This window comes from Schistocerca serialis, chromosome 12 (assembly GCF_023864345.2).
Source record: "Schistocerca serialis cubense isolate TAMUIC-IGC-003099 chromosome 12, iqSchSeri2.2, whole genome shotgun sequence".
Classification (NCBI taxonomy): domain Eukaryota; kingdom Metazoa; phylum Arthropoda; class Insecta; order Orthoptera; family Acrididae; genus Schistocerca; species Schistocerca serialis.
Window position 1 is genome coordinate 35,385,092 of NC_064649.1, and position 288,358 is coordinate 35,673,449.

Sequence of the window (288,358 nt, forward strand, 5' to 3'; positions counted from 1 at the left end):
ACTAGCTGTTTTAAGAATTGTTTTTACAGCAACTCGTGTGCTATTTCTTCACATCGGAAATCTTGTTATTCCATTCCCTGGTGCAATCGAACTTCTTCCCTGTGCCACCTATGCCTGTTTGGTTCAAATGGCTCTGAGCACTATGGGACTTAATATCTGAGGTCACAAGCGGTTCCGGACTGAAGCGCCTAGAACCGCTCGGCAACAGCGGCCGGCTAATGTTGTGAATTTCTGTCGATACCAGCAATCATAAATCTACTAAATTACTTCCTCTCATTGTCAGATATTTTCAACTTAAAAGTGGGGCACATGTAATGTTAGATTTCTATTGTGTCGAAAATGATACATCAGCTGTCTTATCATAGCGTGCACAGCATGTTCTGCAGGACCACAATTTGGAGTCAGTTTGTGTGTCTCTCAGCTGACAATACGAATAGAAACCGTTTCCAGCAAATTAGAAGTAAGTCTCAAAAATCTCTCGTAGGGATTAGTTGCATGGCACATATAATTCACAAAAGCGTAGAAAAAGCAGTAGGCAAGTTACCAATCGATGTAGAAAACACTGTGTGTAAAATTTGTAAGCATTTCTACGTATACAGTGTTATGGTGGAACGACTAAACGATGTCTGAGAATTTGTGTATATTGAATATCAGCAAGAATTGGGTTGATGACGATGTCCCACACTCCCAGGAGCGTAGGGGGACGATGCGGGAGTCCCGCATCGCCGACTAGGCCAAGTCCTTCCTCCGACCGTAATGGGGATGATGATGATGATGATGATGATGATGATGAAGACGACACTACAACACCCAGTCATCTCGAGGCAGATCCCTGACCCCGCCTGGAATCGAACCCGGGACCCCGTGAGCGAGAAGCGAGAACCGCTACCGCAAGACCACGAGCTGCGGACATGAATTGGGTTACAGCTGCACAATGTGGTTAGCATTATTGCCTGCACTTGAAAGGACAGTAAAATTGTATCCTGCTTTAAAGTCATTTTTCCTTTCACAATCAGGGTGCCCTGCTGCTTTGCATTCATCTTTTCAATACATCTACACCTACATTTATACTCCGCAAGCCCCCCCCCCCCCCCCCCCCACGGTGTGTGGGGGAATAACGAGGAATCAGAATAATGGGAATGGATTGTGCACAGTCAGCTAAATATCTCTCAAACAAGCATTCTAGAAACTAAAATGCAGAATATTTGTGTTGCAAAAGCAACACGTTGCAGTTGGCCTTAGTCTCTGATGTGAGATGCAAGTAAGTTATGCAAATATTAATCTTGTTACGCCTGTCGCATTTTCACAAATATCGAAAACATGGTCGAGGGATAATAAACCACGGTTTGCAATTGGTCAGCTGATTTTTCAATCTACTTTGTTATAGAAGCATTAGGCTCTCATGAGCTACTAAACGTAAATGTAAAAAAATCATAATTTCTTTTTAGTCTCCAAGGTAAATCGATCTTACTGAAATTGTATGTGTGTAACCGACCAGGTCAAGATAGATTTTATTTATTTCTAAATGTGTTCTACTGTGCAGCATATGACCATCTAGTTTCATGGAATCAGAAATTTCCACATGACACCGACTGCCGCTGGTCTACTTTGAAGGCCGGCCGCGGTGGTCTCGCGGTTCTAGGCGCCCAGTCCGGAACCGCGCGACTGCTACGGTCGCAGGTTCGAATCCTGCCTCGGGCATGGATGTGTGTGTGATGTCCTTAGGTTAGTTAGGTTTAAGTAGTTCTAAGTTCTAGGGGACTGATGACCACCGATGTTAAGTCCCATAGTGCTCCGAGCCATTTGAACCATTTTCTACTTTGAAATCAAAACCAAAATGGCCAGTTGTGCTGGCCAGTATTTCAACTATACAAGGCATAGGTAACGTAATCCTTGACTTTTCTCTCTTGTTTGATTGATCTTGTATGGCTAAAACATTTATAGTGGAATGGAATGCTAACAGTGTAGCAGTACAGGTTAGGTGGATGGAAATTTTTATAGTATTCAAGGGGAAAAACAATGCAGCAAGTTCCTAAGGCTATACAGTTTATTCTTTGCCTGCCAGGTCCAAATGCACACGTAGAACGTATTGTTTCAAAAATGAATAAGTGCTGGTCATGTGAAAAGACCACTCTTTACGTATCTCTGTATTTGAATAGGCATGCCTATACCAGTTTCTTTGCCGCTTCAGTATAACTACAAACAGGAGTGATGAACATTCTTAGCTTAAAAACAGCGTAATTTTTCTGAGCGAGCTATGTGTGATGCAAAAGCACACTGCATGGATTTCGCCGTACTGGTGAATACTGAAGCCATTCATGATATTAATTACAGCCAGTCGTTTGGTAATCTCTTAGTTCCTTCCTTATCCGAATCCTAGAAATACGTTTCAGTTCTAGCACTGTCATCTGTTCTAGTACGTCTGCAGCTTAATAGTGTTGTTATTTCTCGCGACGAATCCTTGGCTCCAGATCAGTTCTTCTGGGTTCTTATTGTAATGGCACATTGACAAATGTAAAAATGCAGCATTTGCATCTTTCTACGACAGCTATCACGCTGGTTCGTGTGAGGTATAAAACGATAGACATAGTCCAAATGAAGAGTATTTGTTTTTCCATTTCTGTGCTAAAAATTAAAAATATGTAATTAGAAACAAGAAGACATGCATTATTAATAAAAAATTGTTGGTAATTTTTACATGTTAACAGAATCTTCCGTCGGTTCATGGTAGAACAACATTATAATAAATGAAAAGCACTAGTATGCTTTTGTTCTACAATATTACATTTATTGTGTTGGCCGGTTTTCGGCTTAGAAGGTCATCTTCAGGCATTAGTAAGTGACCTTGTAAGCCGAAAACCGGTTAACACAATAAAAGCAATATTGTAGAACAAGAGCAAACTGGTGCCTTTCATTTATTATAATTTTTACCATTATGAGATGTAGGTATTTCAAATCCGACGAAAAAAAATGTGATAAAGATGAGACTTGAACCAGGAATTCATCATCTGCAACGCTACCGATTCCGCTGGACATCCAGTGCGTTTTCATGTATGAACTGTATCAAATACAGTCCCAAGAAGAACTTCAAAGCCGACTTTTTCTGTAAATTTATCAAAAACGTTAAGAACAACATATTCGTCGGCACTATTAAACTGTGTTCCACACACGTGTTTCACTACGGAGCAGGAAGCATCCTCGACCATATTAACACTGCGTTGTTTTCTTTCTTTCTTTCTTTCTTTTTAACAGTGCGACAATCAGAGCACAGCAGTACAGATACTGTGATTATAAACGATTTTTGAAATTAAATCTACATAGCTACATCGTGAATATGAAAAACTTTGATTCAGTAGAATATCTTTCATTTAACGTAAGTAAGCGATGAGACGTCTAATACATAAGCAGGACGTACATCCAAGAGCGTAATACTAGTGTACGTGTGCTACGTCTTCTAGCCAATCATCGCGTTTGTGTTTTTTGACGTCAGGTTTATTCTTACGATGAACAGAGTATAGGAACATAAATCTCAAAGAACCTTTAACTTTTTCATGAGCCTGCGTCCTCGCCACGACATACCACCACAAACCAACCTTACAGAGTAATGGCTCTTAAGGCTGGCCCACCACAGTAGGTATAGCTGCGTTGCTTATTCCAGATGGTGCAGTAGCTTATCTCATACAGTCTTTCGGGCAAAAGTTTGAGCGGAGTGAAATAAGACTGTACAGAAATTACACAATGGTTCTTCTCTAAATTTCCACACTCAAGCGAAGACTGGAAAATTAACAAATATCATATCAAACTGACAAACGTAGGGTCTCTTTCAGCAAAACCATACATAATTGCTTGAAAGCAATCAAGGCAATTAAGAAAAAATAATTACAGATTTGACGGAAAATTTTTATCCGAATTTTCGTAGCCAAACGAAGAGTGGGAATAGGACAAATTAGATATCAAATTAATTAGCGTAAGGTCTACTTTGTACAGAAACCATATAAGGAAAACTGGTATATCTAAACATATTAAAATACAGAGAGATGTAAACAGGCAGAATATGGCGGTGCGGTCGGCAACGCCTATATAAGACAGCTAGGGTCTGGCACAGTTGTTAGATCTGTTACTGCTTCTATAATGGTATGTTATTTCGCGAGTATACTGTGAATATCAGCAATCGGTAAACATCAAATCTCCGACATCGCTGCGGCCGGAAAAAGATCCTACAAGAACGGGAGCAACGACGACTGAAGAGAATCATTCAACGTGACAGAAGTGCAACCGTTCACCAAACAACTGCAGATTTCAGTGCTGGGCCATCAACAAGTGTCAGCGTGCGAACCATTCAACGAAACATCTTCGATATTGGCTTTTGGAGCCGAAGGCCCTCTCGTGTACACTTGATGCCTGCACGACGCAAAGCTTTATGTCTCTCCTGGACCCGCCAACACCGACATTGGAAATTTGTTGACTGGAAGCATGTTGCGTGGTCGGAAGAGTCTCGTTTGAAATCGTATCGAGCGAATGGACGTGTACGGGTATGGAGACAACCTCACGAATCATGGACCTTTCATGTCAGCAGGAGACTGTTCAAGCTGTTGGAGGCTCTGCAATGGTGCGGGACGTGTGCGGTTGGAGTGATATGGGACCGTTGATATGTCTGAAATGTCTAGGTATGACTGACAGGTGACAGGTACGTAAGCATCCTGTCTGATTACCTGCATCTATTCGTGTCCATTGTGCATTCCGAAGGACTTGAGCAATTCCAGCAGGACAATGCGACACCCCAAACGTCCAGAATTGCTACAGAGTGATTCCAGGAACACTCTTCTCAGTTTAAACACTTCCTCTGGCCACCAAACTCCCCAGACATGAACATTATTGAGCATATCTGGGATGCCTTTCAACGTGCTGTTCAAAAGAGATCTCCACCCCGTCGTAATCTTAGGGATTTATGGACAGGCCTGCAGGATTCGTGGTGTCAGTTCCCTCGAGCATTGCTTTAGACATAAGTCGAGTCCATGCCACGTTGTGTTGAGGCATCTCTGACTGCTTACGGGGCCCCTTAACGATATTAGGCAGGTGTACCAGGTTCTTTGGCTCTTCAATGTATATAGTTCATCCATCCAAGGAATTAAGAATCTCGATCATTTTTGCCTGTTACCGATAGTTATACAGGCAGGATATACAGGGTTATTACAAATGATTGAAGCGATTTCACAGCTCTACAATAACTTTATTATTTGAGATATTTTCACAATGCTTTGCACACACATACAAAAACTCAAAGTTTTTTTAGGCATTCACAAATGTTCGATATGTGCCCCTTTAGTGATACGGCAGACATCAAGCCAATAGTCAAATTCCTCCCACACTCGGCGCAGCATGTCCCCATCAATGAGTTCGAAAGCATCGTTGATGCGACCTCGCAGTTCTGGCACGTTTCTTGGTAGAGGAGGTTTAAACACTGAATCTTTCACATAACCCCACAGAAAGAAATCGCATGGGGTTAAGTCGGGAGACCGTGGAGGCCATGACATGAATTGCTGATCATGATCTCCACCACGACCGATCCATCGGTTTTCCAATCTCCTGTTTAAGAAATGCCGAACATCATGATGGAAGTGCGGTGGAGCACCATCCTGTTGAAAGATGAAGTCGGCGCTGTCGGTCTCCAGTTGTGGCATGAGCCAATTTTCCAGCATGTCCATATACACGTGTCCTGTAACGTTTTTTTCGCAGAAGAAAAAGGGGCCGTAAACTTTAAACCGTTAGATTGCACAAAACACGTTAACTTTTGGTGAATTGCGAATTTACTGCACGAATGCGTGAGGATTCTCTACCGCCCAGATTCGCACATTGTCTGTTCACTTCACCATTAAGAAAAAATGTTGCTTCATCACTGAAAACAAGTTTCGCACACAACGCACCCTCTTACATGAGCTGTTGCAACCGCGCCGAAAATTCAAAGCGTTTGACTTTGTCATCGGGTGTCTGAGCTTGTAGCAATTGTAAACGGTAAGGCTTCTGCTTTAGCCTTTTCCGTAAGATTTTCCAAACCGTCGGCTGTGGTACGTTTAGCTCCCTGCTTGCTTCATTCGTCGACTTCCGCGGGCTACGCGTGAAACTTGCCCGCACGTGTTCAACCGTTTCTTCGCTCACTGCAGGCCGACCCGTTGATTTCCCCTTACAGAGGCATCCAGAAGCTTTAAACTGCGCATACCATCGCCGAATGGAGTTAGCAGTCGGTGGATCTTTGTTGAACTTCGTCCTGAAGTGTCGTTGCACTGTTATGACTGACTGATGTGAGTGCATTTCAAGCACGACATACGCTTTCTCGGGTCCTGTCGCCATTTTGCCTCACTGCGCTCTCGAGCGCTCTGGCGGCAGAAACCTGAAGTGCGGCTTCAGACGAACAAAACCTAATGAGTTTTTCTACGTATCTGTAGTGTGTCGTGACCATGTGTCAATGAATGGAGCTACAGTGAATTTATGAAATCGCTTCAATCATTTGTAATAGCCCTGTATGTTTAGCCGTTGCTAAGAGAGACGCGTCTTAAGAGAAGGACAGACAGTCAGACAACAAATGACAAATATATATATATTTCGTGTGATATAGTTACATATTAACAATTTTCGGATTTTTCCCTATGGTTGAACGGTGAAACCTTGCTTCTTGTCAAATTTCATGATTTTACGTCAATGGGAGGTACTCGATAGATTTTGATGAGTGAGTTTGCGAGTGTCAAAATATGTAACATAAATGACGTTATCTTTCAGTTGTATTGGCTTTCAAGCTTAAGTTTTTGATACCGCCAAGGGACCGTAGTCGTTAATACGTGACATAAACTTCAACTTGATACGTCTATCCGTTCCTGAGAGAAAGGGTTTTCAACAGATGGACAGCAAAGTGATCTTGTAAGGGATCCGTTTTTATCGACTGAGGTGCGGAATCCTCAAAACGATGCATGGAGGCCAGCCGCGACTTAGTGGAAATGCAAAGCATGGACAGTTTCTATTCTCGAAGAAAATTGTCAAGAGTGATGAGAATCGGTAGCACGAACATATCATAAAACGACATATTCTAGAGACGCATATGAAGGGTCGACATAACTGAATGTGACCCACCAGTTGCACAACATCCCAAGGAATGAGTTTTCTGACGGCTTCTAATGATTGTATGAACGGTCTGTGCAGTCCATTTAAGTGGGGACGGGGAGAGATTATGTAGAAAGCCACAAGCATTAAAACCAGCATCTTAACTTTCCTCTATTTTTTATTAAAGCAGTCTCGAAGCTTTGTGGAGTGAGGGGGTACTGTGCTTTCTCTTGCATAGACGCCATTGTGATAGCAGTATTCATAAATTACGCTACATGTACAATACGATACTGCAGTGACCATGTTGTTCAGAAATGCGATGCATGCAGGCATTATAAAATGACTTTTCTCTTAATAATATGAATATTTATATATGTGTTTGGACAGAGAGAGAGACTGATTTCTGATTGAGATTTTTTCTTTAAGTCGTAACTGGTACCTGCATTTTGGTTGCTGCACCAGTTGTTGACGTATTGGAATTTGGAGGAAGTTATTGTTCTTTAAGGTTTAAAATACGACTCTCTTAGTTACTTGGCCATATTGCGGATAGCTTTGAGCCCAAGTTTTCGTAGCTTTTCATACCTAAGCGACCACTGTTGTAAGTAAACAAGATCAAACAGCAATCTTCCTTCAAACTACACGTCCTGCTACATCAAAATTGGTCAGTGGAGTTCAGCACCATACTGTCGTACAAGAACATAATCCAATTACTGTAATTAAGAAATTATGAGAGGTTGTTACTTACTGAATGAAAACTATAGAGAATGCATTTCTTTTCCTGTATTTTAGTGAACTTTGTACACTTACAATTCTGTCGATTGATAGACGGCGACGACAATGAAGTTCACCTCCTTTTCCAAAAATAAGATATTTCTATTCTTTACTTCCAGAAAATTTGTATACATAAATGTTTGGCAATTCTTACGCATACTTTACTCGGTTTTATCACTAAAATATCAATTTTCATGAGATGTAACATTACTTTCTGAACGGCGGCCTAGCAACACGTCCTCTTTCCACAAGGTACAGATTAACAGTCCTCCTTTTTCTTTTAATAAATCAATTTTTTTTTTTTTAGACTCGGTACTCAAAGATTCACAACTACTATCGTTGCGGGGATTGCATGCTAAAGAGTTTGTTGCTGTCCAGCTGCGCTTTACTTCACTTCAAGTATTTTTTGAATCAAATTTCCATTTACGGTCTTTACATACATTACTGAGCTTCTCAGAATAAAATCAGACACAAATTAGTTAAAAAAAAAAGGGGCAGTGAGGCTCACATAACATTACAGCATGCATGCATGTCCAAAGGAACAGGCACTGCAGCGACTAAAGTCGTCATGAAATATATGAACTGTATTCGAGTTGCAAATACTGACAACCACGAGCTGTATAATAGAATGACGACAGTGGCAATCTATGCCGGACCATAACTCAAACCCGGATTTTATCGCGAGAGGCCGCCTACCCGGACACGGCCAGACCCAGACTTTCACATGTCGTCAACCCCGTGTCCACAACCTGCACTCATACACCCATTACGTATGCGTTGATGGCATACGGAAGTTTTATTCTGCCAGTGAAGCATGCTCAGATAGCCTAACTGTAAGGCGACCGCTCGTGATAAGCAGAAAATCTGGGTTCTAGTCCTGGTCTGGCCCAAAGTTTTGTTGCCGTCATTCCATTCTATAGTCGACAGTCGTCCATATTCGCAACTGCGAATACATTTCACATACTACGGGTATCGCGATAGAGGCAGAGGGAGAGAAAACAAATCAGATACTATCAGAGCATATGTAAAAGTGAGCACGCTGCACGAGTTTAACTACCATTTTCAAACAATAAAACTGCATAGATGTAGGCAAGTCTAACCACAAAGCTTAAGATTTAAGGAACTACACTACTGGCCATTAAAATTGCTACACCACGCAGATGACGTGCTAAAGACACGAAATTTAACCGTCAGGAAGAAGATGCTGTGATATGCAAATGATTAGCTTTTCAGAGCATTCACACAAGGTTGGCGCCGGTGCCGACACCTACAACGTCCTGACATGAGGAACGTTTCCAATCGATTTCTCATACACAAACAACAGTTGTCCGGCGTTTCCTGGCGAAATGTTGTGATGCCTCGAGTAGGGCGGAGAAATGCGTGCCATCACGTTTCCGACTTTGATAAACGTCGGATTGTAGCCTATCGCGATTGCGGTTTATCGTATCGCGACATTGCTGCTCGCGTTGGTCGAGATTCCATATTCAGCAGAATATGGAATCGGTGGGTTCAGGAGGGTAATACGGAACGACGTGCTGGATCCCAACGGCCTCGTATCCCTAGCAGTAGAGATGACAGGCACTTGCCCGCATGGCTGTAACGCATCGTGCAGCCACGTCTCGATCCCTGAGTCAACAGATGGGGACGTTTGCAAGACAACAACCATCTGCACGAACAGTTCGACGACGTTTGCGGCAGCATGGACTGTCAGCTCGGGGACCGTGGCTGCGGTTAACCCTTGACGCTGCATCACAGACAGGAGCGCCTCCGATGGTGTATTCGACGACGAACTTGGGTGCACGAATGGCAAAACGTCATTTTTTCGGATGAATCCAGGTTCTGTTTACAGCATCATGATGGTCGCATCCGTGTTTGGCGACATCGCGGTGAACGCACATTGGAAGCGTGTATTCGTCTATGCCATACTGGCGTATCACCCGGCGTGATGGTATGGGGTGCCATTGGTTACACGTCTCGGTCACCTCTTGTTCGCATTGACGACCCTTTGAACAGTGGACGTTACATTTCAGAAGTGTTACAACTCGTGGCTCTACCCCATCATTCGATCCCAGCGAAACCATACATTTCAGCAGGATAATGCACGACCGCATGTTGCAGCTCCTGTACGGGCCATTCTGGATACAGAAAATGTTCGACTGCTGCCCCGGCCAGCACATTCTCCAGATCTCTCACAAACTGAAAACGTCTGGTCAATGGTGGCCGAGCAACTGGCTCGTCACAATACGCCAGTCACTACTCTTGATGAACTGTGGTACCTGTACACCCCATCCGAGCTCTGTTTGACTCAATGCCCAGGCGTATCATGGCCGTTATTACGGCCAGAGGTGGTTGTTCTGGGTACTGATTTCTCAGGATCTAAGCACCCAAATTGCGTGAAAATGTAATCACGTGTCAGTTATAGTATAATATATTTGTCCAATGAATACCCATTTAACATCTGCTTTTCTTCTTGGTGTGGCAATTTTAATGGCCAGTAGGGTATTTGCAAGAAACCGCAGAGCTCTATCTACGATAGTTCCTTAGAAATAAATTTTCGAAACTAGGGTAAGAGTTTTTGCTTACCCTGTATCTCTTCTGACACCGTCACGCGGGACAGCGCTTGCTGCTGAGCCCGGATGACATCGTAGAAACAATAGCTCTGGCCTTGCACCGCAAACGGTGGGACGGATTTGCAGTACGACGGTTCTTATCAGGGACCGTCGCTGGCAGATAACTGCGCGTAGACACAGCTCGCAGGACTAATTACCACTCAGTACTCAGCCGTCTATCTGAGGACCCGTCAGCGAGCATGGACGCGGGTAAGTACGAAGCAGCGCTCTTACGCGACTGCAAGAAAGCCCAGGTGACTCCCCAAGAAGGATAAAAGGACACCCGCAAAATTACAGACCAGTATCCTTAACGTCGGTTTGCAGCACAATTCTTGAGTATATTCTAAACAGAATCCATCGAGGCAGAAAGGCTTCTGTTCGCAAATCAGCACAGAATTGGCAAGCTTGTCCTTTTCTCACACTGAACCTAGTGAACCATCGATGAAGGGCAACAGGCAGATTCCGTATTCCTGGATTTCCGCAAAAAGGCTCAACACAGTGCCCCTCTGCGAACTGTTAACGAAAGCCCGAGCATATGGAATAGGCTAGAGGGCTTCTTAAGTGATAGGACCCAGCACGTTGTCCTCAACGGCATGTGTCCATCAGATACAGGGGTAAAGTCAGGAGTGCCCAAGTACGTGTGATGGAACCACTCTTTCTCTCTATGTATTGCACCAACAAACTCTGCGATGCTTCGCAATTCTATATGTCGTAATCTCCTTCTCCACCCTCTCTCTGTCCACCTCCTCTCTCTGTTCATCTCCTCCTTCTCCTGCTCCTCCTTTCTCCATGTCCTCCTCATCCTCACGCTATCTCTCTCCACCTCCCGCTCCTCCCTCTCTCTCTTCATCTTCTCCTTCCTCCTCTCTAAGTCCATTCCCTCTCCCATCTCTCTCCCCTTCCCCTTTCTCGCTGACTGAGCGTTCTTTATTGTTACTGCCAACAAAACCTTGATAAGGAATTGAAGCCACTTAAGTAGGCAAATCCATTGCAATCATTGGTATTCGCGGTAATGGGGACCTCTGTAGCTGCTGGATCTGTCAAGATAGTAGCTTCAATGTCAGTATTTCGAAGAGTTTTGATCTGCGATTGGGTTGAATTGCTATGCTTCAGACGATTTAGGTTCTGTGGTAGTATTCTAATCATAAGCCGATAAGCCATGAATATAACTAACCTATTTTCAGTTAAAACCGACTGCGAGGAAGAAAACAAAACAGTACATTTTTGTGTGTACAATTTTTGTTCTAAAATTACATACGCGAAGAAAGAGTTATATCGGAGAACAAGTCATCTAATGGTTTCAGTATCCCGCTATCGTAGTTAAAACCGAATGCGAGAAAGAAAACGAAACTACACATATATACAGAATTTTCTTTCTTACGATCAGTTTCAACAGAAAACCTGTACATTGTTGTTTAAAACAATATGTAGCCTATTCTCGACTGAAAGTTATAGGAGTATTGTGTAAAAATTTGAACTAAGTTGGTCAAGAACTTTTTGAAATTTCTTGTCGTAATGTGTCTTCTCTCTCTCTCTCAACTTTAATAGTGACATCTACTTATTCACAACTCGTACAAATTAGATACATGTTTCAAAGTTTTACTGACCTTCAAAGTAGTAACCAGCATTGTGTATAACCCGTTGCCAGCGATGTGGAAGTCGTAGGATACTCTTAGCAGTGCCAGTTGTGTTGACAGTTCGAGCGGCGCGATCTATTGCCCGGCGAATTTGTAGCAGTTCTGAAGCAAATGCCCTATATAGGGGCCGCCGCTTGCGCTGAGAAGTCAGTTCCGGCGAGATCGTATACCAGCACTCTCACCTGAAGATGGCGGCCATTTGGGCCGCGGAAATATGACGTTATGATCCGGACGCACACTCGAGTAGAATGTTTGTTATCAATTATTACGCCGGGAAAGCCTTCGTAATCACGTAAGGCCTCTTACTTCATTCAAAAACTCACACATTAAAACTATAGGGTACTACTCGTTTACCTAGAATCATGAAATTTGGCAAGAAGCTATATTTCACAGTAAAAGTAAAGGCAAAAACCATATTATTGTTAATATGGATTTATATCAAACGAAAAAATATTTCTTTTTTAATTTATTATCCGACTTCAAAATTACAACATTCTCAAAAGTTTTGCAATCCCTGGAACCGATATCCTGCAGTATCAATGTCGATAACAGGCAAAAATCGTTCGATATCCTCGATCCCCGGGGTGGATGAACTTTTTATACGGACGATTAATTTCCTACGGAAACCTCACAGCGTGGATCCTTCCGCACCTGGCCACATATTTTTAATAGCTCGAATCCTTCACAAAATTTATCTAGTGAACTGATGCTGGATGCTACCACATTAGCCGGCCTTTGTGGCCGAGCGGTTCTGGCGCTTCAGTCTGGAACCGCACGACCGCCAAGGTCGCAGGTTCGAATCCCGCCTCGGGCAGGGATTTGTGTGTTATGTCCGTAGGTTAGTTAGGTTTAAGTAGTTCTAAGTTCTAGGGGACTGATGACCTCAGATGTTAAGTCCCATAGTGCTCAGAGCCATTTGAACCATTTTTGAACCACATTGACGACCACCCTTCTGTTTTTTAGCTACTAGTGACTTGAACAGAAGTTTAATGCACATTTTTAAATTTCAGTATTTATCAATAGGCATCATGACATCAGAAGTATGCATTTCTGTGGTAGAACTGAAAGAAAATTTCGAATAAAAATGCAATTGAATCAATGATTTGGAAAAGGGGTCATGTCCACTTCCTTTTTCAAATTACATTTACCAGAGATACTGATATTTGTATCTGTATGAATCGTTTGGTATAACATGGGTCACGTCCCATCCATCAACAAAAGTGCTTGTCAGAAGGGTATTGAGATACGGAAGAGCCATGTTCATATAAACAAGCATATAGTGGATCTGTTCCAATAAGAAAGAAGAAACTAGACGATGTAAAGAAAATTCTGCAATACATACCTGACGAGCAGAAACCATTTTAAAGCATGGTTTGTATAATACAGCCAACTGGTTGCAACAAGATTTTACTTTAACCTGCTTTCGGCACCTGCTATGAGTGGATGCATTAGACAGTCCAAACAGTTACTTGTAGTAACAGGTGAACAAATTTACGAGTAAAACGCTCTCGCTATATAAAATATTTCATCAGAAGATAATATTTAAACCACATAAAAATTACAGAGACTGTAACCGACGAAAAATTGATAATTGTCAGCATATTCCCCAGTGATGATCGGCAGAGAAAAGGGACTAGTAATGAGAATAAACGATAATAATGCTTGGCTACTATCTTGTCAATCCATAATTCGCCAGGCAGCCCTTCGTGTAAAAGTTAGTGTCACTCTGAAAGATATGATGGACATGTGATCTAGTTGATTAATTTTATAAGGTCTAGTTCTGTCCTCCAGCACAAACGGGTCAAAGAGTTTATATCTGAGTGTGATTTGGCGCAATTTGCCTTCTGCAGCACAGCTGAGTAAACGTCAAATTTTTGGCAAATGAAAGCAGTAGTAACCTCCTTCTTTGACAACATGGGTACACAAGAAGCAACCAAGCATTTGGAATTCCTAGCAAACGAGCGCAATATGGTAGCTGCGACAGCCTTGGAAAACATTCCGAAGTATTTAAACGCGCTCAGTACTAAGCGACAAGGAAATAGGAAATTAATATGTGATTTGATTAAGTGTGTCTTCTTTCCGTCGAAAGCTGGGTAACTTTGAAAAGACATTGCAAGTCGAGAATTTATCCACTAGCCAACAATTCTTGAACATAAAAATAATCCTGAAATAGACATTGCAGTATTTTCAAACTTTATATCCGATCTTAGGAACGAATTTGCAGCAAGATAGAAAGTGATAGAGAAGTTGTCGCGATTCTTAACATCGCCTTTTGAAGTTTTTCCGGCGGTAGAATGGACTGATGAGGTTGCGAAGTTGTTCTGGCTTTCAAAGCCTTTACTCCAAATGGACTTGCAGGAAGACATTTCCTTGAAAACGTATGAAACTGCATTTGCCGAGGAATTTTGAAGTTAACATGTCCCAGAGAACTATGGAAACTGAAAAAATGTAGCCATTTACCTGGCTTCAATCTTTGGCTCCACATATGTTTATGAAACATGAGTTTCAAAAACGAATTTTTTGAAGAACCGGTATCGCTCAAGATTTGCAGCCACCCACCTTGAAGACACACTATGCATAAGCTTCTCGCTGTGCGAACCTAACTTTAAGAAAATGGTTGAAGATTGTAAATGTAGTTTCTACCATTCAATTTTATACCATTTTGTCTATCTGTTGTATTTTACATTATTTTTGAACTACAATTAAAATAAAAATTAGTAAGGAATATGAGTTTGTTTTTTGGATCTCGATAAAAATTTCCGTACGTATCCGGACCCCACCTAAAATTACTTGCCGACCCTTGGACTCTATACGGTAGTTTCTCGTTGTCGTCGCCGGGCATGCGTTGTAATGCAGAATGACACCATACTTAGTTTGGAAATATTTTTACAAATGACGTAGCAATGAAATATAATGGTTCATTGGCTAATGATTGTGGATATATCTGAGAGTTTTATGAAAAAGTAAAGGAGGAAGGAAATTATAGTAACAATAATAAATTAATAACTTAACAACAATTCATTCATGGGATACAATAAAAACTCCTGTAGACCTGGGTAACAGACAAATTAACAAGTTCTTCAAGGTCAGTTTCCACTGTCTAGCACTGATTATTAGTAATGCCTAAACGGCGGTATGATTCCCGATTGCAAGATGACTACTGAGTAGAGTTTAAAAAGATTAGAATCGGTAAGAGAGTGCTGGTGATTTTTTTTTTGTAGTATTCAACCACTTTTCACTTTTCGAGAACAGCAGCAAACGCTGTATGAACTAAGTTTTGTTTTATTAGCCTGTTTAATATTTTTTCTATGTATCTTGGAAATGAGAGAGTCGAAATTTTTCGATCTTTGTTCTATTTCTACGTTTATTACAGGAAATAATAGGAATAAAAAACCGAAAGTGCTATTTCAGAAACCGATTAAGCGGTTTTAACAGTCAGGTTAAACTGGCGGGAAAAACCCGGTATAACCTAAATCTGGTTGTCTCTGCTATAACCACTATCCCTTGGTCATCGCGAGATAGCCAACCGCCTAGGACGCAGACACAGAGGGCGCAAAAATTTGTCAAAGTTGATGTGTCAAATATTTACGTCAAAGAAATTTGATGGTGTGATAGGGAACTTTGCCAAATCTCGCCTACCGTGCGAGATGGCTCAATGGCTAGCACACTAGACTCGCATGCGGGAGGACGACGGTTCAATCCAGCGTCCGGCCATCCTGATCTAAGTTTTCCGTGATTTCCCTAAATCGCTCGAGGGAAATTCCGGGATGGTTCCCTTGTAAGGGCACGGCCGACTTCCTTCCCCGTCCTTCCCTAATCCGATGACCTCGCTGTCTGGTCTCCCCCCCCCCCCCCCCCCCCCCGTAGATTTGATCATAAAAGTCGTTCGTCTTCTGTTCACTGCAATGCGAAATGTAACCGCTTTGAGCGCTGGCGTCGCTACAGCTACGTGGCGTCTCTGTAGTGTGTTTATAAAAATGGCTTCAAAGTTGATTTATTCCTTCGAATCTTTTTTTTTTTAATAAACTTGCTTCAACTACGGTGGTGATGGTGGGAGAGGGGAGGGGGTGAGCAAGGGGCAAGGTGCATGCTGTTAATTGTGTGTTAATGGGCAGGTGAAATATGTGCATGCATGCAGCTTCATGTCCACAATCACAGCTACAGCCATTCGCCTCTACATCTGGAAACAAAATGGTTCAAATGGCTCTGAGCACTATGGGACTTAACTACTGTGGTCATCAGTCCCCTAGAACTTAGAACTACTTAAACCTAACTAACCTAAGGACATCACACACATCCATGCCCGAGGCAGGATTCGAACCTGCGACCGTAGCAGTTGCGCGGTTCCGGACTGCGCGCCTAGAACCGCTAGACCACCGCGGCCGGCATCTGGAAACATCCAGGCAGTTTTTCAGCAAGCCGGAATGGAGGATGTGGTCACACTCTAAAATAAAATAAATTCTTTATCAAATTTCCATCCTACTATGCCTATTTTTGAACTCTGGACGCCAAAAGTTAAAAGTAGCTTCATCTTTTTCGGAAATTTTATTAATTTTGTAGTTGTTAGGACGCAAATTCAAGTAAATTATTCAGAATTAAAAATAGTTCTTATTACCCATATAGTGTACTAAGCATTTATTTTCCTTCACATATTCCCCCTTAGTGCTTTATAAATTTCTGAAATTATTTTGGTTAATGTGCTATGTGATATTCCAGTGCTGTGTTGTAAACTAGACTAGCTCTCTCATATATCAAGAAATCACGGTGTCACGGTTTGGTTGTCTTCTGCACATACAGCTTTTCTCGTAAGTAATTTATATATTAGGACTTGACGTCCTCCACTTGAAGCTCTCGTGACAAATCTCGCTGAATGCTTTTATTATCTCGACGTAATCCCTAGGGCTTCATCCAAGTACGTTTCCTTTTTTCCGCTGCTTTTCTTCCAAATATACAGTGCAAATGTAATACTAGCGCATAATAACAAGTTGTCCGCTATCTTGAAATTTGACGAAAAATATGACGACAGTGTAATACCCACGTCAAAGAACTTTGTCAAAGACATTGACGAATATTTGATCATATTTCTTTGTCAAAGAAATATGAGAATGTAATTCCGGCCCAAGAATTAACTGAGCGAGGTATGTTAAGTTCTTCTACCACTCGTGTTCCTATTCTCTGCCTGCGAGAAGAAACCTTCCCCTCGGCCCGAGACCGTAAACGTCCGCTGTTGTCACTGTGTCATTTCTTACAAGTAGATTCGTAAATAAATGACCACTACCGAACACGGGCATTCGTCACATGGGATATATCTCAGCAGTGTAATCTTGCGCATAATAGTTCATGAATGGGAAAGCTCAGTAAAGTTCGTAGATCCGTCGCGAACTAGGTCGCTCTTTCAAGTTTACCTCCGTCACGAAACCCAGAAAGACAGATCGCTAGCTCACTTTGCTACAGTTATTGCACGCGCTGTTTTGTTTGTTTTGGTAGTTTGTTTATATTGATTACTTTTGGCGATGCCTGTTTTGTTACTCATATTTTGGGTAATTAGACATCAAATGGGAAAGTAAGCCAGTTATTTATACAAATGCGTATAATTGGATATTCAGCTACTTTACACACAGTGGACTCATAGTATTTTAATTTTTAAGTTGATTTTTTATTCATTCACTCATTCATTTATTTATTAGTCCATTGAAGAAATATTACTTACAAAATATGCTAAATGCTGTTATTTTGGCGAATAAATATATCCTTTTATAAATAACCAACTTTTTAAATTTTATAAAGCTTTGGAAATAATCAACAAAAATTGCTTCTACGTTAAGGTACAGGTTAAGTACTATGTGTCACAAACAATAATACTTACATTACTAACAAAAGAAGCACTGACACTTGTAATTTGTTACTTAACAAATAAACATAGAAATAAAATAACCATGAGCACTGAGTGAGATCGTATTCTAAAGCATATTTTTAGTGCTTTGCATTATTACTCTTTAAATATTGATCAGTCTTCTAACTATCAAATTAAGTATCATAGTCATTAACATATTGTTATGTTAAGATATTAATTTGGGAACTTTATTCGCTGATAACAATGTTCTACGTTCATTAAGGATTCTTCCCGTCGCTAAAAGAAAAATGCGTTCAGAGGAGACTAATGTAGCTAGTAGCTCGAGCCAACATACAAGTGGATCTTTTCTTCGACCTAAATACTCTTCGTTAAGCTATTTATCGAGTTCGCGAATACCAGCAGCAAGTAGGTTATCTAATATGTTTTCTAGTTTCTTGGTCATACTCGTCTCGTATAGAATCCTTTGTATTTTCGTTACTGTTGCTACTGGAACTAGTCGCGGATGAGCGCTAAGAATAGGATCAGTCATTGAAATTTCTCGACTCTCCCTCTGAAGTAATTGCACCCTACAAATTTTATTTCTGAGGCGTTTTGTTGCAACTCCAGAAAGTCTTTGGTTTCTGAATCCTGTCTATGTAAATCGGCGGTCTACATATAGAGTATATCATTCTCTATATCTTTCTTCAGTATTGACTGCACACACACTATTTTTTTTTTATTGTTAGAAGTATTTTTTTGAAGAAAACTGCTAATCAAGCTACAAAACAAAATAAATTTTGCAAAGTCACATTTCTACTGTAATTTTGTAGACTAGACTTAAGAAGGGCAAAACTCCTTCAGTTATCTCTCAGTCGCTTTCTTTTATCGTTAGGTCAGAGCGTAGAAGCGCATCCCTTGCCTGAACTGTTCGCTGGAATATTTCAAAAGTAGAATTCCAGCGGGTCTGGACTTCCTGTTTGGGTTTGAGGACAGGCAAACTCATTTGCTGTATTTCTTTCCTAGCTTCTTGTACAGTTAGAGCTGTGGTTCCCAACCTGATTGCTATTAGACCTTAGCTAGTACCCCCCCCCCCCCACCCCCAACCCCCCACACCCCCGCCGTGAGTTGCTCTCGACACCCTCTCCCATATTAAACACACTATCACCAACTTTAGCACATAGCTAAACTATAGAATGAAATACTTTTCTCGGAAAAATTTCATTTTTAAAATGGTGAAAGATGGATGGTATTTAGTGTGTGTGTGTGTGTGTGTGTGTGTGTGTGTGTGTGTGTGGTTGGGTGGGTGGTTGGGGGGGGGGGGGGTTAGAATGAATGAGGAAGGAATACGAGGCACATTGCAAGTGCTACCACTCATCGCTTATTAAAGTGCCTAATGGGGTGCAGCGGTCTAGGAATGCTATACAACAAATCAAGCAAATAACATTAGGGACCAGACTGCTACGGTCATCGGTCAATAACATTAGTAGTTTTATTTCTATAAAGCAGCTGGGCAGTACTTACCTTTGGGGTTACATCGGTGTCGAAAGTGACAAGCAAACAGTAATAATCGTGACATCTTGGGTTGTCGGGTGTTCTGCCGGATATCAGCGTCGTATCCGGCAGAACACCCGACAACCCAAGATGTCATTAGATCGCCGGGAAAGCCTGAAGAGTTACAGTAATAATCGTAATAATCTTCGCTATAGTCTAAGGAAAGTATTTGTATGGAGTGTAGCCATGTATGGAAGTGAAACATGGACGATAAATAGTTTGGACAAGAAGAGAATAGAAGCTTTAAAAATGTGGTGCTACAGAAGAATGCTGAAGATTAGATGGGTAGATCACATAACTAATGAGGAGGTATTGAATAGAATTGGGGAGAAGAGGAGTTTGTGGCACAACTTGACTAGAAGAAGGGATCGGTTGGTAGGACATGTTCTGAGGCATCAAGGGATCACCAATTTAGTATTGGAGGGCAGCGTGGAGGGTACAAATCATAGGGGGAGACCAAGAGATGAATACACTAAGCAGATTCAGAAGGATGTAGGTTGCAGTAGGTACTGGGAGGTGAATAAGCTTGCACAACAACAACAACAACATAGTCTAAGGCCGCCAACGGCCTTACCGCAGTGGTAACACGAGTTTCCGTCAGATCACCGAAGTTAAGAGCTGTTGGTCTGGGCTAGCGCTTGGATGGGTGACCATCCAGTCTGCCGAGCACTGTTGGCAAGTGGGCTGCACTCAGCCCTTGTGAGGCAAACTGAGAAGCTGCTTGATTGAGAAGTAGTCGCTCCAAAAATGGTCCTAAGCACTATGGGACTTAACATCTGAGGTCATCAGCCACCTAGACCTAGAACTACTTAAACCTATCTAAGAAGATGACACACATCCATGCCCGAGGCAGGTTCGAACCTGTGACCATAGCAGCAGCGCGGTTCAGGACTGAAGCGCCTAGAACCGCTCGGCCACAGCGGCCGGCAGTAGTGCCTCCGGTCTCGGAAATTGACATACGGCCGGGAGAGCGGTGTGCTGACCACATGCCCCTCCACATCCGCATCCAGTGACGCCTATGGGTTGAGGATGACACGGCGGCCGGTCGTTAGCGTTGGGCCTTCATGGCCTCTTTCGGGAGGGGTTTAGTTTTATAGTCAAAGACCAGACAAGTAACTGATAAGGATCACATCTAGTTGTTCTTGTAGCACGCTCCGCAAATACTTTCTTCTAATGTCGGTACACTGGGCCGATCTGAGCAGCCGAGGCTGTCAGTAGCGGCGCTTATATTCACTTCATGCAGGGGGCGCTCCTGGTGCAGCTCGGTCCTTGTCAGCGAGCTATTGGTGTAACGTCCCCTTAGAAAAATTAATGAATTACTGTGCTGATAAACCTCGTACGTTATTTGATTTTCAAACAGCTGAGCATAACTGAACGTACTCAGGCATTTCGCTCTTTAATTATTCTGATCAACACTAAACTGACACACAATATTTTTAGCGCAACGCAATCTGACTTTCAATAATCCCTACAAAAGAATGGCCCTGACTAACAATAACCTATACCTTTCATGAATCACTTACCTCACAAAAATCTTCGTTACTCGAACTATTGCAATACAGCGAGCGCCACTACTGCCAGCTAAAAAAGGATTCTAACTACTGAAGGCACTAACTACTGATAGGCATAGTTAGCAAATGAAAGATTTTGATAGAGAACAAACAATGCATTTACCTTAATAGTGCTCAAAAGTCATGATATCGAATATTACAAATTTACTCTTTCTGATGGACACACGTCCAGATCGTCCGCTCTCAAAATTCTGCCATCTCTCTCCCCACATCCACCACTGCTGGCGGCTCACCTCCAACCAGTGTTGCTAACTCTAAAAAACCCGAGTCGCTAGATTCAATATCAAAAGTCTCTAGAAAGTCGCTAAAACTGATTTTACTAGGGATGTACTGAAAATTTCGTGCTGTGAATGGTGCAATAAGCCAGTGGGGGGGGGGGGGGGGGGGGGGGAGGGGAGGGCTAATAAAATATTAATAAAAACTCTCATACGTAATTGCTATATTGTCTTAATTAAATGACACATCGCTTGCAACAACATGCATATAAAATACGCTAACGTTTAATTAAACATGTTATCATAATTGACGCAACACAGAAATTGTTGTTTCAATCACAGTAGTCAAATATACTAGAAATATACAACTATATTTGTAACAAAAGAAAGCAAGAACTCAAATTAGGTTACAAAATATATACATACCGGTATGTGAGCTATTCATCGTCGTCACTCAGAAGATCGAATAACTCTTCTGTTTCATGCTCTGACAGAACTGTAGTTGATGTAGAGGGTTGAACGTCGCTCAAAAGATGATGTTGCATCTCGACTGGTTTTGTCGCAAAAGAGTAACTTTTGTTCGTTCCAATAAGCTCCAATACGTCTGACGGTATGTCGAAAGATGCACAACCTTTATTTTGTTTCTTCAGCGGGTCTCTCAATATAATCAAAGCATTAATTGCCTTTAACTATAATCTGTTACGTTGTTTAGTTTTTATAATGTTCATAGAACTGAATATTCTTTCCACTTCTGCATTTGAATGCGGTAGGCATAGAACAGTCATTGCTAGCTGTGAAATCAAAGAAAAAGGATTCTCCCCTGCGGCATTTTTATACTGCTAAACCTCACTGCAAAATCGAACAGTGTTAGTAGTGTTATTCCACCTAATGAAGTTGACATTATGCCCTTCTTGCAGCATACCGTCTATGAAATTGCCACTAAAACCCAATTCTTTTGACTACATCAGCTACAGCATTATTTTTATTCACTTTTAGTGTTTCTTCAACATTCAGCATTGACACTTTTTACGGGATCGTAACGTTACTTGGCAGTCTTTGTTGAATTTCCTTTATGAGTTTCAGACTAAACTGAATGCATCTCTTCTTCAAATAAACATTATCTTCTTCAGACAAACTTGACTCAGACAATTTCTGTTTAAACATAAAGCCAAGGTTCGGATTTGCGTACATACATTCGCTTGGAACTGGTGTTGTCAACAAATCAACAGTTGGAAAAACTATGTTTTGTCCGAGTGACTGCATGAGAAATACAAGTGTATCTGGTAATTTAGTGGGGTCATTGTCTTCTTCTTCAAAAGCTTTTATTGCTATGTGTACGTCTTTTAAAGCATGTTTAAGGTAAAACACATAAAGATGATTTGGGTCGTCACAATACATTTTGTACAAAAGATCGGCAGTGTAACAATTGTCTGGAACCATGGCAAGTGAAAAATGTAGCTTTAGGTGTTCCCACTGCTCCAGAATTCTTAGTGTTGCACAGACCTTCAAAATTTTTAGTGGCTGTTTTCCACAATTTATTGTCTCATAAACCTTTTTATATTCCTCGTGTCTTTTGGGTGAAATGGAGAACCAATTGTAGGTTTCCCGTACAAGAAACTCTATGTTTCTAGGTATGGTATTCACTGAGGCGTCCGAAACTGCAAGCTGAAGAGAGTGACAAATGCAACGGATCAATACCAAATGCTTCAAACCATATTCTCTCTTGAGTTGTTCGAAAAGCCCATTGCTTATTCCAACCATTGCAGAAGCATTATCTATGCCAATTCCTACCATATTAGCGGTTGGAAGTTTGAGATCTTTCAAAGGATTCACAAGAACAGCAGCCAAATTTCTTGCATCTGCAGTTTCTACTACAGCGAGTTTGAGAAATGCTGATCTAATGGTTTGGTTGTTTGCACTGTAGTACCGTATAACGATAGGTAGCATTTTAGATAATGATACATCTGTGGATTCATCTATTAGTACACTATATTTTTGGTTACCCATATCTTCAACCAATGACTGTGTAAAAATATGGAGCCAAAACTTCAGTTATAATGTTAGTGCACTTTGTACGATGTAACAGCATGTTTTTAGCGCCCTCAGCACCGGAAAACACCTTCTTGCACAGCATTCCTAAATGATATACAGCTAAAATAGAACAATGTACAGCAATAAATAAAGAAAGGGCGCCTTCCGCTCTGCTTGCTATTCTGACTGTAGTTTTCGGAACAATTTTCACAAGTAACGTGGTTTGTGTTTCTTTTAATTAATTTTTTGTTTATGCTTAATAGTTTTCGAATGCTTTCTAATATCACACAATTTAGCATAAAACTCTGTTGGACATACTTGACACCTTGCCTTGGATAAGGCACCCATTGAATTCAGGTTCTGCTTCCCACGCATCCCGATATATTTGAGCGTACTACTTCTTCTTCTGCGGTAAATCCATTATGTGTGCCAACACAACATAAGTTTCACCAATTTATAATCACTGAAAATACATTAAAACTCAGGCGAACTAGAGGTCATGAAACAATTTACTCACTCGGTGACTCAATATCAGTCATATTGTTCATTGTTTGAAACGTAATAATGTCTGAGATACCCCCACCGAATTGTTCTTGCGTTAGCACTGTGCATGTGGTAATAATTTGACTGCGAGTTAACATTTCGAAAAATTAGAGGTTGCTGGACAGAAATGTACTTTATTATACTTAATATTACGTATGTTTTTTGTCAATTCGAAAAATAAAGGGAGTTCAAAAGTTGAAGAATTATAGATCGGTATGCCATCGACGATAACAGGCTAGTGGGTAATGAATAATGAATTGTTCTATAGTCAAGGTTCTCTTACTCTGTAGCAGTTCCCATATTCAGATTTACTAAATGCTGAACAATGCTACATGATCTGCTAAGAACTTAATTTAACTTAGTAAATCTAGAACAAAGTCAGTGTAGTACCCATTCCATAGTTAAAATCTTAGTTTTGTTAATGAAAATACTGGCCCAAAATAGTTTTGATTTGTACTTCAAAAGTCGTCAGTACTCCAAAAGTCGCCAGATAAGTCGCTAAATAATTGTTGTCGCTAAAAAGCTTTTTTTGTCGCTAAGACGAAGCCAAAAGTCGCCATTTCTAGCGACAAAGTCGCTAAATTGGCAACAATGCCTCCAACTGCGCAACGCTACGCGCTGTTAACAGCCAACTGCCCAACACTACAACAGCGAGTATTTCAACAATGCCAACCAGCCACAGACTGCACAGAGCACAGTCAGTGATTTTAATACAGAGCGCTACGTGGCGTTACCAACATAAAAAACTAAACAGCCTACTTACATTGGCTCACATTTCCTCACCGGCTTCTCTTCTTTTCTGTTCTTCGTCTTCGTTCGGCGTTTGTGGTTACGCCAGAATATCCCCCCCCCCCTCCCCCCAGCCCCTAGAGTGACGGACCGTAGTCGTGTATGTACGACCACGGCGGGGGATGCTGGAGTGTGAGCGCCTCGACAGGCGGGAACCTGTCTGTGGCTGCAGGGGACATAAAGCTTCCGGTCGTAACCCCCCCCCCCCCCCCCCAATTCGGCCAGTGGCCTGGCGGAAACGTCCTCCGGAAAATGTCCAGAAGGGTACGCGTCCACCTTCTGCTGCCATGAACCAGATGAAGAAGGTGATGAAAGCTGCAGTGTGGGCGGGTCCAGCTCCAGGAGATGGAGGAGGCCAAGGCTTCGTCTCCACCGGGTCATCCCACGGTGTCTACATTTACATCTACATCTATTCTCCGCAAGCACCGAACGGTGCGTGGCGGAGGGCACTTTACGTGCCACTGTCATGCCCTCCCTTTTCTGTTCCAGTCGCGTGTGGTTCGCGGGAAGAACGACTGCCGGAAAGCCTCCGTGCGCACTCGAATCTCTCTAATTTTGCATTCGTGATCTCCTCGGAAGGTGTAAGTAGGGGGAAGCAATGTATTAGATACCTCATCCAGAAACGCACACTCTCGAAACCTGGACAGCAAGCTACACCGCGATGCAGAGCGCCTCTCTTGCAGAGTCTGCCACTTGAGTTCGCGAAACATCTCCGTAACGCTATCACGCTTACCAAATAACCCTGTGACGAAACGCACCGCTCTTCTTTGGATCTTCTCTATCTCCTCCGTCAACCCGACCTGGTACGGATCCCACACTGATGAGCAATACTCAAGTATAGGTCGAACGAGTGTTTTGTAGGCCACCTCCTTTGTTGATTGACTACATTTTCTAAGGCCTCTCCCAATGGATCTCAACCTGGCACCCGCCTTACCAACAGTTAATTTTATATGATCATTCCACTTCGAATCGTTCCGTACGCATACTCGCAGATATTTTACAGAAGTAACTGCTACCAGTGTTTGTTCCGCTATCATATAATCATACAATAAAGGATCCTTCTTTCTATGTACTCGCAATACATTACATTTGTCTATGTTAAGGGTCAGTTGCCACTCCCTGCACCAAGTGCCTATCCGCTGCAGATCTTCCTGCAGTTCGCTGCAATTTTCTAATGATGCAGCTTCTCTGTATATTACAGCATCATCCGCGAAAAGCCGCATGGAACTTCCGACACTATCTACTAGGTCATTTATGTATATTGTGAAAAGCAATGGTCCCATAACACTCCCATGTGGCAAGCCAGAGGTTACTTTAACGTCTGTAGACGTCTCTCCATTGAGGACAACATGCTGTGTTCTGTTTGCTAAAAACTCTTCAATCCAGCCACACAGCTGGTCTGATATTCCGTAGGCTCTTACTTTGTTAATCAGGCGACAGTGCGGAACTGTATCGAACGCCTTCCAGAAGTCAAGGAAAATGGCATCTACCTGGTTGAGCCCTCTGGCAGCTGCTGTGGCTGCGCTTTCCTCTGGACCCGTGAATCTGGGGAAAGAGAGACTGAAAGATTGTCGTGTACATGACAGAGTCGAAGTTGATTTTGATGGCGGCGCCGCAAACCATCTGGACCAGAAAGAAGATACGTGCAAGCGCCAGATCGACGGACGATCTCGCCTCGCGCCCACAGTCTGCTGCCGCTAAAAACCCTGTAAAAGAGAATGTCATGCGGCGCTAAGCGATACTTGCGGCCTTCCTTCGGCGCCGGATGCTGAAGAGGATGGAGCAGTGTGCGATGGCGGCGGCCGTGAAGCAATTCCGCCGGCGGTGGACCATCTCGTGGGTGCGAACGACGTGAGGCGAGAAACAGTTGCAATTCTTGATCCCTGGTGTGTGCGGAGCGAAGTTTGGCTATCTGCTGTTTGAATGTTCTGACAAAACGTTCCGCTTCGCTATTTGACTGTGGATGGAATGGTGCACTAGTTAGATGCTGTATGCCATTACGCTCACAGAATGTTTCAAAGTCATTTGACGTGAACCGAGAGCCATTGTCTGACACTATTACTTCAGGTAAACCTTCTAGGCAAAAAAATCGCCGGCCGAGCTGGCCGGAGGTTCTAGGCGCTACAGTCCCGAACCGCACTGCTGCTACGGTCGCAGGTTCGAATCCTGCCTCGAGCATGGATGAGTGTGATGTCCGTAGGTTAGGTTTAAGTTGTTCTAAGTTCTAGGGGAGTGATGACCTCAGCAGTTAAGTCCCATAGTGCTCAGAGCCATTTGAACCATTTGAGCAAAAAATCGATGACAATACCTCAATTGTGCTACGTGACGTCGTCGAATTCATTGGCACAGCAAAAGGAAACTTGCTATACTAGTCTACCACAACAACCAATGGGTATTCCAAACAGGTCCCGCAAAGTCTGTGTGCACACGTTGCCATGGCGATTGCGACTTAGACCTAGTAGGGAATTTTTGTGGCGGAGCGGACTGATATTCCGCACATGCGTGACACTGTGACGTCATCTGTTCTATTTGGGTGTCCATACACTGCCAAGTACAGTGTCGACGCGCTGTTTCGTACGAAAAATCCCTCGGTGTCCTTGATGATGTAACTGCAACACTTCTTTTTGCAAAGCTTTATGGATCAACACACACGACTGTACAGTGTTATTTTGAACAAGAATCACACCTTTCTGTACAGCGGGGCTATGCCGACGTGGAAAATATCGGCGAACCACAGAGTTCTTCATGCTATTCAAGGAACGAGGCCAAGATGTGTGAATGTATATGAGCAAAAGGTGCAAATCTGTATCAGCTTCCGTGGCCTGTGCAATTTTCTTATATTTCACCGGAAAATATTGAAGCAATTCGGAATCCTGAGCATCGAAGTGACAACAAGACGCAACAGAAGCGCCGAAGTCTGTATCAGGGCCAATCTGAGGCCGTGAAAGTGCGTCCGCATTACCATGCTTAGCTCTCGGACAATACACATTCTCGTACTGGAATTGAGACAACAACAAAGCCCATCTTCTCAATTTTTGGGCAGTTCGCACAGGAACCGGTTTCGTCGGATGAAACAAGGGCTGGAAAGGCTTGTGATCCGTTACTAAGCAGAAGTTTTTGCCATACAAACAATGGTGGAATTTGGTGACACCACACACAATAGCCAAAGCCTCTTTTTCCATTTGTGAAAAGTTACACTGGGCTTTGGACAACACTTTTGATGTGAAAGCAATAGGCCGGTCTTCATCGCGAATTCTGTGCGAAAGCACTGCGTCGATTCCATAAGAGGAAGCGACAACTTGCAATACAACTGGTTTGTCCGGATCAAAGTGAACTAAGCATCGATCACTGAGCAACGCGTCTTAAAGTTTTTGAAAAGCTACGTGGCAGTCATCTGTCCAAACAAAGGGGACACACTTGCGACGCAAGCGATGCAATGCAGCTGCAGTTTGTGCAGCATTCGGTATGAACCGAATATAGTAGTTCATTTTCCCGAAAACTGACTGCAATTCTGTGACATTGCGAGGAAGTGGCAAATCTCGTATGACATGACGTTCGCTAAGCAAAAAGACGGCAACAAAAAAAAAAGAGCAGAGAAAATATGTCACAAACAGCGCCAATAATTGTTTAAAACATGCTGTAACATACAATAAATAAGGTAGTATGAAAGTATCAATATAAAACTATATTTCAAAAGACGACTTCTAAAAATGTAATAATGTTTTACTGTGTTTGTACAACCATACCACTTTCTGCATGTTTTAGATTAAAAAACCCCACTGATGATGGTGATATTAGTCGCCGAAACTAGTTTGGGATAATAAAGAAATAAACGAACAACAAGGTGTTTTGCATCAAGGCGGACTCAATTTCTGATATTACTGTTTTTCTATACAAAACACTGATCAAATGGAAGAGTTCCCAGATAATATTAAGATCTCGTATGGCTAACAACGGCGACTGAAGACGATGTTCCCCTTCACTGTTTGTGACATGACCAAGCTACTCCTGTCATTACTTCAGTCCTGCATAAGATAACACACGAAACAAAGCACGTAAATTTTAAATGTGATCTTGAGGTGTACGATCTGCTACTACAATATCGTCCAAATAGTTTGAACAGTTTGGCACTTGTGCAGTCAGCTGTTCCAAATACCGTTGGAAAATGGCGGGTGCGGAAGCACTGCCAAAAGGCAAACGCAAATATTTAAACAAGTCCAAATGAATATTTACTACACACACTTTTTGAGATTCTTCATCGAGCGGTATTTGAAGATATGCGCCGGACAAATCAATTTTTTAAAAATAGCGTCCAGCGCCTAATTTGTCCATGAGATCCTCTGGGCGTGGCAATAGATAAGTATCAATGACAGTTTGTGGGTTGACTGTAGACTTAAAATCAGCACAAAGATGAATGCGACCTGAAGGTTTGGGAGCAAAGTCAGTGGCCTTGCCCACTGACTAGCTGATACGCGCGCATTAGCTCAGTTATCTTGCAATTCCGTAAGTTCAGCAGCGACTTTGTCCCGTAATTCAATAGGAACAGTTCTGGCACAGCACAATTTGGCAGAACATTGTCTTTCAGAGTAATATGCGCCACCAAATTTTTAGCTTTGTCTAAACCTTCAGAAAAGAGTTCCGGGAATTCTTTTAGAAAGCTACTAACTACACTGTCTTTTTGCATTGAAAGAGGACACTGACAACACATTGTCCTGACTGTTAAAGCCAAACAAATCAAAACAATCAAGATCAAATATGTTCTGACAGTCGCGTGATTGTAGCACTGTAAAAGTCACTGTTCGCGTGTGTGAGCGATACAAGGCAGGCAAAGTACATGTTCTGAGAACGGGAATGTCTTGTCCATTATAAGCCGTTCAAAAAATGGTTCAAATGGCTCTGAGCACTATGGGACTTAACTTCTGAGGTGATAAGTCCCCTAGAACTTAGAACTACTTAAACCTAACTAATCTAAGGACGTCACACACATCCATGCCCGAGGCAGGATTCGAACCTGCGATCGTAGCGGTCGCGCTGCTCCAGACTATAGGGCCTAGAACCGCTCGGCCACTCCGGCCGGCTTATAAGCCGTCATTTGCGTGCTAGGCGTGGGGAGTCTAACAGTTCATATGTGCGACGATTTAGCAATGTGACAGAGACACTCGTGTCCAACTGAAATTTCGCACGTTTCCCACAAATAAATAAATGAAAAAAAAGTTTGTTGACTGACGTATCACTGACGAAACTGCACGCTTGCTAGTTGCAGACTTGGAATATACTGCATTAATGACATGGATACTATAACGAGATTTCTGTGAGTGCGCCGAATTCTTACATTTGTTCCGCGGCAAACATACGGATTGCACATTTCCTTTCCTACCACAATCGCAATACTAAGCTTGCCGGGAGGGGCAGTCTTGGCGTTTGAGCCGGAAATAACAGCGTGGGCAAGACTTATACTGTTCGCCTGTGTAGCGAACTGCGTTTGCAGCCAACAGCGTCGTTTACTCGGCTTGCTTAGCGCAAGACGACGGTGCGGAATGGGGCGATCGCAGCTAAGGGACTCAACCCGGCAAATAGCTGGCTTTTCAAAAGTATGAGCCGACAAGGCACCGGAATCGTATTGATCTAGAATTTGCACTACCTGCTGAAATGATAGATCGAATTGCTTCAGAATTTGTTCTCTGAGTTTGACATCACCCACATTGCATACGATCGCATCACGCAACATATTATCTGAATATAAAGCATCGCAAGCACATTTGAATTTACATTTCCTTGCCATACCTTGCAAATCTGTTACCCACTCGCGATAAGTTTTTTTTTCCAATGTAGGAATGGATACCTATCTGCCACCACATTCACTTGTTGGTCATAGCCGGCGGCCGAGCGGTTCTAGGCGCTTGGCGCTTCAGTCTGGAACCGCGCGACCGCCACGGTCGCAGGTTCGAATCCTGCCTCGGGCATGGATATGTGTGAAGTTGAAACGTCCCCTTTGAACAATTACACATGACTGTGCTTATACTGACACACATTATTTTTAGCGCAACGCAATCTGACTTTCAATAATCCCTACAAAAGAAGGGCCCTGACTAACATTAAACTATACCTTTCACAAATCACTTACCTCACAAAAATCTTCGTTACTCTAGCTACAGCAATACAGCGAGCGCCACTACTGTCAGCTAAATAAAAGATTTAAACTACTGAAGGCACTAACTACTGATAGGCATAGTTAGCAAATGAAAGATTTTGATAGAGAAAAAACAATGTATTTACCTTAATATTGTTCAAAAGTCATAATATATATAGCAGTTCATGACATCCAGCCTTACAAATTTCAAAACTCCGCCATTTCTCTCCCCACATCCACCACTGCTGGCGGCTCACCTCCAACTGCGCAACGCTACGGGCTGTTAACAGCCGACAGCCCAACACTACAATAGCGAATATAACCACAATGCCACCCAGCCACAGACTGCTCACAACACAGCCAGTGATTTTCATACAGAGCGCTACGTGGCGTTACCAATATAAAAACCTAAACATTGTACTTACAAAGTCCTTAGGTTAGTAAGGTTTAAGTAGTTCTAAGGTCCAGGGGACTGATGACCTCAGATGTTAAGTCCCATAGTGCTCAGAGCCATTTGAACCATTTTTTGTTGGTAATAATAGTTTGTTAGTGAGGCGACAAAACTGTCATACTCGAGTGCAGTCGGAGTGGCGTTAGGAAAGAGTTTCTGAATTAATCTGAACACTGCACTTCCTGCCGTGGATAACAGATGAAGAAGTTTCAGAGTACCTGGGACGTTGTGGGCGATGAGATGCGATTCGAACTGGGCTAACCACTTGAGCCATTCCTCTTCTTGTAGAGTAGATTGTCGAGAAGGTGGTATAGCAGCTGTCGTAGGCGTTGTGTGGTCTGTCTGGCGTGCAGTGTTGGCAAGTAGCTGCTTCACCGCGTTGAGTAACGTGGAGATTTGTTGAGTCTGGTACTGAAACATCTGCATTAGGTGTGTTGCGTCTAACGCTTGCGACTGTGGCGCCGGAGCAAGGGATAGGACAGGATTGATTGGCATGTTGGAAGACACAAGTGCAAAAAATAGACAGAGCAAAAAAAGACAGCAAAGAAAGTTTCTGCAACGCCCACCTGAAAACACTGATTAGCAAAAATGACAAGAATCTGTTAAAGCAATATGCGCTCCTGCAAAAGGAAAGACAAGAGAAAATTAAGGCGCCAGAAAAGAAGAAGAAGAAGAAGAAGAAGAAGAAAAGAAGAATAAGAAGAGAGAGAGAGAGAGAGTTCATGGCCGTCAGGCACAGTGATTGTAACACCTCGTCGCCAGTTGTTGATTCTTGCCCACTCGTCGCTTATTAGGGTGTCTCAGAGATGCAGCGCTTTCGGAATGCTATACAACAATTGAAGCAAATATCTTTAGTAGTTTTATTTCTATAGAACAGCTTGACAATAAATAACTTTGAATTTACATCGAAAGTGATATGCAAACAGTTATAGACTCGTTTTTTGCTTTTGTTGATGTTCATCTTCTGTCCTCCTTATAAGACACTGTCCATTCCGTTCAACTGCTCTTCCAGGACCTTTGATTGAAAGAATTACAATGTCGTTGGCAACCCTCAAAGTTTTGATTTCTTTCCCATGGATTTTAATTCCCACTCCAAATTTTGTTTTTGTTTCCTTTACTGCTTGTGCAATATGTTGTTGTTGTTGTTGTTGTCGTTGTCTTCAGTCCTGAGACTGGTTTGATGCAGCTCTCCACGCTACTCTATCCTGTGCAAGCTTCATCATCTCACAGTACCTACTCCAACCTACATCCTTCTGAATCTGCTTAGTGTATTCATCTCTTGGTCTCCCTCTACGATTTGTACCCTCCACGCTGCTCTCCAGTACTGAATTGGTGATCCCTCGATGTCTCAGAACATGTCCTACCAACCGATCCCTTCTTCTAGTCAAGTTGTGCCAAAAGTCTTCTTCTCCCCAATTCTATTCAATACTTCCTCATTAGTTATGTGATCTACCCATATAATCTTCAGCATTCTTCTGTAGCACCACATTTCGAAAGCTTCTATTCTCTTCTTGTCCAAACTAGTTATCGTCCATGTTTCACTTCCATACATGGTTACACTCCAAATAAATAATTTCAGAAACGACTTCCTGACACTTAAATCAATACTCGATGTTAACAAATTTCTCTTCTTCAGAAACGCTTTCCTTGCCATTGCCAGTCTACATTTTATATCCTCTCTACTTCGACCATCATCAGTTATTTTGCTCCCCAAGTAGCAAAACTCCTTTACTGCTTTAAGTGTCTCATTTCCTAATCTAATTCCCTCAGCATCACCCGACTTAATTAGACTACATTCCACTATCCTCGTTTTGCTTGTGTTGATGTTCATATTATATCCTCCTTTTAAGACACTGTCCATTCCGTTCAACTGCTCTTCCAAGTCCTTTGCTGTCTCTGACAGAATTACAATGTCATCGGCGAACCTTAAAGATTTTATTTCTTCTCCATGGATTTTAATACCTACTCCGAATTTTTCTTTTGTTTCCTTTGCTGCTTGCTCAATATACAGATTGAATAACATCGGGGAGAGGCTACAACCCTGTCTCACTCCCTTCCCAACCACTGATTCCCTTTCATGTCCCTCGACTCTTATAACTGCCATCTGGTTTCTGTACAAATTGTGATAGCCTTTCGCTCCCTGTATTTTACTCCTGCCACCTTCAGAATTTGAAAGAGAGTAATCCAGTCAACATTGTCAAAAGCTTTCTCTAAGTCTACAAATGCTAAAAACGTAGGTTTGTCTTTTCTTAATCTAGCTTCTAAAATAAGTCGTAGGGTCAGTATTGCCTCACGTGTACCCATATTTCTACGGAATCCAAACTGATCTTCCCCAAGGTCGGCTTCTACCAGTTTTTCCATTCGTCTGTAAAGAATTCGTGTTAGTATTTTGCAGCCATGACTTATTAAACGTATAGTTCGGTAATTTTCACATCTGTCAACGCCAGCTTTCCTTGGGATTGGAATTATTATATTCTTCTTGAAGTCTGAGGGTATTTCACCTGTCTCATACATCTTACTCACCAGATGGTAGAGTTTTGTCAGGACTGGTTCTCCCAAGGCTGTCAGTAGTTCTAATGGAATGTTGTCTACTCCCAGGGCCTTGTTTTGACACAGGTCTTTCAGTGCTCTGTCAAACTCTTCACGCAGTATCATATCTCCCATTTCATCTTCATCTACATCCTCTTCCATTTCCATAATATTGTCCTCAAGTACATCGCCCTTGTATAGACCCTCTACATACTCTTTCCACCTTTCTGCTTTCCCTTCTTTGCTTAGAACTGGTTTTCCATCTGAGCTCTTGATGTTCATAAAGTGGTTCTCTTTTCTCCAAAGGTCTCTTTAATTTTCCTGTATGCAGTATCTATCTTACCTCTAGTGAGATAAGCCTCTACATCCTTACATTTGTCCTCTAGCCATGCCTGCTTAGCCATTTTGCACTTCCTGTCGATCTTATTTTTGAGACGTTTGTATTCCTTTTTGCCTGCTTCATTTACTGCATTTCTATATTTTCTCCTTTCGTCAATTAAATTCAATATTTCTTCTGTCACCCAAGGATTTCTATTAGCCCTTGTCTTTTTACCTTCTTGATCCTCTGCTGCCTTCACTACTTCATCCCTCAAAGCTACCCATTCTTCTTCAACTGTATTTCTTTCCCCCGTTCTTGTCAATTGTTCCCTTATGCTCTCCCTGAAACTCTGTGCAACCTCTGGTTTAGTCAGTTTATCCAGGTCCCATCTCCTTAAATTCCCACCTTTTTGCAGTTTTTCAGTTTTAATCTACAGTTCATAACCAATTGATTGTGGTCAGAGTCCACATCTGTCCCTGCAAATGTCTTACAATTTAAAACCTGGTTCCTAAATCTCTCTCTTACCATCATATAATCTATCTGAAACCTTTTAGTATCTCCAGGGTTCTTCCATGTATACAACTTTCTTTGATGATTCTTGAACCAAGTGTTAACTATGATTAAGTTATGCTCTGTGCAAAATTCTACCAGGTGGCTTCCTCTTTCGTTTCTTACCCCCAATCCATATTCACCTACTACGTTTCCTTCTCTCCCTTTTCCTACTGCCTAATTCCAGTCACCCATGACTATTAAATTTTCGTCTCCCTTCACTATCTGAATAACTTCTTTTATTTCATCATACATTTCTTCAATCTCTTCATCTGCAGAGCTAGTTGACATATAGACTTGTACTACTGTCGTAGGCGTGGGCTTCGTGTCTATCTTGGCCACAACAATGCGTTCGCTGTGCTGTTTGTAGTAGCTTACCCGCATTCCTATAGTTTTATTCATTATTAAACCTACTCCTGCATGACCCCTATTTGATTTTGTATTTTTACCCTGTATTCACCTGACCAAAAGTCTTGTTCCTCCTGCCACCGAACTTCACTAATTCCCACTGTATCCAACTTTAACCTATCCATTTCCCTTATTAAATTTTCTAACCTACCTGCCCGATTAAGTGATCTGACATTCCACGCTTCGCTCCGTAGAACGCCAGTTTTCTTTCTCCTGATTACGACGTAAGATAATAGTACGATGTTTTAAAAATCGGATGATTCTTTCAGATGCACCCTGTATTATGTTCATTTTGTGTAGCTTCTATTAAATGCATTTTTTCATAAAAATAAACTTAAAAATTTATTTGGATATAGTTTCTTATGTCGTATAATGTAACGTTTCGCACTAAAAGCTGAACTGTTTCACTAAACTTGCTGAATGCAATTTTTATGGCTATTTAAATACAGGGTGTACTTAAAGTCCTGGAACACTTTCAATTATTTACTGCACAAGAACCAAATGTTGTACAGATATCATACATATGTCATTTTGAAGAGAAACCCTGAAAGTTTTTTTATATATACCGCCACATCGTAGTTTGGTAATTTTTCCGATAGTAAGCGCTAGTTGTAAACATGGCGAGTTCAGGTACGGAGCGAGCGTTCTGTGTGTTGGAGTTCGACAAACATGAGTGCTACAGCAGTTCAACGGATGTGTAGAACAAAGTACGATAAGAAGCCACTAACAAGAAAGGCCATTTACCACTGGCACAACAAATTCGTTACGACGCGTTGCTTGTGACCGGCAAAGAGAAGCGGACATCCCAAGTGTGAGTGAAGCGAATGTGGAGCGCGTACGAGAGCCATTGATAAGGAATCCAAAGAAATCGGTGCGCCGTGCATCCTCTGAACTCGAAATGGCTCGAATGACAAGTGTGGAAAGTCCTGCGACAGAAGCTCTCTATGAAACCATTCAAGTTGGAGCTAGAGCAAAAACTCATTGACGCCGACAAAGACAAGCGTTTTGAGTTTTGTTCGCAGTTGCATCAATTGAATGAAGATGGGGATGCCATTGCTGATCGCTTAATTTTTAGGGACGAAGCCACTTTTCACACTAATGTGAAAGTGAACAGGCATAATCGTCGAATCTGGGGTACAAAGCATCCACACGAATGCACCGAATTTGAGTGTGATTCCCCAAAGGTAAATGTTTTTTGTCTCTTGTCACGTCGAAAACTGTACGGGCCATTGTTCTTCGCCGAGAGCACTGTCACTGGATATTGCTACTTAGACATGTTGCAGCAATGGCTGATGTCTCAAATGCAACTGGACTCTCCGTTCATCTTTCAGCAGGATGGAGCTCCACCCCATTTTCATTGTGAAGTTCGTGGGTACCTGAACACGGAGCTGCCTCATCGATGGACGGGTCGTGCTACAGAAGGGGACAGCTGTTTCATGAGATGGCCTCCCCGATCACCAGATCTCACTCCGTGTGACTTTTTTTTGTGGGGACACATTAAAGATCTGGTATGTGTACGGCCTCTACCGCGTGATGTAACAGAGCTCTGGGAGAGAATGCGGGAAGCGACTGCCACAGTCGACGATGCCATGCTGCGACAGGTGTGGCAAGAATACGGTTACAATATTGACGTCTGCGAAAGGCTACTTACAATTTGTACAGGAACCAGATGGCAGTTATAAGAGTCGAGGGACATGAAAGGGAAGCAGTGGTTGGGAAGGGAGTGAGACAGGGTTGTAGCCTCTCCCCGATGTTATTCAATCTGTATATTGAGCAAGCAATAAAGGAAACAAAAGAAAAATTCGGAGTAGGTATTAAAATCTATGGAGAGGAAATAAAAACTTTGAGGTTCGCCGATGAATTTGTAATTCTGTCAGAGACAGCAAAGGACCTGGAAGAGCAGTCGAACGGAATGGACAGTGTCTTGAAAGGAGGGTATAAGATGAACATCAACAAAAGCAAAACGAGGATAATGGAATGAAGTCGAATTAAGTCGGGTGATGCTGAGGGAATTAGATTAGGAAATGAGACACTTAAAGTAGTAAAGGAGTTTTGCTATTTAGGGAGCAAAATAACTGATGATGGTCGAAGTAGAGAGGATATAAAATGTAGACTGGCAATGGCAAGGAAAGCGTTTCTGAAGAAGAGAAATTTAACATCGAGTAGTGATTTAAGTGTCAGGAAGTCGTTTCTGAAATTATTTATTTGGAGTGTAGCCATGTATGGAAATGAAACATGAACGATAAATAGTTTGGAAAAGAAGAGAATAGAAGCTTTCGAAATGTGGTGCTACAGAAGAATGCTGAAGATTAGATGGGTAGATCACATAACTAATGAGGAGGTATTGAATAGAATTGGGGAGAAGAGGAGTTAGTGGCACAACTTGACTAGAAGAAGGGATCGGTTGGTAGGACATGTTCTGAGGCATCAAGGGATCACAAATTTAGCATTGGAGGGTAGGGTGGAGGGTAAAAATCGTAGAGGGAGACCAAGCAGATTCAGAAGGATGTATGTTTCAGTAGGTACTGGGAGATGAAGAAGCTTGCACAAGATAGGGTAGCATAGAGAGCTGCATCAAACCAGTCTCAGGACTGAAGGCCATAACAATAACAACGTTTCACAGTAAAATAACGGATATAATTTTAGAAAAATGTTAATCTACTTTTATATAACGTGAAAGAAACATTGCTTTTATAATTTATTATCCAATTCAAGATAGAAATTAAACCATTCTCGAAAGTCTTGGACTTCCCTGGTCTGATATCTTGCCAGGATAAATTTGATAACAGACAAAATCGTCGAAATTTTCCATTGCCGGGGTGGATGAACTGCCTGTATGTACGAACTATCAATGTGCGAGGCCTACTTGCACCTAGCCAAATTTTTTTCTTTCTTCTTTTTGTTATATCATCATCGTTATTCTTCGGCAGCTCTATGCGGATGTCGCTTAACGTGTGGCAAGTTCCATCGATGAAAACGTTATTCAGTTCTTTTGTTGTTTTGCTTTATTGTTATTTCAGTTTCACACAACGGGGGCGGGCTGGCAACAGACAAAAACCGCTCTTCAGTCAAAGGTTACAAAAACTGTATTCAAAATGATTAAAACATGTAAAAGGTGACAATATATAGGTGAACGATACTGACGATGTTTACATAAAAAACGGGCGACAATAAATGAGGATTTGTAAAATACACATAGATGAAAATATTGATGGCTTTTGAAACTCGTTTGACGATCTTATACTACACTTAAGAAACATAATGATGCTGGTACGCCATCCGTGAGTGAGTTGCCAATTATCGACCCTTCGAGTCCCAGTAGGTTCTGTCTGAACCACCGATTTACTAATTTAAGTACCAGTGCCTTCCGCTTGTAACCGCCAATGCTATTGCCAGACAGAGACATCTAGCGGTATACTGAGCACCTGAGGTATTTGCAGGAGTTTCTTGTAGTGTTAACACCGACGGTTGTTACAGAGACTGACCTACGTGACTGTAGGAGGTTATGGCAAGTGTATTATTTATAGTGATGATACTGAGGAGATTATTGACAGCGAAGGTAAATATTCGTATTGTAACGTAAATGTTTGTACTACTTCTGTTATGAATGTCTTCAAAATGAAACCACTGGTGCAGTACGTACTTTTGATATAAATTTGTTAAATTTTAGCCCCCATTTCTGCTTGTTATTTAGGGCTATAATTTATTTTGGTCATTATGAGTCGTGGGAGTATAAAGGTGTGGAATTGTGTCTAGGAAAAATGCGAATTTGTTTTCAAATATATCATGAAATGGTGGGTAGTTAAAAATAGTATGTGCCAGTGGTTCAAAAGTGACCACCACAGCTATACAGAAGTTGATTGTTTTCTTTCTGCCAGTTTCTTCTGGTATTCGTTGTTTACTATGATAATAAAACTTAATTTTGTGAAAAATTTTAAAATTATATTCCAAAGTGAAACCACTTCTTTAAATTTGTTTTCATTGCTTACTATTATGATAAAGTCCAATTTTGTGAAAATTTTTAAAATTAATTTTGTTGATGTTAAGCTAGCACTAAAACAAAGGCCCAATTGGGATTACGGAAGTGTCTGGTTCCACCCATCTGCTTTGACCCAAGACTTCATCAGTATGGCGGAAATGGCTATTCTAAGAGTCTGCAATATGGCGCCAATGATGTCACTACATACACACGAAAATACGTATAAATAAGGCAATAACATCTCCCTCCTAAAATACAAACTAATGGGACAACTGCGGGAAACTGGGAGTTTTAGGGAGGGGACAAGCTAAATATAACAGTAAAAAAAAAAAACACACACACACACGACGATCCCAAAACACACAAAATGATGAAAAAAAATTACAAAATCGACAGGAATCTGACACCTCCCTTGACCCATATAGGTCAACTGCAGCTGACGATACCAAAACCTCAATACCTACACATAAAACTACGAAAATTTGAATCGGTCATTTCCCTTGACCTATATAGGTCAACCATAGCTATTGATACGATAAAACCAACACTTACCACTACGAAAAACAACACACTCACACACACACACACACACACACACACACGCGCGCACACACACACACACACACACACACACACACACACACACACACACACACACACACACACCAACACAGCGAGAGAGAGAGAGCCATCAATCACAGCAAGATGACACCTACAAACACACCCGACTCATAAAATCCGCGCCTTAATGACGTCGCACACCATAACACCCTTACGCCATGGGTCAAAGCAGCAGGGTGGAATCGAACGCTTCCGTTGACGCCATTTTCAACATGGCCGGACGTGAATTCGTTTATTTTGCATGCACTGGATTGGACGATTTGTGTGTACGCGATCGATCTGTGATGTTCGTGTTGATGATAATATGCCGCTACGTTGTATGCGAGTTTCTAGAAGAAATTACTGTATTTAAATTTCCGGTAGATGAAACAATGAGGAAGAAATGGCTTTCAAGGTTTCACAAGAATACCTATACTCCTGCAAGTTCAATAGTGAATTTTTGCTTTAAGATCTGGAGAGCGTTTAACTTTAATGACGAAGAGTACATACAGTGATTATGCCCGCCTCCCTCCGCTTCATTAGCATCTTCACAGTATGTAAATTTTATTCCGCAGGCGCAAGAAGCAGAGATTTGCATAAATCTTATATCTGCGTATTCTGCAGCTGCTTCTTCAAGACCATAGCGTCTTTACGTCCATATAATACTAATTTTCTCTTTAGTATTTGTTGCTTATAATGCAGTTCGGTTTTTGATAGTGTGACATACAAAGAATGTAAATCACTCCATATGGACTGGCTGCAATACTTATTTTTCTGCTGCAGATCCTTTTAGTAAGCTGGCTGTTGAAGAGTGACAGTAAATTTCGTATAGGTATACCGCGTAAATGAAAACGGAAGAGTAGCTGTCCCATTAGCATATTTGAAATTAGGCCGCCGGCCGGAGTGGCTGAGCGGTTCTAGGCGCTGCAGTCTGGAACCGCGCGACCACTACGGTCACAGGCTCGAATCCTGCCTCGGGCATGGATGTGTGTGATGTCCTTAGGTTAGTTAGGTTTAAGAAGTTCTAGGGGACTGATGACCTCAGCAGTTAAGTCCCATAGTGCTCAGAGCCATTTGAAATTAGGCCATTTGTAGAAACTTGATCTTCAAAATCTGTGTTAGTAATTCAAGGCATAACACTGAGTTAAAAAAACTATACATTACAACCAAAACTGGGACAATATAAGTCTCTGACTGTTTCTCTTACGTTTTACAATGTGAGCGTTAAGAAAAAGCAAACGTTTTCTCTCCGTGCTATACGGGTTAGAGCAGTGAAATTCTTATTTATAACTCGTTATATTTTGTAGATATTGACTGAAATACTGTTAACCTGCAGACAAAAGTGAATCCACGAAATTCATAACAGGCTTGCCATAACTTTCATGCAATTTCGAACATTGCAATTCCATGGAAACGTCTTGATCGCCAAGAACTTTATTTATGACGCGTTGCGAGTCGTCGTGAGATAAAATATGCTTAGGAAAGCTCTTACAAGTGCGCAATACGAGAAAAAGGTACGATCTTCGTGTGCAATTCCTGTTAGGGGTATCTGCAAAAAAATGTTATTTTGAGACTTCGTTTGTCAGATGCATGATTTTTTTTATATATACTCCTGACGGAAGTTGAGCATGAGATTGTACGTTTTTCTTGTATTCCTCTCTTGCATGAGCTTTCCTAAGCATATTTTATCTGATATCTCGAAACGCGTCATAAAGTTTTTCGCGATCATTACGTTTCTATGTAATTACTACCTGCCAAGCCTGGATGTCGCATACCTTACAAATGGAAGACTTCATGAATCACGTGGAAGAAATTTTGAACATCTGGGACAATTTGAACTGATGTGAGAGACTACACGAGCCGTGAGGAACAATCACTTCATTATTTGCAATTATTGTGTTTTCCCGTCTTACGATTACTACAATTTAAAAGAAGTATTTCCTCCAGATGCATTTCACTTTCATTACAATGCATCTTGTGTTCACTGGTGTTTCTTCACTTCGTTTACATGTCTGAAAAGACATTTCAGCGGGCAGCCGTCGAAAAAAACATGGTAGCACATTTGCCTTCCTCTATTTGTCGGCTTTACAAAATCGCATTTTTGGAGCAATTTGCTATTTTTTGCATTTTACTTTCGTAAACTTCATCGAAGTTGTCGAAATAGCAATGTAGTCTCTCCTGTTCTATATTCAGTACTTAGGCAACTTTTTTTATGGCTTCAGCTTCAGTTAACGACAAAGGAACTTAAAAAAACCTGTAAACGAGGAAGAGACCAATGACTACTGAGCGCATTTCATAGATTCCGCAGCCACAGCATCTTTCTGAACATCACTTATTATCGCTAGCGGCTGCCACTTCGTATATGAACGCCATTTCACCGAGCACTAGCAGCCGTTACAACGGAGCACCGCATGCGGTCGTATTGCGCTCTAGCGGGAACTGGCCTTTACTACTCCTGCGCTGACGGCCAAGTAATTCACTGTATGACCGCTTCGCGGCGCCACACATACATCCGAGCATGCACGAGACCGAAAATACAATCTGTGAACTTAAACAATGTAACTGCAGCTATTCCGTCATAGGAAAGCACTTAAGGGTTTTAGTGGATAAGCGTATCAGTTTTCTTAGAAGCGTGTGCAGTTTCACAGATTGCAAAATAAATCTGTACCCATTCACTTAGCGTAATTTATCTTTTATATGAGGTAATCTTACAGCATTTTGCAGCTACACTTAGCACTGAAAGTTAATAGGGTTTGACAATGAAGCCAATTTTTGGAAGGCAGTAAATGCCTCAAATAATGAATGAAATCATAGTACTCACCCATAAACGTAATAGAATGTTTATTGAGATTCGGAATTTGTATATGCTGACAAATATCACGACCGTATTTAATATTTATAAGCGCATTAATTAACAAAAGTGTTAATACATGGATACTTTATCACTATAGAATTGTTGAGATATGGTTTCTGGCTCATACTCCCGACTTTCTGAAGAGACGTTTTCTATATTGTGGCAAGATATACACTTTTTCAAATACATTTGATGAATTATGTAATATACCTGTTCATTGTTTCTGCTCCTCGTAACGAAAGTGCAACTCGATTATACTGGTATTTACTACAAAACATAAATTTACATATGCTACAAAATGAGGGAGACAGTTCTTCTGCTCTGACGACAAATTCTGTTGAAAACGGTTAATCTGCCTGCACACTCACACAATTTAATGAGAAATTATCAATTTCGGCAGCATTCTGAAGTGAAGCTACCCAGATTATGTCAAAAAACAAAACAAAAAAATAGGTAAACGTTTAAGCATGTAAGATACAATGCTTCATTGATTGGTACCTTAATCGCTTGCATGTTAAGTACGAACTAACAGGATTCGTCAGTGAAGTAAATTTTTGTAAAGAAGATAAGGCCTCATATGACTAATAAAACATAGTACTTCGATGTTACGATGATATAATTTGTTTCAGCAATTGTGATTCAGAATTTGCGAGATTTTTGTGGATATGTTTCGCACGCATCTTCCTTCAATGTACTATTTATTAAAGCATTATTTTTTTTTTAATTGTTAAAATGCTCTACTATGTCTTACATCATACAGTATTGTTTAGATATAGTTTGTGGCTCATTTTCAAGACTTCCTAAAAAGATGTCCAATACTGTAGCAAGATTATACACACTTTAAAATACAACTGATGAATCGTATAACATACATGTTTATCGTGTTTCCACTCCACGTAAAGTCAATGCAGCTCGGTTAAATTGGTACGTCCTATAAAACATAGTTTTGTATGTCCTATAGAACGAAGGACGCAATTTTCCGTCTGCTTTGACGATAAAATCTTTGGAAAGTTTATTTTCCGGCACAATCTCACACAGTTTAATGAGAAATTGCCGATTTCGGCCGTCTTCAGGTATAAAAGACAATACAAATTAAAAGTGAAGCTATGCATATTATGAGACTTGGGAACGTCATGTACATGAAGGGTATGGGCCATTAACTACTCATCATGTTAGAACAACGAGAGAGAGCAGAGATCATAATTTAAAAAAGCATAAAAGACAAAAATCAGTCGCACACTCTTAGGTTAAGGACCGTTGGTACGTTATCGACTTTGCTCAACTTTATCGGTTATGAGTACGTCGACCACAATTTATATTCTTCGATAAAACAACGGGAGAAATAAGTCTGTTGTGCGACGAAAGAAGGAAATAGAACGATATTCAAGAAAAGAAAGGAATACGGCTACAGAGCATAAACAATTATTGGCAAATATCACTGCCATGAATCTGTTATAGGATTATGAAACATGCTTTGTCATGCGTTACGACTTATGGAGAACGAAAATCCCTACAAAAATTACTAGGGTTTCCACAGAGGTGTCGCGAAACCCAGCTCGCTCCGTACGTCCATGAGCGTAAAGCGTTCGATGCAGTTCTGCAATGACATTCAGAAAAAAAATCCGAACACTTCCGCGACTGGATCCAGGTCTCCGTTGCGCAAAAACTCTACACCTAGCCTTTAACGGAACAAAATCGACAGATATAAACGCAGTATATATACAGGGTGTATACACAGACAAGGGAAAAAATCGAATTTTTCCGGTTAAAAAATACTTCTTTGGGTGGAAATAAACTTTTTCCGTGTTAAGTGACAGTATACATTCCCTCAGAACTTTAAAACTTATCAGTCCTTTGAATGGTTAAGGTTTTATTCATTGACGCAGTACTTCCCGGCACTTTAGAAAACTGAACCCCGCAAGGAAAAAAGAAGAAAAAAAAATAAATGGTCATTCGTGTTGGAAAGACCTTTGATGTGGGGCAAGATGTATGATGCATATTCTCATATTACGAAAGTATAAATTCAAATTCAATCAAACGCAGCACGTTAGTTTCCGTAGCATTGGCGATGCGCCTTTGTAAGCCAATCATAGCTCACGTCAGTCGATGACAGCAGACATGCAGAGCACAGGACACGTGATGTAGTCCGCCAATAGCAACATTGTTTTTAAGTAGCGCGAACACACAGATAAGAAAAGTTAGTCATTTAAATTAACGGACATAGTGTAGCTACAACAAAGTCTAAGCTTTCACATGTAATATTGGTCTATTTTTGCGTGTGTTACACTTCAAGATACATTACACAAATGTGCCAATAAAATTTTAAATAATGACGTAAATTTCTGGTTTTCTGGGTTCGAAATTCTTCTAAGTGGCTGATCCTCGAGGTGTTGTTTTAAATAAGTCAATCGCTCTTAGATATAAGAATTTCATCGCACCTTCTCACACGTAAATAATTCATCTTGAATAAAGGGAAATTTTACTTTGAAAGTAACGCTTTTCGAACGACCATCCGCAATATTTTCCCCCCATGTGTTAGGAATAGGTTAGTTTCAGCAGTTGACAGACCGCTAGAAAACGGCGCTACTGCGCGTGCGCAGCTACGATGACGTAGGAGGCCTGTATGTCCGTACTTATCGTATGCAGCATTAAGAAACCTTACATTACGTCATAAAAGAAGTAGGATATCAGAGGATATTCAAAGAGCATCGGAATTTCGTAATCCACACTAAAACGCGTAATTCGGCTTACAGGGTACATTTTAATGGCCAGATTCACAATGAAGTAGGCCCCAACTTGATGCCGGCCGGAGTGGCCGAGCGGTTCTAGGCGCTTCAGTCAGGAACCGCGCGACTGCTACAGTCGCAGGTTCGAATCCTGCCTCGGGCATGGATGTGTGTGATGTCCTTAGGTTAGTTAGGTTTAAGTAGTTCTAAGTCTAGGGGACTGATGACCTCAGATGTTAAGTCCCATAGTGCTCAGAGCCATTTGAACCCAACTTGATATCAAGCTTTCGAGTCTGGTTTTCGGGATGCAAATTTTCTTGGAGTACCGCTACTATATTATCTCATGTTCGGTTCTTTGCAGCATACCGCCGTACGTGCCAAAGATGAAAACGTGCACTTGAAATTCAGTGAGCAGCTGAAACTAGCCAGTGGTGTGGAATGAAACACTTCATTTCAAATAAATAGAATGCCTCTGTGAAAAAGATTAGTAAAAGCTAAATTTCTGTAGCAAACCGACAAAAATAACTTTATTGTCCTGCAAGGCGATTAATGCTTGACTGTCAAAAACGTGGAAATAAAATAACGTTAGAAAACTAATAACTGTTTTAGCGTTCCACAATTACGGTAGGCCTATGTATTTTAATTCACTTGATAGCTCCTGGCCACAGAAATAGGTTTTATCATCATTTGACGTGAGCGTTGTAAACGAAGAGGAACCAGCGACGTAACATAAACACGGTTCTCGTGGACACTACCCCCATCCCCACTGCTCGCATCTCGTGGTCGTGCGGTAGCGTTCTCGCTTCCCACGCCCGGGTTCCCGGGTTCGATTCCCGGCGGGTCAGGGGTTTTCTCTGCCTCGTGATGGCTGGGTGTTGTGTGATGTCCTTAGGTTAGTTAGGTTTAAGTAGTTCTAAGTTCTAGGGGACTGATGACCATAGATGTTAAATCCCATAGTGCTCAGAGCCATTTGAACCCACCCCAATACAACTCAGACTGCTCTTCGCATGCGCGAATCTGGCAGCTTACGGCACGCCAGAAAATTTTTTCCGCGTAGCATCTGTTTATTGCTACTGCTGATACAGCTAACAGCCACACTTGAAGTAGCCAGAAGCGGAAGAAGGTACCGCTCATTTGCGACTGCATTGCGCACGAGCCCGCTGGTAACTGCTCAACGAACCTAATGTACACAGTTTTTACGTGTTGCTCATCGGAAGCAGTTTGTTGTGAAATATTGAATAGTCTTAGTTCAAATGGTTCAAATGGCTCTGAGCACTATGGGACTTAACATCTATGGTCATCAGTCCCCTAGAACTTAGAACTACTTAAACCTAACTAACCTAAGGACAGCACACAACACCCAGCCATCACGAGGCAGAGAAAATCCCTGACCCCGCCGGGAATCGAACCCGGGAACCCGGGCGTGGGAAGCGAGAACGCTACCGCACGACCACGAGATGCGGGCGATAGTCTTAGTCTTAAGGCCTTTGACAGAGTTTGCTGTTGGCAGACGCTTGTGTGCGCACTGTGTTGTAGCTGTATATGGCGCATTTTCTTTGCAACTAAAGTTTTATTTTGGTGTTATCCTCTCGTTGCTGCGCTATTATTCTGCAGTAGCGGGATGGAATAATATTCTTTGTTAGAGTATCAGTTCTTCTAAGTTAAAATTACAAAAAAATTAAGTGAAATCTAAAACAATGAAAAATTTCCGGAATTCGAAAACATTTCCTAGTTTTTCTCGGTTTTCTCACGGCTGAAAAAATTCCCGGATTTCGTGGTTGTCCCGGGGCGAATACACCATGGATGTGTGATAAGACCATTACTGTTTATAGTGTATGTAAATGATCTACTAGAAAGCGTCGGAAGCTCTTTAAGAATATTCGCAGCTGATGCTGTTGTCTATAAGAAAGCAGGAACGCCAGAAGAAAGTATCGATTTGCAGAACTACCTACAGATGATTGATGACTGGTGCAACCTATGGCAGTTCACCATGAACGTAAAAGAAAAGTAACATATTGTGCAAACAAGGGCAAAGAAATCCACTTACGTATCTTTACATACTATCGGTGACAAATAGCAGCTAAATCCCCATAGAATACCTTGGAGCAGTCATCCGGAGCGATGAACAACCACATAAAACAAATAGTAGAAAAAGCAGATACTAGACTGAGAATCATTACGCGAACCTTAAATAAATGTAGTTCACAGAGGAAAGAAGTGCCTTACAAGGTGCTTGTTCTACCGATTCTTGAGTATTGTTCATCAATCGACAACCCTTACCGTGTAGGATTAATAGAAGAGGTTTTTTTTTCAGTTCAATTTATTGCTACGAAGTTTAGAACTGTTGTCTCTAAACGCTGAACAATTTGTACGTATTCGTTAATCATAGTGACATACAATATTTTATTTTATGTATGTTGTGGTTAATCATGTTAACAGCAATCATTAATAATACAGGGTGGCTCACGAAATGTTACCATTTTGTTTTTGAATATAAACTTTATTGTCAATACACTCTGAAAGGAACATATACTACAATTAAGGGCCGTCCATGGAGATTTGTTCTAACTCAGCACATGCTCAATATGTTCACCATTTCAAGTGAACACTGAAGTTAGTGATTACCCTACGGCACATGTCTTCCGTAATTTCACTGCAAGCTTGAAGAATAAGTCTTCTGAGCTCCATTAAATCACGTGGACGTTTCGGTAAAATTTTTTCTTTTAGCTACCCTCAAAGAAAAAGTCACATGGCTTGAGGTCTGGATTGTTGGGGGGCCAATTTTGTCCGTCATTGAAGCGACCTGGAAACCTGAGTTAAGTGATCCTCATGTCGAAATGCTCGTGTAAAAACTCCAACACAGTGTTTGCAGTATGTGGACTTGCTCCATCTTGCATGAACCACTGCGTGTTGAAGGGCAAGGCAGTAGCAAGAAGCTGTGGAATGAAGCTATTGCGAAGCATGCTCAAATAACGCTCGCTGTTCACAGTTTCTTCAAAGAAAAATGGTCCAATAAGTCCGTAACTGGAAATTGCTGCCCACGCTGTAATCCTCGAGGCATAATGTTGTCGTTCATGAAGCACTTGTGGGTTTTCAATGGCCCAAAAGCGTACATTTTCTTTGTTAACCTCACGGTATAAATGAAAAGGCGCCTCGTCTGAAAATCAGACGTTGTTGAGAGTTTCTTCCCTATCCTCCGCCCAGTGAGCAAACAGTAGTCTCTGCTGCTTGTGTGCTTCAGTGAGCTTCTGTGCACAGGTCACCTTGTATGCGTTGAACGGAGCGTCTGGATATTCCCAGTTGCACTGCTGCCTTTCTACACGATTTCCTGGGACCTCTCTGTACGGCAACTCGTACCGCTTCAATATTCTCCTGCGAACAAACAGGCTTAGGCAGAGGTCGCTTCGCTTCCAGTGCTGTTCCTTCCTGTACAAATTTATTGTACAACCTGTGGGATGGTCTTCTTGCAAGGGACCAATCGTGTGTTAAACTGTTGTCGAAAACGCCTTTGAGTCAAATGGCTTTTCGTTTCATGAAAAAGTAACACAATTGCCGATCGTTGCTGTGTCGTCAGTCTTCCATTGTCAGCCATTGCTGCCTACTAGTCTCCTAGCGACAGTATCGTGAGTTACACGTCATTTCGTAACTCATTTGTTTTTCCAAGCTCTGCTGCTACTGCTACAGAGATCCCATTGGGATATCTAATGCGCGTCGTAAATTGTGAAAGAAACAATTGGTAACACATTTCGTGCGCCACCCTGTATTAATGTAGAGTAAAGGGCATCTGAAACTACATGATGAGCGGAACCTTCCTCTCCACATTCACAGACTGGTGTGTTACTAAATCCCACTAGATGCAAATGTTTGGGATATGGACCACGACCCGTTAATAGATGCACCATACCTCGAGTACGGGCAACATCGCGCAGTTTGAGCCTGTTCCTGATGCTTGGAATATGCCATAAGTACGCCTTTTGCAGTGTTCCTGGTGACCCAGTCGGACCGCTATTCGTCTTTCATGCTCGTAACTGTCTTTTATCCCTAATGTGTATTCCTGTGATCCCGTACATGCACAATGAAAACTGTATTTTTACAAAAATAGTGTGCATTTGTTTTGGAGTGACCCTCGCATATGAAACACATGTCCGACGAAATGTAACATATGTTACTTGATCTTAAGTGTGACAGAGTGCTGTGCCACGCCTCTTCACACAGCATTCTTCCATCGCCTGTCACTGTATTTCGCTCTATAGCATTCAGACGTGTATGTTTTCTAATGGAAGTCATCAAGCCTATATTCGGGACAGTGAAAATTAAAATGTCCTGTGGTGCCTCTCCTGCTCCCAGTGGACCTGTTTCACATCCTACCCTCTTAATTGTGAGTTTTTTTAAATACTGGATGAGATTATTTGTAACTGGGAGTATTAGAACTCTTCAGAAATTTGCACAGTTTTTGCTTATTAACTAATAACTTTTGTGTGACAAACAATTAAATACAGGAAATATAAAACCAGTAAAGAAAAAAGACTAGCAAGACAGTAATTATTTCTTCAGTTCTTACGTTCCACTATTTTCCTGTCTTTAATCTTGCTACAGCTTCTTTCTGCGAAAGAATCTATTACCTCATCATAGTTCGTCAAACGTTTTGCTACATGAAAAATCAAAATGTCGTTGTCTGATACTGAAAAAGCTGCTAATAACGAATAGTACTCAAGATATAAAACGGAATAGTCCTTTCTAACATTGCAGCAATTGCAACACACGCCAAATAAGCATAACTGGTTGGTTGGTTGGTTTGTGTGTGTGTGTGGGTAGGGGGGGGGGGGGGGGGGTTGAAGGGACCAGACTCCAAGAAGGGCCATCGGTCCCTTTAAGCATAACTGTTTTGGCACAAATGGCCATTTTTATCTACCTCATTTACACAGATAACACGACTGAATACAATTAACGACATATCAGTATCATATGGCTATTAGGCCAACTACAACCGAAACGTTTTATGACAGGAAATGTTTCACATTTCTTTCAGAGGCTCCAGTTTTTCAAGCATGAGATAGACAAGTAGTAGTACGAAATTATATAAATTTGGAATACTGATATTTTTCCATATAATTTGTGTGATGTCTCCAATTCTCCCTCCTCATTCTAACAATCTCGTCATGACTGATCCCGTAACTACTCCTGTCATTATCAAAAACTTCACGAACCCTGCCAGAATCACAAGTTTAGTTATCCTGCGTTTATTCTCCTGTTAGGCGTTATTACATGTTCGTACAACGCATTTTCCGCGCTATTCCGAGAATAGAACTTGCGCTACTGCTAACCGGGGACTGTACAACTGTAGCGACTGGCAAAAAAATTCTGCCAAAATTTCATTTTCTTGGCAACACCAAGGAGATTAGTACATAATATTTCTTACCTGTTACTTCTGTCAGTCGTTTGTTTCACTCTGGTAGTCTGAGTATACGGATTTCGCTAATAATTATAACAGCGCTCATTATTCGCCCTACCAATCACCCACATAAATAGAGATTGGCATTCACCCGTTCGGGTTTATTCGGCTCAGCTCATATGGCCGCGTCCTCTTTCGTCTACGGGTAATTCAATTTTTTTTCCCCCGCTAGATGCGACGGGGATTCCCCCCGGCAGACACATCACGTACACTATGCACGCATTAAAAAAATCAACTTATGATTCGTTCTGAAATCAACTTAGAATGTGTTTAAAAACCAACCGGGATGCATTTCAAAATCATATGAATAATAGACAGACTAATGTACGCTGAATGCTAGGCGTTTTGTGAAACAAGGCTGGTTTTTTTGTTTTTTGTTTGTTTTAAGAATTGAATTGGCGCCCCCTGCAATTTCCGCCCGGGACAGTTATCTCGGTTTGCGCCCCCCCCCCCCCCCCCCACCCCGTAGTTTAGGGCTTGTTCAGGAGTGCCAGAACGGGCAGTCCGATGAATGACTTTCGCCGCTTTCTGAGTAACAGATTTTACGTTTTCTAGGAAGTTTCTTTTCTGTTGTAGGAGAGGAGGTAGAGAAAAACGAAGGAAAAGCGGCGCCTTGGGTTGGCGCGATGACTTAGCTGTGCTTAAGTGGCACAGCTACCGGTGGATTCGGCCTACGAACGACAAAAGCCGAAGATAGCCGATCTTTTCAAATCAATGCGTCACTGCGTGCGCGGTCACAACGTTGCGTCGCCCGAACGTACAGCTTTCGGACGACAATAGGTGGAATTCAAATCAGTTTTTCTTCGACCGACACGGCATGTATCATGGGCTGTGAGAAGTTGAAAAGTTTACTCAAAGTAGGAGTTTGTGGCTTCCTGGAGATGAAAATATCATAATCGAGGTATAGTTAGGAATCTGTGGACTGAAATCGCAAGTTTATTGGAAACCACAACTAGGCAAAAATCTTTGTCTTATATTTTAGACGTAAATTATAAGCTCAAAAAATAATTTGTCAAAGTGAGAAGGATGGTGTATATGTTATGGGTCTTTTTGGGATTGGTAGGTGGACATTAACATCTACAAATTATTATTACTACTTATTCGTATCTTATTCTAAACTTCCCGTTCGTCTTTCACGTGTATGGTGAATGGCGAGTTATTGAAGGTTAATTGACGTGTATCGGCACAACTTCAAATAAATTCACCAAAACATAGTGTTTGTAATCTCGATTTTCAAGGTCACCAGGAATTATCTCGAGTATGCAAATCTGAAGATCCATGCATAAAGCACCTTCGAGTAACGAAAGCTAATTTCGAGCACTTGTAGAGGTGTGACTCGAGCTCTGTTAAGAAATTGGATACTCACATCACAGATGCAGCAGGATTTTTTTACTCCTATGAATCATTGGCCAAACACCACGGTTTCAATCTATTCATGTAATGTTAGTATGACGTAAGTCCAGGACTTAAGTCCTTTTAACACTGAACACTGTGTGTGAACTGTTGGATTCTTCGTTTAGCACAGCGAAATGATGTGGAAAAAATGTTTAGGAACAAAATACATTTTATTAACACATCAACGCATTTACATATAGGCTATGCATATGATTTCGTTGCCAATCAACAACCATAGAACATCATTTCACAGAGACACCGTGCACTCCGCACAAAGAGTCCTGTACACAACTATATACACTGGAAAAATACCTTGTTCACATTTCTCCAACTATTTTTCAGATGCTGAACACTTCACATCACAGGTTAGATCATAGTGTTTCGCGAGCTTCTGAAACTTGTGTTTACTGAGAGGCTTGCTTTGGAGATTTGATCTGCTTAGTGTATTCATATCTTGGTCTCCCTCTACGATTTTTACCCTCCACGATGCCCTCCAATACTAAATTGGTGAGCCCTTGATGCCTCAGGACATGTCCTACCAAAAGATCCCTTCTTCTAGTCAAGTTGTGCCACAAATTTCTCTTCCCCCCCCCCCCAATTCTATTCAATACCTGCTCATTAGATATGTGATATACCCATCTAATCTTCAGCATTCTTCTGTAGCACCACATATCGAAAGCCTCTATTCTCTTCTTGTCTAAACTATTTATCGTCCATGTTTCACTTCCATACAAATAATTTCAGAGAAGACCGACACTTAAATCTATACTCGATATCAACAAATATCTATCCTTCAGAAATGCTTTCCTAGCCATTGCCAGTCTGCATTTTATATCCTCTCTACTTCGACCATCATCAGTTATTTTTCTCCCCAAATAGCAAAACTCATCTACTACTGTAAGTGTATCATTTCCTAATCTAATTCCCCCAGTATCATGTGATTTAATTCCACTACATTCCATTATCCTCGTTTTGCTTTCGTTGTTCATCTTACATCCTTTTGACGCTGTCCATTGCATTAAGCTGCTCTTCCAGGTCCTTTGATGTTTCTGACAGATTTACGATGTCGTTGTCAAACCTAAAGTTTTTATTTCTTCTCCATGGATTTTTAATTCCTGCTCCAAATTTTTCTTTTGTTTCCTATACTTCTTGCTCAATATACAGATTGAATAACATTGTGGATAGGCTACAACCTTGTCTCACTCCCTTCCCAACCATTGCTTCCCTTTCATGTCCTTCGACCCTTATACTTGCCATCTGGCTTCTGTACAAATTGTAAATAGCTTTTCGTTCCCTGTGTTTTACCTCTACCACCTTCAGAATTTGAAAGAGAATATTCCAGTCAACATTGTCAAGCTTTCTCTAAGTCTACAAATGTTAGAAACGTAGGTTTGCCTTTCCTTAACTTATCTTCTAAGATAAGTCGTAAGGTCAATATTGCGTCACGTGTTCCAACTTTCCTACAGAATGCAAAGTGATCTTCCCCGAAGTCGGGTGCTACCAGTTTCTCCATTCGTCTCTAAAGAATTCATGTTAGTATTTTGCAGCCGTGACTTATTAGACTGATAGTTCGGTACTTTTCACACCAGTAAACACTTGCGTGGTGTTTCGCCTGTCTCATCTACGATACGGCTATCTGTATCGCTGAGGCGCGCAAGCTCCCCACCATCGGCAAAGTCCATGGTTCATGGGGGGAAAGATCTCATATTATCACAAAATATGACATTCGGTTTTATTTTTTGTAAGAGATTCTATTTCACCCATCAGTGTTCTGATCCACAGACCTTCTTGGATAGTGCAGGATAAGACCATATATTCCGCTTCCACTGTGCTCAAAGCTGCTGTCCTCTATCTCTTACATGGCCAGAATATCAATCCTCCCGTTAGTTTAAAGCATCTTAATGGAGTGTCTGCTTTCCAACTCACTTCCCCAGTCTGCATCACTGTACCCTTCAAAATTTACATTTCCCTTTTTAGAATATGTCAGCTTATAATCAGTAGCTCCCTTTAAATATCTGAATATTTTCCTGATTGCCATCCAATGTTTTTCTCTTGTATCATTGCAAAGCTTGCTTGCAGCATTTTTGGCAAATGCAAATACGCCTCAGCGGCAAATTTCCAAGCTGCATAATTGCCGCGACCTATTAGCTGCTATATTCGCGGTGTCTGTGTTGTAGTCATGTTAACAATCACTTTTATTCACTGTACACACAATGCAACTTCATACAAACTTCTGTGCACTTTTCCGCAAAAACAAGTCACCGCGAAATGTATTATTTCTATTTTATTCAGTGCTGCGCCCATAACGTGTTGGATCCTCGCGAAATGACGTGGAAAATTGTTTACAGACAACTTATATTTTATTAACACATGAACTCATTTTAGATGTAGGCTAGGCATGCGACCTCATTGCCAGTCAACAGGCATAGAATATCATTTCACGGAGGTCTAATGCACTCAGCACAAAGTGCGCTATGCCTGACTATACACACTGGTAAGATACTTTATTCACATTTCTCCAAGCAATTACATCTGGAAATAATAGACTAATTTCTGACCACAAAGATCATACAGAAAAAGCTGTGATTCTCTTGTTTTCTAATATTCATGATTGTCTTAGAGCTTTAAGGTGGTTGACTTAGATGAAACTGTTAATGTAACAACAAAAAAGATAAAAAAACATGAAAGATGTGAGTAATGACACCTTATTTTCAAGGAACATATCGAAACAAGCTCATGTAAAAGGACAACAATACGTAACCAGTCGGAAGAAACTGAAAATGATCGAATCATGTGATATATTGAATGTTAATACCACAAAGCGAAAGCGATACTACGAATGGAAACAATGAAACGTTCTGTGTCCTGATGTGAACACGTTACATCTAAGCTTTGTGGCTATCTGGAGTTACTCTTCAGATCAGAAAGGATGTGTAGCGACTTCATCTTACATATGCAGCCCTGTGTGACATACATTTGAGCTTTCACGGCCTAATAATACGAATGATGTAGCTTTCCCTTACGCCTTAGCATATCCAGAAAGCAGTGTCCCCATCAGAACCAAGAGAGCCGTCGACATTCAGCAACTACTGTCATATATTCTCCATGGAGGAGGAGAAATTATTTTCTACCAAGCGGTTGTTAACTGGAACAGCATGGCTTGAACAGGTGATGTTAAGAAGAAGACTGAAAGATCATTGTTAAATCAGTATTTGTAAAACCACTGACTTCGTTCCAGACTTAAAAACGACGGTATAAATTATGTTTATTATGAGTTTGGATGTTCTAAAAGTATGAAATAAGGTTACTTCTGGAATAATGTTAGATAATCGCAAAAATATAAGAGATAAATTGTTTTACACGAATTTAGTGGTCATTCACCAGTATATATTAAGTAGATATAAAAATATGATTTGAGAATTGCGTTACCCAAAACCATGAGAAATACTACTTTTGCAAAATTTTTTGCGAATGAATTGTTAAGTGTACTTAAAACCATGTACGATAAACATCTTAAAATAGTCTAAATTACTTCTGAAACGGAAAATTGTTGTAATAAACATGTCCAAGCATAACAGCAGTTTCAGAAGTTTGATTTGAAGTCACACAATTGAACCAGATGGCAAACAGTCTTCTTTAGCTTTCTCAAAAGTGGAGTCAGTGGACAAGTCATGATTCAAATATCAGTGGAACAGAATTTTGATAACTTCTTTTGCAGGATTTTTACAGCTCTCCAAACGTGAAAAAATGCTCCAGATTTAGAGCTTTTCTCTTCCATAAATGACGTAATATTATAGTAAATGCAAACTCCTTTCAGAGGATGTCCGACTACAGTATTGACTAAGTGTATGTGAAATTTTAGTACTCTAACGTCAGTGGTTTGTAACGAAAAGGTACATAATGTTTCCAAACTGTAAGTTGCGGAAAATCTGAATTAAAGATTTGACACCGCTTGTATTAGACCTTACCTTATACAGGTGAACAAGTGCAAACCATATGTATACTCCTCTTCATCCTCAAGGAGTCTTTTCTTTGTCTGTTTTCTTGGATTAACTTAATTTTCAAACTGACAAGTGGAGGCCACGATGTTTGGAACGCGGATTTACAGTAAACTTCGTACATTCGTAGTACTCTGAGGATAACGAAACGTGTAAGCAGTAGCGCGTACTTCTCAAGCGTTGTTGAGAAAATAGCAAGATAATTTCGGTCATGAAATATATATGGCTGTGCGTTGCCATTTGTACCATGAAGCGGCGGCAGCCGAGTGGTTAGCGTTCAAGCCCCGTAATCGCTGGATCGCTAGATCGAGTCCTGTTCGTCAGTTTTTTAAAATTTCTAACACAGTCATTTTCTTTACTATTTATATTACAATTGATATAATGGGAAAAATGCGTGTAACCGGATGAACTTTTATTAAATTCGCAATGTTACTAGGCAGTCTCCAAATCTTTATTATCACAAATGATATAATATTCTTAACTATCGACTAATCAACGACTAAACGCATAAAGTGATACTAAAAATGTATGCTTGTCCGTGATTTGAGAAATCCATTATATCTGGAAGGAGCCCGAAACTACTTGTTACCAGCAAGCTTTGACCGGCACAAACGCCTTTCGAAAGATGTACAATTAATCGTCGCTTTCGACTTTACGAGTACATGTTGCACGATGGTATTTTTCGTAAAAACATGGGAAGTCAAACGACACCAGCTGCGTTGATTAAATGCTGTGTTTCTGCATACGCAAGGTCTTTTGAGGTTTTTCGTGGAAAAACAAACCTCGTTAACATTTTCAAAAACCTAAAGAGGCATGGTCCAATATTAATACAGAATGCCCAAAAGGGCAAAAGACTCGCTTAAAATGTAAAATAAACGGTACGTGTGTACCATGTCAATAGCTGTACTTAGCTCAAAGGTCAGAAGCGTGCTTCCTCACCCCAGCCAACGTTCAGTGGGTCGCGGGCTCTCAGGTAAACTGAGTTGACGCCGGCAGCTAGGCTGGTATTGTAAAAAAAAAAAAATATATATATATTACTCTATGTGTAACTGAGGTACAAGAGTTATATCAAAGACTTGAGTCAGATAAAGTGGCTAACAATCACAAACATTTTTACTAGAACATAATGGAACAAGCTTCCTCGCTCAAACTTACTGACCACAAGTGCACACACATTTTAATTTCGCTTTACCGGTTTCATCAGATTAATCTGTTATCTTCAGAAGCCTGATATTGGTTTATCTGATGTCAATATCTTCTTCAGAGAAGTGTAATGCCTTGACACGTCCAAAAATTGTACGTATTGTATGTGATTATTATTAATACAAATTGACAGTTGATAATTTACAGTAGATACATTACATTTATGTACACAGTCAGGCTGTTGTGCTATCAGTATGTGCAAAGCCAATACTAAGCTGCCGAAGAACACAGATTGATCTGTTGGAACCGTTAAAGCGATATAAAAATACCTGTGCAACTGATGACTGAATTTCAGTCTGACTACAGTTACTCAGAGAACAACAGCTATGAATCCATAAAAATCAAAAAAATTGATGTACGTATGTATGTATGTTCTACATCTCCCCCTAAACCCCTGGACCGATTCCAGCCAAACTTGATACGCACACACCACTTACTCTCTGGAAATCTTCGCTGTGGAGTGAGAACGACTTATCTCTCAAAGGGGTGAGTTTAAAAAACTAGTGTAGCCCACGACACGCGAATAGACAACATTTACTCATCCAGTATTTGAGAATGAGAGCGCTTAATGACTTGGAACAAACTTTACACATAATTTTACACCCAATCCTCACAAAATGAAGAAAGGAAAAAAGCTTATCGTCGTTTACTGCGTTTTTGCTGCTCACGTAGTGAAACAACCACGTGGAGTATGACGTTTTAATTTACTATATCTTTACTAATAACTGTATTCATGACACATTTTGCAGTTAGTATTCACATATACTATTGAGTGTACAGAAAAATTGCATCATTGTATGATGCGTACTTCCGCATGTATGGCGTCATAAACAGTGAGATGCGTGAGAAACTACCGCATCATGCAAGACATTTAAATTTACTACTTCGTTGCTACTAACTCTGTTCGCAACAGTTTTCGCTGTTAGTGTCCACATCTGCCACAGAATGTGCCTACCAAGAAAATGTCATTGTACGACACATAGTTCAGGTACATAAGACGTCAAGTACTGACATGCGATAAAAACTACATAAAGAATGACGTTTTAATTTGTTACTAATTCTTTCGCATCACATTTCGCAGACACTATCCACATATACCACTGGATGCACGTGTAAAAGTACATCATTGTACATCACACAGTTCAGGAGGTGTGATGTGATAAATGTTGAACTGCGTGAAAATGAAACTGCAGGGCGAAATTCGCTATACATGCAGGTGATATATGGGTACAGATACGCGTGAAATGTACGGAATATGTGCGAAATGTATTTGAAACGTGCGTCTGCAGGTATAAGTAAAAAGTTCGCCCTTAGCCCCTGGAACTATTTCAGTCCAATTTGGTACATATGGTAGCTACAGTCTGCAAAGAAATACTGTTGGGATGAGAACTGCCAGTCTCTCATTGGGGTTAGCGTGATAACGTGGAGAGAGAAGGAAGGATGAGGAGGTGGACAGAGGGTCAAGGGGAACGACGAGATAGGCAGAGATAGGAGGAACAGGCGATGGACAGATATAGAGGAAGGGGAAATGAACAGAGAGGGGGAGAGGAGGCATACAGAGTAAGGAAAGAGGAGGAGATGGACAGAGACATGGGGAGGAACAAATAGGCAGAGAGATGGGGGAGGAAGAGACGAACAGACAGAGTCAGAGGAGGAAAGAGTCAGAGAAAGAGAAGCTGGAGGAGCTGAACAGGGAGAGGAGGAGATTAACAGAGGAAGTGGGGGAGAAGACTGACTGGGGAAGACGGAGGTGGAATTAAAGGGGATTGAGGAAAAGGACAAAGAGAGGAGAAGGAAGAGGGGGAGAAAGGGATGCACAGAGGGAGAAGGAGCAGATGGTCTCATGCAGGAGGAGCAGGTTCACAGAAAGAGTGGTGGGAGAAGATGAACTGGAAGTGGGGGGAAGGGGGAGTTAGACTAATAGATGATCGGAGTAAATACATACCGGGGCTAAAACGGGCACTCAGCTAGTATGGAACAAATTAATTAATTCAGAGTCACAACAAAGGGATAGAATGACGGATGATTGTTTTAAAAGAATTTAGAAGCAAATCTGCAGTTTGATGTGTGATATATGCAAGCAACTAATTTCTACTGGGGTAAAGAGATTAAAGATAATTGTTGGAAAGATTGGACACATTCTCCACATTTCCCGGCGAGTAGTGTGTCCAGTTTTCCCCATCGGACTCAGTGTCACACATAAAAATATCAAACTGAAAGAAACGACAGTGAACTACATATGCAGGACAAAAGACGTTGTTTAAACGTTCATATTGTAACAAAATATCACTCATCGTTTAAGTAAGGTAACAGTTCTCGTAATAATAAACTGAAGAGGCAAAAGAACTAGTACACTTGCTTAATATCGTGTAGGGTCCCCTCGAGCACACGGAAGTGACGCAACACGACGTGGCAAGGACTCGACTAATTTCTGAATTAGTGCTGGAGGGAAGTGTCACCATGAATTCTGCAGGGCTGTCAATAAATCCATAAGAGTACGAAAGGGGGTGGAGATATCTTCTGAACAGCACGTTGCAAGGCATTCCAATAAGGCTCAATAACGTTCATGTCTGGGGAGTTTGTTGACCAGAGAAAGTGTTGAAACTCAGAAGAGTGTTCCTGGAGCCACTCTGTAGCAATTCTGGACGTGTGGGGTGTCACATTGTTTTTCGGAATGCACAATGGACATGAATGGATGCAGGCGATCAGACAGGATGCTTCAAAGTCGTAAATATATCTATCAGGGGTCCCATATCACTCCAACTGCTCAAGCCCCGCCATCGTTACAGGTCTTCCACAGGCTTGAACACTCTCCTGCTGACCTGCTGGGTCCATGGATTCATGAGGTTGTCTCCATACCCGTACACGTCCATCCGCTCGATACAATTTCAAACAAAACTCGTCCGACCAGGTAACGTGTTTCCGGTCATCAACAGTCCAATACTGGTGTCGACAGGTCCAGGGGAGGCGTAAAGCTTTGTGACGTGCAGTCATCAACGGTACACGAGTGGGCCTTCGGCTCCGAAAACCCATATAGACAATGTTTCGCACGCTGGCACTTCTTGATGGCCCAGCACTGAAATCTGCATCAGTTTGCGGAAGGGTTGCACTTCTGTCACGTTGAACGATTCTCTTCAGTCGTCGTTGGACCTGTATTTACAGGATCTTTCTCTGGCCGAAGCGATGTCGGAGACTTGATGTTTTACCAGATTCCTGATATTCACGGTACACTGGTGAAATGCTCGTACGGGAAAATCCTCACTTCATCGCAACCTCGGAGATGCTGTGACCCAGCGCTCGTGCGCCGACTATAACACCACGCTCAAACTCACTTAAATCGGGACAACCTGCCATTGTAGTAGCAGTAACCGACCTGTCTTACATAGGCGTTGCCGACCGCAGCGCCGTATTCTGCCTGTTTACATATCTATGTATTTGAATACGCATGCCTATACAAGTTTCTTTGACGCTTCAGTGTATAAGTGACTTACCTTACAATGAAAGGGACAAAAGAGGAAACCGCCTAGTAGAATTTTGCAGAGAGCATAATTTAATCATAGCTAACACTTCGTTTAAGAATCATGAAAGTTGTACACTTGCAGAAGACCTGGAGACGACGGAAGATTTCATATTGATTGTATGAGAGACAGAAATTTAGGAACCAGATTAAATTTTAAGACATTTCCAGGGCCGACTTCATTGGTTATGAACTGTAGATTAAAACTGAAGAAACTGGAAAAAGGTAGGAAATTAAGGCGAAGGAATCTGGATAATGTGAAAGAACCAGAGGTTGTTGAGAATTTCAAAGGGAACATTAGGGGACGGACTAGAACAGTAGAATCCAGTAGAAGACGAATGGTTAGCTTTACGAGATGAAATAGTGAAGGCAGCAGAGGATGAAATAGTTAAAAAAGACGAGACCAGGCAGAAATTCTTTGGATAACATACTAGGTACTGAATTTAGTTGACGATAGGAGAAAACTAAAAAAACGCAATAAATGAAGCAGGCGAAAGGGAATACAAATGCCTAAAAAATGTTATTGACTGGAAATCTAAAATTGCTGAGCAGGAATGGCTAGAGAACAAATGTAAGGATTTAGAAGCGTATTTCACTAGGGGAAAGACAGATACCGTCTACAGGGAAATTAAGGAGGCCTTTGGCGGAAAGAGAAGCAGCTGTGTAACTATAAAGAGCCCAGATGGTAAACTACTCCTTAGCAATGAAGGGAAAGGAGGAAGGAGTATGTAGATGATCTGTACAAGGGAGATGAACTTAAAAGCAATTATAGAAAGATGGTAGATATGTTACTACCAGAAGAATTTGACAAAGCTCTGAAAGATATTAGTGAAAACAAGGTCCCAGAAGTAGATGATATTCCAGCAGAACTACTGATAGCCTTGGGAGAGCCAGACATGACAGAATTGTTCCATGGGGTGTGCAAGACATGAAACAGGCGAAATACCTCCGACTTCAAGGAGAATTTAGTCATTCCAATTACAAAGAAAGCAGTGGCAGTCGCTGAAAAGTGTGAAAATAAGGTTAATAAGTCATTGTTGCAAAATACTGACACGAATTCTTTACAGAGGAATGGAAAAGTTGGTAGAAGCCGACCTCGTGGAAGATCAGTTTGTATTCCAGAGAAATGTAGCCAATACTAACCATACGACTTATCTTAGAAGGTAGGTTAACGAGAGGGAAACCTACATTTGTAGCATTTGTGGTTTTAGAGAAAGCTTTTGACAATGCTGACTAGAATACTCTCTTTCAAACTATGAAGGTAACAGGGGTAAAGTACAGTGAGCGAAGGGTTGTTTACAATTTGTATATAAACCAGATGACAATTGTAAGAGTCTAGGAGCGTGAAAAGGAAGCAACGGTTGAGGATGTAGAGGGACAGCGTTAAAAACTATCCCAAATTCTATTAGGTCTGTACATTGAGCAAGCATTAAAGGAAAACAAAGAAAAATTTGGAGTAGGAATTAAAGATCAGGGAAAACGAATAAAGACTTCGAGGTTTGCCGATGACATTGTAATTCAGTCAGATACGGCAAATGACTTCGAAGAACAGTTTAACGGAATCGACAGTGTCTTGAAAGGAGGATATAAGATGAACATCAACAGAAGCAAAAAGGATACGGGAATGTAGTAGAATTAAATCAGGTGATGCGGAGAGAATTAGATTAGGAAATGAGACACTTAAAGTAGTAGGTGAGTTTTCCTGTTTAGGAAGCAAAATAACTGGTGATGGTCGAAGTAGAGAGGATATAAAATGTGGACTGGCAATGGCAAGAAAAGCGTTTCTGAAGAAGAGAGATTTAACATAGAGTATAGATTTAAGTGTCAGGAACTTTTTTCTGAAAATATTTGTATGGAGTGTAGCCATCTATGGCAGTGAAACATGGACGATAAACAGTTTAGACCAGAAGAGAACAGAAGCTATCGAAATGTGGTGCTACAGAAGAAAGCTGAAGATTAGATGGGTAGATCACGTAGCTAATGAGGAGTTTCTGAATAGTATTGGAGAGAAGAGGAATTTGTGGCACAACCTGACTAGGAGAAGGAATCGGATGGTAGGGCACGTTCTGAGGCATCAAGTTCATTACTGGAGGGAAATGTTGGGGTAAAAACTGTAGAGGGGTCCTGAGAAGTGAATGCAGTAAGCAGATACGGAAAGATGTAGGATGCAGTAGTTTTTCGGAGATGAAGAAAATGTTCAAATGTGTGGGAATTCCTAAGGGACCAAACTGCTGAGGTCATGGGTCCTTAGACTTTGTAACCTCCCCACAGAAATTTTAAATGAAAATATTATATAGAAATGGAGCCAAGAAGCAATATCGTCCCCACACAAATATTTAAATAAAAATTATAATAATAAATGGGACCCAAGAATAACCTCCCTGCAATGAAATGTACTGACAAAGGCAACAAAAATGTGAAATTCGCAATTTGACTCTGGTGTATGCTCCCACAAAAATAATGAAAGTCAATTCAGTGATAAGAAAATCTCAGTGATAATGATAACTCAATTAAACCGAAATATCGGTCTTTGGCCCTGTGCAAAAATCAGAATTAAATTCTTACCTCATTGTAACAGCTAGTCAAAATTCTGCTCTTATTCTTGCGCACGGCTCGGAGGAACTGCATTGCAAATAATAATATTCCTTTTTTTTTGTAATTTAACTGAAAACTGAAACTTTTCTTTAAGGGAAGTGGAACCAAATCGTTACTTCAATTAAATAAAAATTTTTTTTGAAAAAAACTGCTTTGAAATCAAAATTGTTATTGGGGGCACTTGTTGGAAATTAATTACAATAAATAAACTTTGCATTATCCGATGATTATCTTAATTAACAGTATACCTCATTCAGCATCTTGACCAGTGTTGCCGACAGACTACATCACACAACCGCACTGGGCTGCTACTACTGGCCGACGACTCTGCATGACGACTACTAGCGTACTGCTCGCAACTGTACTACACGACTACTACTAACAGACTGCTCGTAACACTCGCGCGGTCAAGCGCATACTAACCACGATAATAGGCTCTCTGGTCAAAGATTTTAACGTGCCTCACCATCGCTGCTACGTTACATACGTGTTTCATAACCTCCACTGGGGGGGGCAAAAATTTGGCAGCGATGGTGAGTCATTTGGACTTGCCATCGCAAGAAATTTTTACAATTTACAGAAAATTCAAATTTAGTACATAAATTAAATGTTGTGCACATGCACCGAGTACAAAATATATCAGACAAAGACAGGATGTGAGTACAAAACATAGTAGTAAATCAGAAAACTGTATATACAAATTATTTGACAGAAAGCGAAGTGCACAGGCACTGAATATATTCTTTAGCATAAACAGAATGACAAAAAAAAAAAATCATACACACTGAAGTATTGAACATATAGAATGAGTACAAATCATATTGAAAAATGAGAAAAGTGCACAGGCACTGAAGTTCAGTAGAAAACATATTAACACCTAACATAAGTGCACATGCACTGTAGTTCAGAACATATCCTCAAAATAAAAAAATGTATATACAATATAAAAGACAAGAGTGCACATATACTGTACTTCAGAACAAATCGAAAAAATGACTTTAGCGTTTTCGCAATAAATAAACATAATGGCAAAAAATCATGTCGACCAGTGACATAAGTGTACTCGCACTGGAGTTCAGCGAATCAAAAAAAATGTATAACCCATGAACATAAATAATGTTAGCAAAAAATGATTTTCACTATGTGACAAGAATTAGGATAGGAAAGGGAAGGATTGCATCATGGTAGTAGCACTTTAGGTTGCACACAGCTGTTCTGAAAGTCCATATCTTTCCACAGAAGTACAACACCAAGTGACACAATTTGAAGTTCTTTTCCCATCAGAATTTATCAGTGTACCCAAGACACTGAACTGTCGTAGTAATGTTCCATGTTCTCATTTTGGCAGTACACTAGGTACACCAAACAGTGGGACCATAATAACGTCTTCATCGCTCACGGTGGTGGACAGCATGTCGTGTCAACACCACGCTCTTACAAGGCACACCAACGTAGAATTAGTGCAAAACCAAAGATAGTGCTCCATGATCACTAGGATAAACAGGACAAATGGACATTGCAGTAATTCAGGGTAGTTAGCTCATGAGGTGAAGGACATTAAGTCACATAATATTGACAATTACAGTCTTCATTAGTAGTTTGCGGCATTCATAGCCCAGTTATTGAACATTTCTGTACCAAGTATGTAGTATTACAGAAAAATGTTCATTAATTGTTTTACATAGAATCAGTAGCCTTCTTTTCCTAGTTACAAAGCATTATTAAATAATCGCATTCATTTCCAGTTACAAAGCATAATTAAGAATCATTAGCCTTCTTATAATTACAAAGCTTAGCATCATTTGTCATTTCAATATAGTAAGAATCATTAGCCTTCTTCTAATTACAAAGCATTATTAAACGATCACATTCATTTCCAATTACAAAACATAGCATACTTAATTAATCATTTGTCATTCCAATAGTAATAATCATTAGCCTTCTCCTAATTACAAAGCATTATGAAACAATCACATTCTTTTCCAGTTACAAAGTATGGCATAGTTAATTTATTATTGGTCATTCCAATAGTATTAATCATTAGCCTTCTCCTAATTACAAAGCATTATGAAACAATCGCATTCTTTTCCAGTTACAAAGTATGGCATAGTTAATTAATTATTTCTCATTCCAATAGTATTAATCATTAGCCTTCTCCTAATTACAAAGCATTATGAAACAATCGCATTCTTTTCCAGTTACAAAGTATGGCATAGTTAATTAATTATTTGTCATTCCAATATAGTATTAATCATTAACCTTCTCCTAATTACAAAGCATTATGAAACAATCACATTCTTTTCCAGTTACAAAGTATGGCATAGTTAATTAATTATTTCTCATTCCAATAGTATTAATCATTAGCCTTCTCCTAATTACAAAGCATTATGAAACAATCGCATTCTTTTCCAGTTACAAAGTATGGCATAGTTAATTAATTATTTGTCATTCCAGTAGTATTAATCATTAGCCTTCTCCTAATTACAAAGCATTATGAAACAATCGCATTCTTTTCCAGTTACAAAGTATGGCATAGTTAATTAATTATTTCTCATTCCAATAGTATTAATCATTAGCCTTCTCCTAATTACAAAGCATTATGAAACAATCGCATTCTTTTCCAGTTACAAAGTATGGCATAGTTAATTAATTATTTGTCATTCCAATATAGTATTAATCATTAACCTTCTCCTAATTACAAAGCATTATGAAACAATCACATTCTTTTCCAGTTACAAAGCATAATTAAGAATCATTAGCCTTCTCCTAATTACAGTTAATTAATCATTTGTCATTCCAATATAGTAAGAATCATTAGCCTTCTTCTAATTACAAAGCATAGCATCATTTGTCATTTCAATATAGTAAGAATCATATTCTTTTCCAGTTACAAAGTATCAACATTGAAAACAAGAGTTAATTAATGGCATAATTAATAACATAATTCGTTGAGTGATATTAATTATTGGCACTCAGTGGCCAGCAAGTATTGAATAGAATAAAACATTGTTCCTCATTCAGTATTATTCAGATCATTAAGAAGTCATTATTAAAAATCAGTTAATTAGAGTCATATCACTAATAATCATGGCCATTATAAGTAGTCTCATTACAATAAACAGTGGCAGTCCTTAGCTAGTTACAAAGCATTATTTTATATATATATATATATTTTTTGTATCATTAAGAAGTCATTACTGAAGTGACATACTATTCAGAGCTAATCAGCATTACTCAGAACTTTCTCAAACTGGTATCACTATTTGGGACTGGTAATACACTTTTTTTGTTAGCAATGCATTGCGTTGGGATCGATAATTAATTGCTGAGGCATAACACTATTTGCATTTGACCTATTGCTGCTAATGAGGATAGGTAACGTCATTCGTCATGAGTCAGCTGTAGCAAGGTTATGTAACAAGGCAGTATATGTGATCACATTTATAAATGATAAACACAAATGGGTAAAAAATAAAAATGCAAGTACTAGAACAGGTATAATAAGTAACAGGTTTAGTAAGTATCATGAAAAGCTTCTCCTGGAAAAAATACAAAATGGATTATTGACCTGAAAGAAGAAACGCTCACTATGCTGAAAAGTAGTGAACTTCGAATTAACAGGTAGTGAAATGTGTATAAAATGTGTTCCATAGCTGTCCTTTCCAAAACTTTCCGTCATCCTACTATGCAATATAACGCCTGCTGTCAAAACAAACTGCAACAAATACTTAAATAACTACATACCCTAAATATAACTTCAACATTATCCTCATCTGTAAAGAAAACTTCATTATCCATATCATCATAACTTCATTATCATCACCTGTAGAGAAAAACTTCATTATTCATAATACCATATCCTTCATCATTATTCATCAGTATTCATTATCATCTGCAAAAAATCACTTCATTACTCATTATACAACTATTCCTTATCTCTAGCATATTTCATCACTAAAACTAAGATGTGTAGTTCCGTCTGACAGCCTGCATCAATCACCTTGTATTCTGAAAGAAAAAATTAGTTAAGACTGCTATTCTACGATGAGTATAGTATATTCTTGTTAATGCTTGTTAATCCTGATCCATTTACTCTTCCCCATAAAGTTATTGCATCTCCTTTCGTTTATTCTGTAGGTGAAATTCCCATTTCTGTTGAATTTATTTCTTACACGCATCATTTCTTTCTGAAATTGATGAACAAAGATTAATGTCTTGCATTTAAATCATATACCCACTAACTAACGACTAGTTTATGGTGACATAATTAAGCATACAGCATAACATGACAGAAAACGTAATATGTCAAAGACATTGACAGTGTTCAGATGCAAAAATGTACACAGAATAATACAATGCAGCAGCAAAAAATGTAAAACAGTCACGATCTTGAGATGTCATAAGGCAAAAAGAATGTCAAAGTCAACTGGTGTGTGTTATATCTTAACTATTTCACAGTACATACAAACAAAACTGGAGTACAATCATACACACAAAAAATGGAAAATGTGCATGGTCTGATGTGTAACGACAAGAAAAGCGACCTGCTAACCTTACCTTGTCGGGCACTTGCCAAGAAAAAATACGATAATCATCAGTAATTAGTCATGTGAATATAATTGCATAAGTAAATGTCATCATAGTGTGTTGAATCATAAAGTGTCTTCATTCAATAAACGGTTTAATGTTTGAGATATGGTGATTGCCTTTCGATTTTCTGGTTCTCAAAGTTTCGACGTGTACAACATTGGGGTGAGGGATGCTGCGAATCCGATATGGACCTGCGTATAGAAGTTCAAATTTACTGCACTTACCTTTTAATTTGCTGGATAAATAGTGTGTACGTACTAATATCTTCTGTCCAATGTGAAAGTCGCGGCGTCTACAAACCTGTTTTTGCTGTCTTCTCCGGCGCTCTGCGGCACGTTTGATGTTGTTCAGCGCAATGTCAATTATTTCGTGGTGTCTTAGTCGACGACATTTAGGGAAGTTTACTAATTCTTTAATTTTGTTTGGTGGTTCAACATTTTTCAGTATAACAGATGGAGATAGCATAGTGGATTCATTTGGAATGGAATTAATTACATCTTGGAATGAGAGTATGTGTGTATCCCAATCAATATGTCTTTTGTGGCAGTATATTCTACACAGTTTACCAATTTCTTTCATTAATCTTTCACAGGGGTTCGAAGAAGCATGGTACTTGGATATATAGATCGGAGAAATGTTTCTGGCTCGTAACATGCGTGTCCATACGCTACATCGAAATTGTGATCCATTATCAGAAATTACTTTCATCACATGCCCTACATGAAATAGAAAATGTTTTACAAATGCTTTCGAAACACTTTTAGCAGTAGCTTTGCGTAATGGAGTGAAAGTAACAAATTTTGAAGTGAGCTCAACAGCGACAAATATGTAGCAAAAACCTCTGTTAGTTCTCGGAATCGGACCAAAAATATCTACTGCGGCCATGTGTCTTAATTTAACAGGTATAATGGGATATAATGGAGGAATATGTGAAGTGGTGTCTGATTTAGCTTTCTGGCAAATTTTACAAGACGCTAAAACTCGTCGTATACGTTTCTCCATGTTGGTAAAATAACAGTTCTGTCTCAGTATAAGAAAACATTTTCGTGCTCCGTAATGTGCGTAACTTAAATGAGTGTACCAGATTAATTTGTTGACCAGTTCGTCAGGAATGCATAATAACCAATTGTTGCTGTCAGGATGAGAGCGGCGAAACAGAATGTCATTGCGTACAGTGTAGTGGTTTCTAATCGTAACATTATTCTTATCCTGCCAAAGGTGTTTAATTTCTTTCCACACATTGTCTTTATTCTGCTCTTGTGCTATGTCCTGTAATGACGATGAAATAAAGTTTTCAAATGCAACTTGCTGAATGTACATGACACTGAAATTTGTTTTGCAGAAGTTGGTTGCTACGTCTTGCTGATTGTTGCTCAGAGAACGCGATAGTGCGTCTGCTATAACATTTTGTGTGCCGGGAATGTGAACAATCGTAAAATTAAATTCTTGTAAATATAGTTTCCATCTACTTAACCTGTCGTGAGTGAATTTAGCCGAAAGTAAAAATTGTATCGCTCTGTGGTCTGTGTAAACGGTGGTATGTCTGCCATAAAAAAGGTATCGAAATCTCGTAAAAGCCCATACAACACATAATGTTTCCAGTTCTGTAACGGAATAATTTCGTTCAGCAGGTGACAAAATGCGGCTTGCAAATGCGATGTTTTTAATTACTATTGAACCATCTTCTTCAATTTCCTGGAAAATGTGTACGCCTAAAGCGGTGTTGGAACTGTCGGTGGCAATGGAAAAATTTCTAGTAAGATCTGGGTGCGATAAAAGTGGAGCATTCAACAGAGCATGTTTCAGGTTCATGAATTCAGAATGTGCTTGCTTATCCCAAGACCAAATAGTGTTTTTACCTGTTAATTGGCATAATCTAGGCGTGTCTAAAGCAGAGTGATGAATAAATTTACGAAAAAAGTTAATTAAGCCCAAAAAACTGCGTAGTTGCTTCTTTGTCGTAGGAACAGTAATGTCACGTAGAGCTTGAAGTTTTTCCGGATCAGGTGCAATGCCTTCTGCTGAAATTACGTGTCCAAGAAATTTTATGGAAGTTTTGCCAAAGTGCGATTTACTAAGATTAACTGTAAGTCCTTGTGCATGGAAAGTTTGTAACAGTTGTTCAAGAATCAGATTGTGTTCAGACCAATTAGCTTCTGCGATAAGAATGTCGTCTACATACGTCGTAATTCTGTCCTTAATGCAAACGTGTGTCGGATGGCGTCAAAATTAATAACATTTTCGTGAAGAAGATTCTGCGTGTCAAAATTATTGCTTACGTTACTGGAATATGAAACCTGTACTGTATATGGTCAAATTCTATCGTACGTGCTGTTATTTACGGGAGAATATTGTGGCATATCCACTATATGAACTGCTCTGTTATTTCTTATTGACCTGTTACGCTATAGATGACACCTATTGTCTGTTTCATTCATCATAATATGTTGTTGCTGATGTTGTTGCTGCTCATAAGATCGACTGTTATTAAATGTACGCTGAAAATTGTGCTCATTATTTTTACGTCTGTCGTAATAGTCATTCCTATACGGTGTATTGCGATAGGAATTGAAATACTGCCTTCTTTGTACGTAGTTGTTTCCTTGCTGACGTACGTTACTATTTGTTGTATCAGGGACTATACGTGCTCGCGGTGAAACATTAAAGCCTGGTTGACCTTGTGGACTGCATTGTTGGTTACGCATGCTAAGCGGCTGACTTTCATGCTATTGTGGTGAAAAACATCTATTGTTACCAAAAATGTGGTTCCTGTTACTAATAATTTTACACATACTGATGATCACGATTTTATCTGTAATTAAAATTACGGCGGTAGTTGTCATTACGGGAGTGCCTACTGAAAATTGTCACATTCGGTAAAATATTTGTCATATCCGGTTTTCATTACTCGTTTCTTAATACTAGGTAGAGCAATAGTTAAAGAGCAGTTTGGATAGATATAAAGGATAGTAGAAGAGAAGGCAGCAGTGCAGAAAACTAAAGATGAAACAGCACTGCTACAGCTCGGGGCCCTATGCTCGCTACGGCACATATTCATTAAAGCGTAATGAATCCCCTGAGGTCTATTACGCACTGCAAATAAATTTTAGCTTTTGCGTTGCAAGCAATAGCGGTAAAAATTCAAAAGCAAATTGTTGTATTCTTGCTAATTCAAATTTCTGCATTATAGGCAATGCTGTTGTAAATACAAAAATAAATTGTCGCATCTGGTTCAAAGCTAGCTTCTCCATTACAGGTAATAGCGGTGAAGGTACAAAAATAAATTGTCGTATACAGCTCAAAGCGTGTACCTGTGTTCCGTCATTATTAAATTCTTTACATTTTCTTGCGGATAAAAATTGCTCGTAATCTACGTTCTCGTCACTCAGTTTGAGAACACGTTCAGGTTTGTGTGTGAATTTGTTTGTCTGTGTCATTTCGTACTTCAAGTTACGTAGCTTTTCAGATTTTAAGTCGCGTAGCTTTTCGGATTTTAATTCGCGTAGTCTCTGTAAATTGTTCAATTATACACGCTGCGTGACTCTGACAAATGTTCATAAAGTGGCGTCTGTTGTGGTATGTTATTAACTGAAATGTTTTTCATCTCTGTTACTTCTTGTTGTAAATTTGATAACTTCCTACGTAACGTGTTGTTAGATGAATCGATCTCATTAATTGTCTGCTGTAAATTTTGAAATTCAGGTGTTTGGATAAATGAAACCGGTGCAGTATCGTCTGATTTATTGTCATTAGTATTTTCGATAACATCAATACGACTGGCCAATTCATCACATTTTTCAGTCAGTATTTTAACCTGATCATCGGTTTTAGAATCAGACGCATTAATCTGTTTTTGCAACTTACGCGTAGTTTAGCTCAGTATTTTAACATCAGCTTTGATGACATCGCAATCCTGTGTTAGATCTAATTGTTCGAATCTGTCTGTCACTGTTTGAATATTTACTGTGTGTGTATCTGTTTTTGATTTAAGATCAGAAATTTCATCCCGTAATTCCGCGTTCAACTGTTCTATGGTATTAATTTTGTCGGACACAGTAGTAATATTATTGTCTACATACGTTTTTGCCTTCGCAAACATTTTACGTTTGTCTTCCTGTCTCTGTGCTGTGATTGTTTCCATTACTTGTCGTTTTACTTTGTTTTGATCCTGAATAAATTTACGGAAACGCGTATCACTGTTTTGTATGTGAAGATTAAAGCGTTCGTCAATCTGAGAGTTCTGTTGGTCGAATTTCGCGTCGATCTTTTCATCCATTGTGCGCGAAAGTTCTGCTGTCATTGCTTTAAACTCGTCACGTAATTGTGTAGCTTTTTCAGAGCATTGTTTAGCGACTCCGCTAATTTCGTCTCTGAGTGTTTCTGTTGCGGCTGTTTGCATTTCCCTTAATTCTTGCGCAACAGACTTAATTTCTTCGCTATTTTTTCGTGAACAAGCCTCAATTTCCACGCGCAACTGTTCCTTAGTGTCATGGCACTGCGCGGCAACGGCTCTAATTTGTTCACTAAGCTGTTTGGAATTGTCATCCAATTTTTCATTCTGTTGTCTGACCTGTTCACTAAGTTGTTTGAGATTTTCATTATTATTGTCTAATTTTTCATTCAAGTATTGTTTGAGTTTTTCATTATCTTGTTTGTTCTCTACACTCTGTTGTTTGACCTGTTCACTAAGTTGTTTGATGTTGTTGTCTATTTTCTCACTATGTTGTTCTAACAATCTTGCCATAATTCGTTCAAAGCCAAAATTAGCGTTTATACTCTCTGAGCTGTTTAGTTGTGGATCTGGAATTGTCTCGCTGACTGTAACCATTTGGTTATTCTGAGATTTAGAAAAAGGTTTGTCAGTCGGATGTACACTGTCATACCTTATTTCGGAATTAAATAGATCCGTCGTACTTTCAGTACACTGTCCACTTTCATTAGAAATATTTGTCTGAATGTTACTTGAATTTTCCAAATCGGGTGTCTTAAGCTCGGCAGCGCTCATTACAATAGAGCGTCCCGCGTCATCAATTGTCGTCAAATTAACAGACGAGACAATTGAGTTCGTTTGTTCATCATTAAGATAAAAGTCATCATTAGTGGTTGTAATGCACTGATTTTTAGTGAACGCAGGATTGACATCATTACACTGCGTGTCACATGTCCTATCGGTAAAGTTGTTTAAATCGGTAGTTTCGTTCGTAATACCTCGCGATACACTATTCAGTCTTTCGCGGCATTTTTACAATAGTCACAATTTTTCACAAAATAAATCAGCACAATACAAAAGCAACACACAAATACAACAGAGCAACGAATTGCCGTTGACCTGTAGAAAGAAAGTCACAAGTTAATAAAAGCGTTGCGCCAAATCCTAATTATATTTAAGCAAATAAGAGCAGATATCTGACTGTTGTTCTATAGACTCTCAACGAAATACGATCCTGGACTGGGTGTCGCCAAGTGTAACCTCCCCACAAAAATTTTAAATGATAGAAATATTATATAGAAATGGTAATGGACATTGCGCTAAGTACAACCTCCCTAGCAAAATTTAAATGACAGAAATAATAAATGAATGGGAGCCAAGTATAACCTCCCTAGCAATTAAATTTAATGACAATAAAAGTGAGAATCGCGATCTGACTCAAATATAAATTCTTCACACAAAAAAATTAAAGTCTACTCAGTGATAAGAAAATCTCAGTGATAATGATAACTCAATTAAACCGAAATATCGGTCTTTGGCCCTGTGCAAAAATCAGAATTAAATTCTTACCTCATTGTAACAGCTAGTCAAAATTCTGCTCTTAATCTTGCGCACGGCTCGGAGGAACTGCATTGCAAATAATAATATTCCTCTTTTTTTTTTTGTAATTTAACGGAAAACTGAAACTTTTCTTTAAGGGAAGTGGAACCAAATCGTTACTTCAATTAAATAAAAAATTTTTTTTAAAAAAAACTGCTTTGAAATCAAAATTATTATTGGGGGCACTTGTTGGAAATTAATTACAATAAATAAACTTTACATTATCCGATGATTATCTTAATTAACAGTATACCTCATTCAGCATCTTGACCAGTGTTGCCGACAGACTACATCACACAACCGCACTGGGCTGCTACTACTGACCGACGACTCTGCATGACGACTACTAGCGTACTGCTCGCAACTGTACTACACGACTACTACTAACAGACTGCTCGTAACACTCGCGCGGTCAAGCGCATACTAACCACGATAATAGGCTCTCTGGTCAAAGATTTTAACGTGCCTCACCATCGCTGCTACGTTACATACGTGTTTCAACTTACACACTACTTAAACTAATTATGCTAAGAACAACACACACACACACACACACACACCCATGCCCGAGGGAGGCCCGAACCTCCGGTGGGAGGGGCCGCGCAATCCGTGACATGGTGCCTCAAACCTCGCAGCCGGAGAGGAAGAGGCTCGCACAAGATAGAGTAGCATGGAAAGCTGCAGCAACCCAGTCTTCGAACTGATGACCACAACAAAATGCACCACCTTATGACCGAAAATCAGATACATTTTTACTAAAAAATAATGGAACACGGTTCCACTGTGTTGTGGTGTGTATTAGGATTAGTGTGACCTGTGGCTGCTGTTTTCTATGTTTCAGCAGAGGACAAGGAGCGAGCTGAGAATGGCGTGGCGAACGCAGACGTCGACGCGGAGACGCCGTTCGAGGTCGCTGTCGCCCTCACAGGTCAGTAGGACAGGCCGGGTTTTGTGCCAAGGGTAACAGTTTATTTTTCTCATTCTATCACCTAATACCCTGCTTTAAACGGAACAAAACAAACCCAACCAGTTTTGTATTCTCGAGTCAGAAACACACAAATTTACAGTAGCCATACACATCATCTACATCTACATCTACGTCTACATAAATACTCCGCAATCCACCATACGGTGCGTGGCGGAGGGTACCTCGTACCACAACTAGCATCTTCTCTCCCTGTTCCACTCCCAAACAGAACGAGGGAAAAATGACTGCCTACATGCCTCTGTAAGAGCCCTAATCTCTCTTATCTTATCTTTGTGGTCTTTCGGCAAAATGTATGTTGGCAGCAGTAAAATTGTACCGCAGTCAGCCTCAAATGCTGGTTCTCTAAACTTCCTCAGTAGCGATTCACGAAAAGAGCGCCTCCTTCCCTCTAGAGACTCCCACCCGAGTTCCTGAAGCATTTGCTTAACACTCGCGTGACGATCAAACCTACCAGTAACAAATCTAGCAGCCTCCCTCAATCCGTCATGATAGGGATCCCAAACGCTCGAGCAGTACTCAAGAATAGGTCGTATTAGTGTTTTATAAGCGGTCTCCTTTACAGATGAACCACACCTTCCCAAAATTCCACCAACGAACCGAAGACGACTATCCGCCTTGCACACAACTGCCATTACGTGCTTGCCCCACTTCATATCGCTCTGCAATGTTAAGCCCAAATATTTAATCGAGGTGAGTGTGTCAAGCGCTACACTACTAATGGAGTATTCAAACATTACAGGATTGTTTTTCCTATTCATCTGTATTAATTTACATTTATCTATATTTAGAGTTAGCTGCCATTCTTTACACCAATCACAAATCCTGTCCAAGTCATCTTGTATCCCCCTACAGTCACTCAACGACGATACCTTCCCGTACACCACAGCATCATCAGCAAACAGCCGCACATTGCTATCCACCCTATCCAAAAGATCATTTATGTAGATAGAAAACAACAGCGGACCTACCACACTTTCCTGGGGCACTCCAGATGATACCCTCAACTCCGATGAACACTCACCATCGAGGACAACGTACTGGGTTCTATTACTTAAGAAGTCTTAGAGCCACTCACATACTTGGGAACCAATCCCATATGCTCGTACCTTAGTTAGGAGTGTGCAGTGGGGCACCGAGTCAATCGCTTTCCGGAAGTCAAGGAATGTGGCATCCATTGATACCTTTCATCCATGGTTCGCAAGATATCATGTGAAAAAAGGGCGAGTTGCGTTTCGCAGGAGCGATGCTTTCTAAAGCCGTGCTGATGCATGGACAGAAACTCCTCTGTCTCAAAGAAATTCATTATATTCGAACTAAGAATATGTTCGAGAATCCTACGACAAACCGATGTTAAGGATATTGGTCTGCAATTTTGAGGCTCCGTCCTTCTACCCTTCTTATATACAGGCGTCACCTTCGGCTTTCGTTTTGCTGTCTTCCGTTGCCAGGCCAGATTGATCAGTGAGTGACTGGATGGAAGCCTTCGACTCGCTTCAATAAACAGAGATAGATATAGATATATATATATATATATATATATATATATATATATATATATATATATATATATATATAGTATTTATATTACACGTACCCAGTACTTTGCAACCTCCAAGGCGCTTGTAGTGGCTTGCAGGAGATCAATCTTCGTGTAGGATGTAGGGCACAAAAGGCACTGGAGCATGTGGCTTGTGGTTTGTTCTTGTCCACAATCACAGGACGTATCTTCTGTTATGAAGCCCCATCAGATCGTCTCTGGATCGTCCAACTCCTGATCGTAATCTGTTTAAAGATGTGTCTAGTGGTTTGTTCTTGTCCACAATCACAGGACGTATCTTCTGTTACGAAGCCCCATCTCTTCAGGTTGTCTCTGGATCGTCCAACTCCTGATCGTAATCTGTTTAAAGATTTCCACACCAGCCAGCTCTCGTTGTGTCCAGGTGGTAGTTCTTCAGCTTCTGGTGTCTGCAGGTGGGGCGTCGACTTCTTCCATAACTCCAGCCTTGCCTTCTCTGGTGAAATGGTCAGCTTCTCGGATGTTCTCAGGAAGCTCTTTCGCGATCTCAGCCGTTGCTGCGGTGGATTATGTCCGTGCAGTGGATGGGCACTGTCCTGTTCCACTTTGTCTCTCCTTGTTGGCAGCCACTGTTCCGCGGTGGCGCTATTCCAGCCAGGCAGTATAGCTTATCAGTTGGGGTAGGTCTTAAGCAACCTGTGATCAACCTGCAGCTTTCGTTGAGAGCAATGTCTGCTTGTCTGACATGAGATGACCTGTACCAGACTGGAGAAGCATATTCAGCAGTAGAAAAGCACGGTGCCATTGCAGAACAGCGAATAGTTTGTGGATGTGATCCCCACAGTGTCCCCGCTAGTTTGTGAATTAGGTTGTTTCGAGCGGAGATTTTCATTTTGGTGTTCTTGACGTGAATTTTGAATGTCAGGGTTCTATCGAGAGTGACTCCCAAGTATTTCGGTGCGCGATGATGCTGGATGACTGACCATGCAATATGTAGCTCACGATTAGCTTCCCTGTTCCTTAAATGAAAGGCACACACTTGTGTCTTCGAAGGGTTTGGCCTGAGTTGGTTCCGATTGTAGTAGCTTGACAGTGTTCTAAGTACTGTTGTCAGGTTTCTTTCCACTCTTTCAAAGCATGAGCTGTGCATAACTTCTTTTCTATTTAATATACAGGGTGATCAGAAGTGTGGAAACTGTCCTTCTACAACAGAAACAAATGGACAAAAAAATTTACACAAATAGTCGAGGTAGGAGACCTGAAGAAGTCTGCAAGACTGTTACGAAAATGGGGGCCACTGTGGAAGCCATCATGATGGATGCAAGTAGAAAGGGGTCATGTGACATATTTAAAACGTAGACAATTACACAAGAAAAACGATGGTTCTTTTTTGCTTTGGGTTAGCTTTATTCATTCTCGAAGAACAAGGCAGATGCTTGTGGTAACACACAGAGCCTGAACTGTTCGTGCAGATGGTTGTTGCCTTGCTAACGTCCCCATCTGTTGACTCAGGGATCGAGACGTGGCTGCACGACCCGTTACAGCCATGCGGATAAGATGCCGGTCATCTCGACTGCTAGTGATACGAGGCCGTTGGAATCCAGCACGGCGTTCCGTATTACCCTCCTGAACCCACCGATTCCATATTCTGCTAACAGTCACTGGATCTCGACCAGCGCGAGCAGCAATGTCGCTATACGATAAACCGCAATCGCGTTAGGCTACAATCCAACCTTTATCAAAGGTGGAAACGTGATGGTACGCATTTCTCCTCCTTACACGAGGCATCACAACAACATTTCACGAGACAACGCCGATCAACTGCTGTTTGTGTATGAGAAATCGGTTGAAAACTTTCCTTATGTCAGGACGTTGTAGGTGTCGCCACCGGCGCCAACCTTGTGTGAATGCTCTGAAAAGCTAATCATTTGCATATCACAGCATCTTCTTCCTGTCGGTAAAATTTCGCGTCTGTAGCACGTCATCTTTGTGGTGTAGCAATTTTAATGGCCAGTAGTATATATATAAAATGGGGAATAACTCGGGACTGAGATGAGATACAGCAATATGTTTTAGGTAAAAGTTGTAGATGGCAAAGAGGTTCACGCATTGCTCTTAATGATCGTCACCTTGAAAGTGATCTTCAAAGTTATTTGGCGGCTGCAGCGATTTTTTTTAATGGGAACCCTAATAATTGATTTAATATTTGAAAAGAGGGGGGAATTTTACGTATAAAATGAAACTTATTTAAGTTCATGGCAAGGTTCAATGAAAATCAAATAAGCAAATACAGATTAACTCGGAATAGAGGAGCGATACAGCTAAATACAAGTTAGATACAAATTGGAAGGGGCATCCGGAGGAATGAGAGGCGATCAGACACACTCAACGACTTGTAAATCAATGACCTGCGTTTTATTTATGTCTGTTCTGTCTTGCAAATGTCAAAATAACATTTATACATTGTGATGTATTTAATTTTACCTGTAAGCATATTAATTAAAACTAAAAATTCAAAACACTCTTCGCTCTTTCCAAATCCAAACCCGCTATTAAGGGTTTCCATGGAAGAAAAATCAACCTTCGAATGATCTTCGATGCTGAATACCATTGTTATTGGTAATATACTTGACCCCCTTATGTCCCTTCCAATTTGTATATAACATAGAATTTGCTGTATCCCTCCTCTCTTCCGAGTCAACCCCTACAAGATGTAAAAACATATTTGCTTATTTGACCTTCATTGAACCTTGCCATGACCTTGAATAATGCATCATTTTATACATAAAAATTTTAAATAAAATATTTTAAATAAAATATTCGGGTTCCCATTTTTAAAAAAATCGCTTCAACCTCCAAATCACCTTGAAAATCACGTTCCAGGTCATGGTTGTTAGTAGCAGTGCGTGATCCTATTTGTCACCTGCAGCTTTTACCTAGTTATTACCCATTACGGATTAAATAGGTCCATCCTATATATATAATAGTGGAATGTTCTTAGGAAAGGGGAAAGTTATATTTGTGGCTTATCAGTTTGTGATTAGAGTATTACTACAGAAACTGAGTTTGCAATAACAATAAACAAGGCTCAAGGACAGAGAGCAAAGTAAGAGGAAATGGACAGAGGAGTGTGAGGAAATGGAGATAGAAAATGGAGAGGAGGAGATAGACAGGCAGAGAGGATAGGAGGAGATGGAGAGAGAGTGGAAGGAGAAGATGGACATAAGGAAGTTGAGGAAACGATTGAGATAGGGTGAAAAAGGAGGAGATGGACAAAGAATGGGGGAGATGGACAGACACAGGGGAAGAAAGAGATTAGGACACATGTCTAATTCCCATACATGTTAGAAACGTGTGCGTATCTCTTTTGTTAGTTTTCCATTTAACCAGATTTAGCCACAGCAATATGTAGCCGTGTATAGCTAATCATCATTTCCTTTTGGCCTGTTACTATGAATTTGCCAATGTTAGTTGCAGAGGGTGGCTGGATACCCTTCCTGTCGCCACCCCGTACCCCCCAGGATGGAATTAGAGTATCCCAGCTGTCTGCATCGCTGTCTGCATCTAGTGTAAGCCATGAAATAGTGCGAACGTGTTCAAATGTCTGCGAGTCCTGTAACTGAGGTGGGACATGGGGACGAGCCCGGTATTCACCTAGTGGGATGTGGAAAACCGCCTAAAAACCACATCCTTGCTGGCCAGCACACCAGGCCACGTCGTTAATCCGCGGGCGGATTCGATCCTCGGCCAGTGCGCCTACACGAGTCCAGGAAGCAGCGTATTAGTGCTCTCGGTAACCTGGTGTGTTCGTGTTCAGCTAGTCTCAAACAATGGCACATCTGCCATCCAAACTCCTCTCTCTGCCATGGCACAACAGCCAGAGCCCTACTCTGTAACACTACAACCTCTGGAAGCCAAACAACACTTATTAGTCATGTGTTCAGCATGCGAAGATGCTCAAAGTCGTAAACATCACAAATAAGCTGTCAGATACACTGAGATGACAGATGTAACAGGGCAGTGCATTTCGGGAAAAACGACATTTTGTGTATGGAGCACGTGATTAATTCTCTTGTAAATTTTTTTTGTTTATTTATAGACACAATCACATGTTTATGACACAGTCATAACCGGTTTCGGCCATACAACGACCATCTTCAGATGCTAAAGGCGGCATACACTGAACACAGGGTGGAGCTGTTATTTGTGCTCAGGTGATTCACGTGACAAGGTTTCTGCCGTGATTATCGCCACACGACAGGAAATAACAGACTGAAATGGAATGGTAATTGGAGCTGTACCAAAATTGTCATTATCTCTCACCACGGACAGCAGAGTAGCTGACGGTCTTCACTTAACTACCGAGAGCATCGGCGTTCACGAAGGGGTGTTAGTGCTAATAGACAAGCAACACTCCGTGAAATAACTGCAGAAATCAATTTAGTACGTACGACGAACGTATCCGCTAGGACAGTGCTGCGAAATTTGTCGTTAGTGGGCTATGGCAGCAGACGACCGATGTGAGTTACTTTGCTAAAAGCACAACATCGCCTTTAGCGCCTCCTGGGCTCGTGATGATATCAGTAGGACCCTAAACGACTGGAAAACCGTGGCATGGTCCAATGAGTCGCGATTTCATTTATAAGAACTGATTGGTAGGGTTTGAGTGTGGCGCAGAGTCCACGAAGCCATGGACCCAAGTTGTCAACAACGCACGATGCAAGCTGGTGATGGTTCCGTAATGGTGTGGCCTGTCTATATATGGAACGAACCAAACAGTGACTGAAAATGGTTATGTTCAGCTGCTTGGAGACCATTTGCAGCCATTTATGGACTTCATGTTCCCAAACAAAGGTAGAATTTGTATGGATGACAATGCGTCATGTCACCAGGCCACAGCTGTTCACAATTGCTTTGACGAACGTACTGGACAATTAGAGCGAATTATTTGGCCACCCAGATGACCTGACATAAATCCCATCGAAAGTTAATGACACATAATAGAGAGATCACTTCGTTCACAAAATCCTGCTAGCAACTATGAATGATTGTAGAGGAAGCATGGCACAATACTTCTGCAGAAGATTTCCGACGACTTGTTGACTCCATGTCACATCGCGTTGCTGCACCACTCTGAGCAAAAGGAAGTCCGACATGATATTAGAAGATATGCAATTACTTCGGTCAACTCAAAGTATAGCAGACAAACTGACATTCTGACCAGTCTTCTATCAGTTTTTCCTCTGCTATTGCCATCTGTCCCTCTGCGCACAAGTGCCACGCCCCTTTTAAGTAGGAGTTGAAGCACTTCATTCTGTCCCCCTCGTAACGTTTTCTGCAAAACTTAACGTGTGATACCAACTTCACCTCTGTCAAATAGAAAAGCCAATGCTCCTACCTTCCCCCAGTTATACTTCTTTCTTCTTTCCGTGCTCTGTGAGTTGCGCAACCATCTCTTCCCTTACATTCATTACCTGTTTGCTATCACATTTCTCTTTCCCTGACTCTTCCACCCCTTTGTCTCACGCCCATTACTGCTAGCGTTCATAATTAAAACCTACCTTCCTATAATTTCTATTTAATGTTCTACTTATAGTGAATATGTGTATACTGTGTGTGTGAGTGTGTGTGTGTGTGTGTGTGTGTGTGTGTTTTGTGACGCCCTTCCCTCCTTCGTCACTCGCTGGGAGGAGACGCGACTCGTAACGATGTTCACCCCTGTAGGTATGACGTGCAACAGCACCTGTAACTCTCAACTCCTCGCGTGGTTTAGAAATATTCTGTTACCTGTCCACAACAGTCTTCTCATCTTGTGCGAACTGGTAAACTGCAATAGTTTATTTTTATTTTTACGCCCGGTTAGTCCCGTGATGAAATAAAATCTCTATTCTTGGTTTCATCATTACGGTCATTTTTTCACATCATACATAGCGAGGATGAAATTTTGCCATCTGCTGTTCCGTTGCTATGCTGTTGCTACGTCGAGTTATTAACAACGGTCTGACGTAACTCCAGACGTAACTTACGTTGGAGTAAATATTTTTTAATACGCTGTAATACTGGTTTAAACGAATCACTCTTCACTGCCCATTGTTCATGTACTCACTTAGTCACTTAAAATGTTTAAAGAGTCAACCAACTTGCATTAATACACATTGTATTCTCCGTTTAAGGGGGGTAGGACGTCAAAAGGGCCAACATGGAGGAGGAGAGATACCACAGGACATTTTAATAGCCACTGCCTATACTTTTACAAATGAATTCACAAAACTTTGTCAGCATGACCAGGAAGGATTCAAGGTTCACACTCACTGCAGCGGAAGTTCAAAAACATAAAAAATAGTTTTTTTTTTGCATGTGAAATTTCATCATTTTTTCACTTACTATAGGCTACATTTTTTGCTATAGGTATACTTTTCTTCATAAGTAAGACAGATTCTTCGATAAATTTTGCACAGCATACAAACCATACTTACAGGTGTATGAAACCCTAGAATTTTCCAAATCTATTAAAAACTGCGGTAAAAATTGAGGTAATTAACAATAAAATTTGAGTTTCGTTCTAACCATGAAGTTTAGAATGTAACAACTCATTCATTTTTTCATAAATAAAATAAATTCTAGAGTTTCATACACCTGTAAGTACGGTTTGTATGCTATGCAAAATTCATCGAAGAATCTCTCATACTTATGAAGAAAAGTGTACCTATAGCAAAAAATGCAGCCAATAGTAAGTGAAAAACTGATGAAATTTCACATATGATTTTTTTTTAAGTTTTTGAACTTCCACCTGCTATGAGTATGAATCCTGTATCCTTCCTGGCAATGCTGACAAAGTTTTAGGAATTTATTTGAAAAAAAGTATAGACAGTGGAAATTAAAATTTCCTGTGGTGCCTCTCCCACTCCAAGTCGGTCCATTTGACGTCCTACCCCCCTTAATGAGTTAGGCGACACGTAAGATTTACCTTTTGACTCAGATTTTATTGTTGTTTCTGTAATTAATTGTTTGTCCCTACAACACGCGCACACCGATATGTCATTCAAGATTTACTTCTGTTCAGTTCAGTAATGGTGACACAGACGACAACATTTGACTAATCGGCGTAGTTATCTTTCATCGTGTCTTCGTTTTATTGCGCCCTACTCAAGACTACGAATTGTTTTTTCTGTCGTTGATCCATTGCTCTCAAGGTCCGATAAAGCAATATCACTCAATCATAGTCTAACACTCGTCTTACTATACCGTCGCGTTGAGAACGGTGAGGATTAACATTCATCAGTCGAATGACTGATCAATATTTCAGTTCTCTACCTCACGAATTACCGAACTTCCAAAACTGAAACTATCTAATAGCGTTTGCACCCAGATAACTATCGCAAAAGTACTCTAGAGCGACTCAAGAGTAACTAACTAACTGAAAATTTCCATATCCGAGTTGCATTGTAGTCGCATTGAATTTCTTTTTCGATGCGGATACAACTCTCTTCCATGGTAAATGTTATCTTTGACTGAATTACTTTCTTGGATTTAACCGTAGTTCATATGATTCTGAACTTATTCTGTAGATGTTTGATAAAGAATCTATGATAATTCTTTCCTTTTATCTCCCCTATTTGTATGCTATTCTCAGTATTTGAATGATATAGGTGTTGACCAAAATATTACCAGTGTAGATTTTATCGTAAATAGTTGCCGTCACTGTCAAGATGACTCACTTCCCTACTTTGTTTTCACAGAGTCTGTTAATTGGGGTCTTCTGTCCTTTGTGGCGTCACTGTGTGTGTGTGTGTGTGTGTGTGTGTGTGTGTGTGTGTGTTTGTGTCTAGTATTAAATTTTTAATTTCCAAACGTAGTGTAACATACTTATGGCAATAAATGGTCCAGTCACATTAATATGCCTATGTTGGACATGTTGTTGTTGTGATCATCAGTCCAGAGACTGGTTTGATGCAGCTCCCCATGCTACTCTATCCTGTGCAAGCTTCTTCATCTCCCAGTACCTACTGCAACCTACATCCTTCTGAATCTGTTTAGTGTATTCATCCCTTGGTCCCCTAGCCGGCCGAAGTGGCCGTGCGGTTAAAGGCGCTGCAGTCTGGAACCGCAAGACCGCTACGGTCGCAGGTTCGAATCCTGCCTCGGGCATGGATGTTTGTGATGTCCTTAGGTTAGTTAGGTTTAACTAGTTCTAAGTTCTAGGGGACTAATGACCTCAGCAGTTGACTCTCATAGTGCTCAGAGCCATTTGAACCATTTTTGAACCTTGGTCCCCCTCTACAATTTTACCCCCCCCCCCCCCCACGCTGCCTTCCAATACTAAATTGGTGACCCCTTGATGCCTCAGAATATGTCCTACCAACCGATCCCTTCTTCTAGTGAAGTTTTGCCACAAATTTCTCTTCTCCCCAATTCTATTCAATACCTCCTCATTAGTTATATGATCTACCCATCTAATCTTCAGCATCCTTCTGTAGCACCACATTTCGAAAGCTTCTATTCTCTTTTTGTCTATATTATTTATCGTCCACGTTTCACTTCCATACATGGCTACACTCCATACAAATACTTTCAGAAAAGATTTCCTGACACTTAAATCTATACTCGATGTTAACGAATTTCTCTTCTTCAGAAACTCTTTCCTTGCCATTGCCAGTCTACATTTTATATCCTCTCTACTTCGACCATCATCAGTTATTTTGCTCCCCAAATAACAAAATTCATTTACTACTTTAAGTGCCTCATTTCCTAATCTAATTCCCTCAGCATCACCTGATTTAATTCAACTACATTCCATTATCCTCGTTTAGCTTTTGTTCATGTTCATCTTATATCCTCCTTTCAAGACACTGTCCATTCCGTTGAACTGCTCTTCCAGGTCCTTTGCTGTCTCTGACAGTATTACAATGTCATCGGCGAACCTCAAAGTTTTGATTTCTTATCCATGGATTTTAATTCCTACTCCGAATTTTTCTTTTGTTTCCTTTACTGCTTGCTCAATATACAGATTGAATAACATCGGGGATAGGCTACAACCCTGTCTCACTCCCTTCCCAACAACTTCTTCCCTTTCATGCCATCTGGTTTCTGTACAAATTGTAAATAGCCTTTCGCTCTCTGTATTTTACCCCTGCCACCTTCAGAATTTGAAAGAGAGTATTCCAGTCAACATTGTCAAAAGCTTTCTCTATGTCTACAAATGCTAGAAACGTAGGTTTGCCTTTCCTTAATCTATTTTCTAAGATAAGTCGTAGGGTCAGTCTTGCTTCACGTGTTCCAACCTTTCTACGGAATCCAAACTGATCTTCCCCGAGGTCGGCCTCTACCAGTTTTTCCATTCGTCTGTAAAGAATTCGTGTTAGTATGTGGCAGCCGTGGCTTATTAAACTGATAGTTCGGTAATTTTCACATCTGTCATGTTGGACATAAAGTGCAATAACAACTCACAAAAAGCAGGTGGCAGCACTTACAATGCAAGGTAAATAAAGCTGCTGGGAAATGCAGGAAACAGTGCAGTCGTTATCGTAATGCGGAAATGGAGCGATTTATCTGACGTCCAAAGGGGCATGATCTTTGGCTTTTGGACCAAGGGTGGAAGCATTTCCGAAACGGCTAAGTAGGTAAATTGTTCACATGCCGCTGTGCATGGCAAAACGGCGCCATCCAAAACCGACGTGGGGGCACTGTGGTGCACCACAGGCCATAGATGATAGGGGCGAACGGTGGCTCTGGAGATATGTATGGGTGAATAGACTTGCAACTGTTGAACAACTGACCATCCAGGTGAACCCTGTCAACGACCCTTCAGCAGACGTGTGGGCCTCCGCAGCAGACGCCTGGCTCATACACCCGCAGTTGCATCGGAGACGAAGGCTGGAATTTGTTCGCCAGTATCGCAAATGGACGTCGTCGACTGGGTGGCGGCAGGCGGCCTTTCCAGATGGACGCTCCGTCAGACGGTTGACCATTGGCGTGTACTGCGTGAAACTTCGAAATGGAACACCCTGCAACAGTCATCAGAAGGATCCAGGCCAGATGAGGGATCATTATGGTCTGGGGAATATTTCCGTCACATTACCTGGATGATATCGTCATTCTGGAAGGCCCTGCTGGTCAGGACAAGGATGTATCTGTCCTTCCAGACCACGTCCATCGCTACACGCAGTTAATTTTTCTTCAGCACGACAGCATCTACCGGCAGGGCAATGCAACATGTCACACAACTTGCAGTGTACGTGCGTGGTTCGAAGAGTGAGTTTACTGTACTCCCCTGGCCACCAACCTTCCCGGATTTAAACCCAATCCGTGAGACCACCTCTATCAGGCTGTTCGCATCACAGATCCGCACGGAGAAACCTAACGCAGCAAGGCATGGTGCTGAAGTCGGCGTGGCCCCACATCCTTGTTGGTACCTTCCAGAACCTGACTGACTCTCTTCTTGCAGCGGTCTGCACTGCGAAAAGGGGTTATTCTGGCTTGTGGAGGCCGCCACATTAATGTGACAGGACTCTATATTTGAAAAATAAAATACTAGCGAATCTGGCCGTGCTAAATGTGTCTGAGATTTGCGTATACGTCCTAAATTTCTTGCCTCCTCCACCCACCTTCACACCCCCCTCTTTATGTCCATTTCCACCTTAATGCTCAGTAGAGTATCGTGTAAAAATTCGAAGTAAATCGGCCAAGAACTTTTCGGGATTCGTAATAACTACACTTCCCTTATACAGGGTGGTCCATTGATAGTGACTGGGCCAAATATCTCACGAAATAAGCATCAAACGAAAAAACTACAAAGAATGAAACTCGTCTAGCTTGAAGGGGGAAACTAGATGGCGCGATGGCTGGCCCTCTAGATGGCGCTGACATAGATCAAACGGATACCAACTGCGTTTTTTTAAAATAGTGACCCCCATTTTTATTACATATTCGTGTAATACGTAAAGAATTATGAATGTTTTAGTTGGACCACTTTTTTCGCTTTGTGATAGATGGCGCTGTAATAGTCTCAAACGTCTAAGTACGTGGTATCACGTAACTTTCCGCCAGTGCGGACGGTATTTGCATCGTGATACATTACCCGTGTTAAAATGGACCGTTTACCAATTGCGGAAAAGATCGATATCGTGTTGATGAATGGCTATTGTGATCAAAATGCCCAACGCGCGTGTGCTATGTATGCTGCTCGGTATCCTGGAAGACATTATCCAAGTGTCCGGACCGTTCGCCGGATCGTTACGTTATTTAAGGAAACAGGAAGCGTTCAGCCACATGTGAAACGTCAACCACGACCTGCAACAAATGATGATGCCCAAGTAGGTGTTATAGCTGCTGTCGCGGCTAATCCGCACATCAGTAGCAGACAAACTGCGCGAGAATCGGGAATCTTAAAAACGTCGGTGTTGAGAATGCTACAGCAACATCGATTGCACCCGTATCATATTTCTATGCACCAGGAATTGCATGGCGACGACTTTGAACGTCGTATACAGTTCTGCCACTGGGCACAAGAGAAATTACGGGACGATGACAGATTTTTTGGACGCGTTCTATTTAGCGACGAAGCGTCATTCACCAACAGCGATAACATAAAGCGGCATAATATGCATTATTGGGCAACGGAAAATCCACGGTGGCTGCGATAGGTGGAACATCAGCGACCTTGGCGGGTTAATGTATGCTGTGGTATTATAAGAGGAAGGATAATTGGCCCCCATTTTATCGATGGAAATCTAAATGGTGCAATGTATGCTGATTTCGTACGTAATGTTCTACCGATGTTACTACAAGATGTTTCACTGCATGACAGAATGGCGATGTACTTCCAACATGATGGATGTCCGGCACACAGCTCGCGTGCGGTTGGAGCGGTATTGAATAGCATATTTCAAGACAGGTGGATTGGTCGTCGAAGCACCATACCATGGCCCGCACGTTCACCGGATCTGACGTCCCCGGATTTCTTTCTGTGGGGAAAGTTGAAGGATATTTGCTATCGTGATCCACCGACAACGCCTGACAACATGCGTCAGCGCATTGTCAATGCATGTGCGAACATTACGGAAGGCGAACTACTCGCTGTTGAGAGGAATGTCGTTACCCGTATTGCCAAATGCAATGAGGTTGACGGACATCATTTTGAGCATTTATTGCATTAATGTGGTATTTACACGTAATCACGCTGTAACAGCATGCGTTCTCAGAAATCATAAGTTCACAAAGGTACAGGTATCACATTGGAACAACCGAAATAAAATGTTCAAACGTGCCTACGTTCTGTATTTTAATTTAAAAAACCTACCTGTTACTAGCTGTTCGTCTAAAATTGTGAGCCATATGTTTGTGAATATTACAGCGTCATCTGTCACAAAGCGAAATAACTGGTGCCACTAAAACATTCAGTTTCTTTACATACTGTACGAAGATGTAATAAGAAATGGGGGTTCCTATTTTAAAAAACGCAGTTGATATCCGTTTGACCTTTGTAGTTTTTTCGTTTGACGCTTATTTCGTGAGATATTCGGCTCAGTCACGATCAATGTACCACCCTGTATATTAGAAAAAGTCATAAATGAGTCATAAATGAGGAAAAATGTCGTGCAAATTGTCACACACTGAGCTACAAACATAAATTAGTTTTCCGCATGCTCCTATGTCAATAAATGACAATGGAATTGAATGGTAAAAATCTGGAAATATGGACTTTTGCGTGTTACTGTGCGCCGACATTGGCCAAGGGGACAGATCGGCAACAGGGCACAACGTGCAAGTGTTGCAGGTAGTCTAGCCGCTCACGAGAAGGCGAGGCATGCGGCGTCAGGCGACGGTCTGCGTGAGACCGCGAGCAATGACAGCGCCCACATCTCTCTCGTACCGGTCACGCTGGCCGGTATTATGTATCGTGGCTAGTTGGCATAGGGAAAGGAACGTGAGGAGGGGCTGTACTACTTACATGCATGTTTTATAATTTGGTTTCTGTGTCCCAGACTTAGTTTTAAGAAACGAGTACATAGATGCAGAATACAAATACAACTACACAGGTATGTGGCAGTTAATACAAACGAGTACAATACAGCTGTACAAATCGAAACTAACATAGAAACACACGACCAAAAGCTGCAGTGGCGGTTTATAAGTACTGTTCGAAATGACGGCCACGATGTGTGTGGCAAAGTCTAACTGTTCGCAGGAAGGATTGCTGAACACGATCCAACATGTCTGTATCTCTCTGCGTAATATCACAGGCATGTTGTATTCTGCGTTGAAGGGTGTTGACATCGACAACCTCTCCTTCATAAATCACTGATTTCAGATGGCCCCACAAAAAGAAATCCAGTGGATTGAGGTCTGGCTATCTTGCTGGCCATGCTACAGGGCCTCCACCACCGATCCATTTCGAAGGGAAGGCATTCTCCAGGTGGCGTCGCACTGTGCCGCTGAAGTGAGCGGGGGCACCATCAGGCATGTTCATACGAAAGGCCAAACTAACGTCTTCCAAAAATTCCGGTAATGTAGCATCCAGGAAACGCAGATACCACTCTCCTGTAAGCCTTTGTGGTAGCACGTGTGGCCCTATAAGATGGTCATCAATAATACCACTGGAATGTGTGTTCTTATAGGACAACTATCCAAGGATTTCCACACAACAATATCCAAACAGCACACTCTGTACACAATTTATTAAATTGCCAATACTAATCTCTTTTAAATAACAACAAATTCATATAACTTACAGAACTTAACAAATGGTTAAAACAATGAGCTTTAAAAAACAATAACGGCGGCTTGCCACCATAAAATCAAAGAACCTTTAACAATAGTGCTTTTACAGTTTACACAAGAGACAAAATCCAATAATAAGTTAAGTTGGCAATACAACTCAAGATCATTTACAAAAACGTTTAAGAATGATAATGACACTTGGCACCATAAAATCGGAAAACATTAAGAGCAGTAATAAACTTAAAGCCCGCCGGAGTGGCCGAGCTGTTGTAGGCGCTACAGTCTGGAACCGCGCGACCGCTACGGTCACAGGTTCGAATCCTGCCTGGGGCATGAATGTGTGTGATGTCCTTAGGTTAGTTACGTTTAAGTAGTTCTAAGTTCTACGGGGACTGATGACCTCAGAAGTTAAGTCCCATAGTGCTCAGAGCCATTTGAACCATTTCAATAAATTTAAAAAATAATAATAGTGTCAACTTGGCACCATAAAATAAGAGAAATTTCTTCTGCAAGAACAAATTACAATGGTGATGTAAAAGAGTTTACTCCACAGATAAACATCCAATAATAAGTTAACTTGGCATTACAGTTTAAAAACATTTATATAAAAAACCTCGAGTAAGATAATGGCACTTGGCACATAAAATCAAAGAAATGCAACACACAACCAATAAATATAATAACAAAATAATTTGATACAGCCAAAGGGCGAGGATAACTCTCAACGCAATCACAGACGAGCGAGATCTTAACACTTCGGAGCCTTCCCACTAGAAACGGTCCCCGAAATAAACCGCTGAGAGCTCCCCGACATGCCTCCCACAACTGCTGATCACTTACGCACCTTGGTTATGTTCTGTAACACACGACAGATAATATAAACACAAGATAAAATTAAAAAATCAAATAACAATATAACATCCCGACAGCACATGAAAACCACGGCGCCGTTAAGTCGGGCGCTCTTAACACGTGCCGGAAGCCAACTCACACCAATCTTAGTAAACAATTCTCGCTTCTTAAAACAAAACAATAAAAGCCAAGCGCACATGAATAGTCAAACCACAGTCTTAGAAGTGCCTTAACGACGCCAAACGCGACTATTCCACCAAGTTAATAATAACACAATAAAAAAATACAGAACATTCCACTAAATGCTGTTACACAAACTAAATTGACGAGATCGTGTTGTTCAGGTCCGAGAGGACCACATATACCAAGCAGCACTAATTCACTATGCATATACTGTCCAAAACCGCCTTTCTTAGGCAGACTTTACCTAACACACCAAGTGCCAAATATACCATACATGAACGCAACTCCGGGCAGGTAACAGGAACCACGTACGTGAATTCCTTCAAAATGGAACAAACAGGCACCACCAAAGGTATGGCTGAGCAGACCGTGTGGGCAACGACCCACTCAGCGGGATAACCAAAAGATACTCCAGTTGAGCAAATAAATTAGTACCAACAAATATCGTAACGTGCCACAGACACACACAGCAAAAACTTCCAACAACGCCGTCCCACATCAGAATGAAGTTCAGAAACCGGTGCTGGAGCTTCCAGCGGAAAATCTGACGAGCCAACCGAGCCCACACCCTAACCTCGCAGACGACTCCAAAATTCAGCAACTAGTTGTCTCCGGGCCAGAGTATCACAGGACCCCACCGCACCTCCACATGAGACAGGCAGGCAGAACAAGTACGTCGACTCCAATTAATCACCACCGCATGGCCAGCACATCAGACAGGAAGGCAGAACAAGTACGCCGACTCCAATTAATCACCACCGCATGGCCTGCACAGCGGCGAGTCGCCTCCGCCCCAGACCACTCTGCTCATACTGCGAGGCACAACAACCTTACGCTGGTTACCAGCAGGTCAGGCAGAGCGAACTTCACGTTCCGTGCAATCCCCGGAAACCGACTGCCCTCTCGCTTTCCGCCGGCCACCGCAAACACACGCCAGCGACGTAATAGCAAATCACCATCGGAGCGCCGCCCGCACCAGAACAGCGAACTATAATCGATTATAGCGCGCGCTCTAAACATCATCACAGGATAGCGGCTCGCGCCGTATCAGCCACACCAGATATTGACACCACATCGTTGTTGGTACCCTCGTATCACTGTGCTGTGGAGGGTTTTCTCCGGTCCCGGCGGAGGTTTGAGTCCTCCCTCGGGCATGGGTGTGTGTGTTTGTCCTTAGGATAATTTAGGTTAAGTAGTGTCTAAGCTTAGGGACTGATGACCTTAGCAGTTAAGTCCCATAAGATTTCACACATTTTTTTTGGGAGGTTTTCTTCCGCCCACTCTTGCCAATTATGCGAATTCACTATACCGTCCTTCGTGAAATAGGTTTCGTCGGTGAACAGTATTTTACGTGAAAAATGCTGGTCGTGGGTCTGACGCCGTAGGATAAAGCCGCCTCTGGTAGTCTTCTGGCAATAATGCCTGTACCTTCTGCGTGCGAAAGGGATGCTAATGGTTTCTATGGAGTACTCGCATAACAGTATATTGTGACATTCCTACCGCAGTGGCGAGAGACCTGGTGCTTATTGTTCGGTCCTCAGCAACAGTTTGTAACACTTTTTCTTCGTCACCCGCACTGCAAGTCGACGGTTGACTCCCTCAAGCGCCTGTCCACAGAGTAAAACGTTTTTGCGGATGGAAGGCGCCGACTAGGAAACCTCCCGTGATGCAGTTGCCTTGCAACGTCAGCTCTTCCATCTGCAAGCCCGTAGGTAAGGTGGATGACGGCGTGTTCCTCGTTTGTGAAGCTTGCCACGGTACTGTGGTAACACTGCCAGGCGGCCGTTAGCAGCTGTCGACACGGCGAGTATCGGGCAGAGTGAGCAGCGCAGAGGTGCTGTAAACACGTCATGCACGCCGCCGTTGACCACTCTTTCCGCTCACATGACACACATTCCCTAACATGCGACTGTACACTCACTTACCGCTGGCAACGTGTGATTCACAAGTTCTGATACAATTTCACACACATTACGATGGGATTTGTTCTTTCTCGCATCTTTCAAAAGTTGGCAGATTCACAACAGCTCATTGGTGTGTCATGTGTTGTATCTATGGGTGAACGACATGTCGTGATCGTGAGGCTCCTCGCTATCTCGTTCAATGGTTAACGGGTGTTTCTGTTTTACGTACACAGTACACCGAGGAGAACGAAATTAACAACGGTGCGTCACGTGTTACGCATAGCAGCATGCGGTCCTCCACGTAGATTTCCTCATTTATGACTCACCCTGTATATAGTCTTTGTCCTTCCAAACGTTCATTAGAGCGTCAAATCGGTCAAGGATTGGTTCAAATGGCTTTGAGCACTATGGGACTTAACAGCTGAGGTCATCAGTCCCCTAGAACTTAGAACTACTTAAACCTAACTAACCTAAGGACGACACACATCCACGCCCGAGGCAGGATTCAAACCTGCGGCCGTAGCGGTCGCGCGGTTCCAGACTGAAGCGCCTAGAACCGCTCGGACACTCCGGCCGTCTGCGCAGATGGTGTTTGTGAAAGACCAAGCAGATGGGAAAGGTCGAGAGGTAGCGCGGCTGTACCTAAACAAGTACATTCACAGACACCAACCACATCACACAACATTTCAAACCCTTTTTGGGCATTTGTGTGATCATGGGTCCTTTCAGACAGACGAACGTGCAGGGAGGCAGCACTCGGTGCATACACCAGGTTTGGAGGACCAGGTTCTACAGAATATTGAGATGAACCCTAGTACAGGGAAGTAGCCCTCTAACACGTTGTAGGTCAAAGTACGATTATGTGTATCTTGGATGACAATCGCTACTATCCCTGTCACCTGCAAAGAGTGCAAGGATTCCCCCCATGGGAAAGATTATGTCGATATTTCTTGCACCAGATCATCACATTTATGAGATATGTCATCAGTCCTCTTCATCGATAAAGCAACCTGTTGTGCTGGCTGAAGCGCCAACACCGTGTTACTAGAGGAAACCGAAATGCACGCGTTTTAGCTCGCGCAGGCTGACGTGAGGAGGGAAGGACTATACTGACGTGAGGTCTGGAACATGACAAAGAAATTCAGAAAGTGGACGTAATTAGTTTGATACTTAACTTTAATCCATTAATGATGAACGTCGCTTTTGACGGCACATGAGTCACAATATTATCTGTTCAGAAGACATAGTAACTAAATATCGCGCCTTGCTAGGTCGTAGCAAATGACGTAGCTGAAGGCTATGCTAACTATCGTCTCGGCAAATGAGAACGTAATTTGTCAGTGAACCATCGCTAGCAAAGTCTGCTGTACAACTGGGGCGAGTGCTAGGACGTCTCTCTAGACCTGCCGTGTGGCGGCGCTCGGTCTGCAATCACTGACAGTGGCGACACGCGGGTCCGACGTATACTAACGGACCGCGGCCGATTTAAAAGCTACCACCTAGCAAGTGTGGTGTCTGGCGGTGACACCACACAAGCTTCACGAGAACTGGCATCATCAGTGTGCATAATATCGTCATCTGTGGGATACAGACAGTCCTCGGTCAGTGGTTGAGACGTCTTATCAGCATCGTTTCAGCATCAATGTGTGGTCAGGGTTCTTGGCGACCACATACTTGATCAAGTTGTTATTCCACAACGCGTCGACGGAGGAACGTACGTGTACTACCTGTAGATTACTCTGCCTGGACTGCTTGAGAATGTTCCTTTGGCAGTACGACGGGTTGTGGTTTCTGGATGACGGAGCACCGCCCCACTTCAGCATTACAGTTCGCCGACAGGACGTCTTCCCTGAATGTTGGATAGAACGCGAAGGCACTTAGGGTGGTCCGCTAGATCATCGGACTTAAACAGCCTGTATTTTTACCTCTGGGAGCATATGGACAGCGTTGTGTATGCTGTACCAGTTCCTGATGTGCAGACCTTTCTACAGCGTGTCCATGCTGGGACGCCATGATGAACATCTGTTGTCACATGGATGCGATGCAGCTCTGTATTGTTTTCCGGGACGATTTATTGTCATTGCATGCAGGTCCATTTGCAGACACATGTTCATACGAGCTCTTTTCACCGTTTCCATTCAGGAGTCCGCCTCTGCAATTTGTCGGTTTTATTAATGTTCACCCTATATGTTATGCAGGGTGTATCAAAAACAATCATCCGATTTCAAAACAATCATAACTATTATGTTATTTGAGATAGGTGCGGGAACAACGTATTGTTGGAAAGAGCAAACTCTCGAGATTTACACAGTTGCCACGAGGTAGCAGCAGTGTGGACCCACTTCAGTTCTAGTGAAAATGGTGTCGGGACAACAGAAAGCGTTTTGTGTTCCACATTTTGCGCAGTGCATTTCAGTAATAACTGTGCAGCGTAACTTTCGTACTGAGTATGGTGTGGATCCTCCTACAGCACAGAGCATTAGATGGCATGAACAGTTACGAGAAACAGGTTGTTTGTGTGAAGGCAAATCGCCGGGCCGTCCTCGAGTGTCTGACACAGACGTGAATGCATCCGGCATAGTTTCACAAGGAGTCCGCAGAAATCCGTTCGCCGTGCAGCTCGACAGCTCAAAATGTCTCCGATGTCCGTTTAGCGTGTGTTGCGTTCACGTTTACACATGAAATAATACAAAATTCAGCAACTGTAAAGTGTGACAAATAACGTGTGGGGTTCCGTAATTTCGTCCTTGGCAACGTGGAAGATGACAGTTTCCATCCACACTTCGTGTTTAGCGACGCGGCAACATTCCATTTAAATGGAAAGGTGAACCGTCGTACTGTGAGAATATGGGTACAGAAGAATGACATGAAACTGAACAACATGAGAGGGACTCTCCAAAATTTAATGTGTTTAGTGCAGATTCACGGGAAAAGGTATGTAGCCAAGGTTTTTTGAGAAAACTATTACAGGAAGCACATATCTCGATATGCTTGAGAATTTCCTTTTCCCACAGTTAGAGACTGATTCGAATGACTTCATTTACCAACAGGATGGGGCACTTCCACACTGGCATCTGGAAGTGCGGGAATTTTTAAATCGAAGGATTACTGAACGATATATCGGTCGCACAGGACCAAATGATTCAGCCTTACATTACTGGCCTCCAAGGTCACCGGACCTGACTGTATGTGATTATTTCTTGTGGGGGTTAATAAGACTGTGTTACCATCAACAGTGAATGAACTGAGACATCGGGAGGGGCATATTGAACACGTATGAAAACGTTTTTGAGTTTCCCATTCATCAAAAATCCAAATTCATTGTAGATGTTTATCAGTTTCAGAAATATGGACGCGCCAAATCGGATGATTATTTTTGGTACAACATTGTATAAATAAAATCTGTCAAACTGAGTTTTTTTGTTATAACATGTGACAGCAGAAATGTGAAATTTAATTTAAATTTTTTTGTTGCCTTTTTCACATCAAAAGCGCAATTACCACCTACAGTTACGAACATAAAAAAAATTAATATATGAAGAAAACAACCAAATCGTTTAAGCCGTTCTCAGGTGATGTTCTTTCACAATCGATTTTTCGTCACTGATTTTTCGGGTGAATTTTCCAATAATTTTCTTTCACACGAAACTTGTCCTGACAATTACAAACACAACAAAGACAAAACTCAGTCAAATTCGTTGAGCCATTCTTAAATGATGATATTTTATACGTGTTGCAATTAATGTTAATTTCCACCATACCCGTTGTATTTTCAGAAATTCTCCTTCATACAAAACTCGTCCTGACACTAATGAACACAACAACAAAAATAAACCAAATCAGTCAAAGCCGTTCTTAGGTAATGATCTTTCGTACATACGGCAATTGATTTTTATTTAAATTTACATGTAGAATACCTCGCTAGATGTGAGAGAGAGCCGGATGACACAAGCCTTACGAGGTTAAGTAGAGAAATAAATTAAATTAAATAAATGATTTCGACTAATGAATTATGGAGACGTAGAGCAGCCACGCTATGGGGCTGTCTGTCAACGGGAGACAGCCGCTTGATGGTTTACGTGATCCTCCGCGCTCGGTGTTGACTCTCGCCAGCGTCTTGCTGCCGACGTCATTACGGTCTCTGCAAGTACTCAGCTCGCGTAGGTGTGTGGCTGCGCATCTTTTTGTTCATTGTCACATGTCTCTTACGGAGGGTTACATAATTAATAGCGGAAAGTGAGAAGGATGGAAGTATCCGGTAATAGAAGCTCAAAAGTTCCAGCGGGCATGGGTCCGCAACCGTGCTATCTGTGAGATAAGAGGTAATGTGTGCTTACGAGCTGCCCCTGACCTCCTTCATTGTAAACATCGTTATGCTTTAAGGCCGGATCTCACTAGAATGCGGCACGCGGCAGTGGCGGGGCAAGCGTTCTCTGGGATGACGCGGCAGCTTCCGGAATCGACGTTCTCACATGAGAGAGGCAGATACTAGCGGTAGCTAATGACGGCCCGTCACTGTGATATGGGTGGAAACCCACTGAAACGCGTAGTGCATTTCATTTAGCGAGCATGTAATGCGTTTGGGTCCAAAAAATAGATTTTTCAAAAATATTATTTTCTCCGTCTTCTTCAGAGTTTAATATGTTGTGTGTCAATTTCATCGTGATGGCAGCATTAGAAATGCCTTTGAGGAGCATAGAGTGCTCTGCAGTTGTGAGGAGGATTTTCTCCAGATCTGTGGACCAATTTGGTGATATACTACACTGAAGCGTCAAAGAAGGTGGTATAGACATGCGTGATCAAAAAGTATCTCATCTCCTACCTTCCAAACTTTGCAGAAGCTGTCCTGCGAACCTTGCAGAAAGGCAAAGGTCCCGAGTTCGAGTCTCGGTCGGGCACACAGTTTTAATCTGCCAGGAAGTTTCATATCAGCGCACACTCCGCTGCAGAGTGAAAATCTCATTCTGGATGCGTGATCAAATACAGAGATATGTAAACAGGCAGAATACGGCGCTGCAATCGGCCCAAGACAGCAAGTATCTGGCACAGTTGGTAGATCGGTTATTGCTACTACACTGACAGTTTATCAAGATTTGTCTTGCTGAAATTACCCAAGTCAGTCGGAATGCGCAATGTACATGGATGGATGTAGGTGATCAAACAGGATGCTTACGTACGTGTCACGTGACGGAGTCGTACTAGACGTATCCCGGGGTCCCATGTCACTCAAACTGCACACGCCCCACACCATTACAGAGCCTCCACCAGCTTGAACTTTCCTGCTGGCATGCAGGATCCATGGATCATGAGGTTGTCTCGATACCCATACACGTCCATGCGCTCGATACAATTTGAAACGAGACTCGTCCGACTAGGCGACATGTTCCCAGTCATCAGCAGTTCAATGTCGGAGTTGACGACGCCGCACGGGGTAGCCGAGCGGTCTAGGCGTCTTGTCGTTCGCACGGCTTCCCCCGTCAGAGGTTAGAGTCCTCCCTCAGGCATGGGTGTGTGTTGTATTCCTTAGCGTAAGTTAGTCTAAGTTAGATTAAGTAGTGTGTAAGCTTACGGGCCAATGACCTCAGCAGTTTGGTCCTGTAAGACCCTACCACAAATTTCCAAAAAAGAAAATTTAGGACGGGCCCTGGCCAGGTGTAAAGTTTGTGCAGTCATCAAGGGTACACGAGTGGGCTTTCAGCTCCGAACGCCTGTATCAATGATGTTTTGTTGAATGGTTCAGACAGTGACACTTGTTGATGGCCCAGAATTGATTTTTTTTTTTTTTTATTTACACGTAGAGTTCCGTAGGACCAAATTCAGGAGCAAGCCTCCAAGGTCATGGAAGGTGTCAGAACATGAAATTACAACATAAAAGTAATAACAGATAAAAATAAAATGTTTATGAATCCTAAAAAAAATCAATCCATAAGTTTAAGTAAACGCAATCAACAATACAAGAATCAGCTTACTTTTTCAAGGAACTCCTCGACAGAATAGGAGGACTGACCCATGAGGAAACTCTTCAGTTTCGATTTGAAAGCGCGTGGTTTACTGTTAAGATTTTTGAGTTCGAGTGGTAGCGTATTGAAAATGGATGCAGAAGTATACTGCACACCTTTCTGCACAAGTGTTAAGGAAGTCCGATCCAAATGCGGGTTTGATTTCTGCCGCGTATTAACTGACTGAAAGCTGCTTATTCTTTGGAATAAACTAATATTGTGTCAATAAGTGTCAGCGTGCAAGCCATTCAATGGGCATTCGTAGCTGGAGACACTCGTGTACCCTTGATGACTGCACGACACAAAGCTTTACGCCTCGCCTGGGCCCACCAACACCGACACTGAACTGCTGATGACTGGAAGCATTTTGCCTGGTCGGACGAGTCTCGTTTGAAATTGTATCGAGCGGATGGACTCGTACGGGAGTGGAGGCAACCTCATCAATCCGTCGACCCTTCATGTCACCAGGAGACTATTCAAGCTGGTGGAGGCTCTGTAATGGTGTGGGGCGTATGCAGTTGGAGTGAATGGGACACCTGATACGTCTAGATACGACTGTGACGGGTGACATGCACGAAATCATCCTGTCTGGTTACCTGCATGCATTCATGTCCATTGTGCATTCCAGCGGATTTGGGTAATTCCAGTACGACAATGCGGCACCCCACAGGTCCAGAAGTGCTCCAGGAGCACTCTTCTGAATTTAAACACTTCCGCTGGCCACCAACCTCGCCAAACGTGAACATATTGATCTCCACCCGTTCGTACTCGTGCGGGTTTATGGAAAGCCCTGCAGGATTCATTGTCAATTCCCTCCAGCACTACTTCAAGCATTAGTCGAGTCCATTCCACGTTGTATTGCGGCACTTCTGCGGTATACGATATTAGGCAGGTGTACCAGTTTCTTTGGCTCTTCAGTGTACGAGGTTTGTCCGGAAAATACGTATAAAAGTTGAATAATGTCTTTATGTTACAGGTTGCAGTCACCGCCAGGTGGGACTACTGCTGTAATCAATCCCATCAACGTTCAGTTCGAGTCAGAGCACTCTGCGTGAAGGTGGGAGTGTGCGGCAGCTTGTTGAGTTACCCTTTTTCACCTGCCGTCGGCATGGAGCTCTCTCTGAGGAACAGCGCGTCAACATCAAGTTTCTTGCAAAGCTAGGCAAGAATGGTCGTGAGATTTGTGAGTGCTTGAAACAGGTTTACGGAGACAATTTTCTGAAGGAACCAACCGTGAACAGGTGGTTAAAAAGGTTGCAAGTTGGCCGAGAAGTGAAAGATGACCCTCGCCCAGGACGCCCGTCGACATCGAGTTCCGATGAAAATGTTGAACGAATTCGGGCTTGTGTTCTTAAAGACCGTAGATTGACAGTCAGAATGATTGCCGACGAGCTGTCAATCCCCAAAACAATCGTTCACGAAATCCTGACACAAAAATTTAAAATGAAGAAATTGTGTGCGAAAATCGTACCGAAGCTCTTGAAGCCAAAACAGAAAGCAAAGAGGGTTAAGTGCTGTGAGGATTGGTTGGAAGCAGAGGAACGAGGGGACTTTCTCAACCGAGTCATCACTGGAGACGAAACCTGGTTTTACGAATTTGATGTGGAGCTCAAATCTCAAAGCAAGGAATGGAAACTAGCAGGAGAACCGAGAACAAAAAAGTCGCGAAAATCAAGGTCCAATGTGAAGACAGTGTTGATTGTTTTCTTTGATTCTAGGGGCATTGTTCACAAGGAATTTGTCCCTTCCGGCCAGAGAGTGAACGGAAATTTTTACGTTGAAGTTCTGACACGTTTCACAGCTCGTGTGGCCCGAGTTCGACCGGAGTTGGCAAAAGGGGGCAGATGGATCCTTCATCATGACAATGCGCCCGCTCACACGTCGCTCGTTGTACGCGAGTTTTTGGCCCGAAGCTCAATCACCGTGACAGACCACCCGCCTTATTCATCCGATTTAGCCCCGTGTGACTTCTTCGTGTTCCCGAAATGCAAAATGGTGCTTCGGGGGTGGCACTTGGGAGATGTGGAAGCCATCAAGGCGGAAACGACACGGCAGCTGAACATCACAACTGAAGACTTTCAGCAATGTTATCAACAGTGGAAACGGCGTTGGCAGAAGTGTATCACGTCTCAGGGCGAGCACTTTGAAGGAGACCATATTGTAGTTATTCAACTTTTATACGTATTTTCCGGACAAACGTCGTACTTCGCATCTTATTAACTGTTCGCGGTACTTTTCCGAAATGCACTGAGAACGCTACGACGCACTGCCTACATTCTTAATACGAATGCTGCTGTGTGTTGCAGGGCAGGGTCGCTTCCACCTGACTGCCCTCACCGTGTGTGGTTTCTGCCTCATGACGCTCATCTTCGAGTCGCTGGCGGCTGCCTACGTCACGCCGGCAGCCCAGTGCGACTTCGACATGTCCTCCTTCGAGAAGGGCTTCCTGAGCGGCACTATCTACATAGGTCAGTAAACCCTTTTGCTGCTGCTTGTGACGTCGATGAGGGTGTTCAAAATATTGTAGATCAGGTGCTCCATCGCTGTGCAAAAGACAAATGTCTGTGCGCTTCACGAAAAGTGGGAGAGTTCATTCGTTTGTTCGGAAGAGGAGGCCGCTAACAAAGGAACTTACAGATCGCACCCCCCTCAGATTTAGTTATAAGTTGGCACAGTGGATAGGCCTTGAAAAACTGAACACGGATCAATCGAGAAAACAGGAAGAAGTTGTGTGGAACTACGAAAAAAATAAGCAAAATATACAAACTGAGCAGTCGATACGCAAGATAGGCAACATCAAGGATATGTTGAGCTCATGAGCGCTGAGGTCCCATGGTTCAGCCGGCGCGGTAGCTCAGCGTGTTCGGTCAGCGTGCTCTCTGTAATAAAAAAAACTGAGTCAAGGCATCAACGGTCAACTTGGACGGATGTCTTGTGACGTCAGCCCAGACCAAACGCAACGAACTACATCGAACAAAAAAAAAGGTTAGCGCGAACAGCGGAGGAGCGAGGGGTCCTTGGTTCAAGTCTTCCCTCGACTGAAAGAATTATGTTTTCATCACTTTTTTGGGAGTGATTATCACATCCACAAGATAACCTAAATCGGGCAAGGTAGAAGAATCTTTTTACCCATTCGCCAAGTGTACAAGTTAGGTGAGTCGACAACATATTCCTGTCATGTGACGCACATGCCGTCACCAGTGTCGTATAGAATATATCAGACGTGTTTTCCTGGGGAGGAATCGGTTGACCTATGACCTTGCGATCAAATGGTTTCGGTTCCCACTGGAGAGGCACGTCCTTTCGTCTACTAATCGCACGGTTTTGCGGTGCGGTCGCAAAACACGTACACTAAACTTATTACAGTGAATAGTGACGTCAATGAACGAACGGACAGATCATAACTTTGCGAAAATAAAAGATAGTAAACTTTTCACTCGAGGGAAGACTTGAACCAAGGACCTCTCGTTCCGCAGCTGCTCACGCTAACCACGGGACCACGGCGCTCGTGAGCTCACACCATCCTTGATGTTGCCTATCTTTCCATGGACTATCAGTTTCTATATTTTCCTTATTTTTTTGGTAGTTCTACACAACTTCTTCCTGTTTTCTCAATTGATCTGTGTTCAGTTTTTCAAGACCTATCCACTGTGCCAACTTACAACTAAATCTGAGAGGGGTACGATGGGGATGTTCCCTTGTAAGTGTTTACCACCTTTCGGCCGGTAAGCGATGCCAGACTCGAGGAGCGCGCCCTGCAATCTTTTTCAGTCGATTTTACAGAAACTATTCGGTAAAAACATTTAATTTTTGCTTTACTTACAGCTTTATATGTCAGGTTTATGATTATGCCTCCTTCATTTCGTTAATGGTCGTAGCTATTGTGATATTTATGTGAAAGTAAGAGAGTACTCGAAAATCGGAAAAGCGCGCAATGAAAAATAGAGGTGGCTATGATTTTACATGTGTTGCGTATTATATAATATGTTGTTGCGTATGTAATTGAGCAAACACATTAAATTTTTCTTTAGAATTGAGTAGAGATATCTGTCTCTACCAGTCTCAAGAAAAATTGATCTGATGTAGCACACTCGTTTGCGATCGCGCCGCGCCAGCGATAAAGCCAGAGTGAAATATCCACAACATTCCTCATATTTCATAAACAGTTTCAGATATTGAAATGAGATTTTGGCAAATGACAGCATGCAAAGAAGAGAGTATTTCACCACATCGTTATTACACTACTGGCCATTAAAATTGCTACACCACGAGGATGACGTGCTACAGACGCGAAATTTAACCGACAGCAAGAAGATGCTGTGATACGCAAATGATTAGCTTTTCAGAGCATTCACACAAGGTTGGCGCCGGTGGCGACACCTACAACGTGCTGACATGAGGAACGTTTCCAACCGATTTCTCATGCACAAACAGCAGTTGACCGGTGTTTCCCGGTGAAACGTTGTTGTGATGCCTCGTGTAAGGAGGAGAAATGCGCACCATCACGTTTCCGACTTTGATAAAGGTCGGATTGTAGCCTATCGCGATTGCGGTTTATCGTATCGCGACATTGCTGCTCGCGTTGGTCGAGATCTAATGACTGTTAGCAGAATATGGAATCGGTGGGTCAAGGAGGGTAATACGGAACTTCATGGGATCTGCGCCACACTAAAATCCTATCATCAGTTCTTACGAACCGATATGGGAACTCATCAGACCAGGCCATGGTTTTCCATTCACCTACAGTCTCATGCTTCTAGCTCCAATGACCATTCATCGCCCAACGTCTGTTAATTCTTGGCGTGTGCCCATACTCACGTCGGAAACCTTTCCACATGAATCACCTGAGTACAAATGACAGCTTTGCCAACGCACTGCCATTTTATCCTTGTGTCCACGATACTACCGCCATCTGTATGCGTGCATGACTGCATGACCTTTGTCACCACAGTGTACATCTTCATCTGCATCTATACCCACACCTATATCTACACCGAAATCTAAATCTGTATCTACACCTATATAGCTACACTACTGGCCATTAAAATTGCTACACCAAGAAGAAATGCAGATGATAAACGGGTATTCATTGGACAGATATATTATACTAGAACTGACATGTGATTACATTTCCACGCAGTTTTGCTGCATAGATCCTGAGAAATCAGTACCCAGAACAACAAACTCTAGCCGTAATAATGGCCTTGATACGCCCGGGCATTGAGTCAAACAGAGCTTGGATGGCTTGTACTGGTACAGCTGCCCACGCAGCATCAACACGATACCACAGTTCATCAAGAGTAGTGACTGGCGTATTGTGACGAGCCAGTTGCTCGGCCACCATTGACCAGACGTTTTCAATTGGTGAGAGATCTGGAGAATGTGCTGGCCAGGGCAACAGTCGAACATTTTCTGTATCCAGAAAGGCCCGTACACGACCCGCAACATGCAGTCGTGCATTATCCTGCTGAAATGTAGGGTTTCGCAGGGATCGAATGAAGGGTAGAGCCACGGGTCGTAACATATCTGAAATGTAACGTCCACTGTTCAAAGTGCCGTCAGTGCGAACAAGAGGTGACCGAGACGTGTAACCAATGGCACCCCATACCATCACGCCAGGTGATACGCCACTATGGCGATGACAAATACACGCTTCCAATGTGAATTCACTGCGATGTCTCCAAACACGGATGCGACCATCATGATGCTGTAAACAGAACCTGGATTCATCCGAAAAAATGACGTTTTGCCATTCGTGCACCCAGGTTCGTCGCTAAGTACACTATCGCAGGCGCTCCTGTCTGTGATGTGGCGTCAAGGGTAATCCCACCCATGGTCTCCGCGCTGATAGTCCATGCTGCTGCAAACTTCGTCGAACAGTTCGTGCAGATGGTTGTTGTCTTGCAAACGTCCCCATCTGTTGACTCAGGGATCGAGACGTGGCTGCCCGATCCGTTACAGCCATGCGGATAAGATGCCTCTCATCTCCACTGCTAGTGATACGAGGTCGTTGGGATCCAGCACGGCGTTCCGTATTACCCTCCTGAACCCACGGATTCCATATTCTGATAACAGTCATTGGATCTCGACCAACGCGAGCAGCAATGTCGCGATACGATAAACTGCAATCGCGATAGGCTATAATCCGACCTTTATCAAAGTCGGAAACGTGAAGGTACGCATTTCTCCTCCTTACACGAGGCATCACAACAACGTTTCACCAGGCAACGCCGGTCAGCTGCTGTTTGTGTATGAGAATTCGGTTGGAAACTTTCCTCATGTCAGCACGTTGTCGGTGTCGCCACCGGTGCCAGCCTTGTGTGAATGCTCTGAAAAGCTAATCATTTGCATATCACAGCATCTTCTTCCTGTCGGTTAAATTTTCCGTCTGTAGCACGTCGTCTTCGTGGTGTAGCAATTGTAATGGCCAGTAGTGGGAGAGGGCGTCTCCTGTTGCACGAGTTATGCTTTCCACTGATCCACATTTGGAGTGCAACGAGAGTGATTGTCTAGGCGGAGGTCCTGATGTACATGTAGGTGTTATGTGTACTTGCATATGTACGTAGTTGTAGATGTTGAAGGCTGTAGTGACAAGCTGACGCGTGTTACGGCTGCGGCAGGCATGATCGTGAGCTCCCACCTGTGGGGGTTCGTGGCGGACACGCGCGGCCGGCGGCTGGTGCTGTCTGTGACTCTGGCGGCCAACAGCGCGTGCTCCGTGGTCGCCGCCTTCATGCCCAGCCTGCCGCTGCTCATCTTCCTGCGCCTGCTCAACGGCATCTTGTGAGTGAGCGCTGGCGTTACAGACTCAGAGATGCGCGTGTAGCCTCCTTTTCAGGCTGCATGAAGAATGCAGAGATTAGTGCTTGTGTCTGCTGTGCAACCGAAGAAGCAAGCTACGTGATTATACATGATAAGTGTTACAAACCGGACACAATAGGAAGGACCAGGCCCTTTTGCTTTTTTCTTTTATCACTCGTTTATTACAGCGGAGAAATAACTTTTTTTTTTTTTTAACCGAGCGAGGTGGCGCAGTGGTTAGACACTGGACTCGCATTCGGGAGGACGACGGTTCAATCCCGCATCCGGCCATCCTGATTCAGGTTTTCCGTAGTTTCCCTAAATCGCTCCAGGCGAATGCCGGGATTGTTCCTTTCAAAGGCACGGCCGACTTCCTTCCCCGTCCTTCCCTAATCCGATGAGACCGATGACCTCACTGTCTGGTCTCCTTCCCCAAAACAACCAACCAACCAAATACACATTTTAAGACAAAATTTAACTTGGGTTGGGTTGGGTTGTTTGGGGGAAGAGACCAAACAGCGAGGTCATCGGTCTCATCGGATTAGGGAAGGACGGGGAAGGAAGTCGGCCGTGCCCTTTCAAATGAACCATCCCAGCACTGGCCTGGAGCGATTTAGGGAAATCACGGAAAACCTAAATCAGGATGGCCGGACACAGGATTGAACCGTCGTCCTCCCGAATGCGAGTCCAGTGTGCTACCGCTGCGCCACCTCGCTCGGTCAAAATTTAACTACATGAAATATTGCTTCCAGTAAAAGGTTAACATAAGCAGTGACAAAACTTAGTTCTCTTGAGGATTTCTCCTGGCAACAAATTTTAAGGAGGCAATATAAGGTTTATATCAATTTAGCTCAAACACGTAGCTAGTGATTGAATCACGACACAGACACTTTAACAATTTCGGCAACAAATAAAGAGCGTGAATTTGTATTCGCAGTAACGAACTAATCAACAGCCTTGCCATTAAATAAGTAGTAGGCCATTTGGAACGAATTAGCAACACACAGCAACTAGGGGAGTTAATACCAACACACTTTAAATGTCTTGCTTCCCATTAAATAAACAAACTTACAGTAACTAAATGAATAGCAAATGAAACACATTACGCTCCACTCACACTCTTCAGTGGAAGCCAAGGCAAAATGAATATTCCATTAACTGACTAGCACTGAAGTCACTCTAAAGCTCATCTCTGTGTTCCCAGACACACAGGCGGCAAACTTATACAAGACAAGATTTTGAAGGGAGCACATCAGTAAAACCATTAGTGGAGCTAATTCGTCCTTCTGAAAATTAAGGTACTAGAAAGGGGCACAGGGTGGTATACAATGAGGTTGCCTTAGTGCTATACTGCGCTCCAAAATATTAATTCAAATGGCCAATTCAAAATTGTTGTTGTTGTCGTTGTGGTCTTCAGTCCTGAGACTGGTTTGATGCCGCTCTCCATGCTACTCTATCCTGTGCAAGCTTCTTCATCTCCCAGTACCTACTGCAGCCTACATTCTTATGAATCTGCTAGGTGTATTCATCTCTCGGTCTCCCTCTACGATTTTTACCCTCCACACTGCCCTCCAATACTAAATTGGTGATCCCTCGATGTCTCAGAACATGTCCTACCAACCGATCCCTTCTTCTAGTCAAGTTGTACCACAAGCTCCTCTTCTCCCCAATTCTCTTCAATACCTCCCCATTAGTTACGTGATCTACCCACCCAATCTTCAACATTCTTCTGTAGCACCACATTTCGAAAGCTTCTGTTCTCTTATTGTCCAAACTATTTATTGTCCATGTTTCACTTCCATACATGGCTACACTCCATACGAATACTTTCAGAAACGACTTCCTGACATTTAAATCTATACTCGATGTTAACAAATTTCTCTTCTTCAGAAACGCTTTCCTTGCCATTGCCAGTCTACATTTTATATCCTCTCTACTTCGACCATCATCAGTTATTTTGCTCCCCAAATAGCAAAACTCCTTTACTACTTTAAGTGTCTCATTTCCTAATCTAATTCCCTCAGCATCACCCGACTTAATTTGACTACATTCCATTATCCTCGTCTTGCTTTTGTTTATGTTCATCTTATATCCCCCTTTCAAGACACTGTCCATTCCGTTCATCTGATCTTCCAAGTCCTTTGCTGTCTCTGACAGAATTACAATGTCATCGGCGATTCTTAGTTTTTTATTTCTTCTCCATGGATTTTAATACCTACTCCGAATTTTTCTTTTGTTTCCTTTACTGCTTGCTCAATATACAGATTGAATAGCATCGGGGAGAGGCTACAACCCTGTCTCACTCCTTTCCCAACCACTGCTCCCCTTTCATGTCCCTCGACTCTTGTAACTGCCATCTGGTTTCTGTACAAATTGTAAATAGCCTTTCGCTCCCTGTATTTTACCCCTGCCACGTTCAGAAGCCGGTCGGTGTGCCCGTGCGGTTAAAGGCGCTTCAGTCTGGAACCGCGTGACCGCTACGGTCGCAGGTTCGAATCCTGCCTCGGGCATGGATGTGTGTGCTGTCCTTAGGTTAGGTAGGTTTAAGTAGCTCTAAGTTCTGGGGGATTGATGACCACAGATGTTAAGTTCCGTAGTGCTCAGAGCCATTTGAACCATTTGAACCACGTTCAGAATTTGAAAGAGAGTATTCCAATCAACATTGTCAAAAGCTTTCTCTAAGTCTACAAATGCTAGAAACGTAGGTTTGCCTTTCCTTAATCTTTCTTCTAAGATAAGTCATAGCGTCAGTATTGCCTCACGTGTTCCAACATTTCTACAGAATCCAAACTGATCTTCCCCGAGGTCGGCTTCTATCAGTTTTTCCATTCGTTTGTAAAGAATTCGCGTTAGTATTTTGCAGCTGTGACTTATTAAACTGATAGTTCGGTAATTTTCACATCTGTCAACACATGCTTTCTTTGGGATTGGAATTATTATATTCTTCTTGAAGTCTGAGGGTATTTTGCCTGTCTCATACATCTTGCTCACCAGATGGTAGAGTTTTGTCAGGACTGGCTCTCCCACGGCCGTCAGTAGTTCCAATGGAATATTGTCTAGTCCGGGGGCCTTGTTTCGACTCAGGTCTTTCAGTGCTCTGTCAAACTCTTCACGCAGTATCATATCTCCCATTTCATCTTCATCTACATCCTCTTCCATTTCCATAATATTGTCCTCAAGTACATCGCCCTTGTATAGACCCTCTATATACTCCTTACACCTTTCTGCTTTCCCTTCTTTGCTTAGAAATGGGTTTCCACCAAAGCTCTTGATATTCATACAAGTGGTTCTCTTCTCTCCAAAGGTCTCTTTAATTTTCCTGTAGGCAGTATCTATCTTACCCCTAGTGATATATGCCTCTACATCCTTACATTTGGTCTATAGCCATCCCTGCTTAGCCAGTTTGCATTTCCTGTCGCTCATTTTTGAGACGTTTGTATTCCTTTTTGCCTGCTTCATTTACTGCATTTTTATATTTTCTCCTTTCATCAATTAAATTCAATATTTCTTCTTTTATCCAAGGCCTCGTCTTTGTACCTATTTGATCCTCCGCTGCCTTCACTATTTCATCCCTCAAAGCTACCCATTCTTCTTCTGCTGTATTTCTTTCCCCCATTCCTGTCAGTTGTTCCCTTATGCTCTCCCTGAAACCCTGTACAACATCTGGTTCTTTGAGTTTATCCGGGTCCCATCTCCTTAAATTACCACCTTTTTGCAGTTTCTATAGTTCATAAGCAATAGATTGTGGTCAGAGTCCACATCTGCCCCTGTAAATGTCTTACAATTTAAAACCTGGTTCCTAAATCTCTGTCTTACCGTTATATAATTCAAAATTAAGTACACATAAACCAGCATTAATTAACGAGGAGTGACGCCAGGTCGCTCGAAGGGATGACAACACTTAATTGAAAAGACGAATGCAGTAACATCAAACACCTTCTCCGAGTTTTAACCAGGAGTCACTTTCCGCCATACAAGTATACATTTAACCAAGTACAAGGAAGGAACCCCAAAGAGAAAATTCAAATACAACCCCCAATAGATTATAAAGGACAGGGAACCCCAACTATTTAAATTTAAAAGAATTAGCTCTCCCCAAAGGCAGTGTAAACGCTAAGGCCACACTTAAGAGGCCACCAAAATTGGTTACCAAAGTCTTATACATTTGCTCCTTTTCTTTAAAGGAAACACAAGGCTGCTTAACTTCTGCTGACGTCCGGTATGGCTCGTGTAGGGTACACCAGGCAGAAACCCAAGCTAGGCGGTCAGGAGAGCAGACAGGCAGGCAGCCAACACATATCCTCCATGCTGAACCGGCAGACCGCTTACAACCAACTCCACACATACGTGGTTGCTTCCCACCTCGTACCTCTCAGCATCTCAGCACATCGCCCGAGCAAACGTCAACTGCCACTCGCCCTGCGAATGCGGAAAGCAACAAAGCCAGGCAAAGATAAGAGACATCGAAGGATCGATAATGGACATCCAAGAGACTGGCGCGCCAGTAACGAGTGCCACAGCTCAATACATCTACACACATCTGCAAAAATACCACATAAGATCTTAAAAGAACAACGTGGTTGCCACAAGTCCTGGAAATCAGGGAATATCAAACGTGTCCAGGAAATCAGGGTAATATCAGAGAAATTTAAAAAAAAAAAAAAAAAAAACACCGGAAAAATGTCGATTTTGTCTCAATACATGAAATGGTTTGTTTACTGAGATGTCATGCATCGTTGCTGGCTGGGCACTGTGCTTCCCGACTCCCTCATTCTTACTGCTTCTCCCCTTTCTGCCACTCTCCTCGGCTTGCAGTTTTTAAGTGCTGCCACCATTCCTTGCCGCTAGCCGATAGCAGGCAGGGAGGCGTGAGGAGTGGTTTGTTTGGCTCTGATTCTCAAAGATTGTTGGCGCAGTGGTTAGAGACGTCAGCCAAGTGTGCGTGATTTGTGTCTGAGTGTGTACTCTCGTTTTCTGAGAAACGCTATGGCCCAAAATTTAGTTGTGAGAGTGTGGTTGTCTTTCCTACATGTCTGTCTGCGGCTCAACAATCATTTGTACGGTGAGTTGCTACCTATCCTCATTAGTATTGATTCTCAAAGTATTTGTGCATGTTACCTCTTGCATGGATCGATCACTGCGGTCTCATTTCAGCAACGTGGCGTATGTGACATGTGAATAGCTAGCCACACGAGTGGACTTCAACGATGAGCCATAACCACAGGCCATTTCTGCCGATCTGAAGCCCATTGTTTACCACTAATGTTCAAGCCCTGCCAGTTGGATCTAGTCTCACTGATCTACCCACAGACCGGGTTTGTTTGTGTGTGTCGTAATGCGGCGGATTTTCGTGGTTTATCCGTGGACCTGGGAATGCAATGCTCCTCGGCAGGCCAGAGGCCGCAGGCGATGGATTTCAGGAATTGTGACTGTCTCACTGCATGTACATTGTACATGTGGCATTTTACGGACATTGATTTATTCTAGTGCATTTTGGCACTTCTAAAGTAGTTAATACATTAAAAAGTATGGACAGTAAGAAGAAAATTGTGGCAGTTGCTGGCAGTTTGTACGCTAATACATGTATTTCTTAAAGGAAAAAAAACACATACCTGTAGAGTAATAGACATAACACAGTGGGAATCTACAGGCTGCAAATGGGGAAATTCGTTGAGATAAGCGACTTTGACAAAGGGCAGATTATTACCACGCAGAGGCTGTGAATGAGTGTCTCAAAAACTGAGAAACGGGTAGAATGTTCGCATGCTAGTGTCATGAGCATCTATGGAAAGAAGTAAAAGGACAGTGAAACTAGCACTAGGCATTAAATGACAGGACAACCACGACTCTTCACAGAACATGGGGTTCGGAGGCTTGCCTGCTCTGTAAAGTAGGACACATGGTGATCTGTGGCATCTCTACCAAAAGAGCACAATGCCGGTGCACACACAAGTGTTTCAGAGCACGCCATTCATCGTACATTGTTGAATGTGAAGCTTCTTTTAGGCATAAGACTAACACATTAAATTTTTAAAAAAATTGTGATTCAGCAAAATTTTAGGACATATTTAATCTGAAAACTATTTATGTTACATAGTAACTGAAATATGTGCAATATTCAGAGAACTCAATCTCAAACACCTAAAATTTATGACCGTAATGCTACTAGAATGAAGATTTAAAGTGACATTGAAAAAAATATGTATTGCTGTACAGTCGTTATGAAATGAACACTCTCTTATTCGATACAATAGAGCACAATAAGGTGACGAAAGTCATGGTATAGCTATATGCACGTATACAGATGGTGGAAAATGTATAAGTACAGTGCATTGGCAGAGCTGTCATTTGAACACAGGTGATTCATGTGAAAAGGTGTCCAACATGATTATGGCCACATGATGCAAAATAACAGATGTTGAACATAGAATGGCAGTTGGAGCTAGACGCTTGGACATTCCAGTTCGGAAATCATTAGGGAGCTCATTACTCTCAGGTCCACAGTGTCAAGAGTGTACTGGGAATACCACATTCCAGGCATTACCTCTCACACAGTCAATGCAATAACTGATGACCTTCACTTATCAACTGAGAACAGCAATGTTTTCATAGAGATGTCGGTGCTAATGGAAAGCAACATTGCACGAAATACACTCCTGGAAATGGAAAAAAGAACACATTGACACCGGTGTGTCAGACCCACCATACTTGCTCCGGACACTGCGAGAGGGCTGTACAAGCAATGATCACACGCACGGCACAGCGGACACACCAGGAACCGCGGTGTTGGCCGTCGAATGGCGCTAGCTGCGCAGCATTTGTGCACCGCCGCCGTCAGTGTCAGCCAGTTTGCCGTGGCATACGGAGCTCCATCGCAGTCTTTAACACTGGTAGCATGCCGCGACAGCGTGGACGTGAACCGTATGTGCAGTTGACGGACTTTGAGCGAGGGCGTATAGTGGGCATGCGGGAGGCCGGGTGGACGTACCGCCGAATTGCTCAACACGTGGGGCGTGAGGTCTCCACAGTACATCGATGTTGTCGCCAGTGGTCGGCGGAAGGTGCACGTGCCCGTCGACCTGGGACCGGACCGCAGCGACGCACGGATGCACGCCAAGACCGTAGGGTCCTACCCAGTGCCGTAGGGGACCGCACCGCCACTTCCCAGCAAATTAGGGACACTGTTGCTCCTGGGGTATCGGCGAGGACCATTCGCAACCGTCTCCATGAAGCTGGGCTACGGTCCCGCACACCGTTAGGCCGTCTTCCGCTCACGCCCCAACATCGTGCAGTCCGCCTCCAGTGGTGTCGCGACAGGCGTGAATGGAGGGACGAATGGAGACGTGTCGTCTTCAGCGATGAGAGTCGCTTCTGCCTTGGTGCCAATGATGGTCGTATGCGTGTTTGGCGCCGTGCAGGTGAGCGCCACAATCAGGACTGCATACGACCGAGGCACACAGGGCCAACACCCGGCATCATGGTGTGGGGAGCGATCTCCTACACTGGCCGTACACCACTGGTGATCGTCGAGGGGACACTGAATTGTGCACGGTACATCCAAACCGTCATCGAACCCATCGTTCTACCATTCCTAGACCGGCAAGGGAACTTGCTGTTCCAACAGGACAATGCACGTCCGCATGTATCCCGTGCCACCCAACGTGCTCTAGAAGGTGTAAGTCAACTACCCTGGCCAGCAAGATCTCCGGATCTGTCCCCCATTGAGCATGTTTGGGACTGGATGAAGCGTCGTCTCGCGCGGTCTGCACGTCCAGCACGAACGCTGGTCCAACTGAGGCGCCAGGTGGAAATGGCATGGCAAGCCGTTCCACAGGACTACATCCAGCATCTCTACGATCGTCTCCATGGGAGAATAGCAGCCTGCATTGCTGCGAAAGGTGGATATACACTGTACTAATGCCGACATTGTGCATGCTCTGTTGCCTGTGTCTATGTGCCTGTGGTTCTGTCAGTGTGATCATGTGATGTATCTGACCCCAGGAATGTGTCAATAAAGTTTCCCCTTCCTGGGACAATGAATTCACGGTGTTCTTATTTCAATTTCCGGGAGTGTAACTGTAGAAAGAAATGTGGGATGCATGACGAACATACCCGTTACGACAGTGCAGCAAAATTTGGTTACGACAGCAGATAGGTGATGAGAAGTGCCTTCGTTAACACCACGACATCGCCTGCAGCACCTCTCTTGAACTTGACCACATTGGTTGGACGCTACATGACGGGAAAATCGTGGCCTGGTCAGACGGGTCCCAATTTCAGTTGATGAGAGCTGATGGTAGGATTCGTTTGTAGCACAAAACCCACAAAGCCATGGACCCAAGTTGTCAATGAGGCACTGTGCAACTGGGTGGTGGCTCCATAACTGCGTGGGCTGTGTGTGTACATGGAATGGATTGGATCATCTGATCCAACTGAACCAATCACTGACTGGAAATCATTTGCAGTCATTCGTGAACTTCACACAGTTGTTCGCGATGGGTTTGAAGAATGTTCCGGAAAATTTGAGTGATGATTTGGCCACCCAGATTGCCTGATATGGGATATAATCGTGAGCTCAGTTCATGCAGAAAATCCTGCAACACTTTCGCAATCTTGGACAGCTGTAGAGGCAGGTGCCTCAATATTTCTGCAGGGGACTTCCAATGACTTGTGGAGTCCATGCCATTTCGAGTTGCTGCACTGTGCTGGGAAAAATGAGGTCTGGTGCAATATTAGGAGGTATCCCATCACTTTTGTCACCTTGTTGTACTAGTACGTTAGAGCATATTCTGAACACATTCTAGCCCAAAATTACTAAAAACAAACAGAAATTAACTCTGTTTCTTAACCCTTCCACTGCGCATTTACTCTCAGCGGCTTCCGCCCTGTGCACGTTATTTTCTCCCGGTGCGTATATATACGACTGTAGCAGTCTACCGTTATTATTGAGATAACAATGAGACGCAAAATCCAGTATTGTCGGTGTAAATCGTTTCCTTTTTTTAAATCTTTGTTCAGAGAGTCTTATTTTGTTCAAAAATGGTACTTTATTAGGAGAAAAAAAATACAAAACATATTACATTAGTAATACTTCAAAGTGTGATATCTATCGAAACAAAAGTTCAAACATAAAGGCACATTACATTTTACACAAATGTATCTTGTGTCACTTCGTTTATCATGTTTTGCACATAAAATTCACCTTCTCTCGGCGGCCTTTTTCTTTGAAGTTCCTGGGATTAGCGAGATGAAGTGGCGCTCGATTAGACGTAAGGGATTGTCACCACCAGCCGATCTCCTTCCACGACGTCCCTCTGTTTGCAGTTGGTGGTGAATCTCTAGGATCTCCTTGATAAGTTTCTGTTGAAAATCAGATACTGAAATATTTCGTCCCGTTTGAGTTTTATACACTCCTGGAAATTGAAATAAGAACACCGTGAATTCATTGTCCCAGGAAGGGGAAACTTTATTGACACATTCCTGGGGTCAGATCATGGTCACACTGACAGAACCACAGGCACATAGACACAGGCAACAGAGCATGCACAATGTCGGCACTAGTACAGTGTATATCCACCTTTCGCAGCAATGCAGGCTGCTATTCTCCCATGGAGACGATCGTAGAGATGCTGGATGTAGTCCTGTGGAACGGCTTGCCATGCCATTTCCACCTGGCGCCTCAGTTGGACCAGCGTTCGTGCTGGACGTGCAGACTGCGTGAGACGACGCTTCATCCAGTCCCAAACATGCTCAATGGGGGACAGATCCGGAGATCTTGCTGGCCAGGGTAGTTGACTTACACCTTCTAGAGCACGTTGGGTGGCACGGGATACATGCGGACGTGCATTGTCCTGTTGGAACAGCAAGTTCCCTTGCCGGTCTAGGAATGGTAGATCGATGGGTTCGATGACGGTTTGGATGTACCGTGCACTATTCAGTGTCCCCTCGACGATCACCAGTGGTGTACGGCCAGTGTAGGAGATCGCACCCCACACCATGATGCCGGGTGTTGGAGCTGTGTGCTTCGGTCCTATGCAGTCCTGATTGTGGCGCTCACCTGCACGGCGCCAAACACGCATACGACCATCATTGGCACCAAGGCAGAAGCGACTCTCATCGCTGAAGACGACACGTCTCCATTCGTCCCTCCATTCACGCCTGTCGCGACACCACTGGAGGCGGGCTGCACGATGTTGGGGCGTGAGCGGAAGACGGCCTAACGGTGTGCGGGATCGTAGCCCAGCTTCATGGAGACGGTTGCGAATGGTCCTCGCCGATACCCCAGGAGCAACAGTGTCCCTAATTTGCTGGGAAGTGGCGGTGCAGTCCCCTACGGCACTGCGTAGGATCCTACGGTCTTTGCGTGCATCCGTGCGGTCCGGTCCCAGGTCGACGGGCACGTGCACCTTCCGCCGACCACTGGCGACAACATCGATGTACTATGGAGACCTCACGCCCCACGTGTTGAGCAATTCGGCGGTACGTCCACCCGGCCTCCCGCATGCCCACTATACGCCCTCGCTCAAAGTCCGTCAACTGCACATACGGTTCACGTCCACGCTGTCGCGGCATGCTACCAGTGTTAAAGACTGCGATGGAGCTCCGTATGCCACGGCAAACTGGCTGACACTGACGGCGGCGGTGCACAAATGCTGCGCAGCTAGCGCCATTCGACGGCCAACACCGCGGTTCCTGGTGTGTCCGCTGTGCCGTGCGTGTGATCATTGCTTGTACAGCCCTCTCGCAGTGTCCGGAGCAAGTATGGTGGGTCTGACACACCGGTGTCAATGTGTTCTTTTTTCCATTTCCAGGAGTGTATAATGCATGCGCATTGAGCAGAGACAGATCCACCAAACGAAAAATACTTTTTTATACCATTTTACAGTTTTTCGTACACATTCTACTGAACTTAGCATCATGTCGCTCCTGTCGACGGCCCCCATATTTTCAGTGTAGCTTACGATGCAAGCTGGTTTTGTTTTTGGTTCATTCGTGGTTCTGTCAGTTTTGTCAGTTGCTGTAATTACACTTACATGAAGAGTTGAAAGCATCCTCACTTCCCGCTTGTCCTGTCAGTTTAGAGCAAGAAGTTTATCTGTTGACATAAACTCGATCTCGCTTTTTCTAAGTTTTTTTGATAAAGCAGGCATGCCTTTGAGGTTTGTTCTCACAGTTCCACAGGCATTAATCACTCTGTCATGCAAATCAGAAAATAACGTTGGGCTAGCGTACCAATTGTCAATATATAATGTGTAACCTTTACCAAGGTAACGTTCAAGTACAGTGAGAACAATGCTTCCAGGTATTCCAACATTTACACCAAAGCCAGTTTCCTTTTTTACGTCTGTTGCTGCACCCACATAAATAATAAAGTCAGGAATATAACCAGTTTCACATCACATAACACAGCAAATTTTACACCAAATCTGTGGCGTTTAGAAGGAATGTACTGCTTGAAGAAGACACGACCTTTGAAGAGAACTAAACTTTCGTCAATGCACAAATTTTAAAAAAAATAGAAGGCACCTGGAAATACTTTTCGTAAGTGATCCACAACTCGACGTAATTTCCAGATTTTGTCATCTCCAGGGTCCTTACTGGTTCAAATGACTCTGAGAACTATGGGACTTAACATCTGAGGTCATCAGTCCCCTAGAACTTAGAACTACTTAAACCTAACTAACCTAAGGACATCACACACATCCATGCCCGAGGCAGGATTCGACCGTAGCAGTAGCGCGGTTCCAGACTGAAGCGCCTAGAACCGATCGGCCACAGCGGCCGGCGGTCCTTACTGTTATCAGCAAAATGTAACATTAGACGTAACAGAAGATATCTATCTCTCAAACATTGGAGTAGACAGTAACTGATCATTGGTCCAATAACTGTTTATTTCATTTTTTCTCACTTGAGCCATCAGAAAATTTACAGCAAGGAAACAGTAAACTTCGTCACTGTTTGTGTTTTTCCAACGTCGCAGTCTTGATTTTTCACTGGCATCATTGCAAAGGTGTTCATAATATAAATTACGTTGCTCAGCTATGTAGCTCACAATTTCTTGGCTAAAAAAAAAAACTTGGAATCAGTCGTAGACAGTACATAAATAATCTAAATTGACGATTTTGCAACCGGAACCACTGTTATCGAAATTAATCACTTTAGGGTCCAAATCAGAGTCTTTCCATTTAAAATCAACTGTTTGTGTCTCTTAGGATATTTTTCGGGCATACGCTCAGGCTCTTCTTCGGAATCGGAGAAAGAATCGACGATAACATCAAAATCTGGATCTGCATTTACTGGTTCAACGTTTGTTGATTCACAAATATTTTTTATATTTGTGGTGACAGATTTATCTGCCAGCTCGTCGTCGTCATTATTGGGCATGATGATGTCCTCGTCACTCTTTTTAGAATACTCAGCAGCTCATCGTCTGTAAACGGACGGTAACGTCGCGTCATTTTATATGGTCACGCGGAAACGGCCGCACACATACTAGGTAATATAGTGATACGAATGAACTCAGCAGAAAGAGAATTCAGCATTCAATAGTCGTTCAGGTATTTCCTAGTATTACAACAATTAAACTGCATACTTGCGCAACAGTTACCTCCGACTCGCTGGCCGATTGTCGGCGTTATACGTAACTATACGACTGTAGCAGGGAATCGCTGTAAGTATTGTTTATAGAAAATAGTATATATACGTCTGTAGCACTGAAACGATTAGCTTATATTTACGTCTGGAGCAGTGAAATGGTTAAAGACCTGCTGACACTGTAATAGGCCGCTGTCTTCATGTTGATGGTGCCACCTGCTGATAATGTCCAGAAGAAAAACAAGCGATGCACAGTCAGCACACGTCAAGGTTGTGGTTTTACTGTTTCATATGTTCCACATTACGTCCTTCCACTAGAGTGCATAGAACAGGACATTCATAAAACCTTGTGAATCTATCAGAAACGTTCTTGTTCCTTAAGTTCAGTTTGACCGTCACAGTGACGCAAAGGTCGGTTACATCATCAAAGCGTTGACCCTTCGTATGAATTTCTGCGCTTTTTCGTGTTCTCTCAGGTTTGTATTGATGACACCTAGTGACATCACGTCTGATGATTTTTGCAGAAAGTAATTGTTGGCATTTTGCTTTTCAGTCAAGTGGTAGTAGTCTTCCATACATTGTTGATTTTGTTCGGGACTAAAGATATGCAGGACGAATTTCGTACACTCTTATCTCTGCTTCAAAACATTCTGTAGAATGTCTTGAACACTAGGTTTAGAGATCTTCAGTTCACTGTTCATCTTCAGTTTGTGATGCAACAATGTTGCGACACTATAGGCACATGTCCACAGCTTCACAGTGCCTACTCACAACTGGCTGTCCGAATGCACACCTGTTGTTTAGAGTCGTTGGTTCAAACTACCACCGTAGCTACTGCACTGATGTCGCTTATATACCAGGAATAAAATCAGCCTTGGAACTTTATGGATGGTCTGTATATGCTACAATCATTCACTGCAAGTTTGGTTTATTCACTGAGCTACCAAAAATAAATAAATAAAAGTTCGATGTGTCATACATGCTGTGTGAGGAATGAGGAGAATATACACTGCAAACAGCAAGGGTTACAGTAAACTTCCCTGGGGTACTGAAGATATTTCTACGGGGTGTTCAAAAAATCTCACCGCATTGCTGTATGATTTTTAGCCGCACATGCCGTATGCCACAGTGAATATACCAGAATGAAACTCAGTGAAATACAAGTTATTAATTTATTGAATATTCATTTTTACTTACAAATTTTCACATTAAACGTTGAAAGTGTCCCCCCCTGTTGTTGAATACACGTCTAATCATGTTTCCAAACACAAGCTGTAACATATCTTCTGTAACAGAAGCAGTGAAAGTGGATAATGCAGTTTTCAATTCATCGGTGGATTTTGGACGGTTTTTATAGACAGCTGCTTTCGCTGCACCCCAGAAGAAAACGTCAGGTGGTGTTGGGTCAGACTATCGTGGAGGCCAAAGGCCCTGTGAAACTACGCGATCACGAAAAACATCAGCAAACAGTCACATTGAAATGTGAGCTTTATGCTCATCTTGTTGAAAATAACCGTTCAGTATTTCACTTAACACAAGTTCTCCTATAAATGGGTACAGAATATCGCTGCAGTATCGTTGTGCGTTTATTGTTTCATTGAAAAATATGGGACCCACAATCCGACATCTAGAAATTGCAATCCAAACTCCTATTTTCACAGAATGAAGTGGTTCCTCATGAATGCACAATGGATTTGCAGTACTCCACATAAGAGAATTTTGAGAGTTTGTCATCAGCGAAAAAACGTTTCATTAAGAATATCCCTTCAATTTTGTTGAACGAAATTTTTGAACCATTGACAATAATGCAGTCTGTTGCCATGATCAGTATTTTTCAGTTCTTGCACGACTGTCACTTTGTATGGGAAAAGTTCTAATTTTTTCCTTACAGCCGGCCGAAGTGGCCGCGCGGTTCTGGCGCTGCAGTCAGGAACCGCGAGACCGCTACGGTCGCAGGTTCGAATCCTGCCTCGGGCATGGATGTGTGTGATGTCCTTAGGTTAGTTAGGTTTAAGTAGTTCTAAGTTCTAGGGGACTAATGACCTCAGCAGTTGAGTCCCATAGTGCTCAGCGCCATTGGAACCATTTTTTTCCTTACAGCTGTGTGGGCTGTTCTGACATTAACATCGATTTCCTGGGCGAGTTTTCTTACTGACTTTTTTCGAACTCATGGACATTTTATCAGAAATATCGAGTAGTTTATCCTCGGACAAAATGCTAGGATGACCACTTCTCGGTGCATCTGTCACTGAACACGTACTTCGAAATTTGTTAATCAAATCTCGCACAGTATCACGATGTGGGAGTGTTGTCTCCGGGAAAACTGAATTAAATGTTTGACAAACCAAAACTGTGTGTTTACCGCCAGCTTTGAACACTTGTTTGGCTAAAAACACACATTCCTCAATGGTTTGCATTTTAACAGTGACAGGAACGAAACAAACGAACAAAGGAACTAAACTTAAATGTTCACGTCAACACGTAATGACACTCACCAACAATACTACTGACTCTGGATGAGATAAACGAAACAGTGGAATGTTGGGGGAGTCCACTTGAAGGGAAGTAACCCAGGCAGGTGAACAATCATACGGCATGCGCGGCTAACAATCATACAGCACTGCGGAGAAACGTTTTGAACACCCTGTACTTCAGCTGATGACTCTCCATCCACAATAACAGCTCATGTCCTCCTTTCCAGGAAATCCTCCAGTCAAAAAGTTGTTTGATCCCACTTTCAATATTGAATTTTAATGTGGCACCGATACGAATGGTTTTTGCTACTCAAGAAATATTCCATCTACCTGACTGCCATTATGCATCGCTTTCAGGTTATTGTGCGGGAGAAGTGCTAGTTTGGTCTTTTGTTTTCTCACTATACAGCATCTGCGGGCCCTCTGCTGTGACATACGCCTACCTGGGGGAGTTCCACGGTGAGAAGACGCGCACTCAGAGCATGGTCTACGTCTGCGTCTTCATCGCCATTGCCAGCGTCGCACAGCCGGGTAAGTCGAGTTCCAGTCCGGGCGACCAGTTCCACCACGCTAGGTGTGCTACTGCCACAACAGGAATCTACACAAATGATAAGAACTACTGTGGCACAATCATCTTTTCCATGTAGCTCTTCTTTTCCATGTTTCCTAGGAAAAGTACAGAGAGATAAATTCTGCTGTATTTAAGACACCATTTGACTTTTTTTTATCCACATGTTTCAGCCCTTTCTCATGTATCTTCAATGTGTTTGATTTATAGTTCTTCCTGAAAATTATCGTCTTTTTATGGTTTCTGTTATACCACTAGAGTTGTTTGGACCTCTTTCTGTGTATTCATACAAAGTGTTTAAAAACGTGTCACATATTCACATAGTATTGGTAAAACCTAACAGAGAACAACCTATAGTGATCTGTCAAGAAACGAAAAGCAGTTGAGATATGCGAAGATTTAATTGTGATGAGTCATATGTGGTATTCAGCAGTGTGGACTGGATTCGCAAGCATGGTGCACTACACATGTTCGCAGATACAAATCCTTGAACAGTCACGGAGGTGAGGCATCGGGATCAGTACTAATGTATGGGCAGGAATTGTTGGGTCACACTCCTAGGGCCATACACATTACTAAACAATTAACATGTCCTATGTCGCGATGTTCTTGAGGACAATATTATGGAAATGGAAGAGTAGGTAGATCAAGATGAAATGGGAGATATGATACTGCGTGAAAAGTTTGACAGAGCACTGAAAGACCTATGTCGAAACAAGGCCCCGGGAGTAGACAACATTCCATTAGAACTACTGATGGCCTTGGGAGAGCCAGGCCTAACAAAACTCTACCATCTGGTGAGCAAGATGTATGAGACAGGCGAAATTCCCTCAGACTTCAAGAAGAATGTAGTAATTCGAATACCAAAGAAAGCAGATGTTGAAAGATGTGAAAATTACCGAACTATCAGTTTAATGTCACACCTGCAAAATACTAACGTGAATTCTTTACAGACGAATGGAAAAACTGGTAGAAGCCGACCTCGGGGAAGATCAGTTTGGATTCCGTAGAAATGTTGGAATATGTGAGGCAATACTGACCCTACGACTTATCTTAGAAGAAAGATTAAGGAAAGGCAAACCAACGTTTCTAGCATTTGTAGACTTAGAGAAAGATTTTGACTATGTTGACTGGAATACTCTCTTTCAAGTTCTGAAGGTGGCAGGGGTAAGATACAGGGAGCGAATGGCTATTTACAATTTGTACAGAAACCAGATGACAGTTATAAGAATCGAGGGACTTGAAGGGGAGCAGTGGTTGGGAAGGGAATGAGACAGGGTTGTAGCCTCTCCCCGATGCTATTCAATCTCTATATTGAGCAAGCAGTAAAGGAAAAAAAGAAAAATTCGGAGTAGGTATTAAAATCCATGGAGAAGAAATAAAAACTTTGAGGTTCGCCAATGACATTGTAATTCTGTCAGAGACAGCAAAGGACTTGGAAGAGCAGTTGAACGGAATGGACAGGGTCTTGAAAGGAGGGTATAAGATGAACATCAACAAAAGCAAAACGAGGATAATGGAATGTAGTCGAATTAAATCGGGTGATGCTGAGGGAATTAGATTAGGAAATGAGACACATAAAGTAGTAAAGGAGGTTTGCTATTTGGGGAGCAAAATAATTGATAATGGTCGAAGTAGAGAGGATATAAAATGTAGACTGGCAATGGCAAGGAAAGCGTTTCTGAAGAAGAGAAATTTATTAACATCGAGTATTGATTTAAGAGTCAGGAGGTCGTTTCTGAAAGTGTTTGTACGGAGTGTAGCTATGTATGGAAGTGAAACATGGACGATAAATAGTTTAGACAAGAAGAGAGTAGAAGCTTTCGAAATGTGGTGCTACAGAAGAAAGCTGAAGATTCGATGGGTAGATCACATAACTAATGAGGAGGTATTGAATAGAATTGGAGAGAAGAGGAGTTTGTGGCACAACTTGACTAGAAGAAAGGATCGGTTGGTAGGACATGTTCTGAGGCATCAAGGGATCACCAATTTGGTACTGGAGGGCAGCGTGGAGGGTAAAATTCGTAGAGGGAGACCAAGAGATGAATATACTAAGCAGATTCAGAAGGTGTAGGCTGTAGTAGGTACTGGGAGATGAAGAAGCTTGCACAGGATAGAGTAGCATGGAGAGCTGCATCAAACCAGTGTCAGGACTGAAGACAACAACAACAACAACAACAACAACATCATGTCCACTCCCAGTAGCTGAGTGGTCAGTGCGACAGAATGTCAATCCTAAGGGCCCGGGTTTGACTCCCAGCTTGGTCGGAGATTCTCTCTGCTCAGGGACAGGGTGTTGTGTTGTCCTAATCATCATTATTTCAGCCACATTGATGCGCAAGTCACTGAAGTGGCGGCAAATCAAAAGACTTGCACCCAGTAAATGGTCTACCTGATGGGAGGCCCTATATTTTTTTTCACAAGACATTAACACGTCCTATGTAGCTCTGAATTGTTTGCGGTGAATTCTGAGCACTATGGGAGAACATTGCCCTTGCAGAAATGAGACAAACTGTGGTTTATGCGTGACTAGACACTACTTCATTTTCTATGGATCATGTGACAGCACCTTGCTGTAATGTTTCACGGGTGACATATTGGTCGAGGTGGTCCGGTAGTGCGGCCTCCTCGTTCATTGGACCTGAATCTGTTGGGTTTTTGGCTACAGGGATATTGGCAGTGTGCAGATAATACAGGAGTGTGCGTTCTCTGTACCAGACATTTGGGATGAGGGGACACATTGGTCTGTTTTTGAACAGGTTATGGTTTCCAGACAAATAATTATGTAAAGATGCTTCTAGCTTTGACCAATGCACACGTGTGTGTGTGTGTGTGTGTGTGTGTGTGTGTGTGTGTGTGTGTGTGTGTGTGTGTAAAAAAATTCTAAAAATCAGTAAATAGTACGAAATTTGTACAAACTGCATTAGGCAAACAATATTATCCCCAGCTAAGTAATTATAACTGTAAACGAAATGTCATCAGCAGCATGACCGACAAAACATAAATCTGATATGTCGATAAAGTTGGAAGTCCAGTCTCTGCAGTCCAGAAACACAAAAGCATTGAACACTGAGTCATACATACTGTGGAGTGGCTTGCAGAGAAATAGCACGAATGCACAATGTACACCAATATGATGTTTTGACTTGACAGAACACCTCCAATGTTCTCGCAGCATTGGCGTGGGTGGTAATCCCGCAGCCGTGGGACGTGGCGCTGGGGGCTGTGCGGCTGCGCTCCTGGCGCGTCTTCCTGCTGCTGGGGGCGGCGTTGAGTGCCATCACCTTTGCCCTCCTCAGGCTGTTCATGCCGGAGAGCCCCAAGTTCCTGCTGGTTGCCGGCCGGAGGGACGAGGCACTCGACGTGCTCCGCCACATGTTCGCCACCAACAATGGCGTACCACCGGACAAGTTCCCCGTGAGTACATGCAATGCTTATTTCACTTCCCGTGCCAATTGCGGCCTTCGTAGTCTGTTACAATTTCAGTTGTCATTTGATAGTGACTGCCCTGACAATTTCTTAAGATATACACGTCGACGAGGCATAGTGCTTCAATGCTGTTGCCGATATAGCTCACAGCGGAATGATTCCGCTGATCTGCGTTGGCCACTTTTATACTGAGTGCGTGACCTTGATTACATAACAGTGCTGATAACGGACTTAGCCACTGTGAGGGGCAGGCTGCATGATGCAACCCACTTGGGCCACCAGCCCGCAGGTACGCGTGCTGCTAAAGAGACTACAGCACGCGTATGGGATTGCACACCCGCGCCGGCCCTTGCAGCGGCTAAGTCCGTTATCAGCGCTGTTATGTAATCAAGGTCATGTGCTCAGTATAAAAGCGGCCAACACAGACCAGCGGATTGTGTCCCACCCTCTCTCCATCTCCACACCCTCCATCTCCTTTCCCAACACAACTTCCACCATCTACCCCTACCAGATGATGAGCTTCGCCCTGACATCTACCCTTCCTACCAACTCTAACCCCATCTTCCTGCCTCCTCCTCATGGCTCCCTCTCCTCCCCCTCCCTTCTCCTGAGCGGCTATCCCCTCCTACTCCCCCTCCCACTCTTGTGCCACCTTTCAGTGTCTCTGCACTCCCTCCTGCCCTGTCTTCCCTCTTCCTCTCCCACCCCACGTGTCTCCTGCCTCCTCGTGAACCCACTGCTGCCCCTCCTCTCTTCATCCCGCCGCCTCCCCTGCTGCCCCTTGCTCTCCCCTCCTTTTCCATCCTCTCCGACCTCTCCCTCGGCAGGTCCCACCTGGCAGTTTTATACTTCACTGTGTGTGCTCCAAGTGGGCCTTAAGTGTGTTGTTCTGGAGTGTTTTTAATACTGTGGCTGACTTTTAACCTGTGCATGTGCATTCAGTGTCTTCTTTATGTTTTAAGAATCGCCAACTGTGTTTTTTACCTTTATGGTGGCTTTTTTAATCGTCCCCCCCATGAACGTCTCCCTGTCAGTGTATTTTTACCTCCGTTATCTCCCCTTACTTTGTTTTGTGTTCCCCTTTTTTATCGCCTTATATATGTAGCATTTTACTCTAGTTTTAGTTGTCATGTAACTCGGCTGAAGAGCGGCAGATTGTGCCGCTGACAGCCTTCCCCTGCCCATATGGGGCAGGGGAATGAAATCACAATAAAGAAAAAACAGCATTGTAGCACTATGCCTCATCGATGTGTGTATCATCAACAAAGCCATCACAAACATATAATTAGCCTTGAGAATAAACTTGGCACAAATGGAACTGCACAAAGTGTCATATTGAATGGACTGATTTTTTTTCGTGGATGTCAAGTTAATTTCAGAATTTCAGTCTTGATGTTGCCAAAGGGAGTACTGGAAGTGGATGGTTCACTCTGTCTATTGTCCGATGTGAGAATGCCTCCTGCTACACAAAACACTGTGCCTGCCATTACTCAAATATGAAATTTTTCTGGAATACAAAATGAGCCTGTTCAAAGAAAAGAAAATATAGCTTTGCTTTTAATTAAACAAAGGAAAACAGTTTGACATTCTTTGAGACACTATAGAGGTCAGTACCAATTGTCAGTTCTATTCAAATTCATTCTATTGCGTTGGTGCACAAGTTCGCAGCATTTTTCCATAAGTTTACAGCAGATACACATATTTAGTCATAAATAATATATTCTCCTTCACTATTTACAACAGTCTCCCAACACTGAGTAACTTTTCAATTCCGCAACTGTAGATATCACTTGGCTTTGAGGCAAAGAATTTGTCTAGCATTAATCGGAATGCGTTTTCCTCCAGAGAGGGAGTTCTTAAAGGTTGTTTCATAGAGAGTGCACAAGATAAGGTGAGTAAGGTGAGTGTAGAGTGACTTCCCAATCCAGCTCCTGTATAATGTTTTCTGTCAGTATAGCAGAATGTGAGTGGCATTATCGTGGAGTAGCATTACTTCATACGGTTTTCATTATTGTTGTTCTTAGATTGTGTCTGCAAGACATCTCAGTTGTTGACAATAAATGTCAGAAGCAATTTGTAGTACACCACATTGTCGTTGTTCCATCAGATGCGTAACATTATCGTTTGGGGATGTGCACAGATCTTTGTCCAGTAAGGTGCTGCTTTGTTTGGGATCAACCATTCCTTTCTGTTCCTTTCGTTAGCATAAAGACATGGGTTCTCACAGGATGGGAATGGTCAGTGTTGTTCACAAGCCAGTTGATAATGAGCAAGCAGAGATGCCCATATAATCACTTATGTTGGTTTTAGTAGTTTCACCTTAGGGTGTACAGTGCCCATACACCCAGTTTTTGGAGATGCCCCATTGCATGCAAACGTTGCATGATGGTGGAATAATCAGAATTCATCATATTTACTGGTTCTTGAGTGGAATGACATTCATCATTGTGGATTAATGCATTTAAACAATCTTCATCAAATCACTGAGATCTTTCTGAATGTGCAGATACACTAATGTCAGAATGATCCCCCTTAAAATGACAAAACAATTTTCTTGCTGTGCTCTGTCCAGTGGTGTTATCGCCGTACACAGCACAAAGCAGAAGAATGTGCCAGGAATGTACTGATTTTTCCATCTTAGCCCTCCATTTTCCATCATCCATATCTCCACTATCTATCTCCAGATGACAGATTGACAATATGTAAACTCAAATAGCAACAGTGAACAACAAATAAAAAATGACAATCGATAAAGAAACCCATAGCAACCACAATACTATCACACAAAAAGAAAAAAAATGCTACTAACTTATGCACCAATCTAACACAAATAGTTTTCCTCACAGAATGCCAGTTCCTTTGGTATGGAATTATTGTTTCAGTTATTGTATTGGGCTGTTTTTCAAATAAGGAGGCAATTTGAGTAACTTTTAAAAATAGCTTCTTTTCCCCTAAAATTTAAGATTATCAATGCATACCATTCACTTCCATGTCTGTGCAAAGGTGGTTTCTGGCATCAATACCTACTGTGATGAATTTGGATAAAATAAGGAAGGTTTTAATGTTAGTGTACAATTCATTATTAGTTAAAATATATCCCTCACTTGCATTAGAAATGGCGCAGTCACTCTAATCCAAGATGTGAGCAGAATGGTATTATGACCTGCTCAAACAATCACGTATTAACAGTAGTGGACGAATTTACTACAGAGTTTATTATCTTTCTAAGAACCACCTGTACTCCAACAAATGTCAGTATAATTTCCCAAGTACACAAAACTGAGAACTGGACTGGGTTATACATTTCACTGACAGATACCCTCACTAATATTTAACAGGTCTACTGTCAAGTGAATCAGAAAATCCCATCCAAAACTAGAATGTGGTCAGAACCATCTGAAAATTAACTGAAATACAAAGATATTCCATCTGTAGATCAGTCCCTTACCAACCTTATACACTGAAGTGCCAAAGAAACTGGTATAGGCATGCATATTCAAATACAGAGATGTGTAAACAGACAGAATACAGTGCTGTGGTTAGCAATGCCCGTATAAGACAACAAGTGTCTGGTGCAATTGTTAGATTGGTTACTGCTGCTATAATGGCAGAGTATCAAGATTTAAGTGAATTTGAACATGGTGTTATAGTCGGCGCATGAGCTTTGGGACTCAGCATCTCCGAGGTAACGATGAAGTGAGGATTTTCCCATATGACCATTTCATGAGTGTACTATGAAAACAAGAATCTGGTAAAACATCAAATTCCCAACATCACTGCAGTTGGAATAAGATCCTGCAAGAATGGGACCAATGACAACTGAAGAGAATCATTCAGTGCGACAGAAGTGCAACCCTTCTGCAAATTGCTGCAGATTTCAATGTTGAGCCATCAACAAGTGCCAGTGTGTGAACCATTGAACAAAACATCATCGATATGGACTTTCAGAGCCGAAGGCCGACTGGTGTACCCTTGAATACTGCATGACACAAAGCTTTACGTCTTACCAACATTGGACTGTTGATAACTGGAAACATGTTGCCTAGTCAGACGAGTCTAGTTTCAAATTGTATCAAACAGATGGACATGTTTGGGTTTAGAGATAACCTCATGAATCCATGATACTTGCATGTCAGCAGGGAACTGTTCAACCTGGTGGAGGCTCTGTAATGATGTGGGATGTGTGCAGTTGGAGTGATATGGGACCCCTGATATATCTAGATATAACTCTGACACGTAACACATATGTAAGCATCCTGCCTGATCACCAGCAACCATTCATGTCCATTGTGCATTCTGACAGACTTGGACAATTTCAGGACGGCAATTTGATGCCCCACATTTCCAGAACTGCGACAGAGTGGCTCCAGGAACACTCTACTGACTTTAAACACTTTTGCTGAGACATGAATATTATTGAGCATATATGGGATGCCTTGTAATATGCTGTTCAGAAGAGATCTCCACCCTCTTGTACTCTTATGGATTTATGGACAGCCATGCGTAATTCATGGTGTCAGTTCCCTCTGGCACTATTTCAGACGTTGTGTTGTGGCACTTCTGCATTTTTGGCACGGGCCCTACAAGATATTTGACAGGTGTATCAACTTCCTTAGCTCTTCAGTGTTTACACAATCAATCTACCAGGTAACTGTAATCACCTGACTAGATACTGGGTAGGTAAGTGGAATCATATGACAAGGCGGAGAGCAGATAATTCAAATCATACGACAACTTGGAGAATAGGTAATTGTAATCATGCAGCATGGTGAAGGGCATGTAACTGGAAGCATACAACATGAACAGTGGGTAATTGTTCTTGTATGATAAGGTACAGGGAAGAGAACTTGAATTATATGACAAAGTGGATGGCAGGGAACTACCCACATCAAAAAAAGTTTTGCATCAGCCCGGTTCCCAGAACTCTTGAAGATAGACCTTGACTGTGGATATTTTATCACAGACACAGTCCCTTTGACTGTTCAGAGATGTCACTAAACACGTCCAAAGATGTAAACAATCATGCATAAGCAGTTCCTATTAGACAGAGTGGGCCCGACAGCCAATCAGTTCCAGTCATTCCACCAATAAGGAGGTACACGTCTCTTGTTGTCTGCAGTTCAGAAATGCCTAAATGGTCAATACCACAGTTTGATCATGTCCACATTGTTACTTTGTGCCAGGAAGGGCTGTCAACAAGGGAAGTGTCCAGGTGTCTCAGAGTGAACCAAAGCGAGGTTGTTTGGATATGGAGGAGATACAGAGAAACAGGAACTGTCAATGACATGCCTCGCTCAGGCCATCCAAGAGCTACTACTGCAGTGGGTGACAGCTACTTATGGATTATCACTTAGAGGAACGCTGACAGCAAAGCCACCATGTTGAATAATGCCTTTCGTGCAGTCTGAGGATGTTGTGTTAAGACTCAAACTGTGTGCAGTAGGCTGCACGATGAGCAACTTCGCTCATGAAGTCCATGGTGAGACCTATCTTTGCAACCACGACACCATGCAGTGTGGTACAGATGGGCGCAACAACATGCTGAATGGACTGCTCAGCATGTTCTCCAGGCATGAACCCTGTTGAAGATGCCTGGGTTGGATTGAAAATTGCTGTTTATGCATGACGTGACCTACCAACCACTCTGAAGGATCTACACCAAATCGCCGTTGAGGAGTGCAACAATCTGGACCAACAATGCCTTGATGAACTTGTGGATAGTATGCAACGACGAATACAGGCATGTGTCAATGCAAGGGGACATGCTACTGGGTATTAGAGGTACCGGTGTGTACAGCAATCTGGACCACCATGTCTGAAGGTATTGCTGTATGGTGGTACAACATGCAATGTGTGGTGTTAGTGAGCAATAAAAAGGGTGGAAATGATGTTTATGTTGATCTCTGTTCCAGTTTTCTGTACAGTTTCCTGAACTCTTGGAACTGAGGTGATGCAAAACTGATGTGTGTAGAATCATATGGGAAGGGGAAGGGAAACTATATGAGAAGATAGACAGGAAACTGGAACCGTATGTGAAAATGAGTGCAAGGAATTGGAATGATTTGATGGGATGGAGGGAAAGGAACAAGCAGTTGACAGAAGAACCACCACCTTCCCTTTGCACAGGTTACAGCCCTCCAGAGGGACTCGCAGTCAGTGTCATCGGTGGGTGTCAACACCAAGTCCCCAGCGGCCATCGCTCGCCACATGTGGAGGCAGACTGCCCCACTGTTCAGACCGCCCTACCTGCTGTACACACTGCTCGCCTGTCTTCTGCAGTTTGGCCTCTACGCCAGGTACGTACTAACTGCAGGTGCACAGAGGCTACTCTGTTCAGCTCCCAGTGTATAAATGACGTTATTTTCCGCTTTTGACTGTAACAGTTTTCATTGTCTATTGTAGTTTAGGCTTGTGTGCCACTGTCAAGCATATACAAATGTATAGTACCAACCACCAAGAAAAACATGATAGGAGAAAAACAGTATGTACAACAAATTTACAGTCTGCTACCATTAATTTATTTAAAGGAGTGGTTGCCATATTATGGCAAAAAAACAAATTAATAATGATAATAATATTAATGATAATGATAATGATAATAATAATAATAATAATAATAATAATAATAATAAACAACAAATAATAATAATAATAATAATACAAATATTAAAGAAGAACTAAAAGAAAAATATAGACAAAGACTAACAAAAATACTGAAAACAGAATTGACAGCAAGAAACAAGACAAAAGCTATAAATACTTATGCTATACCAATACTGACCTACTCATTTGGAGTAGTGAACTGGAGTAACAGACCTAGAAACACTCAACACACTTACATGACCACAATGCCACAAATATAGAATACACCACATACATTCAGCAACAGAAAGATTCACATTAAGCAGAAAGGAAGGAGAAGGGGATTTATCGACATAAAAAACCTACATTATGGACAGGTAGGCAATTTAAGAAAATTCTTTATAGAACAAGCAGAAACTAGCAAAATACACAAAGCAATCACTCATATAAATACATCGGCTACATCATTGCAATTTTATAACCACTTCTACAACCCTTTGGATCACATAACATCAACAGATACGAAGAAAGTAAATTGGAAAAAGAAAACACTACATGGCAAGCACCCATATCATCTAACGCAGCCACACATCGATCAAGATGCATCCAACACATGGCTCAGAAAAGGCAATGTATACAGTGAGACGGAAGGATTCATGATTGCAATGCAGGATCAAACAATAAACACCAGATATTACAGCAAGCATATTATTTGAATACAAATTATACTGGAACAGAACCATTATAACAGATAAAACAACACCACATAACAAACCTGACATCATACTCACCAATAACAAGAAGAAATTAACACAACTAATCAAAATATCCATACCCAATACAACAAATATACAGAAGATAACAGGAGAAGAAATTGAAAAATACATCCAACTGGCTGAGGAAGTCAAGGACATGTGGCATCAGGATAAAGTTGACATTATACCAATTATACTATAAACTACAGGAGTCATACCACACAATATCCACCACTACATCAACGCAATACAGCTACATCCAAATGTATATACAGGGTGTTACAAGAAGGTACGGCCAAACTTTCAGGAAACATTCCTCACACAAAAAGAAAGAAAATATGTTATGTGGACGTGTCCGGAAACGCTTACTTTCCATGTTAGAGCTCATTTTATTACTTCTCTTCAAATCACATTAATCATGGAATGAAAACACACAGAAACAGAATGTATCAGTGTGACTTCAAACACTTTGTTACAGGAAATGTTCAAAATGTCCTCCGTTAGCAAGGATACATGCATCCACCCTCCATCGCATGGAATCCCTGATGCGCTGATGCAGCCCTGGAGAATGGCGTATTGTATCACAGCCATCCACGAAGAGTCTCTACATTTGGTACCAGGGTTGCATAGACAAGAGCTTCCAAATGCCCCCATAAATGAAAGTCAAGAGGGTTGAGGTCAGGAGAGTGTGGAGGCCATGGAATTGGTCCGCCTCTACCATTCCATCGGTCACCAAATCTGTTGTTGAGAAGCGTACGAACACTTCGACTGAAATGTGCAGGAGCTCCAACGTGCATGAACCACATGTTGTGTTGTACTTGTAAAGGCACATGTTCTAGTAGCACAGGTAGAGTATCCCTTACGAAATCATGATAACGGACTCCATTGAGTGTGGGTGGAAGAACATGGGGCCCAATCAAGACATCACGAGCAATGCCTGCCCAAACGTTCACAGAAAATCTGTGTTGATGACGTGATTGCACAATTGCGTGCGGATTCTCGTCAGCCCACACATGTTGATTGTGAAAATTTACAATTTGATCACGTTGGAATGAAGCCTCATCCGTAAAGAGAACATTTGCACTGAAATGAGGATTGACACATTGTTGGATGGACCATTCGCAGAAGTGTACCCGTGGAGGCCAATCAGCAGCTGATAGTGCCTGCACACGCTGTACATGGTATGGAAACAACTGGTTCTCCTGTAGCACTCTCCATACAGTGACGTGGTCAATGTTACCTTGTACAGCAGCAACTTCTCTGACGCTGACATTAGGGTTATCATCAACTGCACGAAGAATTGCCTCGTCCATTGCAGGTGTCCTCGTCATTCTAGGTCTTCCCCAGTCGCGAGTCATAGGCTAGAACGTCCCATGCTCCCTAAGACGCCGATCAATTGCTTCGAACATCTTCCTGTCGGGACACCTTCGTTCTGGAAATCTGTCTCGATACAAATGTACCACACCACGGCTATTGCCCCATGCTAATCCATACATCAAATGGGCATCTGCCAACTCCGCATTTGTAAACATTGCACTGACTGCAAAACCACGTACATGATGAACACTAACCTGTTGATGCTACGTACTGATGTGCTTGATGCTAGTACTGTAGAGCAATGAGTCGCATGTCAACACAAGCACCGAAGTCAACATTACCTTCCTTCAATTGGGCCAACTGGCGGTGAATCGAGGAAGTACAGTACATACTGACAAAACTAAAATGAGCTCTAGCTTGGAAATTAAACATTTCCAGACACGTGTCCACATAACATCTTTTCTTTATTTGTGTGTGAGGGATGTTTCCTGAAAGTTTGGCTGTACCTTTTTGTAACACCCTGTATACAACTACAGAAATCTGTAATTATTGATACATGTTCAATTACCCAAAAGTTCCTAAATGCAATGTAACATACACCGTACAGTTAAAAGGAAGTCACGCTTGATCAAGGTCCACGTCACTTTCCATTTTTAACCAGACATAACGTCTGAGAATGGAAAGAAATAATAGTAATAATAATAATAATAATAATAATAATAATAATGTCTTTGCATATCTGTGTCCTCCTTGATAGTTTGTAAACAAACTATAGGTACGTACACCACCTGTTCAAAAGTATCTGGACAGCTATTAATGGACATTAATAAAGTGTTTGTTCACCTTTCAGTATAATGGTGGCTTAAACATTGTTGTGGACACTTTCAATGACGTTTCTGAATGTCTGTGGAGGACTGGCAGTGCATTATTCCCTAAAAGCCGAAACCAGAGGAGGTAGTGATGTTGGACACAGCGGTCTCCATCAGATGTTCCATTGGGTTCAAGTCAGGCCTCTCCACAGGCCAGTTCATTTCAGGAATGTCACTGCCCGCAGACCATTGGCTTATAGATGCTCATTATAACTGGTTACATTGTCATGCTGATACAGACAATCATCATATCTGAACTGTTACTGTGCTGTATGCAGTACATAATGCTGTAGAATGTTTCCATATTCTTCCACTTAAGCGCAAAATGGGGACAACACGCCGACCACAAGAAAAACTTCTGTACAGTAATAGCACGTCCTTCTCTATGTCACTGTTGACACTACAAGTGATGGAAGTAACATTCTCCAGGCACTGGATAAACTCTGACACTTCCACCTGATTCCCACAGGGCGTAGTGTAATTCATCTCCCCAAATTCCTAGTTTCCAGTTATCCACTGTCCAGTGACGTCACTCTTTATGCCGTCACAAATGTCACTTAGCACTCATTACAGAAATGTACCAAAATGAGAAATAGAGACAATTTTCATAGAGAAAGTCACACAAAAGCTATGTATCAAAAAAGTGTTCTTTATCAACCAAAAATCTTATTTAGTGCACTACCAAAGGAAATTAAAAGGATTCAAAATTCCACATATTATAAAAAGATCTTTAAAAAATGTTAATTAGCAAGAGTTTTTATAGCGTCAAGGAATACTTAAGTCACCAGCATTCAATATACAGTAGCTTATTTCCTTCATCATAATGATCCAAAATGCTCATTGAAAACTAAATTGTATTCATCTATTATTCTAATTTAGCATATTATGAATGTTGTTATGCATATGGTTTCATGTTATATGTAATAATATTTTATAATGATGAGATACAAGGATGCTAAAAAAAAATATATATATAAAAATAAATAAATGTGCAACAGAGAGTTGCCACACCAAGAATACTTACAATAGAGTGAGCAGATGTTATCAACACATGCTCCCAGGTTCCTTTCAGGACTTATCTCGGCGAGAGGCTATAATGGTTGACTGCAAATTTTCTAGAGGGTATGGTGATGACAGACTGCTAACAGACATAAATAACTCACCAAAGACAGAAGCAGTGACTTATTTTGTGTAAGTAGATCAGTCTCTACGCTGGTGGCAGCTTCATTGTTAGAACCAATCGTTAATTCTGCAGCAGGGTGTATAGCTCATGCAGGATATGGTAGCCGATGCACAGTGACCAGCTTTTGTCGTAAGCTCTGCACGAGTTCATTTCATTTGTTTGTTCGGAAGTGTAGGCTGATCAGCGTTTTTCACCTTTCAGCCAGCAAGCAATGGTAGAATCGAGGCGCACATGCTGCTGTCTTTCTCAAATGATTTTACAGGAACTATTTGGCAAAAAAATTTCATTTTTGCTTTGTTTTTAGCTTTATATGTCAAGTTCGTGATGTGCCCATCACTTCGTTACTGGTCATAGCTGTTATAATATTCAGGTGAAAGTAAGACACTGCACAAAATTTGGAAAAGTGTGCAATGAAAATTAGAAGTAGCTTTGATTTTGCATTTGGTGCATATTACATAATATGTTGCAGCATATGAAATTTAGCTAACATACTGAATTTTTCTTTAGACTGGGTAGAGGTGTTTGTCTGTCACCAGTATCGATAAAATTAATCTGCTCATTGGTGATCAAACCATACGAATTACAAAGCCAGAGTAAAATACCCACAACATTCCTCACATTTCATAAATGGTTTCAGATGTCGAAATGAGATTTTGGCAAATGATAGCTTGCAAAGAGGACAGTAGTCTACCATATTGTTATTATGTAAAACTTCATTGTCTCCCATGTTATTCCAATAACTACAGACTTTTTTGGTGAAACAGTGTAATTGTTAAGGGCCATCAATATCTGGTGAAATGAGAAATGCTGTGGGTCTTGGAACAAGACATGCAAAGACATTACATGTTTTTTTGTACCAAGGATGTGATTTTTCATAAGCTACTGACTTTACTTTTCCTTAGTTCCTCTCTTAATAGACTCCACTGTGTTTTGGCAAATGAAGCAAATTTTGACATGGCAGCCAGAGAAATGTGTAGGTTTCGTTCAAAAATTGCCACTCATTGATGCTTCTCTGAAAGTTTCACATGGTTAACAAGCCATTCAAAAATAAATTGCTGCATCTGAATGCTTTTTAGATGCTTACGAAAGCAGAGGTGACAGATCTTTTTGAATGGTAACCATGGAAGTGTGGTTGTGGTGGGGCCCCACTTAATATTTACAAAAAAATGTGAGTGTAGGCTTCAGTTTAAAATGGCACTTCCCTCCAGCACTCAGCATTTCCCCTACAGTGCTCTGAGTGACCCCCCACCACTGCCATTCTCCCCACACTTCCCCATCCGACTGCGCATCTAACGGCCATGGTTATTTTGTGTGCACTGTATGCTGGTTGGAAGCTGTATGGCAACCTGGGCCAGAGCCACTACTCTCTCTCCCTGAACAATATGCCCACGCTGTCGCCTTCAATTCTTTCAGCACCTATCTCTTACTTCACAAATTTCATTTCTTTGAGAACTGTTAATCCATAAAGATATTGAGGAGAGCTCCAGAAGTTTTGAGTGCTTCAGGGCATAAATCCAGAGCCTTGTGCCACAATCCTATGGTTAGGAACTGTATCTGGTGATCTGTGCTCCCTTCACTGGCAACACATCTGATGCATTTTTTTCCACCCCAGTCGGGTGCAGCCAACTCAGGATCAAACATCATCTCTGCACCATGCCTCTACCGAATTTTACTATGGAAGCAAGTTCCACTTCAACCACTTCTTTCCCAAAAAGTTGTTACAGAATAAAACAAAAACCAGACACATGCAAAACACTGATGAAAAGAGTGATAATGGGCACCAGTCCTAAGCTTGGAAGCTCAGACATGACAGGTCCCTCAAATTTCACCAGAGAAGGATGCAGCAGAACTGTGTGAATTATCCTCTGAGATCAAAGAGGTACAATAGGAGACTAGCACCTGGAAAGTGGAGACAAGAAGCGGACTCTAGCAGGGCATACAACTAGGATGGATCACAGCAGGAAAATGAGGGGAATGACAGTGGGTTATCCAGCATTGGGGATTTTGTATTTGACAGTTATTCTTGTTCTGCAACAAGATGCAGTATTGAGGCAAAGTTTGAGACAGTGCAGTTAGTGAGTAATAGCAGTTCCAGTCCCACAAACAGCACAATCAGTAGGACCTTAATCTGGTGCATGTCTGGAATTAAATACATGAATGGTTGTGTACATCCATTTGGATGTTATGTTTTGAATCCTTCAAAATGTATCATTTGTTGATTGTGTTACAGTTTCTCTCCTTTGATATCACTCTGCACTGATCTAGGATGCTTATGATGACGTTTTATGTTTTGGCCTCTGTTCATATCTATCTGTTGACTATATGAGCCATTGGCATTGCTACAGTGCTAGCACCAGTTCCCATCAGATCACCGAAGTTAAGCACTGTTGGGTATGGCTAGCACTTGGATGGGTGACCATCTGGGTCTGCTGAGGGTTGCACTCAGCCCTCGTGATGCCAGTTGGGAACTACATGATTGAGAAGTAGCAGTCCAGTCATGAAAATTGTCGACAGCTGGGAGAGTGGTGTGCTGACCACATGCCCCTTCATATCTGCATCCAGTGATGCCTATTGGCTGACACAGTGGTTAGGCGGTACCATTGGACATTTTGAAGCCTGTTTGCATGGAGAATTGATTGTGAGGTCAGTCAATAGTGACCAGTCAGAATTGCCACGTCTTCCACCAGCAGATGGCCCAGATGACACACTGCATTCAGGGCTACGGTGCTAGCAGGCCTATGGAAATTAATATAACATCCACCACATTGCTTGCTTCGTGCCACATGATTTAGGGGAGCACCACTGGCTATGGCTGCAATGATGACAGTCTCTTAAGGCTACAAAAATCATTCTTCTGTTTGCACTTAATCTGGTCTCTGAAAACATACCAAACAGACCATATTACCTGACCTTCATTATGAACTTCATTCAGACTTTGCTTTTGGGTAGCAACTATGGTCTCTGCTGCTGTACAAGATGACTTGGTTTGCTATCTGGAGTTTTCTCTTCTGTGCTTTCATACCAAACTGGACACTACGCCCACAGCAGGCAGTGATTGTATACGAAATGATGTGTCTCTCTGAGCAGTGTGTGAGTGGTCTTCACTTTCAGATGTTGACCCATAATGTGTGTCTTTGTCATTCTTCTGCAATAAGAGGTCAGTTCATGAGTACTTTACCCTTGAATTAGGTGGTCTGACATATTAAGCTGAACTAATTGAGCCCCTTGGGATAATACACTTATGAGGAAGAATGATCAAGAGTAATGGCGGACAGATTTTCTGTCCAAAAAGGAGATAATCCAAGGAACAGTCTACATAATGGAACCTATGCAGGTTAGAGAGCTCCTACTTTCCTGTCTTTCATTTAATAAATGTAATATACTCATAAGTCCAGACATTATGACCACCAGCTTAAAAGCAAGTTGGTCTACTTTTGGAACACAGTACGGCAGCATTTCTGCACAACATGGCTTTGACAAGTCCTCAGTGGGTTTTCAAAGGTATATGGTGTACAGGTGGTTTATGTAGCCTGCACCTATCACTGTACCTTAGATTACTGCCACAGGTCCCATGGAAGCCCAGATGACTGCCTCCCCCTCCCCCCCATATCGTAATACTGCCCCCCGCCAGCCTACAGTCATGGTACAGTGCATATTTCGAGCAGACATTCACTCAAATGATGCTGTATCCACACATGATCTTCAACTTGGTGTAATGAGAAATGTGATTCGTCTAACCATGCAACACCTTTCCGTTGACCCACTGTCACCTGGTGAACGGGTGCGTACTCTACTTGTACTTGTTATTGTTGTCTTTGGATCAATGTGGGAACACTTGGAGGATGTTAGCTGTAGGACCTTTATTCAGTTGTGTATGCTGAACAGTATGCTTGGAAACACTTGCTTCCATACCAGCTTTGTCATCAGATCTAGCACAGATCACTGCCTATCCTGCCTTACAGAGCTGACAAGTACCCACGTTCTGTGATGAGGTGTGGACTTTCGACACTTTGTCACTCATTCAGTGTTCTCCCGTCCTTTGAACACTTCCTGAAGGAGCTCACGACAGTAATGTGTGAACAGCCAACCAGCTACCCCATTTCTGAGATGCTATTCACATGCATCAGGAAGTAACAATTTGCCCTCGGTCAAAGTTGCTTATGACAGTGAACTCTTATATATTATGCAAAGCTTCCATGTAGGTCTCTGCTTTGCTTCCAGGCTTTCCTTATCATGCTACATGCCAATGTAATTAGACAGCGTTTAGTCTTTTGGTGGGTGGTGACCAATATGTTTTGGCTGATCAGTGTAAGTGGTTTCAGTGTCAATGGGTATCAAAGGTTCTTGGAATCCCAGAACATACAACAATTATCGTTTGTGTGAAATGTCTCTCTCCTATAGCCTCTTGAGTCCTGAGAACATATTAAATGTTCAAATTAGCCACATTTTTGTTAACTGCTTTGTGTTACTTTTAGTTAATATCAAGTGACCCTCAAAACAGTTTTGAATACATAGTGAAATTTTTGTAGGTGGTATCATATATGATACCTCAGGACTAAATAGGATAATTATACACACAACTAAGCAGTTTCAAGTTGCTTTATTACAAATAATCAGTGATAAGCACTACACATATTGTTCACATTTGCTGTATATTTCAAGATAAATGAGATTACAAACATGGTATCAACACTTTCAACAAGTGTAAGTAAACACTTCACAATATTCCAGCAAAAGTTTTCTATGTAATCTGTCTGGTGAAAAGCAGTAGTTATTTTAATAACACTATTTTCTCAACCCATGCCTCCAGAACTCATTGCTTTGTTGAATTAGAGCAAGAGGCACAGTTTCCTCTTCTGATAAACTTTCTTCTCTTTAATCTCTTTCCATCAAAGCATCATCTTTATCATCAGATGCATCAAACTCTATCGGACTCTTCTGGATTAGTCTTTTGACCAACTGGGTGATCTTTATTAGGTCAATCCTGAGAATAAAGTAGGAAAAAATTATAACCACAGGCCAGAAAGAGTTCATCTGCATACACACCAGAAAAAAAATATAACCTGGAGGTATCATAAACTGAGAAGCCAAAACATTATTACCACTACCCTCCACAATGTTGGATGCTGCCTGCTGGCACTGCAGGCATGTGACACGGTAAGAAACGTATGTAGGTGGAGCAGACATGTAAGGGGAATCACACTAGCAAAGATGTGGGCTGAAAATGGGAAAATCTGTTGATACAAGCACCTTTGACAAAGGACAGATTATTATTACGCAGAGCCTGTGAACAAACATCTCAAAAATGATGAAACTAGTCGAATGTTCATGTGCTACTGTTGTGAGCATCTGCTTCAAGAGGTAGTAGAAGACAATGAAATTACCACTAGGCACTAAATGCTTGAATGTCCATGACTCTTGACAGAATGTGGGGTTCAGAAACTTGTCTGCTCTGTAAAGTAGGATAGGTGGTGGTCTGTAGCATCAGTGCCAAAAGAAAAGAGCACAATACTTGTGCACGCACAATGTTTTGGGGCACACCATTCATCATACTTGGTTGAAAATGGGGCTTCGCTTCAGACCATCCCTATGTGTTCACACATTGAAATGATGACATTGTCAGTTAAAACTGCAGTGGGTACAGGACCATTGGGATTCGAACATCAATCAGAGAAAACGTATCGGCTGTTCAGATGAATCACATTTTTGGTACACTAGGTTGACAGTCATCTTTTCAAACACCATAATCTTGGTGAATGGCACCTCAAAATGTAGAATATGCCACAGACGCAGGCTGATGAGAGCAATGTTATGTGATGGGAGACATTCTCCTGCACTCACGTGGGACCTGTGCCAGTAATCGAAGACACGCTGACAGCTGCAAACTACCTGCATCACTTCATGCTTGATGTCTTCCCCGATGGCTCTGTCATCTTTCTCAGAGCTAGAACCATGCTACAGTGGTTTGGTGAGGAGCATCATAGTGAACTTGCGATGATGTCTCAGTAACCAAATTCAGCTGATGTGAATCCTATGGAACCCATTTGGGTCGCTATCGGGCACCATCACAGAGTACACAAATCAACAGCACGGTATTTAGACAAATTACATCTAATGCCTACCAACAAACTGTCAGATCCCTGATATGCAGAATCAGTCATTTTTGGTCCAAAGACGGACAGATAAGCTAATAAGCAGGGTTTTGTAATGCTTTGACCCATCAGTGTATATGATACCTTGGGACTGAAGATGATAGACAGCCACATTTTCTACAGCTGCTGTTTTCCATTTGCAGCTCTAATGGCTTCCTGCTGTGGCTGCCAGACCTGGTGACCCGCATGTCGCAGTACAACATGGCCTACCCTGGCCAGGAGACCACCGTCTGTGACGTCATCGCTATCCTCGCTGGACAGATGCCACCACCTGTTGACATTCAAACGAACTACTCCAGGTGAGTCTGATGCAAAGAAACTTGTCACTCAGTCATACACAAGAGTGAATTCTGTGGCTAGGAGCCCATAGAGTGATCATTCCAGAATAAGTGAGTCGAGCTCCGTCACTGAAGAAGGCTAGGACTAGTTTCACCAGAGTTTATAGTGACATCTCTTTCTTGTGATTATCATTTTTGCAATGGCTGATTTTTGTGAGCAGAGTGTGGCAGTGAAATTCTGCTCTTTGCTTGGAAAAGATGGAACAGAATCTCTTGGAGTATTAAAACCTGTATACAAGGATGATGCTGTGGGGAAAACTCAAGGGTTTGAGTGGTTTTTCTGTTTCAAAAATGGTGAAATGTCAGTTGCACAAACCTCATTCTGGCCATCCTCTCACAGCCCCAACACATTAGAATGTTGAAAACAATCATGCAGTCATCAAAAAAGATTGACGATGGACCACTGAAGAAATTGTGTGGTGCATTGTGTCAGAAGATTTGTGAATGAAAAGGCTGGCTGCCAAACTCGTGCCATGACTGCTGATTGCTAAACAGAAACAAGTTCGCATGTAAGGATGTTGTACTTTGAAAAATGAATCCCAAAATGATCCGAACTTTTCTTCAAAAATTAACAGATGCAATGAAACTTGGCACTGTGCTTATGATGCTGATCAAAGTAACAGTTGAGCCAGTGAAAGAGTACAGGTTAGCTTCGCTCAAAGAAAGCTCATCAGGTGAAATCAAACATTAAGACAATGCTGATTTGTTGTTTTTTTTATGTGAGAGGAATTGTCCATTCGGAATTTGTTCCACAGGGCTTTCTACAGCAGACAGTGGAAGTGGCTCAATTTGTGGAAGTCGGGTGCCTGGTTTTTCCTTCCTGACAATGCCCTGCTGACACAGTCCTGTCTGTATGACAATTCTTGATCAAAAATGGAATGGCCCCTGTTTCTCACCCCTACCCATACTCCCCTGACCTTGCCCCATGTGACTTTTTCCTTGTTTCCTAGAATGAAAAAAGACATGAAAGAGAAGTGTTTTGTTGATGTTGCTGAGGTGAAGAAAAAACTGATGAAGTCACTGTCAGGCATCATAAAAGATTAATTTAAACAATATTTTGTAAAAGGTGTACAACTTTGCTTCCACTGTTTGGCAATAGGTGGCGACAACGATAAGTAGCGGTCAAAAGAAACAGATCGCAGATGTCAGGCAGTTAGCTTGGACCTCGGTCAACATAACCTCATTCAAACATTAGTCGATTTGTGTCTGCATCATAAAGTTGTTGTTGATTGAAAATGTTAGTTTACGAGCCTAATTCTTGTCATTTGCGGAAGATGTTAGTGTTTTGTTTCAGTATGAAGAAAACAGCATTGAGTCTCATCGAATGCTCTCAAGTACGTATGGTAAGGACGCTATTAGTGAAAGAACATGTTGTGAGTGGTTTCAATGCTTCAAGAACGATGATTTTAACGTCATAGACTGGCATATTGGTGGAAGAGAGAATGTTTTCAAAGATGCAGAATTGGAGACATTGCTGAACGAAGACTCACGTCAAACTCAAGAAGAATTGGCACGATTAGTGGGAGTGACACAGCAAACCATTTCAAAATGTCTCAAGGCTATTGGCATGATTCATAAAGAAGGAACTTGGGTCCCCTATGAGCTGAAACCAAGAGATGTTGAATGGCGTTTGTGTGTTTATGAACAATTGCTTCAGAGGCAAAAACGGAACAGATTTCTGCATCGCATTGTGACTGGGGACAAAAAACAGGTTCATTACGATAACCCTAAATGCAAAAAATCATGGGGATATCTTGGCCATGCTTCCATCTCAACGGCCAAACCAAATATTCACGGCTCGAAGATCATCCTCTGCATTTGGTGGGACTAGACCGTCGTCGTGTACTATGAGGTGTTAAAACCAAGTGAAACAATCACAGGTGCTCATTATCAAATGCAAATAATGCATTTGAGCAGAGCATTAAAAGACAAATGGCCGCAATACAGCAAGAGGCACGATAAAGTGATTTTACAGCACGACAACGCTCAACCCTACGTTGCAAAAGAGGTCAAAATGTACTTGGAATCGTTAAAATGGGAAGTCCTACCCCACCTGCCATATTCTCCAGACAGTGCTTCCTCTGACTATCACCAGTTTAGATCAATGGCGCATATCCTAACTGACCAACACTTCCGATCTCGTGATGAAGACAAATTGGATTGATTCGTGGATCGCTTCAAAAGATGAACAATTTTTTCGACATGGGATTTGTATTCTGCCCGAAAGGTGGGGGAAAGTAGTGGCCAGCAATGGAAAATACTTTGAATGATACATGTGTAACCAATTTGTTTCATTAAAGCCTCAAATGTTGGGGAAAAAATGGCGGAAGCAAAGTTGTACACATTGTAAAATGGAATAAAAGATTAGACATGTGCATTACAGCAAATGGAGAGTACTTTGAAGGGGGTTGAAGATGCTTAAAATGTGAATAAATAAGTTAAAAGAAATAAGTTTGGTTTCTTTTTGGTTCCCTATAGAAGGGCCATAGCTGACAACACAGAATCCTCCACTGCAAAGTTATTATCAAAGGATTAATGGTTGGACTGTCATCAGCTGGCAACAGTAATCTAGTTATGTAGTGGTCTTTCCCTTGTGTCCACACTGGTTAGATTATAAAATTTGGGTAGACCTGGAGAAATCTCCTCTGCTATTGTTCATGCCTACAAAACCTTGAATTGACATACCCTCCCCCCTGCCAGTGTTGCCTGAACACCAACGCCACCTAAGTTCTACCGCCTTAAGCCCTGAACACTGCATGAATATGTAAAACAGATCATAAATGAAAAGCACAACACTTTGTATATTCTATAGTAACAATGTATTTTGCTAAGCAATTTTCTTGAGGGGGAAAAAGGTGTTACATATTGAGAATAAGATACAAACACATGGTAAATGTCCTCTTTGACAGTGCAGTAGTAATGTAATAAAAATGTTGAAGTTGGTTAGTAAATAAATATAAAGGAAACAAACCAGAAAAATATTAACATGGAACCCTTATTAAACACTGCCTATATAACAATTAAAATTAAATTAACAGTAACAAAAAATAGAATTAGTACAAGACACAAGTACCGTACTCAAGAATAGCTTGAAGACATATTTCATGCAGAAAGTGTAAGAATTCCTCTTACTAGAATGAAATTTTCACTCTACAGTGGAGTGTGCGATGATATGAAACTTCCTGGCAGATTAAAACTGTGTGCCGGACCGAGACTCGAACTCGGGACCTTTGCCTTTTGCAGGCAAACGCTCTACCAACTGAGTTACCCAAGCATGACTCACGCCCCTTCCTCACACTTTTAATTCTGCCAGTACCTCGCCTCCTACCTTCCAAACTTCACAGATGCTCTACTGCGAACCTTCATTCTAGAAACATCCCCCCGGCCGTGGTTAAGCCATGTCCACGCAATATCCTTTCTTCCAGAAGTGCTAGTTCTGCTAGGTTCGCAGGAGAGCTTCTGTGAAGTTTGGAAGGTAGGAGACAAGGTACTGTTGGAATTAAAGCTGTGAGGATGGGACGCGAGTCGTGGTTGGGTAGCTCAGTTGGTAGAGCACTTGTCCGCGAAAGGCAAAATGTCCCGAATTCGAGTCTCCGCCTGGCACACAATTTTAATCTACCAGGAAGTTTCAATTCCTCTTACTGTTTGGAAGATGAACATATAACACACTGAGGTGACAAAAGTCATGAGATATCTCCTAATATCGTGTCGGACCTCTTTTTGCAGCAGCTCAATGTGGCATCGACTCAACAAGTCGTTGGAAGCCCCTGCAGAAAATTGAGCCAGGCTGCCTTTATAACGGTCCATAATTGAAAAAGTGTTACCAGTACATGATTTTCTGCACAAACTGAGCTCTTGATTATGTGCCATAAATGTTCAATGGGATTCATATTGGGTTATTTAGATGGTTAGATCATTTGGTGGAATTTTCCAGGATGTTCTTCAAACCAGTCATGAACAACTGTGGCCTGGTGATATGGTACAATGTGATCCATAAAAATTTAATCAGTGTTTGGGAACATGAAGTCCATGAATGGCTGCAGATGGTCTCCAAGTAGCCGAACACAAAAATTTCCGGTCAGTGAGCAATACAGTTGGACCAGGACCAGAGGACCCAGTCCATTCCACGTAAACACAACCCACACCATTATGAAACCATCACCAGCTGGCACAGTGCCTTGTTGGCAACTTGGGTCCACGGCTTTGTGGAGCCTACAACACACTCAAAACCTAACATCAGCTCTCATAAACTGAAATCAGGACTCCTCTCGCCAGGCCACTGGTTTCCAGGTGTACAGCTGCCAAATGATACAGTCACAAGCCCCAGGAGAGGTGATGCAGGCAATGTCGTGCTGTTAGCTAAGGCAGTCATGTCGGACATTTGCTGCCATACTCTGTTAATACCAAATTTTGCTGCACTGCTCTAAGGGACACATTCATCGTCATCCTACATTGATTTCTGCAGTTATTTCATGCAATATTGCTTGTCTGTTAGCACTGACAACTATATGCGAATACCGCCACTTTCAGTCATTGAGTGAAGACTGACAGCCAACTCTTGACACTATTTATGTCTGAATATTGAATTCCCTAACCAATTAGAAACGGAAAGTCCCATGTGTCTAGCTTCAACTACCACTCTTTGTTCAATGTTTTGTGTTAGCAGAAAAGCCAACACCGTGTTATGAGTGGAGGCCGAAATGCACACGTTTTAGCTCACGCAGGCTGGCGTGCGGAGGGAAGAACTATACTGACGTGAGGTCTGGAACGTGACAAGGAATGAGAATTCAGAAAGCGGACGTAATTAGTTTGATAATTTAAATCCATTAATAATGAATGTCGCTCTTGACGGTACATGATTCACAATATTATCTGTTCAGAATACATTCTTGAAGATAGTAATTATAGTAAAGGAATATGGGGCCTTGCTAGGCCGTAGCAAATGATGTAGCTGAAGGCTTTGCTATACTGTTGTCTCTGCAAATGAGAGCGTATGTAGACAGTGAATCATCGCTAGCAAAGTCGGCTGTACAACTGGGGCGAGTGCTAGGGAGTCTCTAGACTAGACCTGCCGTGTGGCGGCGCTCGGTCTGCAATCACTGATAGTGGCGACACGCGGGTCCGATGTATACTAACGGACCGTTGCCGATTTAAAGGCTACCACCTAGCAAGTGTGGTGTCTGGCGGTGACACACACAATGTCTGGTAGTTTCCCTGAAGTGACCATAACCCCACTGGAAACCTTCTCACCTGAGTCACCCTCATACAAATGACACCTCCGCCAATGCACTGCCCTTTTGTACATTGTGTACTTGATACTACCACCATCTGTATATTTGCACATTGCTATCCCATGACCTTTGTCACCTCAGCATATGTGGACGTGTCTGCCAAATGTATTGTGAATAGAGATAGTAGTAAAAAAGTAATAAATGAAAACATCATGCCTGATGCTGCATTTTTAGTACATAAATAGCAAAAATGTAGTAGGCAACAAATTTTTTTTTTTGCTTTCTTCATTTTGTGTGTTTTGTGAAGGTTTGGAATTACGTGTAAAGTTTGTTCGAAGATGCTAAGTGCTGTTACTCTCGAATACTGGATGAATATAGTCTGGGTAATTTGCACACCCTGAGATACAGTGCCTTCAGACGTATACATAGTTTCCAGCAGTATTACTTGACTTATTGTGTTAATCCTTTAACATAAGACAGTACCTCTTAATGCTTAGATTATGACAGCATTTGGATACCAGTATACGTACTACTCTGCAACAACTTGCTCCGTCCATACCTGAGGATGTTAAAGCATCTTGGAGGGTATTAGACATAGTGTTACTGATCCGCTCTGTTCAGTTGCGCTGAATTATGGCAAAGGTTGTCAAGAGATTCGCTATTGCAGCAGTTATCTACATCCAAGACGAACATAGAATGGAACTGTGCAAACGTTTCCAATAACATTTGATTACAAAATGATTATACGGTATTGATGTACATACAGTGTGTCCCACAAAGGGTGTACACTGTTCGAACTTTCATAACTTGAACAAAAATAATAAAGACTATGATTTTTTAAGTGACATAGATGGTCACAACATTACGGAGCGTAGAATTCATGCCTGCAACATTGTAAGATGCTTTAGACGTGTCACTTTTCCTTCAAAAAGGAAACACATTGATCTTCCACAACATATGAATTATCTCTTGCAAAGTACACACATTTATGGTGGCTGACAGTTCCCTCCAGATAAAATGTCAGTTCATCAGACCAAACAATGACATTAGCCAACTGTTCATTATCGCAAATCCAGTCACAAAAGTTTTCCGTGATTTCCCTAAATCGTTTCAGGCAAATGCCGGGATGGTTCCTTTGAAAGGGCACGGCCGATTTCCTTCCCCATCCTTCCCTAACCCTGAGCTTGCGCTCCGTCTCTAATGACCTTGTTGTCGACGGGACGTTAAAAAAAAACACTAACTAACCAGTCACAAAAACTGAGGCACCTATACAGATCATCTTCATTCATTACAGCTGTTGAATGTAGGATTTCCACTTTGCTTGCTTTAAAAAGCAGTGAATACGTGATCTGCATACATGTGTTTCACTTGTAGCTTGCTGTATGGATTTCTCTCGGCTTCTTGTGAAAGGTTGTACCAGTGTGTCCAACCCTCTGTCATCTGCTACTGACTTCTTCGCGCCACACAATTCCTTCTTCAGATGACACACACTTCTTTCTCTCTCAAATGTATTGGGTAATTTCATTGTTGTTACATGTGATGGGTGTGAAGTAACAAGCTCTGCAAGACATCATCTCTGAACTTCTTTCAAATTTTCACATTTCCAATAACAATTTAAAATCCACTTTCTTTGCTCAAGGAAAAAGTTTCCAGCCATCTTTTTATTTACATGTAGTTACTGGCAACTGAAAATAACAAAAGGAAAAACAAATGAATGGCTGCACATACTACTTACGAGAGCACCATATAATCACAATCGGATCAGGTTATCACTAATAACTTCTCAGCCATTAAAGTTCAAACAGTATAAATCCATTCCTGGAACACTGTATGTAACTGTGTATGTTCTGTCTACAATACCTGTAAGTTTTGTTTGTGTGATGGCTGTATGGTTTGAAATGAATGCCAGTAAATGCAGTAAAAAAATTCAGTTCAGTCAATATCTAAATCTACGTAATTAGTCTGCTATTCACAATAAAGTGCCCGGCAGAGGGTTCAGTGAACCACCTTCAAGCTGTCTCTCTACCACTCCACTTTCGAACAGCATGCGGGAAAAACGAGCACTTAAATTTTTCTGTGCGAGCCCTGATTTTATCATGATGATCATTTCTCCCTATGTAGGTGGGTGCCAACAGAATGTTTTCGCAATCTGAGGAGAAAACTAGTGATTGAAATTTCATGGAAAGATCCTGTTGCAATGAAAAACGCCTTTGTTTTAATGATTGCCACTCCAATTCACATATCACGTCTTTGGCACTATCTCCCCTATTCTGTGATAATACAGAAAGAGCTGCCGTTCTTTGTACTTTTTCGATACCATCCGTCAGTCCCACCTCATGCAGATTCCACACCACACAGCAGTACTCCAGAATAAGGTGGAAAAGTGTGGTGTAAGCAGTCTCTTTAGTAAATCTGTTGCACCTTCTAAGTGTTCTGCCAATGAATTGCAGTTCTTGATTTGCTCTACCCACAACATTATCTATGTGATCATTTCAATTTAGGCTATTTGTAATTGTAATCTGTAATTATTTAGTTGATTTTACAACCTTCAGGTTTGTGTGACTTACCGCGAAATCAAAATTTAGTGGATTGCTTTCAGTATTCATGTGAGTAACTTCACACTTTCCTTTATTAAAGGTCAATTTCCACTTTTCACACCATACAGATATTTTATCTAAATCATTTTACAATTCGTTTTGATTATCTGATTTCACAAGATGGTAAATGGTAGCACCATCTGGAAACAATCTAAGACAGCTACTTAGATTGTCTCTTATGTCATTAATATAGATCAGGAACAATAGAGGGCCTATAAACTTCCTCGGGGAACACCGGATATTACTTCTGTTTTACTAGATTACTTTCCATCTATTCCTGCGAACTGTTACCTTTCTGACAGGAAATCATGAATCCAGTCACACACCTGAGGCAATATTCCATAGGCATGCAGTTTGGTTACAAGACGCTTGTGAGGAACGGTGTTGAAAGCCTTCTGGAAATCTAAAAATATGCAATCAATTTTACATCCCCTGTCGATAGCACTCATTACTTCGTGAGTATAAAGAGCTAGTTGTGTTTTGCAAGAACAATATTTTCTGAATCCGTGCTGACTATATGTTAATAAATCATTTTCTTCGAGGTACTTAATAATGTTCGAATCAGTATTGTTTCAAACCCTTCTGTATTAAGTATTGAAAATCAAATTTTTGATGCCCCTGGGGGCCATCAAATAGGGTATCTGGAATTGGGACCAAGCACTGTGAATCATGTTAGTAGTTTAGTAATAGAGATAAATACTGTTAGTTTGATGTAGAAGTCAAAAATGAATAAAATGTTGTCTTCTTGGTTTTTTCAACCTCTTTCTTCTGCAGTTGCAGATGTACAAGTTGTATAGATTAATTACCGTGTTACGCAAAAGCCTCTCTGAACACCATGTGATCACTGGTATAGGAACTAGGCCTAAGCACAATGAGAAACTCAGACAGGAGAGTACTGCAAATGTTAGAATAAGGAAAGGTTCTCATAAAAATATAATTAAAAATAATGTAAGTATATTTCATCAAAATATTGGGAGTTTAAAGAATAAAGTAGATGAGCTTCTGGTTTGTTTAGAAGATTTAGAAGCTGAGAATGAAATAGATATACTATGCCTGTCTGAGCATCACATTGTTACTGATATGGATAAGGTAAATGTAAGTGGTTATAAGCTCTCTGCACATGTAATGAGAGAAAATACGGAGAAAGGAGGAGTTGCCATATATGTCAAAAGTTATCATTGTGCAAAAAGTATAGAAACAAAAAAGTTTTGTGTAGAGAAACATACAGAAGCATGTGCCTGTGAGCTTAAATTAAATAAAGGCACATTTATAATTGTAACTGTATATAGGTCCCCATCAGGAAATTTTCATCTATTTCTGAAAAATTTGGACTCCTTGTTGTGCTATCTGTCAGACAGGGGGAAGCAAATTATTATTTGTGGGGACTTCAATGTAGATTCTCTGAAAGAGGGTAATAGGAAAAATGACCTTGAAGTATTACTCGGTTCTTTCAATTTGACACCCGTTATTGATTTTCCTACTCGGGTGGTAAAGGATAGCAGCTCACTGATAGATAACTTCTTTATAGACCAAGATAAGTTTAACCAGATAAATGCTCAGCCTGTTGAGAATGGTCTTTCTGATCATGGTGCACAGCTAGTTACAATATATGACATAGCTCCATTCAGCAATACTAAACAGTCCTCCAAAGTAATACGTTCAGTCAACGATTTAACAATTGCAAATTTCAGGGAAAGCCTACAGCAGTTAGACTGGGATGAGGTGTACCGTGAACCTGATGCCAATTTAAAATATAATTTATTTCATGACATTTTTGTAAATGCATTTGAAAACTGCTTCCCCAAGAAAATAGTTAAATATACTCGTAAGAAACCTTGTAACAAACCATGGCTTACTAAGGGTATAAAAATATCTTGTAACCGGAAAAGGGAAATGTATCTGACAGCAAGAAAGAGTAGTGACCCAGAAACTATCAAAAATTATAAAAACTACTGTGTTATATTAAGAAAAGTTATTAAAAAATCCAGGAGTATGTGTATCATGTCTGAAATCAGCAACTCTGATAATAAAATTAAAACAATTTGGAATATTATTAAAAGAGAAACAGGTCAACCAAGAGCAGAGGAAGACAGTATTACCATCAAATTGAATGAAAACTTTACGAACAAAAAGTCAGAAGTTGAAAATATTTTTAATAATCATTTTCTAAATGTTGTGGATATAGTAGGATCCAGGTGTTCATTAGAAGATGCTAGGCTGTTAATGGAAGAGGCCATACCTATGCAATTTGATACAATTGAAATCTCACCCACTTCTCCCTCTGAAATTAGGAAAATAATAAACTTGATTAAAAGCAAAAACTCACATGGAATTGATGGCATTTCCAGCAGAATACTAAAAGCTTGTTCTCAACAGATAAGTAAGATTCTCAGCCACCTGTGTAATAGCTCTCTGGAACAGGGCATTTTACCTGATAGACTGAAATATGCTATTGTTATACCTTTGCACAAAAAGGGGGATAGATCTGATGTCAACAATTACCGTCCAATCTCCCTTCTAACAGCTTTATCCAAAATTTTTGAGAAAGTTATGTATTCAAGAGTAGCTTCACATATCTGTAAAAATGAAGTACTAACAAAATGTCAGTTTGGTTTCCAGAAAGGTTTTTCAACAGAAAATGCCATATATGCTTTCACCAGTCAAATTTTGAATGATCTGAATAACCAAACACCACCCATTGGGATTTTTTGTGATCTCTCAAAGGCTTTTGATTGTGTAAATCATGAAATTCTGCTAGACAAGCTCAAGTATTGTGGCATGAGTGGGACAGTGCACAAATGGTTTAATTCGTACCTAACTGGAAGAGTGCAGAAAGTTGAAATAAGTAGTTCTCGTAACATGCAAAGATCAGCACATTCCTCAAACTGGGGAACTATCAAGAATGGGGTTCCACAAGGGTCAGTCTTGAGTCCTTTGTTGTTCTTATTATATATTAATGACTTGCCATTCTATATTCATGAAGAGGCAAAGTTAGTTCTCTTCGCTGATGATACAAGTATAGTAATCACACCTGAGAAACAAGAATTAACTGATGAAATTGTCAATACTGTCTTTCAGAAAATTACTAAGTGGTTCCTTGTAAACGGACTCTCACTGAATTTTGATAAGACACAGTACATACAGTTCCGTACAGTGAATGGTATGACGCCATTAATAAATATAGACCTTAATCAGAAGCATATAGCTAAGGTAGAATATTCCAAATTTTTAGGTATGTCCATTGATGAGAGATTAAATTGGAAGAAACACATTGATGATCTGCTGAAACGTTTGAGTTCAGCTACTTATGCAATAAGGGTCATTGCAAATTTTGGTGATAAACATCTTAGTAAATTAGCTTACTACGCCTATTTTCACTCATTGCTTTCATATGGCATCATATTTTGGGGTAATTCATCACTGAGGAATAAAGTATTTATTGCACAAAAGCGTGTAATCAGAATAATAGCTGGAGTCCACCCAAGATCATCCTGCAGACATTTATTTAAGGATCTAGGGATATTCACAGTAGCTTCTCAGTATATATACTCTCTTATGAAATTTGTTATTAACAACCAAACCCAATTCAAAAGTAATAGCAGTGTGCATAACTACAATACTAGGAGAAAGGACGATCTTCACTATTCAAGATTAAATCTACCTTTGGCACAGAAAGGGGTGAATTATACTGGTCACTTACCAAATAGTATCAAAAGTCTGACAGATAACCAACAAGTATTTAAGAAGAAATTAAAAGAATTTCTGAATGACAACTCCTTCTACTCCATAGAGGAATTTTTAGATATAAATTAAGAACAAAAATAAAAAAAAATAAAAAAAAAATAAAGAAAATAAAAAATAAAGAAAAACAAAAAAACACAAAAAAATAAAGTTGTTATATTAACTTAAGTATGTTGTTAAATTAACCTAATTATGTCATGTATTGGAAAATTTGACTCGTTCCACATCATTACGAAATATCGTAATCATGATCCATGGAACTAGTATTAATCTAATCTAATCTAATCTAATCTTCGTTGGTCATATTTCTTTCTTGTTTACTTCATTCTTGTTATTCTTGCACATGTATGTTTTGGGTATTTGTCACACAGCATTTTGACTGCACTAAATATTTATGTTTCTGTGTTGAGAAAACCTACTGTCCTCTCGCCGTTTCGTGTGAATAAAGCGAAACGCGTCTGGTCATAATAAGACTTCCGTTACAGTCGCAAAAGACGGTAATTAACCTATATGACTTGGATAAACACTATTTATCTTCCAACATAAAAATTTTATCAGCTGACATGCCCACCTGTTCTTTCACAATGGCAGCTACAAGGGTGGGTGGCAAGATTCGAATTCTGGTCAGGCCTACCAGTTTCAGTTTTCTATCAGCACACAAATCCATTCCAAAACAGGGCAGGTCATTTACTGAAGTGATGGGTCACCTGCCACAATATCAGAAAATGAATCAACTTCTCTTTCCTGCAGTGTTCTGAACACGACCGTCACAGAGCCGTGGACCGAGGAGGCCACCTGGATGGAAGCCACTGTCGCCAGTGGCCTTCTGGAGAACTCCAGCATGCCAATCCTGGAGGCAGCATGCTCGGCATCCATCAGCAGTTCCAGCTTCCAGAATACTCTCATCATTGGTGTTGGCATGGCTGTCTCCTTTGCCTCTGTCACGCTGCTGCTCAGGGTCGTCTCCAAGAAGACCATCATCGGTGAGGGCACTAGCGGCTTCACCGCTCCATCCAGACTGTCTGTCTGTTGCTTATATTTTGGGCCTCCAGAATAATGTCTCGAGCAAATATTGTTACAGTGTTATTGTTGTAGTAAGCTTCAGTGTGAAGACTAGTCCGATACAGCTCTCCGTGCTAGCTGACTGTGTGCAGACTTCTTCATCCCTGCATACTCCCGTCTGAACTGGCTTACTGTAATCAAGCACTGGACTCCCTCTTCATCTGTAACAAACAACATTTCCCTCAGTGGCCAAATTAAATATTTGTTGATGCCTTAGCATATGTCCTATGAACCACTCCCTTCTTTTAATAAATCTGAACCGTAAAGAACTTTTTTCCTCTGACTCCATGCAGTATATTTTCATTACTTACTCTACAGAAAGTATCTCAGGTGGAATGGGCAATATTTGGGATAAGACAGGAACACTCATTTGAAGAAAAAAACTTCACATGGACACATGCCTTATCCTGAACGGTTTTTCAGGCAGAGCACATTTAATATACCATACTTTTGTTTTTCAGCTAGTGGCGTGTACGTACGAGAGTGGACGGGGCTTTTGTAGTATCACCTTTCGTCACTAGGAGCGCACATTGTGAAGTCAGTAAGCTGAGTACTGTCACTGAGGAGATCGGCAGAGTTTGTAGCGACAACTGTTTTGTGTGATTGTCATTTTTGCAATGGCTAATTTTGGCAAACAGTGTGCAGTGGTGAAATCCCACTTTTTGCTTGGAAAAGGTGAAACACAATAAGTTTCCTTTAATTTACGTCTACGGTCACAAACTTTTTGTTAACAGATTACCGGTTTTGGTCTATAATGATCATCATCAGATCTGCAGCAAAAAATGGAAAAAAACATAAATACACTCACAGATTGTCTACAACTTAAAAACAATAAAGAGACCATAATGAAAAGTACTACTGACATATATAGGCATTTGTGCACTTTAAGTATGAAGAGGCAAACCTGTTTTATAAAAACAAAGTCCTAATGTACTACAGCCATAGTGGCATCATCAAATGTTGAATGTAAAATCAGCACCAGCACCATCAAATATATATAAATAACATCATATGCACGGGTCATGTTGTCAGTAGCAGTCCTGTTCAAAACAAGCTGCCGCACAGTAGACAAAAGATGTTTGTGTTGTAAGTTCACCAGATGTCACTAATGTAGGCATACACTAGTTTTCAATGATTAATTGAACAGCATAAAATAAAGGGGGATACAATAGTTGAAGTGTGTAGTGAGCTTATAATGTATAAAAGGCAATACAGTAATAAAAAGCGATGAAATAGAATACAACAAAAGTCAGATTGTTAAAAAGAGGAAGAGTTAAGAGACAGTAGTTGGCATATGCTCAAGTGCCAATGTTCTAGATAATGGCATAAGTAATAGACACCTTTGATTGTGCACAGAATAATATTTTTAAAAAAACTATAAAACAAATCACTAAAGAAGCCACAATGAAAGAAAACATAGTGCTGGACATAATCAGCGCCCTCTGTTAGTGCTAATTCCAGAATTAAGCATAGGCGAGATCTCAGTGCAGACGTATGGGTTAGGAAGGAGGAATCTTTTGGAGTGGCTTTGAGATAGTATGTAGAGGATGAGGAGGTGCAGTAAATGACGTGTTGGTTTAGTTGTGCTAACAATCCAGTATTGGAGAGGAGGCAGAAGGAGGCAGTTGGTTTATTTTCATCTTCAGGTTTGAGATATTTATAAACAGCTAAGTAGTTTGAGCTCTTTGAGGAAAGAGGGGTAGACAAAGAAAGTGGGAAAGGTGTATTGAGTATGGAAGGTGAGGAGGTGTGTGTGGTTTTCTAGGTTTTTAAGGTGCGGTAAAATTTAGGGGATGGAATGTACACTCCTGGAAATGGAAAAAAGAACACATTGACACCGGTGTGTCAGACCCACCATACTTGCTCCGGACACTGCGAGAGGGCTGTACAAGCAATGATCACACGCACGGCACAGCGGACACACCAGGAACCACGGTGTTGGCCGTCGAATGGCGCTAGCTGCGCAGCGTTTGTGCACCGCCGCCGTCAGTGTCAGCCAGTTTGCCGTGGCATACGGAGCTCCATCGCAGTCTTTAACACTGGTAGCATGCCGCGACAGCGTGGACGTGAACCGTATGTGCAGTTGACAGACTTTGAGCAAGGGCGTATAGTGGGCATGCGGGAGGCCGGGTGGACGTACCGCCGAATTGCTCAACACGTGGGGCGTGAGGTCTCCACAGTACATCGATGTTGTCGCCAGTGGTCGGCGGAAGGTGCACGTGCCCGTCGACCTGGGACCAGACCGCAGCGATGCACGGATGCACGCCAAGACCGTAGGATCCTACGCAGTGCCGTAGGGGACCGTACCGCCACTTCCCAGCAAATTAGGGACACTGTTGCTCCTGGGGTATCGGCGAGGACCATTCGCAACCGTCTCCATGAAGCTGGGATACGGTCCCGCACACCGTTAGGCCGTCTTCCGCTCACGCCCCAACATCGTGCAGCCCGCCTCCAGTGGTGTCGCGACAGGCGTGAATGGAGGGACGAATGGAGACGTGTCGTCTTCAGCGATGAGAGTCGCTTCTGCCTTGGTGCCAATGATGGTCGTATGCGTGTTTGGCGCCGTGCAGGTGAGCGCCACAATCAGGACTGCATACGACCGAGGCACACAGGGCCAACACCCGGCATCATGGTGTGGGGAGCGATCTCCTACACTGGCCGTACACCACTGGTGATCGTCGAGGGGACACTGAATGGTGCACGGTACATCCAAACCGTCATCGAACCCATCGTTCTACCATTCCTAGACCGGCAAGGGAACTTGCTGTTCCAACAGGACAATGCACGTCCGCATGTATCCCGTGCCACCCATCGTGCTCTAGAAGGTGTAAGTCAACTACCCTGGCCAGCAAGATCTCCGGATCTGTCCCCCATTGAGCATGTTTGGGACTGGATGAAGTGTCGTCTCACGCGGTCTGCATGTCCAGCACGAACGCTGGTCCAACTGAGGCGCCAGGTGGAAATGGCATGGCAAGCCGTTCCACAGGACTACATCCAGCATCTCTACGATCGTCTCCATGGGAGAATAGCAGCCTGCATTGCTGCAAAAGGTGGATATACACTGTACTAGTGCCGACATTGTGCATGCTCTGTTGCCTGTGTCTATGTGCCTGTGGTTCTGTCAGTGTGATCATGTGATGTATCTGACCCCAGGAATGTGTCAATAAAGTTTCCCCTTCCTGGGACAATGAATTCATGGTGTTCTTATTTCAATTTCCAGGAGTGTACATTGGAAAAGGTGAGGATGGGTTCGTACAGGGCTTTTGTGCATGTAGAGGATACTGGAAGAATGTACTCTTCATAGTGGTTTTAGTCTATTTTGGGGTCTTTGTTGAGTGGTTTATAGAAGGGATTCCAGATTATTGTGGTTGGTCCAAGGCATTTTAGTGTGTTAGTAAGATGGATGAGATGGTTATGGATGGTGAGGTAGCAGGTAATAATTGCCATTGTTATAGCCTGAGTTTTTGCCAGAACTTTACCACCACTGACCACTCCTTTTTGGATAGGGACTTTATGCTACATTGCTCCTTGGTGCCATCCATCCACCTCTTGATGAGCATGCTTCCAACTGCTTTAAACACCAAAATAATGAACTGGTTTGGGAGGCCCAATACTGTAGCTTGTGTTGTATTGTGTTGCAGATGTGCACCTAGGAGTGTCTGCGGCATGCCATGTTTCTGCGATATGGATCCAGATGGAGCTGCAGATACTGTTGCTGCCCATGTGGTTCCCATTGCTGATGTTACTGTTGGCTACTCACAAATAGTGAACTAGTTTGGAATATCCTGTGTTGTAACTTGTGTTGCATTGTACCAGTGTGCCCGGAGACATCTAGAGCGTGCAGGGTGTCTATGATGTGAAGGCAGACAGAGCTGTTTGCTGTCCATGCACCCCCTGCTGCTAGTGTTCCGTTTGTTACTGCCCACACAGTTGACCAATTTGGGACTTCCTATGTTGTGGCTTATAATGCACCGAAGCAGTGTGCCTGGGGGGCTGTCTGGGGCATGCAAGGTTTCTCAGACAGGCATGGAGGTCCTGTTGCTGCCCATGTGCCTCCCACTCCTGGTGTTCCAGTTTGGGATATCCCATGTTGTAACTCGGGTTGTGTTGTAGCGGTGTGCCTGGAGGTGTCTAGAGCATGCGGGGTGTCTGTGATATGAACACAGACAGAGCTGTAAGTCCTGGCCCTGTCTGTGCACCTCCTGCTGCCGATGACACAGCTGCAAACTTTGACAGTTGACTAGTTTTGGATGTCCCATCTGTGTTGCAGCGGTGTGCCTGGCGGTGTCCGGTGCGTGCGGGGTGTCCATGATCTGGGCCCAGACGGAGCTGCAGATCTTGCTGCTGCCCATGGCCTTCATCGTGCTCTCCGGCATGTGCATTGCGGTCGTCAACAGCGTCGTCGTCGACATCTTCCCCACCTACCTCAGGTGCGAGTTCTTTTCCGTCCCTGAATATTGCCTCCTCACAGTGCACTGGCAACTGCTGTAGACTATTGTTCTGTGTTTTCAGCAGCTCTCATCAATGTGGCACCATCTGACTTCTTTGTTATTGCTATGTCATCTGCATCTCAGTTTCCAGACTTTATTCTTTATTTCTATGCAAACAGCAGATGAAGATGGTGTTACCATTGTATAACTTCATCTATTAATAATGGAATTTTGATGATACAGAGTATTGTCTCAGAGGTGCAATTGCCCTCATGAATGTGTTACAAATATAGGGCTACTATAAATGATTCATTCATTTTCAGAGCTCTATATTTTCCTAAGTATTACAGGGTGAGGCACGAAATGTGTTACCAATTGTTTCTTTCACAATTTATGATGCGCATTAGATATCCCACTGGGATCTCTACAGCAGTACCAGCAGAGCTTGGAAAAACAAATGAGTTACGAAATGACATGTAATTCACGATACTGCCGCTAGGAGACTAGTAAGTAGCAATGGCTGACAATGGAAGACTGACGACACAGCAACGATTGGCTGTTGTGTTACTTTTTCATGAAACGAAAAGCCTTGTTGTGACTCAGAGGCATTTTCGCCAACAGTTTAACACACAATGGGTCCCTTGCAAGAAGACCATCCACAGGTTGTTTGATAAATTTGTACAGGAAGGAACAGTATTGGAATCAAAGCGACCTAGCCCTAAGCCTGTTTGTTCACCGGAGAATATTGAAGCTATATGAGTCGCTGTACAGAGAAGTCCCGGGAAATTGTGTAGAAAGGCAGCAGTACAACTAGGAATATCCAGATGCTCCGTTCAACACATTCTTAAAAGTGACCTCCATATGTACCCATACAAGATGACCTGTGCACAGAAACTCACTGAAGAACACAAGCAGCAGAGACTACTATTTGCTCAGAGGGCGGAGGATAGGGAAGAAACTCTCAACGTTTGGTTTTCAGACGAGGTGCATTTTCATTTAGAGGGTGTGGTTAACAAACAAAATGTACACTTTTGGGCCACTGAAAACCCACAAGTGCTTCATGAACAACAACATTATGCTCTGAGGATTACAGCATGGGCAGCAATTTCCAGTCACGGACTTATTGGACCCTTTTTCTTTGAAGAAACTGTGAACAGTGAGCGTTGAGCATGCTTCGCAACAGCTTCATCCCACAGCTTCTTGCTACTGCCTTGCCCTTCAACATGCAGTGGTTCATGCAAGATGGAGCAAGGCCACATACTGCAAACACTGTCTTGGAGTTTTTACACGAGCATTTTGACATGCGGATCATTTCGCTCAGGTTTCCAGGTCGCTTCAATGACAGACAAAATTGGCCCCCCAATAGTCCAGACCTCAATCCATATACTTTTTTCTTTGGGGGCACCTAAAGGAAAAAATTTTCTCGAAACGTCCACGTGATTTAATGGAGCTCAGAAGACTTATTCTTCAAGCATGCAGTGAAATTACGGAAGACGTGCCGTAGGGTAATCACTAACTTCAGTGTTCGTTTGAAGGAAGTTAGGAAACAACATGGTGGACATGTTGAGCATGTGCTGAGTTAGAACAAATCTCCATGGATGGCTCTTCATTGTAGTATATGTTCCTTTCAGATCATATTGGCAATAAAGTTTATATTCAAAAACAAAATGGTAACACGTTTCGTGTGCCACCCTATATGTGTACAAATATGATTGATGCATGAGTAGAACTGTAAACTCATAAAGTTTGCATTTTGCACTCTACAAATGTTCTACGAGTTCCCCTTTGGTACAAGACATGTGTCTGAGCGGTAATAAAATTAGTTCCATACCTTTTGTAGCAACATATTGTCAGTGGGCGTCAAAGCAGCATTGATGGATTGTCTGAGTTGTTAGAGCATTCATCGCAGTAGGGATATGTAAACAAGGTTCTTAGACCAGTATTACACTGTCATATTTCTTTGTTAAAGTCGATATGTCAAATATTTATGTCAAAGAAATTTGATACTGCAATAGGAAACTTTGCCCCACCTTGCCTTTCTTCAAAGAAATATTATCAAATGCAAGGCCTGGCTGTAGATTTCATCATAAAGATCATTCACTTTCTGTTCACTGCAGTGTGAAATGTAATCACTTGGAATGCTGGCATCACTACAGCTACTTGATGTCTGTAGTGTGTCTGTAAACATGGCTGCAAAGTTTAGTTGGTGTGTTCCTTTGAGGGTGGGTGAGGAGGAACGAGCAAGGGGCACGGTGCATGCTATTAATCATGTGCTGGTGGGTTGTGCTGCAGGTGACTGCAAATCCACAATCATAGCTAGTAGCCATCAACCTCTACATCAGGAAACATCAAAGCAGCTTTTCAGCAAGCCAGAACAGAGGACAACAAACATTAAAATTTTTAAAAAAATCTTAGCTCTCCATTGCATGGTTATTTCTGACACCTAGAGCACGTCACATCATATAACTGTTTAGGGGTAGTATTGACAAGTGATATGAATAGGTGAAATCAGAAGCAATGATGATGGATGGAGAACTTAAGTACAGTGGGAGGGTTCTGGGAAAATGTGGTGCATTTGTACAGGAAATCATGAGAGAAAACACCAGTGTGACCAATTAAAGAGAGAGTACTACTTCAGTGTTTGGCTCGCTTATCAAGCATGGATGGCAACAGACATCGAATAAATTCAGAGACACATTGGCACTACATTTGCACCTGCATCTACTTCTTGGATCGTAAGTAGTCAGTATGTGTAAGAGAGGCTCAGGGCAGTTGAATGGGAAAAACAGCTACTGTAAACATTCAGATTATTGGTTTCAAAATATAAACTGCTGTCTTGAGATTACAGTAATCCATAAATGGTCACATAGTCCACAAAAATTATCATATATGAAGAGGACAGTTAATATGCTGAAACTGGCAATGTGAATTTTTACAGTAATTAGAGGTGATCTTGAAATAAAGTTATTGTCTGAACACTGAAAGGTCCCATACCCCAGTCTGACAATATACTATCAGTTCGTGTCAGATGGGAATCTTCGGATGAAAGGCATTGTTGTATTTTTGAAGCCCATTCGGGAAAATGTAGGGAAACAGGCTGTGCATAAATCCTACTTTCTCCACAGTACACGTTGTGTAGGGATTGTGGAAATAATATGAAAGGCCACGGGGAGTTTACAAAGATATGCAGAACATCATTTGTTCCTCACTCAGTACGTGAGTAGAACAGGACAGAAAATCACTAACAGTGGCACGAGACACTCTCCGCAACACACATTGGCTTGAGTGGTATGTATGTGGATGTGGATGTGGATGTGGATGTTGAAGTAGGTCATTCCAATAAAGATTTATTTTTAACCCTTTTGTGGTTAACTGTTTGAGTGCCATTGTTTTCTGCTTGAAGCCACCATTTTATTGTGATTATTGTGTCTTCCATGTACAGGGCTATTACAAATGATTGAAGCGATTTCATAAATTCACTGTAGCTCCATTCATTGACATATGGTCACGACACACTACAGATACGTAGAAAAACTCAGTAGGTTTTGTTCGGCTGAAGCCGCACTTCAGGTTTCTGCCGCCAGAGCGCTCGAGAGCGCAGTGAGGCAAAATGGCGACAGGAGACAAGAAAGCGTATGTCGTGCTTGAAATGCACTCACATCAGTCAGTCATAACAGTGCAACGACACTTCAGGATGAAGTTCAACAAAGATCCACCAACTGCTAACTCCATTCGGCGATGGTACACGCAGTTTAAAGCTTCTGGATGCCTCTGTAAGGGGAAATCAATGGGTCGGCCTGCAGTGAGCGAAGAAACGGTTGAATGCGTGCCGGCAAATTTCACACGTAGCCCGCAGAAGTCGACGAATAAAGCAAGCAGGGAGCTAAACGTACCACAGCCGACGGTTTGGAAAATCTTACGGAAAAGGCTAAAGCAGAAGCCTTACCGTTTTGAACTCATTGATGGGGACATGCTGCGCCGAGTGTGAGAGGAACTTGATTATCGACTTGATGTCTGCCGAATCACTAAAGGGGCACATATCGAACACTTGTGAATGCCTAAAAAAACTTTTTGAGTTTTTGTATGTGTGTGCAAAGCATTGTGAAAATATCTCAAATAATAAAGTTATTGTAGAGCTGTGAAATCGCTTCAATCATTTGTAATAACCCTGTATTTGTCGATCAAACAATCCACAGGTGTACTGTCAGTACATAGTGATGCTATGAACTGGCTGTTCACCTGTGGACTCTTTTATCACCATTTTATTATTATTTCTTTTGTTAGAATACCAGAACTTTTAGCATGAAACTGCTTATGCTGTTGCAAGATATACACCTAACAATACAATGAATGTAGTGCATTGTAGCAGTCACTTGCAGTGTTCAAAGCAACAGTCGGCACAGAGATTGTGCTGTGTGATTGTAGCAGATTGTGACATGTGGCTTTTTTTATAGGACCCATATTGAGGAGATCATTGCATGTCTAAAATTATTGTAATGTAAATTTCAGTTAGTACTACAGCTTTCATGAGTGGTTTCAAAATGAAACCATTGGGGTGGTATATAGTTTTGATACAAAATTTATTAAATTTCAGGCCCATTTTTGCTTCTTATTCAGGACTGTAAAGTGTTTCAGGCATGATGAGTGTGTGAAAGTTTCGAGATGTGGGATTGTGTCTAGGAACAATGCAAATTTGCTTTCAAATATATCACATGAAATGATGGGTGGTTGAAAACTGTATGGCCTAGTAATTCCAAAGTGAAACCATCACCTTTAAACAATTGAATGTTTTCTTTTTTGCCAATGACTTCTTGGATCATTGTTTACTATGATGATAAAGGTTAATTATGTGAATTTTGTTTTAATTGTGAATTATTTCATTTTGGTGGGACTCAAAGGGTTAAAACTCATTTTATGAGGTTGAAAACTTTCTTCTTTGATGACCAGTATTACACTTTCACTACTACAAACTTTTTAGTTGACCAATTATTAAGACCAGGGTGGTGGGACAAATGTGTCTTGTAAATCAACTAGGTCCACATTTTCATTTGAACCGCAGAGTTTCAAAGCTGAATTTTTGTTTGTAGAGGGACTTTGTCAGGATGGCAAATGTAGAAAAAGCATGACACATCAGTACCAAAAATACATTCATTTTCTGGAAAATAAAAAGCATAAAACATCATTTTGAAATTTTCAACATCAAACTTGAAGTTGCTTATGTGGAGTAAGTGTTAACAAGGCTAAACATCAAATGTCACCAGTTCCTATTCACCTCCCCTCCCCCTCCCTCTCCCCTAACCCTCCCCCTTCCTCTCACCACCACCCCCCCACCACCCACCACCCCATGACATTAACATAATACCCAATGTGTCTATGTACAGAATAAATTCTGCAAGTGTGAGCAAGAATGTTTGTGTAACGCATATCTGAGGCAGACCATGGGAACCAGCTCAGTATACATACAGTGGGATGTGGGAAATGGCATAAAAACTGCATCCAGGCTAGCCTGCACACCAACCCCTTGTCCACTGGGCAGATTTGGTCCAGGATCAGCATACCTCCCCTTCCCAGAAATAGTTGCATTAACATGCGCTACTCGGGGAAGGTTTTGAAAATACCTTTGACAGATGTGTACCAATGTTTTTATATTCTATGAATTTTGCTAGGTTATGTACATCCCGTGATCCTCTCAGAGGTGTGGGTGTAATTAATTAGCGATGTATCACATGAGATATGAACCTCCAAATTTTTGTTGTATCTGGAAATATTTGTTACTACATCACCAATGTTTTATGTTATAGACTGATAGGCTCACCCCATTAAGAAGGCAGACATAATCTTTATGGTTAATACTTTGTACGGTAAATTCTAATAGTACATGTGGCATGATATATGATGTAAAAGTTCCGATCCTGTACTTTTAATAAGGTAGTATGTATGAGAAGAATGACATAATGTATCACTGAATATTGTGCCAGTAGCTTACAGAAGGTTATCAGTCATCCATAGATAAGATTCTAAACATCTTTGGTCATACAATAACAGCTGTGCCTCTATTACGATATGGCAGCTTTCTTTAAGTGTCAGCTAATGGATGTGCCACATAAGCACAGAAATATGATGTATAACTGACCATATGTACCAGTGTGTAGTAAACTGTGAAATGTAGTGTGAAGCTTAAAATAAGTAAGTAACTTTAGTTATGAAGTACAGAATATGTATATGTGACAGCTGTAGACAATTAATATATAAACCAAAGTCACCATTTTATGAATGTATTACAGATACTTGAAAATGACCCACAGTTGAAATTGGTTAATTTCACCCTTAATAAATAGATGACAGTCTATTTGAATCATGTTTCTGATTTCAAAACCATTATGTATTTGTAAAACACAATATACTGCGTGTCTTTTGTAAGAGTTGTCAGGTGCTTTTTCTCTGGTGCTTTGGGAGATGGTTGCAATTTCACTTTTGCAATGCGTAACTGCAGTCACCTCACATGTCTTTCACACAATACCCACTAACAAAGAGATAGAGGGGCTGGCCAGTACTTACCTCAGCTCAGTACAGCCGATACATACACAAAACAGAACAGAAAATTTACATTCCTAGCACAGAAGAACTGTCTGCCTAGAAGATGTCCAATACCCAGTAGCAGAGCCTGCCCTCCAGCATAATTCTAGGGACCTAGGAACCTGCTACAACGTACGTGGATGCCTATTGTCAATGGAAAGCATCAGTTTGTTTCCCCATTTTTAAACAAAATCATGTTTAGAGCAAAATTGTACGTGTCCATTCGGAACTGCGGAGATGGGAACTTGCACTCCAACACATCCTTTCATCCCGCCATTCCTCTGGACTGAACCTATGTTAACCAACCTCACTCCCATTTACTCTTCAGTCTTGTCCTTTTTCCCTCTCCTCTTTAGCCATTCACACATCTTTTCATCCTACATAGTTGTGTTTATCTTTATACTATATACCTCTTTACTTCTGCATGCATCCTCTTTGGTTTGTAGCTGGCACAGTACTTAACAGTAGAATATCTTTGGCTTCCCTCTGACAACCATGCCTCCATCCTTGCTACCCTCCTTGGTTACCTTTCCCTGTTGCTTCATAATCTGGATTGTGAGTAACTGAATCCACTTTCCCTTCTTTCCTTTTTCCCCTCTCTCCTCCCTGATGAAGGAACAGAGTTCCAAAAAGCTAGGAATGTAAATTTTCTGTTCTGTTTTGTGTATCTATTGGTTGTGCTGAGCTGAGCTGAGTACTGGCCAGCCCCTCTATCTCTTTGTTAGTATTTGTTTCACATCTTTATATGAGATTTTCCATTAATCATTTAGATCACACAATACCCACTGTTAACAGAAAGTGTCGATTTGTGTTCCCTTTACAAATAAAATGATTTTTAAAGCAGACCACACAGTCTGCTACTGCCATGCAGCAGTGCTGTTCAGTCTCTGCTGGAGTACCAGTTACTCTTCGTGTTTTACTACCCTTGTTAAGACGTGTTACTAAGCTGAATATCGCACTGGACTGATCTGGGACTGCTCTATCGAATGGACACGTACAATTTTGCTCTAAACATTATTTTGTTTAAAAATGGGGAAACAAACTGATGCTTTCCATTGACAATAGGCATCACATGAAAAATGAGATGATGATTACTTGTTTAAGCTGACTCCAGCTACACATTGCTGGAAAATGTGAGTAGACACATTTGGCATGACTATGTAAATGGAACTAAGATTGATGTTCTTAGAGGCTTTATTTACTTTAATTCAGAGCCATGGCGGTGTGCCTGTCACTGTGTTGCGGCCGCTTGGGCACTTTCATCACATCCCTCATGCTGGGTGCCCTCATTGACTCTAGCTGCATCCTCGCTATTGCCATCCTTGGAGGATTTGTCTTTGGTAAGCTTCTTTTTTTATGTTTACTTATTATTTTTGTTTTTACCAACATGAGTTTTCAGCCACTTACAGTATTGTGAGGAGTCATGTGTAAGCCAGTCCTGCTTTTGTATTAAACTAGCACAATTGAAGAAGTTGGCAGCAGAAAATGTTAGCTATCAAATTGAAAATCTAATCTGTTGTTGAAGTATGAGAGTGCAGTCAAATGAAAACAAGACACATGGAAACAAGTAAGTAAACTATCATTTCAAAAATCATCACCATAACTGTCAATACATTTATCCCACTTTGAAGCCAGATAGTAAATGCCTACATGAAAGAATGTTTGTGGTTGCCATAATCCTCTCCTTCTTGGCAGTGACATGGTTCCCTATATACAAATTGGAAATTTGTGGTAAGGACTATGGGACCAAACTGCTGAGGTCGTGGGTCCCTAAGTCACTATACACACTGAAGTGCCGAAGAAACTGGTATAGGTATTCATATTCAAATACAGAGATATGTAAGCAGGCAGAACACGGCATTGTGGTCGGCAACACCTACATAAGACAAGTGTCGGTCGCAGTTATTAAATTGGTTACTGCTGCTAGAATGGCAGGTTATCATGATATAAGTGAGTTTGAATGTGGTGTTACAGTCAGTGCATGAGCGATGAGACACAGCATATCCAAGATAGCGATGAAGTGGGGATTTTTCCATACGGCCATTTCATGAGTGTACCCTGAATATCAGGAATCTGGTAAAGCATCAACCTACTTCACTGCAGCCGGAAAAATATCTTGCAAGAATGGGACCAATGATGATGGAGGAGAATCATGCAACACAACAGAAGTGCAACACTTCTGCAAATTGCTGTGAATTTCAATGGTGGGCCATCAACAAGTGTCAGAGTGTGAACCATTCAATGAAACGACATCAGTATGGGGTTTCAAAGCCGAAGGCCCACTCGTGTACCCTTGATGACTGCATGACACTAAGTTTTACGCCCCACCTGGGCCTATCGACACTGATATTGGACTATTGATGACTGGAAACATGTTGCCTGGTCAGACAAGTCTCATTTTAAATTGTATCGAGTGGACACATGTGTACAGGAATGGAGACAGCCTCATGAACCCATGGGCCCTACAAGGCAGCAGGAGACTGTTCAAGCTGGTGGAGGCTCTGTAATGGTGTGGGGCGTGTGTCATTGGAGTGTTATGGGACCCCAGATAAGGCTACATACAACTCTGCCAGGTTACATGTACATAAGCATCCTGTCTGATCACCTGCATCCATTCATGTTCTTTGCACATTCCGGTGGACTTGGGCAATTTCAGAAGGACAATGTGACACCCCAATAGCCCAGAATTGGTGCAGAGTGGCTTCAGGAACACTTTTCTGAGTTTAAACACTTCTGTTGGCCACCAAACTCCCCAGACATGAATATTATTGAGTGTATCTGGGGTGCCTTGCAACATGCTGTTCAGACAAGACCTCCAACCCTTGTACTCAGGATTTAAGGACATCTGTGCAGTATTTATGGTGTCAGTTGCCTCCAGCACTACTTCAGACATTAGTAGAGTCCATGCCATGTTGTGTTGTGTAGCTTCTGTGTGCTCGAGGGAGGCCGTACATGATATTAGGCAGGTGAACCAGTTTCTTTGGCTCTTCAGTGGTGTGTGTGTGTGTGTGTGTGGATACACTCTCTCTCTCTCTCTCTCTCTCTCTCTCTCTCTCTCTCTCTCTCTCTCTTTCAGAAAAAAATAATACCCCCGGAGAGACAACATCAATTTTGATCAGTTGACGACATATGTCACCTGGGGGACTGTAGATGTGCTGATAATTGTTTCAGCATAATGTTGTGGCATAGCTACCGGAGCGCCATCTGTGTCTAATCTTTAATAGTGAATGCTCACAGCCAGATGGCTCAGTGTAATGCAGACGTGTGAAGCAAGCAGGCAGCCATGCCACAGAGACGCCCTCACGCTTCCTGCAGCCAACTCAGTGAGTTTGAAAGGGGTCAAATTGTGGTCTACCAATTGGTGGGATGGTCTTTGTGGAGAATTGCCACACAAGTTGGACATGCTGTTCCAGTTGTTCAATGATATTGGTATCAGTGGTCAAGTACACATTCTCACACCAGTAGACGAGGATCTGCATGTCCATGCATCACAAAACGCCCCACCCATGACCATCGTATTGTAGGGACAGCAGTAGCACATCATACAGCTACCGCATCACAGGTAAGAGCTCTTGTGAGCAAAGACAAGTCAACATGATCTGTTGTGAACCAGTTATTAGCAATGGGAGTATGGGCACACACACCTCTAGCCCATTTACTAAAGTAGCAGCAGCCAGTTATTATTTCTCTCATGATTAGGTAATGAACTTGTTATAACTGTTCCACAACCGCATTACATACACGTCTTTCTCCTCTCCCCCCCTGCCTTTTGGCCTGTTCATCATATTCACCAGTTAGTGCATATAGCATAGTAGCCTGTGCCATTACTTGGTTTATATGTTAACATAGTTTTAATATTTGAATATATTGTAATATAATATTTATGTCTTCAGAGTCTCTCTGGGTATTACATTATTCTTGTGGTTGATACTGAGATAGTCATAAAATATCAAATATCTTCGTATAACAATTTATTTACAGCTGTGAGCTCTCGCTGAAGTTTATGAACGATCTGTTTACTATTAAGTTATCTGACAATGGCCTAAGAAGCTGAAAGGCAGTTCATAATGAACTATTAAACAAATATTATTGTGGAACATTAATACAGTGTGTTTAAGTTTTTGATATCATGTTCTTTATTCAAATAGATGTTGTTTTTTTCGTAAGATTTGCTTTAACACATGCTCGCTTCCTTCATTATCAACGCAGCCTCTCGTGATCCAGTATCTAAATTCAAATTTGACCTTTCATTCTCAGTTGCCTCTACAATTTGATTTCTGTTAATAGAACTCATGATCAATACTGTCTTCCTCATCAAATAGGCCACAATTCTCACTTTAACTAGACGTTGTCACTCAAATACATACATTGCACACACAGTTTATAATCAAAGTAAAAGCTCACTGTCTCTATCATTCTTCCTGTCCAACATTGCTCGAAAAATCCAGGTACCACTGAAAATTCCAAATTCACTCACCATCCATCAATGGCAGTCAGGCTCTGGGTTCAAAGACTGTTGCGGGAAGTGATCTCATTGTCACAGGTCTTCATATACAAGCTGATGGATGCATAGTAGATGTATTAATCAATGATACTCTATGTTTAACAATCTAACTGTATATTTTCATTTCCTGGTAATTTTTAGGACACAAACAATGAAAGACTCAATTGATAATAGACTGTATGAGTTATTACCGAATTTATTATTTAGTATTTCAAACCAATTTAACTACATTCAGTTTTAGCAGCATCCCATAGGCCACAATACAATATTAATCACTTCACACTGAAACCTTAAGCCAATTCAAATACGGCACGAATAATTAGCCCGAGATTATGTTATCGAATATAGCCTTTCAGCAACAACATCATTCTCTCTACACAGGGATGTGGCATCTGGGTAGCATGAAGCAAGTCAGTAGGAAAAAATTACTCTCAAATGCTGAACAAGGTAACAATTTCAGAAAAATTGGATGATTAATCCACAAAAATAGAGCTTCACAAACTGAGCATGTCAATAACATAGCGATTGATAAAGTTATTGGATGTCCTCCTGAGGGATAGTGAGACAAATTCTGTGCAGCTGGGGTGTTGGATCTTCAATACAGTTAGCTGGTTGGTTGTCCTCCACAGCACACCCTTACAGCACATCAGTATGTCAACAATATTCTACGCCATGTTCTGTCGATCTTCATTGCAAGCCATCCTGGGCTTACATTTCTGCAAGATAATGCCTGTCTGCACATGGTGAGTCTTTTACTGCTTGTCTTCATGCTTGCCAAACCTTACCTTGGCCACCAATGACGAGATCTGTCCCAGATTGAGAAAGTTTGGAGCATTATGGGCAGGGTCCTCCAGCCAAGTTGGTATTTTGACAATCCAACATGCTAATTATACAGAATTTGGCACAATATCCCTCAGGACATCCAATGACTCTGTCAATGAATGCCAAGCAAAATAACTGTTTGGAGGAGGGTCAGCTCTTTCTCTTGAATAAATCATCAAATTTTTCTGAAATTGCAATCATTTGTTTTGTCTGCACGTGTACATCACATGTGCATCTCTTCTAACACAAATGTTACTAATGAAATGAATCTAGAAATGGGTGAGCACGAGATTTTGAAGGTTGAGTCCTCCAAATTCTTGGGTCTGCATATAGATAGCAAAATGAAGTGGCACCACCATATTCAAGATCTGTGCAAAAGGCTAAGCTCAGCAACGTTTGCCTTAAGAATAATTTCAGACACTAGGGAAATGAGCACAATAAAAACTGCATATTTTTGCTATTTTCACCAACTTATGGCCTATGGTATAATATTTTGGGGAAATCAACCAATAACAAAAAAAGTATTCCATGCACAGAAGTGAGCAATAAGAATTATGTGTGAGTACATCCTAGGCACTCTTGCAGGGATCTGTTTACAGCTCTACAAATCCTTACAACACCTGCCCAATATACTTTTTCCCTGATGTGCTTTGTTTCAAAAAATAGCAACTTATTCAAAATCAATAGCTCATACCACAGTTATAACACCCGAAGGAAACTGGATATTCATTATGAGCTAAAAACGAAAAGTATGGTCCAGAAGGGGGTTTTATACAGTGGCACCAAGATTTTTAATTCCCTCCCACTGCACATTAAAGAACTGGTTGGAAACATGCCAAAGTTTAAAGAAAATCTGAAGCAATTCCTTTTAGATGAATCTTGTTACAGTATTAATGAATTTCTTAGCAAAAATGCATAGAATCTCTTGTTTGTGCTTAAACCTTACTGTGTGACCTCTACAATTGATTAATCATACTCTGAAGTACAGTCTAACTTAATACAGTACCCAAATTTATGTATGACTGTTTATTCCTTCAGATGTCCTATATCTTAACTAATATGTAAGGGTATATGCTAAACTTCACAGTTTCTTTAATCTAATGATAAGATCAATGTATCTGTGCACAAAACAATAATCTGTAAAAACCTTGACTCGTTCTATATCCAGGGATTTGTTCCCATATGGGACTATGGAACACGAAATAAATAAATAAATAAATAACCATTCATTATCTGTCTTCTAGTTAGAAAATTAGTTAACAATGAACTTTCATACAAATATATTCACAGTATCAGCCTTTACATATACCAAAAAAAAGAATGTACCAAAGTTTGCCTATATTTCACACAATGCATCTTAAAACTGACAACACTGATTCTAAAGTTAACACACCACTGAAAAAAGAGTGCATCTGAGACTGTCAGAAATAGGAATTTTCATTTTTGTTTCAAAATCTTTACTTGATTTTTTAAGCACATTAAAATGCAGTTTGTTAGTTTAATAGTCAATAAAATTTGTGTTCCCTATTTCCTTTATAATTCCTCAGCTGTTGTGTATGCTATTTACTGTGTTCAAAGTCTGTAAATAAGTTTACTTTAGAATCTAACAGCCATTCAATAGATGAAGTGTTTTATGCTTGGATGAGGATGCTCACATATGCTTTCATTGTGAATCACTGCTCTTATGTGGGTTTGAGTGTTTATTGGGTTGGTCAGTCCAGCATCACTTCACACAGTTTTCCTGGCTGTTGTTTACGGATTGTGGCTACAATGCTGCTGTTCCAGCAGATGCATTACATTATCTTTTGTGGATGTGGGCATGGCTTTGTATGGCAAGTTGCTGCTATGTTTGGGCTCAACAATTCCTTTCTTTTCCTTATGTTAGCATAAACACACCATTTCTTATTACCAGTAGCATTGCAGCAGAGGAATCATCAGTGTTGTTTACGAGCCAATTGATGATAAGAAAGCAGAGATGCATGTAGGGCCACCTGATAATTGTTGTGATTTTGGCTTAGAGCATGTGGTAACCCATACTCCTCATTTCTTAACCTTCCCCAGTGCATGCAGATGTTGCACAATAGAAGAATGACCACATTTCATCACATTTGCCAGTTGTCTGGTGCAGTGATGTGGGTTATTTGGATTAGTTGGTTTAAACGACCTTAATTAAACACCGAATGTCTTCCTGAAAGTGGAGCATCACTATTGTCAAAATGATCCTCCTCAAAATGAGAAACCCATTTTCTTGCTGTGCTCTGTTGATTGACATTATCCCCCTACATGGCATAAGAGTTCCTGGCAGCCTCCACTGCTGTCATCCTTTTTTTGAACTAAAACAGAAGAATATGTTGGAAATGTTAAGATTTCTCCACTTGGCACCTCCATTTTCTAGCATCCACAGCTCCACTCACTATCTCAAGATGGCAAAATAACAACATGTCAACTCAAATAACAACAGTAAACTACAAATACAAAAATTACAAGTGTTTAATAAGCCATAACAACCGGAATACCAGCACACAAAACAGATGTTATGAACTTGGGCATCAACCTAATGCAAAGAAAATGTTGTAGCACTTTGTGTAGAAATAACCATACAGTACAAAAATGTTTGCTCTCAATTGTGTCATAATGACTGATCAGCTAAAATGTGTGACAGATTGCTGATATAAAAGCAGCCTAAAAATGTACCCATCATGCAGAAAAGATTTTGGGAAAAAACTCCACAGATGTTATTTTCATCTCACCCAAATGAAGCTGATGAGACCAATACTTCTGAAGCTCTACATAGAAGCTTCTCAGTTATTGGAATGTAACCACTTAAATTTCACTTATTTTCTTAACCCTTTGCCTTACGATTTAAGTTCTGTTAGTGTGAGCCATAAGTGGCTGCAAGGTATGGTTGCGCCTTAAGATTTCCAGCTCTTACACATGCTAAGGCTGTGGTGCACTACGCTTGGTGGCATTCAAAGTCGTGCAGATGCCCTCAGGATTTGTAAGTACATGTGGGAGATGCTAGTAACATGACATTTCTACAGGTATCATAAATAATGACGATTAGTTACCCATTGGAAATGAAACATTCATTGTCTCAAATGCAACGATATATCCGCAAACATTTTATTTCCCTTTATAAGCAAACATACATTGATGAAATACATCTTAATAATAATATTCACAACAATGCAATGATCTAAGACTGTATAATATTTTGTTCAAAACATTCTGGGACCTGTTACGTTAGTACGTTGGCAAACATATTTTCAAACGCAACATCTTCACAATGACATGTACACGAATTTAATAGTCCTTGATTGTATGATATCTTTCAAAACAATCTGGCACATGTAATGCAACCCTGCACTTTTTGCATTGCCACATTGTTTTGCTGCATCTTTTATGCTTTCTGCACCCTACACAAGCTCTCACAGGATTTACTTTTGATGGTGTTGGATCAATATGTTTGGGAAAATGTGCCCGATGTTGCACATGCAGTCTTTGTGGTATATCACCAGATGCTAATCATCCCTTCCAATTATATTCCGGTCAAGGTGTAGTTTTCTGTAATGTGAATCCTATATTCTGCGTAGCTCTGTCATTTGCCACAATGTATTTTGTAATAAAAAGTGTACATGTTAAATAAAGCAACATCAAATAGGTAAAAGAATATCTTGCGGTATCCTTTCATACATTTTCTCATCACAGGGAAGCATGCTAGCATCTGATATTGGCGATCAATTCCCATCATGCCTCTATTGTATTTGACGACACCGGTTTCCACGATGCATTGCGGAAAGGTGTGTCTGTGGCAATCATTTTTGCTGTTCATTGTTTTGTGGAAAGCATGTAAATGTCTCATTTATCTTTCCATTTTAGTGCCAATATTCCATTACAACTCCTCACTGTATATTCTCCCTTCTTTAATTTGGCCTTCAGGAAGTCTGTGGGCATATTTTTTTTCTGTTTGAGTGCACTGTTCCAATCACATTAGTTTTATTGGTGAGGAGAGTTTTGAAAAGTTTCGGTGAAGAAAACCAGTTATCTAAACATAGAGTATGCTCTTTGTGTAATACCGACCGTGATAGTTCTAGAACTACACTTTCAGAGGCACTACCACTAGCATCACGTTTGTCACTACCCGTGTATATCTTAAAATCATAGCAGTATCCTGAACTTGATTCACACAATTTATAAATTTTAATACCAAACCTCGCTCTTTTTGATGGGTGAAATTGTTTGTATACAATAAGCGCCCCTTAATTTCATTAATGATTCATCAATGGCAATATTCCCTTGTATTGTGTACACTTCCTTAAATTTTTGATTGAACATATATATGACTGGCCTTAGTTTGTAAAGCTTATCTGTGTTGTTGGCTAAACTGTTATTCGCTAGATGCAGAAATCTACTTATGTGCAGAAATCTCCTGAATGGCATTGTCTTCCTAAATATTGGCGTTTCTATAACAACCCTGCTAGACCAATACATCTGAATCAACAGTTTCCGTACTTCAGCCATGATTCTACATAGCACAATGTATATTTTTATTTCATTACAGCTGATAGGAGACCACTTTTGGCCTATTTTTCGCCTCTTCTGTTCATTGTTGAGTACGTCTTGTGCATATCTATTCGTCTCAGTTATGATGTTTTCCCAAAATGTACTATTAAATATTACACAGAAAACATCTAATTCTCTTATGCTTGTACTCATGTGCCGTAAGGCTGCATCCTTTATTCTGGGAATTTCCATATACATCCAGATTGTTGGTTCATTGTCTTCCTTTTGCCACATCCACGACTCTGATCGTTACTGGTAGGTTTGCTCTTCTTCGTCAGTATCATCTTCAGTCACCAGCAGCTTACACCATTTTCATACAGTAGGTAAAACATCACTGCCACTGTTACTGCCGCTGTCAAAATATCCTGCAAAATCATTGTTGACTATGCCACCACATGTCTCCCTTTCCTCATGAACACATTTGCTACACGTCGGGAACATTGTGAAAGTATTTTTGTAATGTCGCCAGGTCCGAATGCGGCAAAGAACACTTCGTGTATGCCGCATGTACTCGATCAGCTCTGCAACGTGTCAGAGACATTCTGTTCACATTTGGCGTGGCTGACCGATGACCCCTCTCATACGACATGTGCTTGTTCAGCACGGTAAACATACCACATCTCTGATATGTCTAGGTGATGTTTGGCCAGGTCGGCACGCTACGTCTCTCACACGACATTGTAAGCTAAGGGGTTAAAGAGATAAAAAAGGCTGTACAATGAGAAATGTGTGTGAGATTGATGATGCAATTATGAAATAAACTCCAATACAGTAGTTGGTAGACTTGATCCAAATACATTGGAGCAAGCTAGTGCAAGCAAGTAATTTCTCAGTTGCTTATACTACAGGCATCTGATGAAAGAAGTGAAAAGGAGTTGAATACGTCCAGTCATCAATAAGCGTGAGTCACTTATCTTACCTCATTTCCTCAGTTAATTAAAAAGACTATGGATGGATTTCATGCTTCCTAAGAATGGCACAGTTATCTATGAAGCTGAAGATGAAAAAGGGACACTGGGATATTCAAACGAAAGTGTAAAAGACATTTTCAGAAAACATCAGACAAAATATTTTAGACTTAAATGCACTTTTTGGGTGGTGTTAACAATTGACGGGGTCGGAGAAATATAGTCATAAGCCACACTTTTGTCAAAATAGAGATATTCATGCTATGACATTCTCAACGATGCCCTCTTCATCTTGGATTGAAGAAGTTCAGACTTTCTCCAACAGGAGGCAGGTGATGACGTAGTGCAGTTCTATACTCTGCCACCTGGTGTCTTTTTCAGAAGATACTTAGTCACAAGCCACATCAAAATGGCTGAATGCTCACGTAAATCTGAAGGCACTTCGCACATTCTAGGCGTATATTGCAGTGACAGTAGTGTAAATGAGGATTCTGATCCTTTTTAACAGTGATGGTGATAAGTCTTCGTGTCCATCAATCAACAATACTAGCTCATAAGATGTTTCGGTAACTATACAAAAATATTTTTTACTGGTGATCATTGTTCAGTGGCTTGTGACTTTGTTTCTCATAACATTGCTCTCATAGTTGATGGTCGTCTTTTGTGTTAATGAGAAACCTTTAGAGCTGAATTTTAATTACCACTGATTGTGATAATAATATAGTTTTAGTGGCTACAAATATGTAAGAATATTTTTATTATCATGCAATTTCAGTAGCATATAATGATTTGTATGGCTTATGACTATATCTCACAGAAGTTCTGTGGCTATTCTTCTATTCATATTACAGCTTGAAGTAACTAGAGCAAATTAAGTATCACCCCAGAAACCAAGCTCTTCAAGAAAAGAAAGCACAATACTGGTGAGTGGAAAAAAATTAAGGCCAAATGTTGACGTAATGTGGGTCAGTAGTATGTGTCTTCTAAAACCAACAAGACTGTTCAGGCAGCATCTTTGGGAAGTCCCTGTAGTTGTTCAAATAAGTGCCATACGAAACTACTTGGAGAAGATGAAAATATTTTCCACTCATTTTGGAACATAGGAAACTTCAATGCCCATAATACTTACCTAATGTGCTGTATGAAAATGGTACCAAAAAAGTGAAGGTTCATTTCACTTTTTTCAAAAATGAATGGACCAGTTGTCACAAATTTACTTTACCTTGTTCTGCTTCACTCTTCTTTCTTTCACAGCTATGCAAAAAAGACTACAAAGCAAATTTCATCCAGAGCTGTGACATTTTCATACAATGTGAAAGTAAATGGAATGGAAGTCATGATTTGCAAGCAAGCTTTCCTTAGAGTTCATGGCTTACAGAACCACACAAGAAGAGTGAAGAATTTGCAACAGCAAATGAAGCTGGATCGCTCAGTTCCAGAATAAGATTTTTGTGCCCGAATTTAGCGTAGGCTGCAAATTCCTGAAAAGCGACACCCGTTCAACATGTGATGCCTTTCCAACAGCAACGAGTAACTCAGAATTATGTACAGAGGAAATTACACAAAGAAAAAGCAACATGAGTTGCGTCTAAGAAAGGCTGATAGCATGCAGAATATGATCGAGTCTTTAACTTCTCTGGCTAAAGAGAATGTGAAAGAGCACCATGTAATGGCAATGGATATCCAACAAACGTTTCCCATGCCAAAACTAACAATTGGCCCCAGCATTCTACAAAAGAAAAGTATGGACATATAACTACGGTATCCACGATTGTGGGTCAAATGAGGGATACATCATTCCGTGGACTGAGAAGGACGGAGGAAGTGGTTCAGATGAAGTCGGGAACTTGGAGATAACTAACATTCAAGCAAAAAATCTCCACATAATCACAGATAACTGTAAGGGCCAGGCAAAGAATTGGGCTCTAATTGCCCTGGAAAATACTCTCGTTGGCACCAGAAGATTTGAATCTGTGCAGCATTATTTCCCCATGGTAGGTCATGCTAGACTTCCTTGGGATCATGATTTTGGTCATCTTGAAATTTATGCGAGAAACATATGTCCAATATCATACATGCCAGATGAATGGGTGAAGTAGTCCAAAAAATTTCGTTGTGACGAACATGCACAGAAAAGACTCCAGAGGCTTGGGCGATCTGAAGTCATTAATCTCGATACCCACTCTATTCAGATCTGGAGATCCCATTCGTTTTAGTGAAGCGACTCAATTTAAGTTTGAGTATAAAGAACCTTTCACTTTAAGTGTGAAGCACTGCTACTCAGATATAGGAATCTTCATGTCAGTGGATCTACGTAGCAAGTGGAAAGGAAGACCTGCTGAACCAGACCCATTTCAGTTGCTAATAAAATACAAAAAGCCAATTCAAATTGATCAGAAAAATATTGATGACATTCTGTCTATTACGGCAGACAAACCTGCAGCATATGAAAGCTTTTTTTGGTCAAGTGCTGGAAATAATGTGAACAATGATGATGTAGAAGAACTTCCTTGATTTCACATTTACAGTTTAAAGTAAATTATTAGACTGACTTATCTGTTATCTATGTGTGTATGTGAAAGTGCAAAAATTGTTAAAAACTACTAGTTGTTACATAATTATCTAAATAAATCCTTAAAAACGTATTTTGTGTTCTAAATTATTTTCAGGGAGATACAGTCATAAGCCATTTTCGACCACATCATAATTAAAATTACTCTCAAATTAATATTAGATAACAGAAAGAAGATCTTCTATTTTACACAAGGTTTGCAATGTGTTAAAGTATAATTAAAAGCAAAAAGGGAGTGTCTATTTGGTCTTCAAAACTTTTATACTTCCATGAAACTTTAAAGTTGCTGTATCTCAAAACTAGTTGAATGTGGCTTATGACTATATCTCTCTGACCCTTTCAATTATAAAATCAGGTGTGTCAATTTTAAGATAAATTATGAAAAATAGAGGCAAAATTTTGTACACTTGGCTCTTTGTAACTTCAGAGGCTGATAACATAGAGCAAACACACGTGTGAGTTCATAATTAACTGATTTTCTGACATGCAGACATTCTTGATTCCAGTGCCTTTGGCCCACTGCCAATATGTTGCTAAAATATGGACAAAATTTGTTATAGCAAAGTTTTGAAGTAAACGTACAGAGAGGTTGTGCCACGAAGAATACTTTCTGATGATTTACATTCTTAGCACACACTGTGTCAGAGCGGCACCTCGCAAGATCCTAGGTCTGTTAGATCGCAAACTGTGGCTTGATAAACTGGAGGATATTTTTGTGTTTTTCCAACTCCTGAGTAAATAGCCATTGTGGAAATGACTTTAGTGCCTGCTTCAAATTACAATTAGAGGTGAAACTTTGTAGGACTTGGTGTGACTCCCTTGGGTACATTCTGCACAATTTTTCACAAAATTGAATTTAATCAAACTGGGAGCATGTTCACGTTGGGTCCCTTGACGTGGAATAATCATTTGCCAAATTGTAAGATTTTGCTACATTTCCATAGACTACAAACACATGGCTACAAGGTAGGTATTAAAAATATGCTTAAAACTAAAATTACTAAGGATTTTTCTAGGGAATTTTATCTCAACCAGTATCAGTAATTAACAATGATTTTACAGAAGTTTTTTAATGTGGGGTGTAACATTTCCTGTATCTGCAGCTTGTGGTGTACTCTCGACATTGCTGCCATCCGAGGCAAAGCTGAAGAAGATGAACCACTGAGGTCAACTGCAGCGCAGCGTCTGTATCCTCGCTGCCATTGTCAGGAGCCTGAGATGTCGCCCACATGTGCTGCTTTTACTACCATACCTCGTGCCCTCAACGATGAGAAGTTGTCCTAAGTGCTTCGTGTAGTCCGCTGTGATGGTCAGCATCCTGCATCACTGTCTTAAACATGACATGGTGCACCAGCTGTTATTATTTTGGTGCCAGACAGATGTGAATGGTACAAGAAGAAACAGAGACTGCCAACTTGTGAAAACTACACAAAAAAACTGTACTCTAAAGTACTAGCTTCATTCTTTTCCACTTTTCATACATTTTTCAATGTACCACCAATTCAGCGACCATTATAGAATTGTTAAGTTGACCTGATGTATTAATTTAGAGAGATTAATTGAGGAAAAAGATGAAATTAATTTTGTTGACCTCCTTCTTTAAGAAACTAAACAAACTGCATTGAAGCACAAATATTGGAATACATTTGTGATATGATAATTCTCAACATAGAAAGTAAGTTCATGAGGTGTGTTCAAAAAATAATGGGAAATGTTGTTTTTTGGAAATAATTTTATTTATATGTCTACATCAATGTTATCACCTTCAAAGTAGTCATACATAAGCCCATTTCCCAACCTGTGAAAAACTTCTGTAATTCTGTCTTTCAGATAGTTTATCACTCTTTCAGTGATGCGCTTTTAATCTCACCCATGCTTGTGAAAGTATGATCCTTTAAAGTTTCCTTTACTTTTGGGAACAGAATGAAAGTCATGTGGTGTCATGTCTACTGAATGTGGAGGTTGAGGAAGTATTATAATGTAATTTTTGGCTAAAAATTAAAAAAAAAAAAGTTTGAGCAGGTGCATTATCATGGTGCAAAAGCCATGAACACCACAAATCCAGACTTTTTTCAGATTGTTTCATGCAAATGGTTTTGAACTTGTAAATAGTAGTCATTATTGATTGTTCCACCTTAAGGCAAGCGCTCATGGTGCACTATGCTGTTAAAATCAAAGAATACAATGTTGTAAACTGCACAGTTGACCTCACTTGCCAAGCTTTCTTTGGCCCTGGTGTTCCAGAATGCTTCCACTGGCATGAGAGATTTAATTTTGATGTACAAGGGGTATTTAGCAAGTAATGAAACACTTTTTTTCTGAAATCGTGTTGGCCTTGTGACACCTCACTGGGAGGCCTGTGCACCCACATGATACCACTCTACTGACTGACATCAGAGCCAACATCTTGTTGCATCAGAAACCTCCCCATCATCCATCTACTGCTTCCCGTAGAGTCCGTCCTTCATTGGGCCTGACAGATGGAAGTCAGAAGGTGTGAGGTCTGGACTGTAAGGTGGATGAGGAAGAGCAGTCCAGTGACATTTTGTGAGCTCCTCCGTACTGCCTTGAGTTGTAATGGAGAAGAAGTTCATTTACCTTTGTCTTAGACTAAAATTCAACAATTAAGGAATTAATTATCATGTCACATGTTCCATACATAAAACATAGCAAAGATCATGGCATGAGATAATTGATATGCCAGCATCATCAATGACTTCTTTGACTGTGGCTTGCAATCATTCATAATCTGTTACATCTTTTCCATGATGTCATTGGATGATGATGCACTGTCCAAGATGCTCATCATCTTCAGCATCTTCACAGAATTCTTCAAAATGCTTATACCAGTTGTAAACCCTTGTTTTACCCAAAGTATGCACACAAAAAGCAACATCATTTACAAAACTTTGCTGTAGTTTATTCGACTACCACAGCAAAATTTAATATATATTTGCTGATCCATGTTCATGGAAAATAAATAACCACGAATGCTACCAAAAACACATGTAACCTATTTCACAGCTGCCAACAGACTAAATACCCAGTGTAGCTAACACTGCACATACACTTTTCTCACATTTTTACCAACACGACAATCAAAATTTTTGCACAAAGTGGTCTGTTACGACACACAAAATTACAGAATTCTTGTTACTTTTTGAACACACCTCGCAGAGCTGCAATGAATCTTTCACTGTGCCAAATTCATGTGTGTGCCAATTCATATTTCATGTACATAAACCTAGTAACAATTAAAAACTTGTCTCTCTCCAGAACTAAAAAATGATTAGTGATTTTATTCATTCATTTACTTGCATATAGCAAAAATGCTATGCATCCAGTACCATCATATAAGTTGTATGTCTGATGATTGAAACTAATTTGTGTAAGTATCTGATAACGGGTAATAATAACATCATGGCAAGAGACAAAAATTTAATGATATTACATTACTGATGGAAAAGATGTAGAACAATACAGCAACAATAATAATAATAATAATAATAATAATAATATCATTTATTAGTTGTTTCATCATTCTGTACTATTAACCAGACAAATTACTTCCAATGAGGTGTCAAGATAGATTGCTACTTACTGTAAAGAAGACACATTAAGTTGCAGACATATACAATTAAAAGACACGTACATAAAGCTTTCGGCCACAGCGTTCATCAGCAGAAGAGAAACACATGCCATTCATACAAACGAGAAAGCACACCTCAAACACACATGACCACCACCTCCAGCATCTTGGGCTGGAATGCAACTATGATGTGAGATGCAAGCAGCAATGTGCAGTGGGTGGGGAAGTGCAAGGAATAATAGTGTAAGGGTTCGGAGACAGATGAACGCTGTCTGGTGGAGTGGGGCAGTAAATAAACTGATGGAGACAAGGATGGGGAGGAGATGATAGGACACAGGGGGTGGAAATTGTTGGATGGAAGGCATGAGGACAGTATGTTACTGTAGGTTGAGGCCAGGATAATTATGGGAGCAAAGAATGTGTTGTAATGATAACTCCCATCTGTGCAGTTCAGAAAATCTGGTGATGGAGGGAAGGATCCAGATGTCTCGGGTAGTGAAGCAGCCATTGAAATCAAGTATGTTATGTTCAGCTGCATGTCACACCACAGGGCAGTCTACTTCACTCTCGATCACAGTTTTGTGGTAGCTGCCCATCCTGGTGGACAGATGGTTGGTAGTCACATCAATATAAAAAGCTGTGCAATGATTGTAGCAGAGCTAGTAAATGACATGGCTGCTTTGAGGTGTCCCGATCCCTGATGGGGCAGGATAAACTTGTGCTAGGGCTGGTTGAGTGGATTGGGCATGTCTTGCACCTGGGTCTTCCACAGGGATACAGCCCTTGTGGCAAGGATCAAGCCTTAGGCCCTTTCCATAACATCTCCCCCGAATCCATTTCCCTCCTCACCCCCATGACACCTCGCACACCCACCTTCTACATGCTCCCCAAAATTCATAAACCTAACAATCCTTGATGCCCCATTGTGGGTGGTCATTGTGCCCCCACTGAAAGAATTTCATACTCATTGGCCAACACCTCCAACTGCCCATAATCTAGCTACCCACATCAAAGACACCAACCACATCCTTCACCGACAATCCACCATCCCCATCCCTTTACCTCATGGATCCCTACTCGTCACTGTTGACACTGCCTCCCGATATGACAACAGCCCTCATGTCCATGGTCTTACCACTATCAAACACTATCTTTTCCAATGTCCTCCAAACTCTGAACCCATTACCTCATTCCTCATACACCTTACAAATTTTATCCTAACCCACATCTACTTCTCTTTTGAAGGGGAGATATACAAACAAATCCATGCCACAGCCATGGGCACCTGCATGTCACCTTCCTATGTCAACCTTTTTATGGGCCATCTAGAGGAGACCTTCCTAGTCTCCCAAAATGCCAAAACCCTAGTCTGGTTCAAGATCAGTGATGAAATCTTCATGCTCTGACTCAGGACCAACACACCCTATCACCATTCCTTCATGATCTCAACACCTTCTCTTCCATCCTCCACAACCCAGCGTTGCCACCTTCCTAGATGTTGACCTCCTCCCCTCTGGTGGCTTCAACCGCACCTCTGTCCACATTAAACCCATCAACCACCAACAGTACCTGCATTTCGACAGCTGTCATCCCTTTCACACCAAAATCTCCCTCCCTTACAGCCTGGCCACTAGGGGACAGCTTATCTGCAGTGACAAGGAAACCTTTGCTCGGTATGCTGAGGATCTCACCAAGGCCTTCACTGACAGTCACTATCCCCACACCTAGTCTGCAGACAGGTCTTCCATGCCATTTCCCTCACACCCCCAATCGTCCCACCCCCAAGAACCAGCCAAAAATCTCATATCATCATCCCTTTTTTCAACACATACTAATCATATATGTCAATTTTGTGCTAAAACTTACTATTTGTGGAAAACTTAAGCACAAAGAGACTTTTAACAATCACAGGCAAAAGGACATCATGAATGCCTAGCTGCATAGCTGTATTTTATGAAGCTAACTTTTATACACAATTAATAAGGTGACAATGACAAATGAGTACATCACTTCTGAAACTGTAATCATTTAGAAAAGTCAACTTATACAACAGGCAGAGATAATGGATTACTGCAGTGGTCATGGCTATTATCTATGACAATACTGTGTACAAATTATCTAGTTAATAAGTACTTAAAAACAAATGAAATGGTATTTGTTGTAAGACAATATGAAAAGGGAGTATCTTACACATGATTAATGAGACTCCCTTTTCTTATTGGCTTACTACAAATACCATTTTATTTGTTTTAAAGTACTTATTAACTAGATAATTTGGTCACAGTATTGTCATAGATAACAACCATGACCACTGCAGTAATCCATTATCTCTGCCTGTTGTACAAGTTGACTTTTCTAAATGAATACAGTTTTGGAAGTTATGTACACATTTGTCATTGTCACCTTCAATTTTGATTTACTTATTGGTGCTACGGCTTACTGTAATTGAAAATGTTTGTCAAGCATTAGATTGTGTGGCCCTACTGACAGACCCTCTGCCTACCATACGAGCCAGGACAAACATTCCGAATGCAAAACACATTTTCAGACACATGGCAATGTATGTATGAGGATGTGTCGTGAATTTATGATTAGTATTTCACATTGTTTGATTCATTTTAAAGATTTTTACTCTTCTTATCCCAGTGACTACATTTATTCCAAATACTTTCATTATTTAAAACTATAATAGTGACAAAGTTTTGCACCAGTCTGCTGATATACATGCCATATAGAAACCAATATGTCTGTTTTAATTATGTGGTTGTTACTGTGTTCTTCAGTCTGAAATGTATGTCTGTTTGTACCTGATTGCAGTACAGCTATTCAAGCCACAGTCTCCCTCTACAAGTTTGATTCCCCTGCTTCCTTCCATTACCAAATTGACGATCCCCATCAACTGATCTCTTCTTTTTCTCAAGTTATGCCGTAAACCTCTCTTATCCCCAGTTCAACTGGTACCTCTTCACTGCTTAATAGATTTCCTTGCCTAATCTCCAGCACTCTTCTGTAGCATCACATTTCCTCAGTTTATATTCACTTCTTGCCTAAACCATTCACCTCTGACATTTCTCTTTCTTACAGTTGCTACACTCCAGACAAATTATCTGCTGACACCAGATAAAGCAGGTTTGCCCAAAATAGATGAAGTGAGTCCACTCGCTCAGTTTCAGTGAAAGACAGCCCCTCATACTTGTTGGTTAGGGGGATCGATACAACACGCTTAGTCCTCCCTCGTCCGCATCCACCCTGTACAGGATACTTAGATATGCCATTGACATGCCACTCACCATCAAGTGGACAGGTAATGGCAGATCCCTCACTTTTTGCAGAGGAGACAGGATGCACAGGAGAAAATAGTACTTAGAGTACTTCTGGTACAGGTATCACAGGTACACAACTCTTGGGAGCTCTTCCAACTCACCAGTTCACAGCAGCTGCCAATTGTTTGACAGTAGTCAGGATGATTTCCAGCTGCTTGCAAATGTCAACCAACCCATCCCATGTTCGAGAGCAGCATTCGCAGTGGGGCTGCATTTTGGCTGGTACAACATATTACAAGGCAGTGAACAAGTAACTTTAAGCCTGTTGATTATCTTTTTATCTGTTGAACTAAAAAGTTGCTAATTCCCTATAAGAACTGAAGCAGGTAGACAAAAACAAGATTTCTATTAAGACAACACAAAAACTGTGCTAAAAATTACTAGCTTCCTAAAACGTTTTGATTTTAATTATAGTAGTTAGCAAACTTGAAAACAGAGTTAATTTACAATAAATGCAGATAATATATAGGGCTACTCCTCTTTAAGGGAAAACAAGTTGTAACGTGATATGTTAGTTAGAAAATCTGATAGGGTAACTAAATCACAAACTCCGATTTGCTACAAATTGCTCATAGATTATGCAAAGGACAATGGTAGCTTCTGAAAACTCTGAAAAATACACATTTATTTGCTAGAGGTTTATTTTCACATTTATCTGCAACTACAGTTTGCAGTGGTTATTCAGAAATGGAAAGGCTTTCACAGGATAGAGTAGCACAGAGATATCAAAACAGCCTTCGGACTGAAGCCCACAACAAAAATGCACAGTAAGACAGTAGGCCAGCTATCAGTATGTACTCAGCAAATATTGTCAAGAACAGGTATCAGCATGAACCGACATATTTACCTAATGTGTGTAAACATTTGAGTAAAAATATTGGTGAAACCAAAACAAAGGCCCAGGAGCAATTTGAAAAGTGAGACATGTGATAGTAAACTGCAGACAAGTGTATTTATTACCTGAGACTATGGTACAGATCGAACAATATAAGTTTAAAAAAGTAAAATAAAAACTGTGATGTTTCACTCAATCTGTTTTCTCTTTTGGATATCTTCTCACAGCAAGAGGAGGGTATTGTAAACAGACAATCTGTGATAGTCCCTCTATTTTCCAGAAGTGGCACTCTTTCTGTCCCTAGAGTGAGTTACCAATTTTCCTTCAGTCTGGACTGATAGTGGAGTTTAGGCTGAATACGCAATGACATGCACATTTGAAGTTAAAAAATTTCTGGGTTGTTAGGCCACATCATATCTCTTCAAACAATCGAAATTTTGACCCCTGTGCTGGGAACTTCTTCAGGATCTTCTAGTGTCGACTATAGACTGAGCACTGTGCTCAATCTGTAGCGGACACCAGAAGATCCTGAAGAAGTTCCCAGCACAGGGTTCGAAACATCATTTGTTTGAAGAATATGATGCGGCCTGATAACTAGAATTGTTAATATTTTCAAAATATTGGGAAACCAATACTTCAATATTTAAAAAATACATATGATTATTGGCTCTCAGTATATAAAAAAAAGTGCTGATATATCAATGGAAAAAATATTGACGTACCTGCCTATAAAAATATCGGCCGCACATTGTAGACATACTACCAATTTTGGAGCTGTATGTTAAGTATTGATTTATTATCATATATTCTGTACATCAACAAGCTAGCAGCCTGCATATCCTTCTTAAAGCAAGAATTGAAGGGAAAATGATGCATGTTCATGCTTGGTGATAACCACTTGGCAAACAGTTGTAACTGCAGGGAAGTGGCACAATAGGTGTCTGATGGGTCCGTTGTTTGGTTTCATCACACATCAGATTTTTCTGGAACACTTGATGTCAACTTTTTTTTTTAAATGTCAGCAACCTAGGAATTGTAATGTCAAAATTGTGTGGTGAAGTTGTGAGGTAATGGGCAAGTTGTGGCGCCCTGGAAATTCTAAGTTCAGAGTTGGAGTTGCCACGCTGGGGCATCTTGGCAGGCCGCAGATCATCGGTCGTATGGCTGGGAATTCCATGGTGATGCTGTGTTGATGAAGGAGACATGCCGGGAGTCCCAAAATGGCGGACTTTGTGAAACCTTACTGGCAGACATTTCACAGTTAATATAGAAATTAATAGTAGCCAGATGAATCATGATACCTCAAAAAGAAACATGTACATCATCATTATTTGCACGACGATTCTGATGGAATAAGCAGATTTTCAATATCTGTATTAGTTTAAAGTTTAATATCTGACTGTAAATTATACAAGTAACACCAAGCAACGAATTTCCAAAATCTAAATGGTTCATCCAATTTTGTCAACTGACATGTCTTTAGAAAGCTATTAGTCTAAAACTAAATTGGTATGAATTACAGGCATGTAACTTGAATAGTACAGGAGTTATTGGAGGTCAAAATCGCAGATTAGTATCGATCGTGTCAGGCCGTAAGTACTCCTCAGTTCCATCATGCTTATAAATATATTTATTCTTCTATGTCTTTGTTTATATCCAATATATCCTTTTCATGAAGAAATTGGTTAAATATTTACTGTGTTTTAGAAAGCACAGAGACATTAGGCTACTGGCCTACCTCTTGTTTCTATTCCTCTGATATATGTTTATTTAGTTTGTTTATGTATTTAATAATGAGTGCTAGAGCGTGTTCATGGTCCAGCCATAGGAATATTTATTTAATTTAAAGTTATTTAAATGTAAATCCACTATTTTGAATGTGTTTCAATATGTTTGTGAGTGTACATTGGCTTGGAGACATGGAGGGAGCTCTCTAGCCAGTCACAGTGATCATTCCAAAAAGGACACGTGGAGAGACTGGCGTTTTCTGGGGAGGACACGGGGGAAGTGCTGAACAGGGTGGCATGAGGGTCAGTAGCACAGGACACGGGAGGCGCTGGACGCGACGTCGTGACGGACGTACCGTCGCAGGAGAGGCTTGGAGTGTGGAGTGGTTTGCAAGTGATCGCGAGAGATAGAAATACTTCAGAGTGCCAAATTGTGCACTTGTGAGATTTCCGTGGCTTCTACAGCGAAGATGTAGCGTGTGTTTAGAAGTGAATATCTCGCGAGCTATGTTGTTGTTCGTAACTACTTACGCACAGCAGGAATCTGTTGTTTCCCTGTTATTCAACTTATATTTTATTTAATTGCTGGACCATCAACACCAATAAGTGTTTGCAGAAATATACCACATTCTCAAAAGTACTTCTACTACTGTACTCACCATTTAAATCCATTAAGAGAGTACCTGCAGATTTTCTTTAACTGCAATCTTTCGTGTATAAATTTCTACGTTACACCGCAATTGCAAAGTGATAGGAACCTATGACCATTCAATTCATGTGTATATTCATATTGTATAATGTAGACGCAGCAGTATTTGGTTTGTAATGTGGCAACTATGTATCCCGGCCCCTAGACAACCAAACCAGTCAATGCTTAAAATATTTAAACTCTGAGTTGAAGGGTACCTAGTTAAGGGCCACCAAAACATCATTTCATTTCATTTCATTTTTTTGAAAGCCCGCAAAGTTAAATGTTACTGTTTCTGTTGGTAGCACTGAGCATCCATCATGTCAGTATTTCCCCTCACACATCTCTGCCCAGTGCAAAGACCAATCTTTGTTCATCATTTTCAGCAAGTATTTTTGAAGAGTCCCGATGTGAAGAAATAGCACACTAGTTGCATTAAAATTGTTTCTAACACAACTGGTGTACTGTTTCTTTACATCAGAAATCTTGTTATTCCATTCACACCACCAACCCCCAGTGCAATCGGACTTTATTTTTTTTGTGCCACATATACTTGCTTCACACAGACAAAGAGAAAAATTGGCTGTAATGAAAGTTCAAAAAGTAGTAAGACTCCTTCGCACAGTGAATGTAAAATTATGTTCTACTACAATTTCAAAAGAACACCTCCAAATATGTGCCGAAAACTGTGAAAAAAATTTAATATAAAATAGAAATATTGGCACTCGATGTTGCCATTTTGATATTGATATATCGGGGGAAAAAATATCGCCAATGCAAATTCAAAGGATATCTCATGTACCAAAGGCTCAGAAGGAAATGTTTAGATACATGGATACTGTGGAGTACAAACTGGTCAGTTGTTTTAGAAACAGCCTTATCAGTTCAGTCACAATACATATGTACAAATATTTAATAATCTTTTGAGGAAAATTATTTAAGGAGAACAACTCTAGTCAAACAATGAGGCACAAAGACAGTTTTATTCTTCCCACAAGGGGCACACTGAATGAAATTACATTAGCAGCCCCCACGAAATATTTAACAAATTAATACAAAAAGGCGGCCGGAGTGGCCGAGTGGTTCTAGGCGCTACAGTCCGGAACCGTGCGACCGCTACGGTTGCATGTTCGAATCCTGCCTGGGGCATGGATGTGTGTGATGTCGTTAGGTTATTTAGGTTTGAGTAGTTCTAAGTTCTAGGGGACTGATGACCTCAGATGTTGAGTCCCATAGTGCTCAGAGCCCTTTGAACCCTTTTTTAATAAAAAAAAAAAGTCAATACGAATCTAGATCCTTGAATATGAAGGCTACAGGATATTCTCGAGGAAAAACGCTTCTCTTGAGCAGATAAATACTGTCAAGATGAACTGATGATTTGAGCAAGATGTGACTTACTAATTTATTAATGTTTTGTTGATCTCATCGTGAAGTGGGACATGTGTGCTTGAGTGTGGTGATACTGCTGTAAAGAGGTTTGAATGATATTTGATCTATGTTTGTCATTGCAAAGTTTCCTATGTATTTACCACATGCCATTATGATTTGTGAATACTGCTTTGAGGTTCAGCTATTTCCAGTTTTGGTACGAATCCTTTTTGGTTAACATTCACTCCACATTTAAGACACTCTTCTCTATAAATAACTGAAACAGCAAGATACAGTCAAACATTATAGATACTACAGGAACCCAGGAACCCCCCCTCCCCCCCCCCCCCCCCTCTCTCTCTCTCTCTCTCTCTCTCTCTCTCTCTCTCTCTCTCTCTCTCTCTCTCTCTCTCTCTCTCCCCCCCCCCTCCCTCCCCCCCCCCTTTATATATTTGTGTGCATGTGTGTGCACACACGTGAGGGATAGGGGATAGAAAAATATAAAAGGTGACCACTATGTAACTGGCGATTTTGCTCTCCCCTCCACCCTTCCCCCACCTAACCTCTTTACTGTGGTAACAGACTGATCTACATTGCAGCCAGAATCAAGGTTAGGTTGAAAGGTGATAATGTGGCAAAACCAAAGAACACAAATACCAAATAAAGACTGTGGTAAGAGTGTGACCGACAGTGTGGCCTAATGTTTACTTTTTCACCATACTGAAATGTGCTATTCATCATACAGTTTTGCAAGGTAAATTCCAAAACCATATATTAGATAACTGGCAAGTCACTGAAGAGTATTTCGTATTGTGTACATAAATCATAAACATACTACAAAAAATGCAATGTGGTCCATTCCATAACTTTTCCCAAAAAATAAAATTTTTACAACTCAATTGCTCACCTGGAAAAAATCAGAATTACTATGTCATTTCAGTTGCTGAAAGCACAGAGTGAAATCAGCATAAATGATTTCGAAGTTGTGAAAGCAGCTTGTGCAGCCATAAATCTAAGACAAATTACGTTTTGCACACAGTATGTGGACAGAGCAGTCTTAAATACTTTTGCATGGAAAATGTTTTGTTGTAGTGTATGCAAAGGGTGTTTCTATATTAGATAAGGAAAGTTGCTACTCACCATGTAGCAGAGATACTGAGTCGCGATAGGCACAACAAAAAGATTCATGCAATTATAGCTTTCGGCCATTAAGGCCTCTGTCAGCAATAGTCACACATACACACATGCGCACATACGCGCTCATGCAAACACAACTTGCACACATGTCTGCAGTCTCAGACAACTGAAACCACGTAGTTGTCTGAGACCGCAGGCATGTGTGCAAGTTACATTTCCATGTGTTCCTGTCAGTATGTGTGTGTATTGCTGACAAAGGCCTTTATGGCCAAAAGCTATAATTGTGTGAATCTTTTTGTTGTGCCTATCCTGACTCAGCATCTCCGCTATACTGTGAGTAGCAGCTTTCCTTCTCTAACATTGTTACATTCTATCCTGGATTTTCCAAAGGGTGTTTCTGATGTTTACAAAGAGTAAGGGAACTTTTGCAAATAAACATCTAAAACTGTTGGCCAAAATGCTCCTGAAAATTCAGACTATTTTAAAAACTTTACTAGGTGCAGTTGGTACATGATAATTTACACACTAGTATAATAGGCTTAATATTGAAAACGTAATTGTTAATCTATTGCTTACCTGCCTAAGACTGGAACTTCAACATCTCTTCATTAGCCAGGATTTGTGGTGGTATACAGCAATACTCACGGCTGTGAAAGGAGCCTGAATGTTTACATGTGCTCAGAAATTGTAAAAATCAAATTGCCAAACATTCCTGCGTCTACCCGTGAACAATCATCGGGTCAGGGGAAGGGTCTGATTTCACCAGACTGCTTTGACCCATGACAGAATGTGTTGTCATGTGACATCATTGAGGCATGACCTGTTAGATATGTATTGTTTTTGCATAGGGCATGTTGGAGTAAGCAGGGCACACTCCAGTGTGTGGTGTTTGTTTGTAAACTGTTTGTGATGTTAATGCAGTATTGACTCTAGAGCTGCATGTTACTCAATGTTGTGGGATTTTTTTTCTATGGCAGTATGTTATTTTAGAGTTGTTAGTTATTGGCTACAGATTTATTTTTGGTTTTGAAATTGTTAGTTTGTTGTGTTGATAATGGTTTGAATGTCATTTCTTTTAAATTTTCTTTGGTACTGTCTGTAAATGCAATAACAAAGTTTACTAGTCATCAGGTGGTTATTGTTGTGCGCAGCAATATGGTGTATACAATTAAAGTTCTACAGTTATATAGCCACGTGGCAGAATGTCGGCAGTGCCATTGGCACAAGTCCCTTCTCAAACCAGAGACAAGTGTATGCACCAATGTTTGCAGTGTGTGATTGCCTCACTCAACAAAATACATTTAATCCTGAATTAAAATCATATATGTGTTGGGCAGGGGGGGTGGGGGGAGGGAGGTGGAAGGCAGAGGTCCTTGGTATCGTTGTTTTCCCTTGAGCTATGTAGGTCAAAAGATTTGTTTTATTTATAATTTTTTTTCTCTAGCTCCAATGAAAAATTCGATTCCAGATTTTTTATGGTTTTTACTCGCGAGGATTTCGTGTTTGTTATTTTTTGGTATTGTTTGTTTTAGAATGGTGACACTTTCGCAATATATTAAGTTTGGCCCCGCCTAAGAGCCCCTACTTATCACCCGATTATTTTCATTATATTGCTGCAGTGAAGTATTTCGCATGTTTGTTGGTATTTAGTGACTTTATGGTTGCTACATTTCATGCGCAGGGAATAGGAGTGTTCGCCACCTTGATGAAGTCACTTGTCAAAGCAGACGGGCGGAATCGGACACTTCCATATTGCCCAATCGTTATATGCTGCATCAAATACTTTTTCGTACAGGGCGGACAAAAGTTCTTGTTTGCTGATTGGCTATGCACGACAGTAAAGACCGCATTTCCTGATTGGCTGAAAAGGCATATTAATGATTATAAGGAAACTTAGACTTTCTCGCAGAATTTCGGAGATGAAGTCTTCTCAGGTTATCGACCGAGTCAAGACGTTGTTCTACCGCAACGTTTAAACAAGTTTCCTACTTGCCATTCTCAGGCTTGAAAACGTCGTCTTTAACATACACGTCATTACTTTCAGTCAATCAAGCAATCAGGGAACAAGCGCTAATGTACGTAGACGCCACCCTCTGAACACGATACACGTCCCCGACGATCAAAACTGGACATGTACACGTCATACTGACGTCACGGCTAAGTGTTACCGAGGTGAATCTAGCGTCCCCAAAAAAAATTTATTGTGAGGGTGATCATAGGGTGGCAGCCGCAGATGATAACGACAGAGGCACACGAGATGGCAGCACCTGCCGAAAACAGTGCGAGACCACGCAAAGGCAGGCTTGGTTACGTTGCGTTGCTACGAGATGGCGCGCGTACTTCGCACGGAACGAGCCAGCAACAACTCAATGGCGCCGCATCAGTCGACAGTCGTTAGTGACGTCTCAACGCATACGAATGCTCCATGGTATTGCTGCATCGTCTACTTTACAGAAAGCATTGTGACGTCACCTTTCAGACACAGCAACCAGCGCAACTACTATCTAGGTGTTGGTGACCATCACAAGGTCTCAGTTCAAAAATATTTTCGTGCTGTGCAGCTCTTTCGTTTTCTACGTCTACATACATCTTCTGCTAACTGTGAGGTGTGTGGCAGAGGGCGTTTTGTTACAGACATTATACATGAAAAAGTGTCGAATCAATAACAGAATTCGTCCTTTCACGGATATGACGTATTATTCACCTTGCAAAGAAGCCATTAAACGAAATGCAATATTAGAGGTCTGACGAACTATCCGTAACATATTGCATACGGTAATGTTATTTTTTTAGTCACTTGGCGGTAAACGTTTCTGGAGCAGGAGCAGTATAATGAAAGACATCACACAGATGTTCAATCATACCTGTGAAAATTTGCTTGCGGTCCACCTGGATAACAAGTAAAAAAGGCGTCAACGCATAGAGAAATAAAAAAAAACTTCAGCCTACATTGCCCTTAGAACGCTCTGTCACGTGCGTCGGGCATGGATGTGGGTGATGTCCTTAGGTTAGTTAGGTTTAAGTAGTTCTCAGTTCTAGGGGACTGATGACCTCAGATGTTGAGTCCCATAGTGCTCAGAGCCATTTGAACCATTTTGAACAAATTATCTGAATAACATTAATGAATATTGAATAGGTGCTTGGCATAACATGGTAGCAGTATCAAATAGGGAATTTTAAAGAGCATTTTTAAAAGGTGTTTCCTGTTTAGCTCTAATTAAGTGAATATCTAGATTCGAGGATTGAAAAGTTTTGTTGACTAAATGCCATGAAGAAGTGTCCGCTAAAAAGCTATGTTCAAATATTGATGTAATTTAAACAGGATTCAGTATTTACAGATGTAAAAAAGTATTTCCTTTGTATAGTAACATTGCAGTCAAGTAAATATTAAGCTATCCATTCATACTATAAAAATGGATGTGTGTGTGCACGTTCCACATCTCCTAAGCCACTGGACCGATTTCAAACGTACTTGGCACACACATCCCTTAGTATCAGGCAATAAGGTGAAAGAATGAGATTGCAGCGGAGTGTGCGCTGATTTGAAACTTCGTGGCAGATTAAAACTGTGTGCCTGACCGAGACTCGAACTCGGGACCTTTGCCTTTCGCAGGCAAGTGCTCGACCGTCTGAGCTACCCACGCGCAACTCACATCGCGTCCTCACCACTGTAGTTTTGCCAGTACCTTATCTCCTACCTTCTAAACTTCACAGAAGCAGGCGAGCCTCTGGATAGGGTCGGAGATTTTCTCCGCTCAGGGACTGGGTTTGGTGTTGTCACCACGCCGGCACGGTGGTTCAGCATGTTCGGTCAGAGGGATAGCTGCTCTCTGTAACAAAAAAACAAACGGATCTACGCTGCACTTGAGCAAGCGGCAAAGGACGTCCCCCCGAACAAATACAACGATTAGTTACGAACAAAATGAGAGTCGGTCAAAGGGTTCGCGGCTCTCTGAAAAAAAAAAAAAAAAAACAAAAAAAAAAGAGTTAATGGATCAATGATGAACTTAAACAAGCTTCATGGGACGTCCACACCGAACGAACAAATTGAGGCTAAAAAATAAAAAAAGACGGTAGAACACTTGCCCGCGAAAGGCAAAGGTCCCGAGTTCGAGTCTCGGTCCGGCACACAGTTTTAATCCACCAGGAAGTTTCAAGAAGAAGAAACTATAGTTTCGGAAGTATAGCATCATAAACAATGACATGCCTGAATAATTGCCTCACCATGCATGATGTTTGAATTTATTACTTTTATGATACGATGTTTACAGCATACAGGGTGTTTCAAAATGAATATACGGTTTTTAAAGCTTTGTTACATTTATTATATTTGTTGTGGTGGTCTTCAGTCCAGAGACTGGTTTGATGCACCTCTTCATGCTACTCTATCCTGTGCAGGGTTCTTCACCTCCCAGTACTTACTGCAACCTACATCTTTCGGAATCTGTTTAGTGTATTCATCTCTTGGTCTCCCTCTACGCTTTTTACCCTCCACGCTGCCCTCCAATACTAAACCGGTCATCCCTTGATTCCGCAGAATATGCCCTACCAACCGATCCCTTCTTCTAGTCAAGTTGTGCCATAAATTTCTCTTCTCTCCAATTCTATTCAGTACCTCCTCATTAGTTATGTGATCTACCCATCTAATCTTCAGCATTCTTCTGTAGCACCACATTTCGAAAGCTTCTATTCTCTTCTTGTCTAAACTATTTATCGTCCATGTTTCACTTCCATACATGGCTACACTCCATACAAATACTTTCAGAAACGACTTCCTGACACTTAAATCCATACACGATGTTAACAAATTTCTCTTCTTCAGAAACGCTTTCCTTGCCATTGCCAGTTTACATTTTATATCCTCTCTACTTCGACCATCATCAGTTATTTTGCTCCCCAAATAGCAAAACTCCGTTACTACTTTAAGTGTCTCATTTCCTAATCTAATTCCCTCAGTATCACCCGACTTAATTCGACTACATTCCACTATCCTCGATTTGCTTTTGTTGGTGTTCATCTTATATCCTCCTTTGAAGACACTATCCATTACGTTCAACTGCTCTTCTAAGTCTTTTGCTGCCTCGACAGAATTACAATGTCATCAGCGAACCTCAAAGTTTTTATTTCTTCTCCATGGATTTTAATTTCTACTCCGAATATTTCTTTTGTTACCTTTACTGCTTGCTCAATATACAGATTGAATAACATCGGGGAGAGGGTACAACCCTGTCTCACTCCCTTCCCGACCACTGCTTCCCTTTGATGCCCCTCGACTCTTATAACTACCATCTGGTTTCTGTACAAATTGTAAATAGTCTTTCGTCCCTTGTATTTTACCTCTGCCACCTTAAGAATACGAAAGAGAGTATTCCAGTATTGTCAAAAGCTTTCTCTAAATCTACAAATGCTAGAAGCGTAGGTTTCCCTTTCCTTAATCTTTCTTCTAAGATAAGTCGTAAAGTCAGAATTGCCTCACGTGTTCCAACATTTCTACGGAATCCAAACTGATCTTCCCCGAGGTCGGCTTCTACCAGTTTTTCCATTCGTCTGTAAAGAATTCGCGTTAGTATTTTTCAGCTGTGACTTATTAAACTGATAGTTCGGTAATTTTCACATCTGTCGGCACCTGCTTTCTTTGGGATTGGAATTATTATATTCTTCTTGAAGTCTGAGGGTATTTCGCCTGTCTCATACATCTTGCTCACTAGATGGTAGAGTTTTGTCAGGACTGCCTCTCCCAAGGCTGTCAGTAGTTCCAGTGGAATGTTGTCTACTCCGGGGGCCTTGTTTCGACTCAGGTCTTTCAGTGCTCTGTCAAACTCTTCACGCAGTATCGTATCTCCCAATTCATCTTCATCTACATCCTCTTCCATTTGCATAATATTGTCCTCAAGTACATCGCCTTTGTATAGACCCTCTATATACTCCTTCCACCTTTCTGCTTTCCCTTCTTTGCTGAGAACTGGGTTTCCGTCTGAGCTCTTGATATTCATACAAGTGTTTCTCTTTTCTCCAAAGGTCTCTTTAATTTTCCTTTAGGCAGTATCTATGTTACCCCTAGTGAGATATGCCTCTACATCCTTACATTTGTTGTCTAGCTGCTTAGCCATTTTGCACTTCGTGTCGATCTCATATTTGAGACATACACTAACGGAAGAAAAATCGCAACACCAAGAAGGACTTGTGCGACATAAACGAAAGTTCGTAGACGTGGTTCTGCACCTGAAAGATGTCTACGAAAATTCCGCGCCAGATGCATAAGACTGGCGCTAGTAGCGCCCCTATGAGAATTCAAATCAGGTTTGCTTTAAATACACGCTACAACGTCGTGACCGTTTGTTACCTTTGAGATCGGACGCACAAGAAGGTGGATGTCCCTTCTATGATACTGCAGAAAGATTTGGCAGGAATGTAGCCACGATTGCTAGCAGCGGTGGCCTCGAGAATGTACGGCCACAAAAGACCGGGCTCCGGACGGTCATGTGGCACTTACCTGGAGGGAAGTTGGGCGTCTGGCTCTGGTGCATCGTACTGCGTCTGCAGCAGCAATTTGAGAAGCAGTTGGCACCGCAGTGACACAACGAACTGTTACAAATCGGTTACTTCAAGGCCAGCTGCGAGCCAGATGCCCTGTAGCGTACGTTCCACTGACTCCAAACCGCCGCCATTTGCGACTTCAGTGGTGTCAAGTGAGAGCTCATTGGAGGGCAGAGTGGTCGTCTGTTGTGTTTTCCGATGAAAGCTGGTTCTGCCTCGGTGCCAATGATTGTAATGGGTTCGTTAGGAGGAGGCCAGTTTAGGGACTGCAACCAATCTGTCTGCTTGCTATACTCTCTTCATCATACGTATAAGCCTGATGTAAACAAGCACAAACGCGATGATTGGTCTGGAGACGTCGCACACGGTCACTGCTGTTGTGTCCGGCCCCGGTATCTGAATTCGTGTTCGGTCTGAGGGCTGCTCGCCCTCTGTAATAGAAAAAGTGAGAGAAGGAATCAACGATCAACTTGAACGGATGTCTTGTGACGTCCGCCCAGACCAAACGCAACGAACAATAAAAAAAATAAAAAAACCCGGCACGTTAGATCAGCGTGTTCGTTCAGAGAACTGGTTGGCCTCTGTAATAAAAAACTGAGTGGAAGGATCAACATACGAACTTGACTGGATGTCATGTGACGTACGCAACGACCAAACACAACGATCAAAAACGAACACAATGAAAAGAAGAAAAAAAATGGTCAGCGTGACGGATTGTCAATCCTCTGGGCCCGGGTTCGATTCCCGGCTGGGTCGGGGAATTTTCTCCGCCCCGGGACTGGGTGTTGTGCTGTCCTCCTCCTCCCCCCCCCCCTCCTCCTCCTCCTCCTCCTCCTCCTCCTCCTCCTCCTCATCATCATCATCATCATCATCATCATCATCCTATCACCCTCATCGACTGCAGGTCACCGAAGTGGCGTCAAATTGAAAGACCGGCACCCGGCGAACGGTCTGCCCGACTGGGGGGTCCTAGCCATACTACACTCCTGGAAATGGAAAAAAGAACACATTGACACCGGTGTGTCAGACCCACCATACTTGCTCCGGACACTGCGAGAGGGCTGTACAAGCAATGATCACACGCACGGCACAGCGGACACACCAGGAACCGCGGTGTTGGCCGTCGAATGGCGCTAGCTGCGCAGCATTTGTGCACCGCCGCCGTCAGTGCCAGCCAGTTTGCCGTGCCATACGGAGCTCCATCGCAGTCTTTAACACTGGTAGCATGCCGCGACAGCGTGGACGTGAACCGTATGGGCAGTTGACGGACTTTGAGCGAGGGCGTATAGTGGGCATGCGGGAGGCCGAGTGGACGTACCGCCGAATTGCTCAACACGTGGGGCGTGAGGTCTCCACAGTACATCGATGTTGTCGCCAGTGGTCGACGGAAGGTGCACGTGCCCGTCGACCAGGCACCGGACCGCAGCGACGCACGGATGCACGCCAAGACCGTAGGATCCTACGCAGTGCCGTAGGGGACCGCACCGCCACTTCCCAGCAAATTAGAGACACTGTTGCTCCTGGGGTATCGGCGATGACCATTCGCAACCGTCTCCATGAAGCTGGGCTACGGTCCTGCACACCGTTAGGCCGTCTTCCGCTCACGCCCCAACATCGTGCAGCCCGCCTCCAGTGGTGTCGCGACAGGCGTGAATGGAGGGACGAATGGAGACGTGTCGTCTTCAGCGATGAGAGTCGCTTCTGCCTTGGTGCCAATGATGGTCGTATGCGTGTTTGGCGCCGTGCAGATGAGCGCCACAATCAGGACTGCATACGACCGAGGCACACAGGGCCAACACCCGGCATCATGGTGTGGGGAGCGATCTCCTACACTGGCCGTACACCACTGGTGATCGTCGAGGGGACAATGAATAGTGCACGGTACATCCAAACCGTCATCGAACCCATCGTTCTACCATTCCTAGACCGGCAAGGGAACTTGGTTCCAACAGGACAATGCACGTCCGCATGTATCCCGTGCCACCCAACGTGCTCTAGAAGGTGTAAGTCAACTACCCTGGCCAGCAAGATCTGCGGATCTGTCCCCCATTGAGCATGTTTGGGACTGGATGAAGCGTCGTCTCACGCGGTCTGCACGTCCAGCACGAACGCTGGTACAACTGAGGCGCCAGGTGGAAATGGCATGGCAAGCCGTTCCACAGGACTACATCCAGCATCTCTACGATCGTCTCCATGGGAGAATAACAGCCTGCATTGCTGCGAAAGGTGGATATACACTGTACTAGTGCCGACATTGTGCATACTCTGTTGCCTGTGTCTATGTGCCTGTGGTTCTGTCAGTGTGATCATGTGATGTATCTGACCCCAGGAATGTGTCAATAAAGTTTCCCCTTCCTGGGACAATGAATTCACGATGTTCTTATTTCAATTTCCAGGAGTGTATTAAATAAATAAACTGGTGTTGTTACTGCAAGTAGGTGCTACTTATGTATGAGGTATCTAATTACTAAGTTACGTTACATGAAACTTTAAGACATTGTAATGTATTAACAGCCATCAACGTTTTTCTTAATCACTCTTTAGTTACATATTTTTTATTTCAAAAATCGTGTACACTCACAGTCTGTGTACTGTAGTGCTCTGACTGTCGCGCTGTTAGTACGCAGTATGAAAATGGCTGAGGCTGTTTCCTGTTTCGTAGTGAAACACGCGCTTGAAAAACTGTTGAAAAATGCCGAGAAATGGGTTATTCTTAATGTTCTTCATAAATATTACAGAAAAAATCAGCTTCGAAGTTTTCCAAGGGACTGTGTTTGATATAGTTGATATGCAAATACATAGTGGATGTATAGCAGAGTCGGTAATGTTGTAGAATAAGTTATATCATCAAATTCGAAACGTCCTACGGAAGACGTTGTTACCAATAATTACGAACGGCCCTCGTCCTAGTGCAGGTTGTGGATCGTTGGTTCAAGTCTCGGCATAGTTACCTAATTTTTTCGTTCAATTTGAAATACCTACATCTCGTAATTGTAAAATTCGTCCTCGGTTTTTATGAATAATGCACGTCTTCTTGTTTCTAATTACATATTGCACGCGGAATTCCTGTTTTCATTTCAAAAATATAAATTCTTAATCATCGATATTTTATGAAAGACTGTTAACAAAGACTGCTTAAATTAAGAAAACATAACAACTCAATTTTTAGGTCAAGAATGAAAGACCAAATACTCTTTATGTGGGCTACGTCCATTGTTTTATACCACACGAACAAGAAGTGTCGTAGAAACATGAAAAACAATCATTTTCACAGCACCGAGCGCACAATACAAATGTTGCATTTTTACATTTGCCACTGTACCATTAGAATATGAATCCTACACAATTGATCTGGAACCAAGTTAAGGGATTTGGCCCGAGAAATAACAAGAATTAATTAAGCTGCCAGACGTACTGGAACTAACGCACGCACCTTCTTCACATGTCACTGCTGAACGGTGGTGGGACATGTTGTTGTTGTGGTCTTCAGTCCAGAGACTGGTTCGATGCAGTTCTCCATGCTACTCTAGCCTGTGCAAGCTTCTTCATTCCCAGTACCTACTGCAACCTACATCAAAAAAAAGTTTTACATCACCTCGTTTCCGAGAGTTCCACAACCTGTACATAAAATTGGAATAGAGCTCAACATAAACACCGCTCTTTTTATTGCTCATGAAAACCACACACTGCATGTTGTACCACCATACAGCGAGACCTTCAGAGGTGGTGGTTCAGATTGCTGTACACGTCGGTGCCTCTAATACACAGTAGCACTTCCTCTTGCATTGATGCCTGCCTGTATTCGTCGTGGCATACTATCTACAAGTTCATCAAGGTACTGTTGGTCCAGATTGTCCCACTCCTCAACGGCGGTTCGGCTAGATCCCTCAAGAGTGGTTGGTGGGTCACGTCGTCCACAAACAGTCCTCTTCAATCTGTCCCAGGCATGTTTGGTAGGGTTCATGTCTGGAGAACATGCTGGCCACTCTAGTCGAGCGGTGTCGTTATCCTGCAGGAAGACATTTACAAGATGTGCACGATGGAAGCGCGAATTGTCGTCCACGAAGATAAATGCCTCGGCAATATGCTGCCGATATGGTTGCACTATCGGTCGGAGGATGGCATTCATGTATCGTACAGCCGTTACGGCGCCTTCCGTGACCACCAGCGGCGTACGTCGGCCCCACATAATGCCACCCCAAATCAGCAGGGAACCTCCACCTTGCTGCACTCGCTGGACAGTGTGTCTAACGCGATCATCCCGACCGGGTTGCCTCCAGTCTCCGACGATTGTCTGTTTGAAGGCATATGCGACATTCATCGGTGAAGAGAACGTGATGCCAATCCTGAGCGGTCCCTTTGGCACGTTATTGGGCCCATCTGTACCGCGCAGCATGGTGCCGTGTGGTTGCAAAGATGGACCTCGCCTTGGACGTCGGGAGTTGTGCAACATGCAGCCTGTTGCAGACAGTTTGAGTCGTAACACGACGTCCTGTGGCTGCACGAAAAGCATTATTCAACATGGTGGCGTTGCTGTCAGGGTTCCTCCGTAGGTAGCGGTCATCCACTGCAGTAGCAGCCTTGGGCGGTCTGGGCGAGGAATGTCATCGACAGTTCCTGTCTGTCTGTATCTCCATGTCCGAACAATATAGCTTTGGTTCACTCCGAGACGCCTGGACACTTCCGTTGTTGAGAGCTCTCTCTGGCACAAAGTAGCAATGCGGACGCAGTATTGGCCGGTATTGACCGTCTCGGTATGATTGAACTACAGACAACACGAGCCGTGTACCTCCTTCCTGGTGGAGTGACTGGAAATGATCGGCTGACGGAACCCCTCCGTCTAATAGGCGCTGCTCACGCATGGTTATTTACACCTTTGAGCGGGTTTAGTGACTTCTCTGAACAGTCAAAGGGACTGTGTCTGAGGTACACCATCCACAGTCAACGTCTTCCTTCAGGAGTTCTTGGAACCGGGGTGATGCAAAACTTTTTTTGATGTGTGTAGAAAGGTACACCATGAAAGAAGCGGAGAAGATGCTGCGCCTGGGTCGCTTAGAGGATTCTGTTGTTCATCGACTCGTTATCAACGTGGCAGATGACAGTTCCTGAACTGACATTTGTTTCTCAGATTGGGATAAGGAAGAGGCTAAGAGGTTACCCGCTACAGTCGCAGGTTCGAATCCTGCCTCGGGCATGCATATGTGTAATGTCCTTAGGTTAGTTATGTTTAAGTAGTTCTAAGTTCTAGGGGACTGATGACCTCAGATGTTAAGTCCCATAGTGCTCAGAACCGTTTGAACCATTAGGAGGTTACCAGACAACTGTAATTAATACTTTCAGTGACTTCAGTATTCTACAATACGGTGAAACCCCTGCAGTACGCTATTGCATTACACAAACCTCGCCCACAAAAAGTACCCTGCATTTAAGCAAGGAATTTTCATCACTCTTTTTTGTAATTAGAGTACTATGTTAGGGGAGGACAAGAGCATTTTATGCTTTCCGTCTGGTCACCAAAGAAGCGTGCAGTAGCGCTGGAGTTTTGCCGAATATTATTTCATTCTCTTTAAAAATTAAATGACATTCGAAGCTATATTGTTTCTCTGCTCGACTGTTTATTACGTGTGAATTGCAATTTCTCACATCACTGCAGGTAAGCTGGACCATCTGGTTGGTCAGTGCTGTCCAAGTTAAATACGCCGATAAAGCTGTCCCGCATTATCGCTCAATCTATGTTGTGGGTGTAACACAGCACAAAACGTATCCTTACGATCGTACTTGACTGTACTGGACACGGTTTGGTTTCCGTTCCACGTGCAACGAAAACCAATGAGATTGAAGTAAACGCAGAAGAATACATGGCATAATGTTTACATCGTGTGTATCCTTATGATGAACAGAGTATAGACACACTGGGAGATTTTCTCCGCTCAGGGTCTGAGTATTGTGTTGTCCACGCACCTGTACCGCGTGAGTCTGCAGCAGACTAACAGATGCACATGCGGGGAACATACTGTCTTCTTCTGCGGACAACGCACGAACATAAAACACACAGTACACATAAATCGCCTGAACACACAGAACGAACTATATGCCAATATACGCGACCCGCAAAGGTGGACTGAACTCAACAAACTAACGAACGAAATCTCGAAGATCCAACAGATAGAATACTTGCGCAACAGACCCTACCGAAGGCAAGTCGGTCCAAACAGACGTCACGATGCCCAGGGGGACACAGATATGATTAGCACCACGGATGATGAAGAAGAAACAGATACAGACCAGGGCACCAACACAGATATTGAAGCGTCCAGCGCGGATGATCCATAGTGTCAACCAAGTCAAATTCAAAGAACAGAGTGGAACAACCGACAAGAGGTGCACAAGTCACACACAATCCTAAAAACAGATTGCACCTTATATGTAATTAGTTAACAGCATCTCCATGTCTAATAAGAGCTTAAAGCTGGGTACCTCTTCAAGGGACCTACACCTTCCGTTAAGAGGCAGCGCACAGTCTGGATGGAAGGATCTTAATTGTGGTCCCTCTCTTTTGAGCCCAACCCGACGGATACCTATGGTAGATCGGGGAAAACCACCGTTCAGGCTGTGTTGCTGGCGGGGCCGGAAGGTGCTAACTGCCACACCACGTATCATTGTAAGTCTCATTGGCTCAGCGTGAACTGTTTGTGCAACCAACCTACACAGCCTATACCTCAACCTCCACTACACTAATAACTTCTGATCTGAAGCTTAAAGTTAGGCACCTCTTCAAGGGACCTACGCCCCCTGGTAAGAGGCGGCGCACGTCCTGGATGGAAGGATCTTAATTGTGGTCCCTCTCTTTTGAGCCCAACCCGACGGATACCTATGATAGATCGGGGAAAACCACCGTTCAGGTCGTGTTGTCGGTGGGGCCGGGAGGTGCTTGCGCCTGATGTACTCTACTAGGAGCCTTGTAGGCTCAACACAAACCGTTAGCGTCATTACCTTATTACTTTTACCACAAGTACCCTTTCATTAGCAACTTTGAGCCAAGCACAAAATCAGTTACCTCTCTATTATATATCGTAAATAGTTTAGCAGGATGGACCTGGAGGTCTTAGTCTGTTTCTAGCTTTAACGTACTCTAATCTCTTCTAGTTAAGTTAGTTTTTAGGATGGTAGATGTTAAAGGCATGGTGAGCGACGGCCAGCGTCTTGAGGGTCATTCCAAGACCCGGGCCGCCGCCCACAACCAGGTGACGGGCAATGTTATACCTATCCCTTCTCTATTCCGTTCTCTCCCTTCCTTCTTTCTAAATATTTAATTTCGTTTTGTTTATTAATATCTTACTTGATTATGTATTATAAGTTTTTCTAATGCTGCACACAAAAAAAGAAGATATCAAATGGATCTAAACAAATAGAGCCCGCCTCCACGTGGCGGGACACGGGCAACGGTGTGAGTGGGGACGGGAGCCGGGGTGATGTTACTTTCAGTCACTCCGGACCCCGGACCCAGTCACAGCGGCTAAGTGCCAACATACGACCCACCACAAGAAATTAGACGGTGGGTCATAAAATATAAGCAGCTAGTGAAAAAAAAAAATCCTAATCATCATGATTTCATCCCCATCGACGCGCAAGTCGCCGAAGTGGCGTCAAATCGAAAGACTTGCACCCGGCGAACGGTCTACCCGACGTGAGGTCCCAGGTCACACATTTTTACCCTGACTGTAAATTCGTACATCAATCCGGTGACTGATCTACTGTGCTGTCATTCATGAACAGAATTTCACGGGGTGTTTTCCAACAGGATAACGCACGCCCACATACCGGTGTTGTAACCCAACATGCTCTACAGTTTGTCGATATGTTGCCTTGGCCTGCTCGATCTCCAGATCCGTCCCCGATAGAGCACAAATGGGACACCACCAGATGACACATCCAGAGTCATCCACAACCAGCCTTAACCGACCCTGTACTGACCGACCAAGCAACGGCTTATCTCGGCCTTACGTTTGTGTGTAATCTTGCACTGTAAATCACTTACGTACGCCACGTACACAAATGTCATTACTCTACAATATTTATTTCTTGGTATTTTCTGGCAGTGTATCTGAGTGACAGATTTCATTACAGAATCAGTATATGGGAAGCAGTAGCTAGTATTCTTCCCAAACAGGCCTTTTCAGGATGTTCTTCGATCCACAGCACAAATAATTCGTATTACGTGTTTCTGGACTCGGAAAACCATAGCTTGGTATGATGTGTTACCCTGAAGTGCACAACAACAACAACGATAACAACAACGCCGGCCGGGGTGGCCGTGCGGTTCTAGGCGCTACAGTCTGGAAACGCGCGACCGCTACGGTCGCAGGTTCGAATCCTGCCTCGGGCATGGATGTGTGTGATGTCCTTAGGTTAGTTAAGGTTTAAGTAGTTCTAAGTTCTAGGGGACTGATGACCTCAGAAGTTAAGTCCCATGGTGCTCAAAGCCATTTGAACCATTTGATAACAACAACGACAACATCATCATCATCATCATCATTATTATTATTATTATTATTATTATATAGATCCTAGCGATCTGTAACACGTTAGAAGGAGCAGTCTATACCTGGAATGTGTGAAGAGATGAGAAAGTAACAGTTCGTGAAATCCCCCAGAATCCACTTCGAATCCGCATCTGCGTAAAAAGCCGAAACAGTTTTGTGATCATACAATTAATATTTGGCGACCAGCAGGAAAATTTTTCCTTTTTAGCTTTATTGCATTACTGTCATGCTCTGTCAGCCACTGACGTAGGATTCAGTTAATCTTTCCAACCTGCTGGTGGTCAGTGCTTGTAAATAAAAAAAAGAAAGAACGGACAAATGCGAGTAGGGTTCCGTACAAATGTAATTATGTCTGTAGATAGTTCGTCTACAGTATTTAATGACTAAGTTTTCCAGAAAGAAATTTTCACTCTACAGCGGAGTGTGCGCTGATATGAAACTTCCTAGCAGATGAAAAGTGTGTGCCGGACTGAGGCTCGAACTCGGGACCTTTGCTCTACCAACTGAGCTACCCACGCACGACTCACGGCCCGGCCCCACAGCTTTAATTCCGCCAATACCTCGTCTTCTACCTTCCAAACTTCACAGAAGCTCCAGTTTCCAAGTATGTGACATACATGGTTGCATTGACGTGGAAGCTTGCAGTTTTTACTTCGTGACGTAAATTTCAACTTCATACGTCTACCTGTTCCTGAGAAAAAGTGTTTTGAACAGATGGACGCACAGACATACGATCTGATAGCAAATGACAAAACGTTTTATTGTCGTGTGATACAATTACAAATTAACAATTTTCGGATATTTTTCTTTACTTGTACTGTGAAACTTTGCTTCCAGTCAAAATTTATAATTCTAGGCAGCGGGAATACCCCCTACGTTTGTCGAGTGAATTTGCGATTCTCTAAATACGTGACATAAATGGCAGTATCTGTTGATTGCATTAGAAGCTCAGATTTTTCATGCCGCCAAGGGATCGAAAAGCTTATTATGTGACATAAATTTCAACGCGGTATCTCTCCCCTTTCCTGACAAAAATAAGTCTTTAACAGGCGTACACACATACAGACAGACAGGCAGTGATCCTATTTGGGGTCCGTTTTTACTGATGGAAGTAAGGAAGCCTAAAAATGTAGCTTTATTGTAATATTGTGGCAATACATGTATCGTTTTTTTTCTTCTTTTTAATTCCCTTCCTCCTCTCTGCGCCTAGCGACCCAGGCCACGCGCTGGTGGGAAAAAAACGGGGCCACAAATAGCTAATCTCCGCGCTGGGGTATTGCCTTCCGAAGCGCTGCGCGAATATAAGAAATGATGCCCTCGTGAGAGAACTCACCGGTTCTCTCGCGAGCTGGCAAACTCGCGGAATCTCCAGATTAATAAGACGCCGGCCCGCAGTAATAAGAAACTACGAGAAGCCACCCAGGCACGACTGCGGTCCAGGATGTGCTGATGCCCCGTAATCTCGGAAGAAGCACGCACCACCAGTTCCGCTCCCCTCGCACCCCAGTTCCACATCTGCCCGCCAATTTATCTTTTTTTTTTCTCTCTTTCACGCTCAGGTACCCGCGCCTTCTCAATGGACAATGAGCTCACCCCCGATTTCTTACAGTCAGATCCTCCAAGTACACATATTCGTCCCAACGCACACGATCGTAATTGGTGCGATTACGCGGGCTGTTTTTTACGATAATATTTGGCCGCAATAGAGTTGCTGTCAACATTGCTGCAATGTGGCTGCAATACAGGGTGAAAAGTATTTAAACCGACAAACTCTGGGAGGTTGTAGGGGACATCAAAACAAATATTTTTCCCTAATGTCATTTTTTCCTATGAGGAGTTTTTAAACCGGTAGAGGAAGATTTCTCTGGCGGCAAATTAATTAAACCGACAAACACTTTTCCATTTTTTTATGACCAAGAGACAACACATTAACACAACCCAATTTCAATTACATTAGATTTTCAAAAATGCCTCCATTGACACGTAAACAAAGGTTACACCGTCAAATCATGTTCTGTCTGACACGGGCAAAAACCCCAGGAGTATCCTGAATTGTTCCTGCTGCTGCTGCTGCCACTATCCGGGCAACCAGATCCTCTTCTGATGCAACAGGAGTTGCGCAAACAAGGTTGCGCACCTCTCCCCACAGCCGGCCGCGGTGGTCTCGCGGTTCTAGGCGCGCAGTCCGGAACCGCGCGACTGCTACGGTCGCAGGTTCGAATCCTGCCTCGGGCATGGATGCGTGTGATGTCCTTAGGTTTTTGTGTGGGGAGAGATTCAAATGGCTCTGAGCACTATGAGACTTAACAGCTATGGTCATCAGTCCCCTAGAACCGTGCCAACGACCTCGCCGCAGTGGTAACACCGGTTCCCGTCAGATCACCGAAGTCAAGCGCTGTCGGGCTGGGCTAGCAGTTGGATGGGTGACCATCCTGTCTGCCGAGCGCTGTTGGCAAGCTGTGTGCACTCAGCCCTTGTGAGACAAACTGAGGAGCTACTTGATTGAGAAGTAGCGGCTCCGGTCTAGTAAACTGACATACAGCCGGGAGAGCGGTGTGCTGACCGCATGCCTCTCCATATCCGCATCCAGGGACGCCTGTGGGCTGAGGATGACACGGCGGCCGGTCGGTACCGTTGGGCCTTCCTAGGCCTGTTCGGACGGAGTTTAGTTTTTTTCTAGCCACCTGTTTTGTTACACTGAGTTTGTTGTGTACATCAGTGGAGAACTCGACAAACGAGCGAACTATGAATCTCATAAATGTGATTCATCTGCGACCAGAGCTATCGGACGTCAAACGTAATTCATACTGAGTAGGCTGAGATATCAGACTGCGATATATGTTTGACCAGCCGATATTGTTTTTTTTTCCCTTTAAGTCATCAGTCTTTAGTTATTCCCTGATGTCTTAAACGGTGTCCTACCATCTTGTCCCTTCTTCTTATCAGTGTTTCCCATTATATTCCTTTCCTCGCCGATTCTGTGCAGAACATCCGCATACTTTATCCGTGCCCCAAACGTACATTCTTCGAAAAGTCTTCCTCAGATTCAGGTCTTTATTTATTGCTATTAGATTTCTTCTGTCCAGGGATACACTCGTTGCTTGTGCTGGTTTGTTTTTCATCCCCTCCTTGCTCCGTCCATCATGCGCCATTTTGCTGCCTAGGCAGCAGAATTCTTTAACTTCGTGAGCCGCAATCCTGATGTTAAGTTTCACGCTACTTTCTATTTTCTTGCATTTACTTTCTCCCCATATTCTGTACTCATTAGACTGTTCACTCAGTTCAGCAGATCCTGTAATTCTTATTCACTTACACTGAGGATAGCAATGTCATCTGCGAATCGCAGCACTGATAGCCTTTCGCCTTGACTTTTAAGTCCGTTCTTGAGCCCTTCTTTTATTTACGTCGTCGCTTCTTCGATGTATAGATTGGACAGTGGGATTACATCCCTGTCTTACATCCTTTTCAATCAGAGCACTTGTTCTTCGTCTTCCACTCTTATTGTTCCCTCTTGGTTCTTGTACATATTGAAGAGTTACCTGTTTTTCCCTATAATTTACCCCTATTTTTCTCAGAATTTCGAACATCTTGCACCATTTTATATTGTCGAGTGCTTTTTCCAGGTCGACAGATCCTGTGAAGGTTTCCTGATTTTTCTTCAATCTTGCTTCCATTATCAACCACTACTTCAGAACAGCCCCTCTTGTGGTGATGGTTCAAATGGCTCTGAGCACTATGGGACTTAACATCTAGGGTCATCAGTCCCCTAGAACTTAGAACTACTTAAACCTAACTAACCTAAGGACATCACACAACACCTAGTCATCACGAGGCAGAGAAAGTCCCTGACCCCGCCGGGAATTGAACCCGGGAACCCGGGCGCGGGAAGCGAGAACGCTACGGCACGACCACGAGCTGCGGACTCTTGTGGTGATATAATTGGATATTATTATTATCATTTAACTCATAATAAATAAAACTAAACTTCACTTTCTTTTTATTATTATATATTCGTTTCGCCCTCTAAAGAGCACACGGAACCATTAGATAGCACTGGTCTATTTAGCTTTCTTGTTCTTTTCTTCCCAAAACTTCCTCATCCTTTCACTATTGGCCTGTCTACTTTCTTTTTGATATTGAAATATTTACAATATAAGAATAGTACCCGCAGTTTTTTACTTCAAATACTTGAGAAATTTTGACTGTTGTCAGCTGCACATTTTCGTAACCTCTTCCCACCCGGAAGTAAGGTTGGCAGAATTATTGGAAATGTGGAAGCTAAAAAAAAGAGAGAGAATACCTGTAGACAATGAAGACGCTTCTTTGGTGTTATCAGTATGTTTACGAATACCATCCCCTAGACAATTAGGAAATAACTCATTCACAACGAGGAGGGAAGGTCTGTGTTAGATAGCTAGGAATTATTTATCTGTTGCAGAGACTTCAGTTCCAGCAGGAAGACTGTTTTCAAAAACTGGTAAAGTGATTTCTGCTCAAAGAAGAAGATTAAAAGTAGAACATGCTAGCAGTCTCTTAAAGTTCTTTAGAAAATAAGTTTTGGAACTTAAAATTTTTTCATTGAGGGTTTTTTTTCAATATATATATTCATAAGCTGTAATATAACATTTTTCATTTTTTCGTAAAATGTTTCTATTTATATGTAAAATAAAATGTAATTAATTCCGATTTTCCTTAATTTTTTATTAATTCATAAAATATACTCATCACAGTTTTATACAACATGTGCAATCACAATTGACTTGAATTTAGAAAGTAAATATTTGGCTGCGATGTATCGAGATATCGATATTCTTATGGGATTAATCGTCGGCATCGGTGTTTTGCACGGCGATATTCGAGTACATGGAATACAGATATTTATTGTTCGATGTCCATTCGACAATGTCGAATACCGATATTTATCGTTCGACGTCCTATCCTAATACAAAGTTTGAAAAACGGACAGTTGGCAAACTTTTGACGACAGTGTAATCTTCACATCATTGGAGAATGGTCTGCAAATAGATTGAAACCTGTCAGCATTATAATAATTTTTTTTATCATCAAAGCTGTTACAATTTTTAACTTAAAAATACTGAAATGAAGACCTTCAGTCCTTCTACCAAAGCACTGCATATTTCTGGTACCAAGAGGCTCAATGATGAACCATCAAACCCCCGATTCTGTAAAAAAATCGAATTCCGTGTGTAAAACAGTTTCAATCTTCTGATTACATTAAAAATGTGTTAATACTTATTCAGTGACTTAAGCTACGTCTTATTCATGAAGAAATACTGTCGAATATGTGTATATTTGCAGCTCATTCCGCTGAAAGCGAGAGAATATAAACAAATATTTCATGCATGAGAAGCATAAATTTCTGATCATCATTGGTACTTTCTCTGACAATATTTTTGTGAAGTCTAATGTGCACTTCACTCGACTTTCTAATACACGAATATTTTTGTAAATGTATTTTTGCTTCAAAAGCGAATGTGTTGAAGATTCTTGCCGTTTTTAGGCCAGATTTAGCTACAGTTTGTGGAATTGGTTTCATCTGACCTGGGAAACAGTTTTATTGCTTTGCGCGATATATTCTTATGTCTTTGTGGTTTTCCGTTTAGTTACAGTCGTGGTGGATTATTTGGTACGTTCAATAATGTAGGTCTTACATGCCATATAGATTTTCTACTGATTTGGCTGAAAGTGTAGCGAACAAAACTCTTGTTTTGTGTGTGTGTGTGTGTGTGGGGGGGGGGAGGGAGGAGGGGGGTAGATATACTAGGTCTTTCAGCAAATGATCGGGTCTTCTGGTATTTAGTAGCAATTTTTTGTTGGTAAAGGGAAACGACATTATCCAGCAATTGCCTGTACATTACAGGAAAATCGTAAATAATCTGTCCTGTAATGTCCTGTTTCATGCCTCCCAGCGTCCCCAAGACAAATTTGGTGTCATTTTTTAGTTATTGCCGTTTTTTATGGCACTACACCCACTCCCTATTTTAAAAGCTATGTTACAAATCAATATAAACGTTAGTATTCGTCGCATTCATTCGCTGTCGTATTCTGAAGTGTCGCTTGCTCGCCGCTTGGGGCGCCACTATCGCTTAGATAATAAACACAGGACGGAGCGTCGGGACTGTTATGTTAGACTGTGGTATAAGTAGAGAGTGTCTGGAATATCTGTTGCGGCGGTTCCTCTTCATATATTATATATTTATTTATTTATATTGCATATACACATGGTGTATCAAACAGAATCATCCGAATTTTTTTTAAAAAAGTCATAACTACTATATTATTTGTGATATGTGCGTCAACAACGTACTGTTGGGAAGAGCAAGCTCTTGAGTTTTACATGGCTCCCGCTAGGTAGCAGCAGTGTGCGCCCACTTCAGTTCTAGTAAAAATGGTGTCGGGATAATAGAAAGCGGTTTTGTTCTACATTTTGCGCAGTGCGGGTCAGTAATAACTGTTCGGCGTGACTTTCGTACTAGCTAGGTTGTGGATCTTCCTTTAGTACAGAGCATTAGACGATGACATGAACAATTCCGAGAAACTGGTTGTTTGTGTAAAGGCCGTCCGCGAGTGTCTGACACAAACGCCGGACGCATCCGTCATAGTTTCACTAGGCGTCCGCTGAAATCCGTTCGCCGTGCAGCTCGACAGCTCAGCATGCCCCCGGTGTCCGTCTGGCGTGTGTTGCGTCGATGTTTACACGTGAAACCACACAAAATTCAGCTACGGCAAGTTCTTCGTCGAGGTGACAAACAACAACGTGTAGAGTTCTGTAATTTCGTTCTTGGCAAGATGGAGGATGACAGTTTTCTTCCACGCTAAGTGTTTAGTGACGAGTCAACATTCCATTTAAATGAAAAGGTGAACCGTCATAATGTGAGAATATGAGGTAGGGAACAACCTCATGTAGTTGTACAACCTGAGAGGGACTCTCCAAAATGTTCTGTGAAGTTTCACGGGAAAAGGTGTATGGTCCATTTTTTGTTGCCGAGAACACTGTTTCAGGAAACACATATCCCAATATGCTAGAGAACTTCCTTTTCCCACAGTTGGAGACTGATACAAACGACTTCTTTTACCAACTGGCATCTGGAAGTGTGGAAAGTTTTAAATCAAAGGGTTATGAACGATTGATCGATCGCACTGGACCACATGATTCAGCCTTACATTACTGGCCTCCAAGATCACCAAACCTGGCTGTATGTGATTATTCCTTGTGCGGGGTTTATAAAATACTGTTTATGTGCTCCCGTTACCAACAACAGTGAATGAATGAATTGAGATATCGCATAACATGCTCGCGCAGTGTGGGAACAGTTTGAATTAACATATGCCTTGCGTCTCAAGGCGCGCAAATTGGACACCTATGAAAAGGTATGGAAAAAACTTTTTGAGTTTCCCGTTCATCAAAAAACAAAATTCATTGTATATGTTTATTAGTTTCAGAAATATTTCAGAAGTATAGACGTGCGAAATCGGATGATTTGTTATATTACACCCAGTATTTAAAAAGGTATCCAAAAACACGCAAGCATTGGGATGCAAGTTGACAGAAAAGAAACTGCGAAGCAGTCGGTGAAGAACTTTCGGATTTAGAAGATTTTGAACAGACTAACATTTACATTTTATTTATGTAGATGTAAATGTTTGTTAAAAATCTTAGGCTACACCTCAGAAAATTCTTCTCATATTCCTTTGAAATTTTGACACAGCGTTGAACATGAATATTATATTTTTAGTTGACACATACATACACACAGACAAACACGCACACATATCATGTAGCTCTCCAATAGGTACATAAAACATGCAGCTTGCGTCAAACTTTCAAAGGGATCGGCGAAAAACTTTAGGAGATACACGATTTTGAACAGGTGAATATTTATTTACATTTCTATTTATATAACTTATTATTATTATTATTATTATTATTATTATTGTTATGTTCTGGAACCTGACATATTGTCTTTCACCGTCCTGCTTCCCAAAACTATGTTGTTATGTGTAAATTACAATCAGTTTTATTTTGTATACTCTTGTAAACGTTCTTTGTTCATGCTCTAACCAATATAGTGACAAAACACATTCTGGGGACGGCGGCATACAGATCGTACGCAGATGGGCAGCTAAACAGTCATGTTCAGTAGTTAAGCAGAATGACAGCTGCTACTCTTCTTGATACATCAGACAGCACCGAGTCGTCCATGAAGTTTTTCCGAACCTTTCCCTCACATGAAATTTTTAATCCTTATAATGTGTTATTAATAATGCTTTTCACGGCACAGTACATGTTAGTTTTTCCAGTCAGTTTAATTTTTACGCCCTTTTTGGCTAAAATATCTGCGTCTTTTTTCTTCTGCTGTAGACATTTAATTACTTCCTGGACTTCTTTAACCTCAACGGTTTTTATATCTTGTGTGTTGATAACTGTCCATGTTGCTGCTCTGGAATCACAAAACGGAACTGCTTTGTCGAATATGTGTAAATAGTTGTTTACCTTACTTTTTGACATTCTGATAACCTCAACTCCACTTTCAAAATTTGAGTGGTTAGGTCCTCAACTTTGATAGAAAAACTTTTAATTGGGGTTACAAGATGTCCCGGTTCTCCGAGACAGTCCCGATTTCACATTAAAGAAATCGGTGTCCCTAAAAATACTTTCGGGATGCCAGTTTGTCGCGGATTTCGGATTTCTGACAAATACAACGTATTCTCATACTATCTATTTATTCTCCATATTCTCGCTCTGATCTATATTCTAACTCCAGCTGTTAAGCTAAACAGTGGAAGTTGTTATAATCGCAGCTAAGTCCCTTACTCTTAGTTTCCCAAGTAATTTTCTGGTCACACATTATCCCTAATGCTGTCTGAGTGACCGCTGTATTTAAATGGCCGTAAAAATTGAATTCATCAATTTCAGTGAAATGCAAAAGGTTACCACACAAAAAATATATGTTCAAATAAATTTTAAAGGTTATTTTTACGAAAAAAGACATTTAAACAGAAAATTACACAAAATGAGCATAAATTACATGATAACGTTAATGCTATGAAAACCCAAATACCCTGCACTCTAAATTTCACTTTTTGCTTTATTTTTGTTGTTTTTTATACAGGTAAAAGTAAGAAAACAAAAGCTTCCACAAAACATTAATAAAAAAAATTACCTCTTCTTCTTCTTCTTCTTGCGTTACGGCCTCTGTAGGACCACGGGTAGCCCCTTCGTGGACTGCATTTTCCTCTTCTTCTCCCAGAACCTCTTCATTCTTTCTCTTCTTCTCTCCCGCTCTTCTTCCGAGATCTTCAGTTTCCGTTTCTCCTGCCGGCTCCACTGGTGACATTCTAATCTTTTCCTGTATTCTCCTCTGTCATTGATCTCCGGCATATTTGTCGGTGTATATTTGTTCCTCCAATTTTCCTTTCCTTCGACCTTGATCACCAATTCCAACCAGTCCTTCCGAAGTTCAACAATCCACTTGGTTCCTGTTTTTCCCCTTGTCCTCCCTGTTGTTTCCCACACTCTCTTCTTCATTTTATCCATACTCATCCTAACTACATGCCCACCAAACCTTGTTCTTTTGAGTCTGATTTCCCCGGATATTGTTCTCATGTTCCGGTACACTTCTTCCCTAGGTCTTCGCATCCACCTCTTTTGGGACCTAGTATTTTTCTCAGTATTTTTCTCTCTTCTTTCTCTAGTTGTTCTGCCCCATTTCTTCCTAGTGTCATCGTCTCAGCAGCTTATAATACCGCATTCATCTCTGTTGCCTTGTAGTGGCTTATATCTTTGCCTCTGTGTATATATTCTTTTTAATGTATATGGTTGGTTGGTTGGTTGGTTGGTTTGGGGAAGGAGACCAGACAGCGTGGTCATCGGTCTCATCGGATTGGGGAAGGATGGGGAAGGAAGTCGGCCGTGCCCTTTCAGAGGAACCATCCCGGCATTTGCCTGGAGTGATTTAGGGAAATCACGGAAAACCTAAATCAGGATGGCCGGACGCGGGATTGAACCGTCGTCCTCCCGAATGCGAGTCCAGTGTCTAACCACTGCGCCACCTCGCTCGGTTTTTAATGTATATCTCTCTCGTCATGCAGAAGGCTGACCTCATCTTCTTTAGGTAGCGGCGGTACTCCGTGTTAGGGGCGGCTACCAAAGGTGTCTGTGTCCCCATGTCAGGGGCTGCCTGAACACATCTTCTGGGGCTAACAACTTCAGTCGTATAACTGGACTGACATGAGCCGTCCCATCAAAAGAATTTTTAGCTCATGGAGAAGAAAATTACGCAAGTACTTTTTAGGTCTTGTTTCCTTCTTGGAGGTTTTCTTTGCACTCGCTGGAAATTTTTGTGGAGATTTCATGTAAGATTGGCTTCTTGCAACAATTTCAAATATAAGGTGCTTTTCCCTTCTTTTTTGGCTCATAGATAGAGCACGTTTTGCGTTTTTCCGATCCTTCTGCAACGACTTGTACTCTTGGTTCTGCTACACCCAAAACACGGAGAGGGATGCACGAAGTTTTACGTGGTATGTGATACTTGTTGACTTCCTTTTTATCTGTGATGTCACCAACGAGTTTGCAAGCCTCTTAAAAAAAATTAAAATGCTTCACCAGAGTATTGTCTTCGTAGAAATCTTGAAGGGCAAATGCATTCACCCCACTTATGCCTAACATGCGGAAAAATAATACCATTGGCCATCATTGGACGATGCTTCGACGAGCTGCGGTATTTGTCTGACCTTAATGTATTTCTAGCAGAACCTCCTGCCAAAGCCTCCGTCTGCACACTACTGTCTTCATCACTTTAATCACTTGTTTCATTGCCGGCCGGTGTGGCCGAGCGTTTCTAGGCGCTACAGTATGGAACCGCGCGACCGCTACGGTCGCAGGTTCGAATCCTGCCTCGGGCGTGGATGTGTGTGATGTCCTTAGGTTAGTCAGGTTTAAGTAGTTCTAAGTTCTAGGGGACTGATGACCTCAGATGTTAAGTCCCATACTGCTCAGAGCCATTTGAAGCATTTCAATTTGTTTCATTCAAGGAATTCACAGGTGGCAAAATAAATTCTTCACTTTCGTACTGTTCTTATAGTGTATTATGTTCAGTTTCAATTTCGTTGTCACTATCTAATCCAACATCGCTTCCTAAACTGTCTTCAAACCATTTTAAAACAGTGTCCTCAAAGTCGGGGTCCGTAACATGAACAGCGGACGAGGATCTAGCTATTGAATCCGTAACACAAAGTCCCAGGTGCGGATACAGGGATCGCTAGCACGAAAGAAGCAGCAATATCATAGATCGACGTCATATTCAAGTGGCCACTGACAAGGGAAACCACGGCAGCTTTGGGAAAGAACAACTAGACAACGCTGTAATCTCTTTTCCCCATCATTATGCATTAGCAACTGAGTAACAATAAACGCTTCGAAGCAATGTGTTTCTCTACTTCTCTTTGTGTCCTCAGCTCGTGGTCTAGTGGCTAGCGTTGGTACCTCTGGATCACGGAGTCCCGCGTTCGATTCCCTGCCGGCTTGGGAATTTTCTCTGACCGGGGACTGGGTGATTGTGTTGTTCTCATCATTTCATCATCAACATCATTTGTGGCTGTGGCTAGATTGGAATGTGGAAAAAAATTGGACTGTGGAAAAAACTGGGATTTTTTACGGGCGCTGATGACCCAACCGTTGAGCGCCCCACACACCAAACATCATCAACATCTACTTTTCCCCGTGAGCCTTACCGCGGCTAATTTTTTTGTTAAAGCATTTGATTGTTACATGTGAACTCGAAATGCCAAAGAGGAAGTGTTAATTCCAAGAAAAATATTCAGAAGAACATAAAACGAAGGAAAGTGACTATGAAGTAGAATGTGTAATTTGTATGTGCACATGGGGAAAGAGCACATATTAAGAATCATTTAGTTAGCTTGAAGCATAAATCAAAGGTGTAGCCTGCAAGGGTTTAATAAATTGACAGTTATTTTCTTAAAAATTCATTTAAACACGGAAAATTACACTGAAGCGCCAAAGAAACTGATATAGACATGCGTATTCAAATACAGAGACATGCAAATAGGCAGAGAACGGCGCTGCGATCGGCAACGCCTATGTAAGACAAGTATCTGGCGCAGTTGTTAGAGCAGTTGCTGCTGCTACATTGGCAGATTATCAAGATTTTAATCAGTTTGAACGTGGTGTTATAGTCGGCGCATAAGCGATGAGACACAGCATCTCTGAGGTAGCGATGAAGGGATTTTTCCGTACGACCATTTCACGAGTGTACAGTGAATATCAGGAATCTGGTAAAACATCAAATCTCTGACATTGCTGCGGCCGGCAAAGATCCTGCAGGAATGGGACTAACGACGACTGAAGGGAATCGTTCATCGTGGCAGAAGTGCAACCCTTTGTCAAATTGCTGCGCATTTTAATGTTTGGCCATCAACAAGTGTCAGGGTGCGAACCGTTCAACGAAACATCATCGATATGGACTTTAGGAGCCAAAGACCTGTTCGTGTACCCTTGATGACTGCACGACACAAAGCTTCACACCTCGCCTTGGTCATCCACTCTTATTATTCCCTCTAGGCTCTCGTACATATTGTATATTACCCGTCTCTCCCTATAGCTTACCCTTGTTTTTCTCGGAATTTTGAACATCTTGCACCACGTTACATTGTCGAACGCTTTTTCAGGTCAACAAATCCTATGATCGTGTCTGAATTTTCCTTTATTCTTGCTTTTTTTAACCGCAACGTTAATGCCTTTCTCGTGCCTTTACCTTTTCTAAAGCCAAATTGATCGTCATCTAGCACATCCTCAATTTTCTTTTCCATTCTTCTGTATATTATTCTTGTCAGCAACTTGGATGCATGAGCTGTTAAGCCGATTTTGCGATAATTCTCGCACTTTTCAGCTCTTGCAGTCTTCGGAATTGAGTGGATAATATTTTTCCGAAAGTCAGATGGTATGTCGCCAGACTCATACATTCTACACACCAAAGTGAATAGCCGGCCGCGGTGGTCTAGCGGTTCTAGGCGCGCAGTCCGGAACCGCGTGACTGCTACGGTCGCAGGTTCGAATCCTGCCTCGGGCATGGATGTGTGTGATGTCCTTAGGTTAGTTAGGTTTAAGTAGTTCTAAGTTCTAGGGGACTGATGACCACAGATGTTAAGTCCCATAGTGCTCAGAGCCATTTTGAACCAAAGTGAATAGTTGTTTTGCTGCTACTTTCCTCAATGGTTTTAGAAATCTGCCTTATTTGACCCTAAGTCCTCCAAAGCTCTTTTAAATTCTGATTCTAATACTGGATCCCCTATCTCTTCTAAATCGACTCCTGTTTTTTCTTGTATCATATCAGACAAATCTTCCCCCTCATAGAGTCTTTCTATATATTCTTTCCACCTATCTGCCTTCTCCTCTGCATTTAACGACGGGATTCCCGTTGCACTCTTTATGCCACCCTATTACAGTCCGGAACCGCGCGACGCTACGGTCGCAGGTTCGAATCCTGCCTTGGGCATGGATGTGTGTGATGTCTTTAGGTTAGTTAGGTCCCATTCTGCTCAGAGCCATTTGAACCAACCCTATTACAACAGATAAATCTTCCCCCTCATAGAGGCTTTCAATGTATTCTTTCCACCTATCTGCTCTCTCCTTAGCATTTAACAGCGCAATTCTCGTTGCACTTTATGCTGTCACCCTTGTTTTCAATGTCACCGAAGGTTGCTTTGACTTTCCTGTAAGCTGAGTCTGTCCTTCCGACAACCATTTCTTTTTCGATTTCTTCACATTTTTCATGCAGCCATTTCGTCTTAGCTTCCCTGCACTTCCTACTTATTTCATTCCTCAACGACTTGTATTTCGGTATTTCTGGGTTTCCCGGTACATTTTTGTACTTCCTTCTTTCATCGATCAACTGAAGTATTTCTTCTGTTACCCATGATTTCTTCGCAGTTAACTTCTTTGTACCTATGTTTTTCTTTCCAACTTCTGTGATGGCGCTTTTTAGAGATGTCCATTCCTCTTTAACTGTACTGCCTACCGAGCTATTTCTTATTGCTGTTCCTACAGCGTTAAAGAACATCGAGTGTATCTCGTCATTCCTTAGCACTTCCTAATCCACTACCTTGCGTATTGATTCTTCCTGACTGTCTTAAACTTCAGCCTAGTCTTCATCACTACTATATTGTGATCTGAGTCTGTATCTGCACCTGGGTATACATTACAATGCAGCATCTGATTTCGGAATCTTTGTCTGTCCGTGATGTAAATATTGGAAATTAGTGCTGAAGTCTTATGGGACCAAACTGCTGAGGTCTTCGGTCCCTAAGCTTAGGCACTATTTAATCTAACTTAAACTAACTTACGCTAGGGACAAAACACACACCCATGCCCGACCGTGACAAGACGCCCCATACCGCGCGGCTACCCAGCTTGGCCGACCTTGATGTAATCTAACTGAAATCTTCCCTTATCACCCGGCCTTTTCCAAGTATATCTCCTCCTCTTGTGATTCATAAACAGAGAATTCGCTATTACTGCCTGAAATTTATAACAGAACTCAATTAGTGTTTATCGTCTCTCATTCCTTGTGCCAAGCCATATTCTCCTGTAACCTTTTCTTCTACTCCTTCTCCTATACTGCATTCCAGTCCCACATGACTATTAGATTTTCATCTCCCTTTACGTACTGTATTACCCTTTAAATATCCTCATACACTTTCTCTATCTTCAGCTTGCAACGTCGTCAAGTGAGGATATGGGCCCCGAAAAGTCTACGCCTTGCATTAGATCACGTTAGAAATTACCCTTAAATGAATATGCGATGCGGTTTCATGCACAAGAGTCAGTGACCCTCTCTTTTTTGATGAAGAATGAATTAACAGCCAACATGTTGATATGCTACAGCAGTTTGCGGAACCGACACTGAGAGACATGCCGCTTGGTGATTTTCCAACAAGACTGTGCACCACCGCATTGGGGATTGCATGGTTGAAATGGCTCTGAGCACTATACGACTTAACTTCTGAGGTCATCAGTCGCCTAGAACTTAGAACTAATGAAACCTAACTAACCTAAGGACATCACACACATCCATGCCCGAGGCAGGATTCGAACCTGTGACCGTAGCGGTCACGCGGTTCCAGACTGAAGCGTCTAGAACCGCACGGCCACAACGGCCGACGGGGATTGCAAGGTGGAGATTTTCTTAATGAAGCGTTTCCTGAGATGGGGACTGGGCGTGATGGAACCACTGCGTGGGTTACAAGAGCACCAGACATAACACCTTTGTATTTGTAAATTTTAGATTGCAGCAGTCAGTCGTCCTTGTTTAAATTTTATTATTTTATTAATTCTGAACCAACAGAACTACATCCACGATACATTAGCTCAGATGCATATACAGTATTATTAACAGCAATTCAGTATATTGGTTGTTTTGCATTTACAAGGAAAATCGATGTTAAGTGATAATGAGGTTAGTACCCTCTATATCCATAGCGGAATGGCCAAATTGCACCAACCATGCATCTGACTGACATTTGGCGCCATCTATGAACTATTTAGTAAATATGATGAACAACGTACTTATTATGTTTTAATAAAGGGAGATATAATACGAAGATAAAAATATTTAAGCCTTATCAACTAATAGATGTCTACAACACCTGTCTTCTTGTGTCTTATAAATTTTAAAAAAAATTTAAAAAGTTTTACTTATCTGACGTAGTTTAGATGTTTTGATAATAATCGGACTCACAGGGAATGAACATGGAAATTTTATTACTTGCCGGCAAATATGAAATAAGTCGGACTACAATGTAAAGGATTTTACTTATTTTTATTTTACGTCACTCTCATGCAAATTTGAAGTAGTTCCCTTGGATTTTATATACGTAGTTCATGTACATGGCGCACGTAACCAACCGACGTGTCCTCCATTCAACCTGCCTTCCGGTTCCGCAAACAGTAGTATTCAATGAACTGTGGGTGAAGCCCGATCAACAGGGACTTACATGCTTTGAGCGAAAATAATAGTGGTATGTAATGTACAAACCATATGAGTTAAACCCTTACTTGTAACTTTTTATGTACTTCTTGTATTCTTAGCATTGAGAATGGCGAGCTTCTAGCTGAAATCTAGATCTGCATAACAAAATTTAAGAAAGGACGACTGATTGCTGTAATCTATAATTTACAAGTCAATGTAACAGTCGCTGGGTGCAACCGCTTTCCAAATGGAAGGTAACCTAACACCTTTATATTTCTTTTTTTTTCTTTTTTTTTTCTTTTTTTTTGGGTCTATGTAAACGATAAGATTTACGCTCCACAAGTACCTGAGCTGGATATATTAAGCTAACGTTACTTTCAGCTGCATTAAACTTTCGCCCCGCCCTCCTACTACCATATTTTTTGGCATAAAGAATTATTTTACCTTTGAAAGTAACATTATACGATACTCTCTGCTTGTGTTTCATTTCCTGACTACATAATGCAAACGACCACTCAGTAACAGGTCATCAATTATGAAACGAAGCTGAGACTTACAACAGTGCATTGTGACGTATCGAACAATGTCTAAATTCCAATAATGTTGGCGACGTACGACGGATTGAAGGTTGTACGCGAATGTAATGCGCCGTCGTATGTTATGCGGACCCCAATTTTGAATACTGCACATGGCAAAAAAAAGTAAGCTTTAGATTCGCATAAATACAGTATTCTTTCATTTGTCACAAACCACAAATATATAGGAGTTATAGTTTTTGCAAAATAAATGTTGATAAAAGTGAAAAGACTGCAGGCCCACCTTTCGTAATAAAATGTGGTTCACTTATTTCGAAAGAGGCGGAGATATTATAGTCTCCGGAATTCGGTCTACGTAACTTTCGAAACGACACTGACAAGAAAGCGGTTCTCTCGACGTTATCATCATCCACACAGTCTTACCGACTTCATAAATTAATTTTCACGTAATTTTTTATTCGGTTGAGCCCATCACGATATACGAGAAACTGGCGCCGTTCTGCCGCAGATGAGACGTTGTATGTAAATATGCAGATCAATTAAAAAGAGATATATTTTCCTAAAAAAAAGGACTGTAATACTTTTCAGTTTCTTCTCGTTGTTTAGCATTTACATGGCGCGTTCTAGTAGTACTTCGGTCTCAAATAAATAAGTATGTTAATCAGCTTTCCGAACTGCGTTCCCACGAATTGAGCAAATCTAGCGCTGCTATTGGAAGCTGAACTGCCAAACACATGGCAAACATTTATTACCCGACCATATAACACCGTATTGCTTAAAAGACGATAATTCCAGTACTTTCAAAAGCAATCACACTTCCGTCCGTAACTGTATGGCCTAGTAATAAAAACCAGGCCAGAAAGTACTTCTAAATAAACAAACACCAACAATAGAAACGCCGTGAAATCAAATGCAAAACGATAACGTGAAATTAAAAGTTGTACTGCATCAAATTTGGACATTTCGATACATCATTGTTAACATCGCTAAACTGTCAGTGTTTTAGATATTTGCGAGTAATACGTCAAAACCGCGTAGATCAGGTGATCATGTGAGTTGTTATACTTCTACACGGCAGGCATCTGCACGAAACACTGCAGCCTAGACCTCACGGAACCATTTTTGTAAACACCACAAACATTGTAATAACAACTAAGATATAGGAAACGGAAATTTACTTTTCTGAGGAAGTATTCCTTCCTATCGCCTATTCTGTGATACGAACTCTCTGATATTGGAAACATTATGAAAGATATCTTCTTTATCGCAGTAAATACATAAAAATGTTATTTGTAAGAAATAAAAATTATTTCATCCCTTGCGGGGATCGAACCCGCGACCTTTGGATTAGAAGTCCAACGCGCTATCCTCTGCGCCAAAGGGACGATAGTGACGCAATCATCTCAGTAAGCTTATGAATCGACATGCCAAGCTTGTATTTCGTAAAGTTTAATTTTCCTCTCCTTCCTTCTGTATACCTATTTCCACGATAAATAGTGCTTACTCCGCATTAGCGTTGCTCCTAAGTGTACCAGTCTGAGAACTGAAACTAAAATGAGACAGAAAATACAGGAATGCTCAATGGCAACGTAAAAAGAGAAAGCGAGTCATTTTCTATACCGGAATTGTGGCAACGTGACGAATTCAAAGAATATTTCATACAATTCTGCTTCTGTTTCAGTGGTGGTAAGAAAGTGGGATATTGCCGTTACTTCAGTAGCATACCGAACTGAAATCTTTCTTTTTACTCGAACAAATGAAGCAAATACGTATCTTTATGCATCAGGATCAGAAATAATCTACGGTTCTATAATTCATATTCCTTGTGTCAAGGTCGAGATAGAAGTTTACAAAACGACAAAGGTAACAGCTTTAATAATAGCTGAAGTATTGGAGCCATCTCTCTTTATCCCTAACAACTGAAGCTTTTTTTGCCCCATGCCATAGTGCGCGCTCTTTTTAATTTGAAAAAACAAAAAAAAGTACGAACTTTATAACTACATCTACGTTCAGTATGTTGTTCAGGAAAACGAAATATATAACTCTTGCGCGAGATATCGGCGAAGGAAAAGTAAACATCCAGTATTTACACCAGGAAAACAGCTTTTTCAGAGAGTCTAACGTGAAACCCACATGGCCTTCCTCCGTTTAGTCAAATTGCATCTAGCTGTATTGTGTTCCACACCACGCTAGGAATGAGATGTCTACAGACAACCGCGTGGCCATGCATAACTCGCGAGACGTTTAGTATTCTAATTCTGAACGAGAAGGCACAATCCATTGTCTCTGCTTAGCCGAATACGGTAAGAATTTTCCCTTCATGTCAAGATATTGGATGGTTTCTGTAGCTCCCGCTGTAGTCCTTGGTAACAGTGCTTCGGAGAACAAGCGTTCGCCTTAAATACATAACTGCCCCGACAATTGTGTCCTCGTCCTGTCAATTCAGCAATGAAATAAGAAGCAGTTGTTTGCAACTAGCTGTTGACTATAGCGTAGGCGTCCGTTAGAGAGTAGTGTAGATTCCCCCCCCCCCCCCCCCCCTTTTCCGGATAAATTTATGGAGACGTACAAACTTCTCGAGCCTATCACACGAAACGTGTATCACGGTCACCGTGACACATAATTTGTTGATGCACGTATGTCAGTTTTTAATAAGTCATTATAATACCAACATACGAGGCACAATAAGTAGGAACGTCAATTTAACATAAAAGAAATGCCAAGAGGTTGCTAAGATTGTTAAAATACATGCTTCCAAAATCGTTAAATCATCGGTTTACAGGTTTTTAAGTTTGCAGCATTTCACCGTCCCCTTGCCACCTGCGACAGTGTAAGCTTCGTACGGAATCAAATGCGAAGAATAAAAATTTGAGCATCGACTTAAATTTTTTAGCAGCTTCCAAATGCACTCTCACATCGTGTAGCAGATGTATAGATACATTCCTGTCCATGATCTCAAGTTAGCAGCACAACTGAACAGTTGGACACAAATAATAAAATGTTGTTCGAATATACTTACGCTTTTTTAATCTTTTCTACTGTCATTGTCTTGTGATGACTGGTTCCTATAAATATTGCATGCTGAATGTCAATTTTTACTTCGCAACAGTATTTTATTTTCGGTTCTGTATTCTGCCCATGACGTAGGAATAATACAATTTTGTCACCCTGCGGCAGATCACAATCACTTTTCACATAAATATTCTACTTCCCTTGCTTTGAAAACCAACTGGCTCATTGCAAAAGCGCATGACGAAATACATAATAATAATTTTATATTTCACATCTTATTTTTTCATACAACTTTTTTAAGATGAGGAATGATATTTTTAAATGTCGTGCGTAAATAAAGTCACGTAATTTTATTCTGATGATATTATTATAAACGGCATGGAAACAAATATTCTTATTTTAACTCGGGTGAATCTAGTGACACTTATGCGTGAAAATTATGAAATTGATTAAATTTTGAATATACTGTTTTGTTAGCACTCCGTCTTTAGGCCACGAATGGCCTACCGGCACCATTCGATCGCTGTGTCATCCTCAAGGAGGATGCGGATAGGAGGGGCGTGGGTTCAGCACACTGATCTTAATTAGTCGTAACAGTTTCTTAATGTATAACAGCAATAGCTGTACTGTTATTTTACATTACTTCGTCGAAGGATAGAATTCCGAAAATGTGAGGTGCTGGAGAATTCATCTTGAATAATGTAAATCTTAAATTCGAAGTACAGCAATGCAGATACTTAAGAAGATAACTACAGATACAGTCAGGTTCCGATGGCTTCTAAGTAATAAAAAAATGTATAACCGATATAACGATAAAAGAACTGTTTACAGATCAATTATTACTAAAATATTCAAAGTCAGTAGTTATCTTGTTGTTAAATTAATTATATGTGTGTGAATAAATGACAGAACGAAAACAAAGCTAACTGTCACGCCACTCAGATATTACAGAGACAATACCTCAGCTCAAATGACAATTTTCCTGACAACATCAAGAAATCTTCATTCACTTTTCACGTCAAAATACATATGGTACAATGACCACTATTTTATTACAAGCTCAGTTATTTTCTCCTCACACTGTATTTCATAATATGTTCGTCAAGGGTTAAGCCCGGATTTCGTTTTTTGCTGCCCGGACTTCCAAAGCACATGCTGCGCTCCTCTTAAGCAATTGTTTCGCGGTGCCGACAATTAGACAACAGATAACCAAATCCAATAGTAAGGTCATGGCAACATGTAAGTAAAGATTCAAGTAAGCAGACTGCGTTGACACTTCATCGAGTACTAAAAAAAGTCTGTTGTTGTTGTGGTCGTCAGTCCTGAGACTGGTTTGATGCAGCTCTCCATGCTCTATCCTGTGCAAGCTTCTTCATCTCCCAGTACCTACTGCAACGTACATCCTTCTGAATGTGTTTAGTGTATTCATCTCTTGGTCTCCTTCTACGATTTTTACTCTCCACGCAGCCAGCCAATACTATATTGGTGATCCCTTAATGCCTCAGAACATGTCCTACCAACCGATACCCTCTTCTAGTTAAGTTGTGCCACAAACTTCTCTTCTCCCCAATCCTATTCAATACCTCCTCATTAGTTATGTGATCTACCCATCTAATCTTCAGCATTCTTCTGTAGCACCACATTACGATAGCTTCTATTCTCTTTTTGTCCAGACAAAGTTATCGTCCATGTTTCACTTCCATACGTGGCATCACTCCATACAAATACTTTCAGAAACGACTTCCTGACACTTAAATCTATACTCGATGTTAACAAGTTTCTCTTCTTCAGAAACTCTTTCCTTGCCATTGCCAGTCTACATTTAATATCCTCTCTACTTCGACCATCATCAGTTATTTTGCTCCCCAAATAGCAAAACTCCTTTACTACTTTAAGTGTCTCATTTCCTAATCTAATTCCCTCAGCATCACCCGACTTAATTTGACTACATTTCATTATCCTCGTTTTGCTTTTGTTGATATTCATCTTATATCCTCCTTTCAAGACACTGTCCATTCCGTTCAACTGCTCTTCCAAGTCCTTTGCTGTCTCTGACAGAATTACAATGTCATCGGCGAACCTCAAGGTTTTTATTTCTTCTCCATGGATTTTAATACCTACTCTGAATTTTTGTGTTGTTTCCTTCACTGCTTGCTCAATATACAGATTGAATAACATTGGGGAGAGGCTACAACCCTGTTTCACTCCCTTCCCAACCACTGCTTCCCTTTCATGCCCCTCGACTCCTATAACTGCTATCTGGTTTCTGTACAAATTGTAAATAGCATTTCGCTCCCTGTATTTTACCCCTGCCACCTTCAGAATTTGGAAGAGAGTATCCCAGTCAACATTATCAAAAGCTTTCTCGAAGTCTACAAATGCTAGAAACGTAGGTTTGCCTTTCCTTAATCTTTCTTCTAAGATAAGTCGTAGAGTCAGTATTGCCTCACGTGTTCCAATATTTCTACGGAATCCAGACTGATCTTCCCCGAGGTCGGCTTCTACCAGTTTTTCCATTCGTTTGTAAAGAATTCGCGTTAGTATTTTGCATCCGTGACTTATTAAACTGATTGTTCGGTAATTTTCACATCTGTCAACACCTGCTTTCTTTGGGATTGGAATTATTACATTCTTCTTGACGTCTGATGGCATTTCGCGTGTCTCATACATCTTGCTCTCCAGGTGGTAGAGTTTTGTCAGGACTGGCTCTCCCAAGGCCGTCAGTAATTCTTATGGAATGTTGTCTACTCCCGGGGCCTTGTTTCGACTCAGGTCTCTGTGTTCTGTCAAACTCTTCACTCAGTATCGTATCTCCCATTTCATCTTCATCTACATCCTTTTCCATTTCCATTATATTGTCCTCAAGTACATTGCCCTTGTATAGAGCCTCTATATACTCCTTTCACCTTTCTGCTTCTTTGCTTAGAACTGGGTTTCCATCTGAGATCTTGATATTCATACAAGTGGCTCTCCTTTCTCCAAAGGTCTCTCTAATTTTCCTGTAGGCAGTATCTATCTTACCCCCTAGTGAGATAAGCCTCTACATCCTTACATTTGTCCTCTAGCCATCCCTGCTTAGCCATTTTGCACTTCCTGTCGATCTCATTTTTGAGACGTTTGTTTTCCTTTTTGCCTGCTTCATTTACTGCATTTTTATATTTTCTCCTTTCATCAATTAATTTCAATATTTCTTCTGTCACCCAAGGATTTCTACTAGCCCTCGTCTTTTTACCTACTTGGTCCTCTGCTGCCTTCACTACTTCATCCCTCAGAGCTACCCATTCTTCTTCTACTGTATTTCTTTCCCCCATTCCTGTTAATTGTTCCCTTATGCTCTCCCTGAAACTCTGTACAACCTCTGGTTTAGTCAGTTTATCCAGGTCCCATCTCCTTAAATTCCCACCTTTTTGCAATTTCTTCAGTTTTAATCTACAGTTCACAACCAACAGATTGTGGTCAGAGTCCACATCTGCCCCTGGAAATGTCTTACAATTTAAATTCTGGTTCCTAAAACTCTGTCTTACCATTATATAATCCATCTGATACCTTTTAGTATCTCCAGGATTCTTCCATGTATACAGCTTTCTTTTTTGATTCTTGAACCAAGTGTTAGCTATGATTAAGTTATGCTCTGTGCAAAATTCTACCAGACGGCTTCCTCTTTCATTTCTTATCCCCATTCCATATTCACCTACTATGTTTCCTTCTCTCCCTTTTCCTACTCTCGAATTCCAGTTACCCATGACTACTAAGTTTTCGTCTCCCTGCACTACCTGAATAATTTCTTTTATCTCATCATACATTTCTTCAATTTCTTCATCATCTGCAGAGCTAGTTGGCATATAAACTTGTACTACTGTAGTAGGCGTGGGCTTCATGTCTATCTTGGCCACAATAATGTGTTCACTATGCTGTTTGTAGGAGCTTACCCGCACTCCTATTTTTTATTCATTATTAAACCTACTCGTGCATTACCCATATTTGATTTTGTATTTATAACCCTGTATTCACCTGATCAAAAGTCTTCTTCCTCCTGCCACCGAACTTCACTAATTCGCACTATATCTAACTTTAACCTATCCATTTCCCTTTTTAAATTTTCTAACCTACCTGCCCGATTATGGGATCTGACATTCCACGCTCCGATCCGTAGAACGCCAGTTTTCTTTCTCCTGATAACGACATCCTCTTGAGTAGTCCCCGTCCGGAGATCCGAATGGGGGACTATTTTACCTCCGGAATATTTTACCCAAGAGGACGCCATCATCATTTAACCATACTGTAAAGCTGCATGCCCTCAGGAAAAATTATGGCTGTAGTTTCCCCTTGCTTTCAGCTGTTCGCAGTACCAGCACAGCGAGGCCGTTTTGGTTAATGTTACAAGGCCAGATCAGCCAGTCATCCAGACTGTTGCCCCTACAACTGCTGAAAAGGCTGCTGCCCCTCTTCGGGAACCACGCGTTTGTCTGGCCTCTCAACAGATACCCCTCCATTGTGGTTGTACCTACGGTACGGCTATCTGTATCGCTGAGGCACACAAGCCTCCCCACCAACGGCAAGGTCCATGGTTCTTGGGGGGGGGGGGGGGGGTCTATATTCACAAATATTGAATTATCACTTGATAAGATTTCAATTGGGCATAGAGACTGGCAGCTTACTTTGAATGTACAGAAAAGTAAAATTATGTACAACACCTTACGGGCACAGAGGTGTGGTATCCTAAGAGTGCAGTTTCACTGAATCACAACTAGAATCAGCCAAGTCGTACAAATAACTGTGCATGTTTAGTGGAGATATAGAATTTAATGATGAGATAATCTTAGTCGTAGCTAAACAGATAGCAGACTTCGGTTCATTGGGCGGCTACTGCAAAAATACAGTCTACAAAGCATACTGCTTACATATCACGTGTGTCCCATGTAAGAATATTGCTTAAATGTGTTGGATACACCAACGAGTACTATCTGGGGGTACTGAACGTATTCAGTGAGGCGCAACACGAATAGTCAGAGGGTTGTTTGACCCATCGGATTGCATCACGAAAAAAATTGGTCAAATGGCTCTGAGCACTATGGGACTTAACATCGGAGGTCATCAGTCGCCTAGAACTTAGAGCTACTTAAACCTAACTAACCTAAGGACGTCACACACATCCATGCCCGAGGCAGGATTCGAACCTGCGACCGCAGCATAGAAAATATGTAACTTGGTTTCTCACAGCAATACCATATTTCCGTTGCCATTCCAATTAAGTTATTCAAACTTTCAACTTAATCAATAAGCAGAAATGTTGCATAGTGATGTTTGCTCACACAAACGGTCGTAGGCATCTTCCACAAAAAGACAGGTGCCATTTTCAAATTGAGGAGGCCTGCCAAGGCTTTGCAGAGAGCAAGTATCGTGCAATATGTAGCGAGAAAATCGATAGTAGGCGCTGGATCAAGAGCTCCTATGAGGAAAGAGACCAAAGACAAAATGGTTCAAATGGCTCTGAGTACTACGGGACTCAACTGCTGTGGTCATCAGTCCCCTAGAACTCAGAACTACTTAAACCTAACTAACCTAAGGACATCCCACACATCCATGCCCGAGGCAGGATTCGAACCTGCGACCGTAGCAGTCGCGCGGTTCCGGACTGCGCGCCTAGAACCGCGAGACCACCGCGGCCGGCCAGACCAAAGACAGACTAGCAATCAACATGCCGCCAACGCCCTCTCGACTGCAAGTATTTAGATCGCCGCCGCTGACCGGAGGGACTCAGTCACCAGCGCAGTCCCTCGGTCACTAGCTCACTCACCGGAACACCAACTCACATTCTAGTTTGGCATCTGCCATTCATCTCATAGCGGGACTTGTACTTCACCAGCAGTGAGGCTAATGTGGAATATTAGGAAGAGCTTCTACCACAACACGAGGACTGTTATTAAAGTTAAGTAGCTGTCTGTTTATGTAAATAAAGAACCCTGTTAATACATGTGTGCACTTGTGTTTTAGAAAGAGGATACCGGCCACCAAACAACATCCTCTCCGGCACAACAGTGGCGACGAGAACTAACTGAGGTTCAGCGTGGACTGTAATCATCCTAGGTAGCGAAACTTGGTAGATATGCTAATGCGTTAATCCAGATCCGATTTAAACTGGAAAAAATCAGTTCCAATTTAGGCCAGCAGGTGCAAATCTGGCGTTGTACAGCATTTTGTCGATGTCTTTGATGCTCATATTGAAATAACTGTGTTAGTGGCAGTTAGTAATAATGTCAACGTTATGCTTCTCTCAATTGTTTGAACTTTCTTGTCCACGTCCCATTCCTAATGCATTACATACGGAAACATTTCTATACGTCTTTCTTGCATTCACAGCGCCACATTTGCATCTGGTGGCCAACATTGGAGGTATTTTTTTTCCAGCGAAAATCAGTTGCGCGTTAACACATTAGAATATCTACAAAGTTTCGCTGCCATATGATAATTACAGCCCTCACTGGACTTCTGTGAGTAGCTGCACTTCAGTTGCTATCACCCAGTAGTAGAACCCACAACGCATCGCTCTGTTAGGGAATGTGAAGACGACATCAGATTAATTACAGTGCGCACAGGGACGTTTAAACAGTCATTCTTTCCGCGCTCCACACGTGACTGGAATGGAAAGAAGCCTTAAAACTGATGCAATAGGATGTGCCCTCTGCCATGCACTTCACAGTGTTTCCGCTCTATGTACGTAAATACAGATAAATCAACAAAGAGAGGTGGTTAGTGTTTAACGTCCCGTCGACAACGAGGTCATTAGAGACGGAGCGCCAGCTTGGGTGAGGGAAGGATTGGGAAGGAAATCGGCCGTGCCCTTTCAAAGGAACCATCCCGGCATTTGCCTGAAACGATTTAGGGAAATCACGGAAAACCTAAATCAGGATGGCCGGAGACGAGATTGAACCGTCGTCCTCCCGAATGCGAGTCCAGTGTGTCAACAAGGAGAGAGCATGGAGGTATTTTCCTATATGATTTGCGAGTCTCGTTCTTTTAAGTATGTATAACATTTTTTTTTCTGAAAACAGGTTGGTTTTATTCAGGATTCCAATACACCACATTATTCCATATTTGTTTGGCTATCCATTCAATGCGACAGCCTTAAGGCTCTTTACTGCGAGGGCCTGTATGTCCCCATGGAGCCATCGTTTTGCTGCATCAGTAAGCTCCCCATCTATCACGTACTGCTTCCCGTGGAGTGCATCCTTCGTTGGGCCAAACAGGTGGAAGTCGGAAGGTGCGAGATCCAGGCTGTAGGTTGGATGAGGAAGAACAGTCCAATGAAGTTCTGTGAGCTCCTCTCAGGTGCTCAGACTTGTGTAAGGCCTTGCGTTGTCATGGAGAAAGAGAAATTTGTTTGCATTTTTGTGGCTATGAATACGCTGAAATCGTTTCTCCAATTTCCTGAGGCTAGCACAATACACTTGCGAGTTGATCATTGCTCTATGAGGGTGGACGAGTGTGTCAGCACTACCAACAGATATGTCCAGTCGTGCTGCAAGGTGTTTGAAATCCGTGTAACCTCGATTGAGAGTGTCTGCATGTTCGAAGGTTGCAGGAGTCTCAGGTATGTGTGGTTGACCAGCACACGAGACATCGGACAGGCTAGCGGGTCCTTACGATTTTGACAGTCGTCTCACCAAACGACTTACCCTGCTTTTGTTCACTGGCAGGTCTCCGTGTACATTCTGTTAGTGCCTACACATATCTGTGATGCCCTGGTGTGAGCTGTCGCCAGCACTCTGATCGGCAAGGAAGCTGCGAGAAGATCGATAGTAGGCACCAGAGCAAGGGAACCTATCAGGAAAGAGGTCAAAGACGGACTCACAGGAACCGTGCCGCCAACGCCCTCTCGGCCGCCAGTATTTAGATCGCCGATTCAGACTGAAGGGCCAGTCTGTCACAGTTTCAGTCGAGTCATCAGTAGCAGCCCAGTCACAGGCAGCCGCAGACAGTCAGAGTCTGTCTCAGGGAGCACGTTGCGACCAGAGTAGTGTAGATAGCGGGAGTTGTATCATCAGCAGTGAAGCTAAAGTGGACTATTACAGAAGAGCTTGTACCACAACACCTGGACTATCTTGAGTAGTTTCCTGTTTATGTTAATAAAAGCGTGCAGTTATGTTATATAAAGAGAATACTGGCCACCAAACAACCTCCTCTTCGCATGATACAAGCCTACGGTGACTTGCGGAGAGTGTACACTACTGGCCATTAAAATTGCTACACCAAGAAGAAATGCAGGTGATAAACGGGTATTCGTTGGACAAATATATTACACTAGAACTGACATGTGATTACATTTTCACGCAATTTGGGTGCGTAGATCCTGAGAAATCAGTACCCAGAACAACCACCTCTGGCCGTAATAACGGCCTTGATACGCCGTGGGCATTGAGTCAAACAGAGCTCGGATGGCTTGTGCAGGTACAGCTGCCCATGCAGCTTCAACACGATACTACAGTTCATCAAGAGTAGTGACTGGCGTATTGTGACGAGCCAGTTGCTCGGCCACCATTGACCAGACTTTTCAATTGGTGAGAGATGTGGAGAATGTGCTGGCCGGGGCAGCAGTTGAACATTTTCTGTATCCAGAAAGGCCCGTACAGGACCTGCAACATGCGGTCCTGCATTATCCTGCTGAAATGTAGGGTTTCGCAGGGATCGAATGAACGGTAGTGCCACGGGTCGTAACACATCTGAAATGTATAGTCCACTGTCAAAGTGCCGTCAGTGCGAACAAGAGGCGACCGAATCGTGTAACAAATAACATCACGCTGGGTGATACGCCAGTATGGCGATCACGAATACACGCTTCGAATGTGCGTTCACCGCGATGTCGCCAAACAAGGACGCGATCATCATGATGCTGTAAGCAGAACCTGGATTCATCCGAAAAAATGACGTTTTGCCATTCGTGCACCCAGGTTCGTCGTTGAGTACACTATCGCTAGTGCTCCTGTATGTGATGCAGCGTCAAGGGTAACCGCAGCCATGGTTTCCGAGCTGATAGTCCATGCTGCTGCAGACGTCGTCGAACTGTTCGTGCAGATGATTGTTGTCTTGCGAACGTCCCCATCTGTTGACTTAGGGATCGAGACGTGGCTGCACGATCTGTTACAGCCATGCGGATAAGACTGCTAGTGATACGAGGCCGTTGGGATCCAGCAAGGAGTTACGTATTACCCTCCTGAACCCACCGATTCCATATTGTGCTAACAGTCATTGGACCTCGACCAACGCGAACAGCAATGTCGCGATACGATAAACAGCAATCGCGATAGGCTACAATCCGACCTTTATCAAAGTCGGAAACGTGATGGTACGCATTTCTCCTCCTTACACGAGGCATCACAACGTTTCACCAGACAACGCCGGTCAACTGCTGTTTGTGTATGAGAAATCGGTTGGAAACTTTCCTCACGTCAGCTCATTGTAGGTGTCGTCACCGTCGCCAACCTTCTGTGAATGCTCTGAAAAGCAAATCATTTGCACATCACAGCATCTTCCTGTCGGTTAAATTTCGCTTCTGTAGCAAGTCATCTTCGTGGTGTGGCAATTTTAATGGAAATTTGTGCATGTAGATGTAGATGTAATTTCTATGAATCTTGGATGACCACTTGAGCATTCTCCTACCATTCTTGTAACGCCCTCAACGCAACTTTACTGCTTTTGATAAAGTCATTTTATGTCTGTATTTTAATGTGTATCAGAGGACCGTTTCCCGTTTATTTGAGACGTGCTTTCTTCGGTAAATCGTATTCGTCACAATTCTGTCTTCTACATCAGTTAGAGGCGTTAGAATAGAACCCTTTCATTAATTATTCATTATCTGTTATTTCATATTCCTGTGTACTTTAGTAATTCGCAATTCTAGCCAATATGTGGCTATTTGCTGGACCAGAGCTACAGCTGCAGGGAGTTAGCTGCTGTTCACGAAGGCAGACGTGTGTGGCTCAATCCTATGCGTTATCGAGCTAATCTTTGTAAACAGAGGTCTACATAGCCTAGTTACCTGAAGTACGAGAAACTGCTTTGCTCGTATGGACTGCTTGTTAGAGAAATAGTTTCAACTTCAATTACTTGAAATGAATCGAGTTGTTAGGTCTGCTTGTTAGCAGTGTTACCTTACTACATATTTTGGCGGCCAGCTGACCGAGGTGAAACTTAACTGTGCCATCAGCAGCTCTATGAGTCTAGTTCAGTGTTATCACATAACTTCTTGCTGACAATACTGGACAGCTTATTGCCAACAATTGTGCAACATATATATCATTTTACACATTATGTTCTGTTTCAGGGGTCCCGAAGTAAAACTAGAGGGGCTCATTACAGTACTTCGTGGCGACCCAGCTTCACAGCTGCAAAAACCTGGACTGTCAGCTGTGGTTGTTAGGGAGAACAGAACAGTGTACATGCCAACTATTGCAAGCCTTCAGGAGAACACACGAGTGAACCTTAAAAAGACACTCGGGGAACTTGCTCTGGAGAGCGCTTATGAGGTGAGTTACAGTGTTTATTACAAATACCCCTCCTGTTTGCAGTGTAGTAGGGCAAACTTGTTTTAAAAAGAACAATTTTTTCTTTCGTATATCTTACTCTTTAATATTACCAGTTTCTTGTTGCCCATTCTCTTAGCTATAGAATTTGTGTCTGAATGCAGGTGTGTGTGTGTGTGTGTGTGTGTGTGTGTGTGTGTGTGTGTGCGAGAGAGAGAGAGAGAGAGAGAGAGAGAGAGAGAGAGAGAGAGAGAGAGTCAGTGCGCGCATAGTGCCATCCTTGTTAGCACACCTGACTTACTGTTTTGTCGTAATTGGAATGAAATATGGACTACAGCTCTGATGCCCAAAAAATGGATCTTTCTTATGGGTTGCTCTCATAATTTAAAATAACTGTCTGAAACACATAGTCGAAGGATCTGTAAAAGTGACTCATTACAATTATTTGGAATTTCTGGTAGGCAGAGCGAAAAGGATGTATTGAAAGAAGACCAGGGACCTTCGAGTTACTCGATTACGAACTGTGATATTAAAGTATCTTTTTTATGTTGCTCTATCGTGTATCCCTCAGTGACAGTGTGTATGTGCAACAACAAGGGAGGTCGAATCGTTTACATGGACTGTCTGGATACACACTGAAGCGCCAAGGGAACTGGGATAGGTATGTGTATCAAGTGCAGAGATAGGTAAACAGGCAGAATACGGCGCTGCGGTCGGCAACATCTATACAAGACAACAAATGTCTGGCGCTGTTGTTAGATCGCTTAATCCTGCTACAGTGGCAACTTATCAAAATTTAGGCGAGTTTGAACGTGGTGTTACAGTCGGTGCACGAGTGATGAAGAGCCGATTTTCCCGTACGACCATTTCATGAGTGAATCGCGAATATCAGGAGTCCGGTAAAACATCAAATCTCCGACATCGATGCGGCCGGAAAAAGATCCTGCAAGACTGGGGCCAAGGACGACTGAAGAGAATCGTTCAACTTGAGTGAACTGCAACCCTTCCGCAAATTGCTGCAGATTTGGATGCTGGACCATCAACTGTCAGCGTGCGAACCATTCAACGAAACATCATCGATATGGGAGTTCGGAGCCGAACGTCCACTCGTGTACCCTTGATGACTGCACGACATAAAGCTTTGCGCCTCGCCTGGGTCCATCAACAACGACATTGTACTGTTGATGACTGGAAACATGTTGCCTAGTCCGACGAGTCTCGTTTCAAATTGTATCGAGCTGATGGAAGTGTACGAGTATGAATCCATGAACCCTGCATGTCGCCGGCCGGTATGGCCGTGCGGTTCTAGGCGCTTCAGTCTGGAACCGCGTGACCGCTACGGTCGCAGGTTCGGATCCTGCCTCGGGCATGGGTGTGTGTGATGTCCTTAGGTTAGTTAGGTTCAAGTAGTTCTAAGTTCTAGGGGACTGATGACCTCAGAAGTTAAGTCCCATAGTGCTCAGAGCCATTTTGAAACCTGCATGTCAGCAGGAGACTGTTAAAGCTGGTGGAGGCTCAGTGATGGTGTGAGGCTTGTGCAGTTGGAGTAATATGGAACCCCTGATACGTCCTGTCTGATCACCTGCATCCATTCATGTCCATTCTGCATTCCGACGGACTTGGGCAATTCCAGCAGGACAATGCGACACCCCATACGTCTAGAATTACTACAGAGTGGCGCCAGGAACATTCTTCTGAGTTACACTGGCCACCAAGGTCACCAGACACGAACATTAGTGAGCATATCTGGCATGCCTTGCAATGTGCTGTTCAGAAGAGATCTCCACCCTCTAGTCCTCTTACGGATTTATGAACAGCCGTACAGCATTCATGTTGTCAGTTACCTCCAGCACTACTTCAGTCATTAGTCGAGCCCATGCCATGTCGCCCTGCGGCACTTCTGCGTGCTCCCGGGGGACCTACACGATATTAGGCAGGTGTACCAGTTTCCTTGGCTCTTCGCTGTATGTAGACGTCGTTGTTGCCTATAATTCTAACTATGGTAAAAACTTGGGATACCTGTACGTTACCTTAAAGACCTCGGTCGTTTGATCAGCTACAGTACACATTGTGTCTCATGTACCTTGGCCACACCAAATAACTTTCTTTTCTGTCCAGAAGAATAATAAAAAACGTATCAAGCTAGTGTTGTTTAGATACCAGACGGATATGAACCAGTATGGTTGCCCTATTTGTAACACTGTTTGTAATATATCCAGATTACGCAGTTGTTAGGTCAGGTTAGTGCGGGACGAGGCAGTTGGAGCCGTTTCGCACCCAGGTGCTGCCTTTGCTGACGTCATCTGCCGAGCTCTAGTTTAAGTAACAGACGCAAAGTGTTCGCCGCAGAGGGCAGATTAGGCGCTACGCTCTTTGCGTCAGTGCGCGATTCCCGGACGCTAAACGTGAGTCTTGCTAATGACACGCGGCGCCACTCCATTATCCGGCCATTAGCGGCAATGCGCAGGCTGCTAAACCAGAATCTCGCAAGTCTGCCTTACTCTGTTCCGCGTAGTGCTTCTCTGTTTCTGACTCAGGGAACTAACCAGATTTGGTACTGGATAGAAAATTTCCAAGCAGGCGTTACATAGTACGCTATCCTGCATCGAAGATCTTGTACAGGCACTCGAGTAATGTGTGCCCCAGGGAAGTGTAATCACGCTATGTGTGATACACTATCTGAAACCTGATAGTTGATAACATCTAAACGTCTGTGGAGGAATGGAAGACCATTCTTCCTCAAGAGCCGAAAACAGAAGCTAGTGACGTTGGACATCGGTATCTGGAGACAAGTCGACGTTGTAACTCTTCCCAAACGTGTTCCATTCGCGTCAAGATGGGATGCTAGGAAGCCAAGTTCATGCAGTAAATGAAGCAGGCAAAAAGGAATACAGACGTCTCAAAAATGAGATCGACAGGAAGTGCAAAATGGTTAAGCAGGGATGGCTAGAGGACAAATGTAAGGATGTAGAGGCTTATCTCACTAGGGGTAAGATAGATACTGCCTACAGGAAAATTAAAGAGACCTTTGGAGAAAAGAGAGCCACTTGTATGAATTTCAAGAGCTCAGATGGAAACCCAGTTCTAAGCAAAGAAGGGAAAGCAGAAAGGTGGAAGGAGTATATACAGGCTCTATACAAGGGCGATGTACTTGAGGACAATATTATGGAAATGGAAGAGGATGAAGATGGAATGGGAGATAGGATACTGCGTGAAGAGTTTTACAGAACACTGAAAGACCTGAGTCGAAACAAGGACCCGGGAGTAGACAACATTCCATTAGAACTACTGATAGCCTTGGGAGAGCCAACCCTGACAAAACTCTACCATCTGGTGAGCAAGATGTATGAAACAGGAGAAATATCCTCAGACTTCAAGAAGAATATAATAATTCCAATCCCAAAGAAAGCAGGTGTTGACAAATGTGAAAATTACCGAACTATCAGTTTAATAAGTCACAGCTGAAAAATACTAACGCGAATTCCTTACAGACAAATGGAAAAGCTGATACAAGCCGACCTCGCGGAAGATCAGTTTGGATTCCGTAGAAATGGTGGAACACGTGAGGCAATACTGACTCTACGACTTATCTTAGAAAACAGATTAAGGAAAGGCAAACCTACGTTTCTAGCATTTGTAGACTCCGAGAAAGCTTTTGACAATGTTGACTGGAATATTCTTTCATATTCTGAAGGTGGCAGGGGTAAAATACAGGGAGCGAAAGTCTATTTACAGTTTGTACAGAAACCAGATGGCAGTTATAAGAGTCGAGGGACATGAAAGGGAAGCAGTGGTTGGGAAGGGAGTGAGACAGGGTTGTAGCCTCTCCCCGATGTTACTCAATCTATATATTGAGCAAGCAGTGAAGGAAACAAAAGAAAAATTCGGAGTAGGTATTAAAATCCATGGAGAAGAAATAAAAACTTTGAGGTTCGCCGATGACATTGTAATTCTGTCAGAGACAGCAAAGGACTTGGAAGAGCAGTTGATCTGAATGGATAGTGTCTTGAAAGGAGGATATTAGATGAACATCAACAAAAGCAAAACGAGGATAATGGAATGTAGTCGAATTAAGTCGGGTGATGCTGAGGGAATTAGATTAGGAAATGAGACACTTAACGTAGTAAAGGAGTTTTGCTATTTGGGGAGCAAAATAACTGATGATGGTCAAAGTAGAGAGGATATAAAATGTAGACTGGCAATGGCAAGGAAAGCGTTTCTCAAGAAGAGAAATTTGTTAACATCGAGTATAGATTTAAGTGTCAGGAAGTCGTTTCTGAAAGTATTTGTATGGAGTGTAGCCATGTATGGAAGTGAAACATGGACGATAAATAGTTTGGACAAGAAGAGAATAGAAGCTTTCGAAATGTGGTGCTATAGAAGAATGCTGAAGATTAGATGGGTAGACCACATAACTAATGTGGAGGTACTGGACAGAATTGGGGAGAATGTGGCACAACTTGAGTAGAAGAAGGAATCGGTTGGTAGGACATGTTCTGAGGCATCAAGGGATCACCAATTTAGCATTGGAGGGCAGCGTGGAAGGTAAAAATCGTAGAGGGAGACCAAGAGATGAATACACTAAGCAGATTCAGAAGGATGTAGGTTGCAGTAGGTACTGGGAGATGAAGAAGCTTGCACAGGATAGAGTAGCGTGGAGAGCTGCATCAAACCGGTCTCAGGACTGAAGACCACAACAACAACAAAGTTCATTTCAGGAATGTTATTGTCCACGAACCATTCCGTCACTGATGCTGCTTTATCTTCACCTACATCTACATGGATACTCTGCAAATCACCTTTAAGTGCCTGGCAGAGGGTTCAATGAATAACCTTCACAATTCTCTATTATTCCAACCTCGCATAGCGCGCGGAAAGAACGAACACATATATCTTCCCGTACGAGCTCTGATTTCCCTTATTTTATCGTGGTGATCGTTTCTCCCTATGTAGGTCGGTACCAACAAAATATTTTCACTTTCGGAGGAGAAAGTTGGTGATTGGAATTTCGTGAGAAGATTCCGTCGCAACGAAAAACGCCTTTCTTTTGATGATGTCCAGCCCAAATCCTGTATCATTACTGTGACACTCTCTCCCATATTTCACGATAATACAAAACGCGCTGCCCTTCTTTGAACTTTTTCGATGTACTTCGTTAGTCCTATCTGGTAGGGATCCCACACCGCGCCGCAGTATTCTAAAAGAGGAGGGGCAAGCTAGTGTAGGCAGTCTTCGTAGTAGATCTGTTACATTTTCCAAGTGTCCTACCAACAAAACGCAGTCTTTGGTTAGCCTTACCCACAACAGTTCCTATGTCTTCCTCCCAATTGAAGTTGTTCGTAATTGTAATATCTATGTATTTAATTTGAATTTACGGCTTGTAGATTAGACTAACTTACCGTGTAACCGAAGTTTAACGGGTTCCTTTTAGCACTCATGTGGATGACCTCAGACTTTTCGTTATGACAGGGTACATTGCCATGATGATACATCTACATCTACGTTTACATCTACATGCTTACTCTGCAAATCACACTTAAGTGCCTGGCAGAGGGTTCATTGAACAACTTTCACAATAATTTCCTATTATTCCTCTCTCGAACAGCGAGTGGAAGGAACTAACGCCTGTATCTTTCCGTGTGAGCTCTGATTTCCCTTATTTTATTAGATGATCGTTTCTCCCTATGTAGATCGGTGTTTCGCATTCAGAGGAGAAAGTTGGTGACTGAAATTTCGTGAGAGGATCCCACCACGACGAGAAACACCTTTCAATGATGTCCACCTCAAAACCTATATCATGTCTGCGACACTCTCTCCCCTATTTTTCTATAATACAGTACATGATGCCCTTATCTGAACATTCTCGATGTACTCTGTTAATCCTATCTGGTAAGGATCCCGCAATGCGCAACAGTACAAAGAGGACGAACAAGCTAGTGTAGACAGTCTCTTTTGTAGATCTGTTGCGTCTTCTAAGTGTTCTGCCAATAAAATGACCTTCATCGTGTAATCGACGTTCCATAGATTTCTTTTAACACTTTCCATTATCTAGGGTTAATCACCAATTATCGCAGCCTACAGATGTTTTATCTAAACCGCTTTCCAATTGGTTTTGATCTGATGACTTTACTAGATGATAAAAGACAGCATCATCTGCAAACAGCTTAATGGCTGCTCAGATTGCGTCATAAATCATTTATGTCGATGAGAAACAGCAGAGAGCTTATAACGCTACCTTGGGGAACGCCAGAAAGCACTTACTCGATGACTTTCCATCACTTACTACGAGCTGCGACCTCTCTGACAGGAAATCACGAATCCATTTACATAACTGAGACGATATTCCATAAGCAGGCAGTTTGATTACAAGCTGTTCGTGTGGTTCAGTGTCAAAAGCCTTCTGGAAGTCTAGAAATGCGCAATCAATCTGAAATCCCTTGTCGATAGTAGTCAACACTTCGTGTGAGTAAGGAGCTAGTTGTGTTTCACGAGAACGATGCTTTCTAAATCCGTGTTGACTATGTGTCAATAGACTGTTCTCTTCGAAGTAAGCGCCCGGGTTCCCGGGTTCGATTCCCGGCGGGGTCAGGGATTTTCTCTGCCTCGTGATGACTGGGTGTTGTGTGATGTCCTTAGGTTAGTTAGGTTTAAGTAGTTCTAAGTTCTAGGGGACTGATGACCATATTTGTTAAGTCCCATAGTGCTCAGAGCCATTTTCTTCGAAGTAATTCATGTTACAAAATAGTGCTGAATGTCGACTTTAATGATGATGTTGTTGTTGTTGTGGTCTTCAGTCCTGAGACTGGTTTGATGCAGCTCTTCATGCTACTCTATCCTGTGCAAGCTTCTTCATCTCCCAGTACCTACTGCAACCTACATCCTTCTGAATCTGCTTAGTGTATTCATCTCTTGGTCTCCCTCTACGATTTTTACCCTCCACGCTGCCCTCCAATACTAAACTGGTGATCCCTTGATGCCTCAGAACATGTCCTACCAACCGATTCCTTCTTCTACTCAAGTTGTGCCACATTCTCCCCAATTCTGTCCAGTACCTCCACATTAGTTATGTGGTCTACCCATCTAATCTTCAGCACTCTTCTATAGCACCACATTTCGAAAGCTTCTATTCTCTTCTTGTCCAAATTATTTATTGTCCACGTTTCACTTCCATACATGGCTACACTTCATACAAATACTTTCAGAAACGACTTCCTGACACCTAAATCTATACTCGATGTTAACAAATTTCTCTTCTTGAGAAACGGTTTCCTTGCCATTGCCAGTCTACATTTTATATCCTCTCTACTCTGACCATCATCAGTTATTTTGCTCCCGAAATAGCAAAACTTCTTTACTACTTTAAGTGTCTCATTTCCTAATCTAATTCCCTCAGCATCACCCGACTTAATTCGACTACATTCCATTATCCTGGTTTTGCTTTTGTTGATGTTCATCTAATATCCTCCTTTCAAGACACTATCCATTCCAATCAACTGCTCTTCCAAGTCCTTTGCTGTCTCTGACAGAATTACAATGTCATCGGCGAACCTCAAGGTTTTTATTTCTTCTCCATGGATTTTAATACCTACTCTGAATTTTTATGTTGTTTCCTTCACTGCTTGCTCAATATACAGATTGAATAACATTGGGGAGAGGCTACAACCCTGTTTCACTCCCTTCCCAACCACTGCTTCCCTTTCATGTCCTTCGACTCTTATAACTGCCATCAACAAATTGTAAATAGCCTTTCGCTCCCTGTATTTTACCTCTGCCACCTTCAGAATATGAAAGAGAGTATTCCAGTCAACAATGTCAAAAGCTTTCTCTAAGTCTACAAATGCTAGAAACGTAGGTTTGCCTTTCCTTAATCTAGCTTCTAACATTAGTTGTAGGGTCAGTATTGCCTCACGTGTTCCAATATTTCTACGGAATCCAGACTGATCTTCCCCAAGGTCAGCTTCTACCAGTTTTTCCATTCGTCTGTAGAGAATACGCGTTACTACACTCCTGGAAATGGAAAAAAGAACACATTGACACCGGTGTGTCAGACCCACCATACTTGCTCCGGGCACTGCGAGAGGGCTGTACAAGCAATGATCACACGCACGGCACAGCGGACACACCAGGAACCGCGGTGTTGGCCGTCGAATGGCGCTAGCTGCGCAGCATTTGTGCACCGCCGCCGTCAGTGTCAGCCAGTTTGCCGTGGCATACGGAGCTCCATCGCAGTCTTTAACACTGGTAGCATGCCGCGACAGCGTGGACGTGAACCGTATGTGCAGTTGACGGACTTTGAGCGAGGGCGTATAGTGGGCATGCGGGAGGCCGGGTGGACGTACCGCCGAAATGCTCAACACGTGGGGCGTGAGGTCTCCACAGTACATCGATGTTGTCGCCAGTGGTCGGCGGAAGGTGCACGTGCCCGTCGACCTGAGACCGGACCGCAGCGACGCACGGATGCACGCCAAGACCGTAGGATCCTACGCAGTGCCGTAGGGGACCGCACCGCCACTTCCCAGCAAATTAGGGACACTGTTGGTCCTGGGGTATCGGCGAGGACCATTCGCAACCGTCTCCATGAAGCTGGGCTACGGTCCCGCACACCGTTAGGCCGTCTTCCGCTCACGCCCCAACATCGTGCAGCCCACCTCCAGTGGTGTCGCGACAGGCGTCAATGGAGGGACGAATGGAGACGTGTCGTCTTCAGCGATGAGAGTCGCTTCTGCCTTGGTGCCAATGATGGTCGTATGCGTGTTTGGCGCCGTGCAGGTGAGCGCCACAATCAGGACTGCATACGACCGAGGCACACAGGGCCAACACCCGGCATCATGGTGTGGGGAGCGATCTCCTACACTGGCCGTACACCACTGGTGATCGTCGAGGGGACACTGAATAGTGCACGGTACATCCAAACCGTCATCGAACCCATCGTTCTACCATTCCTAGACCGGCAAGGGAACTTGCTGTTCCAACAGGACAATGCACGTCCGCATGTATCCCGTGCCACCCAACGTGCTCTAGAAGGTGTAAGTCAACTACCCTGGCCAGCAAGATCTCCGGATCTGTCCCCCATTGAGCATGTTTGGGACTGGATGAAGCGTCGTCTCACGCGGTCTGCACGTCCAGCACGAACGCTGGTCCAACTGAGGCGCCAGGTGGTAATGGCATGGCAAGCCGTTCCACAGGACTACATCTAGCATCTCTACGATCGTCTCCATGGGCGAATAGCAGCCTGCATTGCTGCGAAAGGTGGATATACACTGTACTAGTGCCGACATTGTGCATGATCTGTTGCCTGTGTCTATGTGCCTGTGGTTCTGTCAGTGTGATCATGTGATGTCTCTGACCCCAGGAATGTGTCAATAAAGTTTCCCCTTCCTGGGACAATGAATTCACGGTGTTCTTATTTCAATTTCCAGGAGTGTATTTTGCATCCGTGACTTATTAAACTGATTGTTCGGTAATTTTCACATCTGTCAGCACCTGCTTTCTTTGGGATCGCAATTATTATATTCTTCTTGAAGTCTGAGGGTATTTAATGATATGGACCTATAATTTAGTAGATTACTTATTTTGCCTTTCTTGAATATTGGTGTGACCTGAGCAACTTTCCAGTCTTTGGGTACGGATTTTTCGTCGAGCGGGCGGTCGTATACGATTGTTATGTATGGAACTATTGCATCAGCATACTCTGAAAGGAACCCAATTGGTGCACAGTCTGGACCGGAAGAGTTGCTTTTATTAAGTGACTTGTGTGGTGCTTCACTACTCCGAGGTTATCTACCTCTAAGTTACTCATGTCGGCATGATTCGAAATCTGGAATACTTACTTCGTCGTCTTTGGTGGCAGACTTTCGGAAGGCTGTGTTTAAAACTCTGCTTTAGCAGCACTGTCATCGATATTATTTCCATTGCTGTCGTGCAGAGAAGGCATTGATTGTGTTTTGCCGCTAGCATACATACGACCAGAATCTCTTCTGAGTTTCCAGCGGGTTTGGAGACTAAGTTTCGTTGTGGAAATTGTTATAAGCACCTGTCATTGAAGTGTGCATTGGAGTTCGAGCTTGTGTAAAAGATCGCCAAATCCGGTAAAACATCAAATCTCCGACATCGCTGCGGCCGGAAAAAGATCCTGCAAGAACGGGACCAACGGCGACTGAGGAAAATCGTTCAGTGTGACAGTAGCGCAACCCTCCCCCAAACTGCTGCAGATTTCAACGAACCATACAACGAAACTGTGGTATCACCGCCAGACACCACACTTGCTAGGTGATAGCCTTTAAATCGGCCACAGTCCGTTAGTATACGTCGGACCCGCGTGTCGCCACTATCAGTGATTGCAGACCGAGCGCCGCCACACGGAAGGTCTAGTCTAGAGACTCCCTAGCACTCGCCCCAGTTGTACAGACGACTTTGCTAGCGATGGTTCACTGACTACAGACGCTCTCATTTGCAGAGACGACAGTTTAGCATAGCCTTCAGCTACGTCATTTGCTACGACCTAGCAAGGCGCCATATTCAGTTACTACGTCTTCTGAACAGATAATATTGTGATTCATGTACCTTCAAGAGCGACGTTCATCATTAATTGATTAAAGTTGAGTATGAAACTAATTACGTCCGCTTTCTGAATTCTAATTCCTTGTCATGTTCAAGACCTCCCGTCAGTACAGCTCTTCCCTCCTCACGCCAGCCTGAGTGAGCTAAAACGCGTGCTTTTCGGCGTCCTCTAGTAACACGGTGTTGGCCAACACAACAGTGCGTTTCTGGATGAGGTATCGAATATATTGCTTCCCCCTACTTATACCTCCCGAGGAGATCACGAATGTAACATTAGAGAGATTCGAGCGCGCGCGGAGGCTTTCCGGCAGTCGTTCTTCCCGCGAACCATACGCGACTGGAACAGGAAAGGGAGGTAATGACAGTGGCACGTTGAGTGCCCTCCCCCACACACTGTTGGGTGCCTTGCGGAGTACAAATGTAGATGTAGATGTAGATGTAGAATCAGTTGCAAGCGTCAGTTTTCGTAAAACAACACATGAAATCTTCAGTAGTGTTAAAATTTCTTTCCCACGTGAGATTCAGAGGAAGGTATGGCTCTGTGACAAACTTACTTTCTCGCGATGATCGTGGTGTTCCGAGTTTCTATGTTTCGAATGATATAATCAAACGGAATGTCCCAAATCTTCCTGAAGAATAGACATAGGAATAAAATATGAGAATTAAGAATACGACAATTAAGAGTGAAATGTAAGAGTAAGACATTTTAAAAGGCTGCAGCCCCTGAAAATAAGACACACTCATATACCATATATTAAATGTATGACACTTATTGTGAAATCTAGTTGTAGTTTTACAAACGCCCTGGTATTCCCCAACTTGATAAGAAACATTCATGTAATAACCTACTTAGATGGGTAGATAAATGGAAAAATAAGATAAACAAAAACAGTAATAGGGTTTCGAACACGGGACGTGAAAGTTAGGAGAACGTTGACCGTCGTTTTCTCAGAATCGGTCGAGTATCTACGAGTGTTCGCTTATTTTGGCTCTTCTTCCATTGAGGTAAGTTTCTGGGAAATCATATTATGGCACTTGTCGTGTTGTCTTCGTTAATAAGAAGTATGCTACGAGACTGGAAATATCGTTTCGTTATTGCTTTGAAACGTTTCGTTATTCTCATGTTTTTTACTCGCTGCATGTAATCCGTGCCTAAATGGTTCAAATGGCTCTGAGCACTATGGGACTTAACTACTGTGGTCATCAGTCCCCTAGAACTTAGAACTACTTAAACCTAACTAACCTAAGGACATCACACACATCCATGCCCGAGGCAGGATTCGAACCTGCGACCGTAGCAGTCGCGCGGTTCCGGACTGCGCGCCTAGAACCGCTAGACCACCGCGGCAATCCGTGCCTAACTCCGCCGTAATATGTATTTCTGCAATTCATTACTCTCGACAGTCTCTAAATAACAGAGATCTTTGCTTACTTACCTGTCTTCTTTAGACGCATGTTCTTGCCGACTCGCTAGTTTTCGAAAACTTCGAATTATTCTCAGCGAAACAATTCAGTAGTGACGCGGAATAACGAATGCACACTATATTTGCTCGCCATGTTTCCTTCCGGGCATGCAGTTCGTGTCCGCTTCGGGCCGAGTCGGCAGTATTTGTGATCCTCCAGTCTCTTATTGCTAGATGCGTTTAGTTAGCCCTGTGAACATAAAAGCCGTGCACGAGTGATAGTTACCGTGAATGCCATGCGCGTGATCTGTTATGTTTTAGACGTCATATGGAAACAAGGCCCCGGGAGTAGACAACATTCCATTAGAACTACTGATGGCCTCGGGAGAGCCAGTCATGACAAAACTCTACCATCTGGTGAGTACGATGTATGAGACAGGCGAAATACCCTCAGACTTCAAGAAGAATATAATAATTCCAATCCCAAAGAAAGCAGGTGTTGACAGATGTGAAAATTACCGAACTATCAGTTTAATAAGTCACAGCTGCAAAATACTAACGCGAATTCTTTACAGACGAATGGAAAAACTGGTAGAAGCCGACCTCGGGGAAGATCAGTTTGGATTCCGTAGAAATGTTGGAACACGTGAGGCAATACTGACCTTACGACTTATCTTAGAAGAAAGATTAAGAAAAGGCAAACCTACGTTTCTAGCATTTGTAGACTTAGAGAAAGCTTTTGACAATGTTAACTGGAATACTCTCTTTCAAATTCTGAAGGTGGCAGGGGTAAAATACAGGGAGCGAAAGGCTATTTACAATTTGTACAGAAACAAGATGGCAGTTATAAGAGTCGAGGGGCATGAAAGGGAAGCAATGGTTGGGAAAGGAGTGAGACAGGGTTGTAGCCTCTCCCCGATGTTATTCAATCTGTATATTGAGCAAGCAGTAAAGGAAACAAAAGAAAAATTCGGAGTAGGTATTAAAATTCATGGAAAAGAAGTGAAAACTTTGAGGTTCGCCGATGACATTGTAATTCTGTCAGAGACAGCAATGGACTTGGAAGAGCAGTTGAACGGAATGGACAGTGTCTTCAAAGGAGGGTATAAGATGAACATCAACAAAAGCAAAACGAGGATAATGGAATGTAGTCAAATTAAGTCGGGTGATGCTGAGGGAATTAGATTAGGAAATGAGACACTTAAAGTAGTAAAGGAGTTTTGCTATTTAGGGAGTAAAATAACTGATGATGGTCGAAGTAGAGAGGATATAAAATGTAGACTGGCAATGGCAAGGAAAGCGTTTCTCAAGAAGAGAAATTTGTTAACATCGAGTATAGATTTAAGTGTCAGGAAGTCGTTTCTGAAAGTATTTGTATGGAGTGTAGCCATGTATGGAAGTGAAACATGGACGATAACTAGTTTGGACAAGAAGAGAATAGAAGCTTTCGAAATGTGGTGCTACAGAAGAATGCTGAAGATAAGGTGGGTAGATCACGTAACTAATGAGGAGGTATTGAATAGGATTGGGGAGAAGAGAAGTTTGTGGCACAACTTGACTAGAAGAAGGGATCGGTTGGTAGGACACGTTTTGAGGCATCAAGGGATCACAAATTTAGTATTGGAGGGCACCGTGGAGGGTAAAAATCGTAGAGGGAGACCGAGAGATGAATACACTAAGCAGATTCAGAAGGATGTAGGTTGCAGTAGGTACTGGGAGATGAAGAAGCTTGCACAGGATAGAGTAGCATGGAGAGCTGCATCAAACCAGTCTCAGGACTGAAGACCACAACAACAACATGGATCGATCTACCCAAGATCTCTGTGACAACGAAATGACTATCCCTACGTTACATTTTTATTGCTGTGGCTTTCGTTAAATGACCTTAAGTTTTTCGTTTTAACGAGAGTGCCCCCAATTCGAAAGCACGATGATCTTGTGGAAGGGCGCTGATGGCCATGCTGTTTAGTGCCCAACAACTTCAAATCCATCCATCCATCGAAGTGTTCTGTTCGATTGTAAGATTGAATCGTGTATTCGCACTCTGGCAGGCGCTATAATGAGGCTGTCGATGTCTTAGCGAAGCAAGTTGCGTGTACAGGATCTTTTCTTGATTTAAAATTGCTGTATACTAATCACGTGAGGTCAAGAGCCATGGGATAACGTTAGTGACAAGAGATGTGGAACGTGTCCCAACAAACAAAAGTTGGATATTATGTGGCATTACTACCTCAAATTCCTACAAATCCGTGGTGTGCGAGGACACATTTGAACCGATCAACGCTTCCCAGCATAACTCGACTCTGCTTTAGCCACGCCTCTCGTTCCTCTACATGTACACAGAATCAGCGTTTACGGTTCTCCTGCACATTTGCAGATATACTCAATGTGACCTATCTTGGCTATGTGGAAGGACGAAATCTAACTCTTTACTTTTACTCGAAGTCATGTGTGAAGAAAACTAGCTGTACTTCTTTCTCGTCATGGCCCACCTCCAATGGAACGTTCGCGGCCTTCGATCCAACGAAGAGGATTTACGGCTGATCTTACAATCGCAACGTCCAGTTGTTCTCTGCCTTCATGAAACAAAATTGCGTCCTCACGACCGCTTTGAGCTCTCGCATTTCTTCCCCGTCCGTTTTGACCTCCCCCCAGAGGTAGGCATTTCATCTCCTGGAGGAGTCAGTGTTCACGCGGGATGACGTTTATAGTCAACCCATCAAGCTGTTGCAGTTCGCCTTTTCCTTCCTCAGTTGATCTTTTCCCTTTGTTTGTTTACATCCCTCCGTAAAAAAAAAAAATGGTTCAAATGGCTCTGAGCACTATGGGACTTAACATCTGAGGTCATCAGTCCCCTAGACTTAGAACTACTTAAACCTAACTAACCTAACCACACATCCATGCCCGAGGCAGGACTCGAACCTGCGACCGTAGCTGTCGCGCGGTTCCAGACTGTAGCGCCTAGAACCTCTCGGCCACTCCGGCCGGCCTACATCTACATCTACATCTATACTCCGCGAGCCACCTTACGGTGTGTGGCGGAGGGTACTTATTGTACCACTATCTGATCCCCCCTTCCCTGTTCCATTCACGAATTGTGCGTGGGAAGAACGACTGCTTGTAAGTCTCCGTATTTGCTCTAATTTCTCGGATCTTTTCGTTGTGATCATTACGCGAGATATATGTGGGCGGTAGTAATATGTTGCCCATCTCTTCCCGGAATGTGCTCTCTCGTAATTTCGATAATAAGCCTCTCCGTATTGCGTAACGCCTTTCTTGAAGTGTCCGCCACTGGAGCTTGTTCAGCATCTCCGTAACGCTCTCGCGCTGACTAAATGTCCCCATGACGAATCGCGCTGCTTTTCGCTGGATCATGTCTATCTCTTCTATTAATCCAACCTGGTAAGGGTCCCATACTGATGAGCAATACTCAAGAATCGGACGAACAAGCGTTTTGTAAGCTACTTCTTTCGTCGATGAGTCACATTTTCTTAGAATTCTTCCTATGAATCTCAACCTGGCGCCTGCTTTTCCCACTATTTGTTTTATGTGATCATTCCACTTCAGATCGCTCCGGATAGTAACTCCTAAGTATTTTACGGTCGTTACCGCTTCCAATGATTTACCACCTATGGCATAATCGTACTGGAATGGATTTCTGCCCCTATGTATGCGCATTATATTACATTTATCTACGTTTAGGGAAAGCTGCCAGCTGTCGCACCATGCATTAATCCTCTGCAGGTCCTCCTGGAGTACGTACGAGTCTTCTGATGTTGCTACTTTCTTGTAGACAACCGTGTCATCTGCAAATAGCCTCACGGAGGTACCGATGTTGTCAACTAAGTCATTTATGTATATTGTAAACAATAAAGGTCCTATCACGCTTCCCTGCGGTACTCCCGAAATTACCTCTACATCTGCAGATTTTGAACCGTTAAGAATGACATGTTGTGTTCTTTCTTCTAGGAAATCCTGAATCCAATCGCAAACCTGGTCCGATATTCCGTAAGCTCGTATTTTTTTCACTAAACGTAAGTGCGGAACCGTATCAAATGCCTTCCTGAAGTCCAGGAATACGGCATCAATCTGCTCGCCAGTGTCTACGGCACTGTGAATTTCTTGGGCAAATAGGGCGAGCTGAGTTTCACATGATCTCTGTTTGCGGAATCCATGTTGGTTATGATGAAGGAGATTTGTATTATCTAAGAACGTCATAGTACGAGAACACAAAACATGTTCCATTATTCTACAACAGATTGACGTAAGCGAAATAGGCCTATAATTATTCGCATCTGATTTATGACCCTTCTTGAAAATGGGAACGACCTGCGCTTTCTTCCAGTCGCTAGGTACTTTACGTTCTTCCAGCGATCTACGATAAATTGCTGATAGAAAGGGGGCAAGTTCTTTAGCATAATCACTGTAGAATCTTAAGGGTATCTCGTCTGGTCCGGATGCTTTTCCGCTACTAAGTGATAGCAGTTGTTTTTCAATTCCGATATCGTTTATTTCAATATTTTCCATTTTGGCGTCCGTGCGACGGCTGAAGTCAGGGACCGTGTTACGATTTTCCGCAGTGAAACAGTTTCGGAACACTGAATTCAGTATTTCTGCCTTTCTTCGGTCGTCCTCTGTTTCGGTGCCATCGTGGTCAACGAGTGACTGAATAGGGGATTTAGATCCGCTTACCGATTTTACATATGACCAAAACTTTTTAGGGTTCTTGTTTAGATTGTTTGCCAATGTTTTATGTTCGAATTCGTTGAATGCTTCTCTCATTGCTCTCTTTACGCTCTTTTTCGCTTCGTTCAGCTTTTCCTTATCAGCTATGATTCGACTACTCTTAAACCTATGATGAAGCTTTCTTTGTTTCCGTAGTACCTTTCGTACATGATTGTTATACCACGGTGGATCTTTCCCCTCGCTTTGGACCTTAGTCGGTACGAACTTATCTAAGGCGTACTGGACGATGTTTCTGAATTTTTTCCATTTTTGTTCCACATCCTCTTCCTCAGAAATGAACGTTTGATGGTGGTCACTCAGATATTCTGCGATTTGTGCCCTATCACCCTTTGGGGTTTTCCCAGAACCTGTCCGAGAGGTGTCCTCTTGGCTGACCCTCTCAATTGAATTATCACAGGAGCACCCACTTTGAGACTGCACGCACACCTATTCCAGTTTAGACCTATCCTTCTACACTGACCAGCTTGCACATCGTCTCGAGTGGTCTATTCTCTCCGACACATACTCGAGCGTCCCGGCACATTTCCTGTCACTATCTTTGAACCAAGGTGTGGTCTGCGTGGCGCAATCAGGATGTTGGCGTTAATGTGGCCTAAAGTCTACTAACAAAGGAATCTCCCCATTGGAGCCCCCTCAGATTTAGTGGCAATAGGGCCCACTACATAGCCGTCAAACTGAACATACATCAAGCACGAAAACAGGACCACATAACCGTGTTTCTGCCTCGACACATGTCGAGCTTGGACTGTTCCCTGTTCCGATTCTGCTTCTTTCTTCACATTTCAGTACACCTTCCTATTTCATGCTTGATCTGTGTTCAGTTTCTGACAGGCTATCCTCTGGGCCATCTGAGAAGGGAGCTTTGCGGAATTTCCCTTGTAAGTTCCCTTTAGCGGTTCGAGAGGAAGAGTGTCTCCCAGGATGCTTAGCACAGGTGATTTTAGAACAGCAAGGAGAAATTGTTGAATAAAGATGCAGACACTTAAGGATTCAATTTCAGAACATTTTATCTCCGATTCACTTTAAGAATAGTTTATTTTCTAGTAGTTCAACCTTCTTACGAAAGGTGTCAACGGCTTTGTTCAACAGCCAATACTGACATAGTGGAGCGGCGGCTCGGGCCGCGTATGTATCGATCTTTTTACTGATGGATAGCACTCTGTCTTCAGGCCACAAGTGACCCATCGGGACCAACCGACCGCCGTGTCATCCTCAGGTGAGGATGCGGATGGGAGGGGCGTGTGGTCAGCACACCGCTCTCGCGGTCGTTATGATGGTTTTCTTTGACCGTAGCCGCTACTATCCGGTCGAGTAGCTCCTCAATTGGCATCACGAGGCTGAGTGCACCCCGAAAAATGGCAACAGCGCATGGCGGCTGGATGGTCACGCATCCAAGCGCCGGCCACGCCCGGCAGTGCGTAACTATGGTGATCTCACGGGAATAGGTGTATCCACTGCGGCAAGGCCGTTGCCATTACTGATGGATAAGCTACACAAATTACACTGAGGTGATAGGAGCCATGGGATACCTACTAATATCGTGTCGAACCTTATTTTGTCCGGGGTAGTGCAGCAACTTGACGTGGCATGGACTCGACTAATGTCTGAAGCAGTGCTGGAGGGAATTGACACCATGAATCTTGCAGTGCTGTCCATATATCCATAAGACTACGAGGTAGTGGAGATCTCTTCTGAACAGGACATTGCGAGGCATCCCAGATATGCTCAATAATGTTCATGCCTGCTCAGTTTGGAGGCCAGCGGAAGTGCTTAAACTCGGAACAGTGTTAATGGAGCCACACTGTAGCAATTCTGGACGTGTGGGGTGTCGCATTGTCCTGCTGGAACTTCCCAAGTCCATCGGAATGCACAATGGATGTGAAAGGATGCAGGTGATCAGACAGTTGGCTTATATACGTGTCACCCGTCAGAGTCCTATTGAGCCGTGCTGCGGCTCGCGTTGGTGCTGCTTGTAGGTTTCCGCCCCCTGTTGCAGGCCAGACGGCATCGTTTAGTTAGCATGGTTGCGGTTGTTAGTCTTCTTCTCGTGTTGACTGGCGCCACTCGGTTTCGCAAGCGTTGCCGGTCCGCTAGTGGCAACGGCGGCGTTTATCGATATGTAGTAACTGTTGCCCTATCTTTGGGGCGATGTCGTTGTTTTTCCGTGTCGTGTGAGTGTGCCAGTTGGGGACGTAGGAGGAGGCAGGTCCGCACAGTGCGAGAACACACTGGGACTGTTGGCGGCACGCATGGACTGCCGGATGGAAGGGATGTGGCCACGAGGGTGCACGACCTCGTCGTAAACCGGATCCAGCAAGCTTTAAGATGAGTGCATTTCAATCCAAGTAGAGAAACCTCCACCATTGTGATACCTCGCTATTCTGCAGTGACTTGGGTTCGTGTTGCTGCTCGTAGTGTCGCGGAAGCGAAGAGCAGCGAGTGGAGTGCTTGGGGAAGGCGAATCTGGTTAGCTTTCCTCGACTTCTTATTACTACACTCCTGGAAATTGAAATAAGAACACCGTGAATTCATTGTTCCTGGAAGGGGAAACTTTATTGACACATTCCTGGGGTCAGATAATTCACATGATCACACTGACAGAACCACAGGCACATAGACAGAGGCAACAGAGCATGCACAATGTCGGCACTAGTACAGTGTATATCCACCTTTCGCAGCAATGCAGGCTGCTATTCTCCCATGGAGACGATCGTAGAGATGCTGGATGTAGTCCTGTGGAACGGCTTGCCATGCCATTTCCACCTGGCGCCTCAGTTGGACCAGCGTTCGTGCTGGACGCGCAGACCGCGTGAGACGACGCTTCATCCAGTCCCAAACATGCTCAATGGGGGACAGATCTGGAGATCTTGCTGGCCAGGGTAGTTGACTTACACCTTCTAGAGCACGTTGGGTGGCACGGGATACATGCGGACGTGCATTGTCCTGTTGGAACAGCAAGTTCCCTTGCCGGTCTAGGAATGGTAGAACGATGGGTTCGATGACGGTTTGGATGTACCGTGCACTATTCAGTGTCCCCTCGACGATCACCAGTGGTGTACGGCCAGTGTAGGAGATCGCTCCCCACACCATGATGCCGGGTGTTGGCCCTGTGTGCCTCGGTCGTATGCAGTCCTGATTGTGGCGCTCACCTGCACGGCGCCAAACACGCATACGACCATCATTGGCACCAAGGCAGAAGCGACTCTCATCGCTGAAGACGACACGTCTCCATTCGTCCCTCCATTCACGCCTGTCGCGACACCACTGGAGGCGGGCTGCACGATGTTGGGGCGTGAGCGGAAGACGGCCTAACGGTGTGCGGGACCGTAGCCCAGCTTCATGGAGACGGTTGCGAATGATCCTCGCCGATACCCCAGGAGCAACAGTGTCCCTAATTTGCTGGGAAGTGGCGGTGCGGTCCCCTACGGCACTGCGTAGGATCCTACGGTCTTGGCGTGCATCCGTGCTTCGCTGCGGTCCGGTCCCAGGTCGACGGGCACGTGCACCTTCCGCCGACCACTGGCGACAACATCGATGTACTGTGGAGACCTGACGCCCCACGTGTTGAGCAATTCGGCGGTACGTCCACCCGGCCTCCCGCATGCCCACTATACGCCCTCGCTCAAAGTCCGTCAACTGCACATACGGTTCACGTCCACGCTGTCGCGGCATGCTACCAGTGTTAAAGACTGCGATGGAGCTCCGTATGCCACGGCAAACTGGCTGACACTGACGGCGGCGGTGCACAAATGCTGCGCAGCTAGAGCCATTCGACGGCCAACACCACGGTTTCTGGTGTGTCCGCTGTGCCGTGCGTGTGATCATTGCTTGTACAGCCCTCTCGCAGTGTCCGGAGCAAGTATGGTGGGTCTGACACACCGGTGTCAATGTGTTCTTTTTTCCATTTCCAGGAGTGTATTTACTGCGTTCAACTTGTTACAATTTGTTAAGTTCAACCAGCAGTAAATTTTCTTGCCTGGTGGCCGCTAACGCCCCAGTAACCTGCCCTGGGGGTTAGTGTATGTAACGGCAGTGTACGTTTCCTCGCCTTGCCGCTGCTGTCCCGTAAGGTGTGTAGTTTTGACAACTTTCTTGGGTGTAGGCCGGTGGGTGATTTTTCTACTCTGGTGGTAGTGGTTCCTTTCTCGTTCTGGGCGCTCTAAACACAGTATTCTGGGGACGTAGTGCAGACCGCCGGTTCCGGCTTTGGCGCATTGTTCCATCGTTACATTTGCTTTATCGGTCGTGAGGTAGCTTCAGCAAGATTATCATTAGTCATTCGTTAGACTGCCACTAGTCTGAGTTACCACCTTGTGAAGTGAATGCAACTCTTGACTGCCTGTCTGATCGCTCGCGAAAGTCTTTGTTGCCGGACCTTCTCAGAGGTCGATTCCTGGAGCACCGTCTGGAGCAATTGTTTGTTTTTTTAATGAACTTTTGCTATTGTATTTGCTGTTTTACAGCAGATTTCAATTTTTTTTAATATTATTGCTGTTCCTGGCGTGTAAGGCCTTCAGCCATGATTGTGGTCATGTGCCTTAAAATTCAAATTTGGTATTCGTATTTTAGCAGTAAGCCTTCAAAACCTTATTTACTGCCATTCCTGGCGTCTGATGCCGTCTGCTGTGTTTGTGGCGACTTGCCTTTAATATTTCAATACCTGTAAGTTGTAAATTACATAGAGTTCTTAAACAATTCTTAATTTATTGCCATTCCTGGCGTCTATGGTCTGCTGCCCAGATCACAGTGGCTTGTTTTTAAAACGTTATCTGTTGTATCTGTATTTAATGGTGAAGTGCTAAATTGTAACTCACTGAAAACACTATTATTTACACTTGTTCATTCCTTCATTAATAACGTGTGGTATTTTTTAATGTATTGTTGAGTCTGGAATTACTGAATGAAAATAAATTGTGTGTAACAGTAAAAGGCCACCAATAATAGTAACTGATTACGGCCCCGTCCACAATCTTAACCGGACCCTGCCTTCCCTTCACTACCAGGTGTCACGTATCTAGACGTATCAGGGGTCCCATATCACTCCAACTGGACACGCCCCACACCATTACAGAGCCTACACCAGCTTGAACAGTCCTATGCTGACATGCAGCGTCCATGTATTCATGAGGTTGTCTCAATACGCGTACACGTCCATCCGATCGATAGAATTTGGAACGAGACACGTCCTTCTAGACATTTTCCAGTCATCAACAGTCCAATGTCTGTGTTGACGGAGCCGGCCGCTGTGACCGAGCGGTTCTAGGCGCTTCAGTCCGGAACCGCGCTGCTGCTACGGTCGCAGGTTCGAAACCTGCCTCGGCCATGGATGTGTGTAATGTCCTTAGGTTAGTTTAGTTCTAAGTTCTAGGGGACTGATGACCTCAGATGTTAAGTCCCATAGTGCTTAGAGCCATTTGAACCATTTTTATGTTGACGAACCCAGGCGAGGCGTAAAGCTTTGTGTTGTGCAGTCATCAAGGTCATATGAGTGGGCCTTCGGCTCTGAAAGCCCATATCGATTATGTTTCGTTGAATTGTTCGTACGGTGACCCAGCGTTGAAATGTGCAGCAATTTGCGGAAGGGTTGCACTTCTGTCAAGTTGAACCATTCTCTTCAGTCGTCGGTGGTCCCGTTCTTGCGGGATCTTTTGCCGGCCGCAGCGATGTTGGACATTTGATGTTTTACCGGATTTATGATACTCACCGTACGGGAAAATCCACACTTAATCGCTATCTCGTATATGCTGTGTCCCATCGCTCGTGCGCCGACTGTAACACCACGTTCAGACTCACTCGCATCTTGATAGCCTACCATTTTAGCAGCAGTAACCGATCTAACAACTGCGCCAGACACTTGTCGTCTTACATAGGCGTTGCCGACCGCAGCGCTGTATTCTGTCTTTTTACACATCCCTGTTTTTGAATACGCATGGCTATACCAGTTTCTTTGGCGCTTTATTGCATATGCTAATTTGTCAGGGACTTTCGTGCGAACTTTTCCCGTTGAGATGTTTTCGCTGACACTTTCTGAAGATCACACAGAACTTCGTACAGCAGGCAGCCCCAGCAGTGAAACACAATAATGAATGGAAGTAAAATGAACCGCAAGACAGTTCTGATTGGCGATTTCTTTATTATCACAACCGGTTTCGCTGCACTGAAACAGCATCCTCAGGTAAACCACATTAGAAGGGAAGGATCCCATGTAATACATATGATAAAAATGCTATAAGAGTCTTTTAAAATTTTTTAAATGTTTTTCGAGAATATGAAATACGTTTGAAATATTTTTATAGATCCTATGTAAAGTATTTAAATTGGGGGAAACAGTCAAAATTAAAACGTACGTAGAACACTGTCACATTACCGCACCCAAGTGTCCCACCGTTCGCCGTCAAAAATCAAACCCCTAAAGAGGGGAAGTAGTCAAAATAAATGAAACAGGACATCGGAGCGAATAGTACATTGGCGCACTACGAGCAAATAAACCACATATGAGTACAGCGAGTGAAAAGGAAAGCCATAAATAAGGAGACATCAAAATTGAGGTCTGCAGCGAGGTAAATAACCCACCCGGTCTCCCTCGACGCTTTCTCACAGCCTCCCCCCTTCCTCTCGCCCTCACACCATTATCAACAACTATCAGGATCGTAAGGCTCATTGAGCAACACGCCGATAAGCATATCCGTGTGGAATGTCTAAAAAGTGGATTTTAATTTCATCTACTTTGTGATTCTACTTTTTTTCCGCATATTAGTTTTTTCGCTTTTATATTAACCTGTCCTAGAAAGAGCGACTATTGTCTTTAACTTTTTTTATATTCTCTGTAAGGATGCTCCCCAATCTTCCGTATTCAAAAATCCCGCCGCGTGTACCTTGTGTCGCGGTCTTATTGTCGCTAGCTGGCGCCTCCCGTCGTACGTCAACTTTCCGTGTTAGTACACACCTGACCGCCTTTCAAGCTGTACCATTGCAACCACCACACGGTATGTATAGATTCTCGTTTTATGTTACTTTAAAATTGTCTTAATCCTTTGCAATCTTATTATCTCAAATTTCTGTCATGGTAAGGTGTTCTTTCACTTTATGTAGTCTCCATGATTTAAAAAAAAAAAAAAAAAAAAAAAATTAACGTGTCAATAACTATGTCAAAACGTTGCGGTTTTTAGTGCCCTCTATTTCATGGATTGCACACGTATACACTTATCGGCTTGTCGCTAAATCAGGAGGTGAGCGGTCTTGACATTTATTCGTAATGGTGTGTGGGTGAGTGAAAGTGGGGGGGAGGGGTTGTTGGTTATTTAACTTGCTGGAGGCCCCAATTTTGATCTTTCCTTCTTTATGTATTTCGTTATCACTCGCTTTTTTTATTGTCTTTTTCTCGTAATGCGCCGCCGCACTATTCGCTCTGATCTGTTTTATTTAATTCTTGAGGATATTTTTGTTCTGTCGTTGCAACTACAAGAATGCGTGATTTTTTTTTTTTTTTCGCCAGACGCGTTTCGCTTTATTGAGGCAAAATGTCATCAGTGGTCTGTAGCTAAGTAATTTACATTTTGATTTGCTTGTAGGTCGAAAAACAGTTCGTTAAGAATACATTGATTTGTACTTACGGTGATTTTCGCTTTATTTCTCGTTTACATCGGGAAATGCCGTCTACTGTTTTTGTTTTCCAGCTTTAGACACTGATAAAAATTATACCAAAATTATTAGTATCTAAAGTTGAAAAACAACGATATGCTATCAGACGCCCTTTCCCCATGTAAATGAGAAATCAAGCGAAAATCACCGTAAGTACAAATCAAAATATTTTTTAACGAACTGTTTTTAGATCTAAAAGCAAATCAAGATGGGAATAACGTAATTACAGACCACTGAATATGCTTTACCTCAATAAAACGAAACACGTCTGGTGGAAAAAAAAATCACGCATTTTTGTAGTTGCAACCACAGAACAAAAATACCCACAAGAATTGTGAAAACAGCTATGGACACTACGGCAGCACAAATGAAGAATTTAATGTTTTATTTAATTTGACAACTTCCCTTCTTCAGGGCTTTGATTTTTGACTACGAACACTGGGGACGTCTTGCTGCGCTAATGTGACACCGTTGTTAAATACATTTTAATTTTTAGAATGAAATTTTCACCCTACAGCGGAGTGTGCGCTGATATGAAACTTCCTGGCAGATTTAAACTGTGTGCCCCATCGAGACTCGAACTCGGGACCTTTGCCTTTCGCAGGCACACAGTTTTAATCTGCCAGGAAGTTTCATATGAGCGCACACTCCGCTGCAGAGTGAAAATCTCATTCTGGAAAGCAGTGGCTGTGTACCAGTTTTCATTAAATAAATGAGCAAAGTAAAATATGAACAGTATTTGATGAGACAACTACAAGGGGTGTTAAACATGGTCAGTAGTACAAGTACCAATTAAAAGAAAGCCTTAACTATTGAAACTACAGTCTATGTGGAATACAAAGACAACTTCAACAAGCAAAACAACTTAATGAATACAGCAAAATGGGAATATGGAGGAAGAGAGAGTGTGGGAAGTAATGAACAACAAAGATGATTATATGAAGTTTAGGAGAGGGCAAGTGTTGAGCTGTGTCTGGTCATTTAGGATGAGATCTGGGCTGTGTGCAAGATGTCTAGTACTAATTTTATTTTATTTTATTAGTTTTGTTTATTAATAGAAACTGTTATGTAGGCATGCTACTCCTATTTTGTGCTAAAGGTTTCCCTGTCTACTCCATTGTTATTTATGTACTGTTCAGTTTTTACTTTTTCATTACAAAGATGTTACTTACTGTATGTTTCTACTTCAGTCTAGATGTTACTTCTCTTCCAATGTTGTCTGCTAACATTTAACTTCTTTGGTGATAATACTCAAATGTCTGAAGATGGCCTTGTAAGCCGAAAACCGGTTAACAATAATAGTAATATTGTAGAACAAAAGCAAACTGGTGCTTTTCATTTAACTAACCTATTGTTTTGAATCATCAGTCTTCTGCAGCCTGTCGCTAATTTCTCTCGTGTGCCAATATTTTCTTCTCAGATTATCACTTGCAACCTACGTCCTTCAAGCTATTATTTTCACCAATCCGCTCCCTCATCTGCATTTAGCAGTGTTCTAGTTGATCTCTTAATGAGGGTGCCATTGCTTTTGATTTCGCAGAAGGCTCTTTTGGCTTTTCTGTATGCTAAGTCACTCCTTCCGCCAATCATTTCTTTTTCGATTTCTTCACATTTTTCATGCAGACATTTCGCCTTAGCTTCCCGGCACTTCCTGTTTATTTCCTTCCTAAGTGACGTCTATTTCTGTATTCCTGAATTTTGCTGAACGATATTGCACTTCCTTCTTTCGTCGATCAATATGCATTTCTTCTCTTATACGTGGTTTCTCCTCGGTTACCTCCTTTGTACCTACGTTTTTCTTTCCAACAGCTGATTGCCATTTTTAGAGACGTCCATTCGTCCTCATCTAAACTGCCGACTGAGCAGTATCTGTAGCCTCAAACAACTTCATCTCTTCGTTCTTTACGTGTCCCACTTCTTTGTGCATTGATTCTTCCCGACTAGCGAATTTCAACCTGCTCTTCATCACAACTAAATTGCGATCTGAGTCTACACCTGCTCTAGATTACGCCTTGCAGTCCAGTATCTGATTTGTGAATATCCGCCTGTCCATGACGTGACTGATATCTTCTCGTATTTCCTGGGCTTGTCCAAGTATACCTCCTCCTCCTCTTGAACATAGTATTCCCTATTACTGAATGAAATTTATTGCAGAACTCAATTACTCTTTCTCGTCTCATATTCGTAGTACCAATTCCATATTCTTCTGTAACCTTTTCTTTTACTCTTTCCCCTAATGCATTCCAGTAATTCGTGAATATTGGATTTTCATCTCCCTTTGTGTACTGAACTACCCTTTCAATATCTTCGTATATTTTCTCTATGTCTTCATATTCGGTTTGCGATGTCGGCGAGTGTACCTGAACTATTGTTGTCGGTTCTGATGAGAACAACCCTGTCATTGAACTGCTCACAGTAACTCACGCTCTGCCTTACCTCCCTATTCATAACGAATCCTACTCCCGTTACACTGTTTCCTGCAGCGCTGATATTACCCTAGATTCATCGCAGAGTTGATGTTACCCTATATTCGTCTGTCCGGAAATCCTTTCTCTTCTTTCCATATCACTTCACTTACTGCCCACTACATGTAGAATGAGCCCTAGTATTTCCCGTTTTAGATTTTCTAGCTTCCCTATCACGTTTAAACTTCCTACATTCCACTTTCCGACCCGTAGAACGTTGTCACTTCGCTGATTATCCACTCTTTTCTCATAATTACCTTCCCCTTAGCGGTCCGCTCCCGGAGATCCGAATGGGAACCAGCCAGGAATCTTTTGCCAATGGAGAGATCATCGTGACACTTTTTCAATTACAGGCCACATGTCCTGTGGACACACGTTACGTGTCTTTAATGCAGTGGTTTCCATTGCCTTCTGCGTCCTTATGCCGTTGATCATTGTTGATTCTTCCGCCTTTTCCGAGCCGTTTCCCATCCTGAACCTCTGTCCGCTTCTCCGCCCTCTTTGACAAGGCCATTAGCAGAACGAGTGTGGCCTCTTATGCCGGAAGTCTTCGGCCGCCATTTCTGATGATTTTTATTCAAAAATTAAAGCAGTGGCGAGGTTCGAACCCGCGACCCAGGACGTTTTGATTAGTAGTCACAGATACTACACCTAGACCACGAGTAAAATTGAACAAATCAATTGTCGAAACAAATAGTTAGTGCCATACGCTGTCCGACAGAAAAAAGTGGAAAACCATTCAAAAGTCAAGATCGCACAACATACTTGTTATTCAAGGCAACTAGTGTCAACATGGCTCTGAGCACTATGGGACTTAACATCTGAGGTCATCAGTCCCCTAGAACTTAGAACTACTTAAACCTAACTAACCTAAGGACATCACACACATCCATGCCCGAGGCAGGATTCGAACCTGCGACCGTAGCTAGTATCAACAGTCTTAGCTTTCATCTTCAGGTCTTAAACATTTCTTTTTTTTTTTTTTGGTAGTACAACATGTTCATTTTACCCTGAACCTCATTTACAAGATGTCAAGTGGATAAAAACGGTTGACTTGATTAAAAAATACACTCCTGGAAATGGAAAAAAGAACACATTGACACCGGTGTGTCAGACCCACCATACTTGCTCCGGACACTGCGAGAGGGCTGTACAAGCAATGATCACACGCACGGCACAGCGGACACACCAGGAACCGCGGTGTTGGCCGTCGAATGGCGCTAGCTGCGCAGCATTTGTGCACCGCCGCCGTCAGTGTCAGCCAGTTTGCCGTGGCATACGGAGCTCCATCGCAGTCTTTAACACTGGTAGCATGCCGCGACAGCGTGGACGTGAACCGTATGTGCAGTTGACGGACTTTGGGCGAGGGCGTATAGTGGGCATGCGGGAGGCCGGGTGGACGTACCGCCGAATTGCTCAACACGTGGGGCGTGAGGTCTCCACAGTACATCGATGTTGTCGCCAGTGGTCGGCGGAAGGTGCACGTGCCCGTCGACCTGGGACCGGACCGCAGCGAAGCACGGATGCACGCCAAGACCGTAGGATCCTACGCAGTGCCGTAGGGGACCGCACCGCCACTTCCCAGCAAATTAGGGGCACTGTTGCTCCTGGGGTATCGGCGAGGACCATTCGCAACCGTCTCCATGAAGCTGGGCTACGGTCCCGCACACCGTTAGGCCGTCTTCCGCTCACGCCCCAACATCGTGCAGCCCGCCTCCAGTGGTGTCGCGACAGGCGTGAATGGAGGGACGAATGGAGACGTGTCGTCTTCAGCGATGAGAGTCGCTTCTGCCTTGGTGCCAATGATGGTCGTATGCGTGTTTGGCGCCGTGCTGGTGATCGCCACAATCAGGACTGCATACGACCGAGGCACACAGGGCCAACACCCGGCATCATGGTGTGGGGAGCGATCACCGTATAGAGTAGGGTAAACATAGTCATGTGTAGGGACTGTGGATGTTGTGAGCGGACGCAAGGAGAATTGGCCACTCTTCGGGGGCAGGTGGAGGCTTTGTCTGTTAGGCTCATCGAGCTCGAGGCGCAGGCGTCGGCTCTTAGTGGCGTTGGGGCAACTGTGGTGAGACCTATGCCTACTTCGGTGGCCTTGGAATCACATGGAACCCCTGATGTCGCTGCGTCTTCCGGCAGTGAGCATCTTACCGGTCAGCCATCACTCCAGGGTGAATGGCGGACAGTGGTGGGCTCGCGCGTGTCTGGCCGAAAGGCGAAGGTGGGATCTGGCCGCGTGGCAGCTGCCTTACCCCTTTCCAACAGGTACGGGGTGCTTCCTGGTGGTGATGACATTGTTTCCGAGCCACCACAGGATGCCTCGCCTGTTGGGCCAGTGGCCGATTCTCCGGCAAGGTCCCGACAGTCACAGAGGGCGGGCCTATTAGTTATAGGGAGCTCCAACGTTAGGCGGGTTATGGAGCCCCTCAGGAAAATAGCGGGTAGGTCGGGGAAGAATGCCAGTGTGCACTCGGTGTGCTTGCCGGGGGGTCTCGTCCGTAATGTGGAGGAGGCCCTTCCGGCAGCTATTGAACGCACTGGGTGTGACCGGCTGCAGATAGTAGCACATGTCGGAACGAATGACGCCTGCCGCTTGGGTTCTGAGGCCATCCTTGGTTCCTTCCGGCGGCTGGCTGATTTGGTGAAGACAACCAGCATCGCACGCGGAGTGCAAGCTGAGCTTAATATCTGCAGCATAGTGCCCAGAGTCGATCGCGGTCCTCTGGTTTGGAGCCGTGTGGAGGGTCTAAACCAGAGGCTCAGACGACTCTGCGACTATAATGGTTGCAAATTCATCGACCTCCGTTATTGGGTGGAGAACTGTAGGGCCCCCCTAGACAGGTCAGGCGTGCACTACACACCGGAAGCAGCTACTAGGGTAGCAGAGTACGTGTGGCGTGCACACGGGGGTTTTTTAGGTTAGAGGGACCCCCCCTTGGGCGAAACGATAAAATACCTGACGGCTTACCAGAGAGGACATTATCATCGTTGATAAAGAACGTCCGTCCTCAGAGACCAAAAACAGGAAAAGTTAACGTAATGTTGGTAAACTGCAGGAGTATCCAGGGCAAGGTTCCTGAATTAGTATCTCTTATTGAAGGAAATAGTGCGCATATAGTATTAGGAACGGAAAGTTGGTTAAAACCGGAAGTGAACAGTAACGAAATCCTAGACACAGAATGGAATATATACCGCAAGGATAGGATAAACGCCAATGGTGGAGGAGTATTTATAGCAGTAAAAAATTCAATAATATCCAGTGCGAATGCGAATGTGAAATAATCTGGGTTAAGTTAAGTATCAAAGGTGGGTCAGATATGATAGTCGGATGCTTCTATAGACCACCTGCATCAGCAACCGTAGTAGTTGAGCGCCTCAGAGAGAACCTGCAGAACGTCGTGAAGAAGTTTCGTGATCATACTATTGTAATAGGGGGAGACTTCAATCTACCAGGTATAGAATGGGATAGTCACACAATCAGAACTGGAGCCAGGGACAGAGACTCTTGTGACATTATCCTGACTGCCTTGTCCGAGAATTACTTCGAGCAGATAGTTAGAGAACCAACTCGTGAAGCTAACGTTTTAGACCTCATAGCAACAAATAGACCGGAACTTTTCGACTCCGTGAATGTAGAAGAGGGTATCAGTGATCATAAGTCAGAGGTTGCATCAATGACTACAAGTGTAATAAGAAATGCCAAGAAAGGAAGGAAAATATATTTGCTTAACAAGAGTGATAGGGCACAAATCGCAGAATATCTGAGTGACCACCATCAAACGTTCATTTCTGAGGAAGAGGATGTAGAACAAAAATGGAAAAAATTCAGAAACATCGTCCAGTACGCCTTAGATAAGTTCGTACCGACTAAGGTCCAAAGCGAGGGGAAAGATCCACCGTGGTATAACAATCATGTACGAAAGGTACTACGGAAACAAAGAAAGCTTCATCATAGGTTTAAGAGTAGTCGAATCATAGCTGATAAGGAAAAGCTGAACGAAGCGAAAAAGAGCGTAAAGAGAGCAATGAGAGAAGCATTCAACGAATTCGAACATAAAACATTGGCAAACAATCTAAACAAGAACCCTAAAAAGTTTTGGTCATATGTAAAATCGGTAAGCGGATCTAAATCCCCTATTCAGTCACTCGTTGACCACGATGGCACCGAAACAGTGGACGACCGAAGAAAGGCAGAAATACTGAATTCAGTGTTCCGAAACTGTTTCACTGCGGAAAATCGTAACACGGTCCCTGACTTCAGCCGTCGCACGGACGCCAAAATGGAAAATATTGAAATAAACGATATCGGAATTGAAAAACAACTGCTATCACTTAGTAGCGGAAAAGCATCCGGACCAGACGAGATACCCTTAAGATTCTACAGTGATTATGCTAAAGAACTTGCCCCCTTTCTATCAGCAATTTATCGTAGATCGCTGGAAGAACGTAAAGTACCTAGCGACTGGAAGAAAGCGCAGGTCGTTCCCATTTTCAAGAAGGGTCATAAATCAGATGCGAATAATTATAGGCCTATTTCGCTTACGTCAATCTGTTGTAGAATAATGGAACATGTTTTGTGTTCTCGTATTATGACGTTCTTAGATAATACAAATCTCCTTCATCATAACCAACATGGATTCCGCAAACAGAGATCATGTGAAACTCAGCTCGCCCTATCTGTCCAAGAAATTCACAGTGCCGTAGACACTGGCGAGCAGATTGATGCCGTATTCCTGGACTTCAGGAAGGCATTTGATACGGTTCCGCACTTACGTTTAGTGAAAAAAATACGAGCTTACGGAATATCGGACCAGGTTTGTGATTGGATTCAGGATTTCCTAGAAGAAAGAACACAACATGTCATTCTTAACGGTTCAAAATCTGCAGATGTAGAGGTAATTTCGGGAGTACCGCAGGGAAGCGTGATAGGACCTTTATTGTTTACAATATACATAAATGACTTAGTTGACAACATCGGTAGCTCCGTGAGGCTATTTGCAGATGACACGGTTGTCTACAAGAAAGTAGCAACATCAGAAGACTCGTACGTACTCCAGGAGGACCTGCAGAGGATTAATGCATGGTGCGACAGCTGGCAGCTTTCCCTAAACGTAGATAAATGTAATATAATGCGCATACATAGGGGCAGAAATCCATTCCAGTACGATTATGCCATAGGTGGTAAATCATTGGAAGCGGTAACGACCGTAAAATACTTAGGAGTTACTATCCGGAGCGATCTGAAGTGGAATGATCACATAAAACAAATAGTGGGAAAAGCAGGCGCCAGGTTGAGATTCATAGGAAGAATTCTAAGAAAATGTGACTCATCGACGAAAGAAGTAGCTTACAAAACGCTTGTTCGTCCGATTCTTGAGTATTGCTCATCAGTATGGGACCCTTACCAGGTTGGATTAATAGAAGAGATAGACATGATCCAGCGAAAAGCAGCGCGATTCGTCATGGGGACATTTAGTCAGCGCGAGAGCGTTACGGAGATGCTGAACAAGCTCCAGTGGCGGACACTTCAAGAAAGGCGTTACGCAATACGGAGAGGTTTATTATCGAAATTACGAGAGAGCACATTCCGGGAAGAGATGGGCAACATATTACTACCGCCCACATATATCTCGCGTAATGATCACAACGAAAAGATCCGAGAAATTAGAGCAAATACGGAGACTTACAAGCAGTCGTTCTTCCCACGCACAATTCGTGAATGGAACAGGGAAGGGGGGATCAGATAGTGGTACAATAAGTACCCTCCGCCACACACCGTAAGGTGGCTCGCGGAGTATAGATGTAGATGTAGATGTAGATCTCCTACACTGGCCGGACACTACTGGTGATCGTCGAGGGGACACTGAATAGTGCACGGTACATCCAAACCGTCATCGAACCCATCGTTCTACCATTCCTAGACCGGCAAGGGAACTTGCTGTTCCAACAGGACAATGCACGTCCGCATATATCCCGTGCCACCCAACGTGCTATAGAAGGTGTAAGTCAACTACCCTGGCCAGCAAGATCTCCGGATCTGTCCCCCATTGAGGATGTTTGGGACTGGATGAAGCGTCGTCTCACGCGGTCTGCACGTCCAGCACGAACGCTGGTCCAACTGAGGCGCCAGGTGGAAAAGGCATGGTAAGCCGTTCCACAGGACTACATCCAGCATCTCTACGATCGTCTCCATGGGAGAATAGCAGCCTGCATTGCTGCGAAAGGTGGATATACACTGTACTAGTGCCGACATTGTGCATGCTCTGTTGCCTGTGTCTATGTGCCTGTGGTTCTGTCAATGTGATCATGTGATGTAACTGACCCCAGGAATGAGTCAATAAAGTTTCCCCTTCCTGGGACAATGAATTCACGGTGTTCTTATTTCAATTTCCAGGAGTGTATTTTGAGCGATCTTGGCTTTTGAATGCTTTTTACAACTGAAACAGAACGCCCTTCAGTACTCACAAAATAAAAAAATTCAATTAGAAAAAAGTGAATCACGGAGAAGAGGAGCAGAAATTGAAATTAAACTTCGCGGTTAACGGGGTTTTTGAGGTCCATTACAGCGATAGAACCTTTCTTTCCTGTGGTCTGTTTATTTTACAGGTATGCAATGTCCCTATTTTTCTGTGTCTGTGTAAGCTTCAAGGAACAGACACTGCCAACGATCTACAACCGTATTAAATTGAAAAAAAAAATGTATTCGCAAATTGCGAATACGATTATACAGCACCTGTACAAACGATTAACGACACATGAAAATTCGTGCTGGACTGGGACTCGAAACCGAATTTCGCACTTAACCACTTCGGCTATCCGTGCACCGTGCACCCTCCCCTCTCCCCCCCCCCCCCTCCCCTTCCCGGCCCGATCCAAATTCCCATATGTCGTATTGTCCACATCCAAAACTCGCAAATTTTTCCTGTTATTCCTGCACAGGGAGAGACAATGTTTTTCCCGTCTTGCTTTAACATGAAATGCAGGCTTGCAATGTCTCTATTTCTCAGTGACTGTATTATCATGCAGATATGAAGGAACAGACGCTTGGTCGGTCTGGGAAGCGTGCAGGATAGACAAATCGGTTAAGGCGACCGCAAGCAGGGCAGGATATCCGGATTCGAGTCCCGTTCGGGCACGAATTTATATGTATAGTTCATCATTAGTATAGCTGTAAGCGTATTCTCAAGTTGCAGATATATTTTTTATTTTTTTTATTTTCAAGAACTGTTTGTATTCTTTAAATGAGATTGATCAAAATAGTCGTAATTTTAACCATTTTTGTCCATATGTACCAAATTCCCGTAATCAAAACTGTCTGTTTTTTGTGTTCCAACATATCTTCAGTGATAGTCATAGTCGCCATGTTGCTTACGTCGCCTGATACGTGTTCACTTTGTCACTGGTCAAAACTGACCCCTAGTACCACAATTTATTGCTTATCTATAAGAAGAAATGCGGCTCTAGAATGTGCACTCTGCTGTTGAGGAGAGAGGCCGAAAATAGGAGTTGGCAAGAAATCACGTAACTGGTAGAAATCACAAACCATCGAGAAGTCGCAGTTTACACAGTAACAAATTAACAGTGTCTGGTAGTCACTTTGGTAACAACTAGACAGCGCAACCATCTGTTTCACAGCATTCATACTGCCATGGAAATCAAATGTTCCTTCGACTGTCCTCGAGAATATTTAACAACTAAAGGTAGCATTATAACGTTTTACGCCGTGTATCATCTGTTGATCAACGTTTGTATTTAGATCTAAGAACCTTGTGTTTCATGCAGGGCCGGCTCCAGAGAATTTACTGCCCCGGTGTTTTGAACCCCTTCTTCTCCCCGCGTACTCCACTAATCCGCCCCCACCCCCCGCCGAGGTGATCAACTCCAGCGCTTCCTTTGCCAACTGTTTCACAATACCATGGACGATTTCCAGTAAGACAATAGATTTTGCGAATTGTTTTTGTTTCCAACTTATTGTAACACTTCTTCATTTACATAAAACTTTCATTGTCTTGTTTAATTCGTCCTTTTGGAACCAAAATAAAATGTCCCCCCCCCCACCCTGTCCCGCCTTATTGTCTCATACTATCGATATAGATCCTGAATCTTAACCGACCTCTCTCGTAGATGTGGATGGATATGTAGGGCAGCCAGTAATCAGAGAGGAAACTTCGTCTGGAAAGTTATGGGGGTTGCTATGATTTTCTACTATTAGTTATTACTTGGAATGTTATTCAAAGTGTACAACTGCTAATATTTCTGATAATGTAACAGTCAAGTGGTGGAGGTCTACACATTTGCAGGAAATAACCTCACCTAAGCTCATTCCCAAAGTTAGAAACTAACCTTTCTTCAGATGAAGGCAGTGTAAAGGAGCACTGGTAACGTTTCAAATTCTGCTGTCAATGATATTCTCAATTAAACTGAAGCGCCAAAGAAACTGGTAATAGCGCGCGTATTCAAATACAGAGATATGTAAACAGGCAAAATACGGCCCTGCGGTCGCCTGTCAGACAACAAGTGTCTAGCGGAGTTGTTAAATCGGTCACTGCTGCTACAATGGCAGGTTGTCAAGATTTAAATGAGTTTGAACGTGGTGTTGTAGTTGGCGCACGAGCGATGGGACACAGCATCTCCGAGGTAGCGATGAAGTCGAAACGAGAGTGGAAGCTGTCATCAAAGCTAAGGGTGGGCCAAGACCATATTGAATTCCAGCATTACCGATGGAGGGCGCCACGAACTTATTTTCAGCCAGGTTTCCGGATACTTTTGATCGCATAGTATACGTGATAAGCATGATATGTAATACATGACATAGCAAATGTGCTTGATAACTATTCTCGTCCGAAATTAACTAATAAGATGGTTTTAATGAGCCACAATACAGGCTACCGTGGACCGTGTATTGTTTTATTGTACACTTAAAGGCTGTGGATCCCCACGAAAGCAAAATCTTCATTATAGGATTGTTAGGTTAGGTTAGTGTTGTTTTAACGTCCCGTCGACAACGAGGTCATTAGAGACGGAGCGCAAGCTCGGGTTAGGGAAGGATGGGGAAGGAAATCGGCCGTGCCCTTTCAAAGGAACCATCCCGGCATTTGCCTGAAGCGATTTAGGGAAATCACGGAAAACCTAAATCAGGATGGCTGGATTATAGGATTGTTTTTCCTCCTACATTTAGAGCAAGCTGGCGTTCACCATACCAAATGCTAGGGATGGACAAAAGTAGTGGTTTAGGTGAAAGCAGAAGGTGAGGAGAAGTAAGGGGCACGTGGTTCGACCCCATAAGAATGTTTTCAGGGACTGGGTGAGGCGTGTGGTGACGCAGCATTGCCAAACCGTATGATAGCGATATGGGTGAAAGTGTTTCGACTACAGGGACGTTATTCAGGATAAACCCAATGAATGGAAACGGTCTGGTTCTTTTCGCCCACAGAACGTCTTCCGTGAATCAGCTGGTACGAAAGTGATGCCGGCCTTTGTGGCCGAGAGGTTCTGGGCGCTTCAGTCCAGCACCGTGCGACTGCTACGGTCGCAGGTTCGAATTCTGCCTCGGGCATGGATGTGTGTGATGTCCTTAGGTTAGTTAGGTTTAAGTAGTTCTAAGTTGTATGAGACTGATGACCTCAGATGTTAAGTCCCATAGTCCTCAGAGTCATTTGATTTGAACCAAAGTGATGGTTATCGTGACTTAAGACATCCAAGGGTTAATCCTGAATTATATCGAAGGGGCAGACGACCACTGCAGCCTACTACCGCAATTTCTCGCGACATCATCATTCCCGCTCTGGGAACAAAACTACAGCCTCTACAGGCATTGCATCCTATCATCTTTCATGACAGTGCACGATGTCACATGTTGAACTGACCGAGCGAGGTGGCGCAGTGGTTAGCACACTAGACTCGCATTCGGGAGGACGACGGTTCAATCCTGTCTCCGGCCGTCATGATTTAGGTTGTCCGTGATTTCCCTAAATCGCTTCAGGCAAATACCGGGATGGTTCCTCTGAAAGGGCACGGCCGATTTCCTTCCCCATCCTTCCCTCACCCGAGCTTGCGCTCTGTCTCTAATGACCTCGTTGTCGACGGGACGTTAAACAGTAATCTCCTCCTGCTTCATGTTGGGCAGGAGCTCTTGCGTACGTATGAGTGGGAGGTACTCGAACATCCGCCGTATCTACCCGATAAGTCCGAACAAAAATGTTCAAGGAAATATTGGATTACGGAAATAGAAATCACTTAGCAACGAAATAATTCGGAAGTGCAGGGAAGCTAAGGCGAAATGTCTACATGAAAAATACGAAGAAACCGAAAAAGAAATGATTGTTGGAGGGTCTGACTCAGCATATAGGAAAGTCAAAACAATCTTTGGTGAATAACAATTTGTCCAATTAAAAGCAAGAAGAGACATTCAGATTGCAGTGGGAATTCCACCGTTAAATGCAGGGGAGAGAGCAGATAGGTGGAAACAGCACATTGAGAGCCTCTATGTGGAAGAGGACGGGATAGAAGAACTAATAGGAGTGGATGGTGAAGAGATAGGGAATCTAGTAATAATCAGAATTTAAAAGAGCTTTAGAAGACTTAAGATAAAATAAGGCAGAAGAGGTAGATAATATTCCATCAGAATTTGTTAAATCGTTGGGAGAAGTGGCAACAAGACTGTTCACGTTGGTATGTAGAATGTATGAATCTGGCGATATATCGTCTGACTTTCGGAGAAACTTGTATACAATTCCGCAGATAGCAAGAGCTGCCAAGCGCTAGGATTATCACACAGTCAGTTTAAAAGCAAATCCATTGATGTTGCTGAAAAGAATAATATCCAGAAGAATGGTAAATGAAATTCGGTACGTTTGTTGTCTTTAGGAAAGGTAAAGCCACCAGAGAGACGGTTCTGACGTTGCGGTTGATAATGGAAGCAAGGCTAGAGAAAAATCAAGCCATGTTCATAGGATTTGTAAACATGGAGAAAGCATTCGAGAATGGAACATAGCGCAAATTGTTCCAGATACGAGAAAAATCGGGGTACGCTATAGGGGAAAAAAATGGTTCAAATGGCTCTGAGCACTATGGGACTTTACATCTGGGGTCATCAGTCAAAAAAATGGTTCAAATGGCTCTGAGCACTATGGGACTTAACTGCTCAGGTCATCAGTCCCCTAGAACTTGGAACTACTTAAACCTAACTAACCTTCTTGTGACAGCCAGAGCGAGAGCACCAGCAGCAGCGAGTACTGTTTGTATAAAGCGTTTTTGTACTTATTTGCTGCGCTTAGCTTTTAAATAGTTTTTCTGGGAAAACCTAGCGTAGTTTTCGCGTCTCGTATTTCAGTGAGTGTTTCTTGATTATCAGAGTAGCTCATCAGAAGATTATCTTGGGAATTTGTCACCGTATAGAGTAGGGTAAACATAGTCATGTGTAGGGACTGTGGTTGTTGTGAGCGGACGCAAGGAGAATTGGCCACTCTTCGGGGGCAGGTGGAGGCTTTGTCTGTTAGGCTCATCGAGCTCGAGGCGCAGGCGTCGGCTCGTAGTGGCGTTGGGGCAACTGTGGTGAGACCTATGCCTACTTCGGTGGCCTTGGAATCACATGGAACCCCTGATGTCGCTGCGTCTTCCGGCAGTGAGCATCTTACCGGTCAGCCATCACTCCAGGGTGAATGGCGGACAGTGGTGGGCTCGCGCGTGCCTGGCCGAAAGGCGAAGGTGGGATCTGGCCGCGTGGCAGCTGCCTTACCCCTTTCCAGCAGGTACGGGGTGCTTCCTAGTGGTGATGACATCGTTTCCGAGCCACCACAGGATGCCTCGCCTGTTGGGCCAGTGGCCGATTCTCCGGCAAGGTCCCGACAGTCACAGAGGGCGGGCCTATTAGTTATAGGGAGCTCCAACGTTAGGCGGGTTATGGAGCCCCTCAGGAAAATAGCGGGTAGGTCGGGGAAGAATGCCAGTGTGCACTCGGTGTGCTTGCCGGGGGGTCTCGTCCGTAATGTGGAGGAGGCCCTTCCGGCAGCTATTGAACGCACTGGGTGTGACCGGCTGCAGATAGTAGCACATGTCGGAACGAATGACGCCTGCCGCTTGGGTTCTGAGGCCATCCTTGGTTCCTTCCGGCGGCTGGCTGATTTGGTGAAGACAACCAGCATCGCACGCGGAGTGCAAGCTGAGCTTAATATCTGCAGCATAGTGCCCAGAGTCGATCGCGGTCCTCTGGTTTGGAGCCGTGTGGAGGGTCTAAACCAGAGGCTCAGACGACTCTGCGACTATAATGGTTGCAAATTCATCGACCTCCGTTATTGGGTGGAGAACTGTAGGGCCCCCCTAGACAGGTCAGGCGTGCACTACACACCGGAAGCAGCTACTAGGGTAGCAGAGTACGTGTGGCGTGCACACGGGGGTTTTTTAGGTTAGAGGGACCCCCCCTTGGGCGAAACGATAAAATGCCTGACTGCTTACCAGAGAGGACATAATCATCGTTGATAAAGAACGTCCGTCCTCAGAGATCAAAAACAGGAAAAGTTAACGTAATATTGGTAAACTGCAGGAGTATCCAGGGCAAGGTTCCTGAATTAGTATCTCTTATTGAAGGAAATAGTGCGCATATAGTATTAGGAACGGAAAGTTGGTTAAAACCGGAAGTGAACAGTAACGAAATCCTAGACACAGAATGGAATATATACCGCAAGGATAGGATAAACGCCAATGGTGGAGGAGTATTTATAGCAGTAAAGAATTCAATAATATCCAGTGAAGTTATTAGCGAATGCGAATGTGAAATAATCTGGGTTAAGTATCAAAGGTGGGTCAGATATGATAGTCGGATGCTTCTATAGACCACCTGCATCAGCAACCGTAGTAGTTGAGCGCCTCAGAGAGAACCTGCAGAACGTCGTGAAGAAGTTTCGTGATCATACTATTGTAATAGGGGGAGACTTCAATCTACCAGGTATAGAATGGGATAGTCACACAATCAGAACTGGAGCCAGGGACAGAGACTCTTGTGACATTATCCTGACTGCCTTGTCCGAGAATTACTTCGAGCAGATAGTTAGAGAACCAACTCGTGAAGCTAATGTTTTAGACCTCATAGCAACAAATAGACCGGAACTTTTCGACTCCGTGAATGTAGAAGAGGGTATCAGTGATCATAAGTCAGTGGTTGCATCAATGACTACAAGTGTAATAAGAAATGCCAAGAAAGGAAGGAAAATATATTTGCTTAACAAGAGTGATAGGGCACAAATCGCAGAATATCTGAGTGACCACCATCAAACGTTCATTTCTGAGGAAGAGGATGTGGAACAAAAATGGAAAAAATTCAGAAACATCGTCCAGTACGCCTTAGATAAGTTCGTACCGACTAAGGTCCAAAGCGAGGGGAAAGATCCACCGTGGTATAACAATCATGTACGAAAGGTACTACGGAAACAAAGAAAGCTTCATCATAGGTTTAAGAGTAGTCGAATCATAGCTGATAAGGAAAAGCTGAACGAAGCGAAAAAGAGCGTAAAGAGAGCAATGAGAGAAGCATTCAACGAATTCGAACATAAAACATTGGCAAACAATCTAAACAAGAACCCTAAAAAGTTTTGGTCATATGTAAAATCGGTAAGCGGATCTAAATCCCCTATTCAGTCACTCGTTGACCACGATGGCACCGAAACAGAGGACGACCGAAGAAAGGCAGAAATACTGAATTCAGTGTTCCGAAACTGTTTCACTGCGGAAAATCGTAACACGGTCCCTGACTTCAGCCGTCGCACGGACGCCAAAATGGAAAATATTGAAATAAACGATATCGGAATTGAAAAACAACTGCTATCACTTAGTAGCGGAAAAGCATCCGGACCAGACGAGATACCCTTAAGATTCTACAGTGATTATGCTAAAGAACTTGCCCCCTTTCTATCAGCAATTTATCGTAGATCGCTGGAAGAACGTAAAGTACCTAGCGACTGGAAGAAAGCGCATGTCGTTCCCATTTTCAAGAAGGGTCATAAATCAGATGCGAATAATTATAAGCCTATTTCGCTTACGTCAATCTGTTGTAGAATAATGGAACATGTTTTGTGTTCTCGTATTATGACGTTCTTAGATAATACAAATCTCCTTCATCATAACCAACATGGATTCCGCAAACAGAGATCATGTGAAACTCAGCTCGCCCTATTTGCCCAAGAAATTCACAGTGCCGTAGACACTGGCGAGCAGATTGATGCCGTATTCCTGGACTTCAGGAAGGCATTTGATACGGTTCCGCACTTACGTTTAGTGAAAAAAAAATACGAGCTTACGGAATATCGGACCAGATTTGTGATTGGATTCAGGATTTCCTGGAAGAAAGAACACAACATGTCATTCTTAACGGTTCAAAATCTGCAGATGTAGAGGTAATTTCGGGAGTACCGCAGGGAAGCGTGATAGGACCTTTATTGTTTACAATATACATAAATGACTTAGTTGACAACATCGGTAGCTCCGTGAGGCTATTTGCAGATGACACGGTTGTCTACAAGAAAGTAGCAACATCAGAAGACTCGTACGTACTCCAGGAGGACCTGCAGAGGATTAATGCATGGTGCGACAGCTGGCAGCTTTCCCTAAACGTAGATAAATGTAATATAATGCGCATACATAGGGGCAGAAATCCATTCCAGTACGATTATGCCATAGGTGGTAAATCATTGGAAGCGGTAACGACCGTAAAATACTTAGGAGTTACTATCCGGAGCGATCTGAAGTGGAATGATCACATAAAACAAATAGTGGGAAAAGCAGGCGCCAGGTTGAGATTCATAGGAAGAATTCTAAGAAAATGTGACTCATCGACGAAAGAAGTAGCTTACAAAACGCTTGTTCGTCCGATTCTTGAGTATTGCTCATCAGTATGGGACCCTTACCAGGTTGGATTAATAGAAGAGATAGACATGATCCAGCGAAAAGCAGCGCGATTCGTCATGGGGACATTTAGTCAGCGCGAGAGCGTTACGGAGATGCTGAACAAGCTCCAGTGGCGGACACTTCAAGAAAGGCGTTACGCAATACGGAGAGGTTTATTATCGAAATTACGAGAGAGCACATTCCGGGAAGAGATGGGCAACATATTACTACCGCCCACATATATCTCGCGTAATGATCACAACGAAAAGATCCGAGAAATTAGAGCAAATACGGAGACTTACAAGCAGTCGTTCTTCCCACGCACAATTCGTGAATGGAACAGGGAAGGGGGGATCAGATAGTGGTACAATAAGTACCCTCCGCCACACACCGTAAGGTGGCTCGCGGAGTATAGATGTAGATGTAGATGTAGAACCTAAGGACATCACACACATCCATGCCCGAGGCAGGATTCGAACCTGCGACCGCAGCGGTCACGCGGTTCCAGACTGGATCATCAGTCCCCTAGAACTTAGAACTACTTAAACCTAACTAACCTAAGGACATCACACACATCCATGCCCGAGACAGGATTGGAACCTGCGACTGTAGCAGTCGCGCGGTTCCGGACTGAAGCGCCTAGAACCGCTCAGCCACACCGGCCGGCGCTATAGCGAAAGATGGGTAACATACAATATGTACAAAAACCAAGAGGGAACAGTAAGGGTGGAAAACCAAGAACAAAGTGCACGGATTAAAAAAGGTGTAGGACAAGAATGTAGTCCTTTGCCCTCGCTGTTCAAACTATACCCTCAGTGAAAGTAAAGAAGAATTACAAGATATGTTGAATTAAATGAACAGTCTGATAAGTAAATAATAAGGATTGAGAGTAAACCAAAGAAACATAAAAGTAATGAGAACTAACAGAAATAAGATCAGCGAGAGACTCAACATCATAATTGATGATCACAAAGTAGAGGAAGTTAAGGGATTCTGCTATCTGGGTAGCAAAAGTAATCCATGATGGACGGAGCAAGGAAGACATGAAAAGCAGCCTAACACTGACAAAAAGGGCACTCCTGGCCAAGAGAAGTGTAGTAGTAGTATCAAACATAAGCCTTAATCTGAGGAAGGAAATTCTGGGATTGTACGTTTAGAGCACAGCATTGTATGGACTGTGGGAAAACAGAAACAGAGGAGAATCGAAGAATTTGAGATGTGGTGCTACAAAAGAGCGTTGATAATTTGGTGAACTGATAAGGTAGAGAATAAGGAGGTTCTCTGCAGAATCGAAGAGGAAAGGAATATGTGGATAACACTGATAAGGAGAAGGGACAGGATGATAGGACATCCGTTAAGACATGAGGGAATGACTTCCATGGTACTAGAGGGAGCTGTAGAAGGTAAACACTGTAGAGGCAGACAGAGGTTGGAACACGCCCTGAAAATAATTCAGAATGTAGGTTGGAAAAGCTGCTGTGAGGTGAGAGGTTGGCACAGGAGAGGAATTCGTGGCGGGTCGTATCAAACCAGTCAGAGGACTGATGATTCAAAGAAAACGATTGAGCTGGTGCTATTACGAACTGTTCAACAAAATGAAGGAACTTATTCATGCATTGCAACGCAAGAGAATACATCATCGATGCCATATGGTGGTCCTTGCGACACATCGACAGAGATGGACTCACTGTTAGTGAACGACGCTCTCCGTATTTGTGGGGGGAGGTGATCGAGATGAGGGACTATTATAATGAAGGTATGTAATACGGTGAACGTCTGTCGAAAATGACTGGTATAACAGTGTTACCACTACTTTTTCTGCAAGTCACATAGAAATTCTATCGAAGTAATCTCTCTGTCTCTTTCCCCTACATACACACACACATACACACACAGAAAAAGAGACAGCGAGAGCGCTCGGTTTCTCTAGTTCGCTCTCAGAGTCTGCACGAAACAGCAATTGACAGAAGAAATCACGATACGCAGCAACGGAAGCCGCCGTTTTTCATTTCAATGTTCCGTATGAATTGCCCCTCAATCGCCATCCAGCCGACTCACAAAGCTGTCCTACCAAAACGGAAAAAAAGAGAGAAACCAGAGCGAATATACACGAAGTACTTTGCACTGAATAGGGAAACCGCGCGGTGTATGCAGCTGATGGAAGCGATAGAATTAAATCTTTTTATTTGCGGCAAATATAAAATCCTGTCCTCTTCTGAAGCTCGCTCGCCACCCACGGAAGGGACCCAGCCAGGAGCGCGCAGTAAGCCCTGAGCCCGGCTGTGTGTTCGCCGGCAAAACCCAGAGCGATAGCGTGCGCTGAATAGACGTGCAACCCTCGTCAAATCTTCATCCAAATCTCCATTCGCCGGGTTATTTTTATCATTTTTTCCCCAGCGTAGCGGCGACGCGTCTCATCCGCCACCCACCATCTCCTCCCCCCCCCCCCCCCCGTCTCTGTCTCTCTCTCTCTCTCTCTCTGTCTCTCTCTCTCTCTCTCTCTCTCTCTCTCTCTGCCCTCTTTCCACCATGCCCTCTTCCCCACCCTTTCCCTGCTATCCGCTTGGCTCTGGCGGTAAACCTAGTGGCTCCCCCAAAGACACTAGCGGTTGGGGATGCGCTGAACTGTGACTTTCCGGTAATAGTGATTTCTGTTAATGCTGCTTCTCGTTGACTGATATTTTTGGTTGTGATTTGTCACAGTTTTACATCACATTTTACGAATTTAAAATCTGTATCTCTACGCACTTCGCCAACATTAAAATGTGCCCAATGTTATTACCGTGTCTGCCCCGATAGCTGAGTGGTCAGCACTGCGGTCTGTCACGCCAAGGGGCCCGGGTTCGATTCCCGGCTGGGTTGAAGAGTTTCTCCGCTCAGGGTCTGGGTGTTGTCATCATCACCAGTGGAAGGCAACGGGAAACCACCACTGGAATCACTTCCCTAGACCCTCATGCAGTCGACCTCTCTGACGAGGCTTCCCCCATGACAAGACCTGCCGCAAGGCAGAACACAAAGTTTCCTGCCGTTATGTAGACAGGAGTGAACCCACCAGCAGTCGACCAATGGTGTAAACGCCCAGAAGATGACCCCTACGTCGGGTTGAAACCGGTTGTCGGTATTATAACAATAATAAATGCGATTAAGACTGTTCTTGAATTATTTATTAATCATACTAATAGCTGCTTCTCTCCACAACCATGTTGTCCAAAAATCTGCTGGAATTGCCCAAGTCCGTCGGAATGTACAGTGGACATGAATGTATGCAGATGATCAGATAGGATGCTCACGTACGTGTCACCTGTCAGAGTCGTATCTAGGCGTACCAGGGGCCCCACATCACGATAACTGCACACACCCATGCCATTTCAGAGTCTCCACCAGCGTGAACAGTCCCCAGCTGACATGCAGGGTCCACGGATTCACGTGGTTATCTCCGTAACCGTACACATCCATCCGCTCGATATAATTTGAAACGAAATTCGTCCGAACAGGTAACACATTTCCAGTTATCAGCAGTCCAATGTCAGTGTTGACGCGCCCAGGCGAGGCGTAAAGCTTTGTCGCGCAGTCGGCGAGGGTACTGGGCGTTCGGCTCCGAAAGCCCATATCGATGATGGTCCAGCATTGAAATCTGCAGCAATTTGCGGAAGGGCTGCATTTCTGTCACGTTGGCTGATTCTCTTCTGTCGTCGTTGGTCCCGTTCTTGCAGAACCTTTTTCCGACCGCTGCGATGTCGGAGATTCGATGTTTTACCGAATTCCTGACATTGACGGTACACTCGTGAAATGGTCGTACGGGAAAGAGGAAGGAGGACAGCGAAACTACCACTAGGCGCTAAATGGCTGGACGTCCACGACTCTTCACAGTACGTGGAGTTCAGAGGCTTCTCTGCTCTGTAATGTTTGACAGATGCTGATCTGTGGCATCTCTGCCGAAACACCACAATGCTGGTGCTGGCACAAGTGTTTTGGAGCACACGGCGCATCGTACATTGTTGAACATGGAGGTCCGCAGCAGACCACATGTTGACCCATCGAAACCGTCAATTACGACTGCAGTGGGCACGGGGCCATGGGGGTTCGAGCGTCGATCGATGGGAACGTGTAGGCTCTTTAGGTGAATCACATTTTTGATACACTACGTCAGTCGTCATCTCAACAAACGCCGCCATCGTGGTGAATGGCGGTTCGAAATGTGCAGCACTCCAAGGACGCAGGCTGGTGGGAGCAGTATTACATTACGGGACAGATTTTCCCGAACTGTGGATTGGACCTGTGGTAGTAATCGTAGACACGCCGACACCTGCGAACCACCTGCATCCCTCCATGCTTGATGTCTTCCCCGACGGTGTCTCGGAACCAGAACCGTGCTACAGTGGTTTGAGGAGCATTATAGTGAACTCACAAGGATGTCTCGGCGACCAAATGCGCTTGATGTAAATCCCATGGAACCCATATGGGTCGCCTTCGAGCACCATCACAGCGTACGCAGATCAGCGGCCCGTTATTTCCACGAATTACATGACCTATGCGTAAACATTTAATGCCACATACCGCCACAAACCTATCAACAAGTAGTCGGGTACGAGATTTGCAGAATAAATGGTATATTTCGTTCCAAAAATGGATAAAAAAGCTTTTAAGCATGTGGCCATAATGTTTTGGCTCATCAGTGTATACTTTCCTTACCGCGTCACGTACCCAAAACCCGACCATTCAGTATTCAGCTTGACGGTAGGTAGTGGTCATAATATTTTGGCGTGCTGTGTTTCACACGAGAGGGCTGTGCTGATGATAGTGCGTCCAATACTTGGAGAGATGAAGCTAGCAACTGCAGGGTGTAGTAGAGCGCGTGTTGTGTTCCACCTGAGTTAGTCTCCCCATCACACGGTCTCAGCCACACAATAAGAGCGGATTTTATATCGCCGGACAGCTGCCGCTGAGGGGCTCGTCTGCCCCCCCCACTACCCCCGCCAACCCCCCTCCCCCCCAACCCCCAGCCAAGGCCTGCTTATATCTTAGCACATAGGGGCCCCTTCCTCTCGAACCCACCCTTCTCCACTCACCACGCAACAGGCCGGTGCCCTATGCTCTGACTACGGACGTACTAATGCTTTAATTACGAGTAATAGGTTACAACGCTCCCCTTTTCATCAGGTAATAGAGTGGACAAGCCTATTAAAAAAATGGTTCAAATGGCTCTAAGCACTATGGGACTTAACATCTGAGGTCATCAGTCCCCTTGACTTAGAAGTACTTAAACGTAACTAACCTAAGGACATCACACACATCCATGCCCGAGGCGGGATTCGAACCTGCGACCGTAGCAGCTGAGCGGGTTCGGACTGAAGCGTCTAGAATCGCCCGGCCACAGACTTTCATCATCACACAGGAACATTTCGTCTGTAAAGTTGCCACGTAAACCATAGCCTGCAGACCTCAGAGCTTGTAACAAATGTACAAATAAAATTGTTTAAGTTGGTTTTCAATTTGATGTATTATGTATAACAACCGCTGCTTCGCTCGTTTAAACTATATGGCCTACAGAGATTTTATTTTTATTTTTATGTCGTTCATTAACTGCAACGCCTCCTAAGCTTTTCACGCAAATTAAAGCCACATAAGCATGCTCTTTTTCTAATGTACTTCTGCTTCTAGTAGCTGGAGACCAAATTTTTTGTTAACCATGCCTTTTGCGTTCTTGTGGAGATGTTTCCATTGCAACTTTCATACCTTAACAAACTATACCTAACCGAGAAGTCAAATACCAGTGTTCATAGACATAGCTTTAAAAATGCCTTAGTAGTTCCTTCATAATGATATACACTACTGGCCATTAAAAATGCTACACCACGAAAGTGACGTGCTACAGACGCGAAATTTAACCGACAGGAAGAAGATGCTGTAGTATGCAAATGATTAGCTTTTCAGAGCATTCACACAAGGCTGGCGCCGGTGGCGACACCTACAACGTGATGACATGAGGAAAGTTTCCAACCGATTTCTCGTACACAAACAGCAGTTGACCGGCGTTGCCTGGTGGAACGTTGTTGTGATGCCTCGCGTAAAGAGGAGAAATGCGTACCATCACGTTTCCGACTTTGATAAAGGTCGGATTGTAGCTTATCGCGATTGCGGTTTATCGTATCGCGACATTGCTGCTCGCGTTGGTCGAGATCCAATGACTGTTAGCAGAATATGGAATCGGTGGGTTCAGGAGGGTAATACGGAACGCCGTGCTGGATCCCAACGGCCTCGTATCACTAGCAGTCGATATGACAGGCATCTTATCCGCATGGCTGTAACGGATCGTGCAGCCACGTCTCGATCCCTGAGTCAACAGATGGGGACGTTTGCAGCAGCATGGACTATCAGCTCGGAGACTATGGCTGCGGTTACCCTTGACGCTGCATAACAGACAGGAGCGCCTGCCATGATGTACACAACGACGAACCTGGATGAACGAATGGCAGAACCAGTTTTTCGGATGATACCAGGCTCTGTTTACAGCATCATGACAGTCGCAACTGTGTTTGGCGACATCGCGGTGAACGCACATTGGAAGCGTGTATTCGTCATCGCCACACTGACGTATCACCCAGCGTGATGGTATGGGGTGCCATTGGTTACACGTCTAGGTCACCTCTTGTTCGCATTGACGGCACTTTGAACAGTGGACGTTACATTTCAGATGTGTTGCGACCCGTGGCTCTACCCATCAATCGACCTCTGCGAAACCCTACATTTCTTCAGGATAATGCACGACCGCATGTTGCAGGTCCTGTACGGGCCTCTCTGGATACAGAAAATGTTCGACTGCTGCCCTGGCCAGCACATTCTCCAGCTCTCTCACCGATTGAAAACGCCTGGTCAATGGTAGCCGAGCAACTGGCTCGTCACAATACGCCAGTCACTACTCTTGATGAACTGCGGTATCGTGTTGAAGCTGCATGGGCAGCTGTACCTGTACACGCCATCCAAGTCCTGTTTGACTCAATGCCCAGGCGTATCAAGGCCGTTATTACTGCCAGAGGTGGTTGTTCTGGGTACTGACTTCTCAGGATCTAGGCACACAAATTGCGTGAAATTGTAATCACATGTGAGCTCTAGTATAATATATTTGTCCAATGAACACCCGTTTATCATCTGCATTTCTTCTTGGTGTAGCAATTTTAATGGCCAGTAGTGTATTTTCAGAGAAAGCTTTCACCCACAAATTCACCCTCACAGGGTTCTAATTCTAAAAATGCTGAAACACGTATTTCATTATTTCTGACCGAGAAACCAGATACCAATATTCGTAGGTCTACCTTAATGACATTTTTTTTTACAAAAATCCTTCATCCCCTATTTCACACGCTTAGGTATGGAATTTCGAAAATGACCCTTTTAAACGATGTCTACAGTATAAGATCCACACCCTCTCCAAATTATAAGTTTCTTTCCTTCGAGGTCCGGCCTGGACGATGACGAACCAGTCAGTCAGTGAGCACATTCCGTTTTATATATAGAAAAAATTGTAAGTTGAATGTAATAAATCCGACAATTCCTTAAAATCCCGATATTCATTTTGTAACTTCCGGTGTTTTAAATCAGAATTCATTTCATGTACTAGCTGAGTACCCGACATTTCCCTCGTACGTATTTATTACGGTCTTCTATTAGCCTATTTCCTCCTTTCCGCTCTCTCTGCCCATCTCATCCTTCACCCTCTCTCTGTTTGTCTCCTCCCCCATTTACTCTGTCTATTTCTTCCTCCCCTTCACTCTGCCTATTTCTTCCTCCCCTGTCTCTGTACACCTCTTCCTTTTTTCTTTCTCTGTGCATCTCATCCTTGACCTTCTCTCTGTTCATCTCCTTCTCCCCTTCGCTCTGTCTATTTCCTCTTTCCCTGTCCCTGTCCACCTTTTTTTTCTTCCTCTTCCCTCTCTTTTTCCCCTCTCCTCCCCTGCCTCTGTCCATCTCCTCCTCCTCCTCCTCCTCCTCCTCCTCCTCCTCCTCCTCTCTCTCCACATAATCACCCTCGCCCCAAAAGGAGACTGAAGATTCTTACCACGATAATACTTCTTTCCATATCGTAACTAATACAAACGTCCAAAAAAAGTTTTGCACTACTCCGGTTCCCATAACTCCTGAAGACAGGCGTTGACTGTCAATATTGTATCACAGTCCCTTTGACTGTTCAGAGATGTCTCTAAACCCGCCCAAAGAGATAAACAACCGTGAATGAGCAGCGGTTATTAGACGGAGGGGGTCCGATAGCCGTTCAGTTCGTCATTCCAACAGGAAGCAGGTGCGCGGCTCGTCTGCAGTTCAACCATGCGTAGACGGCCACTACTGCGATTCGATCGCGTCCGCATTGTTACTTCGTGCCAGAAAGGGCTCTCGACAAGGGAAGTGTCAGGAGTCTTGGAATGAACCAAAACGATGTTGTTCGGAGATGGAGGAGATACAGAGAGACAGGAACTGTCGATGACACGCCTCGCTCAGGCCGCCCAAGGACTACTACTGTGGATGACCTCTACCTACGGATTATGGCTCGGAGGAACCCTGACAGCAACGCCACCATGTTGAATAATGCTTTACGTGCAGGTACAGGACGTCGTGTTAGGACTCAAACTGTGCGCAATAGGCTGCATGATGCGCAACTTCACTCCCGACGTCCATGGCGAGGTCCATCTTTGCAAACACGACACCATGTAGCGCAGTACAGATAGGCCCAACAACACGCCGAATGGACCGCTCAGGATTGGCATCACGTTCTCTTCACCGATCAGTGTCGCATATGCCGTCAACCAATCGTCGGAACGCGTTTCGAGGCAACCCGGTCAGGCTGAACGCCTTAGACACACTGTCCAGCGAGAGCAGCAAGGTGGAGGTTCCCTGCTGTTTTGGGGTGGCATTATGTGGGGCCGACGTACGCCACTGGTGGTCATAGAAGGCGCCGTAACGGTTGTACGATACGTGAATGCCATCCTCCGACCGATAGTGCAACCACATCGGCAGCATGAGGCATTCGTCGTCACGGACGAAAACTGGCGCCCCTGTCGTGCTCATCTTGTGAATGACTTCCTTCAGGATAACGACATCGCTCGACTAGAGTGGCCAGCATGTTCTCCAGACATGAACCCTATAGAACTTGCCTGAGATACATTGAAAAGGGCTGTTTATGGACGACGTGACCCACCAACCACTCTGCTGGACCTACGCCGAATAGCCATTGAGGAGTGGGACAATCTGTACCAACAGAGCCTTGATGAACTTGCGGATAGTATGCCACGACCAATACAGGCATGCATTAATGCAAGAGGACGTGCTACTGGGTACCAGAGGTACCGGTGTGTACAGGAATCTGCACCACCACCACCACTGAAGGTCTCGCTGTATGGTGGTACAACATGCAATTTGTGGTTTTCATAAGTACCGTAATAAAAAGGGCGGAAGTGATGTTTATGTAGATCTCTGCCGCGCGGGGTTAGCCGAGCGGTCTCGGGCGCTGCAGTCATGGACTGTGTGGCTGATCCCGGCGGAGGTTCGAGTCCTCCCTCGGGCATGGGTGTGTGTGTGTTTGTCCTTAGGATAATTTAGGTTAAGTAGTGTGTAAGCTTAGGGACTGGTGGCCTTAGCAGTTAAGTCCCATACGATGTCACATACATTTGAACATTTTTTGTTGAAATCTATTCCAATTTCCGGAACAGGTTCCGGAACTCTCTGAACCGAGGTGATGTGTGTATAACCAGGCAGCACTTAAGTATGCGCTGTGCTTAGTCTAATGATATGACACGATCCCAACGGGAGTGGTACATAGGACGATGTAGGCCTGAAATATTCCTAGATTTCTCGATATTGGTTCGTGA

At 42.5% G+C, this 288,358-nt stretch overlaps 1 protein-coding gene, 1 non-coding gene and 1 pseudogene across 2 annotated transcripts; 2 read left to right on the forward strand and 1 right to left on the reverse strand.

Moving 5' to 3' along the window:
• The first annotated feature begins 10,672 nt into the window (after positions 1-10,672).
• On the forward strand, positions 10,673-180,380 carry LOC126428394 (synaptic vesicle glycoprotein 2A-like). Its single transcript, XM_050090318.1, has 12 exons — positions 10,673-10,682; positions 74,588-74,674; positions 101,214-101,375; positions 105,528-105,690; positions 121,186-121,307; positions 124,520-124,761; positions 130,900-131,069; positions 141,775-141,930; positions 154,289-154,521; positions 158,871-159,030; positions 166,819-166,946; positions 180,079-180,380. The coding sequence occupies exons 1-12, from the start codon at positions 10,673-10,675 to the stop codon at positions 180,138-180,140; spliced, it is 1,695 nt and encodes a 564-aa protein (XP_049946275.1). The 3' UTR covers positions 180,141-180,380.
• A 28,679-nt stretch (positions 180,381-209,059) lies between these two features.
• On the forward strand, positions 209,060-209,177 carry LOC126428513 (5S ribosomal RNA; annotated as a pseudogene).
• Positions 209,178-224,577: 15,400 nt separating this feature from the next.
• Positions 224,578-224,650, reverse strand: Trnar-ucu (transfer RNA arginine (anticodon UCU)). The gene has a single exon. It is a non-coding gene; the product is annotated as a tRNA-Arg (tRNA).
• Positions 224,651-288,358: the final 63,708 nt, after the last annotated feature.

Coding starts and splice junctions, on each gene's coding strand:
- LOC126428394 (XM_050090318.1), top strand. Junction 101,376..105,527: donor GAGCGGCACTATCTACATAG/GTCAGTAAACCC, acceptor CGGCTGCGGCAG/GCATGATCGTGAGCTCCCAC. Junction 159,031..166,818: donor ATCTTCCCCACCTACCTCAG/GTGCGAGTTCTT, acceptor ACTTTAATTCAG/AGCCATGGCGGTGTGCCTGT.